Source organism: Dermacentor albipictus, chromosome 1 (genome assembly GCF_038994185.2).
Source record: "Dermacentor albipictus isolate Rhodes 1998 colony chromosome 1, USDA_Dalb.pri_finalv2, whole genome shotgun sequence".
NCBI lineage: Eukaryota > Metazoa > Arthropoda > Arachnida > Ixodida > Ixodidae > Dermacentor > Dermacentor albipictus.
In genome coordinates this window covers 519,413,146-519,701,503 of record NC_091821.1, presented here as the reverse complement: position 1 = coordinate 519,701,503, position 288,358 = coordinate 519,413,146, and the positions used below count along the sequence as shown (strand labels likewise).

At 46.2% G+C, this 288,358-nt stretch overlaps 1 protein-coding gene across 1 annotated transcript; it reads left to right on the top strand.

Annotated features, from left to right (window-relative positions):
• Positions 1 to 58,769: 58,769 nt before the first annotated feature.
• Positions 58,770 to 200,277, top strand: LOC139059971 (uncharacterized). The gene is made up of 3 exons (XM_070538635.1): positions 58,770 to 58,887; positions 138,646 to 138,800; positions 200,142 to 200,277. The coding sequence occupies exons 1-3, from the start codon at positions 58,885 to 58,887 to the stop codon at positions 200,242 to 200,244; spliced, it is 261 nt and encodes an 86-aa protein (XP_070394736.1). The 5' UTR covers positions 58,770 to 58,884; the 3' UTR covers positions 200,245 to 200,277.
• The last annotated feature ends 88,081 nt before the right edge of the window (positions 200,278 to 288,358 follow it).

The following is a 288,358-nucleotide window of genomic DNA, read 5'->3' as shown; positions in this document are numbered from 1 at the left end:
ATGATTGCGCCCGACATGCCGTCCGAGCACGCTCGTGCGCTCTACCACGTTCTGATTTCCTACCAAGATATTTTTTACTTTAACGATCGTCCTTTGGCCCAAACAACAGCTGTTAAACATCGCAATATTACCGGGGATGCCCCTCCTATTCATCGCCGCCCGTATCGAGTATCACCGGCTGAGCGTCAAGTTATTCACACCGAAGTTCGCAAAATGCTTGCCAAGGACATTATTGAACCGCCATGTAGTCCATGGGTGTCACCAGTTGTTCTGGTAAAAAAGAAGGGTGGCTCATAGCGCTTTTGCGTGGATTATCGGCACCTTAACAGGGTTACCAAAAAGGACGTGTATCCCCTACCTCGGATCGATGAGGCCCTTGACTGCCTCCACGGTGCTCGCTAGTTCTCCTCTATTGACCTTCGCTCCGGCTATTGGCAGATTGCCGTGTGGACGATCTCGACCACGAGAAGACTGCCTTTGTAACACCCGACGGTCTTTATGAATTCAAGGTGATGCCATTCGGCCTATGTAACGCTCCTGCCACTTTTGAACGCATGATGGACTCCCTTCTTCACGGTTTCAGAAGGTGCAGGTGCCTGTGCTACTTGGACGACGTTATAGTATTCTCCCCAACATTCGCTACGCACCTCGAACGCCTCTCAGAAGTCCTGGACGTTTTTCGGCGAGCCGGTCTGCAACTCAATGCATCGAAGTGCCAATTCGGCCGTCGCCAGATTACCGTCCTTGGACATCTCGTTGACGCGAACGGAGTGCAACCGGACACAGGCAAGATCCATGCTGTTACGCACTTCCCTGTTCCGAAGTGTGTTAAGGATGTGCGCAGCTTCATCGGCCTTTGCTCGTACTTCCGCCGTTTCGTCAAAACTTTCACGGCCATAGCACAACCACTAACCGAGCTTTTGAAAAAAGACGCCCCTTTCCAGTGGGGCGATAACGAGGCCTCTGCATTCTCGCTTCTCATCGATCTTCTAACAACGCCTCCCGTTCTGGCCCATTTCGATCCTTGTGCGCCTACCGAAGTCCGTACTGATGCCAGCGGCCACGGAATTGGCGCAGTACTGGCACAACGCCAGCGTGGCCACGACCATGTTATCGCTTACGCCAGCAGGCTCCTCTCGCCCGCGGAGCGCAACTATTCCATCACTGAGCGTGAGTGTCTGGCCCTAGTTTGGGCGGTTGCGAAGTTCCGCCCATACTTATATGGCCGACCCTTTTCCGTTATCACAGACCGTCACGCGCTTTGTTGGTTATGCTCATTGAAAGACCCTTCAGGAACACTTGGTCACTCGGCCTTACACCTCCAAGAATATTCGTTCTCTCTCACCTTCAAATCTGGCCGACTACACAAGGACGCTGACTGCCTGTCTCGCTACCCGGTAGACGACCCTGACGACGCCGACAGTAGTACCGCCGACGGCCTTTTCTCTGTGTCTGCCTTCGCTAACATCGCCGATGAGCAGTACCGAGACCTATCGCTGCGAGTACTCATCGAGCGTCTGCGCTCTACACCTACCGACGCATCCATTCGCCGATGTGTCCTCCAGGGCAGCATTCTGTACCGAAAGAACTTCCTCCCTGATGGCCCTGATCTTCTTCTTGTCGTGCCAAAGCATCTACGACAGACTGTGCTCTTTGGGATGCATGACGCACCCACTGCAGGACATCTTGGGGTAACCCGCACGTACGACCGCGTCCGCCGCCGCTTCTATTGGCCTGGTCTCGCTCGCTCCGTCCGACGCTATGTTGCTGCCTGTGATCCCTGCCAGCGTCGGAAAACGCCTCAGGTGCTACCTTCCGGTCATCACCAGCCGATCACCGTCCCTGTGGAACGGTTTTTTCGTGTTGGATTAGACCTCCTCTGTCCCTTTCCCACGTCATCCTCTGGGAACAAATGGGTAGCCGTCGCAACTGATTACGCCACCCGATACGCTATCACGCGGGCTCTACCTACCAGTTGCGCCACTGACGTCGCGGACTTTCTTTTGCGTGACATTATCTTAGTGCATGGCGCCCCGCGACAGCTGCCTACTGACCGTGGTCATAACTTCATCTCGAAAGTTATCGCCGACATAGTGCGTTCCTGCTCTATTCAACACAAGCTGACTACCTCATACCATCCTCAAACCAATGGCCTGACAGAGCGGTTAAACCGTACTCTTACCGACATGCTGTCCAAGTACGTTTCGAAGGACCACCACGACTGAATGAATAGAATTTATTGATTGGAAAGACAGAGAGGTCGACCTGAGCTAGTGCGCTCTAGTCTGCTACTCTGCACTGGGGAAGAGGGAAGGGGAGTGAAAGTATTGAGATGGATGATGATGATAAGAGAAGTGGTGAGTGCTTATGTATACATGAGACAGTTGCCTCGCTAGAGCCGCTCGTCGAGCTTGGTGTCCTGCAGGAACTTCAACAATACTTTTGTTGCACGCACTGAAATTGCAGTGTTGGGCCATGGGCCGACGATAGCTTCCACGACTGGGATGTTGCCCTTCCTTATGGCACCTTTGCTTACAATTCTTCCCCGCACGACACCGTCGGATTTTCTCCATTTTATCTATTCTACGGTGGCGAACCGACCTTGCCCCTTGACACGGTACTTCCTCATGCTGCGACCTCAACAACCGGGTATGCGCGCGACGCCATCGCCTTCGCCGATCATGCACGCCAGCTTGCCCGTGCTCGACTGACAGACTCGCAAACCACGCAGCAGCGTCAGTACAACGCCCGCCACCGTGACATACAGTTTTCGCCTGGTGCACTCGTGCTCCTGTGGTCGCCCTCTCGTCACGTCGGACTTTCAGAAAAGCTCCTTTCGCGATACACAGGGCCCTACCGCGTGCTGCGCCAGGTGACGCCTGTGACGTGCGAAATTGCTCCTGTGAGCTCAACCTCGTCATCTACTCTGGCGTCTAGTGATGTCGTGCGCATCAGTAGGCTCAAGAGCTACTACACTGCTTCAGATTCCGGCCTTTAGTCGCTCCGGGACGGCGCTTTTGCTGCCGGGGGTAGTGCTACGGGGTAGTATTTCCAATGACGAAGAGCCGAGCAGGAAGAAGACGAAGGCGACGATTGGAAGCTAGCGCGGGCTGTGGCCTCTTGGTCAACTGCGGCTTATTGCCTTGTAAATATACTTGTAAATAGCTTTTCGTCGTTTTCTTCCTACGTAACAATAGCTCCTGTGTTCAAGCCTGTTGTCAAAAAAAATAAGTTACCACTATAATAGGGCAAATTCTTACGCTAATAATATTGAGAAAACAAATTTTTTTATACATTCCTACGCCAATTTGATGATCGCACTGTTGATGAGAACTGGACCGTTTTAAAGAATAGAATACTTGAGCGTATACTGACAAGTTTATTCCGTCAAGTGTAATGTCCCACAATATTAAGAATCCCTGGCGCAACCTCCAAGGTCAAAAGGCATTTCAACCGGAAAAAAAATCGACTGTATCGAATAGAGAAGAATAGTGCACTCTCATAAAAATGGGATGCCTATAAGAAGGCGAACAGTACTTACAGAGAGACTACAAAACTTGTCCAAAAGGCATTCCAAGTCGGCAGTTCGCCCACAATTCGTGCAAATGACCCTAAACGTTTTGGTGTGATATTCATCTTTCCAAAGATAATTGGGTCATACACCGGTGCCTGATGATGTATGTCCCCATGTTCCGAATAGTGTGCTCTATATCAACTTTGTCGTATTTACTGACCCTCTGCTTCCAAGCCTTCATTGTTGCACCCACCTATGGACTTTGTTATTATTACGCGAAGGACGAGTCAGTAAGACGAACAACTATCTACAGGTTACATATACAACAGCGGTTGCATCGCTAACTGGCTAGATTCACAACGCGAGCCCAGTCCTCCTCTTTTCTCAAGTGATGGCGCCCATGCACCTCGTTCAAACAGTCAAACACCACACGCGTGCAGCATAATCCCCCAGTGGCAGAAGCGACGTCCCGGAGCCTCTGTCATCACTGGGAGGGTAATACCGGTTCAGTCGTGTAACGTGCACGATATCGCTGGACTGGGAAGCAGATAGGGCGTCAGGGGCGATCTCGTAGGTGTCGGGAGTCACGGCACGAAGCACTCGGTATGGGCCTGTGTGATGAGACATCAGTTTTTCTGTCAGGCCAAGCTGACGATACAGAGACTATAGAAGAAGCAAAGAACCGGGCGGGAAGTGCACACCTCGGCGTCGGCGGTCGTACTTTGACTCTTTTGGGAATTCAGAAGGCAGTCACTGGCGATTTCCCTTGCGTGGGCAAGTGCATATGCACTGGTTTCTGCTGCGTGAACACGGAGGGTTGTGTCGAAGGGCAGTGCTGGTTCTCGGCCGAACAGAAGGAAAAATGGGGAATAACCAGTGGTGTTGTACCGCGAGGAATTATAAACAAATTTAACAAATGGTAGAGCGAGGTTCCAGTTAGTGTAGTCTGAAGAGACATATTTTGCGAGCATGTCTGTGAGATTGCGATTGAGAAGCTCCGTGAGGTGATTTGTTTGCGCATGGTATGATGTGGATAGCAGGTGCCTCGTGGATTGGACTCCAGGACGACAGCGATAACTTTTGATGGGAATGTCCGTCCATGGTTTGTTGGAAGTTGTCGCGGAGCTCCATGTAGTAAAATCACGTCACGTAGAATGAAATCAGCGACATCTGTGGCGCAGCTTGTAGGAATTGCCCGGGGGATGGCATAGTGCGTGGCGTAATCCATGGCCACAGCGATTCACCTGTTCCCAGAGATAGAAAGAGGAAAAAGGCCAAGTAAGTCCAAACCAACCTGAAAGAATGATTCCGTGGAATGTCGAGTGGTTGAAGGTACCCCGCAGGGTGCGTTGGTGGTATCTTGCATCGCTGGCATTTCTCAAATGCAGCTACGTATCCTCGAACGGAGCGACCAAGCCCTGGCAAAAAGAAACGTCGGTGGATCCGGTCGCACGTACGTGACACACCCAAGTGACCGGCAGTGATGACGTCGTGAAGTTCGCAGAGAACAGCCGTGCAAAAGTGTTTGGGGATCACAAGGAGTAATGCAGCGCCATCGGGGTGAAAGTTGTGGCAGTAGAATACGACATCGTGAAATATGAATAAGCCATGGGAACTGTCGGCAAGTGACAATTCTAGGCGGTGAATGATCATACGCAAGGACGGGTCGCGGCACCGCTCGTCGGCGACATGCATCAGTGGAAAAACAGAGAGAACACAGGCGTTGGTATGAGTATCAGACGTAGAGGTCGCGTCTTCGACTGGGTAGCGGGAGAGGCAATCTGCGTGCTGGTGTTGGCGTCGTGACTTGTAAGTAACTGTGTAGGGATATTCTTGCAGTCGGAGGGCCCAACGACCGAGCCGGCCAATAGGATCCTTGAGCGACGAACGCCAACAGAGGGCATGATGGTGTGTGATTACTCAGAAGGGCTTGCCATATAAATATGGGCCGTAATCTGGAATGGCCCAGATGAGAGCAAGACATTCGCGCTCGGTCATGGAATGGTTACCCTTTGCAGTTGCCCGAAGTCGGCTAGCGTAGCCTATAACGCGGTCGTGTCCGTGTCGGCGTTGCGATAAAATAGCGCCGATCCCATAACCACTTGCATCGGTCCGGACCTCTGTAGGTGCGGGCGGGTCAAAGTGGGCCAAAAGCGGTGGATTGGTGAGAATCGCAATAAGACGTGAAAATGCGGCAGGCTGAGGGGAACCCCAAGTAAAAGGCCTGTCTTTCTTCAGAAGCTCAGTGAGTGGTTGAGCGATTGCTGTGAACTCTTTCACGAACCGTCGGAAATAAGAACAGAGCCCCACAAAACTCCGGACATCTCTGACAGACTAAGGTACAGGAAAAGCCGTTACTGCTCGAACCTTCTCCCCATCGGGTTGTAATGCGGAGGCATCGACGAGATGGCCTAGCACTCTAATCTGTCGGCACCCGAAGCAGCACTTCGATGAGTTTAATTGGAGGCCAGCCTTGCGGAAGACGTGAAGGATAGCTGCCACGCTGTCAAGGTACGTCTCAAAAGTATAAGAAAACACAAGGACGTCGTCGAGGTAACAAAGGCAAGTTGAACATTTAAAACCTTGAAGCAGAGAGTCGATCATTCGTTCGAACGTGGCGGGGGCATTGCATAAACCGAATGGCATAGCCTTGAATGGGTAGAGGCCATCTGGAGTGACGAAAGTGGTCTTTTCTTGGTCGTGCTCATCGACGGAAATCTGCGAATAAGGATATCGAAGGTGGATGGACGAAAAGTATTTGGCAGCGTGACGACAATCAACAGCGTCGTCGATTCGTGGTACAGGATAAACGTCCGTTTTGGTAATACGGTTTAGGTGGCGGTAATCAACGCAGAAACGCCACGTGCCATGATTCTTTTTGACGAGCACGACCGATGACGCAAAAGGACTCGTCGAGTGCTCAACAATGCCTCTGGCGAGCATCTTGTTTAGTTCGTGCTAAATAACTTGCCACTCTGCCGGTAACACGCGATACGGTCGGTGGTGAATGGGAACAGCATCACCAGTATTTCTCTGATGTCTAACAAAGGACGTCTGACAAAGTGGTCGATTGTCAGTGTCAATACGCTATCCTGGAGTGCCAATATATCTAATGGGCGATTTTAATTTTCCAAACATCGTATGGTCACCCATCAGTCCGTTTTCTGAGCCCTCATCTACTGAATGTAATGAGTTCATTACACTTTGTTCTGACTTCGGTTTTTCGCAAATGGTCACCTCACCAACGCGAATATCTCGGCACCCAACCTCACTACTTGTTCTGGTGCTCACAACTTCTCCCGACAACGTCTCATTGATAACTCACTTACCTGGTCTGAGTGATCATGACATTTTGCACTTCACGCTTACATTCCCCCAGCAGTATCAATGCAAACAACTAAAGACAATTAGAAACTTCACAAGAGCCAATTTTTCTGCCATAAACTCAAGCCTATGTTCATTTCTTGACGACTTCTTACCGCAGTTTTTTGAACGATCAGTTGAAAGAAATTGGTGTATGTTCAATACTAAAATTTTAGAATTAATCCGTCAGCATGTTCCACTCCAGCGCGTTTATTCTATAGTTAGTGGGCGCGGCGGGACCAGCGTAGGCATGTGGTCTCACAAGCTTCTCTTCTGCCTTGTGCAGGTTTTCTTGCCCAGTTCTACCGCATCAACGACTGCAGTAAATGGATCAGCAATCGACACGTGTTCTGTGGCTGCACCGTCACCTTTGGAGCCTCTTCTTTTTGATTGTCTGTTCCCGCGTGACATCAAGCCTGGAACGCCACCTAGCCACCACGTGACCTTGTCCGAATCGCCTTTAAAAGAACGTCAACAGGAATTTGTCTTCAGTGAGCGCGGCGGGACCAGCGTAGGCATGTGGTCTCACAAGCTTCTCTTCTACCTTGTGCAGGTTTTCTTGCCCAGTTCTGCCGCATCAACGACTGTAGTAAATGGATCAGCAATCGACACGTGTTCTCTGGCTGCACCGTCACCTTTGGAGCCTCTTCTTTTTGATTGTCCGTTCCCGCGTGACATCAAGCCTGGAACGCCACCTAGCCACCACGTGACCTTGTCCGAATCGCCATTAAAAGAACGTCATCAGGAATTTGTCTTCAGTGAGCGCGGCAGGACCAGCGTAGGCATGTGGTCTCACAAGCTTCTCTTCTACCTTGTGCAGGTTTTCTTGCCCAGTTCTGCCGCATCAACGACTGTAGTAAATGGATCAGCAATCGACACGTGTTCTCTGGCTGCACCGTCACCTTTGGAGCCTCTTCTTTTTGATTGTCCGTTCCCGCGTGACATCAAGCCTGGAACGCCACCTAGCCACCACGTGACCTTGTCCGAATCGCCTTTAAAAGAACGTCATCAGGAATTTGTCTTCAGTGGGCGCGGCGGGACCAGCGTAGGCATGTGGTCTCACAAGCTTCTCTTCTACCTTGTGCAGGTTTTCTTGCCCAGTTCTGCCGCATCAACGACTGTAGTAAATGGATCAGCAATCGACACGTGTTCTCTGGCTGCACCGTCACCTTTGGAGCCTCTTCTTTTTGATTGTCCGTTCCCGCGTGACATCAAGCCTGGAACGCCACCTAGCCACCACGTGACCTTGTCCGAATCGCCTTTAAAAGAACGTCATCAGGAATTTGTCTTCAGTGGGCGCGGCGGGACCAGCGTAGGCATGTAGTCTCACAAGCTTCTCTTCTGCCTTGTGCAGGTTAGTACCGATTACTGTTCTGTTAAAAGTGATTGCCGCTGTCTTCCGGTCCTGCCGTGCCCACAGCAGTTCGTTGAAAATGCCTACAATGCTTTTTGTATGTGCAAACTGCTCCTATGTGGAGACGTTGAAACTAATCCCGGTCCGGAAACTAGTGAAATGCTGAAAGAATTACTTAAAGGGCAAAAAGGCCTAGCCACTGAAGTGACTGCTTTGAGAGAGCAACAGAGCAATATGTGAAAACTCATGAATGACATGAGACTAAGGTTTACGGCCTTGGAGAAGCAGACAAACAGGATTGACACTCTAGAACAAACAATATATGAGCTCCAGGCGAAAATAACTGATTTAGAAGAAAGAAGCCGCCGCTCAAACCCTATTGTTTTTGGAGTAAAAGAGGAACCCGGGGAATCTGAGGCGGACTTGAAAAAGAAGGTTCTAACTGAAGTTTTTGCAGAAAAGCTTAAGGTATCTTGCAGTTCTGTGGGCAGAATGCACAGGCTGGGAAAAAAGGCAACAAACCGCCCTGTAATTGTGTTCTTCCAGGACTATAACGAAAAGCAAGAACTCTTTAAAAACTGCAAGAAACTAAAAGGCAGTAATATTTCAATACAGAACGATTATTCACGAAACACACTTAGGAAGCGTAAATTACTGTGGGACAGCGCAAAAAGAGAGAGGGATGAAGGGAAAAAAGTTACTTTGATAAATGACAAGCTGCGAATCAAAAAAATGCTTTACATCTGGAATGACAGCGATAACAGCAGAGTTCAACTCGGTGATAAAAACAGTTGTCAAGGCAAAGACTGACTTTCACAACCTCGTGTTAAGGAATTTCGCTTACTTATTATAAATGCACGTAGTGTTGTAAATAAATCGGAGGCTTTGGAGGCTATCTTGTTGATTCACAATCCACACGCCGTAGTTATAACCGAGACTTGGCTGAGCGATGATATTGATGATGAAACTGTTTTCCCCCGCTCTTATTAAGTTTTTCGCCGTGATAGAGGAACACGTGGAGGTGGAGTTGCGGTCCTGGTGAATCAAAACACAGAGGCACACATGTTGCAGCAAATAGCTAACCATGAAAGTGTGACTTTAAAACTGTCGTACGGGGGTAGATCGTTTGTGCTTTTTGTTGTATACAGACCACCTGATTCACCACCTCAATATTTATGTGATCTGGCCGATCACATGTCTAAATTTCGCCGTGATAAAATATACCTTGTCGGTGATTTTAATCTCCCAAATATTGACTGGAATAGTCCCTTCCCTAGTACAAACAATGACATAAATGCTTCATACATGCAGGCACGTACCCAGGATTCATTTTCGGGGGGGGGCACCACCTCCATCATCATCATCATCATCATCATCATGAACAACAACAAGAACAACAACAACAACGTCGTCGTCGTCATCAGCAGCCTGTTTTATGTCTACTGCAGGACGAAGGCCTCTCCCTGCGATCTCCAATTACCCCTGTTTTGCGCCAACCGATTCCAACTAGCGCCCGCGAATTTACTAATTTCATCGCTCCACCTAGTGCTTTGTCGTCCTCGATTGCGTTTCCCTTCTCTTGCTACCCATTCCGTAACCCTAATGGTCCAACGGTTATCTAACCGGCCCATTACATGACCTGCCCAGCTACATTTTTTCCTGTTGATGTCAATTAGAATATCGTCTATACCCGTTCGCTCTCTGATCCAAACCGCTCTCTTTCTCTCTCTTAACGTTATGCCTAGCAATCTTCGTTCGATCGCTCTTTGAGCGGTCCTTAACTTGCTCTCAAGTCTCTGCCCCATATGCACTGGCAAAATGCACTGTGAAATGCACTGGCAAATGCACTGGCAAATGCACTGGCACTGGGCATTTTGCACTGGCACGGAAGGAAGGAAGGAAGGAAAAAGTGGAGAAGGAAAGGTAGGGAGGTTAACCAGTTTAGCTTAACCGGTTTGCTACCCTACACATGGGAGAGGGATGGGGGAGAATAAAGATGGGGAAGGGGGAGAGGGAGAGAGAGCACATAGCACAGCACACACACATCGTCCGTTGGAGTCCATCAATCTGGCATGGTGCGTGACATCACTCTCATAGCCGCTTGTCCAATCCCGTCTCTTTCAAAAACCGAAGTATTCCCTTTGTCGCCTTCACCTGCGATGCCTTCTGTCGGCGGCATGTGAAAATCGTGTCGAGGGACAATGGTCTACTGTCAAGGTTCGCTAGAACCTTGACCTAATGAATAGTGGTGAGCTTCCAGTCAGGAGCTAGCAATGTTTGCCGTATGCGATGCAACCTATTTTTATTATTCTGTGAATTTCCTTCTCATCATCAGGGTTCCCTGTGAATAATTGACCTAGGTAAACGTACTCCTTCACAGTCTCTAGTGGCCGATTGGCGATCCTGATCTCTTGTTCCTTTGCCCGGCTATTTATCATTATATTATTTCTTCTCAATATTAATATTCAACCCCACTCTCACACTCTCTCTGTTAAGGTCTCCAATCATTTGTTGTAACTCGTCTGCATTGTTGTTGAATAGAACAATGTCATCGGCAAACCGAAGGTTGCTGAGATATTTGTCGTCGATCTTTACTCCTAAGCCTTCACAGTTTAATAGCTTGAATTCTTCTAAGCACGCAGTGAATAGCTTTGGAGAAATTGTGTCTCCCGGTCTGACCCCTTTCTCTATAGGTATCTCCCTGCTTTTCTTTTGTAGAATTAAGGTAGCTGTAGAACCTCTGTAGATAATCTTACGCGAAGGACGAGTCAGTATGCGAGAAACTATTTACAGATTTTATTTACAACAACGGTTGCAGCGCTGACCGGTTAGATTCACAGCGCGAGCCCAGTTCGTTCTTCCTCCTCTTTTCTGGAGTGATGGCGCCTACGTGCCTCGTTCAAACAAACAAATAACACACGCATGTAGCAATATTTTCCAAGCTTTTTACGTAAGCGTTCTGTACTACTTGATTACGTAGTGCCTCTACGATTGCTGGTATCTCTACTGAATCAAATGCAGTTTCGTAATCTATGTAAGCCACATAGAGAGCCTTATTGTACTCTGCAGATTTCGCGATAACCTGATTGATGACATGGATGTGATCCATTGTAAGGTATCTCTTCCTGAAGCCAGCCTGTTCCCTTGGTTGACAAAATCCAGTGTTAACGTCTCCTTTTTTGTGGATTAGTATAATGTCTGCATTCTTCCAGTTTTCTGGGACCCTTGCAGTCGATAGACACTTCGTATAAAAAACCGCCAGTTTTCCAAGCATTATGTCTCCTCCATCTTTGATTAAATCGACTGGTATTCCACCTTATCCTCCCGCTCTTCATCGTTTCATGTCTTGCAGGGCCCTTCTTACCTCATCCCTAGTTATAGGATAGTTTCTGTATCCTGTTCATAACTGTTTCTAAGTGAGGTATCGTGACTCCTCTGGGTACTGTATACAGGTCAGCTTAGAATTTTTCCGCTGCTTTTATCATATCTTCGAGATTGCTGATGATATTATCCTTCTTATCTTTTAGTGCATACATCATGGTTTGTCCCATGCCAGGTTTCTTTTTTACTGATTTCAGGCTGCGTTTATTTTTTACGGCTTCTTCAGTCTTTCTCATAGTATAGTTTCGAATATCAGTATTTTTCTCCTTGTTTAACAGTTTTGACAGTTCCGCGAATTCCGTGACGCTGTGCGGCCGCCACTCACATACAACCGCGTAAATCACAGGACTCTCCCATTCTACACGTACTGCGCTCACCGCGAAAGGAAAAACACCCACATATGCACAGCAGAGAAGTGGCTACGTGAGGCGGTTCGACCGATAACTGTAGAAGCGTCATTCAAAACAAGTAATTGTTCTCCACTTCCAGCGGCGTTTTCTCTACTTCTTTTTTAAATAAAAAGATGTTGATCCATAAATATTCTCATAAACAATGGTTAACTTTTTTATTATTCGCTTTTGCTAGTAGTTTGCTTTTTGCCTTGGCTCTCTCCCTTAGTAGATCGCTTAGTTTCTCAACTCCTTGGGATTTTGTTTCCAATTGCCAATTTTGCACGAAAAGTGCTATACAGTTAGGGAAAAATAGACGAGCTAACGGGCGACAGTCCTCATGCCTATGGGTTTAAGGGTTATTGCAGGGTTTCATGATGGACGCTCTTTCACATTATTTTATTTCCCACCTTATCTAACCCATATCACGTGTATATGGTTCCGGGCATCTGCCAGCCTCGCGGTGAGCCGTAACTCAAGGAAATAATGAAGCAAAGGGATAAGTTAAACGCAACTGGCGTTTTCTCCGGCCGCAACTCGTTCCATGAGAGTACAGACCAGCTGAGTAACAGCCGGATCCCTCTACTGGTCCCAGGATCAGCCTAAACAAAGGAGGTTGAACTAACAAAAGCAACATCTATGCGCGTGACGTTGGATAGATGGTGACAACTGAACGCATCTCGAGTTAATCGCGCGGGTGCGGAATCTATGAGAAAATTGTCCTTCACATTACAAGAGATGCCAATAACTACCGCCATCTGAAAGGAGTGAAAAAGGCAGTATAATGCTGACCGATTAACAGCTGTCAAGTCTTAACATTGATCTGGCGGCGCTTTAGGAATGTGTGAGGAGTGGTGGCGTGGGTGGGGATTGGGGGGGGGGGGGGGGGTATGCCACTTGATTTCGGGGGGGAAGGGGGCCCGGCCCCCCCGGGCCTCCCCTTGGCTACGTGCCTGCATACATGTGTGATATTATGCTGATTCATAATTTGCAACAAGGAGTTCAGCACCCAACGCGCATACACGGTGAAGCTGCATATATTCTCGACCTCGTCTTTCTCAGCCAAGAAACAGAACGTTTTACTGTTTCAGTTGAAACTGGGTTATCTGATCACTGCATGGTGGTTTTTACTTGTCCCATTCAACAAAATGTCGACAGTGAACCAGCAAAAATTATTTCCACGAAAAACTTCTCCAGAGCTAATGATGAAAGTGTGTTAGACTACTTAAGCTTACACCTTGACATCTTTCGAGGAACTAATGTTGATGAACTCTGCAATAAATTTAAAGAAATCTCTACGTACTGCATTGATAACTACGTTCCTAACAGAACAAAGAAAACGTGTAAAAAACTCCTTGGATCACGCGAGAAATAATGCATTTGAAAAGAAAAATCAAACGACTGAAGTGTGGGGGTGCCTGTGGAAATATAGTTAAAATACATCAGGCTAACTTCACAAGCGCTTTGCGCCAGGCTAAACAAAATTACTTTCAGTATAGCCTGCCAAATTTTCTTCCTGACTCACCACATAAGTTCTGGAAATTTTTATCGAAAAAGAAAAAAACAATTACGCGCATTTCATGTCAAGGTGTGCAGCTTGCTGATAAATCGCAAATCTCTGAGGCATTCAATAAGTATTTTCAGAGTGTGTTTTCCCGTCATGGTTTATTTGTTCAACCCAGTACCATGTCTCCCAACTCGACCCCCGACATTGTTTCTTCATCTGGCGTATTCTCCATGCTACTCAACCTCAAAACTAAAGCGTCCGCTGGACCTGACGGGATACCAAATATTTTTTTGCGCCGTTATGCAGAAGCCATCACAGAGTTCCTGGTTCTTATTTTCCGCAAATCATTTGAAACAGGAAACATTCCTTCCGACTGGATGAAAGCGCGGATTGTGCCCGTGCTGAAAAAGGGTGATCCTGCCTTGATTGCTAATTATCGTCCTATATCAATAACTTCCACATGTTGCAAACTTGCTGAGCATATCATAGCTAATTACATAACTACATTTCTAAACGATAACAAGGTACTTACCCCCCATCAGCATGGGTTTCGAAAAGGCTTTTCCACTGTCACTCACCTAATGTCTGTCATTCATACTTTTGCAAGTGTACTAAATAGCGCTGGTCAAATGGATGTTATTTTTTTAGACTTCAGCAAGGCCTTTGATGTTATTTCTCATGCCAAACTAATTTACAAACTTGAACTTATTTGTCTTCCTAATTTCATAATTCGTTGGATTTCCTCATACCGTTCTCAACGCACACAATTTGTTTGTATTGATGATTGCTATTCAAACCACCTGCCGGTCACTTCAGGCGTCCCACAGGGAAGCGTCCTCGGACCTCTCCTGTTTTTGATATATATCAATGACATTACTAACGTTATAACTACCCCTGTTCAAATCAGATTATTTGCAGATGACTGCGTTTTATTTCACCAAATTACTTGCCAAGATGATCAAGTTTTACTAAACTCCAATCTTCAGAACATACATACATGGTGTAATAAATGGGACATGAAGCTAAATTAAGGAAAACAGTATACATGACGATAACTAACAAAAAGGCTTCCTTCTCATTTCCTTACAACATTTCATCTCACCTTCTGACCGAAGTCAGCGAGTACAAGTATCTAGGAGTTACAATAACGAAAAACCTTAGCTGGAATAAACATGTATCAAACGTATGCTCCTCAGCCTTTCGTAAACTCTGCTTTCTTAGACATAAACTAAAACTTGCCCGACCTGAACTTAAAAAATTAACCTACTTTTCAATAATAAGGCCATCACTAGAATATGCGTGCACCGTCTGGGATCCCTACACTAAACGTAACATCGAGGCCCTTGAAATGATTCAACGCAAAGCCGTCCGTTTTATTTTTTCAAAGTATCGTGTAACTGACTCACCAACGACCCTCATGCGAACTCACGGTATTGAAACATTACAGCTGCGCCGGAAAATTGAAAGACTGAAACTACTTTTCTTACTAAAACACCATAAACTGTCTATGAATGCAGACCCCTTCCTTAAACCTAACACTACGTGCCAAACACAAAATCATCATGCACAATCATTAACCCCTTACAGTGCTAGGATTAACGCCTTTAAATACTCATTTTTTCCACGCACCATTGAGGAGTGGAACAGGTGTCCGCCAGATCTTTTAACCAGAGCTGATTCTTTTGACTCAATGTTTTCTTCACGGCATTTAATTTGAGAGCCATTTATTTCTACGTTTACTTTTTGTATTTTGCATCTAAGCCTTGTATTTATTGCTGTATTTTGTGTTACAAGCTGTATTGAACAATTTTCAATTTTGCTAATCCTGTTCTTTTTGCATATATTATGTATTCGCCCCTCCTGCTTGGGCCTACTGTAGGCCTGCAGTATGTTCTAAATAAAAAAAAATTAGCACAGTTGAATATTCATCTATCATATTGCAATATCAATTCTCGAAATCATATAATTCTGGCATATATGCTTCCGCTAGATTGGAAAACAGGAAAAATCATTCCCATACACAAATCAGGTGACACTCATAATCCCTTTAATTATAGACCAATTTCTCTTACCTCAGTACCTTGTAAAATTATGGAACATGCAATCTACACGCATCTCATTAACTTCCTTGACTATAATAATTTCTTTACTCCTCACCAGCACGGGTTTAGAAAAAACTTATCTTGCGAAACACAGCTTCTCACATTTACAAACGATTTACACTCGATTTACACTCTTCGGAGCTATACTCTAACCTTGACGCAGGTTTCACGACGGGCTGTATTTTTTTGGACTTTGCTAAGGCATTTGACAAGGTGTGTCAGGCTCTACTCTTACACAAACTAAGCATTTTAAACCTTGACCCTACACTACTTAAGTGGATCTGTAGCTTTCTTACATCGCGCGTTCAGTTTGTTTCTGCTAATTAATGTACTTCCTTTCTAGCCCCTGTCGGCTCAGGCGTCCCTCAAGGATCTGTCCTGGGCCCACTTTTGTTTCTTATATACATTCATGACTTACCTATTAATATTTCATCAAAAATATGTTTATTTGCAGACGATTGTGTGATATACCGCAAAAATTCCAATAACTGCGATGTAACAGCCCTACAAACCGACTTAAATAAAATAACTGATTGGTGCAGCACGTGGAAAATGCAACTTAACATTAAGAAGTGCAAAACTACGAGGGTTTCTCGTACTAACTCTAGTTCTCCAAATTATTCTTTCACTAAAATATCACTTGAATGTGTCACCTCGTATCGTTATTTACGAGTGGCCATAACTAACAATTTGTCTTGGAAATCGCATATTGATATCATAGTGTCCAAAGCTAACCGCACTTTAGGGTACGTACGCCGAAATTTTTCTCGCGCGCCATCATCATTAAAACAATTACTATATGCCACTTACGTTCGCTCGCAACTTGAGTATGCTTCATCAATATGGGATCCCTGGCATTCAACACTAATACATACGCTGGAAGCTATACAAAACCGTTCAGCCCGTTTCATTTTAAATAACTTCAATCGGACAGCAAGCGTAACACACATGAAATGTTTATAAAACCTTCCTCTCTTATCCGACCGCCGAAAACACTCACGCATTTCTCTTTTTCACAAAATCTATTATCATAACACCTTTTTACACACTCTTTGGATCAGGCCAGCATCTTTCATTTCTTCTCGCCGTGATCATAATCAGAAGGTTAGCATATCTCATTTCAATACTATCATGGGCGCAAATTCATTCTTACCAATGACTAGCAAAGACTGGAACAGCTTTTCCCCTTCATTAACAGGTATAATTAATCCACTTATGTTTAGAAACGCACTTGAAAACGAACTTTTGTAATATACTTACCATTTGTCTTGCCTATGTTTATGTACCTTTCTCTATTGCAGCGTTTTCATCAGTTTTCATCAGCATCAGGATCAAAAAGTTAACAATGCATTTTGTAAATCTACTGTATATATGTTTTTTTGAATCTCTTTACCATTGTGTACATCATATTTGTATTTGTATCTTTTGTACCTCTGTTTACTATCATCGGATGTCAACTCAAAATTTGGAATTATTACTGCTATTATAAGTACTTTTTTTTGTTTGAGTTACTTTTACCGATGTTTACTTTGTATTCTCTTAGCCCCTCCCCTCTATAATGTACTATGTACCTTGAAGGTAAAATAAATGGGATGAGATAAAATGCGTCGCGGTAGGAAAGAAAAGGTGATATACTGCAGCTGCTTGGTCAGGTGCGAGGTCCGAAGCGACCATGGGACGTAATGGGCCGTTGAGGTTCAAGGCATCCTGCTGGCAATTAGGAGGATCTGCAGACGCGTCGGCTACAAAGCAGTGACGTGGTCGTCTGTCACTTACCGGAGCGTGGCCACCGCTATGCTTTCAGGTAACACTTGCTTTGTCAAGTCAAAATTGATAACGGGGAGACACATGCCATTTGCGGCAAGGTTACGACGCAGTGTGGCACAAAGATGTCGCACGCCCGCAGGACATCACGAATAGGTGCGACGGCATAGTCGCCATCAGGCACGGTTGCCCCTGAAGCCGATTCGGCGAAGGTTATGGCTTTTGGCGGTAAGCGAACAAATGCTGTAGCGCAGAGGGCGTTCGGTTGTACGGGGCGAACATCTGAAAGAAGAGGAAGCGCGGGGCACAGCGTACCGGTGGAACAGTCGATGAGGGCAGAAGGAGTCAGAAAATCGAACCGGAAGATTAAGACATGAGGGCGACTGCTCAGCACGGTGAACAGGACTGGAACTTCTTGGCCAGCAATTCCTACGCGAGCAGTGCACATACCCCTTACCGCAACAGTGGCGCCATTGGCGACGCGTACGGCTCGAGTGATGGCTAGCGTAAGAACGTTTTTGGGGCGACGACATAGGTTGCGCTCATGATGGGTATTTGGGCTCCAGTATCAACGAATTCCGTCAACGGAACACCATCTACGTCTGCTTCAATAAGGTTCGTGTTGGGGAGGAGTGTCAACGGAGGATTTGGACAGGACGGACACAATTCAGCACTATCTCCAATAGTTGCATGGCCTAGTTTTCCCTCCGTCGGTTCGTCCAGGAAAAGCGGCGAGGTTGGGGTAACGGGGACCGACGGCGTTGAGGCAACGGCGATCGCACGGAGGAGCGGCTGTCAGGGCCATCGGAAGTAGGGTACAGACGGCGAGGTGATTAACGGCGAGCGTCGGCGTATGGGCGAGGAGCAGGGAATGAGCTCCATCCAGGTGGTACGGCAGTGGCGGCATACATGACCAACGCGGTGGCAGCAAAATGAGATCGCTTTCTCTTCTGGGGTTCGCATTCAGCACGATTGCCTGGTCTGGGAGCGAAGTACTGGTCATTGCCGGTTGCGGACCTGGGAATGGGTGCGGAATCAGCTTGGGAGACAGAGCAAGGGGTAGGGATGCCAAAGTTTGCAATTACTGGCCGCACAATTGCTTCAATAACGGAAATAGTGTGGGCCGCTTGGTGTAAGGTACCGTCAGGGGATCGTGGATGAAGGAGGGCCAGCCTCACCGCTTCAATCTCACAGCGAACAATACGTGTGACGTTCTCTTCCAATGGTCGTGTGGCGGTAAGTGCGGAGCAAGCGGATGATGTGGCAGAGGTGTTTGGGAGCCGGGAAAACTGTGGGACGACGCAGCGGCTTTTGGCTTCCTCGAAGCGGCGGCATTCTTTAACGAGGGCGTCGACGGCAGAAACGTCATTGTTGACGAGCAAATTGAAGGAGTCGTCCGCGATGCCTTTTAGGATATGGCCCACCTTGTCAACCTCGGTCTTGTGCTCGTCGACTTTCGGGCCGAGAGCAAGCACTTCCTGTATCTAAGAGACATACGATTCGGTCGATGACTGGACACGAATGCAAGCTCTTTTCGCGCAGCCTGTTCGCGATCTGACGGGTTGCCAAATAGGTCACGAAGCATCTTTTTGAAAATTTTCCGGCAGGAAAGCTCGATCTCATCGGTACGAAAGCAGGCACGCGGTGTCCCGTCCAGATCAAACACCACATTGGTAAGCGTGGTAGTAGGGTCCCAGTGGTGGCTTAGGCAAACACGCTCATACATGCTGAGCCAGTCGTCGACGTAAACGTCATTCTGGGCGGAGAATGTCCCAGGATCACGAAGACTAGGAACCGTAACGCACGTTGTGGTTGGCACCGCAGGTGTAAGTGGCGACGGGGTGGTTCCATCGGAAGCCACCGCTGAGAAGACGATGATACGGGTGCTTCGGAGCTCCGTGGCGAGGACGGGCAACGTTCCACCTCCACCACAATGTTACACGAAGGATGAGTCAATAAGACGAGCAACTTTACAGGCTACACAGAGGCTACATTTACTACAACGGTTGCAGCGCTGACCGGTTAGATACACAGCGCGAGCCCAGTTCTTTCTTCCTCCTCTTTTCACAAGCGATTGCGCGCACGCACCTCGTTCAAGCAATCAAATACCTCACGCATGTAGCATTATCATTGAAGCTCTTGGGGTCGAAAATGTAATAAATATGTGAAGTTGTCATCAAGTGCTGGTGCTGATTTGTCTAACGCGAAATTTCTGAAAAAATACGGTTGTTTATTTATCTCTTCTGCTTTGAAGAATTTTTTAACTATCTTTAGAAACCCAACAGCTCCCAGCAGATTGGAAAGTCGTGAAGGTGGTCCAACTTCACAAGACCGGTAGTGAAAATGCGCCCTAAGTTATCGCCCCCTTTCCCTCACGAGCATCCTTTCCAAGTCTCTTCAACACATTTCGTATTTACGTTTAGCAAAGCACTAAGACAGTACTTCGTTTTTCACAAGACTACGACATGGTTTCCGAAAATCTTGTCTTGCGAAAGTTAACTTCCTTCTTTTACTCACAGCCTTCATCTTATTCTCGACAAAGGTTGATTCACCGAGTGTGTTTTTTTTTATTTCGCCGAGGCCACTGTCAAACTGTGTCATAAATTGCTCCTATTTAAACTTAGTAAACTTAGTCCTAACCTGTTTGCATGGCTTGAACATTTTCTCCTTAATCGGTACCAGTATGTTGTGACAAATAACCGTATGTCTCCATTCACTCCCATGGACTCAGGTGTGGCCCAACGATCACTTATTGGCCCTCTTTTCTTTATTTACATTAACGATTTCCCCATGAGGTTTTTTCCTAATATGCACCTTTTCGCAGATGACAGTGTTATCCTACGTGAACTAAGACAAATATAACAATTTCTTACAAGACGATATAAACGTTATCTCTAAATGGTGTGACGTATGGTTAACGCAACCTATCGTAACTAAATGGTAAGTTATGCGTATCACCTACAGCAACACTTCTCCGCCGAATATTACTTTATTGATACGCCCCTAGAAGCCATAACCTCCTATAAATACCTAGTCGTTAAACATCGATAACGTAATTAACAATACCAATCGCATGCTAGATTATATTCACTGAAATTTTTCTTCTGCTCCTACATCATTTTAATTATTCTTATACAAAACGCTTATTCATCATCAGCAGCAGCAGCAGCCTACTTACACTCCCCGCATGGCACAGGCCTCTCCCGTACTTCTCCAACTACCCCGGTCATGTACTAATTGTGGCCGTGCTGTCCCTGCAATCTTCTTAATCTCATCCTGCCACCTAACATTCTGCCACCCCCTGCTACGCTTTCCTTCCCTTGGAATCCAGTCCGTAACCCTTAATGACCATCGGTCTTCCCTCCTCATTGCATGTCCTGCCCATGCCACTTTCTTTTCCTTGCTTCCAGCTAAGATGTCATTAATTCGCCTTTGTTCCCTCACTCAATCTGCTCTTTTCTTATCTCTTAACGTTACACCTATGATTCTTCTTTCCATAGCTCGTTGCGTCGTCCTCAATTTAAGTAGAACCATTTTCGTAAGCCTCCAGGTTTCGGTTCCGTACGTGAGTACTTATTAGGAGCAACATAAAATACGCCTCATCCATCTGGGACCCACCCCTCGAAAACCTTTACTGAATCACTTAAACTAATCCAAAAGAATGCCGTGCGTTTCATTTATAGCAACAATAGCCGCACATCAAGCATAACTCCCATGAAAAACTTTTTGCTACTTGCTCCTCTCTCAGCTCGACGTAAATTCTTTCGCCTTGCTTGATTTGATGAATCATATTTCCACAGTTCCTACTTGCGCGATAATATGATATTATCTCCTACCTACATTTCCTCTCGCATTAATCAGCGCCATAAGGTTGGAATAATTCTATTCCACACTAGAACCTGCCACAATTCATTTATTCCTGAAAACTCTCAGCAAGGCAAGCACCTTCCCGGCACAGTTGTCACAATCATGGATGACTCAGTTTCTTTCGGCCATATTAGACATCATCACTCCTGGATACAGCGAACTAATGAATTTTGTCGTAATAACTAACCACCTTTTGCTGCTTTGGTATTTACATATGTATATGTTTCTTACCCATTCCCGTCTGTATAGTTCGGTCTTGAGGGTACAATAAAATCACAACAAAAAAACTTGGCAACTAAACTTGGCATGTGCCGCTCCTCAATGAACCTCTTCGTTTCCAAGAAGGGCTACTAGGTAAGTGCCATTGGATAGGTGCCGCTCTTCGATGACGAAAAAAAAAGATCGTTTAAATATGTAAATGGAAAAGGTAAAAGGAATGGGACTGTAAACAGAAAAGAAAGTTGCCTGTTCGCGGCAGCAAAACCACTGGTCCTACCGCGAGTTTGGCGAGCTTGCAGAAGTGGGTGTCGACGCCGCCTTTGCAAGCTGCCATGGGAGCACGCGGTGACGTGATGGCTTTGGACGGTGTTGTCTGCTAAGGCCTAGTTATTGTTTTTCGGTAAACATGAACTGCTTTGTGTTCAAAGGCAACCAAAAATTCAACAGCACGTTTTTACAACTTTTGCTGAGGCAACACGGCCCTAGCAAAAAAAAAATGCTTTAAAATACGTGACATCACGCAGACGAAGCGACGCGAAATTCAGAGATCTGAGCTTTTATCTTCATTTTTTTCTAATATTAACAGGTTGTCGCAATAATTATGAATATAGCTTTTCAAAGAATCAGACTTAACAGATTTTGCGCTTTTTTGGGCATCTCTTCAGAGCTGACGTCATTAGTGTGTCATGTCTCCTCCTTCAGTGATAGGAGGTGCCCGCTCTTTATATAACGATACAGGATAGATGCTCTAACTTAGTCCTCACACTCTGTACTTGGGGTCTTGTCCTTCGTTGCCTACTCCGCCGCAGTACGTTGCCTGCGACACATGTGGATTTGAAAATTTTGGCAAATGTCGGATGAGCAGTGAGAAGAGTCGTTAGATAGCTGCAATGTTTCGCACGTTCTAAACTTTTCCGTGAGAGGGCCTCATGTCAGTTCCCAAGAGTATGGCCTGTCCCAGCGCTTGAGCGAATTCTCAGAGCAGAGGATAAGGAATCAGTGTCCTTGGCAGGAGACCTAAACTTATCTTTTAGCGCGTCTCATTGTGAGCATGTCACCAACAGATGTCCCCTTTCTATCTTGTTTGTTTAACACTCTCGGCAAGCATACTTGCAGGCGCCTGCTTTACCCGGCGCGTTAGCGATTGCAGCGCCATATGGCTTGGTATTTCTCGACGCTCCCCGGCCGAAGACAGCATGCACAAGCAGGATTCACGATGAGGAACGTCATCATTGCCGCTCTCCTCCTGACTGCTTCACTCCTACAGTGCGACGGGCAACGAGGTAAGCTGACACATCGATCGCGCACGAATAGCTCTGCCTCAGATTCCAAGTCCGGCAGCTATTTTAAGCGTGTGATAGTCCTCACTCGCTTATCAAATTTGCCTGCTTCACTGAAATTGCGCCGTTATGCAAAAGAGCCAATATAGTTTAAGGCCAGAAAACACCACCGATCCTCGGCTCTTCTCGTAGAAGGAGAAGAGAAAACCTATTGTTTGCACAGGCCAGATAACATTGACGTATGAGGACTAGGCTTCGCTAATGCATCTTGGAATAATCTCCCCATTTTCGGTCAATCCCCATGGCAGGTATATGAGCGCCATGTTCGCTGGACAACAATGCTGTGTGTCGAACGTGCTGGTATGCGAATTGTGTCCGTGTCTCCTTGCGGTAAAATATTATCGAAGAACAGCAATGCATCGTTAGATTTCGGTACCGGCATTACCACGTGTAGCTCGGCATAAACTGCAGTGCGTAAATCTTATAGCCCCGTTCCGCCTATGAATTGAATGACGCACTCAGAAGTGCTCGCTTTCAGATAAACCGTGTCACTGCAAAAGTCCGCTTCTCTTTCATGCCGCTTATAGCTAAATGGCATAAAAGAGTGGCGGACTTTTGCAGCGACAAGGCAGCGACTGAAAACGAGCACTTCATAATGCATCATTGAATCCATCGGCGCAACGAGGCTTTAAGATTCACGCACTCTTACCACAAAAATAGCAACATAAAACTTTAAAAGAAGATTGTCTCAGGTAACACTTATTTAGTAGATCTTTCTCTGTAGACCCATGGAGGTCACTTAGCAGATTTGGTGTAGCGCTGCTAAGCACGAGGCCGCGGGATCAAATCTCGGCCACGGCGGCCGCATTTTGTTGGGGGTGAAATGGAGAAAAAACATCTGCGGACTTATATTTAGTTGCACATTAATGAACCCCAGTTGATTAAAATTAATGCGGAGTCCCGCACTACGGCGTGCCTCATAATACAATCGTGATTTTGGCACCTAAAACCCCGTAATTTAGTCTTTTTCTGTAGTGCCTCTGCGGGAAAGGACACCTTTGCCGGCTTTAACGACGAGGAGCGCTAAGCCGTCCGCACATGGTGATTTCAACGTGACAAGTCTAATATCAACATTATGCCGGTTGCGAGCCCATCTCTTTCTTCGTCCTCTTCGGTGCGACGCGCGATTTTCAACATCTTCCACGGCCGAGAAATGTCACTTACACAGTTCCAGAGGACAAAGAAGTGTCCCCAAGCTGCGTGTCACCTTATAGTCGGACTTTGCATACTATGGTGTACCCATCGCTCTCCTTCAAGATTTTAACTACTTTCAATAATTTCCAAAACGTAATGTATACTTTGTCAGCTCGAATAATGACAAGGTCGGCACTCCTTAGATTGTTGTCTAGCTTCTGTGACCTGCTGTGCGCACTTATTATTGCCAAGATCTATTCTTCATACCAGTGCTATCAGAACCCGTTTAGTTTTACAGCGAAGTTGGCTATGGTTAGGTTCTCGTGGATATCGTCTCCGTGGACATAGAACAACTATACATGCTCCTCTCCAGTGCCATCACCTCTCTCCCAAGTTGTGTACATTCCTCGCCACGAACGCCATCTATCTCCCGCTGCACGCGCCCTTCGACGGCCACATATGCGGCGCACTAGAGTGCGCGCCGTGATTGGCGTAGCCACGCCACAACAAAACGTAATTGTCCTCTATCCACCAATCATGTGGGACCGTCCTTGGCTTGCCGGAGACTTGGCTACGATCGGCGGCATGCGTGTTGAGCTACAGCGTCATGTTACAGCCGGTGCGTTGCGGCAGTGCATCTCCTTTGAAGACATAGAGCAAGAAACTGTGCGCGACGTGTCACGACCGAAACGTTTATGGTGCATATCCTCGGGAAGGTTACGTACGCCGACAAACCATTCATCGTCATCGCGTAAGATTTCAATGTCGGTGAGAGCAGACACGACGGGGCGTGGTTACTTACCTTCATTTTGGAGCGCGTTGGCCTGAAGTGTTTCACCGATGCCACCGTAAAAAAATTTAACTAGCGGGTTTGACAAGCCAAAACCAGGATTTCGTTATGAGGAGCGCCGTAATGGGAGTCTCCGGAAATTTTGATCACCCAGGGTTACTTACCGTGCCCTAAATGTAAGTCCATGGGTGCTTTTGCATTTCGCCCCCAGGCAAAGTTCATTCCCAAAATCGAAAAACAACTGAAAAATATTGGAATGGAAAATGCAGCCGCCCTGGCCGGGATTCAATCCCGTGACCTCGTGCTTAACATGCGCCACCACTCGTCACCAATCGTGCACCGGGCTAACCTTCGGAAAGAACGTTTACGCAGTGAAAGTGCAACCACTTGCACAGTAGCGCAGTGATCGCAAGGCAATGATTACAATGGTCACGAAATAAATTATGACAACCGAGATCTTTGATTAAATGTATCGCTATTCGCCGAATACTAAACTCATATTAGTCAAATTTAACATAGGAAATACCCCACATAGCAAAACCAACCGTAGCGCCAGCTTCACGGGACTTCCCTCTTCGCAGGGTGGGCTCTGAATTTTTGGTTGTTTGCATCTCCAGGCTCGCAGAGCGTCCGCACGATATGCCGAGTTCTCGCTCGCTTGAGTTTGAGGAAGCACGGTAAGATGTCTACCCAGCAAAACGTGCGGAGTGATTTCTTCGGCATCAGCAACATCATCAGAAATGTATGTGAGCGCTCTAGAATTTATCACTGCCTCTACCTGTGTTTATAAAGTGTCGAGCTGTTGGAAGCTGAAGCATCCTTTTCCTAGTATTTTCCTGGGGTAATTTATAACTACTCGAATCAATTACTCCTAAAAACCTTCTCACCATGAGCGCACTCAGCAATGAACTTCCACGTGATCTTTGTAGAGGCACAATACTTCTGTGCATGGATATCGTGTAGAGCTCCATATGGAAGCTTTAGTTCGCGACTGGCTGCCCTAAACGTTTGAGCATCGTAGTATAAATTTCATCTCGTAAACTACGAATAAAAGCCAATAAAAAAGAATTGACAGCCATGTCACTGCAACGTGCTAAGTGAGCAGAGATTCACAGAGCCGTTTCCCTTCACGAAAACTGGACCAGCAATATCTACGTCCGTTGCTTCAAATCGATGAGACCTCGAAACTGGTGATCAGAAGCGGAGCTGTTGGAGCTGGAACACCCTTAAGGCCAAACCTCGTTCACACTGACCAAGCACATTTTTCACGCACAGGCGACCACGCACAACCCAAAAGTTCTCACTCAGACCACGGTGAAGAAGGCGTCGGTGCTCGCTATCAACGATGAGGTGCATGCAACTATGAGCTGCGGGTAGGAGCACGGCACATTTTACGCTTTCCGAAGCTGTTACATTGCCAAGGTGAGTCCTGATCCTGATAACGCCCTTGGTATCCAGTAACGGACGAAGGTCTCGTATGTATTTCATCATATCGAGACCACGGACGCCTTGTCCATGGTGAGTGCAGCAATCTCATTTCCCTAGCTTTGTTCTTGTAAATTCCTCAGCTACGTGTCTTTCCTTTCTGACATCATCCGAGCGGAAAAGGTTTCAGGCTTACTACTCTGACACACTTCAGCAGACTCATCCGCCTATTTTTGTTATCAAGTAACAGCTCAGATGAGATATCACTTCTTTCTTTCTTTAGCAATGTGTTTCTACGTGCAATGGCGCTCGCTAGACACTTGTCCACAGAAACAATAACATCAAGATCACAAATTCGCCGTAACAATAAGGGGAGTTCGTCATTGGCACAGCTGTTAGTTTGCAGAACGCTCGTCATTGTCACAGCTGTTAGTTTGCAGAACGCAGATATGCCTGCTTGTGTGATGGCTGACTTACGCCTCGGAAGACGAAGGTCCTTGAAGAGTCCAGCCAAATTTTCAAGTGATTGCGGTTAACGCTTTGTTGCCACGATGCCATCTGATTTCTCTGGAAATGGGCCTCATTTTTCATAGTCAGTCGGATCCGGTCAGCAGGCTCACTCCGGGCTCGCAGGCGACGCTTGGGAAACCACTGTCTGTCAATGGTTTGACCCATGCAATGACAGTTTGCCGAAACTTGTTCATTTTTGGGGTTCCTATCATCTCATCACAGACAAACCGAACGAGAACTGCTTCCACTTGGACCAGCGCGTTGTCGTGTTGGCTAAGAAGCGTACCGCTGACTACCTTCCCACGTCCAGTGTGTTAAGAGCGAGGTCGTCAGAACATGGTGTTGACCAGATCAATCTTCCTAATAGAAGGTAGTTGAAGCTTCCTGTAAACGTCTTCTCACAGAAAAGTTCTCTGGCTACCATAGTCTAAAACAACGCGGATGTAACAGTAGTATGTCAAAGTCGTCAGCCACGAACAGAACATCTGTGGGTGAAACTCGTCAGCAATTTGAGGCGTCGCCTCGATCGTTGCAACGTGCTATTGCAACATCTGGCCTCTTTTCTGGTGTCGAAGAAGGCGAGCTTTTGTTAAATCCAACGTTGCATATCGTGGAAGCGTGAGGACTCTTGCGTGCGGTACACTGGATCCTGAGACGGCAGTCGCGCAGAACATGTCCCTTCGTCGAGCACTTGAAGCATCGACTATCTTTCAAAAGCATACCGCGTTTGTCTTCGAGGCTAACGTCATTGGTGCATCGTTCGGTCCAGTGGCCCTTGGCAGAACAAAATAAATATGGTTCTGCTACGACTTCTGCCTTGTTGTACAGCACTATAGTGACACGTGTACTTATCTTTATCGGGCGACCACGTTTCGCCGCTTGACAACTGTAATCGCACAGCGAGGGACGCGCCTGAATGTATCCGATGTTTCTGGAAAGTTATCGATGCTTCTACCCGGCTGCCTGTTGTCGCCGAACCTTGTGTTATCTGATTTCATCGCGTAACGCGAATGGTGTAGAACTTTGTGGAAGGAACACGGGTCCGAACGATTAGTCTGGAACATTCGACGATTGCTCTATAAAAGCCGACGCGCTTGACCCGCTGATCAGATTTTCGACGATCGCCGACTGTGTTCGCCGCTATCGTTGTGCTTTAAGTGTACCCTGTTTTGTGGGCACAGGTTCGCCCAATAAAAGCTAGTTTTGTCTTTCACAGTACTGCTACTGTGTTCTCTCTTCACCGTCACTACCACGTGACAATAGCAACAGGAGTCGACGACATATTGAACTCTGAGTGTGTTTAAACCATGTTTTGTTCAACCTCAATGCCCTAGCATGAGCGCACTTCTCCCTACATTCGACTTCTACCTGAGTAAATCTCAGCACCTGTTCAGATGAATGCTCACGGTCGCGTGGGCCTGACACCTGATGGTGACCGTGTGGTGCACTCGATGATCTTGTACTTGTAATAGCCTTGTAACATCACTTGTAATATCTCAAGGTATAGCTTTCAAGAGTATTTCACATAGCACTGAAGCGTATCATCAAGCGCTCACCCCAAGGTTTGCGAGTCCTCTTCGGTTGAGTTGAATCTCGGCGAACAAATTCTGCCAGGCTGTAACGTTGTTCAAAGATGTCACTTATCCGAGCATTCGTAGGTTTTGCAACAGCTTCTGCTCGATCAACTTGCGGTTTCCATAGCGCTGCTTTAATATTCCATGTGCGGCGATGTGGCTTCATTCCATCACTTTAATTCCAGGGACCGCTTCACCAGCCGCTCCGTCAAGCAGAGAAACCAGATAATGGAAGTGAACCATGCCCGACAGCCTCGCGTTCTCGTGGACAGAATGCTGAAACATATCCTAGAACAGCTTCTATGGGGTGATCGTTCCGTCGAAACGCGCATGTTCTAGCCTCAGTAACCTGGTGCCAAACTCACATTGTATACGTGTCGTCTTCATTAAGGAAGTCACCGGTTCATTCCCGTGAGCTGAGGTTGGTGGGTGAGTTGTCGGAGGCGAGGAAGAAACCTTGATCATGTCAATATTGTGCTCAAGCAAGGTCAACGCGCTCGTCTTCATATTCCATGGCGGAATCATAATTTGCTGTGGCTTGCTCGTTGGTCATGAATAATTCCAACTCGAAGTTGAGCACGATCAACTCCGAGTTCGTCGCTTTTAACCAGCTATGCAGGACGCGAAGGGCAGCAAGGTCGAACTGTTCGGATTTATTGATCTCGTTCACCTCGTTTATGATCTTAGTTCTTTGGGCTCGGCGAGAAGTCCACTTGTTCCTGATGCACTCCTTGACAGACTCGCTGCAGATGTCTCTACCACACGACGCCGTAAGGGGCAAAAACACTGGCTGTCTTCCGGGGTTTTGGCACCAAAATACGATGAGGGAAAAGACACTTCTATCCGATTTATTAGCGCAGAACGCCGAGCCATCTACATATGGCGAACTGAACGTAACAAGCCAACACTCACTACCCCACCTCTTCGTCCTCTTCGGTGCCCCGCACTAGCACGATTTCCAACAGCTTCGATGAGATCGTGAATTTGTCGACAAGTGAGGGAAGCCTTCAACAAGGTCCAACTGATCTTCGAGCAGGTGTAGAACCATGTAATGCGTGTAACACCAAGCCAGAGCCTAAGGTCTGCATTGTCCTTATTCGTAAATTTCAGAGAAGCAAAATTTCATGAAGCCTGGTTGTGTCTGCGTTGTCCTTAATTGTAAACTTCTGAGCGAGATTTCTTTAAGCCTGGCTGCGCCTCTGTTGCCGCCCTTAATCGTAAATTTTAGAGCAACGAGATTTTGTTGCGTCTGGCTCCATCTATATTGCCCTTAAACGTAAATTCCAGAGCAACGAGGTCTTATTAAGCCTGGCTGCATCTATGTTGTCCTTAATCGGAAGTTTCAGAGCAATGACATTTGAGAAAACTCGGTTACATCTGCGTTACTCCGAATTGTAAATTTCAGGGCAATAAATTTCGTGAAGCCTGGCGGCGTCTGCGTTGTCCTTAATTGTAAATTTCTGAGCACGATTTCTTCAAGCCGGGCTGCGCCTCTGTTGCCGCTCGTAATCGTAAATTTCAGAGCAAGGAGATTTCATTAGGCCCCGTTGCGTCTGCGTTGTCCCTAGTTGTAAATTTCAGAGTAATGAGATTTCATTAGGACTTGGCTTAGCATTAAGGTGGTGGCTTAGCGGCTATAGTGTTGGGCTGCTAAGCATGAGGGCGGGCAATTGAATTCCGGCCGCGGCGGCCACGTTTCGATGGGCGAGAAACACTAAAACGGATGGGTACCGAGCATTGGGGCACATAAAATAACCCCCGTTGTTTAAAATTATCCGGAGCACCCCACTACGGCGTGCCTCATAGTCAGATCGCTGTTTAGGCACATCAGAATTTGATATTATTTTTTATTTCATTAAGCTTGGCTGCGTCTATGTGTTGTAAATTTCAGCGCAACGAAATCTCATTAGACCTGACTGCATGTGTGTTCTCCCTGATTGTAAATATCAGAGCGACAAATATTTATGAAACCTGGCTGCAGAGTGTTACAGAATTTAAACATATGTACCACAGTATTGGTTTACAGCGTTGGTTACTGAACGAGCAGCTGACAATATTGGAAGCTTTCATAATTTCAATGCGTGTGGTGTTGTTTGTGAATCGGAATAACTATAGTGGGGGGAATCGCATGCTCGAAACAAAACTTTTTCCATCAGCGCTTTCATGACTCACGAAGCATAGGAGAGGGACACGATAACCACGGCGCCATCGATCAACATTCGCGCTTAATATCTTCTGCAAGGGATGCACTGCACGAAGGCATTACGATACTGGCGGCGTCAGTACACGTGTTTCGGAGCTCATAGCAGGCAATATTATCTGTAGTGGATGAGGTCGATGTTGCGTGCATCGCTAAAGAAACCATTCTTGAGAAGTGGGCCTAGTCAGGCGTCCAAGGCCCTCGTAGTAAACTATCCGGAGGAAATTGCTCGGCTGCAGATTTTTTTTTTTTTCGTTTAGCGCGTGTGCGTTTCTCAGAAAACTTACTTCGGTGGGCGCTGTGCCGACTCTCGAATAAAATACAGCACAAAAATTGTCTTTTGCAGAAGCTGATGCGGACACCGACTACTACGGCGGTTTACTAGCCACGACGGACAGCGGTATGGCAGCGGTCGCGGCTCGCATCGTAAACTTGGTCAGAGGATCTCTTGGCTCTGGTGCTGCCGCTCGGTCACCAGCACCACCAGTCAGAAACTCACAGTCACTCAGCAAGCAGGTGAGCGCAACACGAATACATCGAATGATCGTGGATATGCCGTCGCCAACTAAAGTTTTCTTGCGATAGCAATTATATGGACACTCCAGGTGCATTTCTGCCGTCGCTGGGAGGTTGCGTCCGACGGCAGCCATAGGAAGACGGGCCGGAGGAAGCGTGCAGGTCGCGCGCGAGGCCAGTGACGTTCCTTTCAGGGAAATTTCTCTTTTTCGGGGAATTCTAGGCCACAAACTTCGACGAAAGGGAAGGAGGGAATCTTTGCGAAATTGCATGGAATGTTAAGATTGAAGAACGAAATATCAAAATGATGCCTTTGATGATGCAATCACTTTAAAAAACCACAACACAGCCTTGTTGTGCGCGGATCAAACTTGGAGCCAGTCGGCTTGAAGTTCTGATCGCCGTTGTTGTTGAAAAGCTGGTTTGCTTTTTCTGTACAAATCACCAACTGCAATTTGGTGCATCAGTATTCGATAACGTGACTTACTCACTATCGCTAAGCAGCTAGTCACGCATTAGTTGATGCTATAGAACTCTGTCTGCAGGGAAGAAACGCCGGGAACCCGTATTATAACGTCTCACATTAGACGCTGAGTACTGGCATTGCTATTTGATCGAGGTGCTGAATAAACTGTAATGTTTTTTTTTGTTAGACACATACACATGCATGTGAATGAAATAATTCTGCCAAAGTCCCGATTTGATTATTAGGCACGCCTTAATGGGGGATTAATTTCGACCACCACGGAATATTTCACGTGCCCTCCATGGACACGTACCACAGGGGCGCCATTGCATGCCCCACCAAAATGCGGCCGCCACGACCGGGACCACGACGTCGTCCTTTGTAGCGCAACACGATAGACGATAAGCAATTACGCTGGCCCCACAGGAATAAATCCGTAGGCCAATGCCCGAATGGATCTCTCGCAGAACACCATGCTGTCCGAGTTGCTTTGTTCTGTTCTGCTCAGACAAATATATAAAATGCGGGATCGAATCCCGGCCATGGCAGCCGCATTTCGATGGAGGCAAAATGCGAAAACACCCGTGTACTTAGGTTTAGGTGCACAATAAAGAACCCCGGGTGGTCGAAATTTCCGCAGTCCTCCACTACGGCGTGCCTCGTAATCAGAAAGTGGTTTTGGCTTGTAAAACCCCATATTTAAATATATAAAATATTCTGAGTAGTTTCTGCAGCCATGTTGATGTACTAGAAAAAAAGTTGAAGTCTTCCAAACTACTGACCAACCCAACGCTGATAATGTCCTTGAAAACGGTCCTCAGAAGTCAAGGAGCTTGCAGGGAAATGGGACGATTCAGAGAACGGCCTTCGCCCAAACAACCGGTTGTTTTTGGTAATTACAGACGCCAGTGGCGAAATGTGGGCAAAGTCTGAGTCGCATATCATATCATTCTGTGCGGAGCCCCTTGGAGTAACACTCTCGAGTTCTGATATCGAGCGAGCTCACAGGTTTGGTCGTTTTCGCGATGATAAACAACGTCCCATAATAGTCAAATTACACGGCTATAAAACGAAATCGAATAGTTTGTCTGCTGGATCTAAAGTGAAGGACACGTCATTGTCAATTCGAGAAGAATATTCTACGTTCGCCCTCCGCACCCTCGGCAGGGCCCCGTGACGCCACAGTTCCATGGTCCACCACCACCCCTGCCGCCAGCACGCCAACCTCTCACCTCACATGGCGTTCCAAATAAGACTGACGTTTGGCGCGCCCCCGACCACCGTCCGCTTTGATATCACTGCGTACAAGCCGGGCACATCTACCGACGATGTCCATACAGGGAGATGGGACTGCGAGGTTTCGCCGTGAACGCTCCGCGCCCGCAGCAAGGTGAACGCCTCCGCGATATCGCAGACTACCTCGCCGCTACTCAGTGGAGCTCTCGACGACCGTCGCGTTGGCCGTCACCAGGCCGCTACCTGTCACCGCAGCGCCGAACATACACTGGCCCAGCCCGGCGCTGGTCAGCGAGCCCATATTCCGAAAACTAAAAACAGCAACCGGTGGAGGTGCGGTTGCTTTTCGGCGAACTGACGAAGATCCTCCGCCGCCGACGAAGACGCCGAAGAAACTACTTCGACGACATAACGACACACCGCCGTCCCGATAAAGTGTGGAAGCAAAGAATACGACGTTGAAAGACGACCTGACGACGTCACATACCAGCCACAGGTCAACGCGTCGCAGCCGTGAGCCCACGCCAAGACCGAACTGTAATGCAATAAAAAGAACCACCGATTTCAACGTGCTTCTCGACAGCCACGCAGTCACCGCCTTAGTCAACACACGGGCTGATTACTCCGTCTTGAGTGGACACATCACCGCCCAGTTGAAGGAAGTCAAAACTGCATGGGCCGGCCCTCAAATTCGGACCGCTGGAGGGCACCTGGAGAATTTCCGTTCGTGACCGGACTTACCCTGCCACCTTCGTTACCCTCCAACAGTGTTCACGAGACGTCATTCTCGGCATGGACTTCCTGAACCAATACGGTGCAATCATCGACCTGAAGTCGAAGTCGATAACAGTCCAGCGATAAGTCCAGCGGCCCTCAAATTCGGACCGCTGGAGGGCACCTGGAGAATTTCCGTTCGTGACCGGACTTACCCTGCCACCTTCGTTACCCTCCAACAGTGTTCACGAGACGTCATTCTCGGCATGGACTTCCTGAACCAATACGGTGCAATCATCGACCTGAAGTCGAAGTCGATAACACTGTCGGCAGATGGAGCGATACCGACGGAGCGCATTCGTAGACGCCATGCCTTAAGCGAGCTCGAAAGTCAAGTCAGCATTGCGCCTCGCTCCAGCATTGTGATTTCCTTCGGCACCAAAACACCTGCCGACGTAGAAAAGGCGTCATCGAGGGTGACCGAAGTATACTGCTCGACCGTGAAATTTGCGTCGCAAGAGGGATCGCTCGACTGCATGGAGGAAAAACTAAAGTGTAGCTGACAAACTACAGCCAGGAGTTCAAGCAGATCAACAAGGACACGAAGATCGCGTACATCGAAGAAATTCTGGAAACCAGTAATACATATGTCCTCTCGGATTACGCCGCATCTACTCCGACGAACATGGTTCCCGAACCAGACTAAGACATTGATCCAAGTCTCCCCATGATTAAGCAAGAACAGCTCAGAAATCTGCTCCCACGACACAAAGGCTGATTCTCGATAATCATCAAGGATTCGACAGACACCAGTCGCAAAGCATGGCAAATCACCGAGCAGTGCGCTAGACCACTCCGCCAGAGCCCTTACTGAGTTTAGCGGTGAGAACGGGAAGCAATAAGAGAACAAGTCGACTAAATGCTGCACGACGACATCATCCAGCCATCGAAAAGCCCGTGTGCATCCCCTGTTGTCTTGGTGAAGAAAAAGGACGGAACCTTACGTTTCTGCATCGATTATCCTCAACTTCTCAAGATCACGAAGAAGAACGTATACCCCCTACCACGGATAGATTACGCATTGGATCGGCTCTGCAACGCAAAATACTTCTCGTCGATGGATCTCAAGTCTGGCTACTGGCAAATAGAAGTCGACGAGACAGATCGCGAAAAGACCGCTTTCATCACGCCAAACGGCCTCTACGAGTTCAAGGTTATGCCATTCGGTCTGTGTTCGGCGCCTGGAACGTTCCACCACGTCATGGATACGGTATTAGCAGGATTGAAGATGCAGACCTGTCTTGTTTACTTGGATGACGTCGTCGTCATTGCCGGAAATTTCGAGGATCACCTTAGACGGTTAGCGACAGTACGAGAGGCCATCAAGTCATCAGGGCTCACTCTGAAGCCAGAAATGTGAAATGTGAATGACATTCCTAGGCCACGTCATCGGCAAGTCTGGAGTCCACCCCTACCCGCAGAAGACAGCTGCCATCGCAAAGTTCCCGCAGCCCATTGAAAAGAAGGCAGTGCGTAGATTCCTTGGCATGTGTGCCTACCATAGGCGCTTTGTGAAGGACTTTTCACGCATCGCTGAGCCGCTCACACAGCTAACGAAATGTGACATCGAGTTCAAGTGGGAAACGCCGCAGGCCGACGCCTTTCAAGAACTCAAACGACGCATGCAGTCACCGCGCGTACTTGCGCACTTCAACGAGGAAGCCGAAACCGAAATCCACACTGACGCCAGTAGCCTAGGCCTCGGTGCCGTCCTAGCCGGGTGCCGGACATGAACACGTGGTAGCTTACGCTAGCCGGTTGTTGTAAAAAGCGGAAGGCAATTATTCTGCAACCAAAAAGGAATGCCTCGCCGTCGTTTTGGCTCCAGTGAAATTTCGCCCTTACCTATATGGCAGGCCATTAAAGGTCGTCAGCGACCATCACACCTTTTGTTGGCTAGCGAATATAAAAGATCTTCAGGACGGCTGGTGCGGTGGAGCCTAAGACTGCAGGAATATGACATAACCTCTAACCTTTAACCTATAACCTATAACTTAAAACTGTAACCTATAAGTCCGGACGAAAACACTCTGATGCCGATTGCCTATCACGCGCCCCCATTGACTCGCCGCCGCAAGCTGACGAAGATGACGATGCCTTCCCTGACAATTTAACCATGGCAGACTTCGCTGAATAGCAACGAGCAGACCCGGAGCTGAAAAACCTCGTCGAGTACCGATGTTGTCCCTAGGGCATTTAAGCGAGAATTGTCTTCGTTCTCGCTTCAAAACAACCTACTCATATAGAATAACTTCTCACCAGTGCGCGCCAGCTTCTCGTTCCGTCAGGACTGCATACACAGGTATTGCACGCCCTGCATGACGATCCGACCGCTGGACGACTCGGATTTTCCCGGACACTATCGATGATACAGGAAACGTATTATTGGCCGCGCCTGACCGCCGACGTTGCCCGTTATGTCAGAAAATGCCGAGACTGTCAGCAACACAAGACACCACCGACAAGGCTAGCGGGATTACTACAGCCAATAGAGCCTCCTTGCCGACCATTTCAGCAGATTGGGATGGACTTGTTGGGCCCTTTTCCGACGTCAACTACCGGAAATAAGTGGATCGTCGTGGCGACGGACTACTTCACCCGCTTCGCTGAAACTAAAGCACTGCCGAAAGGTAGCGCAGCCGAAGTGGCGTAATTTTTTGTGGAAAACATCCTGTTGCGGCAGGGCGCCCCAGAAATCCTCATTACAGACACAGGAACGGCATTTACAGCGGAGCTCACCCAAGTCATTCTGCAATACAGTCAGACAAGGTACAGGAGGACAACGGTATACCACCCACACACGAATGGTCTTACGGAGCGGCTGAATAAGACCCTCGCCGACATGCTAGCAATGTACGTCGACGTCTAACAGAAGACCGGGATGCTGTTTTGCCGTATGTAACATTCGCTTAAACACGGCGGTGCAAGAAACAACAAAGATCACGGCGTTTGAGATAGTATACGGCAGGAACCCGACGACGACGCTCGACCCCATGCTGCCGCACGTCACTGACGAAGAAAATCTTGACGTCGCTACCTATCTCCAGCGCGCCGAAGAAACCCGACAGCGGATCAAGAACCAGCAGAGGACCGACAGCCGACACTACAACCTTCGAGGACTCAGTGAGAAACTACTGCGACGCTATTTCCGACCCTGCAAGGTCATCCGATGTATTGGCGCACTGGACTATGAGGTCGTGCCAGACGGCATTTCGCTTTCCCAGCGGCGCTGCACTCGATCTGAAGTGGTCCGCGTGGTGTATTTAAACCCTTTTACGTACGCTGACGAACTTCCTTATTGTGTTGTTTTCGTTGCTACGAGTGCTTTTCTTTATTATTTTTCTTTTCAGCATCGGGTCGATGCTTTTTTTTTAAGAGGGTTGTATTGCCACGTGTACATGTCTTCACCGGGCGACACGTCTCACCGCCTAACAAATATTATCGCACAGCGCAGGCCACGTTTGCATGTGTGGGAAGTTTCTGGAATGTTATCAGTGCTTCCCTCCGCTGTCTGTGACTGAGCTTTGTGTAAACTGATTGCATGTGTGCGCGACGCGAATAATGTAGAACATTGTGGAAGGCACGCGGGTCCCAGCGATTACTCTGGAATATTCGACGACCGATCTAGAAAAGCCGACGCGCTTGACTCGCAGATCAGATTTCGACGATTGCTGACTGAGTTCGCAGTTGTCGCCGCTTTTTAAATGTAGCCGGTTCTTGTAGGCACTGGTTCACCCAATAAATGTTAGTTTCGTCTTTCACAGTATTGCTACTGTGTTCTTATACGCCACTCCACGTGACTATATATATATATATATATATATATATATATATATATATATATATATATATATATATATATATATACAGTAAAAGCTCGTTAATTCGAACCGCAATGGAAAGCCGCTACAGTTCGAACTAACGAAAGTGAAGCAGAGCAACAGTACACTGCAATTTGGAAGCAGAAGGGCACGCCAGAAATTTGGCGTGTCAGAAAGTGATCAAGTCGAAGCTCTGGGTCCGACTGTGCCACACCACCGATGTCCACCGAAACGAACGTTAGCCGAGGCTTAACACCATCACAATGAATCGCGACGGCCGATACCTCCTAAGCTGAAAACAAAGGTGCACAGCTGATGAAGACTGCCGAGACAAAGACGCTGAACATGTGAAGGTGGCGAAGGCCCTGTTTCGTTGGTTCTTGATTGCATGCGCAGCTGCAACGTACTTGATTCGCTGTGTTTTGGCGCTTGCCGTGCCATCTCCGTACAACATTAGCAGCTGTACAAGATTTGCAAAGCCTCCGAGATTCGCAACGGGCTAGAAGTCTCGGAGGTTAGCAGAACGGAGAGGCGGCAGCCGCCGCTTCCTTCTGGCTGACCCCGCGTCGGTTAGATTTTTTTCCGATTTTGCCTCCTCTCGTGTTCTCTCCGTTTCGGAGGCAATACAGCCTTGTGTGTAGACAGTAGGCGCGTTTCTCTGGCCGTGTGCCAGGCGAGCGTAGTTCGAATTATCCGTGAGGGAACCTTCTCGCGTTCGAATTAACGAACTTTTTCATACCTAGACTTCTGTGGAGCTTGGCCGGACCAAATCGTACAGTTCGAATTATCCATAAATTCGAATTAGCGAGCTTTCACTATATATATATATATATATATATATATATATATATATATATATATTTGTTTATTTATTTATTTATTTATTTATTTATTTATTTATTTATTTATTTATACATATATATGTAAACGAGAACAAACGGGGTTAACCGAGGGGCCCAATTTTCTTTAGTCATATTATCAGAAGCCAACAAACACCGACACCAAGGCCCACATAGGGGAACTTACATGTGCTTAATAAATGAAATCAAGGACCGATAAATAATGCAAATGAAAGTGGACAAAAACACAACTTGCCGCAGGTGGGGACTAAACCCACAACCTTCGCATTTCGCGTGCGATGCTCTACCAATGGAACTACCGTGGTGCTGTTTCCCTACCCACTTTCTTGGGTATTAATGTATTCTAGTAGAACCCTGGAAGTGTTTGCCAGCGCCCCCGCTCACAGAACTTAACCGCGAATGTAGAACATTCTTTCTGCTGCAGGCGTCACGAGAACGTGATCTTTTGGGTGAAGGCAACTGGTCAATAAACCCACACATGCTACCTGAAGGCATCAATGTTGCTGGATTCGAGACCTTCGTTATGTAATAAACGAGAGGAAAAGGGGTTAACCGAGGCACCCCATTTTTATTAGTCATATCATAAGAAGCTAACAAGCACTGACACGTTTATGTAATAAACCAGAAGAAAAGGGACTAACCGAGGGGCCCGATTTTTATTGTCATGTTACAAGAATCCAACAAACACTCACACCAAGAGCAACATAGGGGAAATTACTTGTGCTTAATAAATGAAATAAAGAAACGATAAATTAATGGAAATGAAAGTGGATGAAAATACAACTTGCCGCAGTTCGGGACCGAACCCATTTTACGTTATTACATAACGAGGGTTTCGACTCCGGCAGCATTGGTGCCTTCAGGTAGCCTGTGTGGGTATATTGCACGGTTGCCTTGACCCAAAAGATCCCGTTCTCGTCACGCCTCTGGGAGACAGGTTGTTCCATATCCGCCGCCAAGGTATGCAAATAGGGCGCTGGCTAGCACCCCCAGGGTTCTACTAGGAAACTTAAATACACAATAAAGTTGATGGGGAAACGGCACCGCAGTAGCTCAATCAGTAGAGCGTCGCACACATGCGAAGGTTGTGGGTATGGTCCCCACCTGCGGCAAGTTTTTTTTTTTCATTCACGTTCATTTCCATTAGTTTATCGTTTATTTATTTCATTTATTAAGCAAAAGTAATTTCCCCTATGTAGTTCTTGGTGTCCGTGTTCGTCGGCTTCATATGATATGACTATATATATATATGGGTCATTCCACGCCAACTGTCCCAACCTTGGCGCTCAACCATCAGCGATTCCTTTGAAAAAAATTGAGGATTATCTATTTAAAGAAAGAAGTATATCTGTAAAACATCATTGCGAAAAAGAAATTTTCAGCACCGCTAGGAGGAGTTTTTCAGAAAGCTCGAAAGTATGAGTCGTGAAACGCATTGTCAAAAACCTTTATCTACTTAAATTAGGCGAGCACACAACTTTTCATTGAAAATGAAGATAGGCTTTTCACCTAAAAAAACTTTTATCGATCTTATGTTGGCGTGAGTTTTTTATACGGCACTAGATATACAAAATTTGGCGCATATTGGGAATTTTTTTTTGCAGAGAGATAACTTTCACTGAAAGGTCATATTTCATAGTAACGTATTGCCAGCAACTTGTACTGTAAGTTAAAAATATTTTGCGAGGAATATAATGTGAAATGGCCTTTACATCTGGCGACAAAGTTGCAAAAATTTAGCTTTAGTCTTTGTTCAGTCGTAAATTTAGCATTGAGGTTGTCAGGGTGAAAATTCACTGAATAGTGTGTTTATTAGAAACGTTCATTGTCGACGAACTCAGGAAATTTTATCAAATTACTATCTGTTTTAGACAAGGAAAAACATTTCAATTTTCGTTATACCGGTCTCTGTGCTTGCACGTGTCTCCCCTCCGTAGGAAAGAGTCCTAGCGGTAAGTAGAACTTACGCGGACGCAATATTTCCTGAGCCGATGGAGAAGCATTTAGACAAGATAATGAGCTCCTCAAGTTTTTACTTGGGTGCTTCATTGTAAGTTATTAGCCTAGCCAATAAAAAACGGGAGCCCCAATAGAGCGCATTTAACCGGATGTCCGTACACCGATGGCCTGCATAGAGTTGTCACGGGGCATCGGAAAGTTACGCCAGTGAGTATAGAGTGCAGGTACGTACACTAAGACTTAGAAATGGGCAAAAACTTTGTGAATAAGAAAATACCCAGTTGAAAAAGACAACAGAAATTCTTGTCGTAACTATAGAAATTTCTGTCGTGACTACAGAAGTTTCTGTTGTACGACAGAAGTTCCTGATGTTTCTTTAGTTGCGACAGACATTTCTGACGTTACGACAGAAATTCTGATGTCGCAACAGAAACATTCTGTCACCAAGACCAAGATTTCTGAAGTCGCAACAGAAACGTTCTGTCGCGTCAACAAGAGTTCTGAAGTCGTTACATCAGCTCTCTACCGTTACAGCGATTCTGACGTTACGAGAGAAATTCTGTCGTCGCAACAGAAAGATTCTGTCGCGACAACGAAGAGTTCTGAAGTCGAAACAGAACGTTTTGTTGTCACAAGAATTCTGTAGTCACAACAGCTTTCTATCGTGACAGCGACATTGACGTTATGACAGCAATTCCGACGTCGCAACAGAAACGTTCTGTCGCGACAACAAGAGTGTATGAAGTCGCAACAACAACTTTTTATCGCAACAGCGATTCTGACGTCGCAACGGGAACTCTCTGTCGGGACTACACAAAAATGTGCTACTTTCTGTCGCAGTGACATAAGTTCTGACACCTCGACAGAAGCGCTTTCCGTCGCGACGCTTTAACATTGTATGTCAGTTTCGCATAGGTGGTGTACACTGTACTTTTCTCTTGCACTGTATTCAGTCGTGCTTCTCTGAAGCCGGCAATGCTGACAGCACCGACACCGGTATTAAAGTTGGCGTGGCCAATTGTTATAATTGTGCCTTACGACGAAGCACTAGAAACGCCATACCGGCCTCAGCAAAATCATACCATCTGCGGTAATGGCTGCGTACCCGTTTTAATTTATTTGGTAAGATGTGGCACACAGGCCTGTAGACCTACATGTGCCGTTACACTGACACATTAGTTAATTCCCAGAAATATTGCATAAGCTTTTGCGAAGCGAAAAGAAAATATTGTGTTGTTCCTTAAGGTTGCGTGAAAAGCTGTCTCGCTCTGGTCTCATAATACTGGTACAGCGCTGCCATGAGAAGCCAGTATGCTGTCAAAAAGAACACTCATCCACTAATGTTTCATGTAGCTATTTTGCATTGAACACACGAATTATATGTGCTCTCGAAAGTGTAAAGAACGAGAGACAACTGTCGAAATTAGCAGTAACAAGTCTATTTCAGAATTCCTTATTTAATATGGATATCGTACATCAAAATTGATGCTCTAGCACTCCACGATGTACCTGTCGGCGGCAACAACACTTTTTCGCTTCTAGAGATGCGGCAGTTGACGCGGTGGAGTAATAGCGGATCTGAGCTCTTAAAATGCGAATGTAAACATCAGCGCATCGTACTATTGATACGGCCAAAATGTACACTTGAAAGACATGTGGGGACTGTCACCTTTGTGACGTGCCAGAGACGATTGAACATTGTTTTATTAGCTGCACCGACGCCATACTATTTTGGGATGTCCTCCAACAGACTTTAAAAAAAGGCTTTGACATCAACGCTCATACTGTGCGATACCTACTGCCGACCGCTGATAATAGTGCACCATTCTGTATGTTTTTTCTCATCAGTTTGTGGAAAACGCGACTGATAGACCGAAACGCCGAAACGGTTGTACCTACAAGGGTGAATTTCATCCAAATGACACTACACCTAAAGCAGGTTTATGATGGTCTTGATACCCAGCCGGACTGCTACCCCATTTTGGTGAGGTGCCTATCCTTACCACCCTTCTAAAGTGAAGCCACATTTCTACTCACAGTATGAACGTTGCCTTTTCTCTGAGTGACTATGATTGTGCTCTCCATTCTCTGACTATGTACAACTGGTGAATATCGGGTTGCTGCTACTGTAACAAATACCATGAAAGAAAAAAAAAATTTGGGAATGGTGCAGTGGTAAGATGCCGGGTCCGGAATCATGAGGTCGCAAGTTCGAATCCTATGCGGGGACGTTTCTTTTAATTTTTTTTTTACTTTTATGTTTTTTGTACTAACAAATTTACATAGCCTTAAGGAGGTCTCTGTCAATTTTTAATTAAGTATTCATCAAGAGCTACAGAACTCTACAACAGACAACAGTACTACAGCATACAGAACCACAGAAACAACGTCCCAAAATACTACAGACTGAAATTTCCTGTCGTGTTCTTCAACTGGGTAATCTGTAGCTTTATTACGGCAAACATGCAGCAAATATCAGCCAACCAATCATGATTTAGCGACCATGTTATCAATGATGTCAGAGGATTCATTATGCAAGAAAAGGTGAGGCATGCAGACAGGCCCCAATATGAATCCTTGCATGATGAATCCTTACCAACTACCTCAGCTTTCTGTCGTTCCAATGTTAGAGGAGTGATGTCGACTCGTCATTAAATGTTTTTACATGCTTCAGTTCAAACGAATATATTTAAAAGATGATGGAAAGAAATAAATACGTTTAGTCGCTCATCCTCTCGGTCTTTCTTGATGTTTAATGTTAAATTTACACCAAATCAGGCAGTCCGCTGGCCTTTGTGAAGCGCAGGATTTAACATCCAATCTGCAATAACTGAAGAAAAACATGGAGGACGCTCAAGTGCCTCCTTCAAGATTGGAACGCGATAGCGTTATCGCACCCCGTTCGCAGCGCCCACGCATTCGCTTGGCATGCCCTCGAGTCACACAAAGACGAAACGTGCTCCTGAGCAAGCGGAACGAAGCAAAGAACTCGGTGTCTCGGAGGGAGAAGCGATCTACGCGAGCCAAACGTCGTTATCGGCACGGAAGCCAGGCCACGACGCGCATGAAGGCCGACGCGATCATGGGGCTTACGCCTCGATGGGATCGCACTCTATCTCGCTTGGAGGCACCAAGCAGACGCCTGACCCCTCGCCAGCTGCACGGCCCACATCGCAGGGGACGCTTTCCCACCAGACACGCTACGGCGCAGCGATCACATCAGGGGCGTCCCGCATCGGACGCCGCACCTAGGAATCGCGCTGTGAGCGAAAAGAGGAGCTGCATTGTGTAAACACGAGGGTTCGAGTGACGCATGCTGGAAGTTGGAAGGGCAGAGAGCGAGAAAACTTATTAAACGCAAGGGTAATGGGGCATCCTCGCACCGGTCCCCGCATGGCCCCAATGCACTCAAACAAGACGAAGTGGAGAAGCGGACGAGTGGCGCGCCACCTGTCGAGGCAGTGCCGTACATAGCGAGGAGGGGGTCTTCTATGTTAGCCGCAAGATGACTCGGCGTGTACGCCAAGCGCTCAAGAAATGTAACGGAAATGTACTTCGCTACGCATTTAACTGCGAATTCTGTAATTTACATGCTCATAATTACCGATATACGCTGCAGTATAATTTCCTACGGCATGTTTATAAGGCAACACAGCATTCACTAGAGGCGCTTTTGTCGGGCTTTGAACCTTTGAAGTCATGGCTGAGTGTTGCGTCTCCGATTCCCACGCAGCCCTTCTAGCAAATTGTTTTTGTTCATGAATTGCCTTCCGCCATTTTTCGCTCACTGCCAACGTGGCTGACGTCGACGACACCGGCTTTTTTGCAGCACGAGCTCCTTAACGCGTTTGCGTTACAAAGTGGGAAGGTTCGTTCGAGCTATCGACTGTAAAAAGGTTTCGTTAAAAAATCGGAAGGCTCGTTCAAGCTATCGACTGTAAAAAGCTTGCGCCTCGAATCTGCCGTTCTGCAGCTCACCGGAGCAGATTGGCGTGAAGTTTGAACTTGCATTGTTACGAACCGCCGGAAGGGCGTGCTGCCGACGCGCGTCACAACAATGCCTACGGAACTTCTGTAGCCGTTTTAGTGAAGCACACGCGCTCTTGTTTTTTCTGTGGCACTTTGCAGAAGACGACAAAGACCCGCGCTGTTATTGCTTGAGTGTATATATTGCTGGCTGGCACTCACCCTAATAGACCCAAACAATTTCGAGTTTACACAGCACACTCCTAAGTCAGCATTTTTCGCGAACAAAATATGCTGCGATAAAGACACCTGTGGAAAATCTTATCTCACTTTTTATATACCGAGAGCTGCAGCGAAAACTTCGTGAGCGCGGTTGCTATGGCAATGCTGACATTTGGGGTACCCGTCCCAGTGCTCCTTGGCTAAAACCAGCACTTGACTTCCTCGAGACTCTCTCCAATACGTTCGCGCTGGTCGGGGCCTGTCCTGGGTTTCTTTCCTCCATGTCAGATGCAATAAACGTGTACGAAATCAATAGCATGCGTCTTTTTATTCATGCGTTCCGACATATGAAAGAGTGAGTGAGACCACTCTAGACACGCATATACAAAAAGGCTATTAAGCACAACCGCGAAGAAAAGTATCGGATGCCCTTCTTATTCCATAACGCCTAAGTGGCACAGGCAATACTAATCCTCTAGGTGGATCTGGATGAGTCTTTTTACGCTTCAGCATATATGGTCTGACTTCTCTAGCAGATATCACCAATAAAAGTTCTGTCTTGCTAGAGCCACAACAGAAATACATTGTAGGCGTAGGTACCGGAAATATTTGCACTTAAAATCTCCCTCCTTATATTTAAAGCAATAATTGTGGCCTCTTATTGCCTAAAAGAGAGAGAGAGAAAAAAAATTATTTTTATGTTGGGCGGTATGGTGGAAAGGCCCTCAGTCCAGAGCCTCAGTTGTGGTATTCTTAAGTGCAGCACTGATAAACGCCGCAAGGTACCGTTGGTCATCGGCGCTGGCTGCTTCTGTGAGCCACCCGGCATGCGGTTTAGGGGAAAGATTTGTGGGGGCAGGAAGGGGAGGTCGGGATGGTCTACAGGACCAGAGGATATGGGTTGTGTTGGGGTGTTCGCCACAGTATCGGCAATGTGGGGGATCTTCAGGTAAGAGGCTGCGGAGGAGGTGCATTCGCGCTGGTATAGGGAGTGTTTCAGTCTGGGCCTGATGAATCAGTACACCGTGTCCACGGTTGAGCATTTTGGTGAGCTTGGGGAACTCACGTCTTGCCTCTTGATATGGCCGCAGAAGCAAGGGAGCCCACCTTTTCGTCTGGGCTGGTCGCAGAATGCAGGGTGCCTGGTTCAAAATCTCGTAGGCGAGCTGATTAGCTCTTTCATTTCCCGGCCGCCTGTCATGACCGGGTATCCAGATGAATTCCAGAGGACCCTGAAGGTGCTCTTGAATAAATGTCCAAATGTGGGCCGGGAGATTGTTGTGCAACAATTTCCTGCAAGCCGCCATGGAGTCGGTAAATATGATTTTTGGGTAGGCTGAGTACTAAGAGGCATGTGTTTGATCGCGGTTGCGATGGCTGTCAGTTCCGCTAAAGTCGGATCTGTCTCTGGGAATAACTCAGTATGTACAGTTTGGAGGTCGTTATTCACGACTGCTATAGCGGAGCCCCGTGCACCAACTCTAGCATCAGCGTAGAAGTATATGCCGTCAGGGTGTCTTGCCGTGTACTTCTTGAAGTAGGCAACTCACTGTCGTCGCCTCTGCTTGCCTCGTTCTGTATTCATATGGCGTGGCAGTGGAGCTATGGTTAGGAGTTCGCGTTGTTTTGGGGGTAGTGGGCACGATGAGCGATGCTATGGAGGATGTGCGTGCCTTCACACGTGCGCTGCAAATGCAGTTCTTGGCGACGACGATGAATGCTGACTAGTTCCGCCACCGCGTTATGGCAACCGATTTCAAGAAGGAGCTTAGTGCTGGCACTAAACGGGATGCCGATAGCCAGCTTTGTCGCCTTCGGGATTAGCGCATCAAGGCAATTGATATTTTGCTGACGGAGTTCGGTAAAGGGCAGGTGATAGCGCAGGCGCGACATAATTACTGCGTTTCTTAGTTAAAGCATATCCGCCTCTTTCACTCCATTTGCTTGGTTGGAGACCCTACGCATCATGTGCAGCACCTGTTCTCCTTGTCTGAGCAGGTGATGCGCCGTCGCATAGGGACCTCCATCCTTCTGGATACGGAGACCGAGGACCTTAATACATTTTGGTTGGGAAATCGGCACACCTTCGTTTACAATTTGTATGGTGGGCGGTCTCCATCTTTTGTGTTGGACCAGTAGCAACTCAGATTGTTCCGGCGCACATCTAAGGACAATAGTTTGGGCAGCCTCATGCACCCTGTTCATAGCCTGTTGGAGTTTCTTGGATATGCCCTGGCGAAACCGTGTTGATCCAGATGGTGATATCATCTGCGTAGATCGCATATTTGATGTCGGGGATGTCTCGTTGCGCTCTGTGGACTACGCACATGACAAGATTAAAGAGCGTGGGCGAGATCACGGAACCCTGCGGGATACCTCTCTGCGGATGGATTGCCTAAGAGACGTCATCCTTACCTTATTCTGAACATTGCTGCAAGAAGACCACCAGGGGAAGTGCAAACATTGAAACATACCAGGTTTTGTGTGAAAAAAAATAATGCATCTGAGGAGCAAAGGAGCGCGTTTCAGGATTATAGCCGCAATCTTTTTACAGTCGATAGCTAGAACGAGCCTTCCCATTTACTTCTTCAGTTATCGCAGATTGGATGTTAAATCCTGCGCTTCACAATTTTGAGCGGACTGCCTCATTCGGTTTGAATTTAACATTTAACTACAAGAAAGACAGAGAGGGCGAGCAATGAAACTTATTTATTTCTTTCGATCATCTTTTTATATGCAGTCATTTGAACTTAAGCATGCCAAAACATTTAATGAGGAGTCGACATCACTCCTCTCACATCATTGACAATATGGTCGCTAAAACATGATTGCGTTGGCTGATATTTGCTGCATACTTGCCGAAATAAAGCAAAGGATTGTTTTCTTAGTCACAAAGTTTTCGCCCATTTCTAAATCTTAGTGTGCGGAACTGCACTCTGTGCTCACCGGTGTAACATTGCGATGCCCCGTGGCGACGCTATGCAGGCCGTCGGTGTTCGGCGACATCCGGTTAAACGTGCTCTATTGGGACTGGCGTTTTTTATTGGCTAGGCTAATAATTTCTAATAATACCCTCAAGTAAAAACTTGAGGAGCTGATTGTCCTGTATAAATGCTCCTCTATCGGCTCAGGAAATAATGCGTCCTCGAAAGCTCTACTTACCGCTAGGACACTTTCCTGCGAAGGGGAAACACGTGCAAGCACAGAGGTCGGTATACCACAAATTGAAAATTTTCTTTCTTGGTTTGAACCCGCCGTGGTTGCTCAGTGGCTATGGTGTTGGGCTGCTGAGCACGAGGTCGCGGGATCGAATCCCGGCGGCCGCATTTCGATGAGGGCGAAATGCGAAAACACCCGTGTAGTTAGATTTAGGTGCACGTTAAAGAACCCCAGGTGGTCAAAATTTCCGGAGTCCCCCACTACGGCGTGCCTCATAATCAGAAAGTGGTTTTGGCACGTAAAACTTCATATATTATTATTATTAATATTCTTTCTTGCCTTAAAGAAAAAGTAATTTGATTAAATTATCTCGGTTGGTAGCAATATTGTTAATAATAATAATAATAATAATAATAATAATAATAATAATAATAATAATAATAATAATAATAATAATAATAATAATATTTATTTCCCATCAAGAAAGATGGAGGAGGCTGCAGGTAAATGCTGCACGAACAAACGTCAGCTTGACAGGGGCCCGCAGCCCCCTCTACAAAGCGGCAGTAAAAAGGTTACAGAAAGAACATCGAAAACGTACATAGGCACCGAAATGGACACTGAGAATGAACACAAAAATCATCCAATGAGAAAGACTAGATACCTTACACATAGTGTTGCCGTATTGCAGCATTAGTTACTTTTAAAATGTCAGTGGTAGCTTGTTGTAATTATTCAGGACGGTGGGCAGGGTGAAGGACAGTTTTTCTGTAGAGTAGTTAGCCCGAGGTGTTATAACATTCCATTTTTCTTTGTGCCGGGTAGTGTGTATGGAAATTTTCTCTTTTAGCGATGATAAGTCGCGTTGAAACGTTCTCTTTTCAAATTCTTCGCGTTTGAAGGCTAGTGTTAGCTTATAGTAATAAGATTTTTTACTGGTATAATATTTGTTTTTTGAACAAAACTGTGTTTATGGCTGTTATATGGTAAGTCATAAAGCCGTCTGACAATTTTTTTTCTGGCCGACAAAAGTTTCTGTAAGTTAGTTTAAGTGGTTGGGCCCCAAACTAATAAACAGTAATTTAGATGAGAGTAAAAAAGCGAATTATAAAATTCTGAAGAAGAAGTTTCAACTTTAATGGCAGGTATGTTCTTAGGCGAGATAAGGCGCCAACTACACGAGTTAACTTTGTGAAAACAGTGTCAATGTGGTTATTCCATAGCATATTATCGGAAAAAATTACGCCAAGGATTTTAATGGGATCAGTTACTTGTTGTGGTTTGCCCCCATACGTTAAGTTTGCTGCAGCGTTGAACTCTTTGGATTTCGGCCTAAATATGACAGCTTTTGTTTTGTTAACATTGATTTTCAGCTGGTTTGCTATCGACCATTTTTTCAGGTTTATAACGATGGAGTTTGCTGCACTTACCAGTTGATTACAATCGGCAGCTGTTATAAGAATACTGGCGTCATCCGCATAAAAAATATATTTTGATTTTGTACAGATATTTGTAAGGTCGTCGATGTAAATATTACAGAGCAATAGTATATAAATACACTATTTAGCGAATTTTTACCCCAACCACCTCAATGCTAAATATACGACTAAATATAGACTAAAATTAACTTCGTTGCAATTTTGTCGCCAGCTGTAGGCAATTTCACGTTATATTCATCCAAAATTATTTTTAACTAACAGTACAACTTCCTGCAAATTAGTTACTATAAAATACAACGTTTCGGTAAAACTTATGCCTGCAAAAAAATTCCCAATATGCACGAAATTTTGCACATTTAGTGCCGTATAATAAACTCACGGAAACGTAGATTGATAACACCTTTTTTAAGCGAAGAGCCTGTCTTCCTTTTGAAAGAAAAATGGTGTGCTCACCTAATTTAGGAAGAGAAAAATTTTTGACACTGCATTTTACCACTCATACTTTCGAGCTTTCTAAAAAAACTTCACATAATCCTAGCGGTGCTGAAAAGTTTTTTTTCGCAGGAATGTTTTACAGATATACTTCTTGCTTTAAATAGAGTCCTGAAATTTTTCCAAACAAATTTCTTATGGTCGAGAGCCAGGGTTGGGACAGTTGGCGTGGAATGACTATGTTAAATTATCTACTTTCTTCTATTGTTACGACCGTGTAGCCGTGACGGCAACATGACCAGGATTTTAACTGCTACCAATCGTTGTAACGTGATTATTTTCTTGTATTTTTACTACTTCATAGCCGGGACGGCTACTGTTACCAATCGTGTATTATTACAACAATATACTGAATAGATATGTTAACTTGCTTAGTTTCGTCACGCCCTTGTAGCGGTGACGGCGTCATAACTGCAGGTTTTTTACGCTACCTGTCATCCTTTATTACACTAATGTAGTGATTAGACATGCTAACTTATTTATTTTATTCTATAATTACAACCTTCTAGCCGTGATGGCCACAGAATTATGTTTACACTGCTACCAATCGTGTATTATTACACAAATATAGTGATTAGATACGTTAACTTCCTTGTTTTTTGTTTTCTTACGACCTTGTAGCGCTGACGGTGACATAACCAGGTTTTTTAACGCTACCTCCCATGCTTTATTACACTAATATAGTGATTAGGCATGTTAACTTATTTATTTTCTTCTATTGTTACGACCGTGTACCCCAGACAGCAACAGAACCAGGATTTTATTTGCTACAAGTTGTCCAGTATTACGCAAATATACTGATTAGATATGTTAACTTATTTATTTTCTCCTATTATTACGACCTCATAGCCGTGGCGGCAACACAACCAGGATTTAACTGCAACCACTCGTGTACTACACAAATATACTCATTAGATATGTTAACTTGCTTATTTTTGTCATTTGTTACGACTTTGTAGCTTTGACGGTGAAATATCCAGGTTTTTTTTAACGCTAGCTATCATCTATTATTACAGAAATGTACTGATTAGATATGTTGACTTGCTCATTTTCTTCTTTTGTTACGACCTTGTAGCCGCGATGGCAACAGAACCAGGTTTTTAATAGCTAGCGATCCATAGTAATATATTTTCGCGCAATATTGACAAGGACAGAGTGAAGGGGAACACTTGAGCACTACTCACAACCAATTTATTTTCGGAAATATACAGAACATAAATACCCCAGCTATCAGCGCTGAACATCTGCAACAAGAGTGGTCAGTAAAACAGTTAAAAACAGATTCAGAACTTTCAACCAGCATATAAAAAAGCAAATTCATTTTCAGTGATTGCAACCGATGGTTGGCTTTTGCATTTATCAGCGCAATTCTTGATATGAAATGCTTCTACGATTTCACGTGTTAGTGTGTTTTTATCTGAAAACAAAATGTTAGTGTCAAGAAATACCGGATCACAATGACATTCATTACAGTGGTTCGACAAGTGAGAATGGTTTTCTTTACCGAGAGAACGTTCATGTTCTTTTAGGCGGGTGTTTATGCACCCACCGTTTTGTCATATGTACATGTTGCCACAGGTTAACGGAAGCCGATACACAACACCTATTTTGCATTTCGTGAATTTTTGATCTTCTTTTCGAGCGCAGCTGCATTTTTTTTACGCTATTGCCTAACTTTTTGGAAATAGCTTGGCACAGTTTTTGCACCTTGTTAGGAGCGCTGAAAACCACTTCAATGCCATACCGGCTGGCAACATTCTTTGGCCCGTGGGAAAAATAATGGACGTAAGGTACAACTGCAAGGCGCTTTTTGTTCGTGCTAAACCTGTTCCTTGAATCTGTGGATTGTACGCCCTTTACAATTTTTATTACCTTTTCAGCCGCTCTGACTATAATGTGTTCCGGGAATCCCACTGAAGCTAGTCTTGTTACCTGACTGGCAAAGGTTTCTTTATTAGGTGGCAAGAAGATTTTACTGAAGCAGCCCGAAGGCAAGATACCGCAATTCCGCTTTTTACAATCTTCGAATGTCCTGATTTGTACTGTAATATGAGCTTTTTTGATCTAGGGCTGTACATTCATCATATGTGATTGGGTAGCAATCGCAGACAAAGATCTAAAAACTGTAGTTCGTTTTCTCTGGCAATCTCATGGTAAACATAAGGCCTAGGCCACATTCATGGAACACTTTCAGTACATTAACCACATTACAGCCATGTTCATTCCTATCAAAAATAACCAAAAACTCATCAACAAATCGGAAAATTTTTGCGAAGCTTCCTAAAGCACTGTGAATACTTTGGTCTACACGAGCAAGCAAAATGTCGCGTAGTAATGGGCCTACCTTGGAACCTATACATATACCCGATTTTTGCACGTACATTGCCTCATTCCAACAGCCAAAGTAGAACTAAGATAAAAGAAGAGCACTTCTCTAAAGCTTTGCACGGGTGCTCCGCTGTCATTTCTAAATTTTACTTTATGATTATCTTCGCAAATACACATTTCAACATGTTTAACAACTCTGTGTGGGGAATCGGGTAAAATAAATCTTGGACGTCAACACAGAAAGCGCTTCATCCCTTTGTTTTGTTTTCTCTCAAATATTGTACAACAGCCTCAGAATTACAGATTGCTAGCGGATGGGGGATTCTTAACGAGGAAAGCTGTTTCTGGAAAAACGATTCCACCTGCTCCTTCCAAGTGCTTCTTTCAGCAACCATGGCTCTGAACGGCTCTCCAGGTTTGTGCGTTTCACATGAGAAAAACACTTCAAGATGCAGGCCCTTTGCTTTTTTGATTGAGGCACATAAGTTCTCGAAATTGGGGAAACGCAGTAATTCAATAGCACGCTGTTTTTATTTTCCAGGCTTAACATCAGTTCTTAAATTTTTTCCATAGCTTTACAAGCTTTTTCACGAAACATGCCACACGTAGGACAACAAGACATCCTTGTTTATCGGCGGTAAGAACACGTAAACCTCTAGAACTCGAGTCTCCTGCCACTAGATTCAGCCGGTTGGGACTCACACATGCAGTCTTTGCCTTCGCGATAGCGTCTACACATTCAGAAACACACCTTGCACGTTCTCCTTCAGGAACCAGTCGGGAGACGGCTCTCGATGCTGCCTGCTTCGCAGGTGGACACAGTGCAGGTTCCCGTGCGAATTTTGGCCCAAGCTGCAGAAGCTTGTTGTTCTTTTCTGTAATAAAATATTCCCCGAGCTCTACCACTCTTTTGTTTGTATAAGGCGCCTTCTTGACAGTGGGTAAGAGCGGTCTCACCGTGTTCCAGAGGAGCTATGTTGTCTTATCCGCTGTTTTGCACATGTCCAGGAAGATTCGTCTGCTGGCATCACTGCACTGTGTCTTGCACGCTACACGCAAGCAGTCTTTACGGTGTCACACTTGCCTCCACGATTCAGACGCAACTATTCGGCATATACTTCTGGTGCGTCCTATCGACGGTTTCACGAAGCCACATAATCTTTGGACGTCAGGCGGGCACGTAGAGTGCCGTAGATGCCAAGAGGCCACTCTTGCTCGGCACACACATATTGCGATTAGTGAAGCTAAGACACCTTGGTTAGTGAGAGGAAGAATATGAGACGGAAAAGAGCCCTCGGTACAAGAAAGGAACTGCAGCACAACGAATCTGTTTGTTTTACTGACCACTCTTGTTCCGGGAGCACCCTTACACCCTTATCACACCCTTACACCCTTACACCGGGTGTAAGGGCGTGACCAGGAATATATTACCCCTTCACCTATCGGGTGTAATGAGCCATATAATAACCATTGAAGTATGGCATGTGGAAGCGGGTTCATATGCACTTCATTGTTTGTTTCGTAAGTCTACAGTCAGGCTAGCACACAGAAATGTTATGCATGGTGTCCATACAATAGGTAATGTGTTTCCAAATGCACGGCATAGCAACCTTGAGAGAAAACACATAATCATGTGTGAGTGTTCTGCGTGAAATGGTCCCATTTACCACAGACACAGAGTGACTGCAGGGAGGGTCATTTATTCTAGCCTCCTGTACAATATTTAGAGCTTGCACTATCCCTTGTATGTGGTGACAAGTCTTGTGGCCGTTCTACGTTGAAGAACAGTCTCATTCAAACCAAAGTTCCAGTGCAGAGGCGAGGATGATGATGCCTTTGTGTAGCTCCATTCCAATGTCCTAAGGCGAGCCATCATAGATGAAGCCATTTCTTCACTGATCGCTGTAGCCATCTGCTTCTTTTCTATCTGCAAGACGATTCGTTGTAATTTAATGTCAGGAAAACTACACGAAACATGACAAGCTGTGCTTCCCTGCATCATCCACTTTAATATTTCAAGATCACATGAAGGGCAGGTTAAAGAAAACAAGCACAGATAGTGCTTACTTGCAAGAAATCGTTATTTCGAAAGAATAAGGCATTCAATCTGCCACATCATGAATGTAGGAGAGACAGGCTACACAATTATATGAGGGCAATTAAGAAATTATTGCCTCCAAGCCCACTACATTTCCAATATTACAGCAAACATTTTGAACTCTATCATTGATGCACTTATGTGTAAGCTACCGAATGTCACTTGCCTCGCCTTCCTATCTCTTCTCGTTCCAGAGTAATCGAGCAATTCATGGCATCCAGTGGTAACGTCCAGTTGAAACAACAGGCTGTAATTGAATTTCTGACTGTGGAAGGTTGTGTGCATATCAACATTCATGGCCATCTGACTGCAGTTTACAGGAATGCCTGTGTTGACGTCAGCACTGTGCGGAAGTGGGCAAGGACTGTGAAAGACCAAAATCCTGCCTCATCAAATCTCCCGGGTCAGCACCGAGATGGACGGCCCACAATGGCTTCTGATGAGGGTCATGAACATCAGGCAAATGCTTTGACTCGGGGCAACCGCAGGATCAAGCAACACCAGATTGCAACTACACTCGCCATTTCCGTTGGTTCAGTGTACCACATCAGTAAAGACCTGCGTTACAAGAAGACTTGCGCTTGTTGGGTGTCATGGTAACTGACAACTGACATGAAAAAGTCGAAGCATAGCCAACAAGTTCAATTCTTCTTGTAAACCAGGAGGTTTTTAATTATGCGGTTCATTGAAGCCATGGGAATAGCGAGTGTTGTAGCAATCTGGTGTTGCTTGATCCTACGATTGACCTGATTCAACTCGTCGGCCTGATGTTGATGATCCTCATAAGAAACCGTTGTGGGCCGTCCAGTTCGGTGCTGATCCTGGACATTTGATGCGGCTGGATTTTGATGTTTCTCAGTACTTGCCCACCTACGCACAATGCTGACTTCAACACCGGCATCCCCGTAAACTGCTTTCAGATGGCAATGAATGTTGAAGGGCGCAGAACGTTCCGCAGTGAGAAATTCAATTCAATTACAGCCCACTGTTTCAACCGGACATCAGCACTGGATGCGATGCATTGCTCAATTACTTTGGAACGCGAAGAAATAGGAAGATGGGGCAAGTGACAATCTATAGCTTAAACATCAGTGCATTAATGATAAAAAGCCAAAATGTTTGCAGTACTACAGGTAAAGTAGTGGGTTTGGAGGCATTACTTTCTTAACCGCCCTCATTTTACAGCAATAACGCTGCGCAGTTTGTTTTTGCGTGTGACATTTGACCCAAAACTAGAGTTTAGTATTCTTAGGCTTCTAAATTCGCCTCACTGGTGTGCTCTTGATCCCTTAATTGTCATCGTGGTTGCTCTGCAAATGTTTATCAAGCATGGTTCCTCTAAAATATTTGACACAATTATTTGTAACATATTCAATGAAAATTTTAAAATGTTAGTTGAGAGCATTACTTGTTTCGTTTTCCTGTTGTTCTCTTTAAACTAAGCATCACTAAGCTAACTTTTATTTTTTCTTAATCTCTGACTTACACAGTGGCTGGTAACAACCCCTCTGTCAGAACTATATGGCATCTCTACTACAAAGAAGCCCTACCTACACCTTCTGACATCATCTTAGCCATGTCCACTAAGCAAGCACATAATCCTGCTGGTATTTTTATTACAGAGGTTTTCCCTAAAGATCTTCCAAGCAAGAACACTTTAGCGTTTGACCATTTAGATGCTTTTAACTGAAACAGCACAGTGAATCCATCATGCTTAACAGAAGTTTAGCTCTTTTAATCAAAGCACAGTTAAAGCCTTTCATGTATGAAGTTTGTGATCTGCTTTCATTTGATCTTGCTGGTTATGTGATTGTGAGTTACACTGAGATCAAACATTCTAATGGCCAACATCTTTCATCTGTGAAGTGCAGAAAACTTCAGTGCACTTGTCAGTGTTGTTACGGCATTCTTATATGTGATGATTAGGCTGCTGGCTGTTTAGCACTGTAGTAGGATTGTACGGGGTGATCATTTTTAAGTTTTATGGAAATTAAAAAAAATTCCTGCGGCAGATGGCATAATTCATGTCCTTGAGCTAGAAAACTTGAAGAGGTGGACATTACCAGCATGAGAAATCGAAACACATGCTAAACTAAATAAAAAAAATCACTAATTAACTTCGTAACTAATTATATTACTGCAAATATTGCAATTTAATAATTGTAGCCAGTGAGCTTGGAAGACAGATGCATTTGAACTTCCAGGATGACACCAGTTTAGGAATATTTCCCTTATAAAGACCAATACACAAGGGTGTTCCCGTTACTTTTGTGCATTAGTGCATAAAAGCACATTTTGTTAAAAAAGTACGTGGAACAACAGTGCATTTTTACAGCAAGTTTGATGGTGCATATCTCCAAACTGACGCCATTCTGGAAATAAATTCCAAGTAGATACACCTTGTGATCTCACTGGCTATGATTCGTAAATTACAATATGTGCCCCAGATATGTGGTGGTGCTGGCAAACACTCCCAGGGTTCTACTAGGAAACATAAATACCCAAGAAAGTGATGGGGAAACGGCACCCGCAGTAGCTCAATTGGTAACGCATCTAACGCGTAATGCGAAGACATGGGTTCGTTCCCCACCTGGGGCAAGTTGTTTTAGAGCGCAGCTCTTTGGCGTCCGTTCCTGGCTTTCGCGTCGTCGTCGGCGTTGTCGGCCTCGTAACCAGCTCCGCCCCCCTCCGCTGGAGTGGGAGACGAAGGACGCGAGCCGCGAATGGCGGAGACCAATGAGACCGGCCCCTTCAGTGACGTGCGCGCGCGATGCTGGTGCCATGCGGACCCTCCTTACGGCTCGATGCGCACTCGTGTCTGGTCTCAGCCGATCCGCTCGTTTCGTACTATCGTCTGCTCGCGCCAAAGCTCTCGCCCGCGCCTGTTTGGTTCTGTTGGGTCGGTCTCGTTCGCGCTTGTTTTGGTTGTTATTGTGTGAGATTGTTTCTTAATCTGATTGTATGCGCTATGCGAATTGTATAGTACTTTCTGGAAGCCATGCGGCACCAGCGATCACACTGGAACCTTTGACGAGTCATGTATAAACGCCGGCTCGCTTGATCCGCAGATCAGATTTTCGACCATTACCGACTCTGCTACATGTCTCTCTCAAATTCTTTGCTTCAAAATATCGCGAAATGGAAACACGTATAGAGCTGCGCTCAAATTTCGCATTAGGGAGTATCGTAATCGTCGGATAATTTTTTTTCATCCACTTTCATTTCCATTTATTTATCATTTCTTTATTTCATTTGTTAATAACGAGTAATTTACCCTAACTTGTCCTTGGTGTCAGTGTTTGCTGGATTCTTAGGATATGATTAATAAACATCGGTTTCATCGGTTAAGCCGCTTTCTTTTCGTTTATATTAGCTATAATGTAATTCATTCGAAAGATGATAAAATTTTCTAATTAGTTTGATATGTTTCAATTTCGCGTGCAAGATATATCTGCCTGTTTGAATATTCCTGCTCACGGGCTAGAATTATGCTATATGCAACAGGGCTATATTCAAAAATTCCACAAAACTGAAAATGATCACCTTGTATAAAAACAGTGTGAATTTAAAAACAAGCTTCAGTGAACCTTATTGAATCAGGAAATGGCCAGTGCAACTAGTCTGATCATCCTGGAAATCTTTTGTAGCATCAAAGATCAATTTGACTTTATCCTTGTTTTTTCGATTGGTCTTGCAGCTACCCCATCGTTGTTTACTAATATTGCGCAGCCTAACGAGAACTCTTTGCTGGCTGATATGGTGGTACCTTCAAATCTGTTCAGTTCATAAATATTTTACTTTTTCTCTGGAATCAAGCAGCTTAAAATTACAGGAAGTGTCTTATTTTCTTTTTTGGCCCCAAGGCGGTTAATCCTCTCTACTCCAGAAATACTGACACCAAGTTTATTTTGAATGAGATTCACACATATTTCATTTTCAAGGCGCTCGACAGTCTCCTCTTGTTCTTCCTTAATTCCGTGAACGATTAGGTTTGATCGCCTACTTCTGTTTTCGAGGTCGTTAACCCGCTGTGCTAGGTTAGTCATGGTTCGTTTAAATCGGATAATTTTGCCTTCTACCTCACCTACCTTACCATCGATGTGCGACAGCCCATCCAGTTTGGCGTGAATGGTTGCTAAGGATTGAGAAGCCGCCTTGTTCTCGTTTTTAATATCGTTAGTATCTGCAGCCATTTCGCGTATTTCATTCATGACTTCTTGAATAGAAGGACCAGGAGTGCTTTCTATGTATCCAGGCGAGAGTAATAAATCTTTTAAGGAAACAGCATACTCGGCAACAAGTGAACACATTTGTCATGGGCACGGCTGCACCACAAGAAACACATTGTTACTACGAAAACATTTCCCGTAATCCTTCCTCACCTGGATGAGAAAGATGAATTGGTTCGTGAGCGCCATGCGCACTATCATTTCTTTATAGAGTGTCGTAGGTTCAACGTTCATAGAAAACGACTTCTAGAAGGTCCCTTCCGCCAACTTGGATTAACCATTATGCTACGTATCATTCGGTCTCTGGGGGCGTCGGCACTAGGACACAAATAGGAACGTATGTGATGACATATATAATCTTGTTATGGAAACAGGAGCCCTCCATGCTAATTTTGTTGTTTTATTTTCCACGAGAAGAAACGAAAAGTATGAACTTCTAGTTTTAAGAAATATAGCACAAAAATTATTATCAACGATTAGAATTCATTTAATATCTCATTTTTAATAAAAAAATCCTATTTAGGTATTTATTCTTTTTCGACCCACCGGCACCCGATTTATGGCCAATCCCCCGTAGTGGGTTGTGCTATATCTACGGGCAGCAAACCAAGCCAAACTGCGGTGCGGCAGTGCCCAATGCCGGCGATCGACAAGTTGCTCCATTTCTACGCAGTCGGTATCACTGCCATCACAGTCATAGAAGTCAAGCGGTAGGGTGCGCTCTCCCGCCAGTCCATCTCGTCGAGGGCCGCGCCGGATTGGGTACGCATCCGCTGTGTTCCGTGGATTTCAGCAAACGGAAGATCAAGCAGTGAAGCCGTCCGTGATCCTGTTTGCGGACGTTGTGGGGCAACAAAAAACCAAGGACCTGGACGAGAAAGATGAAATGGTTCGTGAGCGCCTTGCTCACTGCGGTGCGGCCGTACCCAATCAATTATATACCGATTAGATGTGTTAAGAGCTTTACTTTCTTGTTTTGTTTCGACTTTGTAGCGGCGACGGTGACATAACTAGGCTTTTAACTGCTACGAACAATCTAATATTAAACTAATATACCAATTGCATGTGTAACTTCTTTATTTTCTAGTTTTGTTACGGCCACGTAGCGGCGACGGCGAGATCACCAGGTTTTTTTAACACTACCAATCATCTATTATTATACTAACATAAGGATTAGATGTTTTAACATCATTATTTCTTGTTTTGTTACGACCTTGTGGCGGTTACGGCGACACTACCAGGTTTTTTAACTCCTACCACTAATTTATTATTGTGCTAATATAACAATTAGATCATCTTTACTTTATTGTTTTGTTACGACCTTGTAGTGGCGACGGCTACATTAACAGGCTTTTTAACTGCTACCAATAATTTCATATTAGACCAACGTGATAATTACTGTGTTAAAATCTTTATTATGTAGTTTTGTTACGACTTTGTAGCAGCGACGGTGACATAACTAGGTATTGCAGTAAAACACGTTGGGGGTCTAGTTGGTGCATAGCTTTTGCGTATCCGTGTAACGTTTTCGAGCACTTTCGGCGCGTTTACGACCTCGTTCTGCCAACTATTCTTTGCTGAGGATCCGTTTTAGCGTCCTTCTTAAGCTTCCGTTGCATGCCACCACGATTTTTGACCAGCCATCGCAAGCTAAGTAATGGGAAGCCGACCAATCGTAGACGTCGGCACCACCCTTTTTATCCGGTTACCGACTTTCAGTGCAGTAGCTCGGCGCCATCGAATCCCTCTCCACTCTACCATTTTCCCCGCCTCTTGTCAGCCAATTAGATACGACCAGCCGCTCAGTGTAAGCAATGTTATTTGTTTTTCAAGCAAACAAAAGTGACATCCTGCGAACAAGGAGAGCGTTTGAATGGTTTGTTCAGACAACCCTGTGGGTGACCGCCCGGTGCTTGCGTTCAGGGTTACACAAATTTGACTTCAGGAGATTGGAATATATACATATTGGAATTGTTTTACGTTATAGGGCCCCTAGTTTTGCTACGACCTTGTAGCAGCGACGGCGACATCTAGGTTTTTGACGCTAGCGATATTCTATTTTTACGCCTTTATAAGGATTAGATGTGTTAAGAGCTTTACTTTCTTGTTTTGTTGCGCCCTTGTAGCGGCTTCGGTGACATAACCAGGTTCTTAACTACTACAAATAATCTATTATTACACTACCATAACTATTAGATATGTTAACATCTTTACTTTCTTGTGTTGCGGCCATGTAGCGGCGACGGCGACATTACCAGGTTTTTCAACGCTTCCAATCATCTATTATTACACTAATATAATGATTAAATGTGTTAGGAGCTTTACTTTCGTTCTGTGGTACGACCTTGTAGAAGTGACGGCGACATTACCAGGTATTTCAGCGCTACCAATAATCTATTATTACACTACTATAACGATTAGATGTGTTGACATCTGTATTTCTTGTACTGTTACGACCTTGTAGCGGCCACAGCGACAGAACTAGGCTTTTTAACACTACCGATAATAATTTTTGCACTTATATAAGGATTAGATGTTTTGGGAGCTTTACTTTCGTGCTGTGTTACGAGCTTGTAGTGGCGACGGCGACAAAACCAGGATTTCACCAGCTACAAATGATCTAATATTACACTAATATAACAATTGCATGTGTAACTTCTTTATTTTCTAGTTTTGTTACGGCCACGTAGCGGCGACGGCGAGATTACCAGGTTTTTTATCGCTACCAATCATCTATGGTTACACTACTATAACGATTAGATTTGTTAACATCTTTACTTTCTTGTTTTGTTACGACCTTGTTGCGGCGACGGCGACATAACCAGGCATTTTAGCTGCTACCAAATATTTAATATTACAATAACCTAATAATTAGTGTGTTGACATCTTTATAATATAATTTTCTTACAACTTTGTAGCAGCGACGGTGACATAACTAGGCTTTTTACCGGTAGCGATAATCTATTTTTTGCGCTTATACAATGATTAGATGTGTTATCAGCTTTACTTTCTTGTTTTGTGCAGCCCTTGTAGCGGCGACCGAGACATAACCATGCTTTTAACAGCTACAGAATATATTGTATTACACTAATCTAACTATCGGAAGTGTGACTTCTTTATTTTCTTGTTTTGTTACGGCCATGTAGAAGGGCGATGGTGATATTACCAGGTTTTTCAACGCTAAAGAACATCTATTATTACACTACTATAACTATTAAATTTGTTAGAGTCTTTACCTTTTTATTTCGTTACGACCTTGTAGCGGTGACGGCGACATAACCAGGCTTCCTGCCTGCTACCAAAAATCTAATGTTACACTACTATAACAATTAGCGTGTCAAAATCTTTATTATCTAATTTTGTTACGAACTTGTAGCAGCGATGGCTACATAATTAGGCGTTTTAACGCTATCGCTGATGTATTTTCACACTTACATAATGATTAGATGTGCTAAAATCTTTACTTTCTTGATTTGTTACTACCTTGTAGCGGCTTTGGCGACATAACTAGGATTTTAACTGCTACAAATAATCTAATAATACAGAAATATTACGATTATATATGTTACCATCCTAACTTTCATGTTGTGTTGCGGCCATTTAGCGGCGACTGCGACAGAACTAAGCTTTTTAACGATACCGATAATAATTTTTGCACTTATATAAGGATTAGATGTTATAGGAGCTTTACTTTCGTGCTGTGTTACGAGCTTGTAGTGGCGAAGGTGACATAACCAGGAGTTTAACTGCTACAAAAATAATAATATTACACTAATATAACAATTATAAGTGTAACATCTTTGCTTTCTTGTTTTGTTACGACATCGTAGTGGCGACGCCGATATGATCAGGCTTTTTATCGCTTTCAATCATCTATTGTTACACTACAATAACGAATAGATTTGTTAACATCTTTACTTTCTTGTTTTCTTACGACCTTGTAGCGATGACGCCGATATAACCAGGCTTTTACCTGCTACAAATATTTTATTATTACACTAACATAATGATTAGTGTGTTAACATCTTTATTATCTAGGTTTGCTACGACTTTGCAGCAGCGACGGCGACATAACTAGGTTTTTAATGCTAGACCTAATCTATTTTTCCGCTTACATAAAGATTAGATGTGTTAAGAGCTTTACTGTCTTGATTTGTTCCGCCCTTGTAGCGGTGGCCGCAACATAACCAGGTTTTTAACTGCTACAAATTATCTTATATTACACTAATTTAACTATCAGAAGTGTGACTTCTTTATTTTCTTGGTTTGTTGTGGTCATGTAGCGGCGTAGGCGATGGTACCAGGTTTTTCAACGCTACAAAACATCTATTCTTACAGTACTATGACGACTAGATTTCTTAACATCTTAACATAGGACCTTGTAGGGACGACGGCGACATAGCCAGGCTTTTTACATGCTACCAATAATCTAATGTTACACTAATATAACATTTATTGTGTTAACATCAGTATGCCTAGATTCGTTACGACCTTGTAGCAGCGACGATGAATAATTAGGCTTTTTAACGCTATCAGCAATGTATTCTTACACTGCTGTAAGCATTAGATGTGTTAGCATCTTTACTTTCTTGGTTGTTACGACCACAAAGCGGCGACGGTGACATAACCAGGTTTTTGCACTGCTACAAATATTCTAATATTACACTAATATAGCGTTGTGTAACTTCTTTATTTTCTTGTTTTTTATACGTCCATGTACACTCTAAAAACTAGAGAGCATATCGCAGGAGTGAAGCAGCCGATTCACTCTTCAAAGCATTGTTTTACTCAAGCAAAATGTCGAGTGGAGTGAAATGCATTGTGCACTCCGTCACCAAGGAGAGAGAGAAATGAGCTTTTCACTCTGTCCTTCTGAGAGAGAGTAGAATGCCGGTTCTACACTCTAATAAAAAAGAGAGTAAAACGTGAGTGAGGGCAACTTGATTCTCTTTTTTCTTCCGTAGAGTCACAAAACTAGAGTCAACATTTGGGTATGGGTCGTTTGAGATCGCGACTCCTCTGATATTCGAGATGAGTCTGGCGAAAGAAAGAATATAATGCAGGAGAAGAAATACCAGATAACGTGTTCTGTTTTACGTACGCCCTCGGTTTCCTCTCCTGGTTGCAGCGCGGTGTATCATTCTTTCATCCTTGTCATGTTCTGCAATTACTTCGAACTCTATATATTGATTTTCCTTGACCATGTTTGTTGATCTTGCCTGAGAAAAGACCCAAGGCAGCGTTCTCCAGAACAATTGCGGATAACCGCCACTCTTTGCCTTAGAGGCACTCACCCGCAACAAGAACGCCATCCCCTATGTGGTGCTTGAAGATGCCTCCTGTGTACCTTGCTGTTCCAGGAATAGTGAAGAAAGCTAGCCTGACCACCGCGGCTCTCAAGCAGATCACATGGGAGCTTCTGCATTGTTCATACGCTAACCGAATTCATGTTTGCACGGATGGTTCCGTCTCGGAAAATTCTATGGGCGCCGTTGTTCTACCATCTCAATCGGTCGTCATCAAGTTAAGACATCACATGTAACGACATCTACAGGTTCCGAACTGGCCGCTCTTCGCGCTGCTGTCGAATACTTTGAAAAAGAACCGCCCAACAAATGGGCCATATTTTGTGACTCGAAAGCAGCGCTCCAGATCTTGCGAAGTTTACGACGTGGCAATTATGAACATCTGGTGTCACAAATGAACGAAACCTGCCATTGCTCTTCTGAACGAGGACGTGATATCATATGTCAGTGGATGCCGGGACATTGTGGCATCGTTGGTAATCACCTCGCCGATGGCGCAGCCCCACGTGCCCAGGATGGCTCACCGACACTCCTTATACCTTTATCCAGAGTCGACGCTGCAAGAAAGCTTCGCAGTCTCACTCGTACCATCACGTTAGGTTACTGGCATACACCACAGAATTGTAAGTGTCGTTTATACAGCCTCGACCCATCACTGAAACTTAAATTACCAGCGAACCTTCCACGACGTGACGCCACACTGCTGCGTCAGCTGTGGGTAGGAGTAGCATTCACCAACTCCTACAGCTATCGTATTGGAATGGCGGATTCACCAATGTGCGCTAAGTGCAAGTGTGAAGAGACCGTCAGTCACCTACTGTGCCACTATTCTCGCTCCGATAATCGAAGTGAGACTCTCCAGTGTGCCTTAAATAGACTGGATGACAGGCCATTTACGGAAGCGAAGATCTTGGTAGCCTGGCCTCACAGTTCATATGCCCAGAAAGCAGATCGAGGGCTTTTTCGCTACCTGACGGCAACAGACTTGAGTGCCCGACTATACACATCCTACACCGAATTCTCTCGCTCTATCTCTTTGAGTCCCCATTCCCCTCCTCACGTGTAGGGTAGCAAACTGGACTCAGTCTCGTTAACCTCCCTGTCCTTCCGTCTTCCCCTCTCCCTCTCTCTCTCTTTCTCTCTCTCATGTTTGTTGATACCTCACACGCTTAAGCGATAGCTGGTCTCCTATGCTAAGGAAGACCTGGATTCTGACCATAAGTAAATCTCAAGATAAAGTATTGGCTACTAAAGAGAGCACAGCAACTATTGTAAATGTAATTCCGCGACGTAAAATTAAATTTTGAAGATTTAAGTTCCAAAATCAAGATATTGTTAAGAGGCGCACGGTATGGGAAAGCTGCAGATTTATTTTCAGAAGCTCGGGTTGTTTAATGTGTATGGAATGCACGGTATACGCGCGTTTTCGCATTATGACCCCGTTGGAATGCGTCTGCCGCGGTTGTGATTGGACCCGTCACCTCAAGCTCAGCAGCGCAACACCAAAGCTACTGGGCTGCCGCAGTGCGTTGTGTTCCGCTACCAGAAACAAACATTAGCGTAGGCAACACTGCTTTTCAGCCCCCTAGAAATATATATCATCATCATCATCAGCCTGGTTACGCCCACTGCAGGTCAAAGGCTCTCCCATACTTCTCCAAATACACCGTTCATGTACTAACTGTGGCCATGTTGTCCCTGAAAACTTCTTAATCTCATCCGCCCACCCAACTTTCTGCCGCCCTCTGCTACGTTTCCCTTCCCTTGGAATCCATTCCGTAACTCCTAATGACCATCGGTTATCTTCGCTCATCATTACGTGTCCTGCCCATGACCATTTATTTTTCTCGATTTCAACTAAAATATCCTTACCTCACGTTTGTTCCCTCACCCAATCTGCTCTTTCTGTCGTCCTCAATTTAGGTAGGACCCGTTTCGGAAGCCTCCAGGTTTCTGCCCCGTACGTGAGTACTGGTAAGACACAGCTGTTATAAACTTTTCTCTTGAGGGATAATGGCAACCTGCTGTGCATTATCTGAGAATGCCTGCAAAACGCACCCCAGCCCATTCTTATTATTCTTATTATGTCAGTCTCATGATCCGGATCCGCAGTCACTACCTGTCCTAAGTAGCTGTATTCCCTTACCACTTCCACTGCCTCACTACCTATCGTAAACTGCTGTTCTCTTCCCAGACTGTTAAACATTACTTCACTTTTCTGCAGATTAATTTTTAGACCCACCCTTCGGCTTTGCCTCTCCAGGTCAGTGAACATGCATTGCAGTTGGTACCCTGAGTTCCTGAGCAAAGCAATATCATCAGCGAATCGCAAGTTACTAAGGTATTGTCCATTAACTTTTATCCCCAAATCTTCCCAATCCAGGTCCCTGAATACCTCCTGTAAGCACGCTTTGAATAGCATTGTAGAGATTGTATCTCCCTGCCTGACGCCTTTCTTTAATGGGGTGTTGTTGCTTTCTTTATGGAGGACTATGGTGGCTATGGAGCCACTACAGATATCTTTCAGTATTTTTACATACGGCTCGTCTACACCCTTATTCCGCTGTGCCTCCATGACTGCTGAGGTTTCGATTGAATCAAACGCTTTCTCGTAATCAATGAGAGCTATATATAAGGGCTGGTTAGATTCCCAACATTTTTCCATCCCCTGATTTATAATGTGAATATGGCCAATTGTTGAGTATCCTTTACGGAATCCTGCCTGGTCCTTTGGTTGACGGAAGTCTAAGATGTTCCTGATTCTATTTGCAATTACCTTAGTAAATACTTTGTAGGCAACGGACAGTAAGCTGATCGGTCTATAATTTTTCAAGTCTTTGGAGTCCCCTTTCTTATGGATTAGGATTGTGTTAGCGTTTTTCCAAGCTTCCGGTACACTCGAGGTCATGAGGCATTGCGTATACAGGGTGGCCAGTTTCTCTAGAACAATCTGCCCACCATCCTTCAACAATTCTGCTGTTACCTGATCCTCCCCAGCTGCCTTCCCCCTTTGCATATCTCCCAAGGCTTTCTTTACTTCTTCCGGCGTTACCTGTGGGATTTCGAATTCCTCTACACTATTTTCTCTTCAATTATCGTCGTGGGTGTCACTGGTACAGTACATATCTCTATAGAACTCCTCAGCCACTTGTACTGTCTCATCCATATTAGTAATGATATTGCCGGCTTTGTCTCTTAACGCATACATCTGATTCTTGCCAATTCCTAGTTTCTTCTTCACTGTTCTAGGCTTCCTCCACTCCTGAGAGCATGTTCAATTCTATCCATATTATACTTCCTTATGTCAGCTGTCTTACGCTTGTTGAATAACTTCGAATGTTCGGCCAGTTCTATTCTAGCTGTATGGTTAGAGGCTTTCATACATTGACGTTTCGTGATGAGATCTTTCGTCTCCTGCGATAGTTTACTGGTATCCTGTCTAACGGAGTTATTACCGACTTCTCTTGCACACTCCTTAATGATACCCGCAAGATTGTCGTTCATTGCTTCAACACTAAGGTCCTCTTCCCGAGTTAAAGCCGAATACTAATTCTGTAGCTTGATCTGGAATTCTTCTATTTTTCCTGTTACCGCTAACTCATTGATCGGCCTCTTATGTACCAGCTTCTTCCGTTTCCTCCTCAGGTCTAGGCTAATTCGAGTTCTTACTATGGTCACTGCAGCGCACCTTGCTGAGCACGTCCACATCTTGTATGATGTTAGGGTTAGCGCAGAGTATGAAGTCCATTTCATTTCTAGTCTCGTCGTTCAGGCTCCTCCACGTCCACTTTCCGACATCTCGCTTGCGGAAGAATGTATTCATTATCCGCATATTATTCTGTTCCGCAAACTCTACTAATAACTCTCCCCTGCTGTTCTTAGTGCCTAAGCCATTTTCCACCACTGCCTTATCTCCAGCCTGCTTCTTGCTTACCTTGGCATTAAAGTCGCCCATCAGTATAGTTTATTTTGTTTTCACTCTACCCATCGCCGATTCCATGTCTTCATAGAAGCTTTCGACTTCCTGGTCGTCATGACTGGATCTAGCGGCGTAGACCTGTACAACCTTCGTGTTAAATATACATATATGTATATATATATGCAGAGAGAGATAGAGAGAGAGAACAAGTTTATCAAAAACGCCCGCAGAATCGGTTAGGCTGCCTCCACGCTGGGAGGAGAAGTTTTTGCCGTGACGCGGCCACTACGTCAGCATAGAAACATAAAAACAAAAGTATAGCAGTTTCACCCCAATGCTGCATGAACCACTGCACGAACAATTGCACGTACCAAGGTTCGTAGTTTCATCAGCTGAATAAACGGCAGTAAACATTTGCTTACTCCTTAAATTAGCAAGCACTGGGTCACGCGCGCACGTACAAACATGAACAGATCTCACTCTATGACCGCAAACACTCACTGTCAAAGCGTTGGCGTGATGGAGGGCGCCAACAGAGCGGACCGAACGGTTCTGCTGCCTGTTCCTTCAAAGTGTCTCCGAAACTTGTTATTGCGCTACCTGAGCGCCCCCCATATTTTGCATCAATCGGAAATTATCTCCATGAGAGAGCGATGGTGGCGCAAGACCAGGCTAGAGCAACGGCCGGAGGAGAAGCGCGCTAAACTAGGGCCTCCCTCCCCTGACTTAAGGCACGTTCACAGTCCGACGTTATCGACGCGCGGGCTAGCGTCGTGCGCGGTCAGTCACGCTACGTCGGTTGCGCTGTGCCAGCCGAGATGCCATCCCCTCTATACTTCAACGCGCGCGGCATCGGCTGCTATCTTCGGAGCATGCATAGAGCGTTCGCCAAGTCGCGCGCTGTCCTCAAAAGCCGCCTGCAGAGTTGTGTTGGCGCCTTTTTCTTCGTGTGCAATGCATTGTGGTGCGAGAGTTCCGCCGACTCCGACGCGCGAATGGCTCAGGAGCCATATCGGCGCCGGGCCCGTCGGGGCGCGTCGAAAGCCGCCGGTTACGTTGGCTGGGCCGGTGCGCCCGACTACGGAGGGGGCGTTTTCGCCGACGTGACGTAGCGTGCGCGCGCGCGTGCGTTCCGTCGGTCTATAAACGGCCCTTCACGTGCGTTTTAACGCGATAGCGTTAAGGAGCTCGTGTCGCAGAGAAGCCGATGTCGTCGGCGTCGGTGTCCGCGGCGTTGGCCGTGAGCGATAAATCGCGGCAGGCACTTCATAAATAGAAAGCAACTGCCAAGATGGGCTGGGTGGGAATCGAACCAGGGTCTCCGGAGTGTGAGACGGAGACGCTACCACTCAGCAACGAGTTCGACGCTTCCAAGCGGTACGAACGCGCCTCCAGTGAATGCGGTGTTGCCTTCGAAACGAGCCATGGAAAGTTATACTGCGGTTTATATCGGTAATTATCAACATGTAACTTACAGTAGCCACAATTAGATGAGTAGCGAAGTGCGTTTCCGCTGCATTTCTTCTGCGCTTTCCGCACACGCAGAGCCATCTAGCGGCAAACACAGAAGACCCCCTCCTCTCCATGTACGGCGCTGCCCCGACAGATGGCGCGCCACGCGCGCATTGGAGCTGTGCGAGGCAGCTCGCGGCCCGGACTCTCTCTCCTCTGACAACGCTTCGCCTTGCTCCCTCTGCAGAATCAAGCGTCCTTCCTTTCTTTAGATCACTATCTGTCTATCTCTCTGCCCGTGCTGATCACGATGTTTGGCTGGCGTGCATCATTAGAGAGTTTTAGCCCAGCGGGTTTACGGCCAGTGGAGCGGAGCGGTCTCCACCGTTGCGCCAGCGGAGCGGCTCGCGAAAAAAGAATTTAAGCCCAGCGGATCACCCGCTCGAGCGGGGTAAAGAGCGGGGAGCTCTGCTGCCCCACCTAGTGGTTCGAATAGGAGTTACTGAGAAATGAAATTTAATTACGCTTGCTTTTATTATGCAAGAAATGTTGAATAAAGATATTGTTACGTAAGAAGACGCAAATGAAAAGCTATATACAAGTATATTTACAACGTAATACGCCGCACTTGGCCAAGAGGCAACAGCCCGCGCTAGCCTCCAATCGTTGTCGTCGTCTTCGTACTGCTCGCCTCTTCGTCATCGGTAATACTATTCCGTAGCACTACCCCCGGCGGCAAAAGCGCCGTCCCGGAGCGACTAAAGGCCGGACTTGGAAACAGGGTAGTAGACCTTGAGCCTACTGACGTGCACGACATCACTAGGTGCCACAGTAGATGACGAGGTTGAGCTCACAGGGGCAATTTCGTACGTCACAGGCGTCACCTGGCGCAGCACGCGGTAGGGCCCTGTGTATCGCGAAAGGAGCTTCTCTGAAAGTCCGACGTGACGGGAGGGCGACCAGAGGAGCACGAACGCACCAGGCGAAAACTGTACGTCACGGTGGCGGGCGTTGTACTGACGCTGCTGAGTGGTTTGCGAGTCCGTCAGTCGAGCACGGGCAAGCTGGCGTGCATGGTCGGCGAGAGCGATGGCGTCGCGCGCATACACGCTTGTTGAGATCGAAGCAGGAGGAAGTGCCGTGTCGGCAAGGTCGGTTCTCGACCGTAGAGCAGATAAAAGGGAGAAAATCCGGCGGTGTCGTGCCGGGAAGAATTATAAGCGAATGTGACGTAAGGAAGGGCAATGTCCCAGTCGCGGTGGTCCTTGGAAACGTACTTTGACAGCATATCGGTAAGAGTACGGTTTAACCGCTCTGTCAGGCCATTGGTTTGAGGATGGTAGGAGGTAGTCAGCTTGTGTTGAGTGGAGCAGGAACGTACAATGTCGGCGATAACTTTCGAGAGGAAGTTACGACCACGGTCAGTGAGCAGCTGTCGCGGGGCGCCATGAAGTAAGATAATGTCACGCAAGAGGAAGTCCGCGACGTCAGTGGCGCAACTGGTAGGGAGAGCCCGCATGATAGCGTATCGGGTGGCGTAATCGGTTGCGACGGCTACCCATTTTTTCCCAGAGGATGACGTGGGAAAGGGACCGAGGAGGTCTAATCCAACACGAAAGAACGGTTCCACAGGGACAGTGATCGGCTGGAGATGACCGGCAGGTAGCACCTGAGGTGTTTTCCGACGCTGGCAGGTATCGCAGGCAGCAACATACTGTCGGACGGAGCGAGCGAGACCAGGCCAATAGAAGCGGCGGCGGACGCGGTCGTACGGGCGGGTTACGCCAAGATGTCCTGCAGTAGGTGCATCATGCATCTCAAAGAGCACAGTCTGTCGTAGATGTTTTGGCACGACAAGAAGAAGATCAGATCCGTCAGGAAGGAAGTTCCTTCGGTACAGAATGCCGCCCAGGAGGACATATCGGCGAACGGATGCGTCGGTAGGTGTAGAGCGCAGACGCTCGATGAGTACTCGCAGCGATAGGTCTCGGTACTGCTCATCGGCGATGTTAGCGAAGGCAGACACAGAGAAAAGGCCGTCGGCGGTACTACTGTCGGCGTCGTCAGGCTCGTCTACCGGGTAGCGAGACAGGCAGTCAGCGTCCTTGTGTAGTCGGCCAGATTTGTAGGTGACAGAGAACGAATATTCTTGGAGGCGTAAGGCCCAGCGACCAAGGCTTCCTGAAGGGTCTTTCAATGAGCATAACCAACAAAGCGCGTGATGGTCTGTGATAACGGAAAAGGGTCGGCCATATAAGTATGGGCGGAACTTCGCAACCGCCCAAACTAGGGCCAGACACTCACGCTCAGTGATGGAATAGTTGCGCTCCGCGGGTGAGAGGAGCCTGCTGGCGTAAGCGATAACACGGTCGTTGCCGCGCTGGCGTTGTGCCAGTACTGCGCCAATTCCGTGACCGCTGGCATCAGTACGAACTTCGGTAGGCGCAGAAGGATCGAAATGGGCCAGAACGGGAGGCGTTGTGAGAACGTCGATTAGATGCGAGAATGCAGAGGCCTCGTTATCGCCCCACTGGAAAGGGGCGTCTTTTTTCAAAAGCTCGGTTAGTGGTCGTGCGATGGCCGCGAAATTTTTCACGAAACGGCGGAAGTAGGAACAAAGGCCGATGAAGCTGCGCACATCCTTGATACACTTCGGAACAGGAAAGTGCGTAACAGCATGGATCTTGCCTGGGTCCGGTTGCACTCCGTTCGCGTCAACGAGATGCCCAAGGACGGTAATCTGGCGACGGCGGAATTGGCACTTCGATGCGTTCAGTTGCAGACCTGCGCGACGAAAAACGTCCAGGACTGCCGAGAGGCGCTCGAGGTGCGTAGCGAACGTTGGGGAGAATACTATGACGTCGTCCAAGTAGCACAGGCATATGGACCATGTGAAACCGTGATGAAGGGAGTCCATCATGCGTTCAAAAGTGGCAGGAGCGTTACATAGACCAAACGGCATCACTTTGAATTGATAAAGACCGTCCGGAGTTACAAAAGCAGTCTTCTCGCGGTCGAGATCGTCCACAGCAATCTGCCAGTAGCCGGAGCGGAGGTCAATAGAAGAGAAGTAGCGAGCACCATGGAGGCAGTCAAGGGCGTCATCGATCCGAGGTAGGGGATACACGTCCTTTTCGGTAACCCTGTTAAGGTGCCGATAATCCACGCAAAAGCGCCATGAGCCATCCTTCTTTTTTACCAGTACAACCGGTGACGCCCATGGACTACATGACGGTTCTATGATGTTATTGGCAAGCATTTTGCGAACTTCAGCGTGAATAACTTGACGCTCAACCGGTGACACTCGATACGGGCGGCGATGAATAGGAGGGGCATCGCCGGTAATAATGCGATGTTTAACAGTTGTAGTTTGGGCCAAAGGACGATCGTGAAAGTCAAAAATATCGTTGTAGGAAAACAGAACGCGGTAGAGCTCACGAGCGTGCTCGGACGGCATGTCGGGCGCAATCATTTTCTGTAAGTCGGCAATGGTGCAAGTTGTCGACTGAGATGGTAGAGGAGGATCGGCTGAATGGCTGTCTACCTCAATAGATGCTATTGAGTGGTCTTCGAATGAGCAAAACTGGGCCAGAGACATCCCGCGTGGCAGCACTTGTGTCGTCAAGCCAAAATTGACCACGGGCAGGCAGACGCAATTAGCCGTAATAGATAAAACGGAATGAGGTACCGTGATCCCGTGTGTAAGGAGGACGTCTTGTATAGGAGCCGCGATATAGTGACCGTCGGGCACTGGTGGGAATGACACTAGGTCAACGTAAGTCAGTGCCGTAGGTGGCAAGCGAACAAAGTCGACGGAACTGAGGCGACTGGGGTGTGGTTCAGCGGGATCCAGAACAGGCAGGTCAAGGCGGAGAGTACTGGCGGAACAATCAATTAGAGCAGAATGTGCGGAGAGGAAGTATAAGCCGAGGATGATGTCATGGGGACAGTGGGCGATGACCGTGAATAGCACGACTGTTGAGCGATCGGCGAAGGAGACGCGGGCGGCACACATACCAATTACGGGGGCTGTTCCGCCGTCGGCGACACGGACAACAAGCGTCGTGGCGGGCGTGATTATTTTTTTCAGGCGGGTACGAAAGTCCGCGCTCATTACCGACAAATGCGCCCCAGTGTCTATAAGAGCAGATACAGGAACACCGTCGACTTGCACGTCAAGAAGGTTCAGATGAGTGGGCAACGTCAGTGGAGGATTTGGCGGCGTAGGGAGCAATGCAGCGTCACCTCGAGGCGCTGCATCATTCAGTTTTCCGGCTGGGAGCGGCGTCCGAAGGGAGTCGGCGAAAAGGAGCGACGGGGCTGGGGAGAGCGAGATTGTCGTCCTTGGGGCGAAGGTGAACGAGAATAGGGGCGGTTCGGCGCAGGAGAGTCAGTGGCGGCATTATCGGAGCGTGCGGCATAAGGACGAGAAGCGCCACCCGAGGGGCGAGAATAGGCAGGATAAGCAGACCGGGTCGGGGAAGTCCAGCGACTTCGACAGTGCCGAGAAATGTGCCCGATGCGACGGCAGTGAAAACAAATGGGCTTGTCGTCAGCAGTGCGCCATTCAGCTGGGTTGCGAAAACGTGGTGGGTAAGACGATGCGGGACGGGGCGGAATCGAAGAAGCCGGATGGGTATCAGGGTGATGGGCCGAGCAGATGGTGTGAAGGCCCATGTTTTCGATCTCCTGGCGGACAACTGCCTGGATCAGGGAAACCGTGACTGCCGGTGCGTTGGTGGGGCTGGAGTCGAAGGCAGCCGGATAGGCGGCCTCAATCTCACGCCGAACGATCTTGGTAATATCGCCGGTGTTGTTGGGACGAGGAGCGTCGGCACAGGAAGAAGTCGCTGGGGTGTTGGGCAAACGGGCAAACTGCTGATCGATACGTCTGCTTTTAGCGAGTTCCAGGCGGCGGCACTCTTTGATAACAGCATCCACCGTCGCGACGTTGTTGAACACGAGCAACTTGAAGGCGTCATCGGCAATGCCTTTGAGTATGTGGGATACCTTGTCTGGCTCAGGCATGTGTGCATCAACTTTGCGGCACAGAGCCAGGACGTCCTGAATGTACGTGACATAGGGCTCTGTTGACGTCTGCACACGGCCGGAAAGCGCCTTCTGCGCGGTAAGTTTGTGACCGTAGGGGTTGCCGAACAAGTCTCGGAGCTTTTGCTTGAACGAATCCCAACTGGTGAGCTCCTCTTCGTGCGTCCGAAACCAAACTCGAGGAGTGCCACCGAGGTAAAAGACTACGTTGGCGAGCATGATAGTAGGGTCCCACCGGTTATTGCGGCTGACGTGTTCGTACAGGCTGATCCAGTCGTCGACGTCGTCCCCATCTTTGCCCGAGAATACGCCAGGATCACGAGGAGCAGGGAGAGAGATGTAGGTCGTCGAAGTGGCAGGAGGGGTCGGAGGCGGCTGAGTCGAATTGTCATCGCCGGGAGCCATGAAGCTAGGCTCGACGTACCGTCCACTGCGAAGCTCCGTGACGAGGTACAGGGAACGTCCACCTCCACCAGATATGTTACGTAAGAAGACGCAAATGAAAAGCTATATACAAGTATATTTACAACGTAATACGCCGCACTTGGCCAAGAGGCAACAGCCCGCGCTAGCCTCCAATCGTTGTCGTCGTCTTCGTACTGCTCGCCTCTTCGTCATCGGTAATACTATTCCGTAGCAATATATTACATGGTCTCAGTGCATTATTTGTTAATAATATACTGAGTATTAATGTACGGGTCAGCGCGGCAGTCGTCGTCTTCGATGCAGAACTGCCGGCGTTCATGTTCGCGGCCGTCTTGCATTTCCCATACACGCCCGCGCGCCCTTACGCACGCTCGCGCGCTGCGTATACCCTCCGCTGGGGAGTGCTTTCCAGCGGGCGTAAACGCTGCTCCGTAAAACCGCTGGCCGCCTCAGCCTGGTGCGCATACGCAGTCGCGTCTCCGCTCGCCCGCTCCGCTCCGCTGGCCGTAAACGCGCTGGACTCTCTAGAGAGTTTTAGCCCAGCGGGTTTACGGCCAGCGGAGCGGAGCGGGCGAGCGGAGACGCGACTGCGCATGCGCACCACGCTGAGGCGGCCAGCGGTTTTACGGAGCAGCGTTTACGCCCGCTGGAAAGCACTCCCCAGCGGAGCGCGCGAGCGTGCGTAAGGGCGCGCGGGCGTTTATGGGGAATGCAAGACGGCAGCCGCGAACATGAACGCCGGCAGTTCTGCATCGAAGACGGCGACTGCCGCGCTGACCCGTACATTAGTACTCAGTACATTATTAACAAATAATGCACTGAGAACATGTAATATATCTTTATTCAACATTTCTTGCATAATAAAAGCAAGCGTAATTCAATTTCATTTCTCACTAACTCCTATTCTAACCACTAGGTGGGGCAGCAGAGCGCTCCGCTCTTTACCCCGCTCGAGCGGGTGATCCGCTGGGCTAAAATTCTTTTTTCGCGAGCCGCTCCACTGGCGCAACGGTGGAGACCGCTCCGCTCCGCTGGCCGTAAACCCGCTGGGCTAAAACTCTCTTCTATTTCCCCCTCCCAGACACCGAGTTCTTTGGTTCGCTCCGCTTGCTCAGGCGCACGTTTCGTTGCTGCGCCGAACGCCACGTTGCTCGACCATATATATACGTCAACGCGCGCGCCATAGGCTGCTATCTTCGGAGCATGCGCAGAAGGTTCGCCAAGTCGCGCGCCGTCCGCAAAAGCCGTCTGCGGAGTTGTGTTGGCGCCTTTTTCTTCGCGCGCAATGCATTGTGTTGCGAGAGTTCCCCCGACTTCGACGCGCGAATGGCTCAGGAGCCATATCGGCGCCGGGCCCGTCGGGGCGCGTTGGAAGCCGCCGGTAACGTTAAGGGCAAGATATAGTCCGGCGTAACGCGCGCGCGCGGCCACGCGCGTCGCGGTTAAGCGACGTCGGTGAAAAGCGCGCACTCTACAGTCCGGCGTCACGGTGTAGCCGGCGTGCCCAGGCGCGCTTGGCGAGCACAACGCCGCCGGCGCGGACATAGAGCGTGTTCTATTTCACGCGGCTGCCGCTAGACCAGAATGCACTGCGCGCTGCAGCGGCAGCGAGCAGAAGGCAGAATGGCGGCCTGCGGTGCTCGTACTGACAGTGCGGCTGTGGTTTTTTCAACATCCGTGCGGGATGACAGCACGAGTGAGGACGCCTGCTTGAAGCGATTTGCAACCTTCCATGTGTATACGATGTGAAACGCATGGACTACCGCGACACAGAGCGCAAGAACAACGCGTGGGAAGCTATACGAAAGCAGTGTGGTCTCGCCACAGGTAAGCTGCATTTCGCAGCTCCTGTACTAGCTGGTGGTAGTCGCCGAGTTGAGGGCGCTTGTCGAATAGCTTTCGCATGTACATGCATGGTCCGCTTCCGTTTTTGACGTAGCCGAAATACTAGCAATATGAGTGCGAAGTTCTGGCTGTCAGGCACGGCGGCCGCATTTCGATGGGGGCGAAATGCTAAAAACACCCGTGTTCTTAAATTTAGGTACACGTTAAAGAACCCCAGGTCAGAAAGAAAGTGGTTTTCACACGTAAAACGTTATGTTTTTCTTCTTTTCTGGCTGTCAGGACACGTTAACGCCATCCCGCAAAAGTTTTCATTTTCATTTTCACGAGAAGCGCGCGCGCTACCCGAACGGCGAGGGTATATGCAAGACGCGCATGCGCCATGTAAACAGCTGTTCGCCGCGGCGGTGAAGTTGCGCTCCCGGACGCACAGATGGCGCCAGCCTCGAGCTGCGCGCGCACGCCGAACTCTATAGAGGAAGCAAATTTCTTGCATCCCTGGCGTCGCTAGCGCAGCGTATCCGACTTCGCCTGCCGCGGCCTGGCGCGCCGAGAACGCCGGACTATATCTTGGCCTTTAGCTGCGCCGGTGCGCCCGACTGTAGAGGGGTCGTTTTCGCCGACGTGTAGTAGCGTGCGCGCGCGCGCGCGCGCGCGCGGGCGGGCGTTACGTCGGACTATAAATGGCCCTTATGGCTCGACGCTCACCGCGTCCGATGCGGGGCGCCTCGTAAGTGATGGTTGCCCTGTAGCCCATTGTCTTACACCCCTTGGCGGGTTGACGGGAACGCTGTCACGTTCCACTCTTGAAGGCTAAGCTTAAGCGTCCTCCAATTTTTATCACGTGACCTCCTACAGATATTTGGGGCGCCCATCCAGCCGGGCTCACTCTCGAACAATTCTTTTAACGCGCACATCCAACGGCGAGGGACAGGATCTTATCGCACTTTATACGTAAGCTCACGGCAACACCGACAGATGTATTTCTACGGTTGTGTCCATATAATTGCTATCGCAAAATTTGCAACAGGAAATATTACAAAGGACCAACAACGCTGCTTCTCCACGTCATGATACAGCGGTGAACGATATTTCTGGAAAATGTGTTGCTAAATCTCCGCCAAATAACTACGCTCGCATTTGGTGATAGCGGAACACAGTCGCAAGAAATTGTGGAGGAAATACCGGAGGTCAGGCAGATTCAGGTGCACTAGATTATTCAGTAACGTCGGTGGCTTTATAGTTCCACCTTACACAGCTAACTGCACTCGGCAGAGATCAGGGGCAGCCGCACCGAGAGAGCTAAGCGAATTAAGCGCAATCAGGCCGCGTCTTCACACTTCGAGCACGCTCCGGCAGCCCAACAATAAATATTTCAAACGTAACCACACTCGGTCGAGCAAATTTCGCTTCTGCGAAGTGAACGTAGCGGGTATTTCAAGACGTGTGTTAAATTTATCGCTGTTTCGTTTGTGAACATTACTTAAGTGACGTAAAATAATCAGTGAGCAAAATAGTTTTTATTTAAACTCGAGGAAAGAAAACCGAAACTAGCGCAACCGTTTTGCTCAGTTGTGCAGATACAAAATGAGCCAACGCCGAAGCCGTCAATAGCATGACGCCATTTTTCAGTTGCGCTGCATCACGCGCGAGTACGTTGTCGTTTTGTGGTTCTGAAATCGCTGCGTTAGGGGTGACTGCAACCAGGCGTTGCGGTAAGTTACGGTGGGAATTTCTGTCCGTGCTGTGTGATTGCGACGAGGAGGACCGGCGCCAGCAGCGGCGTGTCGCCGATTTCGTCTTTGCCGACATCGAGCAAGTGCAGCTTACGGACCGTCGCAAGCACCCGAAGTATTGTGGTTTCTACTGCATCTTTCATTGTGATATGAGAGATCGCAAGGCACAGAGATGGTCAGATGCATACGAAAGACTACCAGCGGGGAGTGACCTGTGCCATATTTCTCTTAACGTCTCAGGTAAGCATATCAGCTTTTGTTCCGATTTTAAAAACGGCGCGTACTCGGCCCTTCCGGTATGGCTGCATTTTGCGCCATATTTCTCTTGGCGGTTCACATACGTTTCTTAGACATGCGTGCGCGTATGTATGCGAAAATACTACTGGCAGACGGAAGCCTCAGGAGAGCATCTGAAATTATAGCAAAGCTGTACTGCCAGGAAAAACACCATTCTTCACGACTCTAGTTACGAATGGCCTGTCGGATCGAAAAATCTATAGAATATCAAGAACTGCATAGCTAGAGGTCTAGATAGAATAGTAGCACACGTGTGACTTTCGCTGGCGAAGACAGGTCGTCGAAAACATTGAAGACAGCTTGTGTATTCTGAAGTCTTACTAGCGCTTTAGGCATGTTACCGCAAATAATAAAAGCGCTACAATGCTCTGAGAGTCAGGCGACGTGGCAGCACAGATATTTTCGTAGCGGTGAGGCGGCTGCATGCACAAGCGAACAGACACAACGCTTTAAAAGCGTTGAAACAGAAAAATTTATTGTGAATTCGGCTGCAAGTAGAAAACACGTTAGCTCACAATCTAAGCCCGATGTATAATGTTACTATTTTTATGTAACCTTTATTCTCACAGTTCTAAATATTAGAAAACCTGAATTTGCTGCAACCTTTATATAGTAAACCCTACTAGGCTTATAAATCCTGGGTATGTTATGTAGAGAAATAGTAATATTGCTACTGGATTTTCTGTTTCGAGTCGGGTGTTTTATGAAAAAAGTGCCTTTTTATTGTAGTCTTATGTTGGTGCATCTATTTGGCAAGCAGAAATGAGTTGATTTCAAAGTTCTACCTCCCAGTGAGCTGCATAGGAACCCAGGTTTATCCTGTCTTGGCTGTTAATCTGCATATAACACTTTTAAGTATATACAGCTGTAGTTGGCTTAGTCGCTGTAGCGTATTTTGTAAAAGTAGAAGGCTACGATTATTTTGCTGTTTTCATGCAGAAATACCTTTTTTCTTGTACCAGGAAACGCTCACAACATTGAATGAAATAAAGTGTGGTGTATTTTTTTACCTATTTAATAAAGGAAATTTCGTCTGCCGTGTATCAGAGATAGTTTACTTTCTTTTACTAAACAATGCGTTATCTCCTGTGCTAATGCTGTGGTTCTGTGTTTTTTTTGTAATTTTGAAATGTACTTTATTTTAGGTATTCAAGAAACGGCAACAGCCAGAAGAAGTCGCCATCTTATCCAGCACGTTGTGGGTGAGACAAATCGTAGCAGGCATTTTCACATATCTTATTTGCATATGATGCTATTTGTTGTATTTTTGTGTCCACTTTGCTTGCCTTTATTCGTGTTAGCATTATTGTGCAAAGGGTAATAATACCTTTACATCGAGATAGAGTAATTGCCCAAAGGCGAGGCATGGCTGGAGTAGATGAAGCACATAAGCCTCCTTTGTCCGTTTTAATTTTGTGCAGTTTCTCTGTCGTTATCTGCCAACAAGCCCAAGTTCTTCATCAGCTACATTTACTATTTCTCCCTTATGAGAATTTCATTGATAAAACATTGAAAGTACGGAGGTACACAGGAAGACAGACTTCAAATGATGAAGAGCCATAGAACAAGGAGCATCGCTGGAGCCAACGTTTCGACAAAAAGAAGGGGATAAGTTTTCTTGTCAAACGTTTGCTCCGCTAAAATTTCTTGTTCTATCACTACTTACGCTTCAAAGACAGCATTATTGCTCTTGCTGAAGTATATTGCATTATGGAATAAAAATTAGCAGGGTGAAATGTCAGGAATGTGAAATTTCTTTTGTATTCTAATGCTACAGCGAAAGCCAGAAAAACAAGATGTAGAGAACCACATTGTTATTTTCCACTACCCAGTTTGGCCAGCTTCATTCAGAGCTTGCACTTTGTTTCATTACCGACCACTGGAATTCGTTGGTTGAATTAGCTTCGTGATTTACTGATCTTTAGAGACCTTGAACTTGTTTTAATGCTGCTTAACATAATGCATGTAAAAATATACAATGACAATTTAAGAGGTTTGCAGTTGACTAGCAGATCACTTGATGGTATGAGCTCAGGTTTCCACTGAGCTTCCATGCACAAATCGGATGCATTCTTTTTTGTCATTGCTTAGATTTTCATAAACATAAGTACCATTTCTTCTTTGTCCACTTTCTAGTTGTGTTGTAGGACCTAACTTAACCTTTATTCGTATTCGTATCCATGTTACATAGACAGCTGAATTTTTCTTGTAAATTGTGACATGGTAGGACTAAGAACATTTGTGCAAATTTGCTGCAGGTACACTGTGGTGGCTCCCGCCCCTGCGTCCTACCATCACCGTATCCTGACTACGTCCATTAGGGAGTTGGAAGCCTTTGACGGCTCCTTCCACTGTGTCCCGCCACCCCTGTGTCCCAACTACGTCCGCTAGGGAGTTGGCAGCCTTAGTGAGGATGCCAAGCAGGCTGGAAGCCGACAGAAAGATTAAGGTAAATACATGTAATTAAGCGGCAACTTTTTGGGTGAAGGGGCTTGTAGCGACTCAGCAATGAAAGAATTTACTTCGAAGCAGTTTAGACTCCCTGCTATCGGTGCAGGAATGCTCAAGTCCATGCATTTCGTCTTAGCCATCAAGAGGCTATGTGGATTAAATGAAACGCTATGCAAATTTTGAAACTAGTGGCAGACCGCTTGTACAATTTTTTTTCTTGCTTAACACAAAAACTGCTTTCATAAAGCGTTAGCAACTTACAATGTACTCACAACAATACAATGTACTCTCATACATGGTATTGCGCATAAATTTACTAGGACTGCTTCAATAGTAAGTATGCCTCTGAACATACACCAAAATAATTTTTTTTTGCAAGTTCATGCTCATCTGTGCACTGCTGCATAATTTAGCTTTCTGAAACCAGTTTTTGCATAGCGCACAAGTCCTAAACACGTGGATAAAAAAATTTGCAGCTTTTGCTGTAAGCCAGTTCTATGAAAATAGTGTTAATAGGCCATTTTGTCCATTTTTGGTGTAAGTCCTCTCATTACTGTCCTGAAAATTTTGGCCCTCCTGATGAAGGAACCAATTTTTAGGCTATGACTTTTACGACGCATAGTTTGTACTTTACACAAAATCTCACTTAGTGCTTGCGCCAGTAGAAAAATTTTTAAGTGAAGTATTTCTTGAAATTATCATTAGTCCTATATTGAAGGGCCTCCAGTTCTTCAAAAAGAAATTTTAAGTGGTCGTGTGCCAGGTTGGGACAGCTCGCATGCAATAACCTACTTACAGGAATGGGGAGGGCTATGTACACTTCACTTTATGTTAAGATAGTATTATTGATCTACAAAAGACAAAATGAAACATTCCATCCTATAAGCAGCTCTTCGCATTTATACCTTTGCACATTTGCATACCTCTAGTCTGGTGACTTGTGTCTGTTTTCATTACCTGCTATGTGCAGATAGTACTTCAGGTGTGCCCTATGACGAAGAATATTTTAGTGCTTATAGATACGGGTTTGCGTTTTTCAGGTTGCCTCGAAATTTTACCCAAGCCCTGCCACAAACTCGGGCCAGGTCTCTTGCAAACGACGTATAACCAGGATCAACGCATGAGTGTCGAGTGAGCTCGGAGATCAAGGCAACCTGCTGTGCAACCAGCGTTCAACCTTTGGTGGTACCTCTACCATGTTCCACCTATTTTACAGCTTACCTCAGCTTCCATCTTTCTAAACAGTATCACCAGCTGTGGTCACTTATCGAACCATGGATGAATGTTGGGGTGGAGTGATTTGAAGAGCCATTGTATTTGTCTCTTCAAATTCTGAGAAAATACTTGTGTTACTATAATTAATATGTCTCTTTAATGCCTAGTTTTTAATGGTTCTTTTCTATTATAATTCTCACCATCGATTCCTGCTATTATAATATATGTCGCTCTTTATGCCCAGTTTTTCGTAGTTTTTTTGTACTTGTGTACGTAATTGATAGGTTCATAATTCTTGTTATACAGAAGGCTAAAATGCAAACTTACCTCATTTTTTTCTTCCTTTTGATAATCTACAGCACTGCAAAGTGTTGAAGAAATGTAATCTAACATGGGCTCTGGTGCAGGATAAATTTAAGAGCAGTATAGAGTACTTGAAACACCCATTACTTTTGGAAAAGTCAAGAATATAGGAGCACAAAAAAGAAAATGATAAACCAGAGAAACATTAGTTCCCCTCATAAGTCTGATAATAATGTGACTTCCTTTCACTGCAAAGATACGAGTGCTGCTCGTATACAAGGTTTGAGAAACGAAAGCTATGATGCCCTTGGCATTTCTCAGTGCCGCACTGACGAATGTCAAAGGCATCGTATGTTTCATGCACACATTGGTTGTATCACACTTTTGAGTATTGCATTTCTCAAACACAAAGGTTTACCGCAGTGCTTTAAATAGCAAATGCAGTTCCTAATTTATTAGTGCAAGAGTAACAGTACAGATTATGTAAAAATAATCTTACAGACTATATGTCCATGGATGCACGCTTTTGATGACTTAGCAGTGACGCGGTCATTCGATGAATGTCTATTTAAATTTAAATATTGGCTTCCAGGTCTGGGTTAGTCTCCTCTACTGAGTATTCTAAGTCCGAGCCCATTTACTAGAGAAAGTGGATTAAACTAGGAATTATAAACATCAAAAGATCTTGTTTAGGATACTAATGTGACAATCAGCATGGTTCTTTGTGCATTAATTTCCAAATTTGTGAAGATATATTTTATGACTGTTTTCATTATTGCGAGAAAAAATTTGTTTATTGCCACACTATAGTTGGCTGCCCCCATTTGTATCCAACCCCTTTATAGGCTAAAAATTCACTGTATTACCCTATTTACTCGCATAATGATCGAACTATTTTGTAAAAAAAATGACTCAAATTCAGGGGTGCGATCATTACGCGGGTTAAATTTCCTGCGAAAAGAAAAAAAAATGTCATTTGGCATTTGCTACGGCCTGACAACAGGTCAAAAAATAGGCGGCTGCCGCTGTATGTAGTGCGGGACACAAAAAAAAAGAAAAAAATGGCGGCGGGCGGAGCAAGCACGATTTTTTTTTCTTCTCGTGAGTACATTACGTGCATTCAAACAGTTTCTTCAGTATTTGTAACGAATAATATCGGCAAGTTTGCGACAATAACATAGCCATGCCCACTTTGAGGCGACAGAAACAGATGGGCGCGCTGAGCTGCCAGTGACATAGGAACACATGGAGGGCACTCTGCGAAAACTGCGGCGTTTCTTTTTACTATCCTAATACGGCACGTTTCCGCTAAGGGTGGGCGAATATCTTAGCTGTGTTACAAACGTCGGCGCATGAATAGGGTACACATCTAACGTATCACTGTAAACGTGGCTGCTATCATTGCCACTCGCGATTTGTTGCGTGCCCACAAGTGCAGACGAGAAGAAACGAAAGACGCCTTTTTTGTTGTTTTTGTTGACCACAACCATTACAAAGCCTACACATAACAAAGGCAAGTTTGGTTGCAGCTTTTTTTTGTCATGGAAGTGCAGAAATTGATGAAAGGAATGAAACGGGCATCTGCTTAAGAATGTTTGGTGCATGCAGACAACTTGGTTTGTCTTGAAGAGCCGTTCGCATAGCATTCGACAGATTGTAATCGCGATCATTATTAGCTGTAACTAGCACACGACATATCACTGCGGCAAGTTCGGGGTGCGATCGTTACACGGGAAATAAAAAAATCAAATTTTGACGACAAAATTTAGGAGTGCGATCATTATGCGAGTAAATACGGTATTACGCTGTTTTTGGTTTTGCGCACTCGATCTTAAGGGATGCAAATAGTGACATACAACAGAATGCAAAAACGACCTAAGAATCCGAGCAGGGCGTGGGGCTTTTTAGGCAGATGCGTGCTTGTGAAATTAATAAAACTCCCCATGGTGTGCCTGAAGGCATTTTCTAACACTTTGGTAGAATACACTGACACCCGCTTATTAAGGGGAAATACACCTCGAAACAACTTTTTCATATATTCGTACTAAAGGTTTAAACAGAAAGGGAAAATGAGACATCCACTCGTTTGTAGCAATTGCTACAAAGGAAACCCATACGGGTTCTTCGAAATGAAAGCCTTAATTTTCCCTTTAATTCTCTCCACCTTGTGGGTTTCCGCAGAAATACTACGTCAATTTCTTGCCTTTGCTTCGTGTTGTCGACAAATTCGACTTCGCCTTGCCATCTGCTAGCCGCCTGGTTACCTCAGATGGTAGAGCGGCGGCCCCGGAAAGGCGGTAATCCCGGGCTCGAGTCCCGGACCAGGACGAATTTTTCAACTCTGAGGCTTTGCTTTTGAGGAACCCGCATGGGTTTCCTTTGTAGCAATTGCTACAAACGGGTAGATGTCTGATATTCCCTTTAATTACTTTTCTCCATCTTGCGGGTTTCCGCAGAGCTACTACGTCAGAGATTTGAATATACTGTCACTCATAAAGTGTTTGATTAGATATGAATTGTCATTGATTTTTGTGTAGCTGATGTTTTTTAGTTATGTTCTACACAGTGGCAAAATATTTTTGTGGGCACTTTCTTGTATATAAAATTTTCGCAAACAGCTTCATGCTGTATCTTATTTAGCTAGTTGTATACTGCAAAGTGATGATACCTATCCAAACGATTTGTACAATTACTGGAACTATGCAGAAAAATATTAGGCCACTGGAAACAGTTTTACAGATTGCAATTTCAATGAGATATCAGCATTCTGCATTTCTTGAAGAGTATGTCTGCCAAATTTTGTTAGTATAGGACAGATATAAGTGCACAAGGTTATTCTCGTGCTATTGCGAGAAAAATTATTGAAGTATACTTAATAATTCTTTTTTTCACAATAGCACGAGAAGTGTGCAATATTAGTAGGCAGGCCTGTCTGCCTGCCTACTAATCTTGAATACTTCTAGTAACTTTACATGCTGTTTGAATAGATATTGGCATTTTGCAGTCTACAAAGAGCCGAATTAGCTACAGCACACTGCCTTTCGTGAAAATTTTGTATACAAGAAAGTGCCCGCAATGATCACCGTATTTTCCCATTGTGTAGGACATAACTCAAGAAGCAGCTAAACAAATATTAATGGCATATGTGAAATCTGCACGAAGGGCTCTACAATTGGCTCTCTTTTCAATTTCGAGTAATATTGACACGTGTACTTATCTTTATCGGGCAACCACGTTTCGCCGCTTAACAACTGTAATCGCAGAGCGAGGGACGCGCCTGCATGTATCCGACGTTTCTGGAAAGTTATCGACGCTTCTATCCGCATGTCTGTTGTCGCCGAACCTTGTGTTTTCAGATTTCATCGCGTGACACGAGTGGCGTGGAACTTTGTGGAATACACGCGGGTCCCATCAGTTAATCTGGAACATTCGACGACTGATCTATAAAAGCCGACGCGCTTGACCCGCTGATCAGTTTTCCGACGATCGCCGACCGTGTTCGCCGTTAATGCTGTGCTATAAGTGTAGCCTGTTTTTGTGGGCACAGGTTCGCCCAATAAATGCTAGTTTTCTATTCCACCGTATTGCTTCTTTCTTCACCGTCACTACCACGTAACAATATTGTTACCAGTGATTCTTAGCACCCTCTGCTGCGCCGCAGGTCTGACCGCCGCCGTGGTCAGTTGCTTCGCAGCTGCTGAGGACTGAGGGCCAGGGTTAGATTGTTGTGTTCATATAGCAGAATGCCTGGCTCCGGACAGGCCGCCATTGGAATATGAACCTGGCAACGTTTAACGCTAGAACGTTATCTAGTGAGGCGAGTCTAGCAGTGCTATTGGAGGAATTAGAGGGCAGTAAATGGGATATAATAGGGCTCAGTGAAGTTAGGAGGCCAAAACAAGCATATGCAGTGCTAAAAAGCGGGCACGTCGTGTGCTACCGGGGCTTAGTGGAAAGAAGAGAACTAGGAGTCGGATTCCTGATTATTAAGAATATAGCTGGTAACATACAGGAATACTATGCAATTAACGAGAGGGTGGCAGGTCTTGTTGTGAAGCTTAATAAGAGGTACAAAATGAAGATTGTACAGGTCTACGCCCCTACATCCAGTCATGATGACCAGGAAGTCGAAAGCGTCTATGAAGACGTGGAATCGGCGATGGGTAGAGTGAAAACTAAATACATTATACTAATGGGCTATTTTAATGCCAACGTAGGCAAGAAGCAGGCTGGAGACAAGGCAGAGGGGGAGTTATTAGTAGAGTTTGCGGAACAGAATAATATGAGGATAACGAATACCTTCTTCCGCAAGCGGGATAACCGAAAGTGGACGTGGGGGAGCCCGAACGGCGAGACTAGAAATGAAATAGACTTCATACTCTGCGCTAACCCTGGCATCATACAAGATATGGACGTGCTCGGCAAGGTGCGCTGCAGTGACCACAGGATGGTAAGAACTCGAATTAGCCTAGACCTGAGGAGGGAACGGACGAAACTGGTACATAAGAAGCCGATCAATGAGTTAACGGTAAGAGGGAAAATAGAGGAATTCCAGATCAAGCAACAGAACAGGTATTCGGCTTTAACTCAGGAAGAGGACCTTAGTGTTGAAGCAATGACCAACAATCTTGTGGGTATCATTAAGGAGTGTGCAATGGAAGTCGGTGGTAACTCCGTTAGGCAGGATACCAGTAAACTATCGCAGGAGACAAAAGAGCTAATCAAGCAACGCCAATGTATGAAAATCTCTAACCCTATAGCTAGAATAGAACTGGCAGAACTTTCGAAGTTAATCAACAAGCGTAAGACAGCTGACACAACGAAGTACAATATGGATGGAATTGAACATGCTCTCAGGAATGGAGGAAGCCTAAAAACAGTAAAGAAGAAACTAGGAATAGACAGGACTCAGATGTATGCGTTAAGAGACAAAGCCGGCAATATCATTACTAATATGGATGAGATAGTTCAAGTGGCTGAGGAGTTCTATAGAGATTTATACAGTACCAGTGGCACCCACGACGATAATGGAGGAGAAAATATTCTAGAGGAATTCGAAATCCCACAGGTAACGCCGGAAGAAGTAAAGAAAGCCTTGGGAGATATGCAAAGGGGCAAGGCAGCTGGGAAGGATCTGTATCAGCAGATTTGTTGAAGGATGGTGGGCAGATTGTTCTAGAAAAACTGGCCACCCTGTATACGCAATGCCTCATGACCTCGAGTGTACCGGAAGCTTGGAAGAACGCTAACATAATCCTAATCAATAAGAAAGGGGACGCCAAAGACTTGAAAAATTATAGACCGATCAGCTTATTGTCCGTTGCCTAGAAAAAACCATTTACTAAGGTAATCGCAAATAGAATCAGGAACACCTTAGACTTCTGTCAAGCAAAGGACCAGGCAGGATTTCGTAAAGGCTACTCAACAATAGATCATATTCACACTATCAATCAGGTGATAGAGAAATGTGCCGAATATAACCAACCCTTATATATAGCTTTCATTGATTACGAGAAAGCGTTTGATTCTGTTGAAACCTCAGCAGTCATGGAGGCATTACGGAATCAGGGTGTAGATGAGCCGTATGTAAAAATACTGGAAGATATCTATAGCGGCTCCACAGCCACCGTAGTCCTCCATAACGAAAGCAACCAAATCCCAATAAAGAAAGGCGTCAGGCAGGGACGTACGATCTCTCCAATGCTATTTACAGCGTGTTTACAGGAGGTATTCAGACCCCTGGATTGGGAAGAATTGGGGATAAAAGTTAATGGAGAATACCTTAGTAACTTGCGATTCGCCGATGATATTGCCTTGCTTAGTAACTCAGGCGACGAATTGCAATGCATGCTCACTGACCTGGAGAGGCAAAGCAGAAGAGTGGGTATAAAAATTAATCTGCAGAAAAGTGAAGTAATGTTTAACAGTCTCGGAAGAGAGCAGCAATTTACAATAGGCAGCGAGGCACTGGAAGTCGTAAGGGAATACATCTACTTAGGGCAGGTAGTGACGGCGGATCCGGATCATGAGACGGAAATAATAAGAAGAATAAGAATGGGATTGGGTGCGTTTGGCAGGCATTCTCAGATCATGAACAGCAGGTTGCCACTATCCCTCAAGAGAAAAGTGTATAATAGCTTTGTCTTACCCGTTCTCACCTACGGGGCAGAAACCTGGAGGCTTACGAAAAGGGTTCTACTCAAATTGAGGACGACGCAGCGAGCTACGGAAAGCAGAATGATAGGTGTAACGTTAAGGGATAAGAAAAGAGCAGATTGGGTGAGGGAACAAACGCGAGTGAATGACATCTTAGTTGAAATCAAGAAAAAGAAATGGGCATGGGCAGGACATGTAATGAGGAGGGAAGACAACCGATGGTCATTAAGGGTTACGGACTGGATTTCAAGGGAAGGAAGCGTAGCAGGGGGCGGCAGAAAGTTAGGTGGGCAGATGAGATTAAGAAGTTTGCAGGGAAGGCATGGCCACAATTAGTAGATGACCGGGGCTGTTGGGGAGCTATGGGAGAAGCCTTTGTCCTGCAGTGGGCGTAACCAGAGTGATGATGATGATGATGATGTCGATGAATATTGTTACGTGTAGCTGGAGCCCAATACTATATACAATATATGTACAGGGAAGCTAACCGAAGGCCAAAATGGCGACGCTATATAATAATAATAATAATAATAATAATAACCTTTATTCATAGAAACAAGTGGTACAAAGTGTCAAGGCATTAGGAAAAAAGTTGCTACAGAAGCAACTTGACTGGTCCTAATAACCAGGAGGTCCAAAAGGCGGCAGACAGCAAGGAGCGAGAAAAAAAAGAAAAAAATGAAAGGAAATGAAAACGGACCCACGTCGGCTTCTTTCCCCTCAGTGCAGCCTCTCTGTGGCGGCTGTTCCGTAGCATCACCCTCCGTGGTAGAAGCACCATCCCGGTGCTTAATCTACACATCCGCGGTGAAAAGTGTCTGGTATGGCTTTAGTCTCGCCCCGTGAACGATGTCACTTGCAGCCGACGATGACGCTGACAGGTCGGCGGGGATGACTTCATACGTAACATCGGTCACTTGTCGCACCACAGGGTATGGGCCAGTGTAGCGCGACAGCAGCTTTTCGGAAAGGCCGCAACGTCGAATGGGTGACCAGAGAAGCACCAGGGAGCCCGGAGTAAAGTGCACGTCGCGATGGTGGCAATCATAGAGGCCTCTCTGATCCTCCTGTGTGGCCTCGAGACGGGTGCGGGCGAGCTGGCGCGCGTGGCCGGCGTGTGCGATCGCATCGCGGGCGTATTCAGCGGTTTAACGTGTGGCCGAGGAGAACAAAGTGTCCAAGGGCAATGCGGGTTCTCGGCCATGCAGGAGATAGAATGATGAATAGCCGGCAGTGTCGTGACGCGATGAATTATACGCGAACGTCACATATGGTAAATGAAGATCCCAGCGTGGTGCTCGGTCACAACGTACTTTGAAAGCATGTCGCTGATGGTCCGGTTGAGGCGCTTCGTGAGGCCGTTGGTCTGTGGGTGGTAGGACGTGCTGAACTTGCGCTTTGTCGAGCAGGAGCGGAGGATGTCCTCTGCTGCCGCCATGGTCAGTGAGGACCATGGTCAGTGGAGTTCTTTCCGATCAAGTACAGGCCGTCCAGAAGGCCCATGATACGGCGGTAAGGTTAAACCTTACTGTCCCGACGTGGGAGCCGCCTGCGTCAACCTAAGGGTTGATCTTCAGGACATTAATAAAGTTCATCATACCATACCATACCGTGCACTAAAATGATGTCATAGAGCAGAAAATCAGCAACGTCAGTAGCACAACTTGTCGGGAGGGCTCTGGTGATTGCGTACCGTGTAGCATAATCAGTAGCGACGGCGACCCGTTTATTTCCGGAGCCCGAGAGAGGAAACGGTTCAAGAAGGTCTAGACCAACACGGAAAAAGGGTTCCAGTGGGATGTCGATCGGCTGAAGACATCCAGCTGGAGGTGTGGAGGGCTTCTACCGGCGCTGACAGGGCTCACAAGCGGCAACGTAGCGCCGCACGGAGTGGCCGAGACCCGGCCGAAAGAACCGACGGCGTACGAGGTCGTATGTGCGCGAGACGCCCAAGTGTCCAGCCAAGGGAGCGTGGTGAAGTTGTTGGAGCACAGTCGAATGCAGGTGTGATGGAATTACGAGCAGAAGGTCAAAGGCGTGTGGATAGAGATTGCGGCGGTATAATGTCCCCTCCTTGAGGAGAAACATCCGGAGAAAGGCGTCGCCAGGCGTTGACTCCAGATTGTCGATGAGGGCTCGTAATGAAGGATCACGGCATTGCTCGTTGCCGATTTCAAGCAACTGGGACACAGAGAAAACGCAAGCGATGGTGTCCGCATCAGCCAGTTCGTCGATGGGGTAGCCGGACAAACAATCGGCATCCTGGTGCAAACGTCCCGTCCTATATACCGCGGAGAAGGTACATTCTTGCAGGCATAACACCAAGCGAGCGAGTCGTCCCGTGGGGTCCTTGAGTGAGGATAGCCAGCAGAGCGCGTGGTGATCAGTGATGACACAGAAGGGGCGTCCGTACAAGTATGGACGAAACTTCGCAACAGCCCACACAAGAGCGAGGCACTCGCGCTCTGTGATTGAATAATTGCGCTCAGAGGGTGATAGAAGTCGGCTGGCATAGGCTATGACGCGGTCATGTCCACGCTGGCGTTGTGCTAACACTGCTCCTATGCCGTGACCACTGACATCAGTTCGAACTTCCGTTGAGGCAGACGGGTCAAAGTGGGCCAAAATTGGAGGCGTGGTAAGGAGAGTAGTCAGTTGCGAGAAAGATGCGGCATGGTCAGGCCTCCAAGAAAATGGGGCGTCTTTCTTCAAGAGGTCGGAAAGGGGACATGCGATAGTCGCAAAATCCTTCACAAATCAACGGAAATTAGAGCACAGCCCGACGAAGCTACGAACGTCCTTGGTAGACTTCGGAAGAGGAAAGTTCGTAACGGCGCGAATTTTGTCCGGATCAAGTCGCACGCCGCTGGCGTGCACGAGGTGTCCAAGGGCGGTGATTTGGCGGCGAGCGAAGCGACACTTTGACGAGTTCAACTGGAGACCGGCGCTGTGAAACACGTCAAGAATCGCTGAAAGACGGTCTAGATGCGTGTCAAATGTGGGCGAATAAATGATGACGTCGTCCAGATAGCACAAACAGGCGGACCACTTGAACCCCTGAAGCGAAGAGTCCATCATTCGTTCGAAGGTGGCGGGCGCGTTACAGAGACCGAAAGGCATCACCTTGAACTGATAAAGGCCGTCAGGGGTAATAAATGCAGTCTTCTCTCGGTCCATGTCGTCGACGGATATCTGCCAGTAGCCGGACCGTAAGTCGATAGAAGAAAAATAGGTGGCACCATACAAGCAGTCTAGAGCGTCATCAATACGTGTCAAAGGGTACACGTGCTTTTTTGTAATTTTGTTCAGGTGGCCATAATCTGCACAAAAACACCACGTTCCATCCTTCGTTTTGACAAGTACGACGGGAGAAGCGCAGGGACTACAGGAAGGCTCGATAATGTCCTTCGCAAGCTGTTACATCGTAGGTCGGACGCTGCGCTTGACGCAGGCGACGCAGACACACGCTTACAACCTGGAAGAATGAGCGTTTATTTGCAGTGCACGTCGGAATAGAAAGACAGGTTAGGGAAGGAGGGAAAGGGAAACGTAGTAAGAAAACATAAGATAGGCAACCATATTGGCACGTGTAGCTGTAGACTTCAGCTGAGAAATGATAAGAACACTGCAGTTATAACATTTCTCCATCAATAATAGTGAAGACGCTGCACAGGTCTGCGCTCTCGTGTTGAGCGTCGCAGTTCCGGGGCCACTGTACGTTCCCCATTTCTCTCTCGTGGGGTGATGACTGACGCTGTGGTGGTGAAGCTTCACGAGTTCCGGCTTTTGCCTTTGGTTCGGAAGTTTCTTCCGGAGTTCTCGAGATGGACGAGCTCTCACTTTCGCTGTGTCCTTGGGTAGCCGTTGGGTCTTTCCTTGTGTGAACTTGATCAACGTGTCGCCGAACGAGGCCCTCAGGCGTTTCCACTGTCACCATCTTAGGTCCATCTGCTGACTTTACCATGCCAGTCTTCCGCTTATCACCTTTACCAAAGTTACGGACGTAAACATTGGTGTCCGGTGCAAGAGTCCAGTCATCCGATGTTCCCAATCTTCCTACAGCCAAAGGAGGAAAACATGTGTCGAGGCGGGACCGGATTTGGTAGCCAAGAAGAAGTTCCGAAGGAGATTTGCCCGATGCAAGGGGTGTTCTACGGTAGTTGAAAAGTAGTCTGCAAAGGCAATCTTCTAATCTGCCCTGGTTCATCTTTTTCAGCCCATCTTTAACAGTTCAGACAGCTCTCTCTGCTAGGCCATTCGACTGTGGATGAAACGCAGCCGTGCGCATGTGGGTTATGTTATTGTTCTTCGCAAAATCAGCAAATTCTTGGCTAGTGAACTGCCTCCCATTATCTGAAACAATGGTGCGAGGGATGCCGAACCTGATAATGAAGCTGCGTAGGCAAGTAATAGTCGAAGATGTGGTCGCCTGTTTCATTGGTACGGCCTCAATCCATTTGCTGTGAGCATCTACGAGAACAAGGATCCTATTTCCTTTCATTGGCCCCACGAAATCTAGATGCACTCTTGACCAGTTCTCCTGGCAGGTCGGCCAGTTAACTGGTGGAGCAGACGCCGGCATTGGTCGATTTTGGATGCAGCTTGTGCAACCCGCTGACAGTTGTTCTATGTCGTGGTCAATTCCTGGCCACCAAAAAGCTGACCGAGCGATTGATTTCATCGCAGATGATCCTTGATGTGTCTCGTGCAACATGTGCAACATTCTATGTTGTGCGTTAACTGGAATGACAACTCTACGGCCCCAATACAGCAAACGGTGGGCCAAGGACAGTTCTAGTTTGCGGTCGTAAAAGGGGAGTAAGCTTCGTTCTATAGCTTTAGAGCTTGGAGGCCACCCATCTCTTGTGTACTGCACGACCTTTGAAAGTACTGCTTCACCTGCCGTCAGCGCCTGCAGTTCTTCTACCGAGACCGCCCCCTCCTGGACAGATGCGAGTGCCAGAACGTAGTCAGCCGGCTCCCCTTCCGTGGTTGGCTCCAAAGTTTCTTGTGGCAACCTACTAAGCGCGTCCGAGTTACGGAGCTGCTTGCCTGGCGAATACTGTAACTTGTAGCGAAATCGTCCCAAATACAGCACCCAGCATTGTATGCGAGCAGCAGCCAGAGGCGGAGTGGGCCGATCCGGTCTCAGCAGGCCGAGGAGCACCTGGTGATCTGTGACCAGGATGAATTCTCGGCCTAGAAGATAATCACGAAACTTCATTACTCCAAATACGAGGGCCAGTGCTTCATGTTCAAGTTGCGAATATTTTTTTCTGCTTTCGACAATGTCCTTGAACGAAATCCAATTGGCCTGTTGACGTTCCCTTTCGTGTGAAAAAGCACTGCGCCGATACCTTTTGCGATGCGTCGCACTCTAGTTTCAGCGGTTGTGAAGGGTCGAAGTGAACCAACACACCTGCTTGCTGCAAACACCGTTTTGCTTTATCGAATGCCGTTTGTTGCTCTTGTTCCCAGAGCCAATGTCTGTTCTTTTCCAGCAGCCGATACAGTGGAGCGAGCAGAGACGTTATGTTCGGCAAAAATGTTGCGTAGAAAGTGATCATGCCAAGAAAAGAACGAAGCTCGGCTACATTTTTCGGGCTAGGGGCTTCTCTGATAGCTTCGACGTTCTTTTCTATTGGGTGCAACCCTTGCTGATCGATTCGATGGCCGAGGTGTGTAACGGAGACTTGCCGAAACTTGCATTTGTTGAGGCGGAGTTTAACACCATTCTCGCGGAAACGCTGTAGAACGGCTTTGAGCACGTCGTCACTTTCTGCTCTTTCGGACACCAAGACACCGTCCAGATAAGCTTGCGCGCCTGATAAGCCTTGTAGAACTGTTTCCATTCGGCGTTGAAAAATGGCTGGCGCAGAGGCAATGCCGAAAAGTAATCTGTTGTAGCAGAAAATATCTTTATGTGTGTTAATCACGCATAACTGGCACGATTCCTCATCGAGAGGGACTTGGTTATATGCGTCACGCAAATCTAGTGTGCTGAAATGTTTTCCACCGCTTAAGGACGCGAACATGTCATTGATTACTGGCAATGGGTACTGCTCCAGCTGACATGCCGAATTTAAATCGACTTTGAAGTCGCCACAAATCCTAACGGTGCCGTCCTTCTTAAGGACGGGTACAATGGGCGTTGCCCACTCGGAATGCGGCACTGGTGACAAGACGCCTAATGCCACGAGCATATCAAGCTCTTCAGATACCTTGTCGCGTAGGGCGAAGGGAATAGATCGGGCCTTACAGAACTTGAGCGTGGCTCCCTCCTTCAGCTGTAGGTGTGCCGCAGGTCCTTTGATGAGGCCCAGATCCGAGCTGAAAACATCTGGAAACTCGGCAAACACGTCAGCAGTGACCTGCGTGGTTGTAGACGGCTGTGCGGTCAGCGGCTTGGCTGAGAGGCTGAGGACGGGGGAGCCTGCGTCACTCAGGAGGGAAATTAGGTCTCGACCACATAAGCTGGGACCGGAGTAATCTAGCACCACCAATGTGCATTCCACAGTTGTACTATCGTACGACACCGGCAAGAGGAGCTCTCCAAAAAGTGGCAATTTTCCGAGGTAGCATGATAACTTCATGCGTGAAGGCCGGAGCGAAGGCCAAATTTTTTTGTGCTGCTCAAATAGCTGTCGGGACACGACGCAGACCGGGGAACCCGTATCGATAAGCATTGACACGTCAACACCTCCCCATGTGAAAGTGCATCGCATTGGGGGTTTGACATTTACCTCCCGCGTCGATTTTAGCGCCCAAATGTGCATGCTATCCTCTTTGTCTTCATCTGTCTCCCCTTCTTTAACAGCCAGTACTCTGCCACGAAATCCCCGGGCTCCTTCTCGAGTTCGAGATCTTGCGCTTTCTTCGTTCCGGCATTTTACTGCTAGGTGACCATGTCGACCGCAGTGATAACAACGAGCATTACCCCAACGGCAGGCATTACTGTTGTGCTTTATGCTGCCACACTGCCCACATTCGGCCAGTACCTCTTTCGTTCAGGCTGACTGCGCCTTAATTTTAAGCACCGCCGACGTGTCTGTGGCCATTTTATTGGCGTCCTTATCTGCAGCTTCAGCCGACAATGCCATCGTTTAAGCTTCCTTTACGGGCATATCTTTCTTTTTCAGGAGTTCTTTCTGCAGTGCACTCGATCTTATGCCGCCCACAATTCTATCCCGTAGCATTCAGTCGAGCATGGTACCAAAATTGCAGTTGTCCGCGATTCGACGAATTTCAGTAACGAATTCTTGGACAGACTCACCATCAAGATGGCAGCGGTTGAAGAAGCGGAAGCTTTCGGTAATCTCATGGCGCTTGGGATAAAAAAACTCGTCCAAGAGTTTCACGATGTCTTCGTACTCGAAGGAATTTGGCTTCTTCGGCGCTACTCGTCCTGCTAATACTTCAACGGTGCGCGTGCTTAAAGCTGCCACCAAAAGCACCCGTTTCTTTGCCGACTCCTTCACGCCCGTTGCCTCAAAGTATGCCTCTGCCTTGATAACATAGGCCTTCCAGTTGTCTATTTCGTCGTCGAAGTCGGGCAGTTGCTGGTGTGCCATCGCCGAGTCGTCGCCTCGTAGCGTAGCTGCCGTCCTGTGCTTCAAGGTTTTGCCAGGGGTTTTGGTTTCCGTTTCTCGTCGCCACTGTTACATCGTAGGTCGCACACTGCGCTTGACGCAGGCGAGGCAGACACACGCTTACAAGCTGGAATGATGGGCGTTTATTTGCAGTGCACGTCGGAATATAAAGACAGGTTAGGGAAGGAGGGGAAGGGAAACGTAGTAAGAAAACATAAGATAGGCAACCAGATTGGCACGTGTAGCTGTAGACTTCAGCTGAGAAATGATAAGAACGCTGCAGTTATAACACAAGCATCCTTTTGACTTCCTGTTGGACAACAGCTCGTTCGGACGCAGAAACACGATATGGACGTCGGTGAATAGGGTTCGCATCGCCAGTGTTTATGCGATGGGTCACGACGGACGTTTGACCTAAGGGTGAATTTTCAAAGTCAAAAATGTCGCGATAGCCGTCAAGAACACGGTAAAGGGCTTCAGCTTGAACGGGTGTAAGGTCAGAGGAAACGATCTTCTGAATGTCGACGTCAGTACCGTGCGATGACGTCACGGTATGGGCTGAGCTGTGACAATCTTCCACTGTGAATGGCTCGATCTCTTCATCCTGCAAAGCGCTAATTATAGCCAATGAAATCCCCTAAGGCAGAACTTGCGTGGTTAGCGCAAAATTGACAAGGGGAAGGCAGGTGCGGTTGCCAGTAATTGTCAGCACAGTGTGCGGCACGGTAACACCATGTGTAAGTATAACTGCCGGAATTGGTGCGACCACGTAATTACCGTCAGGTACAGCTGGTGAGGACAACAAGTCGAGGTATGTCGCAGATTGAGGCGGTAGGCTAACAAAATCCATGCAGCTCAAACGGCTTGGAGTCGGGTCGCCAGGGTCGTCAAGAAGAGGCAAGTCAAAGCGAAGTGAGCCGGCCGAACAGTCAATGAGGGCCGAATGATTGGCAAGGAAATCCAGACCGAGAATGAGTTCGTGAGGGCAATGCTCGATGACAGTGAAGAGAATGACGGTTTGTCTCTTAGCAGTGGTGAGTCGGACAGAGCACATGCCAACAATAGCGACAGTCCCTCCATCGGCCACTTGTACAAATGTACAAATGTTTTATTTGACGCCCCATTAATGTGGCTTATCATCTGCTCCTGTTTTCTTTTGTGGGAACGCATGCATTGGGAAGACAATATCTTGCCCCAATGTTACCTTAGTGGGACACCAGAGAAAGGCAGAAATCAAGAACAGGTATTCACACTCAGTTGCCCACAGTGTACTATCTGGATGTGTTTCCCTCTACAAAAGACTACCGTTGTAGATAATCATAAAGACAAAACAATTAAAAGAGGTATGTGTCAGTCATCCGTCCATGACCTCCAGTGTTTATAAAAACACTTCTTTCTGTATATGTGCCAAGCCGTAGGGAGGCTTTACGTAACTCAGTCATTCTTGCTAAGTCAAAGATTGGTATAATGAAAATCACAAGAACGTTGTACGAGTGATGTGTAAATGTGGCACCTAATGTGACTTATTCATGTATGTGCTGAGGATAGATTACAGCCAGTGCCTAATGTGCTCTTACAGGATGACTTGCGATGAGTAAAAGAAGCCCTGCTCACATCTTCCACTTTGTTTCTTTTGCATTTTTGAGCACTATGTGTATTGTTACAGCTGCGTGCATGCAGCTGGGTATAGTTTGTTTATGTGTTCTGCTTCCTCCCTTGTCCTCATCATTCATGTTCTATCTTTGCCGTAACAAAATACAGCTACCTGTGCTACCTATTTTGTCAACGTGTTTGTATAATGGAAGATTTTGTATTACTTGTTATTTCTACCTGTGAAATTGTCTCTGTTAGCTATTATACTTACTCTTGCAAAAGTAAGTTTCTCAACATAAATGAATGATCCGTGTAAGTGTTGCTGTATTTATTTTTGTAATATTGTCAATTATGACGTTTTTATACAGTGTTCCGTGTTCTATGACACAATAAAATTGATGCGCATTTTTTAATGTGGGCTTTTTCAGATCAATTTTAATCTCACGCTAACACGGAGAAATTGTGTGGGAAAAAGTGCCAACAACAGCACCATAAGGTAAGACAGCTGTTTTTACTGTTAGCTTGGATTATCAATTGCCAACCAGTTGTTTTCAGCAAGCATTGTATAATGCATAGATTAGGTAACCTAAGTTGGAATATTGTTTTTATTCCACTTCATTATCAGGGTCTCCATTGCACATAAGTGTAGCCTTTCTTTGTTATGTTCAGCTTACTTGCTTAGAATGTGAAGTCGTAAGTTAAGCCTTTTAGAAGAGTGAAACAGGTTTAACTTATAAATCCTTTCACATATTATGAAAGACTTGCACGGTAGTGAATTGAACTTCTATATGAGTTACGTAATATTTTGGGACCTCATAATGGTTCTGAGTGGCATTGCAGTGTCATGCTAATGCAGCTGCAGGCTACATATTTGATATTTATTTAAGACTGTTTTGCTTGGTTGGCTATTGCTTACAGTTTAACAGTAATGAGAACTGTCTTGCTTTCATAGTGATTCTGTGCTGACTGATACGTTTGAATTTTGCAGAAGACAATAACAAAGATTGATGAAATATTACCTTTTACTTGCTAACCTGCCATGTGCTTTTTGGCAAGGTTACTATGGATTCTTTGTTATCCTATGTTGTCTTTTCACAGTAGTCTTCTTGAGAACTAGCCATAGTCGTGTGTACTTACAGCAAGAGTTGACACAATTTCAAAAGCGACTCGACACTGCCATTCAAGAGTGAAACGACGTACATGGATTAGTTATTTTACTCTATTCGCAAGAATCCTGCCCCAGGCAGTAGGGCAACTTGACACCCACTGCTGGAGTCATCTGACTCATCTACAATACTTAACAGACTCCCTCAGTTTCAGAGTCTTGTAACCCTTTTGAGAGGGTATAGGTGACTACTACAACAGAGTATGCATGACTATTGGGTGCGGAGTCACGTAAACACATTTTATCGAGCACGGATAGTCTCGGGACTCTCTGCCAAAAGAGAGTTCGGGTGTCTCCCACAAAGTGTGTCGTATACGTGACGACTCCAGACTCTTCGAAAAGAGTAAGGGATAATTCTTAGTGTGTACTCTTGCGGCAATAGAGAACAAAACGTAGCGTAATCTTCTGCTTCAACTGTAGGAGGCTTGCTCCGAACATGGCAATGTATCACTCACGCACGCTGAGCAAAGAACACACAGTTTTGCTTTTAGGAGAACAGGCAGCCACAGTTCAAAGGAACGCGGAGCGAGCGCACTACTTTTTCGCTCGGAGTTGCTCCACCGCGCGTCCTCTCAACATCGCGGAAAGCATAGCACCGGATAAAGATGATCCGTCAAGCGAGCAGCAACGCAGGCCATGCAAGTGAGATCGTGTGCCAGCCATCTCGCGCCGCCGCGAAAACACGAAAGTCGTTCGTCATTCGTTGGAAATAACAACAAATCCTCCATGGTAAGTGAATTCTAACTTAGGTAGACGTTCTGCGTATATGACATGCTATCGCCAGGAAGTTGTCGTGGCGCTTAGCCGACGCGATTGACAACGGACTAGACAAGCGCGCTGTCTCTCGATGTCAATCGGAAAAGCCAGTCGTCGCGATAACTGCACGTGATTTTATGCCTTACCGCTGTCTGTAAGAGGTTTGAAAATCGCAAGCGCTCCCAGAACCATGGTATGTTCAATAAGACGTGAAACGAGAGAATGCCTAAAATGGTTTGTTCACCAGCCCATGATTCCGAACCAATGCGGAGCATGTTTAGCGTTCCTTTTGCGTGTTTCAATTTATTCAGTTTGGCAGTCTACTGTATACAGAACGCTGTTGAAATAAGGAGGCACTTGCCAAAAGGAATCATTTTGGTGGCGGCATGATTTTGCAGAATTTCAGTAAAACTGTAATACCGGTAGAAATCTTGCGGTTCAAATAGGCGATAGGCTTCGTAAATTTTAGGTTTGAGTCAAGAATTATTCCAAGAAATCAGCATTCATCAACTGTACTGACGTCAAGAGCATAACTGCGAGTCGGCCTAATTGGAACAGAGATCTTAAAAATTTTGTGCGCAAAGAAACAGCGACGAAGAATAGGAGCAACACAAGGACGAGCGCTTTCTAACAATTGGTTTTATTTTTGAAGAACCACCTGCTTAAATACCCACATATCTGTGCGATCTTTTCAACAGAGCACGTCTATGGCGTTTATAACAGTTGCGTTAAAAAGACATGAACCAACGCCACCCGGTCAACATAAAAACAGTAAGGTGCATGAAACAACAACTTACAATAAAATGCGTTAAAGATGTGATGATAGAAGCTAATTTTCTTTATCCAACATGGAAACAGAAGAATGGCTGATGCATTTTTCATTTTGTTTTTCACTCCCGTGAGTTTCACAATTTCGCTCGCGGTTTGATTCCTATGCCTGTACAAAATGTCGGTGCTACTAAGATAAGGTGAGCAATCATGTTCTTGGCAATGCCTTGCCAAATGCGTACTAAGGCGGCCTTTCAGACTAGACAAGTGTTCCCTTGAACTCGTGTTATATCATCTCGCAGTCTGCCCTACGTACACATGACCTCACGTCATAGGAATCTCGTTCTTGTGCTGCTTGTACTGGAATCTGGAACAAATTGGTTCGTGTGCGGATGTTTAACACTACATCCTTTCTTTACATCATCCTTACTTTCGAACTTATTTTTAACCTAAGAACACACACCTATTTTATTTTTTGCCGACAATACCACTTTTACTTCGTAACTAGCACCCACCTTTTTAGGTCAGTGTGAAAGGCCGTGGACATACGGAATCACTGAAACCTTGGAAGCTATATCCTTCTGCGTTTGATTCTTTGTGCATTGATCTTTATCCTGTTGAAGTTTTTTTCATTAGCCTAGCACACGACGCCAGCATCACAGCGAGCGGGTACTCAGCCTTTCTCAACCTATCAACTTGCTCAAAAAAATGCAATGTTTTGAGTGTGGTGACATGACTTCAACAACGCTGACCGGAAACACGACATGACTATCCCATTCTTCACAAGCCTGGAATGGTTCATTAGCGGTTTTCCAGCTCGGGGTGAGAATGACCAACACAAATTTTCCGGGTCTAACTTGACATCAAGAAACTGTAGCTTATTATCTACCGGTACTTGTACTTATTATCTACCGGAGAGAATTGAAGGCTTCTACAATAATCTTCCTGAAAGTACCCTTGTCTACATAATAATAATAATAATAATAATAATAATAATAATAATAATAATAATATTAATAATAATTTATTGCGCCAAGTATTGAAAGAATGTACAAACATCCGGCCTGCCAAAGCCTCATTGGGCTTGAGTGGCAGAGCCCGACAGGCAGCGGAACCACGCAGATAAACACAGAGGCATGAACGCACATGAAAAGTTACAGAACATCGAATTAGTATAGTGGCAGAAAAAAAATAATAATAAAAATAGACACGGAACCCAAGTTACATATAAAAAAAACACAACAGAGTAAAGAGCAAGGAAGGAAAATAAAATAGCATGAAAATACTCAGATAAGTGCAACAAATACTGCAGTACCTATCGAATTCACAGGATTCATTTGATAAGTGGTGGAGCATGCGTGTACAACGTCGTACACCCACTAAGTAGCGTATCGCAGCATCTTTTTTATTTTATATTTAGTTTTTGCACGGCGAACACTTGGAGGCAACCTATTGAAGTAAAAGGGAACGTAAAAATCTCTTACGCGCTTTCCATATCTTGTAAACCGTCGGGGAATACAAAAAGCTTCCTTCGGTCGAAGAGACCGTGTGGGAACATACGGAATTTTATAGTCAATAAACCAAAAATGTTTCAGGACAATAGTTTCCATCAAAAGGCGATCAAAATAAGGTAGCGAAAATACCTTAAAAACATCAGAATTGGGGGGCAGGCCTAAATCATAGCCAATATTTTTTAACAGAGATCTTAGGAGAGAATTGATCCTGTTCTTCCAACGAACTGCACAGTGACCATAGATCGTTATGCCATAACGCAGTACGCTATAACCGAGAGCGTTTACAATAGCTTTGCGTATTGAAAGTGGCATATAGTATCTAATGTTATACAGCACACAGGAGACGGTTCGGAGCTTTTTACAAATGTGGGATAAGTGGTCATTCCAAGAAAGAGCACTGTCAAAATATAATCCTAGGTATTTCACAGTAGTTTTATAGCTCAGGGGTAGACATTGACATTGAGAACAATTAGATCCGTGCAAGAGCAGCTGTTGGTTCAAATTTACTTTCTTCATCGGGCTGTGAAAACATATAAGTTGGGTCTTAGAGCTGTTTACTTTGATTAGGTTGCGTGAGAACCAGTCCATAGCAATATTTGCTGCAGCTTGAAGAGAAGAAAGGGAGTCAGAGTAGTTCGGCGACTGGGATACGAGGACAGTATCGTCAGCGTACTGATACAGGCTTGCAGGCACGGCGTTTGATAGGTCGTTCACGTAGACGTTAAACAACAGCGGACTAATTATGGAACCTTGAGGAACGCCAGCTTTTATTAGCAAAGAAGCACTCTTTGCCCGCCCAATCGAGACGTACTGCGTTCTCTGCTGCAAAAAATTTTTCAAAAGCGAAAGAAACACTCCACGGAAGCCTAACCTGGATAGTTTACACAATAACAGAGTGTGACAAACGCTGTCAAAAGCCTTGCTGACATCCAGAAACAGTGCACACACCACTTGGTTACATTCAAAAGAACGATTTAACATGTCAGAAAAGTCCTCCAAGAGCACTTCCGTCCCTTTACCTTGTACAAAGCCATACTGATGCGGTGACAGGGTTTTGTGCTTATCTAAGAAACTTGTCATTGTAAACAGCAGATGTTTTTCTAATATTTGAGTCAAACAGGGCAAGACTGAAATAGGACGATAATTTTCATATCTATTATGTGCACCACCTTTGTGAATTGGGGTAATAATTGCCGCTTTCATGTTCGGCGGGATCATGCCACTTGAGATAATGCTGTTGAACAGCGACAGCAACACTCCTTTAAGTATTTCGAACAAGGTTCGCAGATCATCAACTGAAATGCCATCTATTCCCATAGATCTATTTCGCTTAAGACCGAAAATAATTGAACGTAAATCATCCTCACTTAGCAAAGGTAGGTGTGCGGATTCGACAGTGCTGTGCTTAAGAGTACAAAATTCGGGATGCTGTTGCGCACTACCCGAAACTTGCGAAAAAAACTTGTTGAATTCATTAGCTATGTGTTCTTCATCAGTGCCAAAATACGACACGAAATCTTTTCCATCATTGCCACGCCTTTTGACACCTCTTAGATTATTAACCAAAGACCATGTTTTTCTAGTATCTGAGCCTGCTTTTTTAAACTTGTTACGGAAATGTACTCGTTTTGCCTGACGAATCATTGCGTTCACTTTATTTCTCGCAACCTTAAATTTTGACCGTAGCAGGATAGAAGCAGGTGCCCTTTTCGACTGGGCCCAGAGCAAATCCTTTTCTTTTATAGCTGATAGTATTTTGGAGGTCATCCACAAGTTTTCTTTATTGCGCTGCCTGATTTCAACCACGCGAGTAGCCGCTTTCTTAAACTCTTGTACTATTTCAACAAGTTTATCATAAATGTCTATCGGGGACACTTTTTCCAAAAACATTTCCCAATCGTATTCCCATGCCAGTCTGTAGAAGATTTTGGGATCACGGATGGATATTTCCCTTTTGCCGCGAACCGCTGTTGGAGGGTTCGATTTCCGGGCTAAAGAGCAACAAACAAAGTAATGGTCTGATAGTTTTTCTTCGACGATAGCAGACTGTATGGCGAAATTCGGAGCTCTTATATTTATATGGTCGATGCAAGAGACTACCAGTTGCCCTGCCAGAAATTCTTCTCGCGTTGCTTTCTGGATAGTTGGTTGCAGTCCCCATTTTGATAACAGATCAAGGTAATCTGCGACCAGAGCCATAGAAGGGCGAAAGGTATCTATGTTAATATCGCCTATTACACAGATATAGTCTTCATGCGAGTGAGCTGATAGGGCGGTGTCAAGTTCGGCCAAAAAGAGCCTGCCATTAAAACAGGGGGGTCGGTATACTGCAAAGACTATCAAAGAGAGAGCTGGCGTGCTCATACGCAAAGCTACAACTTCTGCTTGCTGGAAGCCAAAATTTAGCTCTGTAATAGTCCAACTGTCTCTCACAAAAACTGCGACGCCGCCCCCTTTTTTTACAGGTCGTGTGCATGAAATTGCTTGGTAACCCGGTATCGCATACTGGGTAAAAATATCAGCTGAAATGTTAATTTCTGTCAGTACAAATACGTCAAATGTAGAACGAAAAGGTGAAGTTACGGCCATGAATTCATCCCAGTGCTTTCGGATACTACGGATATTAACGTGCGTTGCGCGAAATGCAAGTTGCGCGTCACTTGTGAAATATTTTGTAGCTTCAGAAAAAGTTGCACACGTAAGGAATTCGAGATTGCTCATGCTTAGCAGATCTTATCTAGGTCAGACAATTTCTCAATGCGGATGACACACTTCACTTCTTCCGATTTCTTGGCCAGAACTCTGCCGTTACGTGTCCACACAAATTTGTACTGGTTTTCTTTTCCCTTGGACCTGGCCAATCGGAAAAGCTCCTTGTTTGTCCTTGTCAAATTTTCATTGAAATACAACCGAGGATGAGACTCATCAGTAGGCAAATTGCGAAGCTTTGTCCGTAGCGCAAGCCATTTTTCTTTAGACGCCACGTCACGCATCTGCACAAGGATAGGGGGCGTCAAACTGTCTCTGTTCGGCATTCGATGTATTGAAGCAATAGTATTTGCTTCAAATTCCGAAAAATCTAGTTTTTGAGCTAGATCACCCATGAAAGAAACCAAATTCTCGTTAGGGTTGGTTCGGAGGCCATGTATTTCAAAGTTGCATCGCCTGCTGTACTGTTCAAGATCATTAACTACGCACCTTGATTTATCCAGTAGCTCAGCTTGAGCGTCAACAGTCTCAGAAAGTGATTCCACTCGGGCATGTAGCTGAGCTAACTCTGTTTCGTTAGCTTCCAGGCCAGACTTTACAGATTCATATTTATTGGAAAGGAACTCAATTGACTTTTGAATTTCAGTAACAGTTTCGGCCACTTTTTCAACTGTGTCCTTAAAATGAAGTAGCTCCGCCACATTAGTTACGAGTGCTTCAACCGTAACTGTCAGTCGGTCAAGCTTGCTGTTAACAGCAGAGAATTCATGACCAAAAGAAGCTTCACAATCATCCGAGTCGGAGTGATTGCTTGTGGTGGATTCGCATGATGGACATGTCCAGGCTTCACGCTCAGCAGTCGACATTTTTGAAAACGCATTTTTTGAGATACTAGAACAGTTCTTTCCAAAGTGGTAACATCTTTTGCAACGAGAACAACTCAAACACTTCCCGTCTACGGGTTTGGTGCAAGTAGAGCATGTATCAGGCATTTTTGCAGTCAGCGGCGAGAAAAAAGATTAATACAATATAACTAGTTACAGCAATTGACAAGTCAAACTCACCTGCAAAGAGCGAAAAGCAGGGTTACACAAAGAAGCGCTTCGCCGCTGACTGCGATGATGCCTGGGTGTTGAACGGTTCATATGGCTGTTGGCAGACACCACGTGATCCTCCGCCCGGCTTCTTGCATCCGGGAACTTTGGGCTTGCCGACTGCACGTGGATGATAACCGCCCAGGTGAACGCATGCGCAACGAGGCAATCCTGATGGAAGTGTCCGGGATCGTCGTACGGACGCAGCCGCCCCTTTGAAGTTCGCAGCACACCTGATCGTCCTGCCAAGAGCGAAAAGCAGGGTTACACAAAGAAGCGCTTCGCCGCTGACAGCCTAAAATCGAGTAGTCATCGACATATCTGTATACCTTTTTTACTGCACCTTCTAAATCTTTGGCCAACTCTCTGTCTATGCTCCCCCCAAAAGTGCTACTAAGGATGGGAGCTACCTTGGACCCGATGCACACACCCCTTGCCTGTGTAAACGTTTCACCACAGAATCCTACATGTGCAAAAGGATAGACAGTTGGGCGAGTTGGTAAGGTAACATGATTTTGGCTTCTAGCGCGAAGTGAAACACGGACATAGAAAGGAGCAGACAGGACGAGCGCTAAATCCTGTCTCGTCCTGTCTGCTCCTTTCTGTGTCCGTGTTTCACTTCGCGCTAGAAGCCAAAATCATCCTACATCTGTATTTGCTTAAAGAAATCCAGATGTTCAAGAAAGGATTCAACGGTCATACCGCACGTGTTGCGGAATGACACCTCATGATTCTCATTTGTTGTGCAATCTGTAACACTGCACATTAGGGACCCACGCGGAAAGGAATGGTAGAGATCTTCAACATTTATGCTGAACCCCCAGCTGCAACTTGGACTATCTGATGCCAGAAAATTCACAAGGCCTTCAGAGTTTTTCAATAGGTACGGATCCTGTAGTTCTAAGAAATTCAAAATTTTTGCAGAAACCCCGCGACTAGAGCCTGCGAACACCCTCACTCGGACACAATTGGCCTAAACGGAATTCCTTGCCTGCCGTAAACAATATCTCCGATTTCATTCCTTTTGAGTTTTTTACTTGTGACGCAAGCTTTTCTTGGTCACATTTTTTCAATAGCTCCACCGCCTTCTTTTTTTCGTTTTCTACACTCACATCATATTTCTTAAAGCACTTTTTACCGCTATGAAAGCCTTTTCTAAATGATAATCACTTGGTACAGCAACACGAAAGCCTTCCTTGTCTGCTTGAACAACACGCAGATTATTCTAAACCAAGTACTTAGCAGTCCTATCAACATTCGGTCTGGATCTATCGCTTACCGAAGCTTTGGCCACCACGTCAACACATTCCACCACAAATCGTTCTTTTTCTTTTTCTGGTACACTCCTGGCAAAATCCCTTGAAAGTGGTAAGCTGTCGACGATGGCGATCCTTGGTTACACGCAGAACATTGCCCCCAACTTGAGTACCTCTTCATGCCGTTCTTCCACCATTGCGGCCACTAGTAATAGAAGGCGTCTCTCTGGCACTTCCCTTTTCTTCTTCTTCGGTACTTTTCGATGAACATCGTTCCACATAGCCTCAGTCGCAAGATTTGCCTGTCTGCACCAGTGCCGAAAAGCCTTCCCGTTGAAAAGACCATCGGAAGCAGACGAACAGGCCACCTTTAGACAATCTTTGAAATGTCTAACCTGTCTCCGGCTCTCTGATCGCACGATCTTGATTATTCTTCTCCCGTGTCCTGCAGACGGGGGCAACAATTCAGTCACCAACACCTCATCAGGGCATTCTCCCAGTTTCAGGAACCAGCTTAACACCCGTGCTCTGCACTCACAGACTGCGATAATAAGCACCAGAGCTACTTGGTTGTTTAAGCTATAGTTCGGACAAGTAGAAAGAGGGCCGAAAGAACTAGAAATGAACTGAAGATAATCGCGATTTGGCCTAGTTAAAACGGAGTCATCTTAAAACTTCTTGTGTGGAAGCAAACAGGGCCGAAGAATTGGAGCAACACAAGGACGAGCGCTTTCTAACAATTGGTTTTATTTTTGAAGAACCACCTACTTAAGTACACACAGATCTGCGCAATCTAGTCAACAGAGCACGCCTATAGCGCATATATAGCCCTACAGTTTTTGATGTCAAGTTAGAATTCTTACCGGAACATTAGTGTTTGCTCATTCTCACCCCGAGCTGGCAAACCGCTGAGCTATGCCTCAAACTATTCCAGGCTTGTGAAGAATGGGATTGTCATTTCGTGCTTCCGGTCAGCGTTGTGGAAGTCCTGTACACACTGTAAACATTGCATTTTTTGAGCAAGTTGATAGGTTGAGAGGCTGAGTACCCGCTCGCTGTGAGGCTGGCGTCGTGCGCTAGACTAATGAACAAACTTAAACAGGATAAATACCAATGAACAAAGCATCAAAGGCGGAAGGATATAGCTTCGAAGGTTTCAGTGATTCCGTATGTGCACGGCCTTTCACAAAGACCTAAATATGAGGCTGGTAGTTACGAAGTAAACGTGGTATTTTCGGCAAAATACAAAATAGGTAGTGTGTGTTCTAAGGTTAAAAATAAGTTCGAAAGTAAGGATGATGTAAGGAAAGGATATAGTGTTAAACATCCGCGCAAGAACCAATTTGTTGATTGTGCGAAGAACGTTGTTTATCAGATTCCTATGACGTCTGGTCATGTGCACGTAGGGCGGACTTCGAGATGCATTAACACGAGTTAAAGGGAACACTTGTCTAGTGTGAAAATTCGTCATAGTACACATTTGGAAATGCCTTGCCAGGAACACGATTGTTCACCTTGTCTTAGTAGCACCGACGTTTTGTATAGGCATAGTAATCAAACCGCGAGTGAAATTGTGGAAGCACACTGGATCGAAAAACAAAAGGAAAAATGCATCAGCCATCCTTCTGTTTCCTTCTTGGATAAAGAAAATTCGCATCTATCATCACACCTTTAACGCACTTTATTGTAAGTGGTTGTTTTATGCACCCCACTGTTTTTATGTTGACGAATGGCTTTGGTCCACGTCTTTTTATCACAAGTGTTATATGTGCTATTAGACGTGCTCTGTTGACTAGATCGCGCAGATCTGTGGGTATTATATGGGCTATAGGCGTGCTCTGTTGACTAGATCGCGCAGATCTGTGGGCATTATAGCAGGTGGTCCTTCAAAAATAAAACCTGTTGTTAGAAAGCGCTTGTGCTTGTGTTTCTCCTATTCTTCGTCCCTGTTTGCGCGCAAAAACGTTTTAAGGTGGACGTCAAGAGAGTTTAGGTTGACAGTGGGAATGAATTCCGGAGTCCTATGATTAGAATTAAAAAGCATAAAAGGCGCTTTGCTAGGATTTATTCTTAGCGAGTTAAGCTGGCACCACATTAAAATATTTATCACACCAGTGTTTAGCTTAGTAGCAGCTAGAAGTAGCTTAGTTTAGATTGGTAGCAAGTAATGTAGTGTCGTCAGCGTGAAGAAAGGCCTCATTTTCTGTTAAGCAAGTGGATAAATCATTTATATAAGCAAGAAATAGTAGTGGGCCAAGTACAGATCCTGCGGGACCCCTTTATTGGTTATTCTGAAATTGGAAAGTGAGGAACTAAAACACACAGCTTGTTCCCTATCTTTTAGGTAACTTTTTATAAGTGCTAATGCTGGGTTGTCGACGCCAACTGCCCGTAGTTTAGCAATACGATGACGTGGTTTATGGATTCAAATGCTTTGGATAATAAAATCGATAAAAACGGATCCTGCATTGAAACTCGCACATATAGCGTTTTTCTTTATTTAGTCCTTGAAAGAAAGTATAGCACAGTCAGTCGAAGATCCTGCCCTGAAGTAACATTGATTTGGCGAAAGAATGTTAAATTTGAGAAGTATTTGGTTAAGCGCTTTTCAATACATTTTTCGATAACCATGCTATAGAAAGGAATAGCAATAGGCCGATAAATAGAAATGTAGGAGCGGTCACCATTTTTAAACACTGGATTATTTTTGCCTTATTTAGTTGACTTAGAAATACTCCAGTCCCAAAGATCAAATTGGTAATATGAGACAACGGGCGAACGATACGATGCGCTACTAATTTATTTATTTATCACTCATTTATTTATTCATTAAAGAACTCACAGCGCCAAGGCATTAAAATGGAGGGGGGGGGGGCACAAGAAGAAATACATACAGCACATCTGCTCTTGGACAATGTTAAAAGTGGTAACAAAAGAGGAAAAACGAAAAACGAAGGGAAAGCCCTTAGCGATGCACACCTACAATTTACAACATCAAAAAGAAAGGATCATTTCATTCGACCCTCACAACATCACTCGGCAGTATGTTCCATTCCCTAATGGTTGCAGGAAAAAAAGACATTCTAAACAATTCAGTTTTTGTCGCCATTTCACGGACCTTAATATCATGGTCAACACGGTTGGACCTATAAAAGGCTCTAATACAAACTTTTCTGGATCAACCCGAACAGCTGAATAATAAATAGCATGCAAAACTTCAGACTCAACTTCTTACGGCGCGCGTCAAGGAATTCCCAGTTGAGTGCTTCCTTCGTACGGGGCGCACTGTACAGAACCCCGCATATGCCAGATACGAAACAAGCGGCAATGTTCTGCACACACTCCAGCTTATCTTTATCTCTACGGGTAGGCGGGTCCGAAACCGTAAACGCGTATTCCAGAATTGACCTCAAATAAGTCTTGTACAAAACGTCGCGACATGACTGTGGAAAAGTGTTTGTATTTCGGCGAAGAAATCCCAGGATTTCGCATGATTTAGCAGCAACATAATCGATGGCGCCAATTCAATCCCGGAGTAAAACAAACACATAAATATTTAAATTCGAATAACTGTTCCAACATTACATTCCTTATAACATATGGTTGTACATCAGGGTTTTTCTTTCTTGTAAAATTCATATCAACAGTATTAGACAAATTCAATTTCATATTCTATTTGACGCACCACTCTGAGATTCTGTTCGTCTTCTTGAAACATCTCAGCATCACGGTCACTAGTGACTATTCTATAGAGGACGCAGTCGACCGCAAATAACCGCATTTGAGACACTATTCCGTCACTAATGCCGTTCACGTACAGCAAGATCAATAGCGGTTCCAACACAGAGCCTTGCGTAACACCGGACACAACTTGCACCCTCAGAGACTGAGTACCATTCACAACCACAAACTGGTGACGTAAATGTAGGTAATCTTTTACCCATGATATCACTTGAGGACTGATATTGTAAAATGCCATTTTTTAGGTAATAAACTGTGCGCCATGGTATCAAATGCTTTCTTAAAATCCAAAAACACACAGTCCACGCTAAGACGCCTGTCCAGTGCCTCTGCCAGGTCGTGCAGAAGTTCAGTCAACTGCGTAGTACAAGATAGGCCTCTTAGAAAATTATGCTGACGAGGATTAAAGAATGAATGTGCATCCATATGGGCTACTATACTATTGTACAAAATATAATCAAGAGCGCTACATGCTACTGAAGTTAGCGATACTGACCTACAATTTGAGACGTTGTCACGAGGACCAGATTTGTGAACCGGCACTATGATTGCAATTTTCCAGTCGTCTGGAAGGAAGGATTCGTCAAGCCATTTTTCGTTGTTAATCTTAAAGTACGGTGCAACCGACCGAGTACAAAATTTATGAAACTTGTTTGGCAAGTTGTCAGGACACCCAGCCTTAGCAATCCTCAGAGTCTGCAGCAGGGACTCTATACCATTAATGCTAATAACAACATCATCCATAACACTTATCACCAGCTGGAAATTTAAGGTACTCATATCATCATGTCTCTGTTCTAATGCACAGCTGAAAACGGCTAAAATACGTAATAAACAACTCAGCTTTTCCTAGGTAATCATCAATAAAGCTGTCACCAGACACAGGAGGTGGTATAGTCAAGTGTCTTTTCTATTTCTCTTTGCATGTTTCCGGAATTCCTTCGGATTATCCTTTAATTTCGACTGCATTGAAACTCCGAATGAATGCTGTGCAGCTGCCAATGCAACTTTTCTTTTTTCGATGGTTTCATGTAGCTTCAACCAATGCTCATGTGTCGGCTTTCCTTCATATTTACTGTAAGCTAGTTGCCTTTTGTGTGTTAGACTGCGTAACTCCCGAGTAAACCAAGGTTTACTTTAATTATTTTCGTTAATTCACGCCGGAACAAAGTGCTGCCTCAGTTCAAACACCTCCTCCTTAATTGTGAGCCATAATTCAGTTACTCCAGAATATTCGGCATATGTTTCAAATACCGTCCGGTACTCATTTAACGCTTTATTTATTTCGGTTACATTTGCTTTTTCGTAGTTATATACTCGTCTGTTTGCTGTTCCAATGCTTCTTAAATATTCAACATTGATTTCACAAAGCACAGCATTATGATCGCTTATTCCACGCAGCACTTGAGTAGACCGGATGAATTCAGGTTTATTTGTGAATAACAAATCTAAGATGTGGTTCCCACGTGTCGGTGCCAAAACAGTTTGACATAACGCAAAAATTCAACCAAGTTAATCAGTTCTTTACTGGACCAACTTGAAAAAGATTGGAAGTGAGGTTGATGACTCCAATCAACATTAGGCAAATTGAAATTACCTCAAACTACCATGAAGTCTGTTTGAACTGCGTCAACTGCCATTGCCAACTGCATAAGCACGTCGACGGATGAATCAGGCGGGCGGTAGAATGAACACACAGTCAAAACTTTATTATTATTAAGCGTCAGACTGCACTATACAGCGTCACATTCACCGGCTCCAGCATTTCTCTGAGAAGAAATTCTAAAATCCACAAGAATAAATACACCACCGCAATGCAGGTCTCTGTCCTTTCTATAACACTTAAAGCGATCTGAGAATACTTCAGCATCAGCAATTTTCAATTGCTAACCATGATTCAGTACAGAGAAAAATAGACGGCTTCACCATGTCAACTAGACATGCAAATTCGTCATCCTTGTTCTTAATGCTTTGACAGTTAGTTGCAAGAAAGGAAATAAGCGTTGCATTATGCCCACGCTGTCACCCGACTGGTTCTACTCCCTTTGTAGTATCGGTTTTGTCTTTTACTACCGGTACCACCTCATTTGTATTATCATCAAACAAGTACTTCTGACTATTTCCAATAAGAGTGTCATACTTTAGACTGACCGTTTCGCCCCTTTGTTCTCGCGATTTCGCGAACTGCCATACACGTTTTCTCTTTCTATGTACATCCTCAGAAAAGTCATCTGAAATGCTGACATTGCTTACTTTTAATTTGTAAGCGCTTTTTAAGATCTTTTCTTTTCAACGTAGGAAGCAAAAATCGCGATCAAAGGACAACAACTAGCCGTCTTGAATTTGCCCAGCCTGTGAGCATTTGCCATTTTCAATGATTGGATGCCTCATTTTGATTTACACACGTTATTTACACATTCTCCAGAGTACTCACTTGACTCGTTCGTTTTTGTATCCTGTACACCGAAAAAAAGCAAATTACAGCGCCTCCTCTGTTTCTCTAGACGGTCTACCTTCGCCCTAACTGAACCCAGCATCCGCTGATGTTCTTCGTATTGTTTCTTACATTATTTAACTGCACAATTAATTTGGTCAATACTAGATATCCTGAATTCTATAGACGCTATACGGGTGCTGAGAACATTCATGGCGCGTTTACTTTCAACTTGGGTTAGTTCTATTGCATGTAACTTGGCCTTAGTGCTATCTTGACCATCTAGGAGCCTCTGCAGAGTTTCGGCAGTGGTCGAGCCAGGGTTAAGCTCAACGTCGCCACTTAAAGGTAGCTGCAACAGATAAAACGAAATACGACGCCACAAGCGAAAGCGATGACGCGAATAATCTTTCATTTACAAGTGAGTTTTCAGGCAAGCAAATAACATGGGTGAAGCAGGCAAAATAAAATGCGTGCGAAAGCAATGCAAGTTCGGATTACTAACCAGCAGAAACAGCAGGAACAACATGAGCGGCACCGCTTCTGCCATGCCGGTTCCACGCCCCTATGAGTGACTGCCAGATCCCGGTAGTTGTAGGCTGACGATAAGGCGATCACTGCACCAGTGTTCCTTGATCAACACGGTACATCGGCCGAAGTTAGTGGCTTTGCTTGCCGATTCGTCGTCGTGAGCAGCAGATGAAGTTCCATTCGCTGATCCATCAACGCACATCCCATACCAAACGGGTGAACTCGTAGTTGACGTACATGAAACGGCGTCACCAAAACACTGCTTCAAAGCTGAGATGACATGTGTCTGCAAAAGCTGCAAGAAAAGCGTCAGCGGCACCGCTTCTGCCATGCCGGTTCCACGCCTTCTATTTCTATTTCCACACCTTCTAGTTCTATTTAATATTAATAGAACTGATTTCGTCCAGACCTGCTCCTGGTATCTTTAAATCACGTATGACATCGAATAATTCATCTGGCCATCTGTAAGCATCGCTGAATGATAGTTGAGTATCAGTTTTATGATCAGAAGAATGGTCACAGAAAAACTGATTAAATGCGCTTGCGATTTCTTCTGCTTGTTCATACGTGGCGTCTGATGAATGAAGCTTACTTATTGATTTAGCCCGATGAGGTCGGTTCAAGAAGGAATTTATTATATTCCATTGCCGTTTTGAATCTGTATTGCGAATTGAATTGAATTTGTGCAATTGCGAGTCTATATCAAGTCAGTAAGCAAACACTCAATTTCAATGTACTACAATTTTTTTATCGCATGGATATATCTGTTGAGAGGCAAAACAAAAAGCAGTCACTTCTCACAAAACTAATAAGCTTTTTTTTTAAAACACATTTCAAATTTTTCAATGGCAATTGCTCCTATGTGTTTGTCTACATAGAGCATACTTGTTTTTGACTTTCCCATCAGAGTCATTACATAAATATACGATGTTAAGATGACTGCCTAAAGCGGATGAGAATTTTCATCTTGGCGTGACATACTGTATTTTGATTTTGTTGACATTTAATCAAATGGCACACCCAATGATGATGATGATGATGATGATGATGATGAGTCAATTGGTATATCCAATATAGCCACACTCTAGTTTTCTTGTCCAAATTGCATGGCAATGTATTTCGATTCTTTGGTGTGCGCTCCTCTGCACTATGTGAAGTCACGCTGAGCTGGCACTTTGAAATTCTTGTGTCCCTGCGGCTGCCTTCTGTGATATAAAGCGGCTGGCTGAAAATATTATGTGCAGAAGATAACACGAAGGCATGGTGTCAAACAACATCAAGACAGTCAAGGTCATGGCACTAGTCTTAGCTCTTAGTCTTCCTACAGAAATGCATGTGAAATATCTAAATGACTGCAACAGCCAACTGCTAAACTAACTTCAATTTTTAGATTTAAACAAAAAAGACGTGAGCGACAGTTCATCCTCGTTCAGCATCAATGTTAAAAAATTCGTGCTAATAAACAGAATATTGGTCATTGTCAGATGTCATAAGTCTGTCATTAGTCTGGTGTGTCACAAACACCACTTGTGACACATCCTAAGCAGGTGCCCAGTGTACCTTCCGCACTATCTCTGGTCGTGACACTGCTCAAGCCATAATTTGAGGATCATATCTCGTGATCCTCAGTAGGGATAAAAATATGGTCCTGCAGTTCTATCGATATGAATGGATGTGCCTATAAGAAAGGGCAACAAGGCTTGTTATGGCAAGCTTGCCCACATTTCAATAATAATAAAGAAGTACACTGCCCCTGCATCTAAGCCTAATAAAAGGCATTAAGTTATTTTCATTTATGAGGTGCGCAATGGAGTTCGCTATTGGAGTTCATATTGCAATGGAGTTCATAAGTCATGTACAAGTTGCAGTTAGACCGCAGTTATTAGTTTAATAGACCAACGCTTGGCTTTATATACGACCGACGACTGGTTACACGGAATTAAAGCAACACTTTATTCCGATACTTTATTTCTAAACTAAAAATAATAAAGCGATAAACACATTTTGATCTGCCACGCAGTAGCAAGATGCACACATTACGCTTGTAGCGTTTAGAGGAAGGGTGATTAATCTGTTCATATGATATAACTCTGAAACGCCGACTTGTATAAGCAAATGCACAGGCAAGTCGAAATCAACAAGCGTATGCAAAGCGCTCCTGTAATTCTATTTCCACACAGCAGCCGTTATATTCCTTGCCGATACATAACTCGCTGCTTGACAATTCATCGAGTTCGTAGACACAAGAACCCTTTCAGATTCGCATCGTGCTCGAAAACCGCAACAGGGGGCATAAAATCAGACATATAATCACGCCATTTCAATACATGAGCACAAACAGTTCACTCTTAGGGCTGAACCCCATGAGAGCGATTTAGAGCGTGACGGCTTCGAGCTACAAAACGTGCCGTTGCTTGAACAGATCGCTGGGTTCTGGAAATCTAGAAATCGTCGCTCGTTACCCGGAAGTGCCATGAGCGACTAGCCAATTGAGCGAACCCGGTACATCACTCAAATACTACCAATTGTCGCGCGGAACGAGCAAACGATTGAATTTTTATACGTGCAAGGACAAGAATCTATTGCAACCATCTTCGGAGATATTTGATGCTACTTTTTTACTGTAAAATACACCAACTTAAATTACTCAAGCACGCGTCACGCAAATTCCGATGCGTATTTGCAGCCCTCGTACCGGCGACACCGGGGAGAAGCCGCGCGCGCGGAGTTTGGGAGACGAGGGTACGCGACGACCGCATCTCTTGTCGCTATCGCTCGCAAACGTTGGTCACGCACAAGATCGTTTATTTGGCGTTTGTACTTTATTCAGAACAAAACATGAATTCCTCATGCGCTTTAAGCAAGCTCAAGATCAACTGACCTCTTCCAGCATGCAGCTGAATGCCTGCGGCAATGTTACTTACTAGCACTGGCGCTTGGCGTAACTTCAGTGGTCGCGATTACCCATTGGCGAAAAACACCGTCAAGCGCGCGGCTCATTTACAGTGAAAGCATGCCGCCAGCGAAATGATGCCTTGTGTTATGTGACTCCTTATTTCAACAGCGTCCTGTACACAGTAGACTGCCAAATTGAACAAATTCAAACACACAAACCACACGCTAAGCACGCTCCGCATAAGCTCGGAATCATGGGCTGGTGAACAAATCATTTTAAGCGTCCTCTCGCCTCACGTCTTATTGTATATACCATGGTTCTGGGAGTGTTTGCGTTTTTCCAAACTCTTACGGATAGCGGCAAGAAATAAAATAACATGTAGTTATGGCGACGACTGGCTTTTTCGATTAACATCGAGAGACACAGCGCGCTTGCCTTGTCCGTTGTCAATTGCGTCGGCTAAGCGCCGCGATCCCTATTGCAAAAACCAGCGTCTCCCAGCGTCTTCCAGTGTGAAACCAGCATGCTTTTTGGCGCTGGGTCGCACTGGGTACGCTGGCACTCGCTGGGACTCAGTGGGACACCAGTGAGAACTCTGGATAAGAGCTGGGTCACACTGGAAGAGACGCTGGTTCCACTGTCATAACGCTGGGGCGCACTGGTTTGTGCTGTACAGGCGCTGGTTCTCGCTGCAGTTCGCTGGTTCGCACTGGAAACTGCGCTGGTTGTGTTTGTGCCGCGCTGGTTCCAGTACGTATGGACGAGCGCTGCTGAATAATTAATGCTTTATACAATTTTACCGCTTGATACTAGTCTCTTGTCCTAAATAACGCTATATCTTGGGGTTATAAACCCTATTTCGTGTCACAGCTTGAAATAAAGGTGCGTGAGCTGCCCTGTTCATTCATGCACATTTGAAACTGAAAAGCACGTTCGTTTTTTTCCCCTTTTGACTGGGCGGGCAGCTAAATTCTTGAAGGAAACCACGTAAACGCAGAGGACGCCGCGTTTTTTAGTAGTTCGCACATAACGTATTACTGGGAGTTGTCGCCATTGTCGCAGACTTGTGGAGTGGACATGAAATGCAGAAGTCGTTCAGACGCGCGCGAACGGACGCCGAATTCGAAGCCTATCGCTGACTGATATTATCACACCGATAACAAAGCTGAATTGATTCGTGCGCTTCCATTTTCCCTATTGTACTAAAAAAAAGTTCTGAGGCTCAAATACACGCATTTTAGCTTTCGCCAGCTACCCGCGCCGAGATTGGTCCCCACCGAAGTTTAGGCCTAGCATATCCACCGAGTCCATCCTCACGCTATCGGCGTCTCTAGGCTCAGGAATTAAGAAATATAACAAGGATAAATAACTCTATTTTAAGCTTTCGCATCGGTGTTCTTAAATAAATAATTTTTTCATGTATACAGTGCCAGCACAAGAAGCGAAGACCGCTTATGTGACGCGTCCCAGCACTAGCCGGCGCTTCTCTGACGAAGAGATATGACTAGACAGGTGTGTTGACTGAAAGGCATTACTGATCTAAGGAAACGTTGCATATCCTTTGCGTGAAGAACAAGAAACGGCTATCGAAATAGGCAGTAACGGCTCATACACCGTCCCGGGTCGGCGGTTCATTTAGGACTTTTTTTCGAAGTTAAAATAGCAATCGCAAGTGAAAGTTGATGTTGTGGCACTTCCAAGCATGCTGCTGAATACGGGCAGCAACTTTTTCTTACTGGTACAGGCGTGAGTTTTAGTTGCCGGGCGATAGCGCATCAACCATGCCTGTAAAAGACGTAGCTTTGCGAAACAAACTGCTTCTCGGCTTTGACATGGCAAATTACCCTTGCGCTTCCGTCTGCTGGCGTGGCGTAGCGGTGAGGTGCCGGGCTTGGTATCTGTAGGTTGGACGATCGAATCCTGGTTGGAGCAGTTTTATTTTCCGCTTTTTTCTTTTTTTTATTGCACTAAAACGCTCCTTGTTGCTTTCTGTATTCAAAAGAATATATACGGCGTACAGGCACCGCATATTTAACGCGCTAGAGCTGTTTTTCGCGCGAGTAGCCAGTGCCTCCCAGCACGCTGCGCCTTCCCAGCGCCCCAGCATCCAGCGCGCTGCACTGGGCCCATAATCCGGCACACTGGGTCCCAGTGGCACTGGGTTTTGCAATAGGGATGGCTTCCTGGCGATAGCATTTTGACACGTGTACCTAATTGACTTCTCTCCTCCATCTAGTGTGCCCCGTATAGAAAATTGTAACGGGAATAAGTACGCGTTGCCTAATTATTTGTACTAGCGCGCATGTGCCTCAAGATGACAACATATCTGTACCACGTAGTCGTCCGTTTTGCTGTACAGATTTCACAAGAGTTTATATTTGCACGTGTACTTGTTTATCTTTATCGGGTGACCACGTTTCACCGCCTAACAAATCTTATCGCACAGTGCAGGACGCACCTGCATCTATCGGAAGGTTCTGGAATATTATCGATGCTTCCATCGGCTGTCTGTGACCGAACCTTGTGCAATCTGATCGCATGTTTGCGCGACGCGAATAATGTAAACACACACGGGTTCCAGCAATTACTCTGGAACATTCGACGACTGATGTATAAAAGCCGACGCGCTTGACCCGCACATAAGATTTTCGACGATCGCCGAGTGTGTTCGACGCTATCGTTGTTCTTTTGAGTGTAGCCTGCTTTTGAGGGCACAAGTTCGCCCAATAAAACACCAGTTTCTATAATCAGTTTTGCTGCCTTCTTCACCGTCACTACTACGTGACATCTGGTGGAGGTGCTTTTTGTTCATGTACCGGACGCCCCCGACAAGCCGTAATCCAAGCCTGGACCACGAAGACATCACCAACGCCGTCCCGGAACATCGAGCAAGCCGCCGGCTACAGCAGCTACCCGTGGAACATGGAATTCTACAAGAGACGACCAAAAAGATCGTCAGAGAAGATCGTCCAGAGACGACCAAGAAGACAGCCCCAATGGCAACCGCAGCGGCCCCAATAGTTCTGCAGCAGCCCAGGAAGCCACCGACGTTCCGCGGTTCCACACATCAGAACCCTGAAAGCTGGCTAGAGACGTATAATATAGTAGCTACGTTTACCAGTTAGGACAGCGACGACAAGCTGCAACGTGTCCATTTCGCATTGGAAGACGCCGCCAGGACCTTGTTCGAGAATCGAGAAGCCACCTTAACGAAGTGGGACCTGTTCCGAAGCGGCTTCTTACAATCGTTTACAAGCGTCGTGCGAAAAGAGCAAGCCCTAGCTCTACTAGAAACTAGAGTGCAGCTGCCAAATGAGACGATCGCGATGTTCATGGAGCAGATGACCATTTTTTCCGGGACGCCGATCCGGAAATGTCGGAAGAGAAAAAATCCGCTGCCTGATGTGGGGCGTCAAGCAAGAACATTTCGTCGGACTTATTCGTAACCCGCCCAAGACCATAGCTTCTGCTGCAGAGGCATCGACGATCGAGAAAACTCTGGAAATGTGAATCCGGCTATATAACCGCCAGGTGCTCAAGTCACCGTATGCCATCCAAGGACTGAGTTCCGACGACCTTCAAAAGACTATCAGGTCTATTGTGAGCGAAGAACTGCGCGAGGTCTTGGCTTCGTCGCAGCCTCAAGTGGCCTCGAGCACCGATATTGTGAAAGAAGAGGTGCAGCGATCACTTGGAGTTCCTGAGGTCCAACCACAATTACCACAGCCCAAGCCAGAAGCGATGTCATACGCCACCGTCGCACGCCGTAGAGGTCCCCCTCCGCGACCGCACCAGGGCCCTGCAATGCCGCACTTCCGTCGTCCGCCGCCGCCAGCATGTCCACCCGTCATCCAGCGCACCTACGCGAGGAAGACGGACATTTGGCGAGCCCCGATCACCGCCCGTTCTGCGATCACTGCGGAGAAGCCGGCCATGTGCACCGCCGATGCCCATACCGGGAGATGGGTCTGCGAGGTTTCGCTGTTAATGCGCCGTGACCACAGATTCACGAAGAACCTCGCGATATCACCGACAACTTCGCACCAGTCAGTGGAGCCCTCGAGCCCTCGAGCCCTTCGCCGTCACCAGGCCACTATTATCGCCGCAGCGCCGACCATACACTGGCCCAGCCCGGGGCCGGTGTGCGAGCCCACATGCCGAAAACTAAAAGCAGCAACCGATGGAGGTGCGGGTGCTGTTTGATCCTACGCCGCCGACGAAGGCACCGAAGAAACTACCCCGACAACATAACGACACGCCGCCATCCCGACGAAGTCTGGAAGCAAAGAATACGCCGACGAAATATGACCCGACGAAGCCACGTACCAGCTACAGGTCAACGAGACGCAGCCGGGATCCAACGCCCAGACCTAACTGTAACGCAAGACAAAGAGCCACCGACCTCGACGTGCTTCTCGACTGCCACCCAGTCACAGCCTTTGTACACATAGGTGCCGATTACTCCGTCAGGAACCCGCCGGGGTTGCTCAGTGGCTATGGTGTTAGGCTGCTGAGCACGAGGTTGCGGGATCGAATCCCGGCCACGGCAGCCGCATTTAGATGGGCGCGAAATGCGAAAACACCCGTGTACTTAGATTTAGGTGCACGTTAGAGAACCCCAGTTGGTCAAAATTTCCGGAGTCCTCCACTGCGGCGTGCCTCATAATCAGAAAGTGGTTTTGGCACGTAAAACCCCTAATAAATTTATTATTTACTCCGTCAGCGGTGGACACACCGCCGCCCAGATGAAGAAAGTTAAGACTGCATGGGACGGCCCTCAAATCCGGAGCGCTGGAGGACACGTCATCACGCCAACTGGAATCTGCACGGGAAGAATTACGTTCATGACCAGACTTACACTGGCACCTTCGTTATTCTCCAACAGTGTTCTCGAGACGCCATTCTCGGCAGAGACTTCCTGAACCACGCCTTAAGTCCCCACGCCTTAAGCGTGCATGGAAGTCATAACAGCATCCCACCCCGCTCCAGCATTGTCATTTCCACCAGCACCAAAGCACCTGCCGACGTAGAAGGCGTCATCGAGGGTGACAGACATCTATTGCAAGATCGTGAAATTTGCGTCGCAACAGGCATCGCTCGACAGCACGGAGGAAAAATTAAAATGTTGATGACAAACTTCAGCCAGGAATTCAAACACATCAACAAGGGCACTACGATCGAATACAACGAGGAAATTATGGAAACCAGGAATGCGTTTGTCCTCTCGGATTCTGCCGCATCTACCCCGACGACCACAGTTCCCGAACCAGACTTCTACATAAATCCAAGTCTCCCCTTTCATTAAGCAGCAACAGCTCAGAAGTCTGCTCGGACGATACGAAGGCTGGTTTCCGACGTCATCGAGGATTCGACGGACACCAGTCGTAAAGCATCGCCTATTCACCGAAGAGTGTGCTCGACTACTCCTCTAGACCCCTTACCGAGTTTCGACGGGGGACATGAAGGAATAGGAGAACAAGTCACTGAAATACTGCGCGACGACGTCATCCAGTTGTCGAAAAGCCCGTGGGCATCTCCTGTAGTCTCGGTGAAGAAAAAGGACGGAACTCTGCGTTTCTGCATCGATTATTGTCGACTTCTCAAGATCACAAAGAAGAACGTATACCCCCATCCACGGATAGGTGACGCTTCAGATCGCCTCTGCAACCCAAATTTCTTCTCGTCAATGGATCTCAACTGTGGCTACTGGCAAATAGAAGGCGAAGAGAGAGATCGCGAAAAGACTGCCTTCATTACGCCAGACGGCCTCTACGAGTTCAAGGTCATGCCATTCCGACTGTGTTTGGCACCTGCAAGGTTCCAGCGCGTCATGGACACGGTGTTAGCAGGATTGAAGTGGCAGACCTGTCTTGTTTACTTGGATGACGTCGTCGTCTTCGCCGGAAATTTCGACGATCACCTTAGGCGGCTTGCGACAGTACTAGAGGCCATCAAGTTAGCAGAGCTCACTCTGAAGCCAGAGAAGTTCCGCTTCGCCTAAGATAAGCTTCTGTTCCTGGGCCACGTCATCAGCAAATCTGGTGTGCGTCCAGACCCGTAAAAGACAGCTGCAATCGCACAGTCCCCGCAACCCATCAACAACAAGGCAGTGCGCAGATTCCTTGGCATGTGTGCCTACTACAGGCGCTTTGTCAAGGACTTTTCACGCATCGCCGAGCCGTTGACACGTCTAACTAAATGTGATGAGTTCAAGTGGGAAACGCCGCAGGCCGACGCATTTGAAGAACTCAAACGACGCATCCAGTCGCCGCCGGTACTTGCGCACTTCGACGAGTACGCCGATAAAGAAATCCATACTGACGCCAGTAGCCTAGGCCTCGGTGCCGTTCTAGTCCAGAGGAGAAACGGAGTGGAACAGGTGGTAGCTTACGCTAGCCGGTCGCTGTCAAAAGCGGAAGGCAACTATTCTGCAACCGAGACGAAATGCTTCGCCATCGTTGGGCTAATGCTAAATTTCGCCTTTACCTATACTGCAGGACATTCAAAGTCGTCAGCGACCATCACGCCTCGTGTTGGCTAGCGAATTTAATGGACCCTTTAGGATGGCTGGCGCGATTGAGCCTAAGACTGCAAGAATATGAAATTACTGTAACCTCCAAATCTGGACGAACACACTCTGATGTCAATTGCCTATCAGGCGCCCACAATGACTGCCGCCACAAGATGATGAGGATGGCAATGCCTTCCTTGGCATATTAAGCGTGGAAGACTTCGCTGAACAGCAACGAGCAGACTCGGAGCTGGAAAACCTCATCGAGGATTAGGAAGGGCACACCGACGTTGTCCCTCCACACTAAGAAAAAAAAAGAGTATCCCTTACTCTTTTCGAAGAGTCTGGACTCGTCACGTATATGACACACTTTGTGGGAGACACCCGAACTCTCTTTTGGCAGAGAGTCCCGAGACTATTTGTGCTCCATACAAGGTGTTTGCGTGACTCCACACACAATAGTCATGCATACTCTGTTGTAGTAGGCGCCTATACTCTCTCAAAGGGGTTACAAGACTAGTGCTGAGGGAGTCTTAACAATTCTAGATGAGTCAGACGACTCAAGATAAAGTGTCACATACACACTGCAAGAATGATTCCGGTAACTATTCTAGATGACTCTGATGACTCCAGCAGTGTGTGTCAAGTTACCCTTAGTGTGTGGTGCCGGTCTCTTGCAAATAAAGTAAAGCAACTGATCCATGTAAGTCGTTTCACTCTTGGATGGCAGTGTCGAGCCGCTTTTCAAAATGGGTCAACAACTCTTGCTGTAAGTACACACGACTACAGCTAGTTCTCAAGAAGACTACTGTGAAAAGACAACATAGGATAACAAAGAATCCACAGTAAACGTGCCAAAAAGCACATGGCAAGCTAGCAAGAAAAAGTTAATATTTCATCAATCTTTGTTATTGTCTTGTGGAAAATTCAAATGTATCAGTCAGCAGAGAATCACTATGAAAGCAAGACAGTTCTCATTACTATTAAACTGGAATCAATAGCCAACCAAGCAAAATGTAGCAAAAGCTAAATCCAATATGTAGCCTGCAGCTGCATATGCATGACACTGCAATGCCACTCAGAACCTTGATGAGACCCCGAAATATTATGTAACTCATGTAGAAGTTTAATTCACCACCGCACAAGTCTCTTATAATATGTCAAAAGATTTAGAAGTTCAACCTATTTCCCTGTTCTAAACTTACGACTTAACATTCTAAGCAAGTAAGCTACACATAACAAATAAGAAAGGCTGCACTTATGTGCAAAGGAGACCCATATAATGAAGTGCAATAAAAACAACATTCCAACTTAGATTACATTATCTATGCATTATACTATGCTTGTTAAAAACAACTGGTTGGCAATTGATAATCCAATCTAACAGTAAAAACAGCTGTCTTACCTTATGGTACTCTTGTTGGCACTTTTTCCCACACAGTTTGTGCATGTTAGGGAGAGATGAAAATTGATCTGAAAAACAAGACATTAAAAAGTTGTGCATCAATTTTAGTCTGTCATGCAGCATGCAACAGTGTATAAAAACTTCATAACTGACAAAATTACAAAAATAAATACAGCAACACTTATACTGATCATTTATTTATGTTGAGAAACATACTTTTGCAAGACTAAGTATAATAGCTGACACAGACAATTTCACAGGTAGAAATAACCGCTAATACAAAACTTTTCATAATGCAAACACATTGACAAAATAAGTAGCACAGGTAGCTGTATTTTGTTATGGCAAAGATGGCGCATGAATTATGAGGACAAGGAAGGAAGCAGAACACATAAACTATACCCAGCTACATGCACGCAGCTGTAACAATGCACATAGTGCACAAAGATCCAGAAGAAACAAAGAGGAAGATGTGAGGAAGGCTTCTTTTACTCATCACAAGTCATCCTGTAAGAGCAAGTATGCACTGGCTGTAATCTATCCTCAGCCCATACATGAATAAGTTACATTAGGTGCCACATTTACAAATCACTCATACAATGTTCTTGTGATTTCCCTTATTCCAATCTTCAACTAAGCAAGCATGACTGAGTTACATAAAGCCTCCCTACGGCTTGGCACATATACAGAAAGAAGTGTTTCTATAAACACTGGAGGTCACGGAGGGATGAGTGACACATACTTCTTTTAATTCTTTTGTCTTTGTCATTATGAGTATCTATCACAGTAGTCTTGTAGAGTGAAACACTTCCAGATAATACACTGTGTGCAACCAAGTGTGAATACCTGTTCTCGATTTTATTTATTTCTACCTTTCTCTGGTGTCCCGCTAAGGTAACAATGGCGCAAAGGATTGTCTTCCCAATGTATGCGTTCCCATACAACAGGAGCAGATGATAAGCCACATGAATGGTGGGTGAAATAAAAGATCTGTGCTTATCTTTCCGCTCCCGCTCCAATCTGGAGTGATTTTTTTTTGCTTTCTGTACACTAGCACAGGTGCTACGTAGTCCCCTTGGTGCCCAAGGCAACTCTCACACCCGAGCAGGATGTCAATTTTTTTGTAATTCTAAGCAAACTTCTGGTTATGGGGGACAATTGCGAACTTATATTTTTGCTTTGTGTCTTAATTATGTTGTTTACCTTTCACTTTAGCCACTTCACTACTTTTCTGCAGGTGTAGACAGGCCATTGCACTAATGCTAGGTTTTGAAAACACCAGAGCAGGGTAGAAAGTAAGAACAGATATTTATAATTTGGGTGCCCACTCTGCATTGCATGGATATGTTTCAATGAACGATAAAACTACTTGGTAGATAAACATATGAAAGATAAGGGAATTAAGCTTGAAGCCTACCATATCAGTAACTGGGAATTTCATGTTTAAATGAAATTTTGTGATTCCCAGTGATGAAGAAACAGTTTTGACAATATGTGCCAAGGTCACCAACTCACTCATGCTCACAAAGGAAACAAAATAAAAATAAGCAAGATTAAAAGAAGTTCGAACTTGCAACCTAAAGTGAGACACCTCACATGACTGATTTATGTATTTACTGAGCATAAAAAACATCTGGCGCATAATCTGCTTGTACAAGATGACAAACAATGAGTTCTGTAAGCCTTGTGGGACAATTCTGTGTGAAAGATAAACCTATTTGATCATTACCTTTTGGGTATGTGTATCTGAGAACTGGTGCTAATCTGAGTTCTTACAAAGTAGACGTCATTGAGTTCTAATGCCTGCCACTGCTATAAATTTCTGTTAGTTGCACTGTCATGAAGCAGTTATGTTCAATAATTAGCGGCAGTCACCGCTGAAACACTCAGTACAAAACACGAAATAAATATATGCAGTCGGAATGTAAATGTCGAACAAAGTTATAATCAAGTCTACATTTCACAGAACTGTCTTTCTTTCTGTTAGTGTGCCAATACCATTTCCACATTCACAAACATTTTTGTATTGCTCTCCTGACAAATGCAGGAAAATGCAGCCTTTAACAGAAGCCCCTGGGAAGACAGCCCAGAGTCGCTTTGACAAGAGGACTTCCCTTAAACTTTTGTCGCTATGTTGTAGGTCACTGTAGCAAGGGTCACTGCAGCAATAATTATCGCGCTTACCATCTGTCAACTGCTATGCGAACAACTCTTCAAGACAAACCAAGCAGTGTGCACGCACCAAACATTCTTAAGCAGATGCCCCATTTCATTCCTTCCATTACTTTCCGCACTTATATGACAAAAAAAAGCTACAACCAAACTTGCCTTTGTTATGAGTAGGCTTTGTAATGGTTGTGGTCAACAAAAACAACAAAAAAGGCGTCTTTCGTTTCTTCTCGTCTGCACTTGTGGGCACGCAACAAATCGCGAGTGGCAATGATAGCAGCCACGTTTACAGTGATACGTTAGATGTGTACCCTATTCATTCGCCGACGTTTGTAACGCAGCTAAGATATTCAGCCACCCTTAGCGGAAACGTGCCATATTAGGATAGTGGTGAAGACAAATGCCGCTGTTTCCGCAGCATGCCCGCCATGTGTTCCTATGTCACAGGCAGCTAAGCGCGTCCATCTGTTTCTGCCCCCTCAAAGTGGACATGGCTATGTTATTGCCGCAAACTTGCCGATATTATTCAATACTGATACGGAAGAAACTGTTTGAATGCACGTAATGTACTCAAGAAAAGAAAAAAAAATTGTTTTCGGCGCGTTCGGCTTGCTCTGCCGGCCACCATGTTTTTTTTTGTGTGTGTGTCCCGCAGTACATACAGAGGCAGCCACCTTTTTGTTGACCTGTTGTCATCCCGTAGCAAATGCCAGAGGATATATTTTTTTCTTTTAGTGGGAAATTTACCCAGCGTAATGATCGCACCTCTGAATTTGAGTCAATTTTTTTACAATAAAGTGCGATCATTATGCGAGTAAATAGGGTAACACACTGAATATTTAGCCTGTAAAGGGGTTGTATTCAAATGGGGGCAGCCAACTCTAGTGTGACAATAAACAAATATTTGTTCTCACAATAATGAAACCAGTCATAAAATATATCCTACAAATTTGGAAATGAATGCCCAAAGAACCTTGCTGAATTTCACATTAATTTCCTAAACAAGATCTTTTGATGTTTATAATTCCTAGTTTAATTCACTTTCTCTAGTAAATGGGCTCTGACCTTGACTATTCAGTGTAGGAGACTAACCCAGACCTGGAAGCCAATATTTAAATCTGAAATAAAGTCATTCATCCCACGACCACGTCACTGCTATGTCATCAGAAGCGTGCAGCCATGGACATATAGTCTGTAAAATAATTTTTACATGATCTGTACTGTTCCTCTTGCACTAATAAATTAGGAAATGCATTTGCTCTTTAAAGCACTGCTGTAAACCTTTGTGTTTGAGAAATGCAATGCTCAAAAGTGTAACACAACCAATGTGTACATGAAATCTACGATGCCTTTGACATTCGTCAGTCTGACAAATACGCACTGAGAAATGCCAAGGGCATCATAGCTTTCTTGTTTCAAACCTTGCATGCGAGTATATTACTGGTATCTTTGCAGTGAAGGGAAGTCACATTATTATCAGACTTATGAGGGGAACTTATGTTTCTCTAGTTTAATATTTTTTGTGCTCCTATATTCTTTACTTTTCCAAAGATAATGGGTGTTTGAAATAAGTACTCTATATTGCTCTTAAATTTTTCCTGCACCAGAGCCCACGTTGGGTTACATTTCTTGAACACTTTGCAGTGCTGTAGATTATCAAAAGGAAGAAAAAAATGCCGTAAGTTTGCATTTTAGCCTTCTGTATAACAAGAAGTATGAACCTATCAATTACATAGACAAGTACAAAAGAACTATGAAAAACTGTGCATAAAGACAGACATACATTATAATAGCAGGAATCAATGGCGAGAATTCTAATAGAAAGGAACCATTAAAAACTAGGCACTAAAGACACATATTAATTATAATAACACAAGTATTTGCTAAGGATTTGAAGAGACAAAAAGAATGTCTCTTCAAATCACTCCACCCCAACATTCATCCATGGTTCGATGAGTGACCACAGCTGGTGATGCGGTTTGGATAGGTGGAAGCTGAGTGCAGCTGTGAAATGGGTGGAACATGTTGAGGGTCACCAAAGGTTGCACGCTGGTTAAACAGCAGGTTGCCTCGATCTCCGGACTCACTCGACATCATGCGTTGAGCCTGGTTATACGTCGTTTGCAAGAGGCCTGGCCCAAGTGTGTGGCACGGCTTGGGTAAAATTTCGAGGCGACCCGAAAAACACAGATCCATATCTATAAGCAACAAAATATTCTCCATCATAGGGCAAACCTGAAGTTTACCATTGGCACATAGCAAATAATGAAAACAGACACAGGTCACCAGACTTGAGGTATACAGATGTGCAAAAGTGCAAATGAATGTGAAGAGCTGCTTATAGGACGGAATGTTTCATTCCGTCTTTTGTAGATCAATAATAGTATCTTAACATAAAGTCAAGTGTACTGGACCCTCCCTAAGAAAATTCAAATAATGGGGTTTTACGTGCCAAAACCACTTTCTGATTATGAGGCACGCCGTAGTGGAGGACACCGGAAAGTTCGACCCCCCGAGGTTCTTTAATGTGCACCTTAATCTAAGTACACGGGTGTTTTCGCATTTCGCCCCCCTCGAAATGCGGCCGCCGTGGCCGGGGTTCAATCCTGCGACCTCGTGCTCAGCAGCCCAACACCATAGCCACTGAGCAACCACGGCAGGTTTGGCCCTCCCTATTTCTGTAAGTAGGCTATTTCATGCGAACTGTCCCGACCTGGCACACGACCACTTGAAATTTCTTTTCGAAAAACTGGAGGCCCTTCAATATAGGACAAATGTTAATTTCAAGAAATACTTGTGTAACGCACCAAACTATGCGTCATAAAAGGCATAGCCAAAAAATTGGTTCCTTCATTAAGGGGGCCAAATTTTTCAGGACAATAAAGAGAGGCCTTACACCAAAAATTGAACTGCTTATTAGCCACTGCTCAGTTTATTATGGGTCATTAAAAATGGACAAAATGGCCTATTAACTTTATTTTCATAGAACTCGCTTACAGCAAAAGCTGCAAATTTATGTAATCCACATATTTAGGACTTGTGCTGCATGCAAAAACTGGTTTCAGGAAGATAAATTATGCAGCAGTGCACAGAGATGAGGATGAACTAGCAAAAAAAGTCAGTTTCGGTGTAAGTTTATCGGCATACTTACTATTGAGGCAGTCCTAGTAAATTTATGCCCAATACCGTGTATGAAAGTACAGTGTATCATTTTTAAATTGCTAAAGCTTTATCAAAGCACTTGTGCGTCAAGCAAGAAAAACAATTGTACAAGTGGTCTCCTACTAGTTTCCAAATTTGCATCGCATTTCGTCTGATCCACATAGCCTCTTGGCGGCTAAGGCAAAATGGATGGACTTGAGCATTCCTGCACCGATAGCAGGGAGTCTAAACTGCTTCGAAGTTAATTCTTTCATTGCTGAGTTGCTACAAGCCACTTAACTCAAAAATGTGCCACTTAATTACATGTATTTACCTCAATCTTTCTGTCAGCTTCCAGCCCGCTTGGCAGCATCACGAAGGCTGCCAACTCCCTAGTGGACGTAGTCAGGACACGGTGGTGGCAGGACGCTGTGGCAGGAGTTGCCAAAGGTTTCGAACTCCCTACTGAACATAGCGAGGACACGGTGGTCGTAGGATGCAGGGGCGGGAGCCATCACAGTGTACCTGCAGCAAATTTGCACAAACGCTCTTAGTCCTACCATGTCACAGTTTACAAGAAAAATTCAGCTGTCTGTGTAACATGGATACCAATACAAATAAATGTAAACAGTTAGGTCCTACAACACAACTAGAACATCGACAAAGAAGAAATGGTACTTATGTTTATGAAAATCCAAGCAATGAAAAAAAAATGTGCATCCGATTTGTGCGTGGACGCTCAATGGTAACCTGAGCACATACCATCAAGTGATTTGCTAGTCAACTGCAAGCCTCTTAAAATGTCATTGTATATTTTTTACATGCACTATGTTAAGCTGCATTAAAACAAGTTCAATATCTCTGAATATAAGTAAATCACGAAGCAACTCAATTAATGAATTCCAGTGGTCATTAATGCAACAAAGTGCAAGCTCTGAATGAAGCTGGCCAAACTGGGTAGTAACAAATAACAATGTGGTTCTCTACATCTTGTTTTTCTGGCTTTCGCTGTAGCATTAAAATACACAAGAAATTTCACATTCCTGACATTTAACCCTGCAAATTTTTATTCCATAATGCATAATACTTCAGCAAGAGCACTAATGTTGTCTTTTAATCGTAAATAGTGATAGAACAAGAAATTTTACTGGAGCCAATGTTTGGCAAGAAAACTTATCTCCTTCTCTTTGTCGAAACATTGGCTCCAGCGATGCTCCTTGTTCTACGGCTCTTATCATCTTAACATCTGTACTTTCAATGTTGTATCAATTAAATTGTAATAACGGAGAATTAGTAAATGTAGCTGATGAAGAATTTGTGCTTGTTGGTAGATAATGACAGAGTAACTGCGCAACATAGAGATACGGACAAAGGAGGCTTATGTGTGTCGTTTCCTACAGCCATGTTTCTGTCTTTTGGATGATTACTCTATCTAGATGTAAAAGTATTGCCCTTTGCACAATAATGCTGAAATGAAAAAGGCCAGGAAAGTGGACACACAAATTAAAACAAATAGCATCATATGCTAATGAGATATGCAAAAGTGTCTGCTACGATCTGTCTCACCAATAACGTGCTGGATAAGATGGCGTCTTCTCCTGGATGTTGCCATTTCTTCAATACCTAAAATAAAGTAAATTTCAAAATTACAAGGATACACAGAACAACAGCAGTAGCAGAGGAGATAATGCACTGTTTAGTAAAAGAAAGTAAACTGATCTCTGATACACGGCAGACGAAATTTCCTTTATTAAATTAGTAGAAAAGTACACCACACCTCATTTCATTCAATGATGTGAGCGTTTCTTGGTACAAGAAAAAAAGGTATTTCTGCATGAAAACAGTAAAATAATCGTAGCATTCTACTTTTACAAAATACGCTACAGTGACAAAGCCAACTACCGCTGTATATACTTAAAATTGTTATATGCACCTTACAATAGCCAAGACAGGATAAACTTGGGTTCATGTGCAGCTCACCGGGAGATAAAACTTTGCAATCAACTCATTTCTACTTGCCAAATATCTGCACTAACATAAGACTACAAATAAAAAGACCCTCTTTTTCATAAAACACCGGACTCAAAATAGAAAATCCAGTAGGAATAGCACAAATTCTCTACACAACACAGCCAGGTTTTGTGCGCCTAGTAGGATTTACTACATAAAGGTTGCAGCAAATTCATGCTTTTAAATATTTACAACCGTGAAAATAAATATGACATGAAACATAATAGCATTATACATCGGCTTATACTGTAAGCCAATGTGTTTCCGACTTGACGCCAAATGCACATTTAATTTGTTCTGTTTTTGCGCTTTTAAAGGGTTGTGTCTGTTCGCTCGTGCATGCAGCCGCCTTACTGCTACGAAAATATCTGTGCTGCCACATCGCCTGACACTGCCATACAGCGTGGTAGCGTTCTTATTATTCGCGGTAATATACCTAAAGCGCTAGTAAATCTTCAGAATAGACCAGTTTTTTCGACAACCTGTCTTCGCCAGCGAAAGTCGCAGTGGTCACACTACACTTCAAGTTAAGCAGTACTCGGTATTCTACGGATTTTTCGATGCGACAGGCCACTCGTCATTGGAGTCGTTAAGAACGGTATTTATCTATGGCAGTACAGCTTTGCTATAATTTCAGATGCTCTCCTGAGGCTTCCGTCTGCCAGTAGTATTTTCGCATACATACGCCCACGCAAGCTTAAGAAACGTCTGTGAACTGCCAAGAGAAACGTGGCGCAAAATGTAGCCGTGCCGGAAGGGCCGATTACGCGCGGTTTGTAAACTCGGAACAAAAGCTGATATGCTTACCTGAGAGGTTAAGAGAAATATGGCACAGGTCACTCTCCGCTGGTAGTCTTTCGTATACATCTGGTCGTCTCTGCGTTGCGATCTCCCATATCACAAGGAAAATGGAGTGCAAAACGCAACACTTCCGGCGCTTGTGACGGTCGAGCTGCACTTGCTCGATGTCGGCAAAGACGAAATCGGCGACACGCCGCTGCTGGCGGCAGTCGTCCTCGTCAGAATCACACAGCACGGACAGAAGTTCCCACCGTAACTTGCCGCAACGCCTGGTTGCAGTCGCCCCTAACGTAGCGCTTTCAGAACCACTCCATAGAATAAAGAACCACCACTCGACGACAACGTACTCGCACGAGATGCAACACAACTGAAAAATGGCGTCATACTATTGACGGCTTCGGCTTTGGATAATTTGAATCCGCACAACTAGTTTCGGTTTTCTTTCCTTGCGTTGAAACAAAAACTGTTTTGCTCACTGATAATTTTACGTCACGTAAGTAATGCTCACGAATGAAACAGCCGTGAATTTAACACGCGTCTTGAAATACCCGCTACGTTCACTTCGCAGAAGCAAAATTTGCTCGTCCGAGTGCGGTTACGTTTGAAATATCTATCGTTGGGCTGTCGGAGCGTGCTCGAAGTGGGAAGACGCGGCCTAATTGTTCTTAATTTGCTTAGCTAAAGCGGTGCGGCTGCCCTTGATCTCTGTCGAGTGAAGTTTGCTCTGATGTAAGGTATAACTACAAAGCCGCCGACGGTACTGAATAATCTAGTGCACCTGAAGCTGCCAGAACTCCGGTATTTTCTCCACAATTTCTTGCGACTGCGTTCCGCTGTCACCAAATGCGAGCGTAGTGTTTGACGGAGATTTAGCAACACATTTTCCCGAAATATCGTTCACCGCTGTATCACGACGTGGAGAAGCAGCGTTGTTGGTCCTCAGTAAAATTTTCTGTTGATTGCGAATTTTGCAATAGCAGCTATATGGGCGCAACCGTCGAAATATATCTCTCGGTTTTACCGCGAGCTTACGTATAAAGTCAAGTGCGATAAGATCCCATCCCGCGCCGTTGACTGTGCGCGTTAAAGGAAGTGTTCGAGGCTGAGCCGGGCTGGATGGGCGCCCCAAGTCAAGTATCTAAGGAGGTCACGTGATAAAACGCGCGCAAGCCGGGAGAGGGGGCGCTAGTTTAGCGCGCTTCTCCTCCTCTAGCCGTTGCTCTAGCCCGGTCTTGCGCCACCCTCGCTCTGTTTTGGAGATAATTTCCGATGGATGCAAAGCTGGGAGTGGGGAGGGGGGGAGGTAAGGGTGTGCTCAGATAGCGCAAATTTTCGGAGACGCTTTGATGGAAGAGGCAGCAGAAGCGTTCGGTCCGCTCTGCTCGCACCCTTCATCACGCCAACGCTGTTACAGCGAGTGTTCGCCGTCATTGAGTGAGATCTGTTGATATTTGCACGTGCGCGCTTGACCCAGTGCTTTCTAATTTCAGGAGTAAGCGAATGTTTACTGCAGTTTATTCAGCTGATGAAACTACGAACCTTGGTTCGTGCAACAGTTCGTGCAGTGGTTCATGCAGCATTGGGGTGAAACTGCTGTGTTATTGTTTTTATATTTCTAGGGGGTTCCAAAGCAGTGTTGCGTACACTAATATTTGTTTCTGGTCGCGGAACGCAACGCACTGCGGTAGCCCAGTGGCTTTGGTGTTGCGCTGCTGAGCTCGAGGTGACGGGTCCAACCACAACCGCGGCAGTCACATTCCAACGGTGTCAGAATGCGAAAATGGGCGTATACCGTGGATTCCGTACACGTTAAATAACCCGAGCTGCTGAAAATAAATCTGCAGCTTTCCATTACCGTGCGCCTCATAACAAGATCTTGATTTTTGAACTTAAATCTTCAAAATTTAATTTTAAGTCGCGGAATTGCACTTACAATCGACACTGTTGAGGGCGCCTACTGAACTTGTTATCTCGTTGCTGTGCTCTTTTTAGTAGCCAATACTTTTTTTTAGATTTACTTATGGTCAGAATCCAGTGTGGCAAATCCAGGTCTTCCTTAGCATAGAAAACCAGCTATCGCTTAAGCGTGCGAGGTATCAGCAAACATGGTCAAGGAAAATCAATATATAGAGTTCGAAGTAATTGCAGAACATGACAAGGATGAAAGAATGATACACCGCATTACAACCAGGACAGGAACCCGAGGGCCTCCCTAAAACACTAGAGTTTATCTGGTATTTCTTCTACTGCATTAAAATCTTTCTCTCGCCAGACTCATCTCAAATATCAGAGCAATGGCGATTTTCCACGATGACTCTTCGCGTGCTATTGAGAGTCAAACGACCCATGCGCAAATGTTGACTCTTGTTTTCTGACTCTATTCGCGTAAAAGTGGGTCTTCGGAAGAAAAAAGAGAGTCAAGTTGCCGTGACTCACTTTTTACTCTCTTTTTTCTTAGAGTGTACGGCATTTAGGCGAGGATTGTTTTCGTTCCCGCTTCAAAACAACCTACTCGTAAAGAAGAACTTCTCAGCAGTCCACGCCAGCTAATTTCTTGTTGTTCCCTAAGGGCTGCGTCCAGAAGTATTACATGCCCTACATGACGATCCGACCGCTGTACACCTCGGATTGTTACGGACATTAGCGACGATACAGGAAAGGAATTATTGGCCGCGCCTGACCGCCGACGTCGCCCGCTATGTAAGAACATGCCGAGACTGTCAGCGACGCAAGACACCACCAATAAGGCTAGCGGGATTACTACAGCCAATCGAGCCTCCTTGCCGACCGTTTCAGCAGATCGTGATGGACTTGTTGGAACCCTTTCCGGCGTCAACAACCGGAAATAAGTGGTTCGTCGTGGCGATGGACTACCTCACCTGCTTCGCTGAAAAGAAAGCTCCGCCGAAAGGTATAGCGTAGCCGAAGTGGCGAAATGCTTTGTCGAAAAATCTTGCTGCGACATGGCGCCCCAGAAGTCCTCATCACCGAGAGAAGAACGACCTTTACAGCGTAGCTTGCTCAAGCCATTCTGCATTACAGTCAGATGAGGCACAGGAGGACACCTGGCTACCACCCACATACGACTGGTCTTGCGTAGTGCCTGAATAAGGCCCTCGCTGACATGCTAGCAATGTACGTCGACGTCGAATTCAAGACCTTGGAGGCCGTCCTGTCGTGCGTAACATTCACTTACAATACGACGGTGCAACAAACAACGCAGTTCACTCCGTTTAAGCTGGTTTACGGCAGTAACCCGACGACGACGCATCACGCAATGCTGTCGCACGCCACTGACAAAGAGAATGTTGACGTCGCTACCCATCTCCAACTCGCCGAAGAAGCTCGATAGCTCGCCCGCCTATGGATTAAGAACCAGTAGCGTACCGACAGCCGACACTACAACTTCCGACGACGCTTTGTCGAGTACCAGCCCGGCGACCGTATTTGGGTGTGGACCCCGATAAGCCGACGAGGACTGAGTGAGAAACTATTGCGACGCTGTTTCGGACCCTACAAGATTATCTGACGTATTGGCGCATTGGACAATGAGGTCGTGCCAGATGGCATTTCGCGTTGACAGCGGCGCCGCGGTCGATCTGAATTGGTCCACGGGGTGCGCCTTAAACCATTTTACGAACGCTGACGAACTTCCTTATTTTGTTGTTGTCTTTGCTATGGGTGTTTGCTTTATTACTTTCGTTTGGAGCATCGGGTCGTTGCTTTTTAAGAGGGGGGTATCGACACGTGTACTTGTTTGTCTTTATCAGGCGACACGTTTGACCTCCTAACAAATGTTATCGCACAGCGCAGGACGCACCTGCAAGTATCGGAAATTTCTGGAATGTTATCGAAGCTTCCATCCGCTGTCTGTTACGAAACCTTGTGTAATCCGATCGCGGGTTTGTGCGACGCGAATAATGTAGAACTTTGTGGAAGGCAGGCGGGTTCAGCGTTTACTCTGGAACATTCAACGACTGATGCATAAAAGCCTGTGCGCTTGACCCGCGGATCATATTTTCGTCGACCACCGAGTGTGTTCGCCGCTATCGTTGTACTTTTGAGTGTAGCCTGCTTTTGAGGGCACATGTTCACCCAATAAAACGCTAGTTTCTATAATCCCAGTTTTGCTGCCTTCTTCACCGTCCATTCTACGTGACAATATCATATAGAAGAATGCGCACCCGAGTTAGAATTCACGTACCATGGAGGATTTGTTGTTATATCCAACGAATGACGAACTGCGGTATTCTCGCGGCGACGCGAGATGGCTGACACAGGGTCTCCCTTGGATGGCCTTCGTTGCTGCACGCTGGACGGATCACCTTTCTCCGGTCCTGTGCTGTTCCGCAATGTTGAGCGCGCGCGCGGTGGAGCAACTTCGAGTGAAAAAGTAAACCGCTCGCTCCGCGTTCCTTTGAGCGGTGGCTGCCTGTTCTGTTACAAGCAAAACAGTGTGTTATTTGCATCAGCGTGCGTGAGTGATGTATCGCCATGTTCGGGGCCAGCCTCGTACAGTTGAAGCAGAAGCTTTCGCTACGTTTTGTATTCTATTGCCGCAAGAGTAGAACGTGCATTCTACTCTCTCTCAGAAGGGCAGAGTGAAAAGCACATTGCACTCGCTCCTTGGTGAGGGAGTGAACAATGCATTTCACTCCACTCGATATTTGGCAATAATAAAACAACGCTTTGAAGAGTAAATCGGCCGCTTCACTCCTGCGATACCCTCTCTAGTTTTTAGAGTGTAGGTGCGTAACTTCTTTATTTTCTTGTTTTTTTACGTCCATGTATTGGCGATGGGGACATTACCAGGTTTTTCAACTCTACCAACATCTATCATTTCACTAGTATAACGATTAGATGTGTGCACGTCTTTCATTTCTTGTTTTGTTACGGCCATGTAGCAGCGATGGTGACATTACCTGCTTTTTCAACGCTACCAACCATGTTTATTACACTAATATAACGAGTAGCTTTGTTGACATCTTTATTTTCTTGTTCTGTGTCGGCCAGGTAGCGGCAACGGCGACAGTACCAGGTTTTTTAACTGCTACCAGTAATATTATATTACATTATTATAACGCTTAGATGTGTAACTTCTTTTTTTGTTGTTATGGCCATGTAGCGGGGACGGCGACATTACCAGGTTTTTAAACTGCTACCATTATTCTAATATTACACTAATATAACGATTAGATGTGCTAACATGTTAATTTTTTGCTGTTTTGTCACGACCTTGTACAGCGATAGTCACATAAGTAGGTTTTTCAACTGCTACGAATAATCTAATATTACACTAATATAACAACTAGGTGTATTAACATCGTTACGTTTTTGTTTTGTTACGACCTTGTAGTGGTGACGGCGACATAAACAGGTTTTTAACTACTACAAATCATCTATAATTGCAGTACTACAACGATCAGATGTGTTCACATCTTCTTGTTCTTGTTGTACGACGTTGCAGCGGCGACGGTGACATAACCAGGTTTTGTAACCGCTACCAATCATATGTAATTACACTACTATATTGATTAGATATGTTAACATCTGTATTTTCTTCTTTTTGTACGAACTTATAGCGGCGGTGGTGACATAGCCTGGTTTTTAACTGTTACAAATAATGTAATGTTACACTAATATAACAATTATGTGGGTAACTCCTTCATTTTCTTGTTTTATGACGACCATGTAGCGTCGACGGTGACATTACCAGGTTTTTTCACGCTACCAATCATCTTTTATTATGCTCCTATAACGATTAAATGTGTAACTTCTTTCTTTTCTTGTTTTGTTATGACCTTGTAGCAGGGATGGTGACATTACCTGGTTTTCAACGCTACCAACCATTCTTATTACACTAATAGAAAGATTTGATGGGTTAATATGTTTATTTTCTTGTTTTGTTACGACATTTCAGCAGGACGGTGACATAACCAAATTTTTTAACTGCTATCTATTGTCTATAATTACACTATTATAACGACTAGATGTGTTAACATCTTTATGTTCTTCTTTTTGTACGACCTTGTAGCGGCGACGGCGACATAACTAGAGTTTTTAACGCTACCAATCATCTATTATAGCACTAATATACCGGTTACGTGTTTTAACTTTTTAATTCCCTTTTTATTATGATAGTGACGTCACGAAGGTCACTGCACTCGCACACACCAGCGTTTTGGCAGCGAGTGTCCGCGGTCATCGAGTGTGACGCATTCGTGTTTGTGTGTGCGCGCTTACATCCTGCTTGTTGAGTCTTTCAGTAAACGCATATTTCCAAGTTTATTCGGCCAATAAATCTACTATCCTTACTTCGAATATCTGTCTACTCATTTGCTCTCACAATCGATGCTTCGGCTTTCCGGCGAAACGGCCTCTTCTTTTTTCTTTTGTGGATTTTCCGTCACAGGTTGGGCTCATGGGCGTCACCACGATGATCACAAGGATCAGCAACGACGCTCGCCAGAGAGCACTGGAGCAGACCAGGCGCATCTACTGCCACCGCATGGAAGCCTGTCAGCTGGGACGACAGATGGCGCTGCGCATGGGTCGGCATCAAGCCGAGTGAGGGAATTTCTAAAGAAAACGTGGTTATATCAGTGCAGTGCATAACGCACTTGGAGATGATGTCTAATTGTTGCTTTCTGACTTTCACCTGGAATTGTGCATGTGTATTGTTTTTCCTGTGCACCTAGGAGGCAGGATTATCCTCTATTGCCACTGAAACCAAGCAGAATGTTCATTTCAACGAAGCAGATAGTTGTTCCTCTCAGGGGCGCACGTTGTACCTGCGTCCGCGTATACTGCCAAAAATACTGCGAATACTGCGTATACTTAGTATACTGCTATCTTTTCAAGTCCGCGAAAACCTTAGCGCAATCTATAGGCATGAATAGGTGAATTTCTGTGAATAGACAAGTGATGATCACTATGCATAATTGGCGTATCCTTGAATGGGAGATGATGGCAAATAGTCACCTAGCCTGCTTGAGTTATTCAGGTATGAGGTTATTGAGGTATTTTTAATTTTATTTATTTATACATTCTACAGCCCGTTGGGGCTATGGCTGGAGTGGGTGTACATGCGACTAAACAAATTATTATATGCACAAACAGGAACATAGAAATAGAAAAAATGTAAACGAACTATACATCAATTGAGAAGAAATTGAGTGAAAAATTGAGAAGTGGGTAACAAACGAACTTTGGCAGGTAACAACATCTAGTGTTCAATCATGCGGGGGAAAAACTGTATTTGACAGTGTAAGTGCGTGCATGGAGTGGTCTGGTATTAGAGGCATGATAAGCTCTACTTGAAGTCGCGCAAGCAGGCGTTAAAAGAGAGGGATCTCATAGGTGACAAGGAGGGTGCTATAAGAATTGAAAATCTTCAGATATTCTATGTGGTGCCGTCTAGGAAGAAACTGGAGGTTTAATTTGGCAAGAGCAGCTGACGGAGAAAAGTTTCGAACGAAGCGACGGCAAACAAAACGAAAACCCTTCCTCTGGACCGATTCAATACAATTAATTTCACATTATTGATATGGATTCCTTACGGAGGAAGCATATTCTAAAATTGGCCGATATAATGTTTTGTATACTACTAATTTAGTGTCCCTCGGGGCTGAAGACAAAGTCCGGCGGATGTAACCCAATTTTTTTAACGCTTTACTACAAATATAATCTATATTTGTGTATATATGTGTACCCCTTACTCAATGCCCTAAATGGGCCTGTAAGTTATTTTTAATAAATAAATAAATAAATAAATAAATAAATAAATAAATAAATAAATAAATAAAATATGTTTCGACCGAGACAAGGTGGGTGTAAAATTGACGCCTAAATACTTGTATTGAAAAACTCGTTTTAGTGGTACACCGTTGCATATATAATCGAAACATACGGGCTAGTGTCTGTTAGTAAAAGACATTATAACACTTTTATCAAAATTCATGCTCATTTTCCAGTTAACACACCAGTCACAAAATAAAACAAAGGCATCTTTAAGACGCTGCTGATCAGCGAGTGAGTCAACTTGGGTGTACACAGCACAATCATCTGCATAGAGCCGTATTTTTGAAGTAACATGGTCTGGAAGGTCGTTAATAAAGAATAAGAATAGTAGAGGGCTAAGTACAGATCCCTGTGGAACCCCTAAGGTGACGTTGACTACAGACCAATGAGCGGGATCATAGCATACGAATTGGGAACACAAAGAAAGGCAACAGGAAATCCAAGACACTAGAGGGTTATTAAGAATATTATGGAGTTTCAAAAGCAATTTAGAGTGTAGTACAGTGTCGAAAGCTTTGCTAAAGTTAATGAAAATTGTGTCAATCTGATTACCTATGTCAATGTATTGGGAAAGTCATTTGCAAAGATATGCTTTACATGCTTCATATGCTAGTATTTTTGTAAACTTCTCCTTAATCTTTTTTCTTTTCCTCAAAACTTCTCCAACTACATCGTACCGCTAACTCTGCCTGTGGTAGATCCGGTCATATTGATTTATTTCCTTTTTTTCTACCAATAATCTAAACATTTCTTCCTTAACTCGACTGCCGACTCTTTGATTATTCCGTCCATTTAAAATCCAAATGTTTATCGAAGGTGTACTTTACTAACGGGCCTCACTGGGAGAATTCTTTCGCATTCCATTATTAGGTGCCCGATTTTCGCTGCAGCATACACGTGCTTAATATTTATGGGAATATTTACTCCTCTATATGTTTTATCCTTAGGCAACCTGCTCGAATCTCAAATAGCAAGGCACTACCCTTTGTGTTATCGTACACATTTTTCTTTCTAATTTCTTCCGTCTCATTCATGTGAATCTCCATGGGTTTCTTTTTCCCTTTGCATCCAATTCACTCTCTCTGGTTCTCTCACTTTCCTTGGAATGAGTGCTGGTTGTCTATTTACACTTTTAATTACTCTATACTTGGTTGCCAAATTTCTTGACCTCTTCCTCCATTCTGTGTCCAAGCTATCCAAGTACAAATATTCGTACTCTTTAGTAACCCATTTATTTTGATCCATGGTCTGAGTCTTTCTTCAAAACTAATTTTGCTCTGCGCTTCTCTAACTTCAAATGAGGTCCAACCCATCTTACCCTGAACTGCCTCATCTGTGCTTTTGCCGTAGGCACCCAAAGCCAACTGGCGTACGTATCTGTGGTTAAGTTCCAACGCCGATAAGATATACAATTTTAACCACTGAATGACATTTACGAACGTTAGCACTGGCACCTTTACTCCTTTCCAGATTCCAGTCACCGTCTCTATTTATTGCGGCCCTAAAGTGCTCTAAGTTTCATGATTACAAACTTCTGAACAAACGATATTTTACGAGTCACGTTTAGTACACATGTTTGCCTACACTTGGTGCTTGTTTAGGAGGTGTACGGTAGCGCGATTAAAAGATGGGACAAAAGAAGACACACAGGGCGCACACAAACTTTTGTCCCGTTATTTAATGGCTCTACCATGCACCCCTTGAAGACGCATTACCAACAAGCCCACATCGCAACCCTCGTGGTGCTTGTGGCTTCAAGGGCTTCACAACCTCACCATTTGAACAGCAAGTACTGCTTTATTAAATAAGTAAAGCGCACTTACGTGTCGCTGCATGGATAACGCGAGGCATAATTGCAATGTCTTCCCGATGACGACTTGCTTTACGAAGCGTAATCGCATTGTTTTCACTTTGCCTTGTATCATTTTTCTCATCGCATTCCTCGGCCTCGTACGCGTACTTGCGCGGAGGCATAAATGAGACGTACGCTGCTACTGGCAGAGAAATCGAGGTTCACAGAGGCGCTCGGCAGAACTCGCCGCACCGACTGGCCGCGCTGCACATAAGGACCGGCATATTTTGGCGCCCCTAAACGTAAAAAAGCAACCTAAATAAAGACTAGGGAAACCCGCATCACCAAGGTATGACATGTTTAAGCTAAAGTAACTGAACAAGGGCGTAAAACCCTAAATGAATTTTGATAAAAGCCAATTACAAAAAGAAAAAGCGAACTGAGGTTAGCCGACATAAAAAGAATAAATATCAAGAACAGGGATGGGTTATTAGTGCAGAAGGGAATGGTCTGCATTGGCACGGCATGTGTCATCTCAAGATTCCGTGCAAGCTTTATTAAAGCAGAGAGCAAAAGAAAGATAGGAATAAGGAAATAGAGGGAGGAAAAGGAAAACAAGAAGAGAAAAGAACCAAAGGAAAAACGAAGAAAAAAAAATCAGGACGACAGGAGAGGTCAGGAACCGAGAGCTCCAAGGCAGGTCCAACAGTACGCCGGGCAGCAGGAGCCGGCGTGGTCTGTTTCTGCGAGCACGCGACTTCTTAAGCATGAAATGCTTTTAGCTCCCATTATCCGCGACCTTCAAGAGACCTTCAGCCAAAAGCCAGAGTCATTATCCAGTCGCTCAAGACGAGGAGGAAACGAGGACATCCGGGCATTCTTGCGAGAACACCACCAGATCATCCGGGCAATCAGTCAAAACATGAGAAAATGCGGTCTCTGGCCCCACCCATTTGTGCAGGACTGCATTACATGCGCTAGTTACTGCTCAAACAACTTACAGAAACATTGCTTCCGAATTCTTCTTAATGTTTCTTCGCAATATTGTAACCTGTAACTGTAACTTCTGGTACAATGAACTCTATTTGTAATTTCAGATGACTACTTTCAAAAGGCAGATACATGGCACCATACACTTGGTTAAAACACATTGGCGGGCTTGCTGGTTTGAATCTGTGATAGCGTGTGCAAGCGCAACTGAACGAGGACGTAGCAGGAAACATACTCAGAGCCAGCGCCACAGCGAGAGACCGCGCGAGATAGCGTTGTCTCTGTGCCTCTGTGTCTTTCTACGTCCTCGTTCAGTCACGCTTGCACACTTTCATGGATAAACTTGACTGTCGTTGTTTGGTGCTGAGACAGGGTGCCTGTCTCTGAGACCACGTGACTTTTTATGCGTGAAATGCGCTTAGTTTCCGTTATCAGCGCCAGCGATCCGTAGTTCCAGGGCGCGTGTTTTGCTCCGCCTCGAGACATGGCGCCACGCTGCACTGCGAAGCTCTAGCAGGGTCCGGTGCGCCGCGGAGGGCGCGCATTGGCAGCCAAGCACTGCACGACGAGACAAGAAGGAAATGTGGCGACAGACAGTGAGCACGCTCCACTGTCGGAAGAAAAAATTGTGTTGAAGGTGGCGGCACCATAGGCAGAAAAGACGCCATATGGATGCAATTGTTTCCTGTCACTAAGACAGGAGACAATTTCGTTCATATGAACCAGTTCAGAGTACGGCATGGTGCCGTGTGCCATTGCGAACACGCACTACACTCATCTGAAGATTGTGGATGGTATCATCTCCAAGCAATCTGCTTTGCCGGTAGCCATTTCATGCTTACACGTACTTTCGATTACGGGAAAGCCACCAATATTTTTTAGCATCTCCGTCGGAGGTTCGCCTATCGGAGCGAACGACAGAACTCCCCGAAATCACTGTGCCGTCTCGCAGTGGGCCAGTGCCGCCAACCTTCGCACAGGAAGAGACAGTATGGGGAAGGTAACACGATGAGTGGCATTGGAGCCAGCTGTGGACGAAGACGACGACGAATGCGCGAGCAGTGGCACAAGCGCGTCTCTGTGACCATGTGACGTTTAAAGCGAACCTTCCTTTGCCTCATCCATAGGTTTCTCACTGCTGCTGCTGCTGTCTGGCACACCTCGCCATGTGGTGGTTTATAGCATTTGTATACATGACACAAGTGCGGCAGAGAAAAAAGGCAACGCGAGTAATTTGCTTGGCCCTTTGCACCGCTGTATAGATCGATGGATGCTTTCCACCGTCACCGTGTAGATAATGTAAGCAACAGGGATAAAGGACACCCCTGCTCAAGTCCGTTGTTTATATCAACTTTCCTCCCGATCCTCATCCCTTCCCGTTCAACTGAAATGGCATTTTCTATGTAAATCTCTCTCAAAAGCTGTATGCAGTCGTCGCCTAAGCCTTTCGCTTCTAGAGTATCCCTCAACATGCGGTCTACTTTGTCATACGCTCCTGTAATTTCAAAAAAAATGACACATATACTGGTATCCTTTCTAGTCTGGATATTTTTACTTTAACACCCTGAATAAGGAAAAATAGGTTATCATCCCGACGCCTACCTATCCTGAAGCCAGTCTAAAGTTCTCACAAAATACCATTATTCACTGGCACGCTTGCAGCTTTGTCTGCATTGCTAACCTCTATGTTACCGATATAACGGTGAACGGTCTATATGAGTGGATTCTAGCTCCCCTTTACCTTTATAAATTAAGTAATTTCTTTGTGCTTAACAATGTGGTATTTGTCTATCTTGAAAATTTTTTCTACTGCTTTCAACACAGCTTTTCTTCTTTTTGGACCTCGCTCATTATTCAGCCAACCTAGTGGAGCCCTGTGGCTGTGCGCTTAGGAATTTTCTCTTTGACTTTCTTCCTGTTGAAATTTGTCAGCACGACACGTTTTTCATCTCTCTCTCTCTCTTCCATGCTCATTGTTCCCTCAAATACAGCTGTTTCATTGCGTTGGAAATATAGCGTTGTTATTTTTCTGACGTAGTTTATTGCCATGTCCCTTTCGAGTTTGTTTCCATCTTCGTCTGTGCCAGGCTCCCTGCCTAATAAGTTGATGGGCTTCCAAAATATTCTAGGTGCAGCCTTCATTTTCTCACGTATTTCTCACAACCAACGATCACTTTAACCTTTAACTTTGTTTGAACTAGTATTTGAATGATCTATTTTTTCTCCAGGTATATCTTCTACTTTCTGGCTACTTCATCCTGTGGCAACTGCGCTTTTTTGCCTGCTTGTGCTCTCGGGATGCTTTATGTCGTTCGCCGATCATCCAACGATCCAATGAGCATGTTGCTTCCCTTTCCTTATTTCTGTCGTGATTACCCATTGAAGCTCACTATACTGCCACTTTTGCATGGCCATTTGCCAAGTTCTTCCCCGACTCTTGCGACTATATTTGTTATTTTCTCAGCGTTCAAATTTGTACTGGCCGTATTGCGCTCCTTGCTCTCTTTCCAAACTTCGTATCCCATTTTCAAAACGATGCGTTTAGGTCCCTTCCTATGCTGCTACACCTTTCCTCGCCAATGACCATTTCTCTCAGCTTACCATAAATTCCTTCTGTCATCAGACTGTAATCAATGGTCCATTGTCGGTTTCGCACGTTCCACGTGGTCTGCCCGCCACATTAGGCTCTGTCTTCGCCATAACGAGGTTATGTTGCTCACAAAAATCTAGCATGGAGTTCTCGTTGTTGGTGGTATAGCCATCTATGTCCTACATGTAGGCCTTTATGTCATCTAATAGGACAATTTTTGGCACTTTTTCCAAAACCATTAATATAAGCACTTAAGCATTACCCCAACTTCTGATTATTTTCTCTGTAATTACTTCCAGTCAACAAATACGTTATGCCAAGCCAAATTTTATTCCCAGTCATTGCACAAACCAAAGTTGCTTTTGACATTTTAAAGTTACTCTTTTCCATTTGGCTCCCTGATGTGGAAGCATCCCGGCTCCCCTCCCTCTCTTTCCGATTTACTTTTGTTGCCTCCATCCAAAACCTAATTTTCAATCACTGGCGGCTCTTCCTACTCTTTAAGGCGCGTTTATGTAGTAACAGCATATGCCCCTATTTGTTCTTTATTGAGCTGCTCGGCAATCTTTACGCACTTTGCCTTTCTTCTGCCGCCCTGCATGTTTATGTGCCCTATTGCACGGCTAGCTCTCTCTCTCTCTTTCTTTCCTCCTTTTTATGTTTTTCACGACGGTGCCATTCTAAGGTTCGCCTAAGGGGATTCTTCATTAGTACCTACAAAGGCCTTCTCAGCGCCCGTGGACCACCCAAAGAAGCAACCGCGCGACTAGGAAGTCCCCACCCCGCTGCTCGACCGAACCTGTGATTGAAGTGGATGCCGTCTCATTGAAAACCACAGCACCTTCTCACTTCCCTGGTTACTTCGACAACCTCGAAGCCTTTCTCTCGGCTCGTTCTCCATATAGATTAATTAGTAGCCACTAGGGCTCTTTCAACGTTAATGTCACGTACACGTACCTCCGAAACCGTGCAAACACCGATCTGCGCCTGGGGGGACAGCTCGCGCAAGTCGCCTAACCTCTTCTCTAAGTGCTGGGATATAGTCATTTCGCTTTTGTGGACGTCATTGAGCCTACCTGCCATTACGACTAGGTCGCGTCCGTGGGCATTTCCGCGAGATTTGCTTTTGCTCGCTTCATGACAGAACCTAGCGTCCGCCCTGGCAATGTCCCTACCGCCACTCTTTTATCGCCTTTCACCCTCTCCACAACTACTTCTGAATACCTAGCCAGGTTTGAGTCGCCAGCCATAATCACCCTTTCGCTCACTCCTCATGTCGAAGCCTCTCCCTGCTTCTGTTTGTCATACTTTTCCCCGTGATTCTGACTTGACAAGGGGCACTGAGCTCTGCGCTCCTGCTTTTCCTTCGTTGCTGTCTCAAGATAGGTGAACACGTTCCAGCTACCCACTCCCCACGTTGCATTCCTTCCATGCGGCTTGCAGACACTCCCTGCCCTGTCATGTCGGGAGACTGCGTTCTATTGTCACGACCATTCTCGTTAACAATGGCGGCCATGTTCAGCTTTTCCTCGGCTGCCTGAAGTCTTTTTACCTCCGCCTTCCATGCATCACGCTCAATATCACCACCTGCAGTAGTGCGGACAGCGTAAAAGAAGAGACAGGAAGGACAAGATGGAGGAAATGCGCCTGCTATGCCCGCCCACTCGATAGCCTGGTCCCACTGCCACTGTTTTTCAGGAGCCAGCTGTCCTCAATAAACGTCGCCAATCCTTTGTTAAGGAAGACGCGTAACAAACTGGCGGAGGTACGGGGTATTTCTCATTCATGCCGTACACTCCTCCTGGTAGAGGAACCACCAGCCCAGTGCCAATAGAGACTCTCGTCCATAGGGCCAACCGCAGAGTCAGGGGACTCCCTACCGGAGACAACACAGCGATTCCAACCACCTCAACTGGTATGGATAGCACGATGCCCACCAGGTGCACACTTCAGAATCCACGGGTTCGAAAGTCGTTCCATGGGTGCGTGTTTGAAGGCGTCAAAGACTGGATGGCCGACTTTGAGCACGTGACAAAGTGCAAAGAATGGGACAACGCCCATAAACAGAAATGTCTATTTTTGCCTGGAGGACGGAGCGCGTACGTGGTTTCAAAATCTTGAGGAGCAATTGACGCCATGGCATGTGTTCCGCCATCAGCTACTAGGCATCTACACCAGCGCTGATCGCTGCGAACGAGCAGAACGAACGATCCAGGCCGTCGCCCAGCTATTAGCGAAAGTGTCACTGCGTCCGTCGAAGATATGACGCGTCTCTTCAGGCTAGCAGACCGTGGAATGACTGTGGACAAGTTCCGTCACCTGACGCGAAGAGTGAAGGAGCAGCTATTCGCTGGTCTTTTGCGGATCCCTCCGAAGACTGTCGCTGAGCTGTTGTCTGAGGCTGCAAGTATGGAGAAAATGCTTCAGCAGCAATCGAACTTCTACGAGCGGCAAGTGAAAGCAACATGCACTTCAATTATTTTCACGGTGAGCGGAAGCAACAATGACAAGCTCTGAGAACTCATGCTCACTGTTGTGCGCGAAGAAATGCAGAATATTTACGGCACGTCTCAAGCTATGGTGAGCTTCATTGCAAATATTGTGATAATTGAAGTACACTAAGCACTTCGGTCCACCTTTCCCCTTGCTAACACCGCGCCTGCACCGACTCAAAACCACCACGCGACCTACGCAGAAGCCCTGAGACACCCAGCTTCGTCACCCCCGCTGTTTGTCCACGTCGTCGTTCCGGTTGCACTTTCCCCCGCGCAAGCAGTGCAGTGCATCACAGACCAACACGCGACTCTATTGTGTCGCCCTGCCACTCCTCCGATTGTGCTTCAGCCGGAGCCGCCATTGCAATACACCGATGACCGGCGCATGATCCCTTGGAAGTCAGATGTTTGGCGCGCCACGGACAACCGTCCTCGGTGCTTCCACTGCGGTGAGGCAGACCATATGTGTGCCGCCAGTGCCCATACCGACGTCCCGAGAGAGAGAGAACAAACATTTTTATTCGGTGAATGAAGTTTTGGAGAGGCGTCCTCATTCCAGAATGCCTTGAGCTCGGGCCGCGTCTTGGGACCTCGCAATCAGCCGTTGCCGATCCTCGAGGGCGGAGCTGGCCAAGGCTCTCTCCCAAAGCTCGTTAGTGGGGTAAGGGTTCGGAGGATTTAATGGTGCCGCTCTGCAACCCCCTACTATGTGCTTGAGGGACCCGGGCTCTGCGCAGAAGCGGCATTGCGGAGAGAATTTTGTAGGGTCTATGAGGTGATTTCTGGTTGGGTGCGGGAATGTATTAAGCTGTAGAGCTCGGAGGAATCGCTCCTGCTCTCTAGGTAGTGACTTGTGTGGGGATGCATATGTTCTGCGGCTTAGCTTGTAGTGTTGTGTGATGTCTTGGTAAGAGACTAGAGGGTGCTTGCGCTCGGGTTCAGATTCCTCGGCGTCGGCTCGGTGGGTCAGATCTCGAGGCACGTGGTTGGCGACCTCGCTGCCAGGAATGCCTTGATGAGCTGGCACCCAGATGATCATGACTGATCTCGTTGGCGGCTTTTGATTGATGATCCGGAGCGTAGTGGTGTGAATTCTGCCGCTAGCAAAGTTGCGGCACGCCTGTTGGGAGTCGGTCACTATGACTTCAACCTTTGTTTGGGAGAGCGCGAGGGCTATGGCCGCTTCCTCGGCTTGGAGGGGATTGGTTCGTGTGAGCGAAATGCTGATCCGATGTTCTGTGTTGACGACTACGGTGGCTGTTGTGGCTGCGCGTCTGGAGTAAGAAGCCGCGTCGGTGTAGGCTGTAGAGGGTAAAGTCCCGTATCGCTGGTGTATGGCCAGGGCGCGGGCCTCCCTTCGCTCTGCGTGGTGCACTGGGTGCATTTTGCGACGTAGAGGACGTACGGTGATGTTTCTCCGGATGGCATGGGGTAAGCTCACAGTCTGAGGCGGCGGATGGCTCAGAGAGGCAGAGAGCCCCAGGCGTAAGAGAATGGACCCCCCTGCTTCCGTAACCGCCAGCCTTGTTCGCTGACTGGATAAATGTGCCTCGATCAGCTCCTAGGCCGTCTTGTGCACACCTACTCGTAGTAGGCGTTCTGTGGACGTACTGGTTGGCAGGCCTATCGCCTGCTTATATGCCTTTCTGATCATTGTGTTGATTTTCTTCAGTTCCGTCTCGTTGAGTAGTGCGTATGGAATAGCGTAAGTTATTCGAGACACGACGAAGGCTTGGACAAGCCAAAGCGTGTCCGCCGCCCCCATGCCTCTTGTCTTGGTTGTTATTCGCCGGATTATGTGCGTAACTTGGGCTGTTGTATTCTTAAGCTTTCGAATTAATATTGTATTGGTACGATACGACTGGAAAACCAATCCCCAATATCTTTACGCTCTGAGACGGAACAATGGTGTGTCCCTCCAGTTGTATGTCGATAGTGGGCGAGTCGAATGTGTGCTTCTTTCGCGGTGAGACCAGGAGTAGCTCCGAATTCTGGCGGGCGCAGCTGAGCCCGCATGACTTAGCATAGTCGCTCACCACGTCTGCAGCTTTCTGCAAGTGGTTCTCCATTTCCCCGATGGACCCTGTGGGCGACCAGATGGTAATGTCGTCGGCATATAGGCCATACCGGATCCCTGGGATGTTATCGAGGAGCGGTGGTAGGCCTATAAGGGCGATATTGAAAAGGAGAGGGGATAACACTGCGCCCCCTGGTGTGCCGCGCCCACCCAGTAAGAAGGGGTTTGTGGCTTTGTCCCCGACCTTTAGGATGGCTTTACTATCTGAGAGGAAATCTGTGATATAGGAGTATGTCCTGGACCCACAGCCTAGCGCGTTTGGCCTCTGTAAGATTGCTGTGTGCTTGACGTTATCGAACGCCCCTTTAAGATCTAAGGAGAGGATAGCCGTGGGGGAGTTGCGCGTCGCTGGTACAATCACCTTCCTCTTTCAGCTGAAGTAAGATGTCTTTTGAGTTGAGAGGTGTGGACGGAATCCTATCATCGTTGTTGGAAGTTTCCCGGAATCCTCCAGGAATGATTGTAGCCGGTTGAGAACGATGTGCTCTAGGAGCTTTCCAACACACGAAGTGAGGGAGATCGGTTGGTTCTCAATGGCTGGTGGCTTGCCTGGCATCGGTATCAGACGAACCTCGGCTATTTTCCGGTCCTCGGGAAGGTTTCCTTTCCTCCACACTTCGTTAAGATGAGCGGTAAGCTCTACTAGCGAGGGGCTGTCAAGGTTTACAGGTGCCTTATTGGTAATTTGGTCCATTCCCGGGGCTGTGTGGCATCTCAAGCCCATTATCGCCGCTTTTCCGATTACTCGCTGCCACCCCGACATGGCCAACAACACCAGGGTATTGAATATTTTCTGGCTCGACAGCGCACGCCGCCGCCTACCTGATGAAAGACACACTCGTCGCCATCAAGGCCATTTTCATTACCAACCCAGCGATAATCGAGTGCATGATCGCCCCCTTCGGCAAAACAAACTTTTTGGCGGTGAGGTCGTTGGCGGTCGATGTGCTGAAGCCCTCCGATCGACACGAACAAGGACGGGCTCCGATCCGACGTCAACTGCACCTGAACGGAATGACTGGCTTTCACTCGACATACCGCTGGGGATCGACGGTTACGCAGTTAGCGCTTTATTGGATTGGATTCGTGAAAACGACGATGTTTGGGAAGAAAGTAATTACTCCTTGGCGTGCCTCGCAGATTGGGACGGCTAGTGGTCAGGTTGTTACTCCGCTGGGAACCTGCACTACTGGAGTTCGGATTCGTGGATCGACGTTCGTTGCCAGCTACCTTCTACTACGTGAATGCTCCCGTGACATCATTCTCGGAGTTGAATTTCTGCACGAATCATCATCATCAGCCTGGTTACGCCCACTGCAGGGCAAAGGCCTCTCCCATACTTCTCCAACTACCCCGGTCATGTACAAATTGTGCCCACCTCGTCCCTGCAAACTTCTTAATCTCATCTGCCCGTCTAACTTTCTGCTGCCCCCTGCTACGCTACCCTTCCTTTGGAATCCAGTCCGTAACCCTTAATGACCAGCGGTTATCTTCCCTGCTCGTTACATGTCCTGCCCATCCCGTACAAAAAAAAATTATTGAGAAGGCATTGAAATATTGTTGGTCAATGTTGAGTTCTTTGAGGAATTATTGAGTTTGTTGGAGAATTGTTGCGTTGAGTGCTGAGAAGTCTTGAATATTGGCCACTGAAATTTGATTGAAACACCATTGCGTTCCTCAATGTTGAATAATTGTTAAGTTACCATTGAAAGTCTATTGTGCTTAGACGGCTTATTGTGTTCTTTTTGTTGATTGATTTTTGAGTTACCATTGACTCTGCATTGAACTAACGTTGTGATAGTTCTGTTGACTTGTTGTTGAGTTATTATTGTAACAGTATTGAAAAGCATATTGTGGCACAGTTGAGATGCCATTGAGATTTTAAAAGTCGCCATTGAAATATGATTGATGTTTCGTTGGGCTAGTTCATTTTTATTCATATATTGAAATTGCTTCGCGGTTCACACTTGCATGCCCCGGTGCCTGCTCATAACTTTCCAAAACAGAAACAAAATCAAAGGAGAGACTGATCAACTTGAAGTACCTTTATTTACACTAACGATGCGTGCACGTGAAACATTATTACAGTACATAAGGCACCACTACGTCGAACCTGGAGACATAGGCTAGTACCTACAGCACTCTAGCAGTGTAAATACATCTGAGAAACCCTATACATATGAATCCAATCAAAACGATCATTGCACTCTTGACTTTCGACTTAAGTTTATGACTAGAAGGCAAAGCGACTCAAAAGGCAGGGCTTAAGCATACCCTTGTAACAACCAACTTTGAACACATGAACACTTGAAGCTGCTTGCATGTGAATACACAAAAGACATCTGAATATGTTACATTAAAATGTTGCGCACACTAACACATCACAGGAAGACCTACGGCTGACTGTGAGAAGGCAAAATAACCAACTTGAAACAAATGACTTCACGTAAATATATACAACCTTTACCACACGTCTTTCACTGCGATTAAAATTTAATGAAGTACCAAAGTAGACTTGCCTGAGCTTTGTCTTCGAGATACATATATTTTTATGTTGCCCAATTATTTTATAAAGCAACATCACTCAACTTAGCTATTATTTGACGAGACATCATTTAGAAAGTTGTCGGGCATGATGAACACCTGAATCGTGTTTCTGACAGGCCAGGATTGCTTTCTTCAGAAATAAACTTGTAAAGCTTTTGTGTAATGAAAGCAGCTTATCTCCCTGGCACAAGTCAAGAACAAACAGTGCACCATTTGATTATGTTAATTTGGGGTACAGAAGAGTTCGTTAGTGGCATTACCTCAATTTAGTGAGCTCATTTTCAGGTAATCTTTCTGGACTTGCACAAAGCTAATTAAAGCACTTTTTGGGGCCCATTTCCCTATACCCAGCAACTAAGTGGTACCTCAGTCACAAAAGAGATAAGGAAAGGCCAATACCTTGAACGACAACAGAAAAAATAATTATTTAGCACAGAAAATTGGTAGTTACACATGGCTAACACAATTGCAAACAACCAACTAAAAGGTCACCTGCACTTTCAGTATCAAGCACCCCAGAAATAGTCATAAAGGATGAGAAAAGGTTCCAATGACTCGACAGCCAGATTGCTGAGACAGTGAAAAACGCAAATAAATGCATATACGAAACACCAATTACCTCAATTTCGCAGATAAAATGTTATTAAAATAGCGCCAGAATTTCGCTGCATAAAATACATAAAGGTTGCATAAAAATTGGGACAAAGCAGTAACTGAAAGACAGAGGGAGCTACAGCACCATTGTTGAAAATGATTACAAGGAAAATGATATATATGCATATAAAAGTTTACAATTTGCGCTCCAACATATAGAAAAAGAACGCATGCACTTAGAGCATAAAAAGGTTCATGTGCCTGGAGAATTCAGCGCAGTACAAAGAAGCGTCATGAGAACCTAAAAGTAGATCTTACTACGAATGCTTGCAACCTACAATCAGGCATGTGCCATGTCATGCCTTGAATGGATGAAATTCATAAATCACACACAGAAAGGAAGTTACCATAACTCTTATTGGCTTTCTCAAGGGACTCCTTGAAGTTGAACTAGAAAAATGTACTCAGTGTCAAAAACAAAGAGAAGACCCTATAGCGTTCTTCCTGAAATAAACAGCGCAAATAACTTCATGTATCAATTCTATGAACACTTCGCCAATTCGGTGTACATTTATATTTCACAACCACCCAAACAGCGAAGAGAAGAATGAATTAAGGTAGGAACACACATGAACGCTGACTCAACTAGAAGTTTATTCGTGAAGACGAAGATTTTCACAAAGAAAGAAAGAACTCACAAAGAAAAAGCCATGTATGCGCAGCATACACAGCCCCGGCACAACAAAAAGTACCGAAATATGTCCTGTAGAATAAACATGTGCGTCAAAAACTAATAAAAACATGAAAACTGAAAGGTTTCTCCTGTAAGTGATATTAACGAGAAGTACTGCAGCAACTCTTTCCCACTAAGGGTCACAGAAATCTTGCTTATGAATATTTCTTCGGGATCAATAAATTACGCTTCCATAAGTCCTCTTGTGTTCTGGTCTTTGTTATGAAACAATCATTCTTTCTGCTCTATACCGCAACACCAGAGGAGTTCCAGAAGCAATATTTATTGATCACAAACGAAACAAATGCATAATCAAGTTATCTGTTGCCCTTAGTGGGAAAAAGTTTTTCTTAAAGGAGTATTTCTCGTTGGGTAGTATCACTTATCGGACAAATCTTTCGCTTTTTCAATAGATTTGACCGATAGTTCCCGTTTTTTCACGCACGTTTATTCTACATGACATGGCTTTTTCATATTTTTTCTTGTCGCACGTGGCTGTTTCTGCCACGCATGAACGGATTTTTACCTTTGCCAAGTTGACCAGTGTGTTTAATACCTTTGTCATCAAAAGCAAACGTTTAGTAGAGCTTGCGCTCGTGTGTGCTCCTACCTATTTCGTCGTCCGTCGTCCGCCTCTGTTCGTGCTGCTGTTTACAGTACCCACGTATCACTTGGTTAGGCTAGTAAACATTCTCACAAACAAAAGTGAATGCTTCCCCTCAAAAGGTAGCCCATCCTTTACTACTAAACGCCAGAGCAAATCGAAAGTAAGCCTTCACAGCGTCCATGCGGCAGCTAGTAGACCACAGAGCAGCACAAAAAATAGTTGAAAATCCCACTTGATGGAGAGTGGCAACAGAGATGCGAGCTTGCTAGTGAATCAGCCACATATCAACGGGTGTCTCTTGCACGACGCCAAGGTGCTTTTGGCGTAGAACACTTTAGCATCTGGGAATTTACTGCATAAGTAACCGGTGAGAAGGGAATGTGGACAGAAAATGAGATTGCGCGGATTAAGAATCGGGCACACACTGCACATAACTACGCACGAAATAGAAGTACACACTATACTGGGAAGTAAAAATTTGCGACTCTTTACGAGTGCCGTCGAGAAAAGGAAGGAATGGGTTGCTAAGGTAAATGTTAGCTAAAACACGCACAGCGATGTTTCACAGTGGGGAAAATATTCCCGGGTCTCTCACAGAACCAAAGACCACGCGACAGTGCATAGCCGATACCAAACAGATATCGAATCTTTGGGTAGAAGTCCAGCAGAGGGAATGACCTAAACATACGCCGAGAGTGATGCGAGCGTGAGCGTGCCTGTACGAGTGAGAACATGTACCGCTTTTTTGAAGCTAGCCGCTCCGGCGTGGCTCCGATCATCCCGTGCGATTTGTGTGCAGAACATCGCGTACACGCCCTTGCGCGTTTTGCGCGGTAGCGTACGCGCAGTGAGCTAGCTTCATGCACGCGTCATTCCTTCACCGCGCAAACGGTGCTCGAGTGCGACGCTTAGCTCGAGGCGACAACGCGCCGATTGGCGCTCCTTTCGCTTCTGGAAACAACGCACATTCGGATCGGTCCAACTCAAAGAGGGAGCAGAGAACGGTGGCATGTTTCGGTTATCGCTTATTAAAATTGTACAGTACGCCTTCAACGGCAACCCGCCGCGCTAGATAAAGATGCTTACTGCGGTAGTTTTGGCGGTGATAGACGATAAGGTGAGCCCGTCGGCGGCTGTGTTCTTTGACCACGTCACCACACCTCTGTTCATTTGCTCTGCGTATCCGTGTACAGTCACCGCGCGGAAGCTGTGACTAATCGGTTGGCCGTTCTCCGCAAATCCCAGAGAGGCGAATTATATTGCGCGGTGCGCCGCATCATTAGCCGCAACCTAAATCGAGGCGCGCTTAACCGCTACGGCACAAAAGGTGATCAGACTAACCGTATGGTATACGATGAGCCACTACAAAAAAAAATAATTCTGATGTTCCACGTGCCAAACCAACGATCTGATTATGAGGCATGTCGTAGTTGGGGACTACGTATTAATTTTGGCTTCCTGGAAATTTTTACGTGCATACAAGGCACAATGCACGAGCGTTTTTGCACTCCGCTCCTTTGGAATGCGGCTGCTGCAGGGATCGTATCCACGACCTCGAGCCCCAAATTGACACGGAGGCCGCCATACTTACAAAATGCGTAAGCGTGAAGTGCAACACTGCCTTCCCGTACGAGTGTGGTACAAGCGTAGCACAGCTGCACACCTGCTGTACGATTATTTGTCGCGGTTCTTCTAAACTCGTAGTGCCTGCCTAAATACCTTGAAAGGCAGCGCGCCTCTCACGTATCGGAACGCGATAACAAGCGCTTAGACGGCTTACGTGAGCCCCATGAAAGATGACGTGGCCACTGTACAAAATTATCACTGCGCAGAGAAGCCGATCCTTATGTTCCATTTGTGTTCTCTCATACAAATAAAGGAAACGTTATTAGACAGGAACAAATGAAGCAATACAATTTTACGCACATGGGGTGCCGCTGCCTCTTCGCCTACCGTTGTTTCAAACGAAGTGATGGCGGCAGCGAGAGTTAGTACCGCGCGCATTTGCTCCGGGGCATGCGGTTTGCTTCAAGATAGTGAACGGTGTGCGTAACATGTCACGCTCGTCAATGTCAAAATAGAAAAGAAGGCTACGTGCCCAAGAAAATGAGATTAATTACCTATCTGCAGAAGAGCGGCTGCGACTGTTTCGGGGTGCCTTCTCTCCAACAGGCATCATGGCCTCTGCCGCGCAACTCATCAAAACCGTCAGGCTCGCACATCAGTAGAAGACTAGTTGTTGGGTGAGCCAACCACTTCAACGGATAAACGTCCCACTAATCTTCATTAAAGCATTTCACTAAAATGTGCGTCATGATGTCCGAAAAGAAAATACTTTCATCAAGAAGCACGAGGCATGAATCACCGCACAACTGCAACCCAATAACTGAGTCCGAAAGCCGTTCACAACTTCCCATGGCTTCACTATCGTATTCAGTTATGAAAACCTTTCAAACACAAAATGACGGCTCTTAAGGACCACTAATTAATTAGCAATATTTTTTCATAAACTAACCTTCATAAATTTTTAGGAACTACCTAATTTATAGCGTAAACAATAAATACTACGACCAAAAAATGCGACAACGAAACTAGCGGTGACCATGTGTACTGTTGCAGAAGTGTGCGCAAAACGAAGCTCGGTTGCGCCCGTATGCGCGCACAAATACACACCCGAACGCTATCTTAACGTTTGTCGCGCCACCTGGAAATAAAAATTACTAATATTTTTGCTATTTTTACAAAAATAAAGCTTTTAAAATAGTTTCTAGCATCTTTGCAGATGACGTGGTGACAAGTAAGGTACAATAAGGGTCCGTTACCTGTATTTCTTTCATTTCCCTTTCGTGTTCTTAACTGAACACACGAGACCCTGCAGGCTGGGAACATGAGAGGACGACAGTTCGGCGAGGCTCAAATAAATCGCGTGCTTCTTGCAAGGCGAGAAACGGGAGCAGCCGCAGATACAGCGATTAGCTGTGATACTGTTGCGGCTGTTGCTGAATCTGAAGCTCTTTGAAGTCAATGGTTATAGCGGCTGCGCGCTGCGATCTCAAAGCGCGTTCATTCTTTGATATCTAGTGTCACGGACATTGGATAAAAAACTATATTTGCTTTACGGACAGAGAGTACATCGCAGGAAATTCGAAGACCTCATCCGTGTATGTTCGTAGCGTGTGTGCGCTTGCATCCTACGGTTCCCACAGTGCGTCCGAAGCTCGAAGGTAGTGTCGTCGCCTGTCGGCACCTGTCTTATCGCCGGCCGCGCTGCCGCCGTGTCTACTTTTGGGGAACTCCACATGCGCGTAGTCACCGTGTTTGCAAGTAAATTTCGCATTCTTCTGCTCCCCGAAACCAGCTCATTTCGGATCGTACCAATGGTTAGGTCATCTAGTGTATGTTAAAACGACGATGGCATTTGTACACCGGCGAAGAAATAAATCGTTATGAACTTGGGCGGTCATGAATCTAGTCTAACGTTGCAGTTTTTACGTAGCGGAAATGGCTACGAAAGTGGGGCGGTCCCGGAGATAGGCGCTTCAAAGCGCCAGCTGTAGTGACAGCACCAGGAAGTGGTCCGTGGTGCACACGCCAAGCATTTCAGAGCTTACTGGCTTTCGAATGAGAGGAGTATGCGCGCGCTCGTGGCCTATTGGTTAGAGTACCGGGCGCGACGGCCGACGTTCGATTCCACCCCATCGGTCACACATAATTTTCTTTTAATGAAAGCAAGGCGAAAGAAGAACCTACCTGCCACAAAGTGACAGGAATGAGGTTGGAACGCATCGCAAAACATGTTTGGAATGTCTTCATATGCGAGTCGTAATTATTGTATGCTGGACTAAACTGCTACACAGCAAAAGAACAACTGGAAAAATCCACAGAAATTACCCAATAAATTGTTTATGGAGAACACTCAACGGTAGTATTGTTGTGCAAGGATGGAGTGAACTCAATTGCTCTTGAAAATTTGTTGAAGTCCGTTGTTTCAACAATTCACCAACAATATATCAATGGTTAATCAACACTCATTTTTGTACGGGGTGCCCATTTCGTTTTATTGATTTCAACCAAGATGTCATTAACTCGCGTTTGTTCCATCACCCAATCTGCTCTTTTCTGATACCTGAACGTTACACCTATCATTCGTCTTTCGATAGCTCGTTGCGTCGCCCTCAATTTCAGTAGAACCCTTTCCGTAAGCCTCCAGGTTTCTGCCCCGTACGTGAGTACTGGTAAGACGCAGCTATTATACACTTTTGTCTTGAGGCATAATGGCAACCTGCTGTTCATGATCTGAGAATGCCTGCCAAATGCACCCCAGCCCATTCTTATTCTTCTGATTATTTCCGTCTCATGATCCGTATCCGCGTTCACTACCTGCCCTAAGTCGATGTATTTATTGCCACTTGCAGTGCCTCACTACCTATTGTAAATTGCCGTTCTCTTCCGAGACTGTTAAACATTACTTTAATTTTCTGCAAATTAATCTTAAGAACAATCTTCTGCTTTGCCTCTCCATGTTAATGAGCATGCATTGCAATTGGTCCCCTGAATTGCTAAGCAAGGCAATATCATCAGCTAATCGGAAGTTACTAAGGTATTCTCCATTAGCTCTTATGCCCAATTCTTCTCAATCCAGGTCTCTGAATACCTCCTGTAAACACGCTGTGAATCGCATTGGAGAGATCGTATCTCCCTGCCTGACGCTTTTCTTTATTGGGATTTTGTTGCTTTCTTTATGGAGGACTACGGTGGCTGTGGAGCCGCTATAGATATCTTTCAGTATTTTTACATACGACTTGTCTACAGGTTTGTTTGATTCCACTTAAACATGGCCAGTCGAGTACTCCGTTGGCACCCACGCTCTAATCTGTCTTCAAGTTCGCCTTCTCTCCGGCCTTCTCGCCATAAGGCTCCGACGGCCGCTCCCCTTACGTACGCCGAAGTCGCGGCGAGGCCTGTGCCACAGACCTTCGGTCACCTTCGCCCACCTTTGCTCCCACCCGTATCCCCTCCAGTCCGGCCACTAATGCACAATGCACCACCTCAAGTCCATTGACGCACGGAAGACAATCGTCTGATTTGTTTTTACTGTAGCCGTGCTGGACACGTGGCACATCACTGTCGCCTGCTTACACCGGACTTTTCAGAACTTATACACTGAGCTCATTCAGACGCCTTTGAATCTCCTCGTGCCGTCAAGACCGCATTCTCCGCTCTCCGTTAACCTTCTCCTCGCCGGCACTCCCTCTTCCCCATGCACCGGTGGCAGAGCACTCTGCGCCAAGAAAACTAAAACATCGCAGTGAAGGAGGCGGGAAGTGTGGTGTCAGCGAAAAATATAAGGCCCCACACTTCCCCAAAAAACGTTATTCAAGTTGCAATAGAAGGAACATTGGCGCTAGCACTTGTCGACAGTGGCCCTGCACTTTCAGCGATAGATGCCCGTATTTTCCGCAAGATAGGAACAGTCAAACCCTTAAAGGTTTTACCGTTGTCCGAAGGGACCGCTAACACTCTAGCCGTCTGTCAGGAGGAGTCACCATAGTCGTCCAGGGCGGCACTTTTACAGGAAATGTTCAGCTGAATAAGTGACGACGACACTAAGTGACGACGCCACCAGTGGCATTCTGCCTTCAAAAAAAAAATAAAGAACCTAGGGCCCAAGAACAGTCAAACCCTTAAAGGTTTTACCGTTGTCCGAAGGGACCGCTAACACTCTAGCCGTCTGTCAGGAGGAGTCACCATAGTCATCCAGGGCGGCACTTTTACACGAAATGTTCAGCTGAATAAGTGACGACGCCGCTACGTGACGACGCCACCAGTGGCATTCTGCCTTCAAAAAAAAAAAGAACCTAGGGCCCAAGAACAGTCCAACCCTTACAGGTTTTACCGTTGTCCGAAGGGACCGCTAACACTCTAGCCGTCTGTCAGGAGGAGTCACCATAGTCGTCCAGGGCGGCACTTTTACACGAAATGTTCAGCTGAATAAGTGACGACGCCGCTAAGTGACGACGCCACCAGTGGCATTCTGCCTTAAAAAAAGAGCCTAGGGCCCAAGAACAGTCAAAGACTTAAAGGTTTTACCGTTGTCCGAAGGGACCGCTAACACTCTAGCCGTCTGTCAGGAGGAGTCACCGTAGTCGTCTAGGGCGGCACTTCTACACGAAATGTTCAGCTCAATAATTTTTTCGGGGCTGATGCCGTCAGCGTTCTATCGCGTTAAACCTTCACCATCTGTTCACTTTGCATCCCATCCCATACACATTTTATAACTAGACAACTGTAAAATCTAATACACCAGTTACCTGAGCCTTTTGTTTTAGTAGGGTATTTTAATGCCCATTGTACCCTCTGGGGCAGTGATAGAACAGACCAAAGAGGGCAAGTAATCGAAGATTTTATTTTGTCTAACAGCATATGTTTTTTAAACTCGGGTTCCCCAACGTATTTTTCACCAGGCTCACGCAAATTTAGTTGTCTCGATGTAGCCTTCTGCTCACCGCCTCTTCAGTGATTTTAAGTGGGAAGTCCTCGACACTTCATATGGAACGGATCATTGGCCGGCATTTATCAAGCTATCATCTACATTACCTACCGTTTGCTCTAAGCCACGTTGTTGGAAAATACATCTTGCCGACTGGCCGCTTTTTGTGAAACACCCAAAACTCGGATAAATTTTTGGAAACGAACTCAGCGTAAATAAAATGAATGAAAAGTTCACTGCGGTTTTAATTTCAGCGGCAGAAAAGGCAACAGTACAAACATCTAGCCTTCCGCGCAAAAACATTTAGCCCTAAAGTACTGCTGAGTGCAAAGAAGCAAAAAAGCTTCAAAATAGGGCCTGAGGCAAGTTACGAAGACACCCCACCTATATTAACCTCTTACGCTTTAAGCTGGCCAAAGCCGAACCACCATTTTTCAGAAGGCAGGTAGAAAAATCATCGTGGAAAAAATAGTTACCTTTAATAAACAGTTCAGTCACTTCTAAACGAATGTGGGAACAGGATGGAATGTTTCGGGGAGATTACTGATCTTACACAATACCGTTATTTACATGTCCAGGCACGCAAATATCAGTAGAAGAACAGGCAGATATACTTAGAGAATATGTTTGTGATTTATGCAGTCCATTACATTATACAAACGAATATCTAAAGTACAAACACTCTGCTGAAAAACAGAAGCTGACCACTACTGGCGTGCCAAATGAACCGTAACATTTCTCCCTCACCGAACAAGAAATAAACAGAGTCCTTTCTGCTGAGAAAAACACAGCGACAGATCACGAACGTATTCACTACGCCATGCTGACTCATCTATCTCAAGCATCTGTAGAAGCGCTGCTTAAATTTTTTTACTTAATCTGGGAATCTGGTATAATGCCGGAAGAGTGGAAAAAGGCAATAGTAGTTCCCCTTCTAAAAGCCGGTAAGTCCCCAACGTCCGCAAGCAGCTATAGACACATTGCCCCCACAAGCTGTTTGGCAAAATCATATGAAAGCATTATCAATTTAAGACTCTCATTTATTTTAGAATCGAGAAACCTTATTGATCCCCACCAGTGTGGATATAAAAAGGGCTGTTCAACTACTGACCATCTTGTCCGTCTGGAACATGAAATTCGATATGCATTTTTACACAAACAGCACCATCTTGCAGTTTTCTTCGATTTAAAAAAAGCTTATTTATTGAATTTAGAGAGACCTGGCTGACCTCGCCAGCCATGGGGAGAGAGAGAGAAAAAACATTTATTCGGACCATCGAGGTGGTGGTGTCCTCATTCCAGGACTCTACTGGCCAAGGCTGCTCGACGTACTTGCTGGACGAGAGCTTCTTGTCCCGCCAGGGTATCGCCGGTCACCTGTACCTCCCACCGCTCAAATGACGTGCTAGGCGTCTTTAAGTGTTGAGGTTTGCCCCCGCACCTCCACGAGATGTCAAAGAGTGTAGGGCGTGTGTCGCCGCACCAGGGGCAGATGCCGCGATATGTATGTGGGAACATTTTACTGTATCTGTGTAGGTTCTGAAATTTGTTGGTCTGAATATGTCGGAGAGCTACGGCATCTTCAGTGCTAAGCTTTCTATGAGGCGGAGGATAAATCCTGCGGTTGAGTCTCTGGATCTCGAGTCGGTCGCAGTAATTGGACGGCATGGGCATAAAGGCAAAGGGTGGGGATTGATGAGACTATTGGTCTTGCCCCGCTCAGTTGATTAGCGCTTGAGCTAGGGTGTTCGACCTTTTATTCCCCTCCAGACCCGCGTGGCCCGGCGTCCGCGTGATTTGATGGTATTCTTGCAGCCTCGGGCCTAGAATCTGAGCCGCTAGCAGCGGTGTTCGTCCGTTGGTAAAGTTAGGGCAGGCCTGTTGCGAGTCGGTGAAGACATGGACTTCGCTGCCTACCCTGTCTTCTTGCTTTATTAGCAGCGCCGCGGCTATGGTCTCATCCGCGGCTGGGGTCTCTGTCCTTACGCAGGCTGCGAGGGTCAAGGAGTTGTCTATCCCGTTCATGCCGGCTACCGCGAAGAGGCCCCCTACAGGGTACGCTGCCACGTCCGAAAAGTGCTTAACTGCCTAGCTAATTTTATGTGTAATAGAATATTTCAGGTACGTCCGGGCTCAGTGTATTCTCATACATTTAAACAGAAAAATGGTGTTCCACAAGGCCGTGTTCTCAGCACGACGCTCTTTATGGTAACAATGAACTCAATTGATAGGAGCATACCCTCGTCTCTTATGCACTCTGTATACGTTGACGATCTGCAAGTGGTTTGCCGCACCTCAAGTTTGTCAACCTGTGAAAGGCAGCGTCAACTCACTATAAATAAACTTACACAATGAGCTAACAAAAATGGTTTCTGTTTCTCCATAGAGAAAACAGTTACTATTTTGTTCGCTCAGAAACGAGGGCTACACAGTGATCCATCCCTAAAATTGAATGACATCATACTGCTGGTGAAACAAGAGCATAAGTGTTTAGGAGTAACTTTTGACACCAAACTAGACTTCCTAGGCAACATTAAATCACTAAAGAATAAGGGAAATAAAGCATTAGATATCCTCAAAGTTTTATCTCAAAAGCACTGAGGTTCCGACTGAGCTTGTCTTTTGTGTATTTAGCGGCCTCTCGTACGTAGCCTTTTGGACTACGGCTCCGTGGGTTACGGTTCAGCCAGACAGTGCTACATCCAACGACTTACCCAGTACATAACCTTGGACTGCGACTGGCATGTGGTGCCTACAGAACGTCACCTGTTCAATGTTTATACTTTAAAGGGGATTTATTGGGGTTCGTAGCAACCGCCCGTTCTAGGATGTACAGAGCAGTTCCCGAGCTCGAGCCTCTGCCGCGCGCTTGATGCTGCCGATGCTGCTGACTCTGTGCGCACGTTCGTTATCTGCCTTACAATGGCCCCGCGGAAAAAAAGGAGCCATCCTGGCGACTTAGTTTTCTGGAAGGACAGTAGAATGGTGATGCGGCTTGAGACGCTGAACGTCAACGACTTCGCGGTTACGACGTCGCATGTGGGACGGCGGCGTTAGCGGCTCAACCAGGTAATTAACGGGTGATGTTCTTTCGAGAACGCGGTATGGCCCGTCGTACTTCGTTTTGAAGTTTTGAAGCGAGCCAAGGCGTACGATGTGGCACTAACAACCAGACGAGAGCGCCCGGGAGAAAAGTGGGAGTCGAGTTCTGGACATCGTGAACGGCTTTTTCCCGGTTCTGGTCGTCCGAGGTGAATCGGCGGGCCAACTGGCGACATTCCTCTACGTGTCTGGCGGCTTCCGAAATCGGCAAGCATTCGGATGGGTCCAGCTGGTAGGATAGAAGGGTGTCGATTGTGTGCGAAGGACGACGGCCGCAAAGAAGGTAAAAGTGTGAGAATCCGGTAGTGGCCTGAGTCGCGGTGCTGTAGGCGTTGGTGACAAACAGAAGAGCTAGGCCCCAATCACAGTGATCAGGTGAGGCATACATGGCGAGTATGTCACCAAGAATTCGAATAAAGCGTTCCGCGGTAGGATTAGTCTGTGGGTGATAATCAGTGCATTTACGATGAACTATAGCGCATTCAGCAAGCAGTTGTTCGATGACTTCAGATAAGAAGGCGCGGCATCTGTCGCCTAAAAGTTCACGTAGACATCCATGACGAAGGAGAAAACGGCGAAGTATGAAATTGGCGACCTCCTGCGCTGTAGCACTTGGTAGAGCAGCAGCCTCCGCAAAACGGGTTATGTGGCCTACCGCAACAATTATCCACCTGTTGCCGGTAGGAGTCAGCGGAAGTGGCCCGTAGAGATCTATACCCACGCGATCAAAGGGTCGGGATCGGCATTGTAAAGGCTTGAGTTCACCGGCGGAATTCTGCGGTGTTGCTTTGCGGCGTTGACACTCATGAAAAGAGCGGACGAACTTTCGAACGAAATTGTACATTCTCCGCCAGTAATAGTGGCGTTGAAGTCTTTCGTAAGTCTTGAAGACTCCCGCGTGGCCACACTGAGGGTCGACGTGGAACAAGGAGCAGGGCTCTGACCGCAAGATACTGGGAATGACGAGTAAGCAGGTGCGTCCCTCTGGGGCATAGTTGCGTCGATATAGTAGCTGGTCGCAAATCGCAAAATGATGAACTTGGCGCCGAAGCCTACGTAACACGGGAACTTTCGACGTACCCGAGAGAAGGTGGAGCAGAGATGCAGTCCAGGGATAGTGTCAATGTCCAGAAAGGATAGTGTGCACTCGCAGGAGAAGTCGTGACTGGCCTTCGGGGGAAGCGGCGATTGGGATAGCGCGTCAGCGTCGGAGTGCTTTCGCCCGGAACGGTAAACCACGCGGATGCCATATTCTTGGATTCACAATGTCCAACGGGCAAGGCGGCCCGATGGATCTTTGAGCGTCGACAGCCAACATAGTATATTGTGGTTGGTCACTACGTCAAACGATCGGCCGTATAAATATGGGCTAAACTTACCAAGGGCCCACACAATGGCCAAACACCCCTTTTCTGTAACACTGTAATTGGTCTCCGCCTTGGCTAACGTGCGACTCGCGTATGCGACGACGTATTCTGTGTGGCCATATGACGCTGTGCCAACACAGCGCCAAGGCCTACACCGCTTTCATCGGTATGGATTTCGGTTGGCGCTTGAGGGCAAAAAAGGCGAAGAACGGGTGGCGTCGTGAGAAGACGGCGCAAGGTTGTGAAGGCGTCGTCCCACGCTGGGAGACCATGATGAGAGATGTCTAGCGCCACCAAGGAGCTGCGTGAGAGGCGATACAATTGACGCAAAGTTTCGAACGAACCGCCGGAAGTTAGAGCAGAGGCCAATAAAACTGCGTAGCTCTTTCATAGTGGTAGGTTTTGGGAACGAAGTAACAGCACGTAGCTTCTCGGGATCCGGGCGAATGCCCTCCTTTGTCACGACATGGCCCAAAATTGTGAGCTGACGAACAGCGAATCAACACTTCTTCAGGTTACGTTGCAACCCGGCGTTGGTCAAGCAAGTGAGTACGTGCTGGGGGTGGAGCAGGTGCGTTGCGAAATCAGGGGCGAACACCACAATGTCGTCAAGATAGCAAAGACAGATTTTCTAGTTGAGGGCACGCAGAACATTATTCATCATTCATTCGAACGTAGCAGGTGCGTTGCAAAGTCCGAAAGGCAGGATGGTGAATTCATACAAGCCGTCTGGGGCAACAAACGCAGTTTTCGGGTGATCGGCCTCTGCCATCGAAACCTACCAGTAGCCTGACCGCAAATCCAGCGAAGAAAAGAAGTCGGCTCCCTGCAAACAGTCCAGAGCCTAGTCGATGCGTGGTAATGGGTAGACGTTCTTCAGCGTAATCTTGCTCAACCGTCGAAAATCAACATAGAAGGTGATGGAACCGTTTTTTTTTTGTGACAAGGACCACGGGAGAGGCCACTGCGCTTTGGGAAGTTTGAATGACACCTCGGCGGAGCATGTCATCGACCTGGTCTGCAATGACGCGACCTTCCGTAGCGTACACGTGATATGCTCTTTGTCGCAGTGGTGAGTAAGAGCCAGTGTCGATGTAATGCTCGACGTCGATGCACGGCCAAGAGTTGTTTGCTCCACGTACGTCGAAAGAATGGCGGAAGTGCTGAACGATTGCGAGAAGTTGAGATCGCGGCGAATGCGTCAGATCTGGCGATGAATGGGCTGAACACATCAGTCCATGTTGAGTCGGGTACGGAAAGGGCACTCCGTTAAGGGAAAGCAGTAGAAGACACTTCGTCGAGGACGGAGGCAATTCGTGTTGAATACACCGACTCGACGTAACCAAGGCATTCGCGGTGGAGCAGTGATAGCAGCGATGAAAAATGATTGTAAATGGGCATTGTGCAGAGGCAGGCGGCAATGTCAAGAGCTGCAAAGGGCAAAGGAAGTGCTTTTCGGGTAACGAAATTATGAGAGGGCATGAAGAAGACCGTCCCGTCGGATATGGTACTACAGAACACTGGTATGAATGCTGAAGAGCACGGCAGAATACAGGTGTCTTCTATCACGGCAATTTTAGCGGCAGGATGAGCATCGACGGAGGCCAGGTCACCAATGTGGAAAAGCTCAATCTGAGCCTGAGCGCGATTGATGATGGTATTGTGGCGTGAGAGCAAATCCCATCCTAGAATAACGGCGTTGGAGCACGATGAAAGAACTGTGAATTCAATTGTGTACAAAACGTTCTGTGTGGTATCTCGGGCAGTAGGGCGGTAGGGCAAATGGGTTGGGCACTCGCCGTTCGAAGCGACAATCCAGACGAAGATGTCGTAACTTTATGAAGCGAACGGCAAAACCTGACATCCATAACTGAAATAGCGGCACCGCTATCGACGAGGGAGACTGTAGCGATATCTTCGATAAACACATCGATGACATTGGTAGGTAAAGGAGGAGGACCTAGGCATGGCGACACTTGCGCAGTTCTTGCCTCAGGAACTGCGTCGTCTACTTTCCCTCTTCGTTAGAGACGGGTCGTTGACGAATAGGGGAAAGCGATCGGCGACGTGGGGAGGTGCGATCGGAAGCGTTCGAACCGAGGACGGCGATCAGTCTGGGAGCGAGCTGGGGATGGTCGAAAGGTCCGTAGGGCGCATTTGAATCAGGCGGCACATGGTGCGTTCGACGATCGTCATCGAACGGCGGCGGCAGAGCCTTGCGACATGACCAGGATACCTACATGCGGAGCATATAGGGCGATTGTCCGGCGTACGCCGCAGGTTAGCGACGGCAGTGGTGGTCCAGGAGACGGGAGGGGGAGGGTGGTGCACAGGCTGCTGGAAGTGACGTACGGGAACAGTGCGAGGGGCCATTGCAGCAACCATAGCATAAATGACTGGTTTAGTCACGACATCCTGCTGGTGAACAGCCAGCAGCGCTTCCGCAACCTTTTCATAGATCACGTTACGGAAATGAGGCGGCAAATTGCTGGCAGACTCCTGAGTGACGGACACCAGAGATGGCTGTCTTGCGACTTCTTCGTGCACGAAATCCTTGATTTGGGTTATCAGAGAGGCTTGCTCTGGGCCGGCGGTCAGGCTGCAGAGCGACGCTGCATTTGGTGTGGGATGTCACCTTGTCAGAGCTCGCTGCTTGCGTAATTCGTCATATTTCCGGCACAAGCTGATGACGTCGCCAACAGTGCGCGGGTCCTTGGCCAGAAGCATCTTGAACGCGTCGTCATCGATTCCCTTCATGACGTGCTTGAAATTTTCCGCTTCCGTCATGGCAGCGTTCACTAGCCTGCCCAAACCTAGAACGTCTTCTATATTGGTACGGGATAGTATTTCCATTGACGAACAGCTGAGGAGTAGGAAGACGACGACGACAAGTAGAAGCTAGCGCGGGCTGTTGCCTCTTGGCCAAGCGCAGTTTATTTTCTTGTAAATATACTTCTACATAGCTTTTCTTCTGCGTCTTCCTGCGTAACATATCTGGTGGAGGTGGACGTTCCCTCTACCTCGTGACGGAGCTTCGCAGTGAACGGTACGTCGAGCCTTCCTTCACGGCTTCCGACGACGACAACCCGACTCCGCCGGCTCCGACACCTGTTGCCACCTCGACGACCTACATCACTCTCCCCGCTCCCCGTGTTCCTGGCGTGTTCCCGGGCAAAGATTGGGAAGACGTCGACACGTCAGCCGCAATAACCGGTGGGACCCTACTATTATGCTCGCCAACGTAGTCTTTTACCTTGGTGGCACACCTACAGTTTGGTATCGCACGCACAACGATGAGCTCACCAGTTGGGATTCACTTAAGACACAGCTTCGAGACTTGTTCGGCAACCCCGACGATCACCAACTTGCCGCGCAGAAGGCGCTTTCCGGCCGTGTGCAGACGTCAACAGAGCCCTATGTCACGTACATTCAGGACGTCTTGGCTCTGTGCCGCAAAGTTGACACCCACATGACTGAGTCCGACAAGGTTGCCCACATACTCAAAGGCATTGCCGATGACGCCTTCAAATTGCTCGCTTGCAACTACGTAGCGACGGTGGATGCTGTTATAAAAGAGTGCCGCCGCCTGGAATTCGCTAAAAGCCGACGTATTGACCAGCAGTTTGCCCGTCTGCCCTACACCCCAGCGATATCTTCCTGTGCCGACACTCCTGTTCCCAACAACACTGCCGATGTTACCAGGATCGTCCGGCGTGAGATCGAGGCCGCCTATCCGGCTGCCTTCGACTCCAGTCCCACCAACACATCTGCAGTCACGGTCTCACTGATCCAAGCAGTTGTCCGAAATTTCCTTCTTTCCTTCCCTCCGCTCTCTCCCTGCTATCTTTGCTTTCCCCCTTTCCCGTTCCCCCGGTGTAGGGTAGCCAACCGGACGTGATTCTGGTTAACCTGCCTATCTTCTTCTTATCTCTTTCCCTCCCCCCCCCTACCCGCCCGGCTTCTTCGATTCCGCCCCATCCCGCATCATCTTCCCACCACGTTTCCGCAACCCATCTGAATGGCGCACTGCTGACAAGTCCATTTGTTTCCACTGCCATCGAATTGCGCACATTTCTCGGCACTGTCGTAGTCGCTGGAGTTCCCCGAACCGGCCTACTTATACTGCCTACTCTCACCCCCCAGGTGGCCCTTCTCGTCCCTATGCCGCACGCTACGATAACGCCGCCGCTCCTATTCTCGTTCGCCTTCGCCCCGACGACGACAGTCTCGCTCTCCCCAGCCCCATCGCTCCTTTTCGCCGACGCCTCGAGGTGACGCTGCATTGCTCCGTACGCCGCCAAATCCTCTACTGACGTCGCCCACTCATCTGAACCTTCTTGACATGCAAGTCGACGGTGTTTCTGTGTCTGCACTCATAGACACTGGGGCGCATTTGTCTGTTTAGAGTGCTGACTTTCGTAACCGGCTCAAGAAAATTATCATGCCCGACCCGACGCCTGTTGTCCGTGTCGCCGATGGCGGAACAGCCCCCGTATTTGGTATGTGTACCGCCCGCGTATCCTTCACCGATCGCTCAACAATCGTGCTATTCACAGTCATCGCTCACTGTCCCCACGACATCATCCTCGGCTTTGTCGTCCTCTCCACACATTCTGCTCTCATCGATTGCTCCGCCAGTACTCTCCGCCTTGACCTGCCTGTTCTGGATCCCGCTGAACAACACCCTACTCGCCTCAATTCCGTCGACTTCGTTCGCTTGCCACCTTCGGCACTGACTTACGTTTACTTCGTGTCATCTCCACCAGTCCCCGACGGTCACTACATCGCGGCTGCTATGCAAGACGTCCTCCTTACACACGGGATAACAGTACCTCATACAGTTTTATCTATTACGGCGAATTGCGTCTGCCTGCCAGAGTCGAGTTTGGCTTGACAACACAAGTGCTGCCACGCGGGATGTCTCCGGCCTAACTTTGCTCATTCGAGGATCACCCTGTAGCATCGATTTCTGTAGACGACCATTCAGCCGATCCTCCTCTACCGTCGCAGTCGGCAACTTGTACCATCGCCAACTTACAGAAAATTATTGCACCCGACATGCTTTCCGAGCACGCTCGTGCGCTCTACCGCGTTCTGATTTCCTACCAAGATATTTTTGACTTTAACGATCGTCCTTTGGCCCAAACAACAGCTGTCAAACATCGCATGAATACCGCTGATGCCCCTCCTATTTATGGCCGCCCGTATCGAGTATCACCGGCTGAGCGTCAAGTTATTCACACCGAAGTTCGCAAATTGCTTGCCAGGAACAATATTGAACCGTCATGTAGTCATGGGCGTCACCTGTTGTGCTGGTAAAAAAGAAGGATGGCTCATGGCGCTTTTGCGTGGATTATCGGCCCCTTAACAGGGTTACCAAAAAGGACGTGTATCCCCTACCTCGGATTGATGACGCCCTTGACTGCCTCCACGGTGCTCGCTATTTCTCCTCTATTGACCTTCGCTCCGGCTATTGGCAGATTGCCGTGGACGATCTCGACCGCGAGAAGACTGCCTTTGTAACACAAATCAAATGAAATCTTTATTTTCCATCAGGTGCTACAGATGGAGTGGCAACTGAAAAAAAGCTGCCACTTGGCGGCTTGACGAGTCCGCAGACCCGTATATAAGGCAGCGTCTAGACAGCACCAGAGCATAAAAAAGCGATGAACAAATCAAGACACTTGATGAAAGCAAATAAATAAAATAAAAAAAATCCTGAGCCAGATCAATCAAACACAGTCAACACAAAAGAATGAACAAGCAATAAGCGTATCAGGACACTTCATAAATGCAGAAGAAAAGAAAAAGTCTAGCTAGATAAAAACAAACACCAGAATAGCTGAAATCAGGTTAGTCAATGAGCAAACAGGCCTCTAAGTGTACCAGCGGAGCAACTAAATAAATCAAAATTCAGTGACTGATAATAGTTTAAAAGAGATGGCAGCGAGAAACACAAACTTTCCATACCAGAATTCAAGCGTGGTACAGCAACCTTCCAATTTTCTCCACGTCTAGTATTGTAACATTTCTCATTTCTTTCTAAATGTGCCAAGGCATCGAGGCTATGAATATTTTTTTTCACTTCATATTTAAACCGAGCACTCAAACGGTAGTGGTATAGCTTGTGAGCTGTAATAACATGTGCCCTGTGAAAAAATTCTGCAGTGGTCACATTATGACGAGCATTGCATACTTGGCGTAGATACCGTTTTTGCACATGAAATATTTTTTGTGTGTTAGGGAAAGTAGTTGTGCCCCAGACAAGGTGGCAATAGTTGACGTGGTGATAGAAAAGAGAATTGTAGGCCAATATTTTCGTTTTAGTAGAAAGCACGTACCGGAGACGACCGACTACACCGGTTATTCGAGCAAGTTTCGCTAATACAAAATTCACATGCGGTTCCCATACAGATTGGCAGTGAATATCACAGCTAGACATTTAAACTGGTCAACAATGTCAACTGGGTGAGAGTTTAAAACAATATCAGCATGAGGAGGAACAGGTTTATTTTTTGGCCGGAAGACGACTGCTTTTGTTTTATTTTCGTTAATCTTCATGTATTTGGATAAGGACCATTGCTGCAGTTTGACTATGGTATCATTGCAATCAGAGATAAGTTTATCGATGTTATTACCAGAAAAAAGTATGCTGGTATCATCTGCATATATAATAAATTTGGCGTTCTGAATTATGTTAACAATGTCATTTATACACAGGTTAAATAGCAAGGGACCCAATATTGTCACGTGGTGGTGACGTTAAGAACACAGTAGCAATACTGTGAAAGACAAAACTAACTTTTATTGGGTGAACCTGTGCCCACAAAACAGGCTACACTTATAGCACAACGATAGCGACGAACACGGTCGGCGATCGTCGAAAATCTGATCAGCTGGTCAAGCGCGTCGGCTTTTATAAATCCGCCGTCGAATGTTCCAGATTAACCGATGGGACCCGCGTGTCTTCCGCAAAGTTCTACACTATTCGCGTCACGCACACATGCAATCAGATTACACAAGTTGCCGTGAAAGACAGCGGAGGGAACCATCGATGACATTCCAGAAACCTCTTTTACATGTAGGCGCATCCTGCGCTGCACGATAGCATTTGTTAGGCAGCCAAACGTGGTCGCCCGATGAAGATAAGTACACGTGTCATTACCCCCCACTTAAAAAGCATCGACCCGATGCTGCAAACAAACGAAAGTAATAAATAAGCACTCGTAGCAAAGAAATCAACAAAATAAGGGAAGTTCGTTAGCGTCCGTAAAACGATTTAAGACGCACCACGTGGACCACTTCAGGTCTTGCGCGGTGCCGCTGTGAATGCGAAATGCTGTCTGGCACGACCTCATAGTGCAGTGCGCCAATACGTCTGATGACCTTGTAGGGTCCGAAATAGCGTCGCAGTAGTTTCTCACTCAGTCCTCGTCGGCGTATCGGGGTCCATACCCAAACACGGTCGCCGGGCTGGTAATCGACGAAGCGTCGTCGGAGGTTGTAGTGTCGGCTGTCGGTACGCTGCTAGTTTTTGATCCGTAGGCGGGCTAGTTGTCGGGCTTCTTCGGCGCGCTGGAGATAGGTAGCGACGTCAAGATTCTCTTCGTCAGTGACGTGCGGCAACATGGCGTCGAGCGTCGTCGTCGGGTTCCTGCCGTAAACCAACTTGAACGGCGTGATCTGTGTTGTTTCTTGCACCACCGTGTTGTAAGCGAATGTTACGTACGGCAGGACGGCATCCCACGTCTTGTGTTCGACGTCGACGTACATCTCTAGCATGTCCGCGATGGTCTTATTCAGCCGCTCCGTAAGACCATTCGTCTGCGGGTGGTAGGCCGTTGTCCTCCTGTGCCTTGTCTGACTGTAGTTCAGAATGGCTTGAGTGAGCTCCGCTGTAAAGGCCGTTCCTCTGTCGGTGATGAGGACTTCTGGGGCGCCATGTTGCAGCAGGATGTTTTCGACAAAGAATTTCGCCACTTCGGCTGCGCTACCTTTCGGCAGTGCTTTAGTTTCAGCGAAGCGGGTGAGGTAGTCCGTCGCCACCACGATCCACTTATTTCCGGTTGTTGACGTTGGAAATGTCCCAGCAAGTCCATCCCGATCTGCTGGAATGGTCGGCACGGAGGCTAGATTGGCTGTAGTAATCCGGCTGGCCTTGTCGGTAGTGCCTTGCGTCGCTGACAGTCTCGGCATGTTCTGACATAACGGGCGACGTCAGCAGTCAGGTGCGGCCAATAATACTTTTCTTGTATCCTCGATAGTGTCCGGGAAAATCCTAGATGTCCAGCGGTCGAATCGTCATGTAGGGCGTGCAATACTTCTGGACGAAGTCCTGACGGGACAACAAGAAGGTAGGTGGCGCGGACTGGTGAAAAGTTCTTCCCGAGTAGATTGTTTTGAAGCGTGAAGGCAGATAATCCGCGCTTAAATGCCCTGGGGACAACGTCGGTGTACCCTTCCAAATATTCGACGAGGCCTTTTAGCTGCGCGTCTGCCCGTTGCTGTGCAGCGAAGTGTTCCGCGCTTATCATTCCAAGGAAGGCGTCGTCATCCTCATCGTCTTGCGGCGGCGGGTCAATGGGGGCGCGTGATAGGCAATCGGCATCGGAGTGTTTTCGTCCGGACTTGTAGGTGACAGTGATGTCGCATTCTTGTAGTCTGAAGCTCCACCACGCTAGTCGTCCTGAAGGATCCTTTATATTCGCTAGCCAACACAACGCGTGATGGTCACTGACGACATAGAATGGCCTGCCATAAAGATAAGGGCGAAATTTACCCGTAGCGCAAACAATGGCGAGCCATTCCTTTTCGGTCATAGAATAGTTGCCTTCCGCTCTTGACAGCGACCGGCTAGCGTAAGCTATCACCTGTTCGACTCCGTTTCTCCTCTGGACTAGAACGGCACCGAGGCCTAGGCTACTGGCTACTGGCTACTGGCTACCTAGGCTACTGTATGGATTTCTGTATCGGCGTACTCGTCGAAGTGCGCAAGTACCGCCGGCGACTGCATGCGTCGTTTGAGTTCTTCAAATGCGTCGGCCTGCGGCGTTTCCCACTTGAACTCAACATCACATTTAGTTAGACGTGTCAACGGCTCGGCGATGCGTGAAACGTCCTCGACAAAGCGCCTGTTTTAGGCACACATGCCAAGGAATCTACGCACTGCCTTCTTGTTGATGGGTTGCGGGAACTGTGCGATTGCAGCTGTCTTTTGCGGGTCTAGACGCACACCATATTTGCTGATTACGTGGCCTAGGAACAGAAGCTCATCGTAAGCGAAGCGGCATTTTTCCGGCTTCAGAGTAAGCCCTTACGACTTGATGGCTTCTAGTACCGTCGCAACCCGCTTGAGGTGATCGTCGAAATTTCCGGCGAAGGCGACGACGTCATCCAAGTAAACGAGACAGGTCTGCAACTTCAGTCCTGCTAATACCGTGTCCATGACGCGCTGGAACGTTGCAGGCGCCGAGCACAGCCCGAATGGCATAACCTCGAACTCGTAGAGGCCGTCTGGCGTGATGAAGGCGGTCTTTTCGCGATCCCTTTCGTCGACTTCTATTTGCCAGTAGCCAGACTTGAGGTCCATCGATGAGAAGTATTTAGCATTGCAGAGCCGATCCAATGCGTCGCCTATCCGTGGGAGTGGGTATACGCCTTTCTTCGCGATTTTGTTCTATCGACGATAATCGACGCCGTCCTTTTTCTTAACTAAAACTACTGGAGAGGCCCACGGGCTTTTCGACGGCTGGATTATGTCGTCGCGCAGCATTTCGTCGACTTGGTGTCTTATAGCTTCGCGTTCTCGCGTCGAAACTCTGTAAGGGCTCTGGCGGAGTGGTCGAGCGCACTCTTTGGTTATTATGCGATGCTTTGCGACTGGGGTTTGTCGAATCCTCGATGACGTCGAAAAGCAGCCTTTGTATCGTCAGAGCAGACTTCTGAGCTGCTGTTGCTTAATCACTGGAGACTTGGATTAATGACGTAATCTGGCTCGGGAACCATGGTCGTCGGGGTAGATGCGGCGGAATCCGAGAGGACAAATGCATTACTGGTTTCCAGAATTTCCTCGATGTATGCGATCGTCGTGCCCTTGTTGACGCGCTTGAACTCCTGGCTGAAGTTTGTCAGCAACGCCTTCGTGTTTCCTCCGTGCAGTCGAGCGATCCCTCTTGCGACGCAAATTTCACGGTCGAGCAGTAGACGTTGGTCGCCTTCGATGACACCTTCTACGTCAGCGGGTGTTTCGGTGCCAACCGAAATGACAATGCTGGAGCGAGGCGGTATGCTCACTTGATCTTCGAGCACCCTCAAGGCGTGGTGACTACGAGGGCTCTCCGGCGGTATCGCTTGATCTTCCGACAGCGTTATTGACTTCGACTTCAGGTCGATGATTGCGCCGTGTTGGTTCAGGAAGTCCATGCCGAGAATGACGTCTCGTGAACACTGTTGGAGGATAACGAAGGTGGCAGGGTAAGTCCGGTCATGATCGGTAATTCTTGCCGTGCAGACTCCAGTCGGCGTAATGAGGTGTCCTCCAGCGGTTCGAATTTGAGGTCCTTCCCATGCAGTTTTAACTTTCTTCAAATGGGTGGCGATTTGTCCACTCATTACGGAGTAATCGGCCCCTGTGTCCACTAAGGTGGTAACTGCGTGGCCGTCGAGACGCACGTCGAGGTCGGTGGTTCTTTGTCTGGCGTTGCAGTTACGTCTTGGCGTCACATCACGGCTGCGTCGTGTTCAACTAAAGCTGGAACGCTGCGTCGTCAAGTCGTCTTTCGTCGGTGTAGTCTTGGCTTCCTGACTTCGTCGGGATGGCGGCGTGTCGTTATTACGTCGTCGAGATGGTCTCTTCGTCGTCTTCGCCGGCGGCGGAGGATCTTCGTCAGTTCGACGAACAGCAACCGCACCTCCATCGGTTGCTGCTTTGAGTTTTCCGGATATGGGCTCGCAGAGCGGCCCCGGGCTGGGCCGGTGTATGGTCGGCACTGCGGTGACAGGTAGCGGCCTGGTGACGGCAAACGGGATGGTCGTCGAGGGTTCCACTGAGTGGCGGCGGGGTAGTCGGCGATATCGCGAGGTCGTTCGCCAATTGAGGCTGCGAGTACAAACTAACCTGCACAGTTTCGGCAGCAGAGTAAGTGGTTATGTTCACTGGGTGCTGCTGCCGCTGCCAAATCAAACGCTTCGCCAGGTGCTTCCGATATTTATATGGTCGATGGCTCCATCAGGCACGCAGGCGCACGGGATGCTTGCGGCGATGATAGCAGCAGTGATTTCGTACGAAGCCGGTCGTGCAGTAGAACAGGAGTAGAATGGTCACGAGTGGCAGGGAAACCCAGGCAGCCCGCCGCGTCCGATGGGGCCGGGCCACTTCAGACGATCCAGCTGAAGGCCGCTCTCCGTCGTATCTGCACAGTTTCGGCAGCAGAGTAAGTGGTTATGTTCGCTGGGTGCTGCGGCCGCTGCCAAATGAAATGAACACCCGACGGCCTTTATCAATTCAAAGTGATGCCGTTCGGTGGATGTAACGCTCCTGCCACTTTTGAACGCATGATAGACTCCCTTCTTCACGGTTTCAAATGGTACACGTGCCTGTGCTACTTGGACGACGTTATAGTATTCTTCCCAACATTGGCTACGCACCTCGAGCGCCTCTCAGCAGCCCTGGACGTTTTTCGGCGAGCCGATCTGCAACTCAACGCATCGAAGTGCCATCTCTGCAGTCGCCAGACTGCCGTCCTTGGACATCTCGTTGACGCGAACGGAGTGCAACCGGACCCAGGCAAGATCCATGCTGTTACGCACTTCCCTGTTCCAAAGTGCGTCAAGGATGTGCGCAGCTTCATCGGGCTTTGCTCGTACTTCCGCCGTTTCGTGAAAACGTTCGCGGCCATAGCACGACCACTAACCGAGCTTTTGAAAAAAGACGCCCCTTTCCAGTGTGGCGATAACGAGGCCTCTGCATTATCGCTTCTAATCGACCTTCTCACAACGCGTCCCGTTCTGGCCCATTTCGATCCTTCTGCGCCTACCGCAGTCCGTACCGATGCCAGCTGTCACGGAATTGGCGCAGTACTGGCACAATGCCAGCGTGGCCACGACCGTGTTATCACTTACGTCAGCAGGCTCCTCTCGCCCGCGGAGCGCAACAATTCCATCACTGAGCGTGACTGTCTGGCCCTAGTTTGGGCGGTTGCGAAGTTCCGCCCATACTTATATGGCCGACCCTTTTCCGTTGTCACAGACAATCACGCGCTTTGCAGGTTATGCTCATTGAAAGACCCTACAGGAAGACTTGGTCACTGGGCCTTACGCCTCCAAGAATATTCGTTCTCTGTCCCCTAAAAATCTGGCCAACTACACAAGGACGCTGGCTGCCTGTCTCACTTCCCGGTAGACGAGCCTGACGACACCGACAGTAGTACCTCCGACGGCATTTTCTCTGTGTCTGCCTTCGCTAACATCGCTGATGAGCAGTACCGAGACCTATCGCTGCGAGTACTCATCGAGCGTCGGCGCTCTACACCTACCGACGCATCCGTTCACCGATATGTCCTCCAGGGCGGCATTCTGTACCGAAGGATCTTCCTCCCTGATGGCCCTGATCTTCTTCTTGTCGTGCCAAAACATCTACGAAAGACTGTGCTCTTTGAGATGCATGACGCACCCACTGCAGGACATCTTCGGGTAACCCGCACGTACGACCACGTCCGCCGCCGCTTCTATTGGCCTGGTCTCGCTCGCTCCATCCTTTGCTATATTGCTGCCTGTGATCCCTGGCAGCGTCGGAAAACACCTCAGGTGCTACCTTCCGGTCATCTACAGCCGATCACCGTCCCTGTGGAACCGTTCTTTCGTGTTGGATTAGACATCCTCGGTCTCTTTCCCACGTCATCCTCTGGGAACAAATGGGTAGCCGTCGCAACTGATTACGTCACCCGATACGCTATCACGCGAGCTCTCCCTACCAGTTGCGCCACTGACGTCGCGGACTTTCTCTTGTGTGACTTTATCTCATTGCATGGCGCCCCACGACAGCTGCTTACTGACCTTGGTCCTAACTTCCTCTCGATAGTTATTGCCGACATTGTGCGTTCCTGCTCTATTCAACACAAGCTGACTACCTCATACCATCATGAAACCAATGGCCTGACAGAGCGGTTAAGCCTTAGTCTTACCGACATGCTGTCCAAGTACGTTTCAATGGACCACCACGACTGGGACGTTGCCCTTCCTTACGTCACATTTGCTTATAATTTTTCCCAGTACGACACCGCCGGATTTCCTCCATTTTATCTACTCTATGGTCGGGAACCGACCTTGCCCGTTGACACGGCACTTCCTCCTGCTACGATCTCAACAACCAAGTATGCGCGCGACGCCATCGCCCTTGCCGACCATGCACGCCAGCTTGCCCGTGCTCGACTGACGGACTCGCAACCTACGCAGCAGCGTCAGTACAACGCCCGCCACCGTGACGTACATTTTTCGCCTGGTGCACTCGTGCTCCTGTGGTCGCCCTCTCGTGACGTCGGACTTTCAGAAAAGCTCCTTTCGCGAGACACAGGGCCCTACCGCGTGCTGCGCCAGGTGACGCCTGTGACGTATGAAATAGCTCCTGTGAGCTCAACCTCGTCCTCTACACTGGCATCTAGTGATGTCATGCACGTCAGTAGGCTCAAGACCTACTACACCGCTTCAGACTCCGGCCTTTAGTCGCTCTGGGACGGCGCTTTTGCCGCCGGGGGTAGTGCTACGGAATAGTATTTCCAATGACGAAGAGCCGAGCAGTAGGAAGACGACGACGACGATTAGAAGCTAGCGCGGGCTGTTGCCTCTTGACCAAGCGCAGCGTATTTTCTTGTAAATATACTTGTACATAGCTTTTCGTCTGCGTCTTCCTGCGTAACAACATAGCTGGTGAATGGCTCACCCGTGTCTTGTGCGCGTGTACGCAAAAGCTGCTCGGCTAGGAGTTTCCTGAGGGTGGGTCGGTCAAATACTTCTGTAATCGACGTCTTGAACGCCGACCATGGTCGGATGTCCCGCTCATGATTTCTGAACCAGAGAATGGCCACGCCCACGAGGTAGAATGATACATAGGCCAGTTTGTCCTAGTCGTTCCATTTGTTGTGAACGCTCACCCGTTCGTAAGACGGCAGCTACTCTTCAACGTCATTGCCGTCGGTTCCTTTGAAGATAGGAGATTCCCGCTGGCGAATGGTGCCAGCGCAAGGGACGGGTGGCAATGGAAGAGTCTGCTGGTCGGCGTCCGACATGGCGGAGGGTAGCGTCCGAGACCGTAGAATGGAACGTTACCCACCACGGCTCCACCACTTATAAGGGAGATTTATTGGGGTTTGTAGCGACCGCTGGTGCTAGGATGCACAGAGCAGTGTCCGAGCTCGAGCCTCTGCCGCGCGCTTGATGCTGCCGATGCTGCTGACTCTGTGCGCACGTTCGTTATCTTCCTTACAATACGTTGAGTGTAATGAACCCACATTACAGCAGCGCAGAGCATTACTCACCTTCTCTTGCGTACTCAGAATCCACTCATCACTGCAAGACATACGCTACAACATCGTCACACAGTGCAACTCACGTTTAAACTACAATATAAACCGAACATGATTATGCCGCTTGTGCTGCGATATGAGCAATATTGTTGTGAGTATGACATCCCTCGCAAAGTCCTCCAGGTTACCAAAAAACCACGACAGTTGCCCCCATGTTAGGATATCACACAGTTATGCGACTGGACATTGCCACAATTAAAGAAAAGAGACACTCAACACGAGCGCATTATAGAAGTATTCCGTGCTCTTCAGGACAAAGATCTAAATCACGTGCAAATCTTCACTGATGGCTCCAAAACAAAAGAACGCGTGGGTGTAGGGGCCCTAGCAGAAAATTGGGAAAGAAGTATTCGTCTTCCAAAACATGCCTCTGTTTTCACTGCTGAAATTTATGCTGTATGGGTTGTAGTTAAAAAGATTATCACTGGCAAACACAAAAAACACAGTCATATACACTTATTGCTTAAGTACACTGAAGGCTCTACATCTGAAATCTGAGTGTGAACTCCTGCTAGGAGATATACTATACATGGCCGCGCTTAACACATACGGGAGATTAATCCGTTTCTGCTGGGTACCAAGTCATTTTTTATACCGTGTAACGAAGCAGCAGGTAGATGCGCATTGATGGCAGCGTACAAAAACATAATAAACACAACACTTCCAATAGAGATAGTATCCATGCCATTAGGAAGCCCTTAACGTGAAAGTGGCAACATAAATGGGACCACTGTACAGAAAACAAGCTATATCGCAATAACTCGTACTTGGTGAGTGGATGTCGTGTAACCACTAGGAGGGCTTCTTTGAAGTAGTTCTATGCCGACTACGCGTTGGGCACACACACCTCACACACAATTATCTACTTACAAAAAAGACGTGCCAACATGTAAAAAACTCCAAGAAACACTAACAGTCATGCATATATTACTCACCTGCGCACATATCGAAGTACAAGGACGAAACCTTTCGCACAACCTATATCAAATGACATCATCAACATTGACATCCTGCTTTAATTTTAGGAGATTATTAGATAGCCCCATTACCTGACCTGCGTAAATTCCTAGTCGACCCTGGCATCTTATACATAATATAGATTAACACAACCTTTCTCCTATTAAATAGTATTTAACACCTCGTGTTTGGCGCAGCATAGCCTGAGCCGCTTTTGCGCCACTAAACAACATTTAGCTAATTAACTATTTATATACCTCGCAAGCTGCAAGGTTGGAGTATTAGATGAGGAGGAATAAAGAAGTCGTTACAAAAGGAAGAAGGGCACAGCATTAAGAAAAAGAACAGCAATAATACAATTCACCAACTAGCACAACAACGTGTTTTACTGAAACAACATTATGGAATACATAACAAACAATAACAGAAAAGTTGCCGTCCATGCACCCTGTAGCGATGGTAAACCAGCGAAGCTGAATTGTGCGGCACTGGTGTTTATCACTGGGTTGATTCCGACGGATTATTAAAGTCTTCCTGAATTCTTGGTTACATATGTGCTTCTTAATGAGGTTGCGCACACATTTGGTTTGGCTTTCTCACATTATTTATTTGAACTGTCATACATCGCACTTCGCACCATCACCATCATGGAGGGTACAAAGACTGGTTCACTGTGTTAATCCAGCGGGTCCATCAAGGTCTTTCTGAATTATGTTACGCATTTGTGCTTCGTAATGAGTTAATTATAATATTTATGACTCGGCTATGCACTTTAGTTACCAAGGGACACAACTAGGCTGCAAATTTTATTTTATTAAATACACGGACACATTTTTTGAACCTATTGCGAAGCCTGAGAGAGACTGTTGCACGTGCGCTCGGCTGCTAGAGAGAAACGACCCCACTATCTGTGTAGCCAATGGCCCGCCACGCCTTCGCTGCGAGAAAATTATGTCATCATGATCTTGTCTTAACCCTGTCCAGCTCCCTCTCCCATCCCTGCGATAATACGTAGATGTATATGTTTTAAATGCATAAGCATTTCTATGCCTACCCAACGAGAAATTTGTCCATCCGTCACTAAGACGAATGCAATGACTCATACCCCCCTAAAGATGGCTCATACCCCTTCAGTAGGGTTTCTGGGATCAGACCACAAGTGTTTCGTTTTAAATGCATAAGCATTTTTATGCCTACCCAACGAGAAATTTGTCCATCCGTCACGTAAGACGAATGCAATGACTCGTACTCATGGCCTGGCTGCAAACGGCACCAGAGAGCACATACGATTGAACGAGAAAACCGAGATGATGTCACAACCGACACTTTATTGTACACGCCGACTAAATGCCGGCTGAGAAGCAATAAATGGAACATACAAAAACAGGACTAGATCCTCCCGCATTTATAGAACCTACAGCTTCGATAACTTCTCTTTTTACAGCTGCGCTGCAAAAAGAATGAACACATTTCTGCTAGACACCAAGACGATCGTATGGCGCACTAACAAATGAAAGTTTATTGAACATGCCGAGTAAATGCTGGTTCACAACGATAAATCTAAGTTGCACAAAAAGGAGCAGCAATAGCTGACCTGAGTCTATACAGATCCCAGCAGGAAGCGCACCCATCTGCGAATTTGTAACTGAGGCCATGCTGACGTGACATTCTCCCAGTGTCCTTGCATCTACAGCTTCCATTATTTCCCGAAGCAGCCGATCTGCGCAAAGTGCTTCCTCTACAATGCATTCTAGACATGTGAGCGTGCATTGTAGAGGAAGAAGCTAACATTCTGCGCAGATCTGCTGCCTAGAGAAATTATGGAAGCTGTAGATCTATAAACGCTGGAGAATCTTGTCAGCATGGCCTCCGTTAGAAACTGATGCATTTCCTGGTAGGAAACACACATCAACTTTTGCTTCTCCTGTTTGTGTATGTTCGGTTTATTGCTTGTCAGACAGCATTTACTCGGCGTTTACATTAATCTTTCGGTTGTCAGATCACGTCGGTTTACTTGTTCGATCCTATGTGTCGTCTGGTGCTGCTTGCAGTCAGGCTACTTATTTTTTTAGATGGCAACGAGTCACTATAATGGCCCTTATGATGCTTCTGCTTATCCTATATAATTTTTATGTGGGCAATGGTGCAAGAGCCTACAGTGTGAAGAAGTAAAATTAGGGTGCGATAACTTCTAAGTAAAATGTTTATTGTGAAAATGCAGATTCCTAAAGGTTACCAGAAAGTATTACAGCAAGAAAGCCTGATAAAATCTAGTGCTTGATGAAACCAAGCATAATCAAAAACATGAAAGAGACAACATAAAATAAATATACAAGCCCAGTGGAAAAAGTATCGTGCTCACCAAGGGGCCATGCGGCTACCTTCCAAGAAAGAAATCTTTTTCCAATGGCATGAAACTGGAAGAGTGCGCTTGCATAAGCACGCTGTAAGTTGGTGTATTCGAATAAGAACAGTGTTTCTTTAAAGGTCCTGGCATGCGCGATTGCCGATTGCGATGATTTTTTTCCAGCTCATGGAATTTTTCTATAGTTCGTTTCTGTAGCGTTTTTATTTATATTTGGTTGCATCAAGCACCAATTTTTATCTAGCCTGCAAAGCTACCTATTTTTTTCTGATAAACTGTATAAATCACTACATTTTTACATTGACCATTAGTTGGAAGGTTGCCCTCGTTCTTCTCTAATGTCATCCTGTTGGTACTGTGTCATGCTATGCACCCTTGCAACATTTATGTGTGTGTGTGTGTGTGGGCGCATACATTTTGATGTGAAATCGGGGCCTTGGGCGGGGATATTGCTCTTGTCTTCTGCAGCATCATGAAACATTTAGCTACAGTGCAATAGAAATACAATGAACAAGAACGAAGTGAATATACAGAGTGCTTCATTCTTCTAGGTTGTCTATCTGTTGCGCTTTAGTTGATGAAAAGAGCTTTACGAAGACACGGACTAAAAGAGTAGTTCTTCAAGTATGCAAAACCAACTCGCCCACATCAAACTTCTGCCCCTTATATATTTATTTATTTATTTATTTATTTATTTATTTATTTATTTATTTATTTATTTATTTATTACATACTGCGGACACGAAGTTCATGCAGAGGGGATAAAATAAGATATTAGATCACAGGAAGTAAAATAATCTGAATTCAGCGAAATGCTGCAACAATATGGGAATAATGCTGATGCAAAAAGTAAACAATCATGATACAACGTTCATAAAGGCAAGTATTTCTAGTCATTAATGGTGTGTCGAAAGAAAGAGTATTTAAATAGGTTTGTTCGGGCAAAATAGGGGGTTACAGCGTATTGTTGATTTTGGCGAGTAGGTCTGGTTACTAGTGGACTTACATAGTATGCAGGGTCGAGTGACAATTTGTCATTAAGCAACTGTGAAGGAAACTCAAGCGGCAATTTTTTGACGCGATTCAAGTGTAGGAATATTATTATAATTCATTAGTTCAGTTGGCGAGTCGAATGTCGAAAGCTTTTTTTGTAAACAAATCGGATAGCCTTTCTTTGGATTAGTTCAAGTTTCTAATAATGAATGCACACCAACTCGTCCAGTTTTCAGTTCTTATGTTGGGCTCATAAGCCCACTTGTGTCCCCGAATATATGCATGGCTATGTATCCTGTAATTTAATTTTAGGCCATGTCCCGTGTCCCGTGTCAATCTCCTAATTTTTCTGACAATCTCGTGCAATATGCAGGTCCCGACAGTTTCTGGTGAATCCATGCAGGTCTAAAGGGTGTTGTAGCCTGCGAATTTGCACTGCAAGTGCTGCTTTGATTGTTTTCAGTTCGGCTCTTCTAGGTGTAAGATGACCCGGAATGGCAGTCACTTGTATGAGGTTTAATATTATGTAGTGTCACCCTACTGTTACACTGCTATTGCCACATAAGTGTACTATATGTGCCTGGTGTTTGCTTGCATCTTCATGATTAGCAGCCTCCTCGGTGTGTTTGGAAGCCGCATATAGTCTTCTGGCCTAATTGTTCGCCCCCATATTGCACGGTATCGGCCTGTTGCGTTTCAAGTTCAGGTGCTCCTGAGGTTGTGTTTCTGAAGGGAGGGGTAGTCGTCTTTGCATTTCGTATGCTAGCTGGCATGGTATCTTGGGCGCAGGTTCTGAGCACTTGAGGCAAAAAATTTGTGCTGCAGACTGCAGCTGTACTCTGTATAAGAGCTTGTTTGTTTGCCCTTTCTCATAGAGGTCTTCAAACATGGCAAAGTTGGAAGACCTGTTATTACCCGGTGCATTTACTCGATGTGTTATCTTTTTTTTTTCGCTCTGGTAACTCATACTTTACAATATTCGCTTGTCCAGCAACCATTATTTCAATATTGTTCTGTTCACCAGGTGTAGAATTTGCTTCCAGGCATGGCATAATTGTTTCACCCACGTGCTGGTTCTGCCGGCATGGTCTTACAATAGCTGAGGATTTGTCGATGTTGACCTGCGGGTATACTTGTCCAGGTATGTGCAGCACAATGTGCTATCTGTGATAGTTCTTGATTATAGCCTTTTTTTCCGACGTCGATGTAACCTGACTTATCAGAAAGTGGGAGGCCGAACTGGTCAAGAAAGTTTGTAGTGTTTACGAGAGCTTGTTGCATTATTCTTGATTTCTGTATAAGATAGCTTTCCCATAAACTATAGTACTTTTTGTAGTATGCCTCTGCTGTTTATCTGGGTTGGCCAAATGTGCCTCCAACTCTCACCTCCAATGTTCTGTTTTTCCAAAAGTTACCATTGAACTTAAGAGCCCTAGTAGAAATTTTCTGGCTCCTCGTTCCTCTTAGAATAGCATGAGGTACTGCTGTTTAAAGCCTCTTCACGCTCTTCATTCTTTCATAAGAGGCATTACAAACTGCCCTGTAGCAAAGTTTCTGCTGCTAATGACCAGCTGACATCTGGTAGAAGGGACAACTCTTGAAAAAGGTTTTTTTTGCGGTGTGTGCGTGGTGTAGTATTAGCATTCATGTCTTCATATTTATACATCTGTAGGACCAGCTCCCTTACAGAGTACTTGCTATGCCTGATCATGCTTATTTGTGCAGTACTGTTGCACAATACAGTTTGATGCAATAAATGTTTACACAGTCAAAGTATCAGGAAAAATTCTTGTTTTACAATTGTGCACTTCGCTTTCAATTTATGTTAGATTTTGCATAAGCAGGCACCCTATGCAATATACCTTGGAAGCTTAAGGGTTTAATATATGATGCTTCAATAAATCTAAGTACAAGAGCTTTTTTTTTCATTTGACTACCATCAAAATGTGGCTGCCATGGCTGGCAATTCGACCCCTCTCCTTGTGTTAGCAGTCATAGTGGCTGGTGAATAAATTGAACAACAATATTGTTGTCTGCACATTCGTTTTCTTTTTCTTGCCTGTTATGTAGGTGAAACTTGGAATAAGTTTGTCATTGCGAAAAAGCAGTTTGTGGCCTTTTATTGAATAAACCACATGTTGTGTATAGTTATAATGCAGAATTCATTTTTTAAATCCTAGGGTGATATGTTGTAGCAAGTAGCATGGTATTTCATTAGTTATAAAGATAGTAGTCAAGGCGCATATCGTTATATGGGTTTACAGACTAATATATCTTATCACGAACCTATTATAAAGTGGCATGAGAAACATGTAAGGCATGAATATTTCTGCGCACTTGACCAGCTATGAACGTGCAAGAACCGCTTGTACTTACAAGACTCAAAGATTCACAAAAAGAGATGCAAGTGGCTAACTTAACTGCACAGTTTTGATTTACTTTTCTTTAACGTGTCCTCTTCTACTGTTTCATCTCCGCAAGAACAGGTCGTTTGCCTGCTTTTAGGATCATTGCAGGTGTTCTACATGATGGTGCAGGAAGGTACGTTGTGGCACTATAGCAAGCGAATAATTTACGTAATTTACAAACTATGCGGTTAATTACCGTTCAGAGCAAACGTCAATACAGATGCAATAAGCATACAAAGTCCGGAACATATTGAATGTTCACTGGTTTCTGTGGAAGAAAAAGATTCCACAGATAAGAGATGCAACTTAACGGTCATGAAATATTCGAAAACAAATTAACGACGCTCTTTATCCAAGCCACGGAGTTAATGCTATCGTTGAAAATTCAGTACGATAGCCTACACGTTTGCTCTGTCAAGGTTAATAAGTAAATGAGGTAAGATAACCTTTCAAGGCGCATCGGGAAATTCACGCTTGAAAACCCACAAGAAAATGCAACTGAACGGCACCGCGTTCTGCACAACGCGTAAATTTAGGGTATTTTCCTGTATTGTCATTTGCCCTTGCCAGCGTTGAAATTATTTAAGCTGCTCCGTATGCACAATTTCTTGTATGTTATTCAACAAAAGAAAATTATGTAGACCCCAAAAGGTCATGTCGTCTCATGGCAACTCTCAAATGTGTACGAAGCAAACATAAAAATGCACTTCATTTGCTGCGTAGGGTGTCAACGAACGCATAGAAATGGTAGAATGGAATCATGCAGTTCCAGTTTTTTTTTTTATTCTCCCTTCGCGTACGTACCGAATTCAGCAGATGACCTCTTCGCGCATGGCACTTGTTGAGCGAAGCGAGACGCTATTTCTCACAACAAATTGGCGAAATAGTCTCCTCGCAATTTCGACGGAAAATCGCAGCTACCACTGTGACGGTGCGACTGAGCGACCAGCTGGTTGCTCGATGCCGAAAAATCAGGGGGTCGGCACTGCGACTGAGATATTCGTCGCAAACGATGGAAATCGCACTTCCACTCCAACAAAAAATAGGCTTAATGGCTCTGGCTTTTGGTTCAAGGTCTCTTGAACGTCGCTGATGACTGCAGCTAAAAGCATTTCAAGCTTAAGGGGGCACTAAGGCGAAACTGCAAATCAGTTTGGACCAATAAAGCAATGGTGCGAACACTGCAGGCAGTCATTTCAAAATAATTGTCTGACTATTAGACGAGAAAATGAAGGTCGAAATATCAGTATTTTAATTTGGCGCCTAAACCCCGACGCCGGTACGTCAGTGTGACTTCAGGGATCCCAAAGTACGTTTTTAAATGCGGCCCGCGTTAGCTGAGTAAGGATTCTGGAAACTTGCCATGTTGAATATTTCGTTTCTTTAGGACGCAATGTAGTCAATCTGTACCTCTATATAATTATGTGGGCCCTAGAAGGTACCTTCAAAATGCATGGCGTCACAGAAACAAGGTGCGGGAACTTCATTGGGGCATCGCCACGCGTCCTTCGTTCTTGCGCTTTTTCTGGCTTACCAAGCGCCTTATCGTGGTGTTTTGGGGGTAGTAGACAGGCAATCTACTGATTCAGAAGAAATCATTTTTCTCTTCAGTGTCCCTTTAAAACTTTGCCGAAACGCATGCTTACTATGATGAAAAATGTTATCGTTATCAAGATTCACATCTTGATTACAGCTACAAGTCTCGTGTACCATAAGCTCACATGCAATGCTAGTAAACGATTCTGGTATGTAATTCTCAACTCTGTCCCTCTGTCCACTCTGATGAATGGGCACCTCTCGCGCTAGTTTCGAATCACCAGGAAGAATGCCGCCATCTATGGAACTTTCAAATAAGCGACACGAATACAGACATACAATGCTCGAGCATTTAGAAGAAATGATGCCGGGATGTCCTGCGAACCACTCGCCTTCGTTGTTTTCAAGCACTGTAGTAATCGTTTCACATCCGTCACACCAAAACGCAACTTGAGACATTTCGTCGACGTGGAATGAAAAATCAACCCTATTAACCCCACTAATGTTTGGATGAGTTGGCTGTAATACTGCTGAAAAGTAATTAAGGAAATACCTTACATGAGTCATAATTATCAAGTCCTTCGTACCAGTGGAACGGCATAACAAACGGGTCATCCTGACCTTTTCTCTCAACATGTTTCCCAAATTCCTTAGGATCATCCACCAAGCTCTAACCCAAGTTCGCAAAGTATGTGCGTTTAGTCGATATAGCGAGTTCCCTAAAGCTACGTTTCAAGTCAACTAGCTGTATGCAACGATTATCCTATTTCTTAGTCTTATTCTGGCGAAACATTCTTCTATTTTGCCGTAATAAGGAGTGGAGTTGCCGGTTGAACCATTGTTTATTTTTTCCACCTTTCGAAGACAAACTTCGAAGGGGAACAGCGTCACCTCGCAGTTCAAAAGATCATTTTTAAGTACCCCCCCCCCCTCATAATTCTTCTCCGTTTAATTTAGCTACCAGTGTGTGAAAAGTAGGAATATAAAATTGGAGTGCTAACTTTAGCACAGCGTACTTAATACCGCTATATGCATACATAGCTTTAGGGCGTTTTTTTATTAATATGAAAATTACAAAACGAGTAAATAAATTAATGCGCGAAGGCTATGCGCGAACACCTGTGAATCTGGAGCATATAGCGCAGGATTGTAGTTTCCTTTGTTCAGAGGAAGTTCATACCAAGAAGAGTAAATTAGTACAGATCCGGCGCACTTTGGCAATCGACGTTACACGAAGTATTTTGCAGGTGCCTGGCTATTTATTATTGATTGGAGCACTGCAAAAGTCATACCAGGTGGAACAACATGTTTATAAATTTGTGCGTGTGGGTCGTGCACATATGTGCCTGCGACGACCGCGTTGAAGACAATCATATGGAGGCAATGGCATGATTTTTACGCCCGACATTCCACGCGAACTTACGTGGAAATGGTTGGCTTCTACATACGTAAGGGATGAGCATGAACGAGAGAAGCACATGCTGTGATGTCATCAGTGAGTACGTGCTGTGAAATCGAACGTTTTCATGGCAATGTCATGTGGTGTATGTAAAAAAAAAACATAAGATGTGTACTCTAGCGAAGAAACACTAAGGCATAATTAGCTTGGGCAATCATGAGGCCAGTAGGACGTCACACAATATCTTCGTAGCGTGCTGGTCCCGGAGATTGTGCAGGCTAACAACACAGTGCCGTGCGAACTTGACGCAACGCGACAAATAAATCAGCGTGAAATATAAGTAAGTTTTGCATGACATTTCTCATACTTACCAGCACTATGGAAAACAAAAGCGTGATCGTGAATTAAGCGTTTGAATACCGGGCGGCTCCGCTTGGTGGCAGAGGTTCGACGCCGCCGTTCAACACACAATTTTCTTCTAATGCGATTAGCATTTTTCGGTTACTTCATTCGTTTTGAATCCATCTAGCCTTGTAAGCCCACTCAGTGGCCCATTCAGTTGTTACATTGCCTACCAGTCTTTGTCGGGGTTGTGATGCCGTAGTAGTCGTTCCATTGTCATCATTCTTGCGTCGTGCCTGACTCTCGTTATGCCGCCATCGTCATGCTTTGTACGCCGACCCAGTGACCCAAGTTGTCTAAGAGCATCGGTCACAAGGTAGGTACTCGAGGTTATGATGCCGTCGTAGTCATTTCATCGTCGGTGCAACAACTGGTTAATGACCCTTAACGCCAATAAATGTAAAGTAATCTGCTTCACTAGCCGCCATCAGCCCTTATACTAACCGCATCATTTTACTAGTACTACCTTAGAAAAAGTGGACACATTTAAATACCTCAGCGTTATCCTTTCATATGACTTAGACTGGGGTGCTCATGTAACGCGCATTACTGCCTCCGCTAACCAAACACTGGGATTCCTAAAACGCCATCTGCGTCATGCGCCGCAACACGTCAAACTACTAGCATTCAAGACGCTCGTACGTCCGAAAATTGAATACGCATCCCCCATCTGGTCACCGCATCATACTTACATTATCAATGCACTTGAAAGAATACAGAATCGTGCGGCAAGATTCATTCATTCTTCGTATTCTTACAACACTAGCGTATCACTACTAAAAGTACATCATCAACATCATCATCATCAGCCTGGTTACGCCCACTACAGGGCAAAGGCCTCTCCCATATTTCTCCAACTACTCTGGTCATGTAGCGATTGTGGCCATGTCGTTCCTGCAAACTTCTCAATCTCATCCGCCCACCTAATTTTTTGCCGCCCCCTGCTACGCTTCTCTTCCCTTGGAATCGCGTCCGTAACCCGTAATGACCATCGGTTGTATTCCCGACTCATTTCATGTCCTGCCCATGCCGATTTCTTTTTCTTGATTTCAACTAAGATGTCATTAACTCGCGTTTGCTCCCTCACCCAATCTGCTGTTTTCTTATGCCTTAACGTATCCCTTATCCCTTATCCTTCAACTTTTCATAGCTGGTTGCATCGTCCTCAATTTAAGTAGAACTAAAAGCACAGTCCGCCTTAAACATGCTATCATCTCGGCGTCGCATTGATTTGTCAATCCTCTTTCAGAAGTTTTATTACAGTTTGCTCCATCATGCAGCATTTGTGTCGGCCCCACACCCTCGCCATTCCCTGCGTACAGGGCATTCTTTGCAAGTAACCCATCCCGGCCGGCGTACTACAACCTTCACTGCAACCTTCTTTTGCCGTTCATCAACCGACTGGAATGGCCTATCCCGTCACATATGTGAAATCCCCTGTTCAACGACCTTTGCTGATAAGCTTAACACCAATATCGGCGCGCACTAGTTACGCTAGAAGTCGAGGAAGAAGAAGTGTGCGTGGAAGCTGCTGCGAAAACGAACTGTAAACGGCCGTTCGCTTAGAATTGACTGACTGGCTTTTCCTCTCTTGACAAACTGGTGGAGGTGCGGGGTATGCATCCATCGTATGCCTACGGGTCCTGTAACGGAAGCTACCGACGCCAGTACCTCGGGGACGGCAGAAATATATCGAAGCAGCCGTCGCCTTCAAGGTGTTCCACCACAATACAGTCCCCTGGCAAGCTCCGTGAGGAAGATGTCAACAAGTACCGCAAGCCAAACCGAGGGGATCCCAAATGCTGCCGGAGCATGCATTCTCAACGCACCTCGCACGCCTAACCCGTTCCATGGCGACGCCTTTGAGGACGTTGAAGACTGGTTGGACCATTTCGACCGGGTAGCCGCCTTTAACGGCTCGGACGATCACCGTAAGTTGAACAACGTCTTTTTTCCCTTTTAGACGCGGCAAGTGTATGGTACGAGAACCACGAAGCCTCATTTACCAGCTGGCAGGAGTTTTACCGACTGCTTTGCGAAGCCTTCAGCACTCCCGAAAGGAAAGAAAGAGCCGAGCAGGCACTGTCTTCGAGGTTCCAAATGGCAAACGAAACCGCCGCCATGTTCGTCGAAGACATGACGCGATTGTTCCGTCGGGCCGATCCACTAATGCCAGAAGACAAGAAGGTGCGTCTGTTAATGCGAAGCGTAAAGGAACAGCTTTTCGCGGGCCTCGTGCGCAATCCTCCTACAACAGTCTCTCAGTTCGTTCGCGAGGCAACAGTCATGGAACGTATGCTTCGGCAGCGGCTCTCGCAGTATGAACGCCCGACCACCATGACTGCTGCATGCTCTCCGGTACCTGCAAATGATGACAGGGAGTCCCTTACCGAGCTAATACGGCAAATTGTTCGAGGAGAACTGCAGAAGACCTATGCATCGGCTCTGGCACCGCCCAGTGCCGCGGTTCTTACGGATGTCATTCGGGAAGTAATCGGCAAAGTGGTTCATCCCTCGCCACCAACACGACCCGAACCTCCCACGTTCGACGTAGTAGTTCTGCGGAAACCCGCAAGGTGGATGGAAGTAATGAATAAAGGGAAAATTAGGCATCCACCCGTTCGTAGCAATTGCTATAAAGGAAACCCATACGGGTTCCTCGAAAGAAAGGCCTCATAGTTGAAGAAAAATTCGTCCTGGTCCGGGACTCGAACCCGGGACCACCGCCTTTCCGGGGCAGCCGCTCTGCCATCTGAGCTAACCAGGCGACTAGCAGATAGCAGGGCGAAGTCGAATTTGTCGACAACACGAAGCAAAGGCAAGAGTTTGACGTAGTAGTTCTGCGGAAACCCGCAAGGTGGAGAGAAGTAATGAATAAAGGGAAAAACAGACATCCACCCGGTCGTTCTCGTACGCGGATGCTCTTCGGGCTTGCGCGCCATCGACGGGCCGTTTTTCGCAGCCGCCTGCTGGGATTTCTCGACGCTCCCCAAGTCCGATCCACCGCACGAATCCGAAAGCACCCTTTCATCCTGGTCCGCGCAAATCTACAGCATGGCGCGCCCCCGACAACAGTCCGTTGTGCTATCACTGCGGGGAGGCTGGTCACATGTATCGCGACTGCCAGTACCAATGGATTAGTCTGCTGGGATACCATCCGGGTGCCCGTTGCCCACGCTATGGCGAACGCCCGCAGGAAATCGAGCAATACTTTGAAAGCAACCGGCTTCCTCCTGCGCCACAGCGAAGACAGTCACGGTCACCTTCACCTCGTCGGTACGCGTCACCAAACCGTGCTCGACCCGCCTTTGATTCCGCTGGAGTCAACGGTGGAAGCCCGCGCCGGGGAAACTGAAAACGGTGACCTCCGGGGGTGAGGATGCTGTCATGCGAACCGCGAAATATCCTGCGCCGACGCCATCCCCTCGCGACGTACCGCTGACGCCTTCATTCGAAACTGCAAAAAACCTTCTGCTGCTATTACTGCTTCCATCGATGGTTATCCGGTAACTGCACTTGTCGATACGAGAGCTGACTACTCGGTTATGAGTGCCTCACTGGCAACTCGGCTACGCAAGGTGCTGACAGCGTGGGACGGCCCACATGGCCTACTTACCACCACTACCATGGACTACTTTGAAACGGTGGCCGAGTCCAACGCCTGTGGTTCGGTAACGACAATCTCGATTCCGGAACCCAGCGATGTGGACTTGACCAGTCATATCAACGTCAACCCACAGCTGGACCAAAACGAGAAGGAGAGGCTCCTCACTCTGCTATCGTCATTTAGCGACTGTTTCGCCACCACGTCAAAGGTCAAACAGACTCCTTTAATCAAACACAGAATCATCACTCATCCGACCGTCCAACCTGTTCGCCAACACGCTTATCGCCTGTCGCAGAGAGAACAGGATGCTATTCGTCATCAAGTTAAACAAATGCTCGACGATGATGTCATTCAACCATCGACAAGTCCTTGGGCTTCACCTGTTGTGTTAGTTAAAAAGAAATATGGTTCACTACGATTCTGTGTCGATTATCGCAAACTGAACAAGGTCACAAAAGAAGACGTTTACCCACTTCCTCGAATTGAGAACTTCTTGGATCGCCTGCGACATGCCCGTTACTTTTCTTCAAAGGATCTGCGTAGTGGGTACTGGCAAATTGATGTTGATGAACAGGACCAGGAAAAAAACGGCGTTTATAACACCCGACTGTCTCTATGAATTTAAGGTCATCCCTTTTGGATTGCGTTCCGCTCCGGCCACATTTCAACGCATGATGGACACAGTTTTATCTTACCTCAAGTGGAACTCGTGTTTACTCTACTTAGACGATGTAGTTGTTCTTTCCACCACGTTTGAACAACACATCCAGCGGCTTGAGGCGGTTCTTCAAGCTATCCGCGCCACCAACCTCTCCCTGAAGCCCGAAAAATTTCACTTTGGCTACGAGGAGCTCAGATTTCTAGGTCATATTGTCAGCAGCACCGGTTTGCGACCTGACCTTGACAAAACCATGGCAGTTGCTCTGTTCCCGATACCGAAGAGAAAACACGATGTCCGCCGATTTTTAGGGCTTTGTGCGTACTACCGCCGTTTTGTACCCAATTTTTGTGAAATTGCCGAACCTTTGCAACGACTCATCAAGAACGACGTCACATTTGTATGGGGCCCGGCACAATCCGATGCCTTCCACGACCTTCAGCGACGTCTACAGACACCACCGATCCTTGGTAACTTTGACACCGAGGCTGACACAGAAGTGCAAACTGATGCTAGTAACGTTGGTCTCGGAGCGACACTCGTAGAGTTTCAAGCTGGTGTTGAGCGCGTTATTGCGTATGCCAGCCGACCCTTGTCTGCTGCTGAAAAAAACTACTCAGCAACTGAAAAAGAATGTCTGGCAGTCATATGGGCTATCCAGAAGTTCCACCCATACATGTACGGACGCCCCTTCCGTGTCGTCAGCGACCACCACTCTCTCTGCTGGCTGGCAAATCTCAACGATCCTTCAGGCCGTCTCGCAAGATGGAGCCTTCGGTTTCAGGAATTTGATGTGACCATCGTCTATAAGTCTGGCCAGAAACGCCCTAACGCCGACTGTCTCTGCCGCGCCCCCGTCGAACCCGCACCACTAGATACTGACGACGATTCTGGTTTTCTTTGTACTCTTTCGTCTTTAAACCTTGCTTAACAGCAACGGCAAGATTCCGAGCTCCAGCCCTTGATTGAATACCTTGAAGGAAGCCGCCCACACCCTCCACGGCAGTTCGCGCGTCACTTGTCCTCTTTCTGCCTACGTGGCGAGATCCTATACAAGCGGAACTTTCACCCTACGGCAACCGTTTTCCTGTTCGTTTTTCCCGCTACTTTCCGCGACGACGTTCTACGTGCATGCCACGACGAACCAACGTCCAGGCATCTTGGTTTCACGCATACTCTCGCGAGGATCAAGCAGAAGTACTATAGGCGAAAACTCACAAAAATTGTGAAGCAGTACGTCAGAAGTTGTCGAGATTGCCAGCGTCGCAAAGTTCCACCACTAAAACCAGCCTGTCTCCTTCAGCCTGTCCGACCTCCTTGTTCACCTTTTGAACAAGTCGGAATGGATTTACTCGGCCCATTTCCCAAGTCTTCGGCTGATAACCGCTGGATCGTTGTCGCCACCGATTACCCCACTCGATACTGCGGAACACAAGCCGTTCAGTGAGCTACTGCTTCAGATGTTGCTCACTTCTTTATCAAAAATATCGTCCTTCGACATGGTGCTCCTGCTCTCGTCATCACAGACCGTGGTACGGCCTTCACTGCCCAGTTGGTCTGAGATATTCTGCAGCTGAGCGCAACAACGCACCGTACGGCAACTGCGTATCTCCCGCAGACTAACGGTTTAACTGAGCGTCTCAAGAAAACGATTGCGGATATGTTTTCCATGTATGTTGCCACGTATTATAAAAATTGGGACGAACTGCTCCCGTATGTGACATTCGCGTACAACACTGCCCTACAAGAAACCACCGGGCTTCCTCCTTTTCGTCTGGTCTACGGAAGCGACGTCACCACTATGCTCAACGTGATGCTCCCACCAACTTCGTCGCAACCTACCGCATCAGATACAGACGCCTTTGTTCAGCGTGCCGAAGCAGCGTGGCACCTTGCGCGGCAACGAATTCTATCCCGTCAAAGTCAAGATGCTCGTCGATAAAACTTATGCCATAAAGACGTCACATACGACCCGGGAGATCTTGTATGGGTTTGGACCCCAATACGTCAACGAGGCCGGTCAGAAAAATTATTGCGCCGATACTTTGGACCCTACATAGTTGTGCGTCGTCTAAGTCCTGTCAACTACGAAGTTATTCCAGCTGACACTTCGCACCACTCCCGTAGACCACGTTCCTCTGACATTGTTCACGTTACCAGGATAAATCCCTGCCATTCGCGCTGACTCTCACCCACAAACTTTGTGATGCGGCCTCTGTCGACACGTCCGTTGTCTTTCTCACTTCTTTTATTTTTTCCTTGTGGCATTTAACATCTCCCCAACTTTATTTATTTTTTATTGTTTGGAGGGCGGGGTACAGGCATGCACTAGTTACGCTAGAAGTCGAGGAAGAAGTGCGCATGGTAGCTGCTGCAAAAACGAACTGTAAACAGCCGTTCGCTTAGAAGTGACTGACTGGCTTTTTCTCTCGTGACAATATTCTTCATTGAACTCATGTGGCCACTAATTAAAATGAACATTTGTAAACCCCAGCCCTTATGTAATACCCCAATTGAGGGGTCTTCAAGGGAATAAAAGTGAAGTGAGGTCATTCCGCCTCGATCATCCGACCCTCATCATTCCGTGGTTGTCATGCCATCCCACAGCCGTCACGTACTCGCCATCCCACCACCATTATGATGCCCAGGTGGTCTCTTCATCGTCGTCGCTGTAGCTTCCTCATTTTATTCTCCTCGTGTCATCGTCGTCACTTGTCATCGTAACAGGCTTCGTAGAGTCACGCCATTGTCATCATACATTCGCTGTATCCTACAGTTGTCATGACATCGTCATCAGTGCATCCTCCTCACATAATGGTTCGTCATGTATTCGTTCCCATACCGCCGTATTGATGCCGTTGCGGTTGCTCCATGGCCACCGTCTAACCTTGTCATCGGACTCCCATCATGCCATCGTTGTCGCACCATTGTTTTGACGCAGTCGTCGTCTAGGCATTGCCACACCATCGTCGTCGCGTTGTCCTGTTACCATCATCACCACTTCAGCAACGTCCCTCGACATACCGTCTTCATCGTTCTATGGACGCCAGTCTCTCTTCGTCATTGTACCATAACTACGCTGTTTTTATTCGTGTTTAGGCCGCCGTTGTCATTCCATGGTCGTCAGTGCGTCGTTGTCAGACAGTCGCTATGAAGCACCTGCTGTCATGCCATCGTGTCATCATCGTCACTACAACTTTGTCATCCGACTCTCATCGTGCCGTCGTTGTTACGCCGTCTTCGCAATACAGGTTCTGCAACAGTCGTTTTTACGCCATTCTCGTCGTACACTCGTTATCTCATTGTCATCATACCTTGATATAGTCGTCACTGCATTTTCTTCGTGCATTTCTTGCCATACAGTCGCCATGATGGCGTCGTGCTCGTTCCATCACGGCCATGCTAACCGAGACATTCCGTCGTCATCATGGAATCTTCGTTTCAGAGCCGTTCGCGTACCTTTGTCGTCATGCCATCGTTGTCGCGCTGTCTACCGCCATAACATTAGCAATGTCATCCCATGGTATACATGCTGTCATCTCCGAACTCAGTGTATTCATGTCATCACCACTTCGTCATGTCATCGTAATAATGCTGTTGTCATTCAATCGTTTACTTAAGACGAAGCTTTAGCTCGGGCCCAACTCCGACGCAGCCCATTCAAATATATGTAAAACGCAAAAAACGTTCATCTGACATAACCCCTGGGCTGATTTCAATGAAATTCGTTGCATTTGAGAGAAAAAGTGAAATTCTAATGATTCATGGAAGCACAATTTCGATTGAGGGCTCGAATTTTGTTTAAAAAATTTGCAAATATTCGACCATTCGAAAAAAAATAGAAGCAAGAAGTTCACGAACTCATAGCTCTTCATCAAGAGAAGATATCCCGGTTCTGTAAACGGCATCAATTAGATCATTGAAAGCGTAAAAAATCGATACGTCATTTTACATATTACGTGGATTTATGACGTTTGTTCCAAGCGTTCTGCAAAAGCTGTATTTCAATATAACTAATTTTTTTATTTTCATGTGTAATATATCAATTTCGTTGGCTTTAGATGTGGTATAAGATTCAATTCACAGAATTGCATTATCGTTTTAGTTGATGAGTTACTGAGTTGTAAACTTGATAGTTCTCTTTTTGAAAATTTTCAATTATTTCCATTTTTTAGAAAAAATTAAGCATCCAATTACAAAAATTCAAAACCAACAGTCACTAGACTTTACCTTTTTCTTTCAAATGGAACAAACCTAGCGAATTTGGTGCCGTGGTTGCCGAGAAAAACGAATTCTCGTTTTACATGTATTTAATAGGAGCAGCCGAGCTAAAGCTTCCTCTTAGCTGCATAACGTATTTAAGCAAACCACACTCCAAAAGTACGTGTGTCGCTAAATTGCTGGAGTACTTATCGCGTCACCATCGACAGTCATCGTGAGACGCGCTCTGCTGTAATTGTTTTTAATAACTGGAGGCGATACGAGAATACACCTACCAATGGCAAGTGCCAAGAATGAGACGAAGATTTTAACAGCTCCTGATAGCCTCGCTGGTCAGCACAAGCTCTCAGTGATTCTGCTGGCTTGCCTGGCAGCACTAATAGTTCGCACGTGTGACGCGACTGTAAACGCAAGAGCGAAAAATTCGGGAGACTCTTAGGAGGAAGCTTTAGCTCGGTTGCCTATATCTAAATACATGTAAAAAGAGAATTCGTTTTTATCGGCAACAACTGCACCAAATCTGACGAGGTTTGTGGCATTTCAAAGAAAAACTTACAATCTAGTGACTACTGATTTCGAATTTTCGATTTATGTCACCAAATGTTTATTAAAAATTGGCAAAAGTAGAAAATTTTCGAAAAACGAAACTATCACCTTTACAACTCTGTAACTCATTAATAAATAACAATATCACAAACATGTGAACTGCACCTACTAATGCATCTAAAGCGGACAAAATTGATCTGTTAGACATGAAACCTCAACAAATTTAGTAATATGGAAACACAGCCTTTGAAGAAGCATTGTACACAACGTAAATCATTCACATAGGATGTAGAATAGCATATAAAATTTGTCCGCTCTCAATGATCTATCTAATGGGTGCCGTTTATAGAACCGCGATGTCTGTTCTTTCTCTAGAGCTATGAATTTGTAAAGTTCGTGCTTCTATTTTTTCCAAATATTCAAATTTTTGAAATTTATTGTAACAACATTCATGCCGTAGGTCGAAATTTCGCTTGCAACAGTCACTATAATATAACTTTCTCTCTGAAATGCAGCAAATTTCATTAAAATTGGTCTAGGGGTTATCTCAGAAAAGCATTTTCGCGTTTTACATGTATTTGATTAGGCCGCGTCGGAGTTGTGCCCGAGCTAAATCTTTCTCTTAAGCCTCGCCTATAAGAGTAGGATGCCATAGCATCAAAAGGGCCCACAATTACCGGGAAACGCTCCCTGCGAACGCTATGCACTAAGGCGAGCTTGCTGGTTGTTTTTCATACCCTGCCCCCGGGTTACCCATTACGCGGATGCTAGTAACGCAGCGCACCGCTCTGTGATTCGCAGACACGTTTCTCTAACGGCCAACTCAGGTTCGATTCCGCGGATGGCATGCTCAATGCGGAACGGGGCCTTTAACGCCATTTTTTTTACTAAATTGGCTCCCAAATATATTTCCATTCGGAATTCCTGCGAGGAACTGTCCGTCGCGGAGTTTCTACAACTCAGCACCGGTAATGGTGGTTTTGGGCAATTGAGACATTCGTAATATGTGACAGTAACGTGCAACTGCGGCCACGCGGTTCTTTTGTTTTGCAGAAATGGTGTGGATAAGAGCATGGCCCACTTGGACTCGGCCATGATGGGCATCCGCGGCCACGACTGCCACAACATGTACCGTGGCTGCATGGACTTCCAGTGAACTGGCACTGAAAGCCAGCCTGAAACGGAACCACTTGACGCAGAGCAAAATAAATCCAAAAAACGTCGTTGTTTTCTTTCTGTACCTATCTGGTGATACGTGCAACGTCCCATTTCAGACGCGGTAGCGTTGCATTGTAGTCAGCTTGCATGCAGCCAGTGTATGCCCAGACTGCCACAGATATTCGGAGGTTAAGATGGGTTGCTCTCTGCTGCTACGACTCAGCCGACTACGGTGGATATGCCATGAATCTGGTGGTAGTAGGAAGAAAAAGAAGAAACACGTAGCAGGAATTTGAAAAATAAACAGAAGGTCGTTAGAAGCCATAATAAATGCACTAATTAGTGAATAATCGTAGTAAAGGATCATGACCATGAGAAGAAAATTGCCAGAATAAAAATGAGTTTGAGTGCATAAGGCAGGCATTATCAAATCATGACGGGTAGCTTACCGCTATCCTTGGAAAAGATGTGTACAATAATCGTATTCTACTTGTACTAACCCATCGGTGTGAAATTTGGAGGTTGAGAAGCTTGGGAATAAATTAGGGACATGGAACGAGCGATACAACGAAAAATGTAACGCGTAACAACGTGAACGAGGATGACAGTGGTGGTGATTGAAGAGTGAACGGGCATAGCCGATTTTCGAGAAGGCTATAAAAGGATGAAATTCAGCTGGACAGGCCATGTAATGCTTAGGGAAAGTAATCAGGGGCCTTTTAGACTTACATATCCATAAAGTACGGAAGCAAGTACGTCTAAAAGATGTCTTGGGCGGATGATTCACCAGTCGATTATAGAATACACTCTAAAAAAACTACGCTTATCCAAGCGTGTGTTTGCAGTTTTTTTACATTCATCTAAGAGTGATGTTCCCTCCCGCTTTCCGATAACGCCTGCTAGGAGTGATCAGCAACACCTCTTCACGCTTAGCAGACGTGATAAGGAGCCCTGTTCCTACGCTTATAATGGCGTTACTAATCTCCGCGCTTAGAGAGGGTTTCCGAGGTGGCAAGGAGGGTAGAGTGAGCAGCATGCCCCACCGTCCCCTCGCCCATTCTCTGCATGCGTAGAAAGCAACGAAGAAGCGCGGACCCCGAATGGCTTGGGTCGTTTCTCTGAAGCGAGCTTCGCTCACCAAGCTCTTCGCAGTCCTTGCCTTTAACTTTTGCTTCGGCGGCGCAGAATGTGACGAACCAAGACGCCATGACACTGGCAGGATGCCGGCGAAGTAGAAGCTGAGTATGCTGCAGAGAGATTGCGCAAGACGCTGCCACCGATGATACTGAACGTACAATGCTAAAAAGGGGCTTGGCAAAGCCCGGGCACATTTTGACGACGCCAAGGAATGCAAAACGCAAACAAGTTCCAACCGTATCTCCTTGCACAAAAGGACGAATCAAGCGCACTGTGCAGCGCCATGCGTTCGAAGATAGCAAGCTTTTTGTAGTATAAAGGCGTCAGGACAGAATTTCCCGCATTACAATCATTATGCTATTGCACTCTTTCTCCGATTGCTGACCCAAAATATCTCATCAAATTCGTTTTCGCTGGCGTCTTTCTCTAAGAAAGACGAATATTCTAGGCAGCGAAGAAAGTATTACACACGTATTTCTCACTGGGGTACATATTTTATTCATAATAATAATTCTCAGATAATATGATACAATGAAAAGTTGATGTTTAAAAAGAAAACTTACAGAGATAAATCGTTTTCAGATCACTCAGTAAGCGTAAGTCTTTATATGAGTTTGATTGAAATGCGGAACTGAGTGAACAAATCCTTCAATCTTGTTTGAGTCCATGACATTTCTTTCCTTGTTGGCTTTATGTCGGTTGCACAAAAGTTGCCCCTATGCAGCCGGATATGTTACATATTACATACCATAAAGGCATAGGCACATCACTATTGCCTTTTGTAGAGATGTATAATCACTGATCTCCATGCTTTCCTTCCTTCTCACAGCCGCAGATGAGAAGCCTTGTTTCCATCCAGACAATACATGGTATTATAGGTCCAGAGAAAAGACGGGGAATGCGGGAGATGGAAATAGAAGACGATGAGCAACACGTGAACAAGGTGAATGCAGGAGCCAACGTTTCGACAAGTGGGCTTGTCTTCTTCAAGGCGACATATGCTTTCTTCGCCACAGTATATATAGGTGCGGTTCTTCTAAAGGGGAAAGGGTGTGAGGGGGGACGACGCGGAAACGAGAGAAAACTTGTTAGCGTGTTGAATTGAGAGTAAAGAAACGCTGTGTACAAGGTCAAAGCCTGCCCCCCCCCCCCCCCCGCTCCCCCCACCCCGGTCTGTCAACACACGCGCGTTAGCCGGCGGATCAAGGGCGTCTAACAGGCCGGCTGACAAAAAAAGAAAGAAAGAAAGGAATGGAAAGCCGAGAAGAAGAAAAAAAACGGAGGGGGGGATACGCCAAGAAATCGAACCAAGCGTTGTTGCCTATAGCTTGAAGTTTAGCATAGCGAATAGATTCTAAAGCTCCCTTTGAAACGTTTATGCCTATTGGTTGCAATGTCTTGAACTTATGGATAAGGTATGATTCTCTGTATTTTCTTTCTTGTTCAGAACGGACATTTCACTGTAGGTTGTAGAGTTTAAGTTCATTAAAGTTATGACCTGGTTGGTTATGCTCGGCGACGGCTTTGGGAAGCTTTTTAGCTGTGTCCGCGCGATGTCCGTTTAATCTGACGTTCATTGATTGTCCTGTTTCGCCGATATATTGTTTCTTACAGAAGGAACATTCAAGCATATAAATCACATCCGAACTTCGGCAAGTGAAGCTAGATTTGACTTCATGTGTATAACTATTTGCGGTGCTTTTAATTTTAATGTCACTTTGAAGGTGCCTGCAGGTTTTGCACCTAGGGCGACAACATGCTTTTATTACGGGGGAATGCTGCTGGCTGATTTTTGCGTGCACTAACATGTCCTTGAAGTTCTTGTTTCGGTGATAGGTAACCCTGGGTGCATCCGGGAACGCTTTTCGCATACGCTCGTTACTTCATAATATTGGGTGGTATTTTCTTAGGAAGTTGTTTATATTTGGGAGTGCATTAGAATATTTTGTTATAAAGGCCGTCGGTCTGTCAGATTCTAATGTGGGTTGTCTCTTCGCCAATTCCGACTGTCTCTCCAATCTTGACGCGGCATCATAAGCTCTATCGAGAGCAACTTGGGGATAGTTCCTTTCTGCTAGCGTTGATTTAAGGTCCTTTAGGTGATGGACATAATTGTGGTCTTCGCTGCAGATTCTTCCTATACGTTTCGCTTGTCTGACGAAAAATTCTTGCTTGTAATGTCGCGGGCGATGAATGCTGTAGTCTAAATATTGCTGGCTATCTGTAGGCTTCAGGTAAAGTGTCGTTCTCAGTTTTCCGTTTTCTATGTAGACCGTCGTGTCCAGGAAGTTGATCTGACTAGGAGAGTGGTGAGCAGTATATTTAATACTCGGGTGAAAGCGATCTAAATGGCTAATTAAGTCAGTTAAGTTAATGTAACGAAGATAGATGTGGGGTTTTAAAGGGTAGGATTTCAGCAGGTCTGCTTGAAGCTGTCCCTTGAAAATGTTCGCATACGTGGGAGCGAATGGCGTACCCACGCTAGTGCCGAAAATTTGCAGGTAGTGTATAGAATCGAATTCAAAATAGTTGAGCGTGAGAACTAACCTAAGGAGCGATAAGTAAACTTCAGGAGCGTGCACTTGGACATTGATTGCGAGGGATCTAGAAACGGCTCAAATTTCAACGGCTTGAATCCTGGCTTTGACGTTGTACACAGCGTTTGTTTACTCTCAAATCGACACACTAACAAGTTTTCCCTCGTTTCCGCGTCCTCCCGCCTCACGCCCTTTCCCCTTTAGAAGAACCCCACCTTTATATACTGTGGCGAGGAAAGCATATGTCGCCTTGAAGAAGACAAGTCCACTTGTCGAAACGTTGGCTCCTGCATTCACCTTGTTCACGTTTTGCTGATGGTAATATAAGGTCACTTAGCGCGATCTAAAAAAAAAAAAGAAAATGTCTTATTACGAAAAGTATACCACTTTAGAGGAGAAAACATGCTTCTTTTCGAATAAACGTGGTAACGAAGACAGCTTGCTTTTCCACTGCTTTAACAGTAATTGTACCTATTCTGACATTTCTCTTGCTAACCGCTCTTAAAATCCACAATGTATGCATGTATGCATAAAGTCCACATTGTATGCATACACCACCGACCTTGTACACACGTCATGAATGTATGGAGAAGTCAACATGGCGTTACACACCAACTCTGACAATTAGACCGGAAGCTCTGCGCTGCAATGAACCAATGACGCTCCTGCCAGTCCGCAGGTAAATCCACACCAAAAATGGCCGAGCGCAGTTTCGCATTCCGCGCAAGGCTGTGACAAGGCGCAAAGCGTTGTTCTCCCTCGTCCACGCTTCGCGCAGACCACGTGATATATTACGTATCTCTTATTTGGATTTTTATAAGCGTGATTAAGAGTTGCAGCGCCAGCGCTCCGCGGCACCTTAAGCTTGTGATTTGCGTTTCTCACGCATACGCAGCTCGCTCACGCTCGCACAAGACAAAACCATGGCAGGCAGTCTTGCCCTCGCGCTTACGTTAAGGAATGTCACGCTCATTTTCGGTCACCTAGTGCTGGAAACGTCATCTGCGCCTTAGTTGCATGTGCGTCACGCTTCAGCTTACATTTTAGCGTGAGATTAAACATAGAATTTTTCGAGAGTCCAGAGCTATTTTGATTTAGGAAGTCTGTAGGCCTGGACGCTTTTAAGTACTTAAATAAGCCCTGCTAACATTACGCTAAAGATCGGCTTACTAACATTTTGGCAAGAACAACTTAAGTGTTTTAATAAACGTTCCCTGAATTTCTGAGGCAGTACTTATAGTGATACGAGGTGAGTATACAGTTACAATTTGTTTTCAAGGACGCATGGACATCAGAGAGAAATTACACTGTCGGATAAGGTTACGCTCAGATAGTTTGTGGGATTGTGAACCATAGAAATTTAGCACAGCCTGATTAGTCAACTAGCGCATTTGCTTAGGCTTATCAAATAAATGGGCCCTGTCATAATCATTTTGTATATAAAAAGGCGCAGTTTCACCTGAAAGGTCAAGCATCGTTCATGATAGCAAATTAGAAAACAGTCATACGAAGTAAGGATAGTACTTTTACCGGCCGACCAACTTGTAAACATTCGCTTTTCAGCGGAATTAATAGGCACGCCGTGAACAAACATGAGCATGCATCACAATCGATGACAGCGGACACTCACTGTCTAAACGTTGGCGTGAGGAAACGCGGCAGCAGCAGCGAGCGAAGTGACATTCATGCTGTCTGTCGGGTCAAAGCAAAGTGAGCGCCCAGGACACACAGCACGGCCAAAGCTACGAGTCATCGGCGTTCCTAGACTCTGCCCCTAACGAAGATGGCTTTTAAGATACAGTCAGGGCTATGCCAGCTAGTATACCCCCAGGTAAAGGGGAATTGCGTCACGAGCACCAATTCCTGCCCTGGTACTCGGTGCGCGAAACTCGGAGAGGAGAAAAACGAAGAAAAAGATGAAGCATGCTTCCATGGCAGCGGTTTTGTTGATGCGCGAGGGGGAAACGCCATCCCGCTTGTCGTCTCCTATGCGCTCGACGAGCGCACAACTTCCTCTGCAGGCGCCAGCGCTAAGCAACACAACTTCCATTTATTTTTTTGATTGTTTTCATTTTAAATATCTTGTTTTCAACACCTTTCGGCTGCTAATTTCCTTGTAGCACTCACAACATGTGTGCAACGCATTTATGTGAAAACTTGCCTTCTTCTATTCAAGAGGCAAGGTGTGCTGCAGGGACCAGAGGATGGTAAAAACTCGAATTAGCCTAGACGTGAGGAGGGAACGGAAGAAACTGGTACATAAGAAGTCGATCAACGAATTAGCGGTAAGAGGGAAAATAGGGGAATTACGGATAGAGCTACAGAATAGGTATGCGGCTTTAACAGAGGAAGAACACCTTAGCGTTGAAGCAATGAGGGAGAATCTTATGGACATCATTAAAGAGTGTGCAATAGAAGTCGGTGGTAACTCCATTAGACAGGATGGCTGTAAGCTGTCGCGGAAGACGAAAGATCTGATTAAGAATCGCCAATCTATGAAACCCTCTAACCCTATAGCTAGAATAGAACTGGCATAACATTCCAAGTTAATCAACAAGCGTAGGACAGCTGACATAAGGAAGCATAGTGTGGATAAAATTGAAAGTGCTCTCAGGAACGGAGGAAGCCTAAAAACAGTGAAAAAGAAACTAGGAATTGGCAAGAATCAGATGTATGTGTTCGGCGACAAAGCCGGCAATATCATTACTAATATGGATGAGATAGTTCAAGTGGCTGAGGAGTTATATTGAGATTTATACAGTACCAGTGGCACCCACGACGATAATGGAAGAATGAATAGTCTAGACGAATTTGAAATCCCACAAGTACCACCGGAAGAAGTAAAGAAAGCCTTGGGAGCTATGCAAAATGGGAACGCAGCTGGGGAGGATCAGGTAACAAAGATTTATTGAAGGATGGTGGGCAGATTATAATAGAAAAACTGGCCACCCTGTATACGCAATGCCTCATGACCTTGAGAGTACCGAAATCTTGGAAGAACGCTAACATAACCATAATTCATAAGAGACGTGACGCCAAAAAGTTGAAAAATTATAGACCGAGCAACTTACTGTCCGTTGCCTACAAAGTATTTACTAATGTCATCGCAAATAGAATCAGGAACACCTTAGACTTCTGTCAACCAAATGACCATGCAGGATTCCGTAAAGGCTACTTAACAATAGACCATATTTCTACTATCAATCAGGTGATAAAAAAATGTGCGGAGTGTAGCCAACCCTTGTAGCGTTCAATGATTGCGAGAAAGCATTTTATTCAGTCGAAGCCACAGCAGTCATGGCGGCCTTACGGAATTGGGGTGCAGATGAGCCGTATGTGAAAACACTGAAAGATACCTATAGCAGCTCCACAACCACCGTATTCCTCCATAAAGAGAGCAACAAAAACCCACTAGAGAAAGGCGTCAGTCAGGGATATATAATCTCTCCAAGGATATACACGGTATGTTTACAGGAGGTATTCAGAGACCTGGATTGGGGAAGAATTGATGATAAGAGTTAATGGAGAATACCTTAGTAACTTGCGATTCACTGATGATATTGCTTTGCTTAGTAACTCAGGGGACAAATTGTAATGCATGCTCACTGATCTGGAGAGGCAGAACAGAAGGGTGGGTCTAAAAATTATTCTGCAGAAAACTAAAGTAATGTTTAACAGGCTGGGAAGACAACAGCAGTTTGCGATAGGTATCGAGGCACTGGAAGTGGTAAGGGAATGCATCTACTTGGGGTAGGTAGTGACCGCGGTTCCTGATCATGCGACGGAAATAATGAGAAGAGAAAGAATGGGCTGGGGTGCGTTTGACAGGCATCCTCTGATCATGAACAGCAGGTTGTCATTATCCCCCAAGAGGAAAGTGTATAACAGCTGTGACTTACCAGTACTCACGTACAGGGCAGAAACCTGGGCCTCCAGGTTTCCTCAGGAAAAGGGTTCTACTTAAATTGAGGACGACGCAACGAGCTATGGAAAGAAGAATGATAGGTGTAACGTTAAGGGATAAAAAAGGAGCAGATTGGGTGAGAGAACAAACGCGAGTTAGTGACATCTTAGTAATATTTTTTACAATTTATTGATACTGCAATCCCACATCGGCGATTTCGGCAGGAGCGTAGAAGTGTTGAAAAGGTCGCAAAAAAGGCAACCAACAAATACATAGATACATATGAGTAAATAAACTGATATAAACTGATATAGAAGGCATACGGTAAGTACTAAGTTAGACACAATGTAATTACGGTTAGTGAAGTTGTTGAACTTGGGTGTTATTAAGCTTGTTCCATGCAGGTATTGTACGCCGAAAAAAAGAGTTCTTAAAGGAGTTGTTACGTGTGCCAAAAGGAGGAATTGTTAGTTGTTGTCTTTGTCCAGTGGCATACCCGGATCAAAAGGTTATTACGTCTGAAGTGTCTAATTTAGAGTGCCCGATTACAATTTGGCACATAAATTTTAGCCTAGATGACCGGTTTCTTTGGGTTATTTGTGGCAAATGGGCTCTGGTTAAAAGGGCAGAAACAGAAGAATGTCCAAAGCTGTTATATATGAATCGCACACCCTTTTTCTGTACGCTTTCAATCTTGTTAATATTGATGCGAGTGAAAAGGTCCCAGAATCTGGCTGCATAATCTAATGATGGGAGAATAAGTGCTTTATATGCGGTCTTGCGGACATCAAAAGAAGTATATTTTAAAGCTCTTCGTAGAAAGAACAACTTACAGTTTGCATTTCTTACGACATAATCAATGTGTTTAGACCAGTCTAAGTTGCTTGTTATCCAGAGGCCCAGGTATTTGTAATGAGGTACTTCGTGAAGAACACTGCTGTTTATGGAATCGACAAAGGTTAATGGTGTTTTTTGTTAGTAACTCTCATGAACACTGTTTTTTCATAGCTAATACACATTTGCCACATGTCACACATCTGAATAATTTTGTTGAGTGCATCATTTAAAAGAATTTGGTCAGCTGTAATGTTCACTTCCATGTGACTCACGGAGTCATCGGCATACAATGGTATTTTGACGGGAATGTTGCAGACAATATCATTATTAAACAAAGGAAAGGAAGGGGTCAGAGCACAGACCTCTGGGGAACGCCTGAGTCCACCCCAACAACTTCCGAAGTTTCTCCATTAAAGACAACAAACTGTTTTCGATTGTTAATGTATGCGGCAATCCAGTTTAAAAGTTGCTGGCTATTATATATTTTCCCTAATTTGTGCAATAACTTCTTATGAGAGACTTTATCAATAGCTTTTTAATGTCCATAAAATTACATCACTTTGTTTCCGGTTATTAATTAAAAGTGCAAAGTCGTGTATAGTTTCTGCTAGCGGGGTACACGTAGAACACCCTTGTCGAAATCCATGTTGATACTTTGTTAAAGCATTATGTTTGTCAATAAACTGCATTATGTGGTTATGTATAATATGTTCTAAAAGTTTACAGGCAGTAAAGTTTAAGGAAGTCGGATGATAGTGTTTAATACAGTCTTTCCTCCCATTATTATGGACAGGTTTTACTCTGGCGATGCCCCAGTCGTCCAGAACTTGCCCCTCAGATTGTGATCTAGAGAACAGAACACACAAGTAATTTGAGACCCAATCTGCGTATCTCTTAAAAAATTCGTTTGGTATGTCATCTGGCCCTGGCGACTTCTTTACATCGAGCTTTAAGAGCATACTCAAAATTCCAGCTTCACTAATTAGAACGTTTGGTATGGGTGGTAAATTCGCGTCGAAGTGTGGTAATACATAATTATCAACAGTGAAAATGCTCTTAAATTGCTCATTGAAGCCATTCGAGATTTTTTTTGCGTCATCTACTTGTACACCTTCGATATCAAAGACATCACAATCTCTATAAGTCGGGCGTATGTGCCGCCAGAATTGCACGGGGGACGTGCGTGTAAAATTCGGTACGGACTCGCCGAAATGCCGTTGTTTTCGGTTCGTACTTGTGTTTTTAGCTATCATCTAATATCCGCTATTTTCTGCGTGATATAGGAAGAGCTTGTTGAGTTTTGTTTTTTCTTTAGCCTCTTGAGTTGCCTTTGTAACCGCAATGATTCCCGAGAGATCCAGGCGTTCTTGCGCTTCAGCTTCTTGACAATACGGGGAACATATTTATCGATGGATTATTTTACAATAGTTTTCGATTGATGCCGGAGACTGTCTATATCTCCAGATTAGGATGAGAAAATATCTTAATAAAAGGAAAGCATGTCAATGATAGATACATGATCTGCTTGTGAAAAGTTGGGGAAACTAGATGTTGTGTTATTACGTTTGATTGCTGCACCAGTCAACTCTACCACTTGTCCTCTTTCTGCCTACGTGGCGAGATCCTATACAAGCGGAACTTTCACCCTACGGCAACCGTTTTCCTGTTCGTTTTTCCCGCTACTTTCCGCGACGACGTTCTACGTGCATGCCACGACGAACCAACGTCCAGGCATCTTGGTTTCACGCATACTCTCGCGAGGATCAAGCAGAAGTACTATAGGCGAAAACTCACAAAAATTGTGAAGCAGTACGTCAGAAGTTGTCGAGATTGCCAGCGTCGCAAAGTTCCACCACTAAAACCAGCCTGTCTCCTTCAGCCTGTCCGACCTCCTTGTTCACCTTTTGAACAAGTCGGAATGGATTTACTCGGCCCATTTCCCAAGTCTTCGGCTGATAACCGCTGGATCGTTGTCGCCACCGATTACCCCACTCGATACTGCGGAACACAAGCCGTTCAGTGAGCTACTGCTTCAGATGTTGCTCACTTCTTTATCAAAAATATCGTCCTTCGACATGGTGCTCCTGCTCTCGTCATCACAGACCGTGGTACGGCCTTCACTGCCCAGTTGGTCTGAGATATTCTGCAGCTGAGCGCAACAACGCACCGTACGGCAACTGCGTATCTCCCGCAGACTAACGGTTTAACTGAGCGTCTCAAGAAAACGATTGCGGATATGTTTTCCATGTATGTTGCCACGTATTATAAAAATTGGGACGAACTGCTCCCGTATGTGACATTCGCGTACAACACTGCCCTACAAGAAACCACCGGGCTTCCTCCTTTTCGTCTGGTCTACGGAAGCGACGTCACCACTATGCTCAACGTGATGCTCCCACCAACTTCGTCGCAACCTACCGCATCAGATACAGACGCCTTTGTTCAGCGTGCCGAAGCAGCGTGGCACCTTGCGCGGCAACGAATTCTATCCCGTCAAAGTCAAGATGCTCGTCGATAAAACATATGCCATAAAGACGTCACATACGACCCGGGAGATCTTGTATGGGTTTGGACCCCAATACGTCAACGAGGCCGGTCAGAAAAATTATTGCGCCGATACTTTGGACCCTACATAGTTGTGCGTCGTCTAAGTCCTGTCAACTACGAAGTTATTCCAGCTGACACTTCGCACCACTCCCGTAGACCACGTTCCTCTGACATTGTTCACGTTACCAGGATAAAGCCCTGCCATTCGCGCTGACTCTCACCCACAAACTTTGTGATGCGGCCTCTGTCGACACGTCCGTTGTCTTTCTCACTTCTTTTATTTTTTCCTTGTGGCATTTAACATCTCCCCAACTTTATTTATTTTTTATTGTTTGGAGGGTGGGGTACAGGCATGCACTAGTTACGCTAGAAGTCGAGGAAGAAGTGCGCATGGTAGCTGCTGCAAAAACGAACTGTAAACAGCCGTTCGCTTAGAAGTGACTGACTGGCTTTTTCTCTCGTGACAATATTCTTCATTGAACTCATGTGGCCACTAATTAAAATGAACATTTGTAAACCCCAGCCCTTATGTAATACCCCAATTGAGGGGTCTTCAAGGGAATAAAAGTGAAGTGAGGTCATTCCGCCTCGATCATCCGACCCTCATCATTCCGTGGTTGTCATGCCATCCCACAGCCGTCACGTACTCGCCATCCCACCACCATTATGATGCCCAGGTGGTCTCTTCATCGTCGTCGCTGTAGCTTCCTCATTTTATTCTCCTCGTGTCATCGTCGTCACTTGTCATCGTAACAGGCTTCGTAGAGTCACGCCATTGTCATCATACATTCGCTGTATCCTACAGTTGTCATGACATCGTCATCAGTGCATCCTCCTCACATAATGGTTAGTGATGTATTCGTTCCCATACCGCCGTATTGATGCCGTTGCGGTTGCTCCATGGCCACCGTCTAACCTTGTCATCGGACTCCCATCATGCCATCGTTGTCGCACCATTGTTTTGACGCAGTCGTCGTCTAGGCATTGCCACACCATCGTCGTCGCGTTGTCCTGTTACCATCATCACCACTTCAGCAACGTCCCTCGACATACCGTCTTCATCGTTCTATCGACGCCAGTCTCTCTTCGTCATTGTACCATAACTACGCTGTTTTTATTCGTGTTTAGGCCGCCGTTGTCATTCCATGGTCGTCAGTGCGTCGTTGTCAGACAGTCGCTATGAAGCACCTGCTGTCATGCCATCGTGTCATCATCGTCACTACAACTTTGTCATCCGACTCTCATCGTGCCGTCGTTGTTACGCCGTCTTCGCAATACAGGTTCTGCAACAGTCGTTTTTACGCCATTCTCGTCGTACACTCGTTATCTCATTGTCATCATACCTTGATATAGTCGTCACTGCATTTTCTTCGTGCATTTCTTGCCATACAGTCGCCATGATGGCGTCGTGCTCGTTCCATCACGGCCATGCTAACCGAGACATTCCGTCGTCATCATGGAATCTTCGTTTCAGAGCCGTTCGCGTACCTTTGTCGTCATGCCATCGTTGTCGCGCTATCTACCGCCATAACATTAGCAATGTCATCCCATGGTATACATGCTGTCATCTCCGAACTCAGTGTATTCATGTCAACACCACTTCGTCATGTCATCGTAATAATGCTGTTGTCATTCAATCGTTTACTTAAGACGAAGCTTTAGCTCGGGCCCAACTCCGACGCAGCCCATTCAAATATATGTAAAACGCAAAAAACGTTCATCTGACATAACCCCTGGGCTGATTTCAATGAAATTTGTTGCATTTGAGAGAAAAAGTGAAATTCTAATGATTCATGGAAGCACAATTTCGATTGAGGGCTCGAATTTTGTTAAAAAAATGTGCAAATATTCGACCATTCGAAAAAAAAATAGAAGCAAGAAGTTCACAAACTCATAGCTCTTCATCAAGAGCAGATATCCCGGTTCTGTAAACGGCATCAATTAGATCATTGAATGCGTAAAAAATCGATACGTCATTTTACATATTACGTGGATTTATGACGTTGGTTCCAAGCGTTCTGCAAAAGCTGTATTTCAATATAACTAATTTTTTTATTTTCATGTGTAATATATCAATTTCGTTGGCTTTAGATGTGGTATAAGATTCAATTCACAGAATTGCATTATCGTTTTAGTTGATGAGTTACTGAGTTGTAAACTTGATAGTTCTCTTTTTGAATATTTTCAATTATTTCCATTTTTTAGAAAAAATTAAGCATCCAATTACAAAAATTCAAAACCAACAGTCACTAGACTTTACCTTTTTCTTTCAAATGGAACAAACCTAGCGAATTTGGTGCCGTGGTTGCCGAGAAAAACGAATTCTCGTTTTACATGTATTTAATAGGAGCAGCCGAGCTAAAGCTTCCTCTTAGCTGCATAACGTATTTAAGCAAACCACACTCCAAAAGTACGTGTGTCGCTAAATTGCTGGAGTACTTATCGCGTCACCATCGACAGTCATCGTGAGACGCGCTCTGCTGTAATTGTTTTTAATAACTGGAGGCGATACGAGAATACACCTACCAATGGCAAGTGCCAAGAATGAGACGAAGATTTTAACAGCTCCTGATAGCCTCGCTGGTCAGCACAAGCTCTCAGTGATTCTGCTGGCTTGCCTGGCAGCACTAATAGTTCGCACGTGTGACGCGACTGTAAACGCAAGAGCGAAAAATTCGGGAGACTCTTAGGAGGAAGCTTTAGCTCGGGTGCCTATATTTAAATACATGTAAAAAGAGAATTCGTTTTTATCGGCAACAACTGCACCAAATCTGACGAGGTTTGTGGCATTTCAAAGAAAAACTTACAATCTAGTGACTACTGATTTCGAATTTTCGATTTATGTCACCAAATGTTTATTAAAAATTGGCAAAAGTAGAAAATTTTCGAAAAACGAAACTATCACCTTTACAACTCTGTAACTCATTAATAAATAACAAAATCACAAACATGTGAACTGCACCTACTAATGCATCTAAAGCGGACAAAATTGATCTGTTAGACATGAAACCTCAACAAATTTAGTAATATGGAAACACAGCCTTTGAAGAAGCATTGTACACAACGTAAATCATTCACATAGGATGTAGAATTGCATATAAAATTTGTCCGCTCTCAATGATCTATCTAATGGGTGCCGTTAATAGAACCGCGATGTCTGTTCTTTCTCTAGAGCTATGAATTTGTAATGTTCGTGCTTCTATTTTTTCCAAATATTCAAATTTTTGAAATTTATTGTAACAACATTCATGCCGTAGGTCGAAATTTCGCTTGCAACAGTCACTATAATATAACTTTCTCTCTGAAATGCAGCAAATTTCATTAAAATTGGTCTAGGGGTCATCTCAGAAAAGCATTTTCGCGTTTTACATGTATTTGATTAGGCCGCGTCGGAGTTGTGCCCGAGCTAAATCTTTCTCTTAAGCCTCGCCTATAAGAGTAGGATGCCATAGCATCAAAAGGGCCCACAATTACCGGGAAACGCTCCCTGCGAACGCTATGCACTAAGGCGAGCTTGCTGGTTGTTTTTCATACCCTGCCCCCGGGTTACCCATTACGCGGATGCTAGTAACGCAGCGCACCGCTCTGTGATTCGCAGACACGTTTCTCTAACGGCCAACTCAGGTTCGATTCCGCGGATGGCATGCTCAATGCGGAACGGGGCCTTTAACGCCATTTTTTTTACTAAATTGGCTCCCAAATATATTTCCATTCGGAATTCCTGCGAGGAACTGTCCGTCGCGGAGTTTCTACAACTCAGCACCGGTAATGGTGGTTTTGGGCAATTGAGACATTCGTAATATGTGACAGTAACGTGCAACTGCGGCCACGCGGTTCTGTTGTTTTGCAGAAATAGTGTGGATAAGAGCATGGCCCACTTGGACTCGGCCATGATGGGCATCCGCGGCCACGACTGCCACAACATGTACCGCGGCTGCATGGACTTCCAGTGAACTGGCACTGAAAGCCAGCCTGAAACGGAACCACTTGACGCAGAGCAAAATAAATCCAAAAAACGTCGTTGTTTTCTTTCTGTACCTATCTGGTGATACGTGCAACGTCCCATTTCAGACGCGGTAGCGTTGCATTGTAGTCAGCTTGCATGCAGCCAGTGTATGCCCAGACTGCCACAGATATTCGGAGGTTAAGATGGGTTGCTCTCTGCTTCTACGACTCAGCCGACTACGGTGGATATGCCATGAATCTGGTGGTAGTAGGAAGAAAAAGAAGAAACACGTAGCAGGAATTTGAAAAATAAACAGAAGGTCGTTAGAAGCCATAATAAATGCACTAATTAGTGAATAATCGTAGTAAAGGATCATGACCATGAGAAGAAAATTGCCAGAATAAAAATGAGTTTGAGTGCATAAGGCAGGCATTATCAAATCATGACGGGTAGCTTACCGCTATCCTTGGAAAAGATGTGTACAATAATCGTATTCTACTTGTACTAACCCATCGGTGTGAAATGTGGAGGTTGAGAAGCTTGGGAATAAATTAGGGACATGGAACGAGCGATACAACGAAAAATGTAACGCGTAACAACGTGAACGAGGATGACAGTGGTGGTGATTGAAGAGTGAACGGGCATAGCCGATTTTCGAGAAGGCTATAAAAGGATGAAATTCAGCTGGACAGGCCATGTAATGCTTAGGGAAAGTAATCAGGGGCCTTTTAGACTTACATAACCATAAAGTACGGAAGCAAGTACGTCTAAAAGATGTCTTGGGCGGATGATTCACCAGTCGATTATAGAATACACTCTAAAAAAACTACGCTTATCCAAGCGTGTGTTTGCAGTTTTTTTACATTCATCTAAGAGTGATGTTCCCTCCCGCTTTCCGATAACGCCTGCTAGGAGTGATCAGCAACACCTCTTCACGCTTAGCAGACGTGATAAGGAGCCCTGTTCCTACGCTTATAATGGCGTTACTAATCTCCGCGCTTAGAGAGGGTTTCCGAGGTGGCAAGGAGGGTAGAGTGAGCAGCATGCCCCACCGTCCCCTCGCCCATTCTCTGCATGCGTAGAAAGCAACGAAGAAGCGCGGACCCCGAATGGCTTGGGTCGTTTCTCTGAAGCGAGCTTCGCTCACCAAGCTCTTCGCAGTCCTTGCCTTTAACTTTTGCTTCGGCGGCGCAGAATGTGACGAACCAAGACGCCATGACACTGGCAGGATGCCGGCGAAGTAGAAGCTGAGTATGCTGCAGAGAGATTGCGCAAGACGCTGCCACCGATGATACTGAACGTACAATGCTAAAAAGGGGCTTGGCAAAGCCTGGGCACATTTTGACGACGCCAAGGAATGCAAAACGCAAACAAGGTCCAACCGTATCTCCTTGCACAAAAGGACGAATCAAGCGCACTGTGCAGCGCCATGCGTTCGAAGATAGCAAGCTTTTTGTAGTATAAAGGCGTCAGGACAGAATTTCCCGCATTACAATCATTATGCTATTGCACTCTTTCTCCGATTGCTGACCCAAAATATCTCATCAAATTCGTTTTCGCTGGCGTCTTTCTCTAAGAAAGACGAATATTCTAGGCAGCGAAGAAAGTATTACACACGTATTTCTCACTGGGGTACATCTTTTATTCATAATAATAATTCTCAGATAATATGATACAATGAAACGTTGATGTTTAAAAAGAAAACTTACAGAGATAAATCGTTTTCAGATCACTCAGTAAGCGTAAGTCTTTATATGAGTTTGATTGAAATGCGCAACTGAGTGAACAAATCCTTCAATCTTGTTTGAGTCCATGACATTTCTTTGCTTGTTGGCTTTATGTCGGTTGCACAAAAGTTGCCCCTATGCAGCCGGATATGTTACATATTACATACCATAAAGGCATAGGCACATCACTATTGCCTTTTGTAGAGATGTATTATCACTGATCTCCATGCTTTCCTTCCTTCTCACAGCCGCAGATGAGAAGCCTTGTTTCCATCCAGACAATACATGGTATTATAGGTCCAGAGAAAAGACGGGGAATGCGGGAGATGGAAATTGAAGACGATGAGCAACACGTGAACAAGGTGAATGCAGGAGCCAACGTTTCGACAAGTGGGCTTGTCTTCTTCAAGGCGACATATGCTTTCTTCGCCACAGTATATATAGGTGCGGTTCTTCTAAAGGGGAAAGGGTGTGAGGCGGGAGGACGCGGAAACGAGAGAAAACTTGTTAGCGTGTTGAATCGAGAGTAAAGAAACGCTGTGTACAAGGTCAAAGCCTGCCCCCCCCCCCCGCTCCCCCCACCCCGGTCTGTCAACACACGCGCGTTAGCCGGCGGGTCAAGGGCGTCTAACAGGCCGGCTGACAAAAAAAGAAAGAAAGAAAGGAATGGAAAGCCGAGCAGAAGAAAAAAAAACGGAGGGGGGGATACGCCAAGAAATCGAACCAAGCGTTGTTGCCTATAGCTTGAAGTTTAGCATAGCGAATAGATTCTAAAGCTCCCTTTGAAACGTTTATGCCTATTGGTTGCAATGTCTTGAACTTATGGATAAGGTATGATTCTCTGTATTTTCTTTCTTGTTCAGAACGGAAATTTGACTGTAGGTTGTAGAGTTTAAGTTCATTAAAGTTATGACCTGGTTGGTTATGCTCGGCGACGGCTTTGGGAAGCTTTTTAGCTGTGTCCGCGCGATGTCCGTTTAATCTGACGTTCATTGATTGTCCTGTTTCGCCGATATATTGTTTCTTACAGAAGGAACATTCAAGCATATAAATCACATCCGAACTTCGGCAAGTGAAGCTAGATTTGACTTCATGTGTATAACTATTTGCGGTGTTTTTAATTTTAATGTCACTTTGAAGGTGCCTGCAGGTTTTGCACCAAGGGCGACAACATGCTTTTATTACGGGGGAATGCTGCTGGCTGATTTTTGCGTGCACTAACATGTCCTTAAAGTTCTTGTTTCGGCGATAGGTAACCCTGGGTGCATTCGGGAACGCTTTTCGCATACGCTCGTTACTTCATAATATTGGGTGGTATTTTCTTAGGATGTTGTTTATGTTTGGGAGTGCATTAGAATATTTTGTTATAAAGGCCGGCGGTCTGTCAGATTCTAATGTGGGTTGTCTCTTCGCCAATTCCGACTGTCTCTCCAATCTTGACGCGGCATCATAAGCTCTATCGAGAGCAACTTGGGGATAGTTCCTTTCTGCTAGCGTTGATTTAAGGTCCTTTAGGTGATGGACATAATTGTGGTCTTCGCTGCAGATTCTTCCTATACGTTTCGCTTGTCTGACGAAAAATTCTTGCTTGTAATGTCGCGGGTGATGAATGCTGTAGTCTAAATATTGCTGGCTATCTGTAGGCTTCAGGTAAAGTGTCGTTCTCAGTTTTCCGTTTTCTATGTAGACCGTCGTGTCCAGGAAGTTGATCTGACTAGGAGAGGGGTGAGCAGTATATTTAATACTCGGGTGAAAGCGATCTAAATGGCTAATTAAGTCAGTTAAGTTAATGTAACGAAGATAGATGTGGGGTTTTAAAGGGTAGGATTTCAGCAGGTCTGCTTGAAGCTGTCCCTTGAAAATGTTCGCATACGTGGGAGCGAATGGCGTACCCACGCTAGTGCCGAAAATTTGCAGGTAGTGTATAGAATCGAATTCAAAATAGTTGAGCGTGAGAACTAACCTAAGGAGCGATAAGTAAACTTCAGGAGCGTGCACTTGGACATTGATTGCGAGGGATCTAGAAACGGCTCAAATTTCAACGGCTTGAATCCTGGCTTTGACGTTGTACACAGCGTTTGTTTACTCTCAAATCGACACACTAACAAGTTTTCCCTCGTTTCCGCGTCCTCCCGCCTCACGCCCTTTCCCCTTTAGAAGAACCCCACCTTTATATACTGTGGCGAGGAAAGCATATGTCGCCTTGAAGAAGACAAGTCCACTTGTCGAAACGTTGGCTCCTGCATTCACATTGTTCACGTTTTGCTGATGGTAATATAAGGTCACTTAGCGCGATCTAAAAAAAAAAAAAGAAAATGTCTTATTACGAAAAGTATACCACTTTAGAGGAGAAAACATGCTTCTTTTCGAATAAACGTGGTAACGAAGACAGCTTGCTTTTCCACTGCTTTAACAGTAATTGTACCTATTCTGACATTTCTCTTGCTAACCGCTCTTAAAATCCACAATGTATGCATGTATGCATAAAGTCCACATTGTATGCATACACCACCGACCTTGTACACACGTCATGAATGTATGGAGAAGTCAACATGGCGTTACACACCAACTCTGACAATTAGACCGGAAGCTCTGCGCTGCAATGAACCAATGACGCTCCTGCCAGTCCGCAGGTAAATCCACACCAAAAATGGCCGAGCGCAGTTTCGCATTCCGCGCAAGGCTGTGACAAGGCGCAAAGCGTTGTTCTCCCTCGTCCACGCTTCGCGCAGACCACGTGATATATTACGTATCTCTTATTTGGATTTTTATAAGCGTGATTAAGAGTTGCAGCGCCAGCGCTCCGCGGCACCTTAAGCTTGTGATTTGCGTTTCTCACGCATACGCAGCTCGCTCACGCTCGCACAAGACAAAACCATGGCAGGCAGTCTTGCCCTCGCGCTTACGTTAAGGAATGTCACGCTCATTTTCGGTCACCTAGTGCTGGAAACGTCATCTGCGCCTTAGTTGCATGTGCGTCACGCTTCAGCTTACATTTTAGCGTGGGATTAAACATAGAATTTTTCGAGAGTCCAGAGCTATTTTGATTTAGGAAGTCTGTAGGCCTGGACGCTTTTAAGTACTTAAATAAGCCCTGCTAACATTACGCTAAAGATCGGCTTACTAACATTTTGGCAAGAACAACTTAAGTGTTTTAATAAACGTTCCCTGAATTTCTGAGGCAGTACTTATAGTGATACGAGGTGAGTATACAGTTACAATTTGTTTTCAAGGACGCATGGACATCAGAGAGAAATTACACTGTCGGATAAGGTTACGCTCAGATAGATTGTGGAATTGTGAACCATAGAAATTTAGCACAGCCTGATTAGTCAACTAGCGCATTTGCTTAGGCTTATCAAATAAATGGGCCCTGTCATAATCATTTTGTATATAAAAAGGCGCAGTTTCACCTGAAAGGTCAAGCATCGTTCATGATAGCAAATTAGAAAACAGTCATACGAAGTAAGGATAGTACTTTTACCGGCCGACCAACTTGTAAACATTCGCTTTTCAGCGGAATTAATAGGCACGCCGTGAACAAACATGAGCATGCATCACAATCGATGACAGCGGACACTCACTGTCTAAACGTTGGCGTGAGGAAACGCGGCAGCAGCAGCGAGCGAAGTGACATTCATGCTGTCTGTCGGGTCAAAGCAAAGTGAGCGCCCAGGACACACAGCACGGCCAAAGCTACGAGTCATCGGCGTTCCTAGACTCTGCCCCTAACGAAGATGGCTTTTAAGATACAGTCAGGGCTATGCCAGCTAGTATACCCCCAGGTAAAGGGTAATTGCGTCACGAGCACCAATTCCTGCCCTGGTACTCGGTGCGCGAAACTCGGAGAGGAGAAAAACGAAGAAAAAGATGAAGCATGCTTCCATGGCAGCGGTTTTGTTGATGCGCGAGGGGGAAACGCCATCCCGCTTGTCGTCTCCTATGCGCTCGACGAGCGCACAACTTCCTCTGCAGGCGCCAGCGCTAAGCAACACAACTTCCATTTATTTTTTTGATTGTTTTCATTTTAAATATCTTGTTTTCAACACCTTTCGGCTGCTAATTTCCTTGTAGCACTCACAACATGTGTGCAACGCATTTATGTGAAAACTTGCCTTCTTCTATTCAAGAGGCAAGGTGTGCTGCAGGGACCAGAGGATGGTAAAAACTCGAATTAGCCTAGACGTGAGGAGGGAACGGAAGAAACTGGTACATAAGAAGTCGATCAACGAATTAGCGGTAAGAGGGAAAATAGGGGAATTACGGATAGAGCTACAGAATAGGTATGCGGCTTTAACAGAGGAAGAACACCTTAGCGTTGAAGCAATGAGGGAGAATCTTATGGACATCATTAAAGAGTGTGCAATAGAAGTCGGTGGTAACTCCATTAGACAGGATGGCTGTAAGCTGTCGCGGAAGACGAAAGATCTGATTAAGAATCGCCAATCTATGAAACCCTCTAACCCTATAGCTAGAATAGAACTGGCATAACATTCCAAGTTAATCAACAAGCGTAGGACAGCTGACATAAGGAAGCATAGTGTGGATAAAATTGAAAGTGCTCTCAGGAACGGAGGAAGCCTAAAAACAGTGAAAAAGAAACTAGGAATTGGCAAGAATCAGATGTATGTGTTCGGCGACAAAGCCGGCAATATCATTACTAATATGGATGAGATAGTTCAAGTGGCTGAGGAGTTATATTGAGATTTATACAGTACCAGTGGCACCCACGACGATAATGGAAGAATGAATAGTCTAGACGAATTTGAAATCCCACAAGTACCACCGGAAGAAGTAAAGAAAGCCTTGGGAGCTATGCAAAATGGGAACGCAGCTGGGGAGGATCAGGTAACAAAGATTTATTGAAGGATGGTGGGCAGATTATAATAGAAAAACTGGCCACCCTGTATACGCAATGCCTCATGACCTTGAGAGTACCGAAATCTTGGAAGAACGCTAACAGAACCATAATTCATAAGAGACGTGACGCCAAAAAGTTGAAAAATTATAGACCGAGCAACTTACTGTCCGTTGCCTACAAAGTATTTACTAATGTCATCGCAAATAGAATCAGGAACACCTTAGACTTCTGTCAACCAAATGACCATGCAGGATTCCGTAAAGGCTACTCAACAATAGACCATATTTCTACTATCAATCAGGTGATAAAAAAAATGTGCGGAGTGTAGCCAACCCTTGTAGCGTTCAATGATTGCGAGAAAGCATTTTATTCAGTCGAAGCCACAGCAGTCATGGCGGCCTTACGGAATTGGGGTGCAGATGAGCCGTATGTGAAAACACTGAAAGATACCTATAGCAGCTCCACAACCACCGTATTCCTCCATAAAGAGAGCAACAAAAACCCACTAGAGAAAGGCGTCAGTCAGGGATATATAATCTCTCCAAGGATATACACGGTATGTTTACAGGAGGTATTCAGAGACCTGGATTGGGGAAGAATTGATGATAAGAGTTAATGGAGAATACCTTAGTAACTTGCGATTCACTGATGATATTGCTTTGCTTAGTAACTCAGGGGACAAATTGTAATGCATGCTCACTGATCTGGAGAGGCAGAACAGAAGGGTGGGTCTAAAAATTATTCTGCAGAAAACTAAAGTAATGTTTAACAGGCTGGGAAGACAACAGCAGTTTGCGATAGGTATCGAGGCACTGGAAGTGGTAAGGGAATGCATCTACTTGGGGTAGGTAGTGACCGCGGTTCCTGATCATGCGACGGAAATAATGAGAAGAGAAAGAATGGGCTGGGGTGCGTTTGACAGGCATCCTCTGATCATGAACAGCAGGTTGTCATTATCCCCCAAGAGGAAAGTGTATAACAGCTGAGACTTACCAGTACTCACGTACAGGGCAGAAACCTGGGCCTCCAGGTTTCCTCAGGAAAAGGGTTCTACTTAAATTGAGGACGACGCAACGAGCTATGGAAAGAAGAATGATAGGTGTAACGTTAAGGGATAAAAAAGGAGCAGATTGGGTGAGAGAACAAACGCGAGTTAGTGACATCTTAGTAATATTTTTTACAATTTATTGATACTGCAATCCCACATCGGCGATTTCGGCAGGAGCGTAGAAGTGTTGAAAAGGTCGCAAAAAAGGCAACCAACAAATACATAGATACATATGAGTAAATAAACTGATATAAACTGATATAGAAGGCATACGGTAAGTACTAAGTTAGACACAATGTAATTACGGTTAGTGAAGTTGTTGAACTTGGGTGTTATTAAGCTTGTTCCATGCAGGTATTGTACGCCGAAAAAAAGAGTTCTTAAAGGAGTTGTTACGTGTGCCAAAAGGAGGAATTGTTAGTTGTTGTCTTTGTCCAGTGGCATACCCGGATCAAAAGGTTATTACGTCTGAAGTGTCTAATTTATAGTGCCCGATTACAATTTGGCACATAAATTTTAGCCTAGATGACCGGTTTCTTTGGGTTATTTGTGGCAAATGGGCTCTGGTTAAAAGGGCAGAAACAGAAGAATGTCCAAAGCTGTTATGTATGAATCGCACACCCTTTTTCTGTACGCTTTCAATCTTGTTAATATTGATGCGAGTGAAAAGGTCCCAGAATCTGGCTGCATAATCTAATGATGGGAGAATAAGTGCTTTATATGCGGTCTTGCGGACATCAAAAGAAGTATATTTTAAAGCTCTTCGTAGAAAGAACAACTTACAGTTTGCATTTCTTACGACATAATCAATGTGTTTAGACCAGTCTAAGTTGCTTGTTATCCAGAGGCCCAGGTATTTGTAATGAGGTACTTCGTGAAGAACACTGCTGTTTATGGAATCGACAAAGGTTAATGGTGTTTTTTGTTAGTAACTCTCATGAACACTGTTTTTTCATAGCTAATACACATTTGCCACATGTCACACATCTGAACAATTTTGTTGAGTGCATCATTTAAAAGAATTTGGTCAGCTGTAATGTTCACTTCCATGTGACTCACGGAGTCATCGGCATACAATGGTATTTTGACGGGAATGTTGCAGACAATATCATTATTAAACAAAGGAAAGGAAGGGGTCAGAGCACAGACCCCTGGGGAACGCCTGAGTCCACCCCAACAACTTCCGAAGTTTCTCCATTAAAGACAACAAACTGTTTTCGATTGTTAATGTATGCGGCAATCCAGTTTAAAAGTTGCTGGCTGTTATATATTTTCCCTAATTTGTGCAATAACTTCTTATGAGAGACTTTATCAATAGCTTTTTAATGTCCATAAAATTACATCACTTTGTTTCCGGTTATTAATTAAAAGTGCAAAGTCGTGTATAGTTTCTGCTAGCGGGGTACACGTAGAACACCCTTGTCGAAATCCATGTTGATACTTTGTTAAAGCATTATGTTTGTCAATAAACTGCATTATGTGGTTATGTATAATATGTTCTAAAAGTTTACAGGCAGTAAAGTTTAAGGAAGTCGGATGATAGTGTTTTATACAGTCTTTCCTCCCATTATTATGGACAGGTTTTACTCTGGCGATGCCCCAGTCGTCCAGAACTTGCCCCTCAGATTGTGATCTAGAGAACAGAACACACAAGTATTTTGAGACCCAATCTGCGTATCTCTTAAAAAATTCGTTTGGTATGTCATCTGGCCCTGGCGACTTCTTTACATCGAGCTTTAAGAGCATACTCAAAATTCCAGCTTCACTAATTAGAACGTTTGGTATGGGTGGTAAATTCGCGTCGAAGTGTGGTAATACATAATTATCAACAGTGAAAATGCTCTTAAATTGCTCATTGAAGCCATTCGAGATTTTTTTTGCGTCATCTACTTGTACACCTTCGATATCAAAGACATCACAATCTCTATAAGTCGGGCGTATGTGCCGCCAGAATTGCACGGGGGACGTGCGTGTAAAATTCGGTACGGACTCGCCGAAATGCCGTTGTTTTCGGTTCGTACTTGTGTTTTTAGCTATCATCTAATATCCGCTATTTTCTGCGTGATATAGGAAGAGCTTGTTGAGTTTTGTTTTTTCTTTAGCCTCTTGAGTTGCCTTTGTAACCGCAATGATTCCCGAGAGATCCAGGCGTTCTTGCGCTTCGGCTTCTTGACAATACGGGGAACATATTTATCGATGGATTATTTTACAATTGTTTTCGATTGATGCCGGAGACTGTCTATATCTCCAGATTAGGATGAGAAAATATCTTAATAAAAGGAAAGCATGTCAATGATAGATACATGATCTGCTTGTGAAAAGTTAGGGAAACTAGATGTTGTGTTATTACGTTTGATTGCTGCACCAGTCAACTCTACCACTTGTCCTCTTTCTGCCTACGTGGCGAGATCCTATACAAGCGGAACTTTCACCCTACGGCAACCGTTTTCCTGTTCGTTTTTCCCGCTACTTTCCGCGACGACGTTCTACGTGCATGCCACGACGAACCAACGTCCAGGCATCTTGGTTTCACGCATACTCTCGCGAGGATCAAGCAGAAGTACTATAGGCGAAAACTCACAAAAATTGTGAAGCAGTACGTCAGAAGTTGTCGAGATTGCCAGCGTCGCAAAGTTCCACCACTAAAACCAGCCTGTCTCCTTCAGCCTGTCCGACCTCCTTGTTCACCTTTTGAACAAGTCGGAATGGATTTACTCAGCCCATTTCCCAAGTCTTCGGCTGATAACCGCTGGATCGTTGTCGCCACCGATTACCCCACTCGATACTGCGGAACACAAGCCGTTCAGTGAGCTACTGCTTCAGATGTTGCTCACTTCTTTATCAAAAATATCGTCCTTCGACATGGTGCTCCTGCTCTCGTCATCACAGACCGTGGTACGGCCTTCACTGCCCAGTTGGTCTGAGATATTCTGCAGCTGAGCGCAACAACGCACCGTACGGCAACTGCGTATCTCCCGCAGACTAACGGTTTAACTGAGCGTCTCAAGAAAACGATTGCGGATATGTTTTCCATGTATGTTGCCACGTATTATAAAAATTGGGACGAACTGCTCCCGTATGCGACATTCGCGTACAACACTGCCCTACAAGAAACCACCGGGCTTCCTCCTTTTCGTCTGGTCTACGGAAGCGACGTCACCACTATGCTCAACGTGATGCTCCCACCAACTTCGTCGCAACCTACCGCATCAGATACAGACGCCTTTGTTCAGCGTGCCGAAGCAGCGTGGCACCTTGCGCGGCAACGAATTCTATCCCGTCAAAGTCAAGATGCTCGTCGATAAAACTTATGCCATAAAGACGTCACATACGACCCGGGAGATCTTGTATGGGTTTGGACCCCAATACGTCAACGAGGCCGGTCAGAAAAATTATTCCGCCGATACTTTGGACCCTACATAGTTGTGCGTCGTCTAAGTCCTGTCAACTACGAAGTTATTCCAGCTGACACTTCGCACCACTCCCGTAGACCACGTTCCTCTGAGATTGTTCACGTTACCAGGATAAAGCCCTGCCATTCGCGCTGACTCTCACCCACAAACTTTGTGATGCGGCCTCTGTCGACACGTCCGTTGTCTTTCTCACTTCTTTTATTTTTTCCTTGTGGCATTTAACATCTCCCCAACTTTATTTATTTTTTATTGTTTGGGGGGTGGGGTACAGGCATGCACTAGTTACGCTAGAAGTCGAGGAAGAAGTGCGCATGGTAGCTGCTGCAAAAACGAACTGTAAACAGCCGTTCGCTTAGAAGTGACTGACTGGCTTTTTCTCTCGTGACAATATTCTTCATTGAACTCATGTGGCCACTAATTAAAATGAACATTTGTAAACCCCAGCCCTTATGTAATACCCCAATTGAGGGGTCTTCAAGGGAATAAAAGTGAAGTGAGGTCATTCCGCCTCGATCATCCGACCCTCATCATTCCGTGGTTGTCATGCCATCCCACAGCCGTCACGTACTCGCCATCCCACCACCATTATGATGCCCAGGTGGTCTCTTCATCGTCGTCGCTGTAGCTTCCTCATTTTATTCTCCTCGTGTCATCGTCGTCACTTGTCATCGTAACAGGCTTCGTAGAGTCACGCCATTGTCATCATACATTCGCTGTATCCTACAGTTGTCATGACATCGTCATCAGTGCATCCTCCTCACATAATGGTTAGTGATGTATTCGTTCCCATACCGCCGTATTGATGCCGTTGCGGTTGCTCCATGGCCACCGTCTAACCTTGTCATCGGACTCCCATCATGCCATCGTTGTCGCACCATTGTTTTGACGCAGTCGTCGTCTAGGCATTGCCACACCATCGTCGTCGCGTTGTCCTGTTACCATCATCACCACTTCAGCAACGTCCCTCGACATACCGTCTTCATCGTTCTATCGACGCCAGTCTCTCTTCGTCATTGTACCATAACTACGCTGTTTTTATTCGTGTTTAGGCCGCCGTTGTCATTCCATGGTCGTCAGTGCGTCGTTGTCAGACAGTCGCTATGAAGCACCTGCTGTCATGCCATCGTGTCATCATCGTCACTACAACTTTGTCATCCGACTCTCATCGTGCCGTCGTTGTTACGCCGTCTTCGCAATACAGGTTCTGCAACAGTCGTTTTTACGCCATTCTCGTCGTACACTCGTTATCTCATTGTCATCATACCTTGATATAGTCGTCACTGCATTTTCTTCGTGCATTTCTTGCCATACAGTCGCCATGATGGCGTCGTGCTCGTTCCATCACGGCCATGCTAACCGAGACATTCCGTCGTCATCATGGAATCTTCGTTTCAGAGCCGTTCGCGTACCTTTGTCGTCATGCCATCGTTGTCGCGCTATCTACCGCCATAACATTAGCAATGTCATCCCATGGTATACATGCTGTCATCTCCGAACTCAGTGTATTCATGTCATCACCACTTCGTCATGTCATCGTAATAATGCTGTTGTCATTCAATCGTTTACTTAAGACGAAGCTTTAGCTCGGGCCCAACTCCGACGCAGCCCATTCAAATATATGTAAAACGCAAAAAACGTTCATCTGACATAACCCCTGGGCTGATTTCAATGAAATTTGTTGCATTTGAGAGAAAAAGTGAAATTCTAATGATTCATGGAAGCACAATTTCGATTGAGGGCTCGAATTTTGTTAAAAAAATTTGCAAATATTCGACCATTCGAAAAAAATAATAGAAGCAAGAAGTTCACAAACTCATAGCTCTTCATCAAGAGCAGATATCCCGGTTCTGTAAACGGCATCAATTAGATCATTGAAAGCGTAAAAAATCGATACGTCATTTTACATATTACGTGGATTTATGACGTTGGTTCCAAGCGTTCTGCAAAAGCTGTATTTCAATATAACTAATTTTTTTATTTTCATGTGTAATATATCAATTTCGTTGGCTTTAGATGTGGTATAAGATTCAATTCACAGAATTGCATTATCGTTTTAGTTGATGAGTTACTGAGTTGTAAACTTGATAGTTCTCTTTTTGAAAATTTTCAATTATTTCCATTTTTTAGAAAAAATTAAGCATCCAATTACAAAAATTCAAAACCAACAGTCACTAGACTTTACCTTTTTCTTTCAAATGGAACAAACCTAGCGAATTTGGTGCCGTGGTTGCCGAGAAAAACGAATTCTCGTTTTACATGTATTTAATAGGAGCAGCCGAGCTAAAGCTTCCTCTTACCTGCATAACGTATTTAAGCAAACCACACTCCAAAAGTACGTGTGTCGCTAAATTGCTGGAGTACTTATCGCGTCACCATCGACAGTCATCGTGAGACGCGCTCTGCTGTAATTGTTTTTAATAACTGGAGGCGATACGAGAATACACCTACCAATGGCAAGTGCCAAGAATGAGACGAAGATTTTAACAGCTCCTGATAGCCTCGCTGGTCAGCACAAGCTCTCAGTGATTCTGCTGGCTTGCCTGGCAGCACTAATAGTTCGCACGTGTGACGCGACTGTAAACGCAAGAGCGAAAAATTCGGGAGACTCTTAGGAGGAAGCTTTAGCTCGGGTGCCTATATCTAAATACATGTAAAAAGAGAATTCGTTTTTATCGGCAACAACTGCACCAAATCTGACGAGGTTTGTGGCATTTCAAAGAAAAACTTACAATCTAGTGACTACTGATTTCGAATTTTCGATTTATGTCACCAAATGTTTATTAAAAATTGGCAAAAGTAGAAAATTTTCGAAAAACGAAACTATCACCTTTACAACTCTGTAACTCATTAATAAATAACAATATCACAAACATGTGAACTGCACCTACTAATGCATCTAAAGCGGACAAAATTGATCTGTTAGACATGAAACCTCAACAAATTTAGTAATATGGAAACACAGCCTTTGAAGAAGCATTGTACACAACGTAAATCATTCACATAGGATGTAGAATTGCATATAAAATTTGTCCGCTCTCAATGATCTATCTAATGGGTGCCGTTAATAGAACCGCGATGTCTGTTCTTTCTCTAGAGCTATGAATTTGTAAAGTTCGTGCTTCTATTTTTTCCAAATATTCAAATTTTTGAAATTTATTGTAACAACATTCATGCCGTAGGTCGAAATTTCGCTTGCAACAGTCACTATAATATAACTTTCTCTCTGAAATGCAGCAAATTTCATTAAAATTGGTCTAGGGGTTATCTCAGAAAAGCATTTTCGCGTTTTACATGTATTTGATTAGGCCGCGTCGGAGTTGTGCCCGAGCTAAATCTTTCTCTTAAGCCTCGCCTATAAGAGTAGGATGCCATAGCATCAAAAGGGCCCACAATTACCGGGAAACGCTCCCTGCGAACGCTATGCACTAAGGCGAGCTTGCTGGTTGTTTTTCATACCCTGCCCCCGGGTTACCCATTACGCGGATGCTAGTAACGCAGCGCACCGCTCTGTGATTCGCAGACACGTTTCTCTAACGGCCAACTCAGGTTCGATTCCGCGGATGGCATGCTCAATGCGGAACGGGGCCTTTAACGCCATTTTTTTTACTAAATTGGCTCCCAAATATATTTCCATTCGGAATTCCTGCGAGGAACTGTCCGTCGCGGAGTTTCTACAACTCAGCACCGGTAATGGTGGTTTTGGGCAATTGAGACATTCGTAATATGTGACAGTAACGTGCAACTGCGGCCACGCGGTTCTTTTGTTTTGCAGAAATAGTGTGGATAAGAGCATGGCCCACTTGGACTCGGCCATGATGGGCATCCGCGGCCACGACTGCCACAACATGTACCGCGGCTGCATGGACTTCCAGTGAACTGGCACTGAAAGCCAGCCTGAAACGGAACCACTTGACGCAGAGCAAAATAAATCCAAAAAACGTCGTTGTTTTCTTTCTGTACCTATCTGGTGATACGTGCAACGTCCCATTTCAGACGCGGTAGCGTTGCATTGTAGTCAGCTTGCATGCAGCCAGTGTATGCCCAGACTGCCACAGATATTCGGAGGTTAAGATGGGTTGCTCTCTGCTTCTACGACTCAGCCGACTACGGTGGATATGCCATGAATCTGGTGGTAGTAGGAAGAAAAAGAAGAAACACGTAGCAGGAATTTGAAAAATAAACAGAAGGTCGTTAGAAGCCATAATAAATGCACTAATTAGTGAATAATCGTAGTAAAGGATCATGACCATGAGAAGAAAATTGCCAGAATAAAAATGAGTTTGAGTGCATAAGGCAGGCATTATCAAATCATGACGGGCAGCTTACCGCTATCCTTGGAAAAGATGTGTACAATAATCGTATTCTACTTGTACTAACCCATCGGTGTGAAATTTGGAGGTTGAGAAGCTTGGGAATAAATTAGGGACATGGAACGAGCGATACAACGAAAAATGTAACGCGTAACAACGTGAACGAGGATGACAGTGGTGGTGATTGAAGAGTGAACGGGCATAGCCGATTTTCGAGAAGGCTATAAAAGGATGAAATTCAGCTGGACAGGCCATGTAATGCTTAGGGAAAGTAATCAGGGGCCTTTTAGACTTACATAACCATAAAGTACGGAAGCAAGTACGTCTAAGAGATGTCTTGGGCGGATGATTCACCAGTCGATTATAGAATACACTCTAAAAAAACTACGCTTATCCAAGCGTGTGTTTGCAGTTTTTTTACATTCATCTAAGAGTGATGTTCCCTCCCGCTTTCCGATAACGCCTGCTAGGAGTGATCAGCAACACCTCTTCACGCTTAGCAGACGTGATAAGGAGCCCTGTTCCTACGCTTATAATGGCGTTACTAATCTCCGCGCTTAGAGAGGGTTTCCGAGGTGGCAAGGAGGGTAGAGTGAGCAGCATGCCCCACCGTCCCCTCGCCCATTCTCTGCATGCGTAGAAAGCAACGAAGAAGCGCGGACCCCGAATGGCTTGGGTCGTTTCTCTGAAGCGAGCTTCGCTCACCAAGCTCTTCGCAGTCCTTGCCTTTAACTTTTGCTTCGGCGGCGCAGAATGTGACGAACCAAGACGCCATGACACTGGCAGGATGCCGGCGAAGTAGAAGCTGAGTATGCTGCAGAGAGATTGCGCAAGACGCTGCCACCGATGATACTGAACGTACAATGCTAAAAAGGGGCTTGGCAAAGCCCGGGCACATTTTGACGACGCCAAGGAATGCAAAACGCAAACAAGGTCCAACCGTATCTCCTTGCACAAAAGGACGAATCAAGCGCACTGTGCAGCGCCATGCGTTCGAAGATAGCAAGCTTTTTGTAGTATAAAGGCGTCAGGACAGAATTTCCCGCATTACAATCATTATGCTATTGCACTCTTTCTCCGATTGCTGACCCAAAATATCTCATCAAATTCGTTTTCGCTGGCGTCTTTCTCTAAGAAAGACGAATATTCTAGGCAGCGAAGAAAGTATTACACACGTATTTCTCACTGGGGTACATCTTTTATTCATAATAATAATTCTCAGATAATATGATACAATGAAACGTTGATGTTTAAAAAGAAACCTTACAGAGATAAATCGTTTTCAGATCACTCAGTAAGCGTAAGTCTTTATATGAGTTTGATTGAAATGCGCAACTGAGTGAACAAATCCTTCAATCTTGTTTGAGTCCATGACATTTCTTTGCTTGTTGGCTTTATGTCGGTTGCACAAAAGTTGCCCCTATGCAGCCGGATATGTTACATATTACATACCATAAAGGCATAGGCACATCACTATTGCCTTTTGTAGAGATGTATAATCACTGATCTCCATGCTTTCCTTCCTTCTCACAGCCGCAGATGAGAAGCCTTGTTTCCATCCAGACAATACATGGTATTATAGGTCCAGAGAAAAGACGGGGAATGCGGGAGATGGAAATTGAAGACGATGAGCAACACGTGAACAAGGTGAATGCAGGAGCCAACGTTTCGACAAGTGGGCTTGTCTTCTTCAAGGCGACATATGCTTTCTTCGCCACAGTATATATAGGTGCGGTTCTTCTAAAGGGGAAAGGGTGTGAGGCGGGAGGACGCGGAAACGAGAGAAAACTTGTTAGCGTGTTGAATCGAGAGTAAAGAAACGCTGTGTACAAGGTCAAAGCCTGCCCCCCCCCCGCTCCCCCCACCCCGGTCTGTCAACACACGCGCGTTAGCCGGCGGGTCAAGGGCGTCTAACAGGCCGGCTGACAAAAAAAGAAAGAAAGAAAGGAATGGAAAGCCGAGAAGAAGAAAAAAAAACGGAGGGGGGGATACGCCAAGAAATCGAACCAAGCGTTGTTGCCTATAGCTTGAAGTTTAGCATAGCGAATAGATTCTAAAGCTCCCTTTGAAACGTTTATGCCTATTGGTTGCAATGTCTTGAACTTATGGATAAGGTATGATTCTCTGTATTTTCTTTCTTGTTCAGAACGGAAATTTGACTGTAGGTTGTAGAGTTTAAGTTCATTAAAGTTATGACCTGGTTGGTTATGCTCGGCGACGGCTTTGGGAAGCTTTTTAGCTGTGTCCGCGCGGTGTCCGTTTAATCTGACGTTCATTGATTGTCCTGTTTCGCCGATATATTGTTTCTTACAGAAGGAACATTCAAGCATATAAATCACATCCGAACTACGGCAAGTGAAGCTAGATTTGACTTCATGTGTATAACTATTTGCGGTGCTTTTAATTTTAATGTCACTTTGAAGGTGCCTGCAGGTTTTGCACCTAGGGCGACAACATGCTTTTATTACGGGGGAATGCTGCTGGCTGAGTTTTGCGTGCACTAACATGTCCTTAAAGTTCTTGTTTCGGCGATAGGTAACCCTGGGTGCATCCGGGAACGCTTTTCGCATACGCTCGTTACTTCATAATATTGGGTGGTATTTTCTTAGGATGTTGTTTATGTTTGGGAGTGCATTAGAATATTTTGTTATAAAGGCCGGCGGTCTGTCAGATTCTAATGTGGGTTGTCTCTTCGCCAATTCCGACTGTCTCTCCAATCTTGACGCGGCATCATAAGCTCTATCGAGAGCAACTTGGGGATAGTTCCTTTCTGCTAGCGTTGATTTAAGGTCCTTTAGGTGATGGACATAATTGTGGTCTTCGCTGCAGATTCTTCCTATACGTTTCGCTTGTCTGACGAAAAATTCTTGCTTGTAATGTCGCGGGTGATGAATGCTGTAGTCTAAATATTGCTGGCTATCTGTAGGCTTCAGGTAAAGTGTCGTTCTCAGTTTTCCGTTTTCTATGTAGACCGTCGTGTCCAGGAAGTTGATCTGACTAGGAGAGTGGTGAGCAGTATATTTAATACTCGGGTGAAAGCGATCTAAATGGCTAATTAAGTCAGTTAAGTTAATGTAACGAAGATAGATGTGGGGTTTTAAAGGGTAGGATTTCAGCAGGTCTGCTTGAAGCTGTCCCTTGAAAATGTTCGCATACGTGGGAGCGAATGGCGTACCCACGCTAGTGCCGAAAATTTGCAGGTAGTGTATAGAATCGAATTCAAAATAGTTGAGCGTGAGAACTAACCTAAGGAGCGATAAGTAAACTTCAGGAGCGTGCACTTGGACATTGATTGCGAGGGATCTAGAAACGGCTCAAATTTCAACGGCTTGAATCCTGGCTTTGACGTTGTACACAGCGTTTCTTTACTCTCAAATCGACACACTAACAAGTTTTCCCTCGTTTCCGCGTCCTCCCGCCTCACGCCCTTTCCCCTTTAGAAGAACCCCACCTATATATACTGTGGCGAGGAAAGCATATGTCGCCTTGAAGAAGACAAGTCCACTTGTCGAAACGTTGGCTCCTGCATTCACCTTGTTCACGTTTTGCTGATGGTAATATAAGGTCACTTAGCGCGATCTAAAAAAAAAAAAAAGAAAATGTCTTATTACGAAAAGTATACCACTTTAGAGGAGAAAACATGCTTCTTTTCGAATAAACGTGGTAACGAAGACAGCTTGCTTTTCCACTGCTTTAACAGTAATTGTACCTATTCTGACATTTCTCTTGCTAACCGCTCTTAAAATCCACAATGTATGCATGTATGCATAAAGTCCACATTGTATGCATACACCACCGACCTTGTACACACGTCATGAATGTATGGAGAAGTCAACATGGCGTTACACACCAACTCTGACAATTAGACCGGAAGCTCTGCGCTGCAATGAACCAATGACGCTCCTGCCAGTCCGCAGGTAAATCCACACCAAAAATGGCCGAGCGCAGTTTCGCATTCCGCGCAAGGCTGTGACAAGGCGCAAAGCGTTGTTCTCCCTCGTCCACGCTTCGCGCAGACCACGTGATATATTACGTATCTCTTATTTGGATTTTTATAAGCGTGATTAAGAGTTGCAGCGCCAGCGCTCCGCGGCACCTTAAGCTTGTGATTTGCGTTTCTCACGCATACGCAGCTCGCTCACGCTCGCACAAGACAAAACCATGGCAGGCAGTCTTGCCCTCGCGCTTACGTTAAGGAATGTCACGCTCATTTTCGGTCACCTAGTGCTGGAAACGTCATCTGCGCCTTAGTTGCATGTGCGTCACGCTTCAGCTTACATTTTAGCGTGAGATTAAACATAGAATTTTTCGAGAGTCCAGAGCTATTTTGATTTAGGAAGTCTGTAGGCCTGGACGCTTTTAAGTACTTAAATAAGCCCTGCTAACATTACGCTAAAGATCGGCTTACTAACATTTTGGCAAGAACAACTTAAGTGTTTTAATAAACGTTCCCTGAATTTCTGAGGCAGTACTTATAGTGATACGAGGTGAGTATACAGTTACAATTTGTTTTCAAGGACGCATGGACATCAGAGAGAAATTACACTGTCGGATAAGGTTACGCTCAGATAGTTTGTGGAATTGTGAACCATAGATATTTAGCACAGCCTGATTAGTCAACTAGCGCATTTGCTTAGGCTTATCAAATAAATGGGCCCTGTCATAATCATTTTGTATATAAAAAGGCGCAGTTTCACCTGAAAGGTCAAGCATCGTTCATGATAGCAAATTAGAAAACAGTCATACGAAGTAAGGGTAGTACTTTTACCGGCCGACCAACTTGTAAACATTCGCTTTTCAGCGGAATTAATAAGCACGCCGTGAACAAACATGAGCATGCATCACAATCGATGACAGCGGACACTCACTGTCTACACGTTGGCGTGAGGAAACGCGGCAGCAGCAGCGAGCGAAGTGACATTCATGCTGTCTGTCGGGTCAAAGCAAAGTGAGCGCCCAGGACACACAGCACGGCCAAAGCTACGAGTCATCGGCGTTCCTAGACTCTGCCCCTAACGAAGATGGCTTTTAGGATACAGTCAGGGCTATGCCAGCTAGTATACCCCCAGGTAAAGGGGAATTGCGTCACGAGCACCAATTCCTGCCCTGGTACTCGGTGCGCGAAACTCGGAGAGGAGAAAAACGAAGAAAAAGATGAAGCATGCTTCCATGGCAGCGGTTTTGTTGATGCGCGAGGGGGAAACGCCATCCCGCTTGTCATCTCCTATGCGCTCGACGAGCGCACAACTTCCTCTGCAGGCGCCAGCGCTAAGCAACACAACTTCCTTTTATTTTTTTGATTGTTTTCATTTTAAATATCTTGTTTTCAACACCTTTCGGCTGCTTATTTCCTTGTAGCACTCACAACATGTGTGCAACGCATTTATGTGAAAACTTGCCTTCTTCTATTCAAGAGGCAAGGTGTGCTGCAGGGACCAGAGGATGGTAAAAACTCGAATTAGCCTAGACGTGAGGAGGGAACGGAAGAAACTGGTACATAAGAAGTCGATCAACGAATTAGCGGTAAGAGGGAAAATAGGGGAATTACGGATAGAGCTACAGAATAGGTATGCGGCTTTAACAGAGGAAGAACACCTTAGCGTTGAAGCAATGAGGGAGAATCTTATGGACATCATTAAAGAGTGTGCAATAGAAGTCGGTGGTAACTCCATTAGACAGGATGGCTGTAAGCTGTCGCGGAAGACGAAAGATCTGATTAAGAATCGCCAATCTATGAAACGCTCTAACCCTATAGCTAGAATAGAACTGGCATAACATTCCAAGTTAATCAACAAGCGTAGGACAGCTGACATAAGGTAGCATAGTGTGGATAAAATTGAAAGTGCTCTCAGGAACGGAGGAAGCCTAAAAACAGTGAAAAAGAAACTAGGAATTGGCAAGAATCAGATGTATGTGTTCGGAGACAAAGCCGGCAATATCATTACTAATATGGATGAGATAGTTCAAGTGGCTGAGGAGTTATATTGAGATTTATACAGTACCAGTGGCACCCACGACGATAATGGAAGAATGAATAGTCTAGACGAATTTGAAATCCCACAAGTACCGCCGGAAGAAGTAAAAAAAGCCTTGGGAGCTATGCAAAATGGGAACGCAGCTGGGGAGGATCAGGTAACAAAGATTTATTGAAGGATGGTGGGCAGATTATAATAGAAAAACTGGCCACCCTGCATACGCAATGCCTCATGACCTTGAGAGTACCGAAATCTTGGAAGAACGCTAACATAACCATAATTCATAAGAGGGGTGACGCCAAAAAGTTGAAAAATTATAGACCGAGCAACTTACTGTCCGTTGCCTACAAAGTATTTACTAATGTCATCGCAAATAGAATCAGGAACACCTTAGACTTCTGTCAACCAAATGACCATGCAGGATTCCGTAAAGGCTACTCAACAATAGACCATATTTCTACTATCAATCTGGTGATAAAAAAAATGTGCGGAGTGTAGCCAACCCTTGTAGCATTCAATGATTGCGAGAAAGCATTTTATTCAGTTGAAGCCACAGCAGTCATGGCGGCCTTACGGAATTGGGGTGCAGATGAGCCGTATGTGAAAACACTGAAAGATACCTATAGCAGCTCCACAACCACCGTAGTCCTCCATAAAGAGAGCAACAAAAACCCACTAGAGAAAGGCGTCAGTCAGGGATATAGAATCTCTCCATGGATATACACGGTATGTTTACAGGAGGTATTCAGAGACCTGGATTGGGGAAGAATGGATGATAAGAGTTAATGGAGAATACCTTAGTAACTTGCGATTCACTGATGATATTGCTTTGCTTAGTAACTCAGGGGACAAATTGTAATGCATGCTCACTGATCTGGAGAGGCAGAACAGAAGGGTGGGTCTAAAAATTATTCTGCAGAAAACTAAAGTAATGTTTAACAGGCTGGGAAGACAACAGCAGTTTGCGATAGGTATCGAGGCACTGGAAGTGGTAAGGGAATGCATCTACTTGGGGTAGGTAGTGACCGCGGTTCCTGATCATGCGACGGAAATAATGAGAAGAGAAAGAATGGGCTGGGGTGCGTTTGACAGGCATCCTCTGATCATGAACAGCAGGTTGTCATTATCCCCCAAGAGGAAAGTGTATAACAGCTGTGACTTACCAGTACTCACGTACAGGGCAGAAACCTGGGCCTCCAGGTTTCCTCAGGAAAAGGGTTCTACTTAAATTGAGGACGACGCAACGAGCTATGGAAAGAAGAATGATAGGTGTAACGTTAAGGGATAAAAAAGGAGCAGATTGGGTGAGAGAACAAACGCGAGTTAGTGACATCTTAGTAATATTTCTTACAATTTATTGATACTGCAATCCCACATCGGCGATTTCGGCAGGAGCGTAGAAGTGTTGAAAAGGTCGCAAAAAAGGCAACCAACAAATACATAGATACATATGAGTAAATAAACTGATATAAACTGATATAGAAGGCATACGGTAAGTACTAAGTTAGACACAATGTAATTACGGTTAGTGAAGTTGTTGAACTTGGGTGTTATTAAGCTTGTTCCATGCAGGTATTGTACGCCGAAAAAAAGAGTTCTTAAAGGAGTTGTTACGTGTGCCAAAAGGAGGAATTGTTAGTTGTTGTCTTTGTCCAGTGGCATACCCGGATCAAAAGGTTATTACGTCTGAAGTGTCTAATTTATAGTGCCCGATTACAATTTGGCACATAAATTTTAGCCTAGATGACCGGTTTCTTTGGGTTATTTGTGGCAAATGGGCTCTGGTTAAAAGGGCAGAAACATAAGAATGTCCAAAGCTGTTATATATGAATCGCACACCCTTTTTCTGTACGCTTTCAATCTTGTTAATATTGATGCGAGTGAAAAGGTCCCAGAATCTGGCTGCATAATCTAATGATGGGAGAATAAGTGCTTTATATGCGGTCTTGCGGACATCAAAAGAAGTATATTTTAAAGCTCTTCGTAGAAAGAACAACTTACAGTTTGCATTTCTTACGACATAATCAATGTGTTTAGACCAGTCTAAGTTGCTTGTTATCCAGAGGCCCAGGTATTTGTAATGAGGTACTTCGTGAAGAACACTGCTGTTTATGGAATCGACAAAGGTTAATGGTGTTTTTTGTTAGTAACTCTCATGAACACTGTTTTTTTCATAGCTAATACACATTTGCCACATGTCATACATCTGAACAATTTTGTTGAGTGCATCATTTAAAAGAATTTGGTCAGCTGTAATGTTCACTTCCATGTGACTCACGGAGTCATCGGCATACAATGGTATTTTGACGGGAATGTTGCAGACAATATCATTATTAAACAAAGGAAAGGAAGGGGTCAGAGCACAGACCCCTGGGGAACGCCTGAGTCCACCCCAACAACTTCCGAAGTTTCTCCATTAAAGACAACAAACTGTTTTCGATTGTTAATGTATGCGGCAATCCAGTTTAAAAGTTGCTGGCTGTTATATATTTTCCCTGATTTGTGCAATAACTTCTTATGAGAGACTTTATCAATAGCTTTTTAATGTCCATAAAATTACATCACTTTGTTTCCGGTTATTAATTAAAAGTGCAAAGTCGTGTATAGTTTCTGCTAGCGGGGTACACGTAGAACACCCTTGTCGAAATGCATGTTGATACTTTGTTAAAGCAATATGTTTGTCAATAAACTGCATTATGTGGTTATGTATAATATGTTCTAAAAGTTTACAGGCAGTAAAGTTTAAGGAAGTCGGATGATAGTGTTTTATACAGTCTTTCCTCCCATTATTATGGACAGGTTTTACTCTGGCGATGCCCCAGTCGTCCAGAACTTGCCCCTCAGATTGTGATCTAGAGAACAGAACACACAAGTATTTTGAGACCCATTCTGCGTATCTCTTAAAAAATTCGTTTGGTATGTCATCTGGCCCTGGCGACTTCTTTACATCGAGCTTTAAGAGCATACTCAAAATTCCAGCTTCACTAATTAGAACGTTTGGTATGGGTGGTAAATTCGCGTCGAAGTGTGGTAATACATAATTATCAACAGTGAAAATGCTCTTAAATTGCTCATTGAAGCCATTCGAGATTTTTTTTGCGTCATCTACTTGTACACCTTCGATATCAAAGACATCGCAATCTCTATAAGTCGGGCGTATGTGCCGCCAGAATTGCACGGGGGACGTGCGTGTAAAATTCGGTACGGACTCGCCGAAATGCCGTTGTTTTCGGTTCGTACTTGTGTTTTTAGCTATCATCTAATATCCGCTATTTTCTGCGTGATATAGGAAGAGCTTGTTGAGTTTTGTTTTTTCTTTAGCCTCTTGAGTTGCCTTTGTAACCGCAATGATTCCCGAGAGATCCAGGCGTTCTTGCGCTTCGGCTTCTTGACAATACGGGGAACATATTTATCGATGGATTATTTTACAATTGTTTTCGATTGATGCCGGAGACTGTCTATATCTCCAGATTAGGATGAGAAAATATCTTAATAAAAGGAAAGCATGTCAATGATAGATACATGATCTGCTTGTGAAAAGTCAGGGAAACTAGATGTTGTGTTATTACGTTTGATTGCTGCACCAGTCAACTCTACCAATACTGGGGAATGGTCCGAGCCTCCCGGTATTACCTCACAGGAAGGTTCGGCTGTAATTGAACCACCTACGAAAAACGAGTCGAGTAAGGACTTTCAGTTACCCTGAATCCTGGAGTAATTTTAACTACTTGCCGTAGGTCGACCGCGAAGGCCATATCTATCAGTATTTCACAGTGATTATCATTTCCGTTTCGGCCTGTGAATGTTGACCAATCTACCTTGGGCGGGTCGAAATCGCCTGATAGGATTATTTTGTTGCGAAGCCTGACTTGTGTGTCTAGATACTTTCTTAAGTTTTAGAGGATGCCAACATTAGAACCAGGAGGCCTGTAAATAGCGCCTATAACACACTTGATGCTAGCACAGTACACTTTGCAAAAGACAGCCTTGACACCAGGCACATCAGGCATTTTTTTTTTCATGCCTAAGGATTTGTTAAAAAAATAGCCACCCCACCACCCTTACTCTGCATCCAGCAGGAACAAATTCATTGTCATAAATGGACTCATTTAACCACTTTTCAGTGAGGATGGCTTTATCAATGCTATGGTTCAACAACAATGCGTCTAGCGCAGTAACTTTGTTAACGTCACTCCTGCAGTTTAGATTACGTACTTTCAGTTACAGTGCGTAATGCTTTTGACGTCAGTTAGCCTTTTTGCTTAACTTATAGCGTGAGCCAGTAGTTTAGTTCCACCCGAACATGACATCATCTACGCTTAATTTCGCAAAAGAGAGTTTCACTTTGGAACCTTTGTTCCTTTCATCAGCTGATGTGTCCCACAATTTTTCCTTATTTTTCTTATCCTGCAGGAAGAGTCTTCCAAAATCGACACCATACTTCCTTTGAGTTTGTTACAGTTCTTTAATACAGCTACCTTTTCTGGGTAGTGCAGAAATTTTAGAATAACAGGACGGCATTTATTTTTGGCTTTCTGCCGGATTCGATAACATCTTTCGATTCCCGTGACTATAACGTGTAGTGTGTCTTCGAAATTTTCATCTTTTACTATTTTTTTAATAGGCCATCTGCAGTTTCACCACGTGGCTCTTCTATGCCATATACAACCAGGTTGTTTCGGCGGATTCTATTTTCTAGCCCATCTACCTTGCTGATCAGGGATAATATCTCTTTATTTAATCCTGTCACTGTTGCTTCTACTTCTTGACCTTTGGCAGTTAGTGCCGTGAGGTTTTCTAGTTGTTTATCAACTTTGTCTATGCACTCCGTTAGAGCAGATATCTTCTTTTTTTCGCATCTTGAGTTGTCTGCATTTTTTCAATGCAGGAGTGTGTTTTGGTTTGGCCCTCTAAGATTTTAGCCAACATTTCGCTATCACCGGGACCACGGTTCGCCTCAACATATCCGCAAACAAGCAAATCAACCGGCAGTGAATAAATACATCTTAGGAATTATTTTACACCATGTGGGCAGTGCAGGGCAGCAACGGCAAATAACGATTATCGCTTCTGTAACAATACCCAGGTAGGTAACTACTAACCTGCATCACGAAGCAGAAAGAATTTCTAGGCATGCTGCCCTTGCTGTTGCCGCAGTGCCCACTGATAATTCAGGTTTTGGGGATGCTTTTGTAGCCTTCGGAAGGGTCACGTGATGAGTCGTCAGTCCTGTGAATCGCCACGCTGTCTCAGTGTGTGACTCGATGAATGGTGCACTTTCGGAGACCCGGCAGCTGCATGCCAGTGCCAAGAAAAAAAAAGCCAATGGACATGGGCAGGACATGTAATGAGGAGTGAAGATAACCAATGGTCATTAAGGGTTACGGAGTGGATTCCAAGGGAAAAGAGCCGTAGCAGGGAGTGGCAGAAAGGTAGGTGGGTGGATGATATTAAGAAGTTTGCACGGAACACATGGCCACAATTAGTACATCACCGGGGTAGTTGGAGAAGTATAGGAGATGACTTTGCCCTGCAGTGGGTGTAACTAGGCTGCTGCTGCTGCTGATGGTGATGATGATGACGATTCAAGATGCGCGAGCCGGCACTCCAAGGCGCGTGGCGACTTTGTTGCGCCGAAAGATATGTAGAGCTGTAGACAATAATGTAGACTATAATGCAGAGCTGATTATTTCACCGTTCAGTCTAAATGAGCGCATTCTTTACTACGATCCTACATACATACGGCAGGTTCCTACAATTTCCCATAGACATAAAATTGTTACAGACACCGCATTTGTTTGCAGTGCATAACACAACTCCACCAAAGCAATTTGAGTCGCAACAGTTACTTGTGAATAATAAAAAAAAACTTATCAAAAGCAGCAGAAGAACACTTTTTGCATACCAGTAAAAGAAACTGCGTTTCTTGTTCCATACGACGGGCGTACTTGCTAGTCTAAACGAACATGCTATAGCTAGTCGATTTTCCACACAGCTTTCCTTTTGCAAATGTGCGGATAAATATTTTGCTAAATATATTGAAAATGTCTATACCTTTTTTCTCTTGGTTTGATGTCGCAATACAACACGTAAAACCACTAGACCTCCATTCAGATCTGTAAAATTGCGAACGAGGTATCATTACAAAACTCCTAATGAGCACATTGCAGATGTTACTTGAAATAATTATTGCACATTTAGAAGGTAATAACAATAAATATTATCATTTTTTCTGTTCATTTTGTTGAAGAACAGTAAGCGCCGGAGAAGCCTGTGCCAATGGGCCGTCGATCGTCAGTAGAGCCTTGGCAAGGACAGATTGATGCATAATGCTATTACTGCTATTAGCTATTAGCTAATAGCTATTAGCTTTGTGACATGGAGCAATGTTTTTAAAACGTAAAACCTACTAAAATCGGCCACATTCAATGCATCAGGGCAACTTGCTCAGAACAATGATCTTTTCCATTCTTTTCAAGACCTTCTTCTAATATGCTGACCGTACATTTGGACTGTCTTTAACGGAGCCCACAGGCTCAGGTTTGTGCGACCGCCTTGAATTTTTAAATTTGTGTCAGAGCTTTGTTACGAAGGTAATCACTCACTGGAAGTTATCCGTCATTAGAATTTCGACGTCGTCACACTAAGGAGGCAACAGCATTTCAACTCCTCTAGAACACTCCTTTCTGGCACAGCACGCTTTCTTCACTTATCAAGATTATTCGAGGCTTTGCCAAAAGAAGCCTCCACTTTCGCCCTAATAATGAAAACACTGAAGTGTTTTCAACATTAGCGCTAAGCGCATCTTTACGGAAGCAGGCTGAAGAATACCCCATGAAGTGGTACTACATAGCTGGTAGCTAGCTGTGTAGTATTTATAGACAGGAGGGTGCAAGTGTGGTAGCAATGATTGTCTGCGCAAAGAATACGCTCCACGACGTTTATGGAAACATTGAAACATGCCAAAATATTTTGTAAAGATCGGCTAATCAGGCGACCATCCTGAGAACTATCGGAAGCACAAAAAGAATAAAATATCAGTAAGAAAATGTTTCCTCATTTTCAAGCCTCTGGAGTGTTCTTTTTGCAGCGCCCCTTCTGTCCCGCTATATTTCTTGATATCCAGATTGATGTCATTGATGTACGTGCATAACAGAACTGCTGTAGCAAGAGCTCCATACGACACTTATCAGAGTAAAACTTTTTTTGCTGCTGTTTAACTAAAATATCACTACAGTGGCCGCACCGCACAAGTGCGTGTTTCAGAAGATATTGTTCCATGCCTGTCCCTTACTATTGCGATAATGAAATGCTTCTTGGCTCCACGAAATTCGGTAGAACTCTAGGCTGACATGATACGTCAACATCTCTAGTGCTTCCCCTGTGGTAATCTTTAACTTCGCTGACATCCGATAACTCTCTGTATCATTCCTCAGTCGGATCATGACGCCTGCGGTTTATGTTCTGTATATGTTGCACCTTTGTCCTCGCTGCGGCTGTGTGGAACATATTATTACGATATTATCGGTAGATACCCAAGAGATGAGCCGCCGTGAGAACGACGACGAAGTGGGTCTGTACCCTTGGCGCGAGAAAATGTCGGCCTGGCGCTCTAGCTCCAGTCCAGTGTAAATAGCTTGTATATAGCCTCTTCCATCTGTGTCTTTCTACACGTAACACTCTGGTGAAGGTGAACAATCCCCGTCCTCGCCACGGAACTCCGGAGTGGTCGGTACATCGTGCTTGTCACCATGCCTTCCGGTGACGATCCCGCCTCTGCAGCGGCTTCGGCTTGTCCGACTGCTCCCGTCGTCACGGTTGCCCAACATCGCGACCCTGGTGGGTCCTCTGAGCTGGAGGGACAAGACATTGGCGAATGGATCAAGCTATATGAACATGCCAGCGCTAATAAAAGGTGGGATCCAACCATTATGCTCGCCAATGTCATCTTTTATCTTGGCGGCACCCAACGCGTGTGGCACCGGCCGCATGGCGATGACATAAACAGTTGGGACAATTTCAAGGAAAAGCTCAGGGAACTGTTCGGCGACCCAATTGGCCGCAAGGTTGCCGCGAGAAAGGCTCTTGCATTTCTTGTTCAGACATCTACAGAGCCGTACGTTTCATACATCCTCGACGTCTTGGCTCTATGCCTAAAAGCTGACGACGCTATGTCTGAAGCAGATAAAGTGTCACATGTTCTAAAAGGCATCGCCGACGACGCTTTCAATTTGCTTGTTTTCGGCCACGTCTCGACTATGGACGCCATCATCAAAGAATGTCGTCACCTTGAACAAGCTAAGAGCCGCCGTATCGCACATCACATCACGCGGCTACCAAACACTGCTGCTACGTAGACATGTTAGGGTAGACCGCGTCGGACCACCCCCTGTGATGACGTAACCCGTATTGTTCGCCGTGAGCTCGAGGCGGCCTGTTTGCCAGCTTTCTCCGCGACGCCTTCCGATCCACCAGCAACCACGATAGCGATGATTCAGGCCGTAGTCAGACAGGAATTGAAGAAAATGGGTCTGAACTCCATGTGCACAGCGTCTCAACCCAACGTTCCCCAGTTCTCTACCAGCCCTCCTCTTCCATGGCAGTCCTTTTCTGCCATATCTCGCCGCAACCCGTCCTAATGGCGTACCCCTGATGACAGGCCGATCTGCTTCCACCGCTGTGGCATCGGCAACGTCACTCGTCACTGCCGCAATCGGTGGCCACCACCTCCTCGGACATACACCGCCACTTATTCCCGCACTTTTGGACCTTCTGTTGCCTATGCCACCCACCATGTACCCACTGTTGCTGATGCCCCTGCTCCGAACCTTCGCTACAGCCACTCGCACTCACCTCGACGCCATCAGTCTCGTTCGCCCCAACCCCGCCGCGTCTATTCGCCGCCTATCGCCTCCCGGACCCAGCCGGAAAACCAGGCACTGCAGCTTCTGGAGGTGAAGCTTCGTTGTCGACCCTGCTCTCAAATCCTGTGCTCACGTTACCAACGAACCAAAACCTTCTTGACGCTGACGGCTATCCTGTCATTGCACTTATAGATACAGGCGCACATCTCTCTATTATGAGTGCTGCCTTCCGACGACGACTCAAAAAGCTCCACACCCCAGCGTCGGCACGCTTCGTCCGCGTTGTGGATGGCGGTACTATGCCTATCATCGACATGTGTACGGCACGAGTCAGCATTGCCGGCCGCCACACCCCTGTCCTCTTCACCGTGATTGCCCATTTCCCCCACGACCTAATTCTCGGCCTCGACTTTCTCTGCACGCATTCTGCCCTTATTGACTGCTCTGCCAGTATCCTTCGCCTTGAGTTGCCGATTCTCGCAGAGCCTTCTGACGCACACAAGTGCCGCTTACACCCCACCGGCTTTCTTCGCCTGCCACCGGGAGAAGACGAAGAAGTTCCGGCAGAGCACGCTCATTCACATGGGCTACGCCGACTATCGACGTTTTAGCCGAAAAATCGTCAACTACACCAGACTCGACTATCCCATCGGGTTCCACTCGACAAACGCTCCGTTTCAAGACCAAGTTCAAGTCCGTGAGTGAAGTTTTCGTCATTCCACGCGACTTTGAAAATTCCAAGCGGCGGAAGCCCCGTTAGGCCTCGATAGGCTTAGCGCGTGAGCGACCGCCTCACCACCTAATAACCAGATCGCTTCTGCCGAGCGTACGAGATGGCTACATCAGGGGACATGGACCTCTAAATAACACCCCCGCATCCGGTTAACAACGCGTACGAAAACGGAGACACAAGAGTAATTTCCGAAGCGAGGACTACCAAAAGCCAAGAGATCGCCGCCCACAACCAGGCGATGGACGGCTGGCAGTTAGTTCTATCGCGGCGACAGCGAGAGGCTGTCAAGAGCAACGACAGGGAAACGGCTCCCAACAAGAACAACATAAACGGACAACCATCAGCAGGCGGCGCGAAATGAGACGGGCAAATCGGTCGTCGCAACATGCGCCCGAGGAAAGGGAAGCCTCTGCCACCATTACCGAAGAATGACATCAAGATAATACTGAAGCCACACAAAGGACTAATGCTCAAGGAATATCTGAGAACAGAAATACCGCAAGCGATTATTCGGGCTACCGGGACGATAATCACAGGAAACGGACCGAAGCAGCGAAATATCACTGGAGAAGATTTCATACTGCGAATCCGAGAGGGAACAAATATCATCATCGTCTCCACACCTTCACTGGAAGTGGCGGACGTCATTCGTCGAGTCACGTGCATGGAGCTGCGAGGCAAGCAACACCCCTTCAACATGTACGTAGCGGATCCAGATGATAGCTACAAAGGGGTGGTGCACGGATTCCCAGCACACACCGAGTGAGCAGATCTCCAGCAACACCTGCGCGTCAGGACCCAAGGAGTCACCATCGAAAGGGCCCGAATGCTTGGAAGCTCTAATACCGCTCTCCTCACCTTCTCGGGAGGCACGCGCCCCAAATGCGTGTACTACATGGGAGTAGAGATGCGGTGCATGGAGTACAGGCCAACAATCCAAATGTGCCTGGAGTGCATGCAAGAGGGACACCGCTCGGACGTTTGTCCGAACCCCAAGAACATATGCCGTGGCTGCGGACTCGAAGATCCACCCCCGCAAGCACACGAATGTGAAGTGAAGTGCGCCATGTGCAGGGCGGCGGGGCACGAGACGCGTCGGTGCCCGAACAAACTGATTGCCGCCAAGCGCGTGAAGACGACTCGCCAGTCTCGATCGCGAGAGCGGTCGGGACAGAACACCAAAAAGGCACCGGGGCGCTGGTTCGAGTCCATGGAAGAGGAGGACTTCTACCGGCACCGATCGCGATCCAGATCTCCACACGGAAGCAGAGCGAAGAGCAATACTCCGTCGAGGGACCCCTCCAGCTCCAGGGCTTCACAGCGGTCAAATTCGCCACTGCCTAAAAAACAGCAGGTGAGCTGGGCGAGGGTTGTTTCTCCCACTGCTCCAAAACAGAATACTGGTGAAAACGATAAACGCATTCAAAAATTGGAAAAGGAAAATGAGCGACTAAGAGAACAGCTCTCAGGAGAAGAACGCAAACGACAATCACTTGAGAAACAAGTGTCAGAGTTAGAGGCGCGCTTCAATAGCACAATACCACAGCAGGAAATGCCGCGTCAATCTGAAGAAATAGCCAAAGCGAAAGCGGCGGCAGATATAAACTCCGTCTCCGCGCAGTCTCCGACAACCCAAATCTCAAAAAACGCGCAGATAACGGCAGCGCATATCCAGACAATGATCGCGGAAAACTTGAAAATATTTATGCATGAAAAGATGGCATTAATTACCCAAAGGTTAACGGAATTTCAACAACAGTGCACGAAGGACTTCGAGAAACACAAGGGGTTCGTGGCGGAACAGCTTAGGGCAGTCTCGAAGGCTGTTCCCACCAAAAAATGCGCAATTGCGATAGGAGCGGGTTCGGCAAAAACTAAAATAAGCCACTGCGTAACAGAATCCGACGGCTCGGACACGGAAAAGTGACGGGCTTAAAATAAGAGTGGGCAACATGGCTGATCACGCTAAGAAATCGCAACGAATACAAAATTCAGACCAATTAGAGATATGGCAATGGAACTGCCGCTCCTTCTCCAGGAAAGCGGCAGTGTTCCACCAGTTTATCAAAAACTCCGGAATCGCTCCGGACGTGATATGTCTGCAGGAGGTCGGGGCCAAGCCGGCCAAATTGCAGGGATACTACACTCTGAGCGATCCTCAAAATTCGAATGTCGCCACGCTGGTGAGTAAGTCGATAAACGCTCAATTATTAACACTTCCGCCAACTGAGGGAGAGACTAATTCCATAGTTATCAGTGTGATGCCAAAGGAACGAAGTAAGGCACACACACTAATCACAAATCTGTACAGTCCTCCCAAAAGCAAAGGGAACGACCTCCCCCACATTCTCTTAGCAACAAAAGATTTAGCGGGCACCAGGGATAAGGCGGTGATAGTGGGTGACTTTAATGCACCCCACATACTATGGGGATACGCGAAAACGTCGCCTTACGGGCAATCAATCAGATCGGCAAACCGACGCGCTCGGGTAACAGCGTCAGTAGAGACACGGCGCCCGACCGTGCCTTTACAATAAACATCAGAGACTCACAATGGGTTTCCTTTGATGAAAATTTGGGAAGCGATCACGTCATAATCCGAGTAGCGCTCTCCACGCCCAACATACGGAGAACAATAGGAAAAACTAAATTAACTGACTGACCTCGTTATAGAAAACTCCAGAGAGCTCTGGAGGAGTCGGATACAGCCCCGACCAACATGCGAGAATGGAGCGAATTCCTTCGACGAGCACACGGGGACACCACTAAAGCCATTGAGCGTACAGCGGAGGTGCCGGTGATAGACTCTCACCTGGTCAGCCTATGGGAAGAGAGGCGGAAACTGGCCAAGAGGTGGAAAAGACAACGTCTAAACAAACACCTGAGACAACGCATCGCTGTCTTGGCAGAGCAAGCCCAAGGCCATGCCAACGAGCTCGCTAAAAACGAGTGGGCGACGTTCTGTGGAACCCTGTCAGAAACTCTGGGAACGAGCAGTACATGGCGAATACTACGAAGCATGCTAGTCCCGATGAGCACGCGTACTGAGAACAACAAGAAGCTCCAAATTATTGCAGACAACTTCGAGGGTACAGACCAAGATCTCGTTCACGCGCTTCAGAAAAAGCACATAGGACCCTCACCTGCCACGGAATCGTCGTACGCGAGGAGACAATACGCGGGGGAGGCGAACCCTAAATTAGACGAAGATATAACGTACGCGGAAGTGTATGAGGCGGCACAATCCGCAGTTAAAAACTCGGCACCGGGCCCAAAGTCGATCACAAATGCAATGATTCGAAACATGGATTCGGTAGCCCTAGCGAAAATCACAAAGATATTTAATAGCGAGTGCTGGGCCAAGGGAGACTTGCCCAAGGAGTGGAAATTGGCTAAAATAATCATGATCCCCAAACCAAAAAAGAATCCCTCGATTGATACACTACAGCCGGTGTCGCTCACGTCCTGCCTAGGTAAGCTCTATGAAAGGGTTATCCATAGCAGATTGCAGCGATACCTGGAAGAGCGGAGCTGGTTCCCGGACTCCATGACAGGATTTCGCACGGGTTTATCTTGCCAGGACGCGTTCCTCCTACTTAGAGATGAAATTCTAACTAACATACCGTACGGCGACGAGAGACTAGTCCTAGCACTAGACCTTAAAGCAGCATTCGACAACGTCTCTCACGCCGCAATATTGGAAGAACTCGAACTCGCGGGTTGTGGTGAGCGCACATATAATTACTTAAGAGCGTTTCTTTCCAACCGCGAGGCGAGCATCAGTATTGGCCAAATCACTTCGGATTTATTTAAAAGGCCTGACAAAGGAACACCTCAAGGAGCTATATTATCTCCTCTTCTCTTCAACATTGCGATGTGTCGACTCGCGCGCGATCTGGATCGGATACCCGACCTAGGTTACACGCTCTACGCAGACGACATCGCGCTGTGGACGAGCAGAGGTTCACTAGGGGATAAGGAATATACGCTCCAAAGTGCAGTATTAGCGGTGGAGAAATTTTCTAGATGGAGTGGCCAGAAGTGCGCACCCGAAAAATCTGAGGTTATCCGGATAAACACGAAAGGCTACAAATCCAGAGGATCGATTAACATCGTGGTTGAGGGCCAATCAGTCCGAGAGGTGCCCACGATGCGAGTCCTGGTTTTGTGGCTTCAGAGCGACGGGAGAGCACTACACACACTCAAGACCCTCAAATCCATAGCCAACAACATAGCCAAAATGATACGTGGCGTGACGTATCGAAAAGCGGGAATGCGAGAAGACGATACCCTAAGGCTCGTACAGGCCTTAGTGGTTAGTCGAATAACCTATGGCTTACCGTACCAAATCCTGAACAGGGAGGAGGAAAAGCAGGCTGACACAATAATCCGAACCACTTTCATAGCTGCTCTGGGCCTGCCTAAATGTACTTCAACGGAGCGCATGTTAGTTTTGGGAGTGCACAATACTTTCGACGAACTGAGGCAAGCCACCCTGATGCGACAGAGGGAGCGCCTCAGCTTCACAAAAACTGGTAGGGCAATATTGGCTAGACTCAATATCCCAGCATACCCCATTTATCTCACAGAGCAGGCCATACCTCTCCCTCCTTCGATGAGATCCAAAATTACAGTAGCCCCAATTCCAAAGAATATGCATCCAGAGTACAACAAAGAAAGGCGCAAAGCACGTGCACAACACATTCAATCACCCTACTCTAACAACCATAGGTACAACACGTACTACACGGACGCAGCTCTGTATGCAGAGACGACCGGGCAGCGCTACCAAAGGAGGTACGCCCTGGCAGTCGTGAACGCTGTCAGCCAACAGCAAATTACCGCGTCGGCCACGGCGGGATCCCCAACCTCGGCTGAAATATTAGCAGTGGCGATCGCACTCGCTCACGCGGAGCGTTCGCAAAGGGACTCGGTCGTGGTCACGGACTCCCAGGAGACATGTGGCATGCTTCTCAAGGGGCACGTGACTGCGGCTAGCCTCGCGATAATCCCGAAATCCTTCAACCACCATCATCGCCTACTCTGATGCCCGGGCCACGCGGGGGTACAGGGGAACGAAAAGGCTAACGCGTTAGCTCGAGGGTTCACTAACCGAGCGACGGCGTCCTCTTCTAACCCCAACCACCCGCACTACCCATCACAAAATTCCACCAATTTAAATGCCAAAGACATCCTTGCTCATCAGCGTGGAGTCCGAAGAAAATACCCGCCGGCTCACCCACAACTTTACGGGGAAGAGGCCACCGATTGGCGTAAAATACAGACCAGGGTGTTCCCCCATTTAAAATTGCTAAACGCCATGTATCCCACTCGTTATAGGGCCAACTGTCCTTGGTGTGGTGGCATACCTACCCTAATGCACATAACCTGGGAGTGCACTAAGCACTCTCATAGACCAAACACCAGTAGGACAATGGAGCAGTGGGAGGCACAGCTCGCCCGCTCCGATCTGGCAGGACAAAAGTCCTTAATTAGCCAGGTCAGGAAGGCGGCAGAGGCCAGTGGGGCCCTGGACTGAGAGGCTCCGACCACCCCTCCTTCAAATCTTTACAATCACAATAAAGTTTCTCTCTCTCTTTCTCTCTCTCGCCTGCCACCAAAATCAATAGACTTTATTGAACTGTCGTCTTCCCCACCAGTCCCTGATGGCGAGTACCTCGTCAATCCTCTGCCCGACATTCCACTACATTAAGACGTTACCGTGCCTCACACTATACTTACTATTACTGCGAACCGCACTCACATACCTATCTTTAACATTGGATTGGCAAAGCGAATTCTACCGCAAGGTCTTTGTCTTGCCAAGGTTGATTGTCTCAGTGACCATCATGTGGCAGCGTTATCAACCGATGGTCTTGCGAGCTTCGCAGGCCCCTCGCACCAGCCTCGGGCTCCGATCCCAACATAAAGAAAATGGTTGCGACGGACCTGTCCTCTGCGCAGGCTAGATACCTTTGCCAAGTATTATCGTCCTACCGAGACATTTTCGACTTAGACGATCGCCCTTTTAGGCCGGACGCTCGCGGTGAAGCATCGGATTCTTACTGGCGATGCTAAGCGTATTCACCGACGACCATATTGAGTTTCTGTGTCGGAACGCCGAGTAATTCAAAGTGAAGTGAACAAAATGCTAGAGAAAACCATCATTGAGCCTTTTTTCAAGTCCCTAGGCGTCACCTGTGGTGTTGGCTAAGAAGAAAGATGGCACATGGCACTTCTGTGTAGACTACCGTCATCTGAACAACATTACTAAGAAGGATGTCTACCGGCTCCCACGTATAGACGATGCGCTTGACTGCCTCCACAGTTAAAGCTAGTTCTCTTCTATTGATCTGCGTTCTGGGGTGCTATGCAGGATGCGCCGAGTTTCTCGTTCACCCGAGTTTTACCCGAGTTTGCTCGACGGCAGTCAGTGAACGGAGATAGCGCGGAACGCGCCGAAGGTGCAGGCAAAAAAATATGTAGACAAAAAGCCGCGTATCACAACATGAGCGCACGCTGCGTGGCACGCTGCTTCCACGTTTCAAGCGCAGAAGGCTGCACAACGACACGCGTCAGCGCCGCGTATTGTTTTCAACGGATTATCACAACTTAGCGATACCGTGACTGTCCCGCTGTCTGTCTGCACACTTGCCGTGAGCCGCTTGCCACGCCTTTCCTGGGCGCTCAAGAGCGTGCCTCCTCTTTCGAGCACTATCTGTCTTTCCTCCATCGAATGCGAACAGGGTACATGCGGCGCATCATTGCACCTACACTTTCACTCACACGAATACGTTAAAATACAACAAATAAAATAACAAAAATTTTTATTTCTTTAAGTATCTGTTTCTCGTTTTCAACGCTAGAAATTTGTGATGACAAACGGAGATCGAGCAAATTATTAAATTTTGCACTTCTTGCCGCGAGTGGCGACAGTGAGGCGAAAGCGTAGAAGCGGTACATGGAATCGGGTCGCACGCACAATTTTGTAGGAAACTCTATGGCACGCAGGAGGGCATTCATACGGTGATAAGTCGCCTAGGGGCGCTGCAGTGCTTTCTCTATTAGGGGAATAGAAACGCAGCGCCGCGGAACGGCTGTTCATCGCAGGCGCTTCACTAGGCTATTAAGGCCCCCGCTTTACCGACTAAAAACGACACAACGGCTGTCGCTGCAACATGGCGGTATGTTATTTTAGAGTGCGTAGTGACGCAGTTCAGGAAAAACGTACCAGTTTATCTTTGTGCGCGAAGCCTCTGCGATACATTGCGAAACGTGCGTGCTTCCCCAGCGACACAATTCATCGCTTGTCATCGCTTGCCCAGTGAAGGTGCCTCTGAGCGCATTTACGCAGTATACGAGTGTGTTGTGTGGTCGAAGGTGCTTGCGGATTACGTCTGCTGGAGCCAGCAGCGATCGCAGATGGATATCGTAACGACACCTCAGCACTCGCATTTTGGCAGGTGAGGGTTCTTGTGTGCAGTTATGAAATCAGATTTCGAACGGAGAGAGGTGTTGAAACTGCTGAGTGCGCAGTGCTTGTAATGAAGAAATGCCATTGCACTGGATCTAGAAGAGCGAGCGGTTCTCGGACGCTGATCGTGTTTACGACGCTGTGGCTGCGTTTCATCACCGATGACAGAGCAGGCATCTCAAACGACTGCTGCAATACGCACTCCTCAGCATCGTCGTCCCCCTCGGCGCATCGACGCCTTGCAAGCAGCTACAGTGACGTGCCGATAATGATTTACTGTGCGCTACGCGCCATAATGCAGGCAATGAAACCGTGTTGTGCGGCCATCTCAGCCCGAGAAGATGTGTGCATAAGCCAGCGACAGTCAACGCTGTGTTTTTGATAGTGGTGCTCAGTACATCACTGATGACAGTGTGTTGCGCGTGTTTTATGTCGGCGGTCAAGATTGTTGATGCCTCTCAGCTCGACACCGCGTCGCTGTTGCCGGAAGATAAGTTGGGCGTGGCTTAACTGTAGTGGGGGCGCGCACAAGAGTTACATGCCTCGCGCGGGGCGTGACCTCTGGCTTTGATTGACAAGCGAAGTCGTGCTAAACTCGTACATCGCGAAACCCCCTCCGAGTTCAACTCGGGAACATGGCGGCGGCAGCAGCAGCCTGTTTCGTTGCATCCAGCGGCAGCAAGCGTCAGTATGACCGTCCGGACCCATTCACCTACATGACCGACGGGGAGTTTCAGCGTCATTTTCGCCTGTCGAAGACATCAGTGCGCTGGCTGTGTGACGAGCTAGGCGAAGACTCTCGTCTACGGAGACAGCGTGGCGGGCTTCATTCGCTCACCGTAGTAGAGCAAGTCATCTGTGCCCTCCGTTTCTACGGGACTGGGAGTTTTCAGGGAAGCGTCGGCGCCGAGCGTTACATTGGACGCCATCAAACTACTGTTAGCAACTGTGTCAGAGATGTGTCTGACGCGCTTATCGATGCGGCAGTGCGTAAACGGTGGCTAGCTTTCCAGGATACTGCGGCTGAGCGGGCATATATAAAATAATGCTTCCTACTTCGTGGGAACATTACGAACGTAGTCGGGTGTGTCGACGGAGCGTACGTAGGAATTAAGGCGCCTTGAATGTCAGCGTTACTGTGATTAACATTGAAGCAATGGTTAGACACTCCATATTGCCAAATTTGTGACTTCTGATTAGCCGACTTAAATTTTGTGTTAGTGACATCTCACATGCGGCTGCTTATAATACTGACTTTTTCGCTGGTTGATGACTTTTTGCCGATTGTTCTACTTGTCTGTTAGGGTGCCTTCCAAATGGCTCACTTTCCTGGGAAAGCAATCAAGTATAAATGGATAAATGGATATCAGAATTTGTGTGAAGTAACCTATGAATCCCATTACCATAAAAAACTTGGGGTTCTTCATTGGTGAAGTTACTTAGTATGCACAATGCTGAATTTTGGTCATGTGTAATCTATCGGCCGCACTGTGAAACAGTGAGGCATTGCACAATTTCTTGCAGCGCGAGATGTGGATGTTGCGCCAACCCGGTTGTGCTTATGCATTTGTGGCGAAATGAAAATGCTTTGAGAATCTTAGTGTGTTGGCTTGCATGAAGAAAATACTTCAGATTGTTTGCTCTGTTCACTGTCGATACATGTGCCAGAGTTTCAGTGTATCTTCCTTTTTTTGGGGGGCGGCGTTATTCTGGATGGATAAATTGTATATTTTCGTCTCAAAATGGGGCTCTAATTTTTAAGCAGTAGAACAATGCACATCCAATGCTCTGCAGAACTCTCTGTACGTGGAGATGTCATGAACCACCAAGGCAAAATTACGTATCGGAAGAAATGTGGTGCAGATGCCTATGAAAAGTGGGTCTTTAACCCACCATGATAAAAATAAAAATTGCAGAGCAAATAGACCCTTTGTACAGCTTTAGAGCAATGATTACGCAAAACGTGACATGCTCAAACGAGTAAACGGTTGCCGCAATGCCAGAGTAGGCTGAGCGACATGCAGCATATATTGGCATTGAACATGTCTCGTAACCGTTATTTTTGTTGTAACCCCTCGCTGTCACACCTTTCCCTCCGGCACTCTCTTTACCGAAACGTGGCACTGTCTTTCCATTGGTGTCATGATGATAATGGTAACGGCAGCAGCAAGGCTGGTTAATGCTTGCCCCTTTGATTCCTGTGAGTTTAGTGGTAAAGAATATGGCACGTGCATACATACACCTGTGCTGCAAAATTTAACATTTGTAGATTTTTGGAGAGCTAATTTGTGTTGGGAAATTTCAAAGATGTGCACCATTGTGGCCTAATAACTAGAGCATTGTTGATGTTGAAGACGGTGTATTGGTATAGAAGCGTGAAGTTTAATTGCACAACAATTCGACGGGACACAAAGAAGAGAAATACACACAGCAGAATGCTTTGCTGTGTGTGTTACTCTACTTTGTGCGCCGTTGAATTGTTGTGCGATCCAACTTCAAATAGAGCATTGGGCTTCTTTAGTGCAGGACCGAGGAAGTGTGAGCTATTCGAAAACATGCCAGTGCCTAGCCACACCATTATCGAAGTCGGAAGGTTTGCAAACAAAGCTTTGCTTTCAAATCCACCTGCTCATGTGATACATGTACTGATTGAAAGAACCATCATACAAAAATAATGGTGAAATCAATGGCCTGTGAAAAGTGTAATTTGTATATAGACACCGTTGACATAATAGGTGCCATACTGGCTTCAAAATTGTACTGGACAGAGCAGTTTGTTTCCTATGCGAAGCACAACCTCCCATTGCATGCTGTGCAGATAACCAAGCTCAGTTTGTGTTGATATGCTACACAACATTCACTGTAATCTGTTTTTGATTCTAAAAAAGTGCCGAACACTACCTCTTTTTCAAGGACGTCATGGGAATATTTTGCGAGACCTTTTTACAGCCCCTCATAATGGAAGTCTGGCCAGCCAGCTTTGCTTGGATGCCTTTATAGATTTCTGCTCCTAATCATTGTGTGCTATCAAGTTGCAGAAGTCTATGCAACTGGTGCAAGGTATTACATGTTTCTATAGTCGGATACAACTTTAGGAGGCTGCGGAATCTGCACTTTAAGGCAAGTGAACACAAGCCTGCACCAATGGTCACGCACTCTAGACTGACATCGTGCCGCCGGACAGATAGTCCCTCTCCAACCTGCTCGTTGAAGAGGGACTATTTCTTTAGACGTGAAGGCAATCGGCTGCTGCGCTTTGGTCATCTGGGCGGGGCCTCTCCTGTCTTCTGAAGTTTTAGCCGACTGTAAAGGATGCTGCTTTTCATAAGACACAAAAGGACAAATTGTACAATTATTTGGCCTATGAAATGGATACATGAGAAGTGTGCTGTGCAAGCGCTTAAGATGTGTGAAATATAGTACATGCAATTATAAGACAATGTTAAAGAATATGTAGTATCGAACATGCATGTAATGGCACATTTGAATCGGGGAGTGTTGCAGTCATATGCACAGTCTGTAGGTGATAGCATTATTAAGCTCCTGCTGTTTCCTGTCTTCATAGTGAATTACACACACCGTTCACCTTGTGGCTAATCAACACGCACTGTGTTCTTGCACATAAAAAGAACAAACACCATAATGACGTGTACGCTGCATTAGTGTATTTTTTATTTACATGGTCAAAGAGTGGCACAGGTTGGCTTACGTTTCTGCCTATTTTGAAGTGACACGAAGTGCATGTTGCAAGTCTCCTAATGTGCACAGCACAATGTTTACTGCAATAATTTTATTCATGTTCTTGAATAATAAGCAAATTATTAAACTGAGAGCTCCTTTATAAGGTGCCTTTTGTGGGCTCGACAGGAGAGAAGTGAGGGCACCGATACTACTGTTGCAGAGCAGCCCTCTGGACCTCTGCCACACTCTGAAGAGCACGTTCCTGGTGCTCGCCTACTGCCACAAGGCGGTTGAGTGCCTCCAGCAGCAGAATATTTTGCTGCAAAAAAGTGTATTGGAATGAGTCAACCGCATACAAACCATTATTTACAAAGAAAAATGCTCGTTGCACTATTAGTACTAAGTGCCCTTAACTGTGGAAGCCTCTAGTGTAGTATGCATAGTAAAACTGCGTTGGGACAACGTTGCTTTATTTTTCATAACTGGGGTTTTCTTTTTCAGAGCCAATTGTCATGTTGATTAGTGTGCCAGCAGCTGACGTGGCCCCACACCTTCACGAGTCTCTACTGTCAGCACCACACACCTATTTTTGTTCGCTGCAAAACAAATGCGTCACCCTACAATACTGTATTATACGAGCTGATTGCATCCTACGCCTACAAACATCATATTTTTGTCCCATTATGCAATTTTCTACCATCTTCGGCTGTAGTTTTCTCTCCTTGACATCCATTCTGTCACGCTTATGTAATCACCTGTTATGAATGGGCAACAAGTGCTCGAATACGTGCATGGCCTGCCTGCCAATTCTTTTTTTTCTTAATCTCAACTAGCATATCGGTTGCCACGGTTTACTACGCCACTGTCTTCCTGCCTTAATGCTATCTCCAACAATTTTTGTTACTTCGCTTTCTGCACAGTCCTTGACATATCAAGTTTCTTTGTTAACCTCCAGGTTTATGTCCCGTATTGCATTACCGGTAGAATTCAATGATTCTAGACTTTTATTAAAGGATATTGGTAACGCGGCGATCACGATTCGGTAATGCCTTCCATATGCTGTTCAACCCATGAATTTTTTGTATAAGTTTCCTGCTTTATATGAGTACCTGCTATTGATGTTTCACCTGGATAAAGATACTCTTCCATACATTTTGCGGGCTTAATGTCACTCATCAATTTCTGTTATCTCACCAAGTTAGTGAAGGTCACCTTCATCTTTTCCACATTTTCGCGGGCCCACTTGCATGTAAGAGCACGAACACTCCTTGGTTCTCACTGCGTTCTTTAAACTGCTGGGCATTCAGTTCGTTACTACGAAAGTGACTTAATCCGTGCACTGTTTTTATGCTAAATAGGAAACAGTAGAAACATACTGATGTGCAGCTTGTCGATGTCTCCTTCACTGTGTTGGTAGCGAGATCTATCGTCGGTACCACCTCCATGTCGCAACGTAGCTATATAGGCCATCTTCCTTTTGCACACACTATATAATATTCGTGACGCTCGCAGGCACGCTGAGTGGAGGAACTCAGCGCACTCTCAGAAGCAGCACCGGACTAGGTGTTTCTTCAGCACTGCGCCATGAAGAGTAGGTGCGCGTTGCGATCTGTAAAATCGCCGAAGCTATTGGCAGTCTTTTGGGGTGCACGGAAAGATTGCTCACGGACCAACAGAAATATCCAAGAAATAGTGGTCATCGTCGAGCCTGATCACTACGTCGCGCACTGCAAGCTCGTTGAACGAGTTTGTTTACACTTGGCGCCTCCGATGCTTAACCTCCATGCTCGCCCGGTGAATCGATGTGATGACGCCACCACAGCGTTCCCTCGTGGTATAATGCTAAGCGTACTAAATTACAAATTAGTCTAATGCACATTCAGTGTACATGTTGTAAGCTTTAAGATGCTTCTAAACCACGTCAAACTAACTAATAATATCGTACTAAATGCGTTTGTTTTATAACTCGCTTGTGTATGTAATGCACTCGGTGGAACTACAAACAAGTGAAAGAAGGCACGACCATGCACCGACGGTATGATCACGTGAGCCCCAGTTTGTCGACCGCCCAGAAGGCAACGCCCAAGGAATGATAGCCAGCCAGAGTGAATCTAGATGAACCAATGAATCTGGAGGCTTGTCGAAAGACAAACTGTGTCTCGGTACCATTCGTGCTTTCATCTTGGGGTGTCGCCAGAGCTCGGGAAGATCCCGAGTTTCGCCAAACTCGGCGCATCCTGCATAGCACCCCTGGATACTGGCAGATTGCTGTTGACGATATGGACAGAGAAAAAACCGCGATTATCACACCTCATTGCCTATATCAATTTAAAGTAATGCCGTTTGGATTATGCAACGCCCCTGCCACCTTCGAGCGTATGATGGACTCCTTGCTCCAAGGTTTCAAATGGTCCACATGCCTCTGCTACCTCGACGACGTCATCGTGCTCGCGCCAACGTGCGACACTCACCTTGAGCGTCTAACAACTACACTTGATGTATTTCGCAAGGCGAAGCTGCAACTTCACTCATCCAAATGTGGTTTTGGCCACCGTGAACTTACTCTTCTGGGCCATCTCGTTGACGCTTTCGGAGTACAGCCTGATCCCGACAAAGCTCGCGCTGTCCGAGATTTTCCGGTTCCGAAGACAGCCGCAGACGTCCGAAGTATTGTAAGCCTATGCTCGTACTTTCGTCGTTTTGTTTCAGATTTTGCGACAATTGCTAGACCCCTCACTAATCTTTTGAAGAAAGGCGTACAATTTTCGTGGGGCACTTCAGAAGACGCCGTCTTTTCTCGTCTCGTCACTATTCTAACCACGCCACCCATTCTCGCCCACTTTGACCCTGATGCCCCTACAGAATTGCGTACAGATGCCAGCGGTCATGGCGTAGGTGCCGTCTTAACCCAGCGTCAGCGTCGCCAGGATCGCGTTATTGCTTATGCGAGCCGCCTCCTAGCACCATCGGAGTGCCACTATTCCATTACGGAACGAGAGTGCCTTGCTCTTGTCTGGGTGGTTGTGAAGCTCCGTCGTTACCTTTACGGTCGCCCTTTTTCCGTAGTCACTGACCATCACGCTCTGTGCTGGCTCTCATCGCTAAAAGATCCTACAGGCCGGCTTGGTCGATTGGCTTTGAGGCTACAAGAATTTTCATATTCCGTGGTCTACAAGTCTGGCCGCCTGCACTAAGACGCTGACAGCTTGCCGCGTTACCCTGTTGACGATCCTGATTCCTCCGATACAACCAGTGCTGCTTGCGTATTCTCTGTATCACAGCTGCTTCATTTCGCCGACGAGCAACGTCGTGACGCCTACATCAGAGCACTCACCGACCGTTTTGAACACTCTCCGGCCGACGCCACTCAACGCCTCTTCGCCCTCCGCGACGGTACTCTGTACCGTCGTAACCTTCATCCGGACGGCTCTGAGTTCCTACTTGTCATACCTAAACACCTCCGCTCAACCGCTCTCGAAGAGCTTCACGGCGCACCAACGGCAGGACACCTCGGCGTATCTGGAACCTATGACCGTGTGATTTTTCTTGCCGGGCCTTGCCAGTTCCGTACGACTTTACGTCGCCGCTTGTGAACTTTTCCAATGACGCAAGAAGCCTTCCCAGCTCCACTCTGTTTACCCGCAGCCGCTAGACATCCCTGCCGAGCCCTTCCATCGTGTTGGCTTAGACCTTCTCGGCCCATTTCCGCAATCTACATCAGGAAGCAAGTGGGTCGCAGTCGCGGCTGACTACGCGACCCGCTATGCCGTAACCCGCGCTCTTCCGACCAGTCGCGCAAGTGACGTTGCGGATTTCCTACTACATGATATCTATTTGATGCATGGTGCTCCGCGTCAATTGCTAACAAACTGTGGCCGTACGTTTTTGGCGAAAGTCATTGACGACATCATGCGGGCCTGCTCCATACAGCATAAATTTACTACCTTCTACCACCCTCAAATAAACAGCCTCACTGAGCGTTTGAACCGCACCCTTACAGACATGCTATCCCAATATGTTTCAGACGACCACCATGACTGGGACCTGGCTCTACGCTACATTACTTTTGCATACAACTCTTCCCGTCTCGAATCTGCGGGCTTTTCCCCGTTTTACCTCTTGTATGTCCGCTAACCGACGCTACTACTAGACACCGTACTTCCGTCCACCGCAGCTTCAACTAGCGCTTATTTCCGTGATGCAATCGCCCGTGCTGACCATGCTCGTCAACTTGCGCGCGTTCGTCTACAAGTCTCTCAAGACAAACAGAAGCAACGCTACGACCTCCGTCACCGTGATGTCCATTTTGCGCCCGGCACCCCCGTGTTGTTTTGGTCACCATCGCGTAAAGTTGGCCTTTGTGAGAAAGTGCTTTTCTGTTATACCGGCCCATATTGCGCGCTCCGCCAAGTGACCGATGTCACCTATGAAATTGTTTTAACCACGCCCACTACGTCCTCCGGTGTGACAACCAGTGACATTGTCCGCGTCACCCGACTCAAGCCCTACAACTCTCCACGTGCCTTGGATATTTTACAGCACCGTGATGGCGCTTTTGCCGCCGGGCGGTAGCATAACGACATTATTGGTAGATATCCGAGAGACGAGCCGCCGCGAGAACGACGACGACATTTTCTCGCCCTTGGCGCGAGAAAATCTCTGCCTGGCGCTCTGGCTCCAGTCCAGTGTAAATAGCTTGTAAATAGCCCCTTCCACCTGTGTATTTCAACACGTAACAATATGAACACATCATAAGATACATCATTACAACATCTTGTTGGGCTAGTTGGCAAATTTTCGCCAAAGTTGGACCTTGTGTGAAGTGGCACTGCACACAGGATAAGCGCAGCGTCCTGTCAATACTTGAGTGTCGTGTTCTACTGTAATGCGAATTTCATCGGCGCCAAACAAGTGCCATATGAGATAGCTTCACGTTTATGGAAATACAATAAAAGCCCCTTTATTATCGAATTTCTAACGCGCATGACAAAAACAAAACTGTTTTCGTGAAATAGTACTTTCCATTCATGCAAGTAACTTCTGATTATATTTGATTTCAAGATTTCCACTAGAAACACGCCTCCAAATTTTGATACTGAAATGGCAAAGTTTTATAGCTGCTGTATCGCGCTGCGATAAGACATGCGCTGGCATAAGCCGCGTTACGCTTGGCATTTGGCACAGGACGTGCCCTTTCTTTTCTTTGCCTCGCCAGTCTGGCTGGCGTGGGTTATATAATCGAGCACGCAATAAAGGCTGCTGCATTTATTGCCTTCCTGATGTCGGCCTGTCATTTCGTGTCCACGGAACGATGATACATGGTGTCAGAAGTGGGGTCCCAACTCGACAACGCCTTGAACAGAGGAACGGCTTGGAAGCGAGGCTGCTGCAATGGATATCCTGAAGCCGCCAGACCAAGTTTGCATCACAGATGACGGTTATAAATACTGGCAGCTATTTAAGCAGAAACTACAGGTCTATTTCACCATTGTTAAGCCACATCACAAGCCGGGGAGCAATGCCGGAAAGTCTGCAATACTGTTGACTTTGCCGGTGGAGACGTTATCTAGGTCTTTATTAATTTTACTTTCGACCAAGACGAAAGCAAAGAAGACTACATGACTGTCTTGAAGAAGTCTGATAGCTACTGGACCGTCCAGAGGAACAAGGTGTATGAGCGATATTTGTTTCGCACGAGAATGCAGGGGTCAGGAGAAGCCGTCGAGCAATATTCACGTGACGTGAGGAAGCAGGCAAGACACTGTAATTTCGTAGGCTTAACAGACTCTATGGTCCCCGACCAGATAGTAAGTGGTATCAATAACGGCAACCTCAGGAAGAAACTTCTCCAGGATAACCAGCTTACTTTGGCCAAAGCGGAACAAATGTGCAAAGCATCCGAGGCAGCAGCTCTTCAGAATGAAGCTTGGGGGTGGAAGGAGAAACAAATCGATGCTGTAAAGATGACTGAAGGAGTGATATGACAGCAAAGCAAAATTAAGTGCTCCAAGTGTAGCAGAGAACGCAAACCCCGCAACAGTCCTGACTATGGGAAGACTTGTAGAGCCTGACAGGAGAAGAATCACTTCGCAGCACGCTGAAGGAAAACGGTGCAAGTCAGTGAACTGAGGGCTGACGATGATGACTTCGATATCTTTGATGTCTGCGTGGACATCGTAGGATGCCAACGGGACTGGGTGGTCAAAGCAAATGTTGGCAATATGACTGTTTTGTTGAAAGTTAATTGACACGGGATCCCAAGCGAACCTGCTGCCATACTCTGTCTACAAGTGCGTCGAGCCTACGCCGCCACTCAAAAACAGCAGTTCCACCCTACGATCCTACAGCGGATGCACAATCAAGAACTTGGGCCTTTTCAACCAACGAGTAGCCATCGGCAGCCGATGTTGCCACCTGAAGTTTCCCGTGGTCAAGAAAGGACGCCAGGCGTTACTTGGTCTTCAGGCGGCTGAAATTCTCGGGTTGGTTTCCCGGAAGGTAGATTCAGTGATAAAGATTTCTGAAAAACTACTTCAAGAATAAAGCGACATTTTTCAATGTACCGGCTGCATTCAACGCCAGTGCAAGATGGTCTCCCGCGAATGCTCTGTTCTAGTTGTTCAAGCCGTTCGATGTGTACAATTGGCACTGCGGAAGCCACTGCGCGACGAGCTGAAACGAATGAAAGACACTTGCATCATAGCCAAGGTCAACGAACCAACAGACTAGGCGAGTCGTTTGGTGATGGTTACAAAGAAAGACGCCAAACTAAGAATCTGTATGGATCTGAGAAGGATTAATGCATGTATAAAGAAAGAGTATTACGAAATGCCGCGGATGGAGGACATACAAGCAAAATTGTCAGGAGCGAAAGTATTTAGCCGTCTTGATGCAAAAGCTGGTTTTCACCAAATCCTACTTGACGATAAGACTTCACGGATTTGTACTTTGGCTACCCCCTTTGGAAGGTACCGGTTCTCGAGGCTGCCGTTTTGCACCTCGGCCACGTCTGAAGTCTTTCAAAAGAGCCTCGGTGAAATCTTCGAGTCTCTGTCTGGCCTTCATGTATATGTCGGCGACATTTTGGTATGGGGAATGTCGAAGGTGCAGCACAATCAGCGCCTAAAATTCGTATTTGAAGCCGCAGTCAATGCGCACAAGTTTAAGCTTGGAGTCGAACACATTGGATTTTTGAGTGATATAATCTTGGCAAAGGGTTTAACGCCTAGCCAAGCACTTGTAAAATCCATAACGCATTTACCTGTGCCATCCGACAAGCGCAGATTGCAACGTGTGCTCGGCGTAGTGAAATATTTTTCGGGATATATTTCTTCGCTGGCAGTAAAAACACCGCAACTGCGCAGTTTGATCAAGCATAGCACGGTCTTTGAATGGACTCCCAACCACACAAAAGAGTGGCTAGAAATCTGCAAACGCTTGAGCGAAGAGCCACTACTCGCAGTCTTCGATCCACTGAAACAAACAAAGGTAACATCAGACGCATCACTGAATGGCTCGGGTTCGGCCCTACTACAGCTTCAGGGCGATAACTGGCGTCCTGTGGCATACGCATCGCGGATGTTCATTTCAGTGGAGCAACGTTATTGACAAATGGAAAAAGAAGCCTTGGCAGTGACGTTCGGCTATCAGGAATTTCACTACTTCCTTTGTGGACCAAAAATAACTTCGGAGCCCGACCACCAACCGCTGATTGCAATCGCTCCAGAAGCCATAGGGGACATGCAACCCAGACTTCAAAGGTCCTCTCTGCGGTTGCTAAAATCTAATTTCACGATACATGATGTTCCAGGCAAACGGGGCTCCTCCTGGCTGACGTGCTTTCATGAGCCGCAAGCGCCACTCCAGAAGATGACGCGGCAGGTGAAGACGACGTCGAAATCCAGGCTGTTAGTGCGGTTGCCGCTTGTGTAAGCGACGTAACGTTAAAATGGCTTACGGACGCAAGTGATAAAGACCCAGACCTTTGTACAGAAGAGGAAAATATCTATGCCGGAACAAGCATACAGGGAGAGCTGAAACCTTTCGCCAGCTAACTTCATGTAGTGCAAGGTGTCATCCTAAAAGGCAGCAAAGTAATAGCACCTGCGGTCATACGCAGAAAGACGCTAGAACGCATTCATGAAGACCACATAAGTGTAAATAAATGTAAAACGAGGGCACCAAAGTTTGTGTTTTGGTGGGGCATGAATCCAGAAATAGCTGCTATGACCCGAAAATGCGGGGTATGCAGACACCACGCTTACAGCCAACCTGTAGAACCACTACTTATGAGACCGGCACCAGACTACTCGTGGTACAGAGTCGGCGTCGACTTATTTCAGTACGAGGGAAAATCGTATCTGTCTGTATATGACGCTCTCCCAAATTTTCCAGAATTCGAGGAACTGAACGGCATGCCATCAGCACCAGTCAGCGAAACGCTGGGAGCGATATCTGCACGATATACTATCCCGGTAGAAGTGTGCACCGATAATGGACCGTACTTCACAAGTCGATACTTTTGCCTTTTCGCAAACAAGTACGACTTCCGACATGCGAAATCGAGTCCCGAGTTCCCTCGTTCCAGCGGCTTAGCAGAGAAGGGAGTGCAAATATCGAAGCGGATCATGAAGAAAACAAAGGAAGCAGGTGAAGATTTCTTGCTGGGTCTCCTTAGTTACATGTCAACTCCTCTTGAAGACGGACGGCCAGCGGGAGAATTGTTACAAGGAAGACAGCTGAGGTCAACCTTGCCAGATTTCATCGATAGAGCAAAGACGCAAGTAAACAAGCGTATTGAGACGGATCATTCAATAGGTCCATTTTCACCCCTTGAAGAAAGCCAAATTGTCAGTGTGAAGAAGAAAGCATGATCACAGAAAGTGAAAGTTATTGCCAGGACACTCCCAAGGTCCTACAAGATCCAAACTGAAGGAAACACGGTTCTTCGACGCAACCGGAAACATTTAATGCCCACAGAGGAACCTTTCAACCCGCAGGTATTTTGAAACAATGTAGCCGAGGAGGCTAATCACCAGACCATTCCGTCTACTTAGTTCCTGACACTCCGAGTGCCTCTGTTCCTGCTACAACGCAAGATTCCACACCGCCTTCGAGACGATCGAGCAGGCAGAGCCGACCTCCCCAGCGCCTGCAATAGGACAGCAACTTTAATCAAATCAAATGAAGCAATTTGTTTTTTTTTTCTTTTTTCTTTCATGAAGAAAAAGATGTATTGCGCTGCCATAAGACATGCGCTATCATGAAGAAGTCCCCCCCCACATCTCATTAAGGTGCCTGGTGGTGGTCTCGTGCTAACGATGCTCTCTCGGTGAGCGCATATTTCCCCCTCATCTTTTAAGAGGTTCAATACTTACAAGCATTTGTCTCGCAAACCGTATTTATTTCAAGGGAATTTTCCATGTCTCAATAATTTCTCTCGTCGTATTCGAGTGCTGATTGCCGTGTCATAGTTGGTTACCGAAGCTTTCCCTTCAAGTCTAAATATTTTAAGGCAGTTTGTCGTGTGCGTATCATGGCCACGCACGCTTATATCGCCTTAAACTGGCTCTTTTAACTAGTACACGCAGAGACAAAGCAACAGCGCGCGCATTAGATCCCATAGATGAGATGAATATTTACAATTATTATTAGGGTTATAATTATATTCGAATGCTGATTGCTGTGCTATCGTTTGTTAACGAAGATTTCCCTCAAGTCTAACTATTTTGAGGCAGTTTTTTCGTGTGCGTATCATAGTCACGCACGCTTATATCGCCTTCTGTTTCTCTACCACGGGCGCACTTTAAAACCACGGCGCTGCAATTTTGCTTTCCTTTCCTTGATTCTTCTCCGCCCTTAAACTGGCCCTCTTCACTAATACACGCAGAGACAAAGCAACAACGCGCGCATGCAATCCCATAGATGAGATGAATACACATATATATAGAAAATTATCAGCCATAGCTCTCGTAGTATAACCTTCTGGGCAGTCTCCTTTCTTTTTTTTTGTTCTTTCGAAAAGTAGTCCTATTAGGGTTATTATAATTACACGAAGGTATTTCGCCCTCGTCAGCAGCAGTCCTTGAGATAGCTATTCTGGCGGCTAGCTCCCCACGCTACGCGTGCCGCCCTCACACCTTTTTAAGCTATTCGTAGACGCTAGAGCTATACTATTGTGTCCGCGCAACCTTGAGCGATCGGAAAGCGCGTTTCCCCCTCTTGGCCAGCGGAGAAGGGAGGCTTCGTTCCGGCCGCGAAGTCCCCCCCACATCTCAGTAAGGTGCCTGGTGGTGGTCTCGTGCTGACGATGCTCTCTCGGTGAGCGCATATTTCCCTCTCATCTTTTAAGAGGTTCAATACTTACAAGCATTGTCTCGCAAACCATATATTTTATTGCAAGGGAATTTTCCATGTCTCAATAATTTCTCTCGTCATATTCGAGTGCTAATTGCCGTGTTATAGTTTGTTACCGAAGCTTTCCCTTCAAGTCTAAATATTTTAAGGCAGTTTGTCGTGTGCGTATCATGGCCACGCACGCTTATATCGCCTTAAACTGGCTCTTTTAACTACTACACGCAGAGACAAAGCAACAGCGCGCGCATTAGATCCCATAGATGAGATGAATATTTACAAATATTATTAGAGCTATAATAATATTCGAATGCTGATTGCTGTGCTATCGTTTGTTAACGAAGATTTCCCTCAAGTCTAACTATTTTGAGGCAGTATTTTTTTGAGGCAGTGAGCGCATATTTCCCCCCTCATCATCCCCCCCCCCCCTATACATCAGTCCCTTTCCACGTAAGTATGAGGCTCGGAGCAGGAGTTACGGCGCTTGAAAGTATTCTGGGGTCTGACGAACCAACCGACTGAGCTATCTTTCCGGGCAACATCCAAGGGTCATGAGTTCAAATAACCTGTCATGTTCCTTTTTTTTCCTTTTTTCTTTTTTTTTCTTTCTTTTTAATGTCTTTTCCTTTAATTTATGACTGTACGGGAACCCTCTTAAAAAATATATATATACATCCTCAATTAGGTATGACGACACATATGCAAGTCATAAATACCAGGTTCTCTAGTCGAGTGCCATCCGTGCGGTATAACCAATCTCAGATTGGTCAACCTTGACTGATCAAATAGGCCACCACTGTAGGTTAAATGAGGCGTACCACTCCTGCGGGACTCGCCGTGGTTGCTCAGTGGCTATGGTGTTAGACTACTGAGCACGAGGGCGCGGGACCGGATCCCGGCCACGGCGGCCGCATTTCGATGGGGGCGAAATGCGAAAACACCCGTGTACTTACAATTAGGTGCACGTTAAAGAACCCCAGGTGGTCGAAATTTCCGGAGTCCCCCACAACGGCGTGCCGTATAATCACAAAGTGGTTTTGTCACGTAAAACCCCATATTTATATTTTTAATTTAACTACTGCGGGGACGGTAGAGTATCTGTCTCCCGTGCAAGAGGACCGTGGTTCAAATCCCGGTGCCGCGCTATTCTCCACCGGAAAATACAAAAAACTCCGTGTGTTGAGAAAATTGCACAAACAGGCCGGGAGTGCGGCCTGATCCCGGCGACGAGAACCGGTAACGCACTCTCTCGCCAGAGCAGGATTGGGCACCCTGGTGCAGTACTTGGCCACAACCTCCCATATGAATACAGCAATCAAAGCCCGGCCCTCAGTCCCCAGCAGCCGCGAAGCAACTGACCATGGCGGCGGTCAGATCTGTGACGCTGCAGAGGGTGCTAAGAATACCTAGCTCCGGACAGGCCGCCATTGGAATCTGAACCTGGCAACGTTTAACGTTAGAACGTTATCTAGTGAGGCGAGTCTAGCAGTGTTATTGGAGGAATTAGAGGGTAGTAAATGGGATATAATAGGGCTCAATGAGGTTAGGAGGACAAAAGAAGCATATAGAGTGCTAAAAAGCGGGCACGTACTGTGCTACCGGGGCTTAGCTGAGAGACGAGAACTAGGAGTCGGATTCCTGATTAATAAGGAAATAGCTGGTAACATACAGGAATTCTATAGCATTTACGAGAGAGTGCCAGGTCTGGTTGAGAAACTTAATAAGAGGTACAAATTGAAGGTGGTACAAGTCTATGCCCCTACATGCAGTCATGATGACCAGGAAGTCGAAAGCTTTTATGAAGACGTGGAATTGGCGATGGGTAAAGTCAAAAGAAAATACACTATACTGATGGGCGACTTCAATGCCAGGGTAGGCAAGAAGCAGGCTGGAGACAAGTCAGTGGGGGAATATGGCATAGGCTCTAGGAATAGCATAGGAGAGTTATTAGTAGAGTTTGCAGAACCGAATATTATGCGGATAATGAATACCTTTCTTCCACAAGCGGGTTAGTCGAAAGTGGACGTGGAGGAGCCCGAATGATGAGACTAGAAATGAAATCGACTTCATACTCTGCGCGAACCATGGCATCATACAAGATGTAGACGTGCTCATCAAGGTACGCTGCAGTGACAATAGGATGGTAAGAACTCGAATTAGCCTAGACTTGAGGAGGCAACGGAAGAAACTGGTACACAAGAAGCCAATCAATCAGTTAGCGGTAAGAGGGCAACTAGAGGAATTCCGCATCAAGCTACAGAACAGGTATTCGGCTTTAACTCAGGAAGAGGACATTCGTGTTGAAGAAATGAACGACAATCTCATGGGCATCATTAAGGAGTGCGCAATAGAAGTCGGGGGTAACGCCGTTAGACAGGAAACCAGTAAGCTATCACAGGAGACAAAAGATCTGATCAAGAAACGCATATGTGTGAAAGCCTCTAACCCTACAGCTAGAATGGAACTGGCAGAACTTTCTAAGTTAATCAACAAGCGTAAGACAGCGGACATCAGGAACTATAATATGGATAGAATTGAACAGGCTCTCAGGAACGGAGGAAGCCTAAAAACAATGAAGAAGAAACTAGGAATAGGCAAAAATCAGATGTGTGCGTTGAGAGACAAAGCCGGCAATATCGTTACTAATATGGATGAGATAGTTCAAGTGGCTGAGGAGTTCTACAGAGATTTATATAGTACCAGTGGCACCCACGACGATCGTGGAAGAGAAAATAGCCTAGAGGAATTCGAAATCCCGCAGGTAACGCCAGAAGAAGTAAAGAAAGCCTTAGGAGCTATGCAAAGGGGGAAGGCAGCTGGGGAGGATCAGGTAACAGTAGATTTGTTGAAGGATGGTGGTCAGATTGTTCTAGAGAAACTGGCCACCCTGTATATGCAATGCCTCATAACCTCAAGCCTACCGGAATCTTGGAAGAACGCTGAGATAATCCTCATCCATAAGAAAGGGGACGCCAAAGACTTGAAAAATTATAGACCGATCAGCTTACTGTCCGTCGCCTACAAAGTATTTACTAAGGTAATCGCAAATAGAATCAGGAACACCTTAGACTTCTGTCAACCAAAGGACCAGACAGGATTCCGTAAAGGCTACTCAACAATAGACCATATTCACACTATCAATCAGGTGATAGAAAAATGTGCAGAATATAACCAACCCTTATATACAGCTTTCATTGATTACGAGAAAGCGTTTGATTAAGTCGAAACCTCAGCAGTCATGGAGGCATTACGAAATCAGTGTGTAGATGAGACATATGTAAAAATACTGCAAGATATCTATAGCGGCTCGACAGCCACCGTAGTCCTTCACAAAGAAAGCAACAAAATCCCAATAAAGAAAGGCGTCAGACAGGGAGATACGATCTCTCCAATGCTATTCACCGCATGTTTACAGGAGGTATTCAGAGACCTGGAGTGGGAAGAATGGGGGATAAAAGTTGATGGAGAATACCTTAGCAACTTGCGATTCGCTGATGATATTGCCTTGCTTAGTAACTCAGGAGACCAATTGCAATGCATGCTCACTGACCTGAAGAGGCAAAGCAGAAGGGTGGGTCTGAAAATTAATCTGCAGAAAACTAAAGTAATGCTTAACAGCCTCGGAAGAGAACGGCAGTTTACGATAGGTAGCGAGGCACTGGAAGTGGTAAGGGAATACATCTACTTAGGGCAGGTAGTGACCACGGATCCGGATCATGAGACTGAAATAACCAGAAGAATAAGAATGGGCTGGGGTGCGTTTGGCAGACATTCTCAAATCATGAACAGCAGGTTGGCACTATCCCTCAAAAGGAAAGTGTATAACAGCTGTGTGTTACCAGTACTCACATATGGGTCAGAAACCTGGAGGCTTACGAAAAGGGTTCTGCTGAAATTGAGGACGACGCAACCAGCTATGGAAATAAGAATGATCGGTGTAACGTTAAGGGATAAGAACAGAGCAGATTGGGTGAGGCAACAGCAACAAACGCGGGTAAATGACATCTTAGTTGAAATAAAGAAAAAGAAATGGACATGGGCCGGACATGTAATGAGGAGGGGAGATAACCGATGGTCATTAAGGGTTACGGACTGGATTCCAAGGGAAGGGAAGCGTAGCAGGGGGCGGCAGAAAGTTAGGTGGGCGGATGATATTAAGACGTTTGCAGGGACAACATGGCCACAATTAGTACATGACCGGGGTAGTTGGAGAAGTATGGGAGAGGCCTTTGCCCTGCAGTGGGCGTAACTAGGCTGATGATGATGATGATGATGATGATGATCATAAGCCGCGTTACACTTGGCACTCGGCCCAAGGCGTTCCCTTTCCTTTCTTTCCCTTGGCAGTCTGGCTGGCCTGGGCTATATAGTCGAGCACGGCCTGCTGCATTTATCGCCTTCCTGATGTCACCCTGTCATTTCATCGTCCACGGAACGATGATACAGCTGCTATATATTCATGTAACATGTTCAGCACTGCTGGTTTCTGAATAGCTGGCTGAGAATACTAGGCATCAGTTATTAGAGCAGGTTTTCTTGATCAAGGAATGCTTTTGATTCATCTTTTAAGGATAATGCAATTGAGTGATTTATTTACATAGACCATATTTTTCTACAAAAGACCCATTAGATAAATACTAGCTTCCAATAGTTCTGTGGCGACGAGTGACCACGTAGACCGGTAAAGTCTCGGGATCTCGCAGGAGAGGAAAAACCGACACTCGATCTCTTAGCGTAGCATTCTTTTTAATGATCTCCTTCGGAACGCTAGCCCGTTCCCTAGCGTGCCAGCCGCTCGTGCCTCGTGTAGACGCGAGCGTCTACGTCATCTCTCGTGCGACGCCGATGCTGCTGCCGCTACAGAGGGCTCCCCCCCTAGAGAGGAGGAAAGTTCGACGAATGATGGAAAGTCCACGTGACGCGGCGTGTCTTGGCGTTGGTCTTGGGTGTCATGTGCGCAGGCGGCGACTAAGGATGCAGCATGGTCGCGTCGCATACTGGTGGAGCTGATGGCGCGGATGCTTTGATGTAGGCGGGTTTTAGACGTTCCAGGGCAATTGTGTCTGATCGGCTGTTGACATTCACAACAAACATCGTCGGACGACGCTCTACAACACAATAGGGCCCGGAGCAGTGTGGTTGCAAAGGCTTCCGCACTGCACAGTTACGCACGAAAATGTGGGTAGCAGAGGTGAGTGCGGGAGAAACGTACGGATACCTTGCTTCTTGTGAACGTGTAGGCACGGGGCGTATCTGGCTGAAAAAGCTTGCAGTTCGGCAACGTAGTCGTCAGGTGGTGGCATAGGGGTTTTGGTGGTGGCGAGAAAGAAATCGCACGGAAGGCGTACGTGAGTGCCGTAAACTAGCTCAGCACAGGAGCAACCTAGGTCACTCTTGAGTGCGGCTCTGATGCCAAGTAAGACGAGGGGCAAATGCAGGACCCACTCCTCCGGTGATTCCTGTGCCATAAGGGAGGCCTTGAGATGCCGGTGAAAATGTTCAAATAGTCCATTGGACTGCGGGTGGTAAGCAGTTGTGCGAAAACGTGTCGTTCCGAGTAGTTTGAGTAGCTCGTTGAAGTGTGCTGAGTCAAACTGTCGACCGCGATCTGTGATTATTGTGGATAGGCAGCCGAACCTTGCGATCAACGTAGACACGAAAGCTGCTGCAACATTGGGCGCTGAGGTGTCAGATATAGGTGTAGATTCTGGCCACCGTGTATAACGGTCGATGAATGTCAGTATGTAGAGTAACCTTTCGAAGGTGCGAGAGGGCCGACGAGGTCGAGGTGTACAGTGTCAAAATGAGCATCCAGGGGAAGAAAAGACTCGGCAGGCGGAATGGGGTGACGCTGGATCTTCGAACAGCAGCAAACCTAATCGCGAACTTGCGCGTTTAGCCGAGGCCAAACGAAACGACTGGAAAGAAGTCCGTATGCCAGGGTGCGGCAGGTTGTGCACGGTTTCGAATAGACGTCTGCGAAGGGATGCCGGAATGTGTGGTCTAGGTGTGTCGTTAGAAGTGTCGCAGACGACGGACGTACCATCTGGGGTCACAACAACGTCTTCCAATTTCAGGGACGCTGACGAATTCCGGACTGTACGAAGTTCAGTGTCGTCACGCGGTTGACTGGCGAGTAAGTCGGCCTCGATGATGAAAGCTTCCGATGTCAACGTGGAAACGACATTGACACGACTCAGAACGTCGGCTGGAACGTTGTCGGTGCCCTCGATGTGGCAGAACGTTGTTGTAAACTCGGAGATGTAGGAAAGGTGTCAAATCTCGCGAGGTGAGTAACAGGACGCCGAGCGATTCGTTGCAAGACAGTGAATGCACGGCCTTAGAGGAAATGGCGAAAGTTCTTGATAGCCAGGTAAACAGCGAGTAATTCACGGCCGAACACGCTGTACCGGGACTGCGCAGGCTTCAGGTTCTTGGAGAAAAAAGCAAGTGGATGCCATGCATTATCGATTAATTGTTGCAGAACGGCACCAACGGCGGTGTTTGAAGCGTCGGTCATAATGGCAGTGGGTGTGCCTGGCTTTGGGTGTCTAAGCAGCGTGACGTCGGCGACGGAGGCTTGATCTTGTGAAAGCGTCGGTGGCCTCTTCAGTCCACTGAAGCTCTTGTTTGCGTTTGTTTACCAGGAGGGCGTCTAGCGGAGCCATAAATCGTGCACACTCGGGAATGAATCGGTGGTGGAAATTGACGAATCCGAGAAATTGGCGAAGCTTGGTGAGTGCGGCCGGTCGTGGAAGATTTTCGATGACGCGACAGTGGTCGATTGCCGTTAGCGTCGACGATATGACCGAGGAACTCCAGTTCGCGTTGACCGAATTCACTCTTGGCGGCGTTGATGACAATTTCTTTACTGACAAGGCGTGAAAACAACAACCGCAAGTGGTGAAGATGTTCTTCTGCCGAAGAGCTTGCGACGGGAAGGTCGTCAATGTATGCAAAAACGAAAGGCAAACCTCGGGTGACGGAATCCATGAAACGCTGAAAAGATTGGACCATGTTCCGTAAACCGAAAGGCATGCGGAGAAATTCGAAAAGACCGAAGGGTGTGGTGATGGAGCTCTTGGGAATGTCTTCTTCAGTGACCGGTAGTTGATCGTAGGTGCGTACGAAATCGACCTTAGAAAAAAAAGTCGCACCGTGCAACGCTACCGTGAAGTCCCGAATGTTTGGTAGAGAGTAGCGATCATGAACTGTGACGTTGTTTAGTGCCCGGTAATCACCGTATGGGAGCCAGTCTCCCGTCTTCTTAGGCACCATGGGAAGTGGTGATGCCCAGTTACTGGGGCAAGGGCGGATGATGCCAAGTTGCAGCATGTGTTCGAGCTCCGCCGAGCGATCTTGAGTTTCTCCGGGGACAATCGCCGAGGTCGGAAATAGACCGGTGGCCGGAGGTGACAATGTGATGGCACGCGTCATGTTGTACCGGTTGCGTCCGATCCGGCAGGCACAATTGGGAAACTAGCGCAGGAGCGCGGCGAAAGGTTCGTCCAACATGGAAGAAATAGGCGCTATGGGCGATGTGCCTGATGATGGGACGCCAGGAACGGATAGCTGGATCACGGAGTCGATGAGACGGCATCGTTGACTGTCCACAAGGAGTCCGTAGTTATGCAAGGAGTCTGCTCCAATGACTGCATGATGGACATCTGCAACGAGGACAATCCAGAGGAACGCTCGTGACGGGAAAACTGGAATCCTGGTGCCGTTGACGGCTAGCAAAAACGACACAGATGTCGCTTTTCGGTCAGAGTGTTGGGCGGGGAGAATGCTGATGCCAGAACTTGTGTCGACTAAGAATCGTTGTCCCGTCTCTCTGTCCGTCATGTAGAAAAGGCGACTTGTGTGTTGGGCCGGAGTAGCAATAGCCGGAGTAGCCGGAGTAGCAAATGCAAGGCATTGTAGTTGAGGTTTCATTGCGGGTTGCCGTGCGTCTTGATCTGCTGGAACTACGGCTGCGTGGGTGACGAGATGTGCGACGATGTTCCGCTCCACAGATGATGCGTTCCAGGCGCTCACACAAGGAGTCGAGTGGAGACTGCACTGCGGAAGGGCAGGGAAGAGTTTGCAGAGCGGTTGTATTGTCACCCGGAGACGGTGACGTGGCTGCGATGGTTGGGGTGGCTACTTCCATGACTTTGTCGGCCAAAGCGGCAAGTCCGGTAAGGTCCATAGTAGAGGATGTCACCAGGACCATCTGCACGTTAGCCGGGAGTCGTTGCAAAAACAGTTCACGGAACAGCGTGTCGTCCATGGATCTCGCGTTGTTTCCGAATAGCTGGCTCATTCGTCGAAGAAGTTGACTAGGGCGTCGGTCGCCGAGCTCTTCAGCGGACAGAAGCTGCTGGATGCGAGAACATTGTGAAGCGGCTGTGCGCTGTAGAAGTGCTGCCTTGAGATCGTCATAGGCGGCGGCAGGCAATGGGCAGTACAACAAATCTGCTACCTCGTCAATGGCGGCGGGCGAGAGCGCTGCGGCGGCGTAATGGAACTTCAAGGCTTGAGAGCGGATACCAGCGACTTGAAATTGCGCTTCGGCCTGAAGGAACCACGCCGAAGGATGCTGGTCCCAGTACTGTGGGAGGCGCACAGCGATGGCGGAACAGAAGGGCTCACCGCGTTCCTCGGAAGGGTTCTGGCCTTGAGCTCTTGTAGCTTCGATCTGGTCCATGGTCGTCTCTACCACAGGAGCGTATGGCAGTATCACGTCCGGAGTCACCAAACTGTGGCGACGAGCGACCACGTAGATCGGTAAAGTCTCGGGCTCTCGCAGGAGAGGAAAAACCGACGCTCGATCTCTTAGCGTAGCATTCTTTTTAATGATATCCTTCGGAACGCTAGCCCGTGCCCTAGCGTGCCAGCCGCTCGCGCTCGTGCTCGCGTGTAGACGCTCGCGTTACACGCGCGAGCGTCTACGTCATCTCTAGTGCGACGCCGCTGCTGCTGCCGCTACAGTTCAAAGCTGCTCCTGCTCGGCCACTGAACATTGGAATTGTTTCTCCGGAAGAATGTCTGCTGTAAAGCGGCAAACAAAGCAAAGAGGACAGCACCGCTCGGTGAGAAGTGGCTTCACCGTATCATATTCTGTCGCGCCAAGTGCGGTGCGACTTTTTACGAACGTCAATTCGCTCATTATCAGCGAAAGCTGTTCGGCTTTTAGTTTATCCTATATTCGGGAACATGGCGCACCGCAGACGAGCAGACGATAAAGAGAAACTGACAAGGACGCGGTTTCTTGGCGCAGCCGGAGGAAATTTTGCTTTGTAATGTAACGTGGCAACCGGCGTGGTATCAAACAACGCCAAAAAGACGGCGCTCGCCGCAGTTATGACACTTGCACTGCGCCCTGTGAAGTGATTCTTGCACAAAAATAATGAAATAGGAAAGCACAGATTCCCGAGCACTTGTCCAAAAATAAATAATCAAAGAAGCACAAATTCCCAACTTCTAATCACATGTTTTCATTCCGCTGATCCGTGCGGGGCCACGCTTTCACTTCAACAGTCGACACAGCCGACCACAACAGACAGGGTCTGCGTACTCCTTTTCTGCGAACTGGTCCAGGGAGACCAGCACATCAAAATTAGATTTAGGAGCGCTTTCTGCGCATGCGTGAGGAGCAAAGGTTGCGAAAGAGAAATGTGGTAACTTTCGCTCCTTCAGATTTGTTTTCGCCTATGTACTACGGAATCTTGAAAGAACGCCAACATAGTCTTAATGCATAAGAAAGCGGACGCCAAAGACTTGAAAAATTACAGACCAATCAGCTTATTTTCCTTTGGCAACAACGTACTTACAGGTAACCGCAAATAGGATCAGCAATACCTTAGACTTCTCTCAACCAAAGGAACTGGCAGCATTTCGTATAGGCTACTCACAAATAGACCATATTCACACTATCAGTGAGGGGATAGAGAAATGTGGGGAATATAGCCAACTCTTATATATAGCTGTCATTGATTACCAGGAAGGGTTTGATTCAGTCGAAATCTCAGCAGTCATGCAGGCATTAAGGAATCAGGGTGTAGACGAGCCGCATGTAAAAATACTGAGAGAGATATATATGGCTCCACAGCCACCGTAGTCCTCCATAATGAAAGCGAGAAATTCCGAATAACGAAAGGCCTCAGGGAGGGAGATAGGATCTCTCCAATGCAATTCACAGCATGATCACAGGATGTATTCAGAGACCTGTATTGGGAAGAGTTGGCGATAATGGTTAATGGAGAATACCTTAGTATCTTGCGATTCGCTGATAATATTGCCGTGCTTAGCGACTCAAGCGACCAATTGCAATGCATGCTAACTGACCTGGACAGGCAAAGCACAAGGGTGGGGCTAAAATTTAATCTGGAGAAAACTAAAGTAATGTTTACCAGTCTCGGAAGAGAACAGTAGTTTACGATAGGCAGCGAGACAATGGAAGTGGTAAGGGAACACATCTACTTAGGGCACATAGTAACCGCTGATCCGGATCATGAGACTGAAATAATCAGAAGAATAAGAAAGGGCTGGGGTGCGCTGGACAGGCATTCTCATATGAACAGCAGGTTGTCATTATCCCTCAAGAGATAGGTGTATAACAGCTGTGACATACCACTTCTCACCTACGGGGCAGAAACCTGAAGGTTTACGAAATGGTTCTACTTAAATTGAGGACGACGCAACGAGCTATGGAAAGACGAATGATGGGTGTAAGTTAAGGGATAAGAAACAAGAAGAGTGGGTGAGGGAACAAACACGAGTTAATGACATCTTAGTTCAAATAAAGAAAAGAAATGGGCGGGAAGATAAAAAGAAGATAGAAATGAGGAGGGAAGTTAACCAATGGTCGTTAAGGGTTACGGACTCGACTCCAAGAGAAGGGAAGCGTAGCAGGGGGCGGCAGGAAGCTAGGTGGGCGGAAGAGATTAAGAAATAACAACATGGCCACAATTAGCACATGCGCGGGGTAGTTAGAGAAGTATAGCAGAGGCATTTGCCCAGCAGTGGGCGTAGCCAGGCTGGTAATGATGATGATGATGATGATGTACTACGGGAGAGAAGGTTGTTTGCGCCCTTCGTCTTTAGCCGAGATTTCAGGACAAAATTGACAGAATGTATGGCTGGTGTGGCAAGGAAGCCATGTCCATGGTGACTGTGTTGCGTTTTCGTGCGACGGTAACATACTAAATTCTGATTGCCGCCGGGGGATACGGTTGGAAGTGAGGTGCCTTCATGCATAACCTTAATGGCAAAGCATTACAAAGTGCTGATTTATTGTTCATTAGTGTCGCTGAACATACGCAGGAGATTTGCGCAGGAACGGACGCAGCGTTTGATTCTTTCGTCGTTCCGTCATCGTTACTTTTATGAACTCTCGTTGTCGGTGTCGGTTTTTAACCGTTGTCATGTGTATTCCCGACCAGACGCGTTTCCGTCCAATTCTGGATTTCATTATCTATTTCTATGCAAAAGTAAGAAAGGTAAACGTCGCTGAACACCTTATAAAGCGTAGATAATTGTGACAGCTGCAGAGCTACACTGGAAAAGCGTTATGCTGCGCCGAAGTTTACTGAAACGTTTGAAATAATTAAAACACATCTCGTATCCTGTATGATAAAGTACGAAACATGAACGTCGCCATGCAATATTTCATAGCCTAATCTTGTCACGTGGTAGTGACGTTAAAAACACAGTAGCAATACTGTAAAAGACAAAACTGACATTTATTGGGCGAACCTGCGCACAAAAAAAAAGCAGAGAACAGTTAAAGCACAGCGATAGCGGCGAAAAAAGTCGGCGATCGTCGGAAATCCGATCAGCGTGTAGAGCGCGTCGGCTTTTGTACATCAGTTGTCGATTGTTCCCGAGTAATCGCGGAGACCTGCTTGTCTTCCACAATGTTCCACACTATTCGCGTCGCGCATACATACGTCATACGTCGCGCATACACAAGGTTCGTTAACAGACGGCGCATGGAACCACCGATAACATTCCAGAAACTTCCAATACATGAGGGCGCGCCCTGCGCTCTGCGATAACATTTGTTGGGTGGTGAATTTTGGTCACCCAGTAAATATAAAGAAGTACAAGTGTCAATACCCCCTCCAAAAAAGCATCAACCCGATGCTGCGAACAAACGAAAGTGATAAACAAAAACACGCGTAGCTAGGAAACAACAAAACAAGGGAGTTTTTCAGCGTGCGCAAATGAGCTTAAGACTCGCCACGTGGACCACTTCAGATCGTGCGCCACGCCGGTGTGAATACGAAATACCGTCTGGCACGACCTCGTAGTCCAGTTCGCCAACACGTCGGATGATCATCTTGGGTCCGAAATAGCGTCGCCACAGTTTCTGACTCATCATCATCATCATCATCAGCAGCAGCAGCAGCAGCAGCCAGGTCACGCCCACTGCAGGGCAAAGGCCTCTCCCATACTTCTCCAACAACCCCGGTGATGTATTAATTGTGGCGATGTCGTCCCTGAAAACTTCTTAATCTCATCCGCCCACCTAACTTTCTGCCGCCCCCTTCCTGTGCTTCCTTTCCCTTGGAATCCAGGCCGTAACCCTTAATGACCATCGGTTATCTTCCCTCCGCATTACATGTCCTGCCCATGCCCGTTTCTTTTTCTTGATTTCAACTAAAATATCATTAACTCGCGTTTGTACCCTCACCCAATCTGCTCTTTCCTTATCCCTTAATGTTACACCCATCATTATTCCTTCTATATCTCGTTGCGTCGTCCTCAATTTAAGTAGAACTCTTTTCGCCAGCCTCCAGGTTTCTGCCCCATACGTGAGTACTGGTAAGACACAGCTGTTGTACACTTTTCTCGCGAGGGATAGTGGCAACCTGCTGTTCATGATTTCGGAATGCCTGCCAAACGCACCCCAGCCCATCGTTACTCTTCTGATTATTTCCGTCTCATGAACTGGATCCGCCGTCACTAAATGCCCTAAGTAGATGTATTCCCTTACCACTTCCAGTTCCTCGCTACCTATTTTAAATTGCTGTTCTCTTCCGAGACTGTTAGACATTAGTGTTCTGCCGATAAATTTTTAGACCCACTCATCTGCATTGCCTCTCCAGGTCAGTGAGCATGCATTGCAATTGGCACCCTGAGTTACTAAGCAAGGCACTATCATCAGCGAATCGCAAGTTACTAAGGTACTCTCCATTATTATTTATCCCCAATTCTCCCCAATCCAAGTCTCTGAATACTTCCTGCAAACACGCTGTGAATAACATAGGAGAAATCATATCTTCCTGCCTGACTCCTTTCTTTATTGGGATTTTGTTGCTTTCTTAATGCAGGACTACGGTGGCTATGGAGCCGCTATAGTTATATTTCAGTGTTTTTACATACAGCTCGTCTACACCCTGATTCCGTAATGCCTCCATGACTGCTGAGGTTTCGACAGAATCAAACGCTTTCTCGGAATCGACGAAAACTATATGTAAGTGTTGGTTATATTCCGCACATTTCTCTATCACCTGATTGATAGTGCAAATATGGTCTTTTGCTGAGTAGCCTTTACGGAATCCTGCCTGGTTCTTTGCTTGCCAGATGTCTAAGGTGTTCCTCATTCTATTTACGAATCCTTTAGTAAATAGTTTGTAGGGAACTGACAGTAAGTTCATCGGTCTATATTTTTCAAGTCCTTGGCGTCCCTTTTCTTAAGGATTAGGATTATGTTAGCGTTCTTCTAAGATTCCGGTATGTTCGAGGTCATGAGGCATTGCGCATACAGGGTGGCCACTTTCTCTAGAACAATGTGCCCACCATCCTTCAGCAATTCTGCTGTTACCTGATTCTCCCCAGCTGCCTTCCACTTTCCATAGCTCCCAAGGCTTTCTTTACTTCTTCCGGCGTTACCTGTAGGATTTCGAATTCCTGTAGACTATTCACTCTTCCATTATCCTTGTGGGTGCCACTGGTACAGTATAAATCTCTATAAACTCCTGAGCCACTTGCACTATCTCATCTATAATAGTAATATTATTGCCGGCTATGTCTCTTAACAAATACATCAGATTCTTGTCAATTACTAGTTTCTTCGTCACTGCTTTTAGGTTTCCTCCGTTTCTGAGAGCATGTTCAATTCTATCCATATTTTACTTCCTTATGTCAGCTGTCTTACGCTTGTTGATTACCTTCGAAAGTTCTGCCAGTTCTATTCTTGCTGTACGGTTACAGGTTTTCATATATGGCGTTTCTTGATCAGATCTTTCGTCTCCTGCGATAGCTTACTGGTATCCTGTCTAACGGAGTTCCCACCGACTTCTATTGCACACTCATAATTGATGCCCACAAGATTATCATTCATTGATTCAACACTAAGGTCCTCTTCCTGTGTTACAGCCGAATGCCTGTTGTGTAGCTTGATCGGGAATTCCTGTATTTTCCCTCTTACCGCTAACGCGTTGATCGGCTTGTTATGTACAAGTTTCTTCCGTTCCCTCCTCAGGTGTAGGCTAATTCGAGATCTTACTATCCTATGGTCACTGCAGCGCACCTTGCTGAGCACGTCCACATCTTGTATGATGGCAGGGTTAGCGCAGAGTGTGAGGTCTATTCCAATTCTAGTCTGGCGGTTCAGGCTCCTCGACTTGGCTATCAGGCTATTCCGCTTGCGGAAGAAAGTATTCATTACCCGCATGTTATTCTTTTCCCCAAACTCTACTTATAACTCTCCCCTGCCATTACTAGTGCCTATGCCATATTCTCTCACTGCCTTGTCTCCAGCCTGCTTCTTGCCTACCTTGGCATTCAAGTCGCCCACTTGTATAGTGTATTTAGTTTTCACTCTACCCATCGCCGATTCCACGTCTTCATAGAAGTTTCCGACTTCCTGGTCATCATGACTGGATGTAGGTGTGTGGGCCTGTACAACCTTCATTTTGTACCTCTTATTAAATTTCACGACAAGACCTGCCACCCTCTCGTTAATGCTATAGAATTCCTGTGTGTTACCAGCTATATTCTTATTAATCACGAATCGGACTCCTATTTCTCGTATCTCCGCTAAGCCCCGGTAGCACAGGACGTGCCGGCTTTTTAGCACTGCATATGCTTCTTTTGGCCTGCTAACCCCACTGAGCACTATTATATGCCATTTACGGCCCTCTAATTCATCCAATAGCACTGTTAGACGCACCTCACTAGATAACGTTCTAGCGTTAAACGTTGCCAGGTTCATATTCCAATGGCGGCCTGTCCGGAGCCAGTGATTCTTAGCACCCTCTGCTGCGTCATAGGTGTGACCTGCGACGCAGCAGGTCACACCTGCTGCGTCGCACCAGCAGGTGTGACCTGCTGGGGTTTGATAGTTCTGTTCATACAGGAGGTTGTGGCCAAGTACTGCACCAGGGTGGCCAATCCTGCTCTGGTGAGGAAGTGCGTTACCGGTTCTGGTCACCGGAGTCAGGCCACACTCCAGGCCTGTTTATGCAATTTTATCAACACGTGGAATTTTTTTTAATCTTGTGGAAAATTTCGCGGCACCGGGATTCGAGCCACGGATCTCTTGCACGCGAGGCGGGTGTGCTACCTCTACGCCACCGCTGCACCCCCTCCTCAGCGTATCGGGGTCAAAACCCACACACGCTCAACTGGTTGGTACGCGACGTAGAGTCGTCGGAGGATGTAGTATCGGCTGTCCGTACGCTGCTCGTTCTCGATACGGAGGCCGGAGAGCTGTCGAGCTTTTTCGGCGCGCTTGAAATAGTAGCGACGTCAAGATTCTCTTCGTCGGCGACGTGCGGCAGCATGGTGTCGAGAGTCGTCGTCGGGTTCCTGCCGTAAACCAGCATGCACGGCGTGATCTGTGTTGTTTCTTGCACCACCGTGCTGTAAACTGACGTTACGTACGGCAGTATGGCATCCCAGGCCTTGTGTTAGACGTCGATGTACATTGCTAACATGTCGGTGAGGGTCTTATTGAGGCGCTCCGTACGACAATTCCTCTGTGGGTGGTGGGCAGTTGTCCTGCTGTGCTTCGTCTGACTGTACTGCAGAATGGCCTGGGCGAGCTACGCAGTAAAGGTCGTTCCTCTCTCGATAATGAGGACTTCTGGGGCACCATGTCGCAGCAAGATGTTCTCGACGAAGTATTTCGCCACTTCGGCTACGCTACCTTTCGGCACAGCTTTCGTTTCAGCGAAGTGGGCGACATAGTCCATCGCCACGACGATCCAGTTATTCCGGTTGTTGAAGTCGAAAAATTCCCAACAAGTCCATCCCAATCTGCTGAAATGGTTGGCAAGGAGGCTCGATCGGCTGTTGTAATCCCGGTGGCCTTGTGGGTGTTTTATTCCGTCACTGACAGTCCCAGCATGTCTTGACGTAACGGGCAACGTCGGCGATGAGACGCGGAGAGTAATACTGTCACGTGGTGGTGACGTTGAAGAACACAGTAGCAATACTGTGAAAGACAAAACTAACTTTTATTGGGCGAACCTGTGCCAACGTAACCAGGCTACACTTATAGCACAACGATAGTGGCGAACACGGTCGGCGTTTGTCGAAAATTTGGTCGACGGGTCAAGTGCGTCGGCTTCTATACATCAATTGTCGAATGTTCCCGACTAGTCTTTGGGACCCGTGTGCCTTCCACAGATTTCTACACCACTGCGTCACGCGATGAAATCAGATAACACAAGGTTCGGCGACAACAGACAGCGTATAGAAGCCTCGATAAGTTTCCAGAAAATTCAGATACATGCAGGTGCGTCCCGCGCTGTGCGATAACATTTGTTAGGCGGCTAAACGTAGTCGCCCGATAAAGGCCGATCCACACGACGGACCAAACTGCTCTTTTGGACCGCGGTCCGCGCATGACGTGATAGGACGTCACCAGTTCGTGCATACCGCCGTTGGCCCGCGCAAGACTGCGGCCCTCGCGGTCCAACAAATCGCCGAGGCTTTTCCCGCTTCCGTTTTGGCGGCGGACCGCATGCGAACCGCAGCGATTTTGGCTTAGCCAACGAATGTTGTCCGGCAACCGAGTGTCTTCAGCCAAATCCAATCTAGTTTTCGGCTCAGCCAAAGCCAGTCAAGCCATTAGTTTGATGTTCGCCGTTCCGCCTACACGTGCGTGCAGCAGATATATTTGTTAAACACCGTGTCCTCTTGGAGTGACGAGGAGGTTTTTTCATTTTGTATACCTCGTTGAGCAGTTCCCGGCTTTGTGGGACTCGAGCCGGAATGATAACAATGATAACACTCTGGCCGAGAGTGTAGCTGGTTGGTCTGCTCTGTCATCTGCTGTGGCGGTCCGCCGTGTGGATGTGCTCTGCGCCGGACCGAACGACGGCGGGCCGTGACGTCGCATCGCGTGACCGAACGGCCCGCGGACTTGGTCCGTCGTGTGGATCGGCCTTAAAGGTAAGTACACGTGTCACTACTTCCCTCTTAAAAAATCGACTCAATGCTGCAAAAGAAAGTAATAAAGAAAAGCACTCGTAACAATGAAAACAACAAAATATGAAAGTTCGTCAGCGTCTGTAAAATGGTTTAAGGCGCACCACGTGGGCCACTTCAGATCGTGCGCGGCGCCGCTGTGAATGCGAAATGCCGTCTGGCACGACCTCATAGTCCAGCGCACCCATACGTCGGATGACCTTGTAGGGTCCGAAATTGCGTCGCAGTAGCTTTTCACTGAGTCCTCGTCGGCATTTCGGGATCCACACCCAGACATGGTCGCCGAGCTGGTACTCGACGAAGCGTCGTCGTAGGTTGTAGTGTCGGCTGTCGGTCCACTTTCGGTCCATGATCCACAGGCGGGCGAGCTGTCGGGCTTCTTCGGCGCGCTGGAGATAGGTAGCGACGTCAAGATTCTCATCGTCAGTGACGTGCGGCAGCACGGCGTCGAACATCGTCGTCGGGTTCCTGCCGTAAACCAACTTGAACGGCGTGATCTGTGTTGTTTCTTGCACCGCCGCGTTGTAGGCGAATGTTACCTACGGCAGGACGGCGTCCTAGGTCTTGTGTTCGACGTCGACGTACATTACTAGCATGTCGGCGAGGGTCTTGTTCAGGCGCTCCGTGAGGCCATTCGTCTGCGGATGGTAGGCAGTTGTCCTGTGGTTTGTCTGGCTGTATTGCAGAATGGCTTGCGCGAGCTCTGCTGTGAAAGCCATTGCTCTGTCGGTGATGAGGGCTTCTGGAGCACTACGTCGCAGCAGGATGTTTTGGACGAAAAATTTCGCCACATCGGCTGCGCTGCCTTTCGGTAGAGCTTTAGATTCAGCGAAGCGGGTGAGATAGTCCGTCGCCACGATAATCCACTCATTTCCGGAAGTTGATGTTAGAAACGGTCCCAAAAAGCCCATCCCGATCTCCTGCAAAGGTTGGTAAGGAGGCTTGATCGGCTGTAGTAACCCCGCTGGCCTTGTCGGTGGTGTCTTGTGCCGCTGACAGTCTCGGCATGTCTCTACATAGCGGGCGACACCGGCGGTTAGGTGCGGCCAGTAACACCTTTCTGGTATCCTCGATAGCGTCCGAGAGAATCCGGGGTGCCAAGCGGTCGGATCGTCATGGAGGGCGTGCAGCACTTCTGGACGCAGCGCCCTGCATGAAGTAGTTGGTGCGGACTGTTGAGAAGTTCTTCTTTACTAGTAGGTTGTTTTGAAGCATGAACGAAGACAATCGTTGCCTAAATGCCCTACGGACAACGTCAGTGTGCCCTTCCAAATGTCCGACGAGGCTTTTTGCGTCGGATTCTGCTCCTTGCTGCTCAGCAAAGCCTTCCGCGCTCATTATTCCAAGGAAGGCGTCATCATTCTAGTCATCGTGCAGCGGCGGGTCAATGGTGACACGTGATAACCAATTGGCATCAGAGTGTTTGCGTCCGAACTTGTAGGTTACAGTGATGTCGTGTTCTTGCAGTGTGAGGCTTCACCGCACCAGCCATTCTGAAGGATACATTAAATCTGATAGCCAAGAGAACGCGTGATGTTCGCTGACTACTCTGCACGGCCTGTCATAGAGTTAAGCGCGAAATTTTGCTATAGTCCAAGCGATGACGAGACATTCGGTCATAGAATAATTGTTTTCCGGTCTGGACAGGGACCGGCTAGCGCAAGCTATCACCCGTTGAAGTACATTCTTCCTCTGGACTAGAACGGAACCGAAGCCTAGGCAACTGGCGTCAGTATGAATTTCTCTATCGGCGCACTCGTCGAAGTGCTCATGTACCGGTGGGGGCTGCATGCGTCGTTTGAGTTCTTCAAATGCCTCGGCCTGCGGTGTTTCGCACTTGAACTTCACATCACATATAGTTATATGTGTCAGCGGCTCAACGATGCGTGAAAAATCTCTGACAAAGCGCCTGTAGTAGGCACACATGCCAAGGAATCGACGCACTGCCGTCTTGTCGATGGGCTGTGGGAACTTTGCGATGGCGGCCGTCTTCTGTGGGGGAGGGCGGACTCCAGATTTTATGATGACGGGGCCCAGGAATAGAAGGTCATCGTAAGCGAAGCGTCCCTTTGCCGGTTTCAGGGGAGCCCTGATGACTTGGTGGCCTCTATTATTGTCGCAAGCCACCCAAGCGGATCGTCGAAATTTTCGGCGAAGATGACGACGCCATGCAAATCAACAAGACAGGTCTGACATTTCAACCATGCTAACATGGTGCCCATGACAGGCTGGAACGTTGCAGGCGCCGCGTGCAGTCCGAATCGCATGACCTCTTGAACTCGTAGAGGCCGTCTGGTATTTTGGTAGAGGCGCTCTTTTCGCGATCTCTCTCGTCGACTTCTATTTGCCAGTAGGCTGAGTTGAGACTCACGAAAAATACTTAGCGTTGCAGAATCAATCCAATGCGTCGTCTATCCGTGAGATAAGGTATACATCCTTGTGAGTGATCTTGTTCAGTCGACGATAATTGACGCGAAAACGTAGGCTTCCGTCCTTTTCCGTCAATAAGACAACAGGAGATGCCCATGGGCTGTTAGATGGCGGGTTGATGTCGTCGCGCAGCATTTCGTTGACTTGTCTATAGCTTCACGTTCTCGCGTCGAAACTCGGTTCTCGCGTGAAACTCGAGCGCAGTCTTCGGTTATTATGCGATGCATTGCGACTGGTGTTTGTCGAATCCTCGGTCACGGCGAAAAGCAATATTTGTATCGTCGAAGCAGACTCCTGAGGTGTTGCTGCTTATTGATGGGGAGACTTGAATTTATGTCGATGTCTGGTTTGCGAAGTGCGGTCACTCGGGTAGATGCAGCAGAATCCGAGAGGACAAACGTACTGCTAGCTTCCAGAGTTTCCTCGATGTATGTTATCATCGTGCCCTTGTTGATGTGCTTGAACTCCTGGCTGAAGTTTGTTAGCAACCCTTTCCTTTTTCCGCGGTGCAGTGGTGTAGTCCCTCTTTCGACCCAAATTTCATGGTCGAGTAGTAGATGTTGATCACTCTCGATGACGATTTCTAGGTCTGCACGTGTTTTAGTGCCGCCAGAGCTGACAATGTTGGAGCGGGGCAGGGTACTGATTTTATCTTCGAGCACACTGAAGGCGTAGTGACTACGACTGGTCTCTGGCGGTATCGCTTGATCTTCCGACGGCGTTATCGACTTCGACTTCATGTCGACGATTGCGCCGTGTTTATTCAGGAAGTCCATGCCGAGAATGACGTCTCGTTAACACTGTTGGATGAAAACGAAGGTGGTAGAGTAGATCTTGTCTTGAAATGCAATTCTCGCGGTGCAAATTCCAGTCGGCGTAATTACATGTCCTCCAGTGGTCCGAATATC

Coding starts and splice junctions, on each gene's coding strand:
- LOC139059971 (XM_070538635.1), top strand. Junction 138,801..200,141: donor ATGGGTCGGCATCAAGCCGA/GTGAGGGAATTT, acceptor TTTGTTTTGCAG/AAATGGTGTGGATAAGAGCA.